The sequence below is a fragment of the Miniopterus schreibersii genome, assembly GCF_964146895.1.
Source record: "Miniopterus schreibersii genome assembly, chromosome: 6".
Taxonomy (NCBI): Eukaryota; Metazoa; Chordata; class Mammalia; order Chiroptera; family Miniopteridae; genus Miniopterus; species Miniopterus schreibersii.
In genome coordinates this window covers 83639192-83887752 of record NC_138107.1, presented here as the reverse complement: position 1 = coordinate 83887752, position 248561 = coordinate 83639192, and the positions used below count along the sequence as shown (strand labels likewise).

The 248561-nt window shown below is 41.0% G+C and overlaps 2 protein-coding genes across 2 annotated transcripts; one reads left to right on the top strand and one right to left on the bottom strand.

The window, feature by feature from the left end:
* Nucleotides 1–13936: 13936 nt before the first annotated feature.
* On the top strand, nucleotides 13937–135800 carry IPCEF1 (interaction protein for cytohesin exchange factors 1). Its single transcript, XM_081141415.1, has 12 exons — nucleotides 13937–14003; nucleotides 51103–51146; nucleotides 66328–66383; nucleotides 77265–77304; nucleotides 77910–78079; nucleotides 94633–94706; nucleotides 96191–96262; nucleotides 101609–101667; nucleotides 103005–103093; nucleotides 106932–107298; nucleotides 123303–123496; nucleotides 130644–135800. The coding sequence occupies exons 3-12, from the start codon at nucleotides 66357–66359 to the stop codon at nucleotides 130800–130802; spliced, it is 1251 nt and encodes a 416-aa protein (XP_080997541.1). The 5' UTR covers nucleotides 13937–14003; nucleotides 51103–51146; nucleotides 66328–66356; the 3' UTR covers nucleotides 130803–135800.
* A 23022-nt stretch (nucleotides 135801–158822) lies between these two features.
* OPRM1 (opioid receptor mu 1) lies at nucleotides 158823–194511 on the bottom strand (the record flags this gene model as incomplete). Its single annotated transcript, XM_081141416.1, has 4 exons — nucleotides 194216–194511; nucleotides 173419–173771; nucleotides 172200–172720; nucleotides 158823–158861 (listed from the first exon to the last, which is right to left on the bottom strand). The coding sequence occupies exons 1-4, from the start codon at nucleotides 194500–194502 to the stop codon at nucleotides 158823–158825; spliced, it is 1200 nt and encodes a 399-aa protein (XP_080997542.1). The 5' UTR covers nucleotides 194503–194511.
* Between the last annotated feature and the right edge of the window lie 54050 nt (nucleotides 194512–248561).

Below are 248561 nucleotides of genomic sequence, written 5' to 3'. Positions count from 1 at the left end.
GGGCTTCTCTGGAAAGCTCTCCAGAGGGAAGATGAAGAGGAAATTTGTCTTTGGGGGGCCTCCCATCTCTGGTTTGCCCTGTGCTTTCGCATGGTGTCACCTTGCCTCTTTGGAGGCTACTCAAGTTGCTAGAGCCCGTGCCAGGCCTTTCACCTGAGTCCGTAAAGGGCAGAGGGAGCCAGAACCTGGGTGTGCAGGGGGTTGGCCTGGCTGCATGGTTGACCATCAAGGGGACGCCTGGCCCTGCTCGGCCCTGACCAGGGAACCGGGTGGCCCAGGCGACTTGGCCAGGAGCGGGTAAGCGCTGAGGCAGAGCAAGTGGCGAGGGCTTGAGACCTGGGGAATGCAGAGCAGATGGGAGGAGGTTTGTGACGGGCCACGGATGCTCTAGTTCTTGGTTAGGATGGTGGGTATTCATTTTATTATGTTTAAAACAAAATAAAAACATAAAAGAAGGACAAGCATGACCCAGTGATGATGATGATGATGATGTTTACAGAAGCAAAAATTAAATTGTGAGTCATTCAGTTCTGTTTTCCTGAGTTTGTTTGTTTTTCTACAACAGAGAATAGCAGTTGCTTTGCAATTCTGAGAGCCCCTTACTCTTCCTTACCTCCAGGAAATCAACTGGTTATTTCGAAAAGCTCATTTAAACCAGTTTGGTGGAGAGAAAAAAATCTCCTGTAAAAATTCAACAATTACTTCCCTAACCAATTTTATTCATAAGCTATTATTTCAGAGATTAACAAAATAATGCACAATACATTTGATTATAGAAATCTTTCTTTAAAAATCAGGCCTAATAAAAATAATTGAAAACATGTGTTTCTAATTCCCAAGGCTTGCCAGCTTCTCCTGTTTTATTAAGAGTAGAACTGTTGCATACGCATGCTCATATCCGTCGTGAGTTGCTCGCACGGCTACGACATGCAGCAATCTGTGATTATCAGGGACCCTGAACTTGACAAGCATTCCTGCTTTTCTAACATTCCTTTCCCATTGCCTCAATTAAATAATGTGCACAATAAAACATCTTTCTTTCATTTTCTTTGCAGCAATGCCTACATTATTTTATTAGTTATGTAAAGTTGTCCATCCTGTGGTTGGCTTTGCTTTTCTTCTGTAATTTGCTTTTCGTTTGGAAAAGAGTGAAATGCCTGATGCATTGATATGAAGGCTAAACATGTCAGTCACCCTCAGTACTGGTCATGGTCACTGCAGGAAGCAGATGGCCTCCTCCAAAGGGGTCATGGATGAGAGTCTTGTGAATGGGTAATTCACAAACATGTCAGCAGATGCAGAGATTCCACCAGGGACAGCAAAGCATCTCAGGATCAGCAAGAAGGACTGAAGGTTAGTGGAAGGAGAGGTTCCTGGGACCCAGTGAGGATGCAGCAGTAGGAGAGGGGAGGGGAGGCCCATTAGGAGTCATGATCTTTGGTAGAAGATCACTACCAATGCACAGAAGCAGGGAGGCAGGGAGGGAGAGAGAGAGAGAGAGAGGAGAATATGTGTCCTGACTCGTCTCTCCTTATGCCACTATCCTCTCAGTTGGCGGGATCCAGCCAGAAGCCAGAGGGCAGGAAAGCCCCTCAGTGGAGAGTCCATGGAGAGCACTTCCTGTGGCCCAAAGCCGGGGTCGGGGTGGTGAGGAGCTTCTGGGGAGTGACAAGTAGATCTGAAGGGACAAACAAAACATCTGGCACACTGACAGGGCAATTGCTAAAATGGTAAACACATTTTAAATCATTCTTTTTCAAGTGAAATGAAGGACTTTACCCTCCATGTTTTGATAATTGCCATACAGGGCGGGGCAAAAGTAGGTTTACAGTTGTTCATATGGAAAATAATACAATAATTAATAAATAATAATACAGGAATAAACTGTTTCATGTACTCACAACTGCAAACCTACTTTTGCCCCACCCTGTATTTGTTCAGACTTTCCTTTTTCCCTTTAAAATGTTAGGTTTTGACAACTTAGTCTCACTTGAAAAGTGGAAAGCTACACCGGGCAAAGTTGCCTTTGGACCTTGGGGGACATCTGCTGTCTTTTTTTATCTTAGGAACTGACAGGTGGAAGGAAGGTGTAGGCAAGCGAGCCCCTCATTAGGAAATGGGGACAAAGAAGGGAAGAACTGATGCTAACACCTTTGTAGGAAACTTTGTATTCATGTAATCTGTACATGCTTTAAAGTTGCTTTTAAATGGAAGGTGTTAAGATTGTTAATCCACAAAGATGTCTTTAGCAAATACCATATGATCACACTTACATATGGGATCTTAAAAACAAAAACAAAAAACAAAAAACAACCACAAACTATGTTCATAGATACAAAGAACAGGTTGGTGGTTTTCAGAGGTGGGAGGGGGGCTGAGTGAAATGGGTGAAGGGTGTCAAAAGGTACAGACTTCCAGTTATAAAATAAATAAGTCCTGGGCTGTAATGTGCAGCATGGTGACTATAGTTAATAATACTGTATTGTATATTTTACAGTTGCTAAGAGAGGAGATCTTAAAAGTTCTCATCACTAGAAAAAAAACACCTGTAACTATGTATGCTATGGATATTAGACTTCTTGTGGTGATGATTTCCCAATACATGCAAATATTGAATCATAATGTTGTATGTATGAAATGAATATAATATTTTATGTCAATTATATCTCAACTGAAAAAAGAAGGATGTCTTTAGGAAATTTAGCTATTTCAAGATGGAATAGACCAAGTGCTCTGCTTTATCAAATGACTTTGTGACTTTGCATTGTGGCTTGTTCTTTTTACAAAATTCTGAGGGATTCGAGGGGCAAATAGGGGAAGGAGAGTGCACATAAATAGAATAGGAAAATTTAGTGAGTCTTTAGTTTGGATGGAGTAGGATTCCTTTTTATCTTCCTCAGGAAAAGAAGAAAGTGTCTAGGATGTATGTCAGCTCAAAGAGTCCATTTGAAAAAGCTGTTGCTTCTGCCACTCCTGCTCTCCTTTCCTGGGAAGGCTGTCCTTCTTTGTCCCCAGGATAGACACACCCCCTTCTGTGTGAAGTACCAGGGGCCGAGATTTGCTTCTGGTTGCTATTATATCATAAAACTGCAACATCTGCAGGACAAAGAGTCTAAAATATGAAAATAATGCTTGAGCAGGCTTGCACAATACATGTTGAGTGGATTTGGGGAAAAATTAGACAGAATGAGACTCTGAACATGTAAGATTTGAAAGGAGAAATATTCCTAGAACCAGGCAATAGCTCTCCAAAGGTGTTCTGTTCCCAGAAAGTAGGGGGTGGGGGAGGTAGAAAGGAAAGAGTATGGAAGAGGCTTCTTGGTTCAGTTCCTGTACAACTAGGCTTTATTGCAAGTTGATGTAACAGTGGAAAATTGTAACCCATCCCACCATTACTCTTGACATTGTTTTTGTGAATGCTGACTCTAACTGATATGCAGCTTAGAGATAAGTATCATGTTTGCATAAGAATTCTAGGAACTAACTTCAGAAGATACAAACTTGGACCTTCAGTCATCCCAGTTCCAGATTTGCTGACCCTCAGCCATAGAACTGGATGACATACAGCCAGGATGGCAAAGATCTGGATGATACATACCAGACCATCATTTGACCAACTTTGAGGTCCTTGTTGGAATGGACTGTGCTGGCTGCACGTAGAGAACTTTTCAACCCCCTCCTCTTGATTTCTTTGTTCTGCTTTGCCTCTTCCTCCTTATAAAAACCTCTGCCTGCACTGAGATGTTGAGATGGGCTTTGCGACAAGAGTCCCCTATCTCCTCAAGTGACTGGCACTTGAATAAACCTCTTTCCCTTTTCACCAACATCTGTCTCATGAATTTGTTTTTTTGTGGGCAGCAGGCAGCCGAACTTGGGTTACAATGATAAAGAGGAAGGGGTACTATGAAAACCTACCACTAGACCTAAGAGGTTTCCCACAATGAGCAGAGATCTGCTCACTCCTGGAGGACTGGATCTTTGCTTTCTTGATATCTCCTAGAAGCCTAGAAAAATGTTTGGCACATGCTGGTGGGAGATTCTGTCATAATCATCTCTTGAATTTGATTATTCAAGAGAATAGAGGGCTTAGAAAATATTACTTGGTGATGTTGATGAACCTTGTGGAAAAAATCCACCGGTTCTTCAGGTGTTTGGCAACTAAACAAGGTTTTACTGTATATAAATATTTTAAAACCACTGCTTTGTTGAACTTTGGCAGATTTTTGGCTTGCTAACCTAGCAGTGACAAGGCTAACATTGTTTTATAATTAGACATATGGCTTTCTACCTCCTTAGAAGATTGTAAGGAAATTCCAGAAACTCTGTGCTATAATATCAAACATTCCAAAAAGCAAAGCAAAACAAAATGAAATGTAGTCTACTCTTATTTTATGAGGACAGTTACTATCAGATGTAGAAAGGCAAGAAAATTTTTTATTGAATGGGACTTATTATTTTTTGGAAAATAATTAAACCTAATGACTCTAGACTGTTCCGCCTTCCCTCAACCAAAGCCCAGGGTGAGTGGCTGCAAATGAGATTTTGTGAGTTGACCTTTTAAGAGAGTGCCTGTGTTTCTAGCAGACTCCTATCTCCTCCTGACAGACAGAATCCCTGCTGATTTTCACAGCCAGATATTATGTGGGCACCTCTTCCTGATATGGTGCTATGGGCTGGGGAGCCTGGCGTGGGGTTGAGACCCCACACTCCTCAGTGGGAACCTTTACAGCTGAGATAGCCCTTCAGATTCTCAGCTGCTGCATGTGGTACAGAGCCAGCCCTTTTCATGTGTCTGCCCTTCCTACCAGTCTCGTTGTGGCTGCTTCTGTAAATCCTTAGTTATAAGACTTATGTTCAGCTAGTCTTCAGTTAGTTATTTAAGTTGATTGTTCTATATTTTAGTTTTAATTCCAGTTTGGTCCTGGGAGGAGGTGAGTGTAACTTCCACCTACTTTACTTAGTCATCTTGGATCTCTCCCCAAATTTCTTAATAGAAACAAGGTAAGGAAATAAATTTTTATTGCTTTTTCAAACTATTAAATTTTAAAGTATTTGTTATACAATAGTAGCTACTAATATACCAAGTGATGATTATTAACTAGGAGTAAGAATTTGTCATTAAGAATGATCAGAATAGGACATGAGATGAGGCACAAGTTTAAATAATAAAGTGTTTCTTTACTGCATAATTTGCTAGAATTTAGGAAATCAAGGTGATTCAAGGAGCCTGAGTTTGGGGAGGCAGATTTGTAAGCAGTGCATGAGTTACAGCAGAGCATGGATGAATGAAGGATGAGACAAGAGATGGGGTATGCCCAGCCAGCGTGGCTCAGTAGTTGAGCGCTGACCCATGAACCAGGAGATTCCCAGTCAGAGCACATGGCCTGGTTTTGGGCTAGGTCCCCATTAGGGGGCGTCCAGGAGGGAGCTGATCAATGACTCTCTCTCATCATTGATGTTTCTATCTCTCTCCCTTTCCCTTCCTTTCTCTGAAATCAATAAAACATATTAAAAAAAAATAGGGTAGGAAAAGAAAATGTTTGTTTTTAAAATTCCTACAACTTTATTAATGGCTAGGGCTCAGAAGGTAGATGTAACTAATCCTTGAAGAAGAAAATACTAAGCAATATACATTCATTTCAAAAAATGCAGAGGTTGGGTCTCAAGTTGTCAAGGCTAAATTCTTGTTAGGTTGTCACTCATCACATGCCTACTCATGATAGAAATTGAGCATGCATTCCTGAAGAGTTTAGAAAAAATTCTCAACTTCTTCAAGACAGAATTTCAGGGAACCACTACCAGCTACTTGAAACTGTCATAGGGTAGAAGCACTTGAAATAGGATCTGTTGTAATCCTCTCTTAGACTATAGCAAGGGAGGGAGATGCTATCGAAAGACCAGAGGCAAGAATTATGAAACCACAGACTTCCACTCCCAGCAGTTTCAGCTACTAGGTACAATGAAGAACCCTCCTGCTACACTACAAAGAAATCTCACGTTAATCACAGTGAAGATATTTTATAAGGCATTGATGGGCTTCTAAGAATGTATGAAATTTCCATCAGTGAGTCAAAAATGGGCAGAGCTCTGGTCTGGCGGCTCAGTTGGTTGGAGGTTTGTCCTATACACCAAAAGGGTGAGGGTTAGATTCCCAGTCAGGACACATACTTGGTTGCAGGTTTGATTCCCGGTTGGGGTGCACATAGGAGGCAACCAATTGATGGTTCTTCCTCACATCAATCTCTCTCTCTCTCTCTCTCTCTCTCTCTCTCTCTCTCTCTCTCTCTCTCATCAATAAAAACATATTCTCGGGTGAGGGTTTAAAAAAATGGACAGGAAAGTGTTCCTGAGGGCAAATTCTTTCATCAGCTCTGGGATGTGGAGCCTAAGTCTTGCCCATACAAGACAATCTTACTCATTAGGACTCAAAGGAGGTAAAAGTGGCCTAAGTAGTCACCTAACTCTCAGCGAATTGAACACACACCCTCTTTGGAAGAGTCTTGGCAGAAAGGAAGGGGACAGGCTCAAGCAGGAGCACACAGGTAGCTTCAAGGATATTGCACTATTCTGGTTCTTAAGTTGCAGGGTGGATTGTGCTGGTGGCATTGCCTACATGTAGTTTACATATACTTGTAGCAGTTTTATTTAAAGAAAAATTGCAAAATAAATAAGACAACACAATCTGCCTCCCTGACCTGTCCCCTCAAAGAACCCAGAAAACAGATTTAAGGGTTTGGGCAGGTGAAATGCGGTATAGGAGTTGAGGTACCTGATTCCAACTGTAAAATATGGACATGACCTTGCTGCCTTACTGCGCTTTCAGGGAAAAGCAGGACCCCGGGGGCGGGGGAAAGCAGGAAAGAGCACAATAGGGCCCCTTAACGGAGGGTAAAGATCTTGAAACCTTCCGGGGCAGAAAGAGTTGGTAGCTGTGACATGTGCTTGGGTGTAAAAATGGAGTTGGGGGGCAGAAGAACCTGGAACTAGTAACGATGGGCAATACACACTTAACTCCTTCCACCCCCCCTTACTTGATAGATAGGCTCTCCGCTTCCACAGTTGTCAGGAGAGGTCGTGTGTTTGTCTCCTTCTGGTGCAAAAACAATGGTAGGAAGAAAACCTGTTTGTTCTTCTGGCCTTCGCTATTCATTTAATTCTGATTTTATAATTCAGCCTCTTCATCTCCAACTTCGTCGTCCTTTAATCTTTTTAACTGATTATTTCCCCCCTTCTTTTTCTAATTAATGTTTTTAAAGTTAAATTTATTGGGGTGACAGTGGTTAATAATGTCACATAGCTTTCTGTGATATATTATCTGTATATTGCATTTTGTGCTCACTGCCCAAAGGCAAATCATCTTCTGTCTCCACGGATCTGATCTCTCCACTAGCTTTCCCTTTCGGCTGGTAACAGCGCACCGTCGTCTGTGTCTCTGAGTGTTTGTTTGTTTGTCTTGTTTGGTCATTTGTTGCTTTCAGTTTTATATCCCACACACGAGTGAAATTATATGGTCCTTAACTTTTTCTGTCTGTTAAGTTGTAAAAATGAGTTTTAATCCTTAGAGACATAAGCTGGAGTTATCTTGAAAATCACCCTCTTGATTGCCACATTCCCTTTAATGTCAAGTAATCAAGGTCTCATTGCGTTTTGCAAAGTTGAATATGGAAAGCGGAAGGAAAAAAATAACAATGTCTACAGTGAAACTCACCACTATTATTTTCCCTGCTTTGGTATCAAAATCCTACAAATTGCGTTTCTCACCCTTAGCTCCTCGCTGGGCCCATGAAGGTCTGAGACACATTCTGTGGCCTTCCCTGCACATCTGAGGCTGTGACAGAATGAATGAAGAGGCAGCTGTGTCACGTGCTTGCTCGTCCAAGTGACAGCATTTGCCACTTGGTGGCAGCAATCAGTTCAGTCCAGGCTGAGAGGTCAGTGACAAACCCCTGTGATTTACCTTCTAAATCTGGGCAATCTAGTATTATCAATATGACTCATGTGGGTTACATGTGAACTAACTCACCAGAGTCATAGGCTTTTTTTACAAAACTGACACATGTAGTAGAAGCAGGTGAAACCCAATCAAAATAATGTCTCACAAACAAGGACTGAGGTAGCAGATCCCAATGCAATCACAAGGATCCTTCCAAGAGGGAGGTAGAAAGTCAGAGTCAGCATCTCCAAAATGTCCCGTAGGGAGCGATACCAGCTCAGTCAGAACAGCTGAGCTGATCATGAACATGCTGATCTCATGAACCTTCTCTCCTGGATAGATTGTCATCCCTGCCCCATCTTTCCTGTCAATATGTCACCTGTGTGTCAAGGACCAGAGCTTATGCTGTCTCCTCTGTGAAGCTGGTCCAAGTAGATCCAACCAACTTCCTTTCTTCCCGCTCTGAACCTCTCCCAGCCCTTCTATTTGGCATCAGTCCCATGGCATCTACCCTGGGCTTCCTCCTGTTCTCCTTGAATCTTGGGGTCTGAGCTCTCCTCTCATCCTTGCTAAACAGCCTCAGGTTCTAGCACAGTGCCTTGCCCATTGCCACTCAAGAAACATATTCCATAAATACATTGAATATTGAACAAGCAGGTATGGGTTTTTATATGGATTAGTGGAAAAGCTGAAAATGTTTCAGGCATAAATTAGAATGATGTTACATGGGTTGGAGACAATATACATTTTTCAAAAAGATCTTGAGTATTGATATATTTTCATGTACAACATTAAAATTTTCACTTCACTGCTTTGCAATGGCCAAGGCTCAGGAAGCTATTTGAATGACTTTCGTTCGTGCTTTACCAACATAGTCCCCAATCAGTAGGACAGGTGTGTGTGACACGTTCAGAGTGTGACCTTAAAATGAATTTCCTGCTTTGGAGAAAGGGCTGGTTCTGTCTGAACTAAAAGAATCCTGCAGATTCATCTGAGTTAAGGTTCACTAGTGAAGCTTAAATTCTCTCTCCCAGAAGAAATGACAACGCGAGAGAATAAAACCCCTTAAAAAAAGGAATGAAGCTATAATGACGGCATTTCAGGTGTCAGAGAAAGAGCCAGAGATGGTTTATGGATGCTGCGAGAGTGACTCCTGGCGCGCCCCAAACCATAGCTTTTCTGAAGGATGAATTACGTTCCTGGATCTTGGAACATAAAATTACAGCCCTCTCAAGTAAAGTATATCTAAGTGTCGGTTAGGCAAATGGTCATTTACTGAGGGCCTTGTGCTAGTTCATTGGGGTACAGATTTCAAAAATGACTTATCCCTGCTCTCCAAGAGCTGACAGTCCAGTTAGGAGCCAAACTTACAAACAGGGCAGCTGCCTCAGTTGCAGGGCCCAGTTCAAAACGCAAACGCGGGGCCCTCCTTCACAGATGATTAAGAATTTCAAAAGGGTAACACCAGAGCCTTAGCCCAAGCACACGCCCTTCTAAGGACAGGGACCTGAGAAGGCACAAGAGACAGGTGCTTATAAACATAATAAGATACGAAATGTCTGTATAACTTATGTACAGAATGCTGTGCGGCAGAGGAGTTGGTAGCCGGGTCTGCGCGACGGGAATGCTTCTCTGAGGAACTGACTCGGGGGCCAGACCTCGAAGGATGGACAGCCTGGGGAGCTGGGGCGATCCAGGCAAGGGAGCGAAGGGACAGCAGCTGTCCTGCCACGACCCTCTCCGCTCCAGCTTGCTCACAGCTTCCCACTTAGTTCTTCTGTTTTTAACCCTTGTGATTTCCATGCACCGTGTTCAGGCTCTTTATCAATTTCACGTGTTATCTAATGACCTTAGGGAACAAGAGATGGGGATTGGGCCCCCTTTAGAATCCCCCTCATCTCCATCCCCTCCCATTATAATGAAATCTTCAGTTTAGGGCTTTCATCAGTCACCCGGGTGGCCTTGTAAATGATATGCTTACACTTGGTGTCTTGTCCATAGACTATCTCCCTCCTGACTCCTCGTCTTAAGCCTTTCCTTCCACTCCCCAAATTCTCCAGTGCTCCCCAGTGGAGCTTTCGGGACGATTTCAGTGACTTTAGAGCAGAATCTTCCGTGGCGGCGCGGGGTGCGGGGTGCAAGGCTGTGGGAAGGCTGGCCGGGGTCTCCAGCAGGCGTCCTGGGCCTAGTGCTGTGGCTCTGCTGCGGGCCTTGCCTACTCCTCCCCCGTCCTCCCAGCGCCCAGAAACCTGCTGGCATCTCTCGAGCTCTCATTTTCTCCCTCCAACTTTACTTTTGTTATTGTGGGTTTATATAATTTTTATACTTTTCCTATCATTTTAATGGAGTCTTGGGAGGGAGGGAGGGAAAGGGGCAAAAGAAGAACCTGTGATCAGTCCATCTTTTTTAAAAAAATTTATCTTTATTGTTGAAAGCATTACAGATGTCCCCTTCCCCACAATTGACCCCCTCCCCAGGCCTTCGCCACACTATTGTCTGTGACCAGTCCATCTTGAACTGAAAGTCCAGCCACCTTGAGGATCATTCCGCTTCTGTAAATCAGGCAATTATGCTCTGAGAATTTAAGTGGCCCCAATCCTGGCCCCATAATTGTAAATTATGTGCCCTTTGAGGATGTTTTCGAGGATGACATCTGATAGCCTGATGAGAAACAAGGCCCTACGAGGAATGTCCCTGAACACCTTTGATCCCACCTAGTATTTGGGGTGCTCCTAAGGCAGCGGGCAACTCAATGTGGGGACCAGGCGAGGCAGCCCTTTCCAGAGCCAGAAGTTTATGGAAACAAGAAGCCCCCAGAGAACTTTCACCTTATTTCTGGTCAAAGTGTCCAGCGCCTTCTGTTAACCCTTTCACCCCTGCCCAGATTTAATTTAATTCTTACCTTCTCATGAGGTGAATCTAAAGACAATGAGAGGAAGTGTGAGCCCAGAGACTGAAGTCGTTTTCAAACATTAACCATTCGCCAAAGGAAAGCTCTCACCCACGCGTAACTTGGTTATATAGACTCTTTCTCTGCTCCCCCAACAGCATTATTTGTTTGCAGCGTGGTTGTTACTGACATTTGGATGGTGGGGTCTGGTGTACGCTGGGAGCTAGGCTATGTTTAACCTGTAAGTTTAAAAGCTTCTGAAAAGGCAGAGACACAAAGCATGTCCCACAGAGGATCCTCACTTTGCTTTTGAAAATGTTGCCCTCGCATCTCTGGGCAGATAAACTGCCAGTCGAGTGCCGCTGGTTTCTCTCAGCTGTTACGAGCACAGCTTCAAATCAGGAAGATTTGCAGTCAACCCAACTGTTCACTTCTCTACCCAGAAGGGCCCTTTCCCCTCACCCCCAGTAGTTGGAGGCCAGGAAACAGACCTTCCTTTGCTCTGGTCTAAGCAGTTCGTGCTTGCAGAGGGGTGACCTGCTGTTGCACCGTGTGGGGTTGGTGGGGCTGCTGGCAAGGAGGCCCTGCCTGGAAGGAGCGGGTTCACTGAGCACCAAGTGGAGAAAAGCCGGTGTCGGGGAGTTCTGATCCTAATGATTAGGGTGGCTACAAAAACTCCCTGAGAAAAGTCCACCTCTGGGTTTGTTCTGAGACTTTCTCATGCTCGTGGTCAGGTGAAAAGTTATTCTTTTTACTGAAACTGCTTCTGCCGCCTTCCAGATTCTAGGCTAGTTTTATGGTGTGCTTTAGGCTTTTGCTTACATGTTCATGTGTCTGTTTCTTGGAGATGGGCTAATGAGGGTCATTAGGTTATCAGGTCTGAGCAGGACAGTCTTGGTAATGACTAGAGTGGCTGCAGGCTAATATAATGCCTGGATGAAAATCTCAGATCTTCTTTTAGTGGTTCAACTATATTTATGATTTTCTCCTTAGATAAGCCTTCCCTTTTGTTACTATTTGGCTGGACAGGGGCAACTTGAGTTTGGGTAAAATTTTCTAGACTGGATCTAAACCTGGAAGACAGCCCCCTCTGAGCCCCACCTCCTGGAATGCACACTTCGTGTAATCCCTCCCTCTGGAGTGTAGACTGGACCAAGTGGCTCGCTTCTAAGTAACAGAACGTGGCAGAAGTGATATGATATCACTTCTGAGAATAGGTTACAAAAGACAGTGAACTCTCTCTTGTTCACACTCTCAGACAAAAGGTCAACTGAGTGGGGCAAGGGAGAGCTGAGCTGTCAGGTGCTGGAGCAGCTGATTCAAGTGTGAAACCAATAATGAAAGAGTTAAGCCTTCGCTCACTCACTGTGCGCATAAGCAAGCGCCTGGAGCTGGAGGAAGTGCCCACTCCCCGTTCCATTTTCCCCGTGGAAAGGTGCACTCGTGGGGGCTCAGGTAGGTCAGCAGGCCTGGGGGTTGCCTCGCTGCTGAGGAAGTCCCCAACCAAAGGCTCCGGCAGCTTTATGGACCCTGAGGTATGTGTCTGTGTGGGAGGGGGCCTAGAATAGAAAAGTGCTGCCTGAGCAGTGGGGCGAAGGGTTTGGTTTCCTGCCTTCCTTTCACAAGGACACCTCAGCAGAGATGCCTGAGGAGGACCGTGGCCCAAGGTCTAAGATGAAGACACCTGGGAATGAAGGCACCGGGGCTGGCCATGTCAATGTACGAAACAGCGGGACTGACCAGGGCGCCCTGACCTTCACTGCGCTCCCCTCAGAGACGCTGGTTGCCCCAAGCGTGGCGTGAGGAGGGCAGAGGAAAGCCTCCGTGATGACCGATGGGCAGGTCTGAGAAACCACACGTAGGATTTTCACCGGGAGCTGGACTCTTCGGTCTCCCTTTCACTCCTGTTTTTTCACCCCGAGGTAGCCAGGGCCGTGCTGTGAGCTGTCCTAAGGAGAGACCCTGTGGTAAGAAACAGAGGGTGGCTTCGGGTCAACAGGCAGCATTAAACTCTGGGCCTCGGTCCCATAGCCCCTGAGAAACGAAATCCTCGCAACAACTGTGTGAGCGAGCTTGGAAGATCCCTTTTCCAGCTGAGCCTTCTCACGGCTGCAGTCCCAGCGGACAGTAAGCCCGCGTGAGACCCTGAGCCGGAGAACCCAGCTCAGCTGGGCCCGGATTCCTGACACAGAAACCATGAGGCAGCAGGTGTTTGGTGCTTTGAGCCTCGAGGTGTCCGGGGTAATCTGTTATGCACCTATAGATAACTGTTACGCAGCTAGAAGTAACCAATACCCATGCTCAGGAGGTAGTGACCACATTGTGGAAAATGGCCTTGGTCAGGAACCCGTTTCTAATGATCTGTTTCATTTTCTTTGAAAGTAGAGTGTAAGCATAGTGAGGTTGTATTGCTTTCCCAAGAAGGTATGAAGAAGCAGGGTGCTGGTTCTGAAAAGGAGAGGTGGGAGGCCAGGAAGCCATTGGTGATGAGTTCCAGTACCTCTAAACTTCAGTCTGCTGTCTTCCCTTCCACACGTCATGGGAAAGAAAAGTTTTGAAGTTAGAGAATCTATTATGTGTGCTGTGAAAGAATGGCAGGCGAGGACTTACTTTTATCCTAAAATACTTTTTGAAAATCTACCTGTGCTCTCTATTTAGTGTAGAGTGTTGTGAACTATGGGGAGGAGAGAAAGAAGGGGAATTTGAATGAAGATTGAGCCTAAAAGAGGTTGATGTTAAAAAGGTGGTATCTCAACGAAACACACCAAGAACAGCTCTGCAAATGACTCACCCTCCGTGCCTGTCATGAAACATCTTTGCCTGCAAATCAGAAAGGCAAAGGCATGCAACAGTCCCCGCACGTGCCCTGGGGATCGCTACACTGGGGCGTGTGTAGTGATCAACGCAGGCCGTCAGATGGGACGGGCCTGCTTTGCATGGATTGTGCCCTGCACTTTGGAATCAACGTCAGGCTCAATAACAATAAGGAGGAAGAACAATAAAATTGGGGAAGTAGAGATGACACTTCCCCTTCTTTCAAAAGAGCTTTGCTCTCCCAGCAGCTTCTCATGGTAGCCCTGTGCGCGCTGCGCTCAGAGGTGTGGCTGCTCAGAGTACTATGAGTTTTCTGAACTCGGGGAGAAAGAGCCAGCTCTCGGATTTACTGTCTTTTTGTTGCATGTAAGTAAAATCACTTCTAGGCTGATGTGTGAGAAGTCATTGCTTGGCGTTTCAAGATGGTAAGGCAACCGATGCCCATCCTCTGCAGAACAGTGAGTTCTAAAATGTGACTCGTGGGATATAACATTTGTGCAGGTCTCTGTGAACCTGCTGCTGTGAGGCCCGGTGCTAACTGCACGCCTGCCATCTCCTAGAGGCTGGGAGGAGAGACTGTGCTCGCTCGGCTCCTTAAAGGGACGTTGTGTTGATGGCTGCTTGGACTGCAGACCACGGGTTTGATTTAGAAAAGAACAATCCAGCATTTGTTCGGGTGCTGAGGAGTTCATCTGGGGTAACCCTCTGTGGCCTCCCTCCTTTGACAAAGTGTCTTCTCTGTGGAGAATCCCCCTTTGTATGTAGGCAGCTGGAGGGGATTTTACATTTAGGTGAAAGTCACAGGCTTGACAAAATACCTCTCTATGAAAATGAGATCTTAGGTGATGTTGGTTCAAAGCTTTTTGTTTCCCCTGGGCACCTGGAGCATTTTTTGTTTGTTTGTTTGCTTTGCTTGTGTATTGTGTACATGTGAAAAGAATTTACCTGTGGGGGTGCGAGTTGTAACCCACGCAGGCATGCACCCTTCTCTATAGCAGTGGACCTATTAGTCTCTAGGCGCCTGTGCGCTCCTGACACCGCCCAGGGCATGGGACAGTCACGCGTGGAGCCTGAGTCCTCTACAGCTCTTCAGTTTACGTAGAAGACAAACAGAAGGAAGACAGGTGCCGTCCTGCTCACATCACGCAAGTGAGGAGGGGAAGGCCTGTGTACTGGTTGGTGTACTCATTCATTAATGGAGTTTTGCATTTTCTTTTGTATACATGAGCATCTTTTCTGGAGAGGGTTCATGTATGCACTGTTGCAGGCAAGCTGCATTGAGCAAATACGCGTCATCTGCGCGTGAAAACAGGAAGCTCTTTCCTGTGGTCGCTCGCTGTGGCAACGAGCGATAAGAAATTACTTCATGATTATTGCCCGAGACTTTCCTTTTGACTCGTGGATCCTTCTTGGCCGGCTCACTTCTGCTTTCCATGCAGCCTGAAGGCCAGGCACTATGAGCTGGCAACCCGAGCACAGGTTGACAGTTTCCAAGCAGGTGAATATGGCAAGCGGTGTGTGAAAGCAAATCCTAAAAAACAAGTTCTTTGGTGTTGAAAAAAAATCCTGCAAGTTGGGGAATTGTACTCTCAGCACTCAGAGCAGCGCCTGCCACAGAGAATGCACTCAGTTGGTATTTGCCGAGTGAATGAATGATTGGGATTGCTCAGAAGATGAGTGTGGTAGGGTGGCCTCTGCTTCATCTCTGGGACCCAGGCACGTAGGAAATGAAGGCGGGAGGTGAAGGCTGCAGTAGAAGTGGTGATGATGGGGGGGTGTCGAGTTGGAGCTGGGGGTGGAGGCAGAGGTGATGGTGTTGGAAGCATTGGTGACAGGAGTGGTGGTAGAGATGATGGGTGTGGAGGTGGCTTGTGGTGGAGATGATGGTGGAGGTGGTGGAGGTGATGGTGGAGGTGGTGGAGGTGATGGTGGAGGTGGTGGAGATGATGGTGGAGGTGGTGGTGGTGCAGGTGGTGGAGATGGCAGAGGCGGTGGTGGAGGTGGTGTTGGGAGTGGTGGTGACAGAAATGGTGACAGTGGTGGAAGAAGCGGCGCTGAAGTAGAGGTTATGATGGGGAAGGCAGTGTGATATAATCGAGAGAGAACATAGCTCTGGGGTTAGACACATTTATTCAAAATCTGCATTTACCACTGATTAGCGCTGTGACCTCTGAACCTGCAAAGGGGTGATTATAAAACTGACCTTTTTGTGTTGAGTGGGAATTAGAAATATTGGAAATATGATTGCACGGTGCCTGCCACCTCATGGATCTTCATTACATGGCAGTTATCAATATATTTTCTTCAGTTTTCAAATCACCACAGCCATACTTAAAAATTTAACCACCAATTTATCTTGTCTTCTTTGTGCTTTTTGGTATTTTCTAAATTTCCTGAAGTGAGCATGATTTTTAAAAAAGAATTATTTCTTAAAAGTAAATGTTATAAGACTAATTTATCAGTATGGTTAAGCCCATCGTGGTATATTTATATAAAGGAATACCATCAATTAAATGATATTTGTGGAAATATTATTAGCATTAATGCTAAGTAAAAGAAGCAGAAACACAACATTTTCAACCATGTAAAAATATTGTAGAGAAGCAAGACTGAGGTAAATATGTTAATATGTGACTATATGATCGATGGGTTTATAGCTCATAATTATATTGGTCTTTGTACTTTCCTATTTTTCCCCCCAAATTTTTTATTAATGGAGCATATCTGAACTACCTTAGTAATCTGAAAACAAAGTAAATGTTGAATTAAATAAAATAAGTGAATAAAAATTAACCATCTTTTAATTTTCCACCAAAAATATAACTAGTGTAGCTTTTTAATTATAGTGTACTAAAGTTTGCTGTTCATTGCAATCTAAGAGATGACTTGTGTTATTTAATCTTCATGGGGGATCCCCTTTGAAAGTAAGACAGGTGCAAAATCATGTGACAGCTCTAAAGTAAGGACACCGAACAAGGTCCCACCTGGGGCTGACTGGTCTAATTAGTTCCTAGAATCACACAAAAATGGCTTATTTTCTCTGGATGATTTATAATTATCTCTAAACCTGTAATGGATGGCTTTCTAGCAAGTTCAATAGTCAATTCAATAGTTAGATCTAAATTAAATTTAGATTTGCCATCATAAGAGTAATTAATTTTTTAGGGAATGTTGACTTATCTTTACCCTCTTGACCTACATAGAGAGAGATCAGAAAACCATTTTTCTGGAGCTAAGAAATAATTCTTGCTGTTAGGGCCTTGGGCATCCCACCTCACAGTGCAGTCTGTCACTATGATGGAGTCCCTTATCAGACACTTAACTGGAATCAAATATTTTGGCTTGTAGGTATTGAAATGAATCTCCTGCCTGTCTCAGATGTGATCAAATGAGAGAGAGTTGGCAGACAAAGAGGCAAAAAGATGAACAGGTGTGAGCAAAAGACAGGGCTCCTCAACCAACACAGATGTTAAAATAAAAGTAGTCAAAGGTGGGAAGTTAGCCAGTTTAAACTCACCCAAATTACTGGAGTGTGGATGAAGTCTTTCAAAAAAGCCTGAATAAAATTTAAAAAAGACCAGATCTTCAGTGAAAATTAGTTAGAAATGAAAGAATTAATTAAACAAAGCAAATGTTATGCCCAGTGGTAAAAACCAAATTACCGAGAATATGAATTAAACTAGAAATAGCAGCAGAGTAGACTTTGACTAGATAGCCCATAGCAGTTGCTGACTATTTCATGGGTGGAGCATTGAATAAAAACCAGTGATATTATTGAATACTTGCTATGTTCCAGGCACTGTAATCAGCACTTTTATTTTTACTTGAACAATTCTCAGAACAATCGCTTCTCAAAACAATCCTGGGAAATAGCACTGTTATTTCCATGAAGGGAAAGCTAAGGGAGGTCAAGTACCCCATCTGAAACCACCCTCTTAGGCAGAGGCAGAGAGGGGATCCAACCTAGACCTTTGTGTGTCTCCGAGCCTGTGGCCTTAACTACCATCCTACACCTCGACCACCAGAAGCTGAGGAAAAGGAAAGGAAGGATTTTGCCCTACAGGTTTCAGAGGCGCAGGCCCCTCCCGCCCTGCTAACACCTTGACTTCAGACCTCTAGTCTCCACAACTCTGAGAGAATAAATTTCTGAGTTTAAGCTACCAGGTTGGTGGTATTTTGTTACTACAGTCCTAGGAAACTAACACAGGGGCTAAAAAATAAAATGCTAGTGATAGACTCATTCATATTTAAAAATGCTAGTGATAGGCTCATTCATATTGCTGGCAAGCACTTCTAGGGACCAAATCCAACATGACTCATTGCTCCGACTTGAACCTGTGGCCTTGAGCCTGCAACAGTAGAGTCAGTTCATCATTAAATGGGGATGAATTAATGACAGCAGACAATGAAACACATTTACAAAATGAAAATCAGGCTATTGTGAAATGGATGGAAGGGTGACCTTTCATAAAATGAGTCTAGCTAGGGGTTCCAGATTATTATACTGATGCGGTCATTTGCCAGACATGGAACATTAGTGCCTATTTTTTGGGGGGCCAGGCGGTATTTACTTCCTTAAATTGTATATTGAAAGAAAAGCTTAAATATTCTGAGTTGGAAAATGATGGCATTTTGTTCACGCATAGAACCCAACACTCCAGTCAAAGCATACAGCAAATGGAAACTCCCCAGTTAATGGAAACTTGGGTCATTTTAGTGGTTTCATTTATAACCATTGACTCCTTTCAAGCGTAAAGTTAGTCTGCTACCTGCATTGTTACTCTAATGAGAGCATAAACAGCCAGAATTTCAAGCGGGCTCTTAGGTTTCTCTGCAACATGAGAATCTCTTAAATCCCCCTTTCAGAGGCGTTAAAATTACCCTAATTCCTATCACCATAATGATCCCTCGCAGAACAACATTCTTGCAGCAGGAAAACAACATGGTAGTAAAGGCAATTCATTCAGTCTGCTCAAAACTAAAAGCATCTTTTTGCTTCCCCTCTTCATTTTAACTTTCTTTAGTCTTGTTATTAATTTTATATAATATCTTTCAAAATCACAATGGAAATTTGTAACTGGATAGAGTCTTTCAAATTTGAGCAGGGTACAATTTCTTTTTTTCCTGAAAGCATGAAGGAAAATGCTTTCTTGGGAGTCTTGTGCACTGCTCTTTAGTGTCAGAGAGAGGACATTTAACCATTTATGGGCGAATTTACACAGTGATATGGAACCTTGGTCTAAAATACAGGCCTCTCAGGAGGGGAAGAAATGGACCTGACTTGAACTGTTCCCAGGAGCCTCAGTTTCACACTGTTCATACCTGTGGAATGAAATTCGGTGTAAGGTGTCACGACTCGCCCAGAAGACATTTGGCTGCACTTCCACTAAGTCATGTATTAAAGAAGAAACTTTTGATTCTTTCCAAAACTGAGCAAATGTCTATGATCGTGTAAACCATATTTTTTAGGCTTTTAGTTTATGATTATTCTGTTTGGAGAGCTCAGAGTACAGCACAATATGGGGGAAGTTTGCAACAGTCTTTATGGGCCGATGATCACATGGAGTCTCACTGCTTTCAAGAACATGTTTGAAGATTCTACGTGAGTAAATTAATGGTTGCAGCAGGAACATTTTATTCATTCACTGAAAGAGCAGCTCAGTTATGACAGCCTTGTTCTTCCTACCTGTTAAAAGCCTGAAGCAAAATATGGGAAGGCCTTATTTTCTGGCTCCTTGTCAGATCACACATCCCTACCTCTCCTACCATCCTAACAAAACAAGCAAAGAATTGCTCTCAGTCGGGAGGGTGAATGTTAATCATATAATATGACGAATGCCCACTTTTCAACAAATGCCTGTTGAATACCAAACGCTTTCCAGGTATTTCACTGTAAGAAAAAAAACAAGATCTTTAAATTCCCTTGTAATCATGTGAATTAATAACACCTTTTCTTAGTTAGATTTGATTCCAGCCACTCTCTCAAAGGGAAGGATCTGAACTAGAAATCCTGGTCAAATACGGCCAAGGTTTTCCAGCTAGAGCTGGATTTCACCCCAGAACACCAGGTACTAAGATTTCCTGCACTTGGATTTTCAACTTGATTAATCAACTAGAGCGCTTTTGCGTAGGTAAAGGGGACTTAAGAGGGAATTGTCGAGCAAGGTTTGAGACAGGCACTAGAGCGCCGTTTAGTTTTATTTTGTGAACACTCACAAGCATTCCAGTTACGTACAAATCAGTTGCCTCGACGGAGCGCCAGCTATTTGGAGCCCAGACGCCGGCACAAGGGGACAGACACCAGAGCCTTTGGCAAAGCAGGGTGAGTGAGCGGAGCATTAGGCTCAGCGAATCCCTCCAAAGTGACTTTGCTTTAGGTTGTGGCGCTCCTGGTGGTAGCAGAGTCCCGGGCTCGGGGTATAGCCATTTCCACTCTGCATTAAATCCTTACTCCTGTGTGCTTTGCGTCGGGAGCAAATCAGCAAGGGATTCCCCTCCCTTCCCAATCCTGGCCCGAGTTCAGGCCTGAGCCCTGCTGTCTGCTCCCCACGGGCTCCTGTTTCTCGCCATGTGGACGGGAGCCTCGTGCCAGTGGAGGGAGGCCCCTGGCCAGGGAGGAATTGTCATCAGCGCTTGGGACTTCCTGGGCAAGCCTTCGAGCGAGGGCAGGAAACGGCTCCAGAGGGCTCCTGGTTTCGGATCGTGTTTCTCCAACAGGCTGCCTGGGGAAGTTTCACTGTCTGCATCTTAGGAATGGGCAAGCAGGAAGCTGCTTTCCCAAAAGTCTTTTTCCAGACTTTCTGTTTGCTTTTGTTCTATTTGAGAAGGAGACCTCCTTCGACCCTGTTTGTGTGGAGCCTGCGAGCGACGGCTGCTTTACAGCCTTCCGAGTGCGCTTGTGCGTGTTTTCCCCTGTGGCTGCGAAGGACTCGGTGCTGTGTGCGGGGCAGGTAACGCGCTCATGGAGGGGACTGAGGCTCAGCATGGTTAAGTGGCTTGGCCAAGGCCGTACTACGAGCGAATGGCTGAGCTGAGGCTTGACTCTAGTTTGTCTCTTACAGAAGCTTTTCCCTCTTTGGAGTATTCTGTCCTGATCTTTATTAGTAAATTGTCTCTACTGATTTCTCACCGAGGTAAAGTTTGAACTCAAATCCAATCAACTGCTCCTCGGTGTCTCCCAGCCTGGTCCACCCCAGCAGGCACGTGTTCTGAGCCTTACAAGTGGGTGGTTGGGAGGCCCCTGCTCGTGTCTTGGACGCGCGGTGCCACAGCTCACTCCATGGAGTCGGATGCCACGCCGATTTCAGCGAGGAGGGAACCGAGGTCCTTAGGGAGTTTGTGATTCCCCAAATCTGTACAGCTTATTAGAGGTAATGCTCAGCTCACTGCCTAGATTTTCTGACTCCTAGACTCCTTCCACTGTGAAATCGGGGTTAAAATAAACACATCTTGGGCAGGAAAGGTCTTTCAGTTGTTATGAGCTACTAGCACCAGTGTGTGATTTAACCAATCAAGTCTTCCCAACTGAGAGCTGATTTGGATTCGCAAACCGTCTGCTCTACCTGTCCCCCAACGCTGAGCTGATAAGCACCTAATCTAGACCCTCTAAATGTTAACTGCCCAACCACAAAGCCGCATCACATCTTTTTGAAGATTCTTTCAGCTTTTCTCATGTAAAAGGTCCTTCTATAATATGACGAGGTATTGTTTGTGTATGAAGATGGAAATGATGTATTTTATTTCATTCTTCCTCTCTCCTAACTTATACTCTCTTCTGCCAAGACTTTGCACGTACAGCATGCCAGGGTTGAGGGGCAGTCAGGCCTGTCCTTCTATAAGGCAGGAGTTAATGGTGGCTTTTCCATTAATCAAATTTATTTAAGTATCCCTAACCACAATCCCCTCCAGGGTCCCCACCAGGCCTTCAGCTGAGCATTGAGATGTTGTAAGGCTCTTGGGGCATTGAGATGTTGTAAGACATCCTTTAGTGACAACTTTTTTCTGACCCTGTAATACACCTGTTTGACAACAGAGCCCCTACCCAGTCTCCCTCTCTCTCTTGAGCCTCTCATTAAGTGACAATTTCTGGTGGGCTCAGAGGGTATTTGTGCTGACTTCCTGCCTGCTAGATTCTCCAGTGACTTAAAAGTCTGCATGGGATGGGGGTGGGGAGAGCACGCCTAATGGGCACAGAAGACGTGAGAGTTCAAGCAGAACCTCCACAAAATGCTCCGGTCTCCAGTTCCATTTACCAAAGGACAGAATCTCTTCAACATTTTTCAAGACTTCAAAATGTTTTTAAACACACTCGCACAAAAAACCAATTTTAGCTTCTTGATGTATTATGTTTAGATTCTCAGATAAATATTTGTCATTCAATGGCTTTCCCCAGAAGGTGAAATTACCTTATAAAAAGTTATCAATAGGTCAAGTGTCTCATAGGGTATGAAGTATGAAAATGTCATGCTCCTTGACTTTTCAGTTGCACTTGACCTACATATGAATTAACAAAATTGTAGCAGGGTTTCCTCAGTGGGAATGACATCTTTTAAATACGGGAGCAAAGGATTCCTTTATTAAGCTCACCTGGAGCTAGTAGACTGTAGAAAATACTGTGTCAAACTTCAGGATGAAACTAGGATTTTGTGCCCCTGGGAGCCTTGGATGTAAGGAATGGTGATAAAAGTCGAGAGATGGTCAAAATTTAGGAAGACCCAGTTCCATGCTGAACATACTTATGAGGGGCACTGGGAGAGAAAATTCTTGGATCCAATAAGACTTCCTTGGGCAGAGTGTTAGTTGCAAGAGAGGCTATAATTTTAAAAGTCCTGATGGTATTCTGTTAAAAGGAAGGTGGTTTCCCATCACATTTTGATTTGGGGGAGTGGTTTGAATTGGATCTCTTTAGTCCCATATTAGAAAAACAACACTGGATTTCGCATCTGTTGTTATTGGTTAGAGCTGTGCTCTATCCCAGAGGATTATCTTCGTGAGGGCGTAATTTGGTGGGTAATATTGGATTTCAGTTGTCCTAAACTCACACATACTTAGTCTTTTCACTCTCTTCTTGCCAGGGGACCAAGAGTGTGCTCCTTGCAACAGAGGTATGTTGCGTGTGTTCTTGCATGTGGAAGCTTCATGTTAGCTGGGCGCTAATAGGAAGTTTTTACAGCGCGAATTCCACAGTGGGGCCAGGAAGTCCTCTGGAGTTTACCGAGAGGAAAACAAAGATGCAAAACAGACATTCTGATTTGAGCTCAGGTTATAATTTCCCCTGATGTCGGGAGATTTATTCTTTTTGGTCATTTGCTTCCTCAGTCTTTCTTAGCACAAGACTAGCTACAGAACTTTCTTAACACAGGCCAAAACAGATGTTTGACAGTCAAATGAGCAGGGCCTCCATGAAAAAATAACCTATTTTCTTATTTGCATGCCTGTTTAGGAAGTCATGACAGAGTTAATGTGAAGAGTTACTTAAAAATATTACTTTTAGTTGATTTTAAAAATAGTAATTTTTAACCTTTCCACCCTGTTTCCTAGAAAAATTAGAACCTAAACTCAGATTTTTGTGTGCATGTCTAGTCTGGTGTCTAGGATTATTTCTTTGTGTCACTTTATGAGACTTATGCTTAGTAGCCTTGAAAAAATAATTCAAAATATTATTTCTTGCTATTCATAAGGCACTGGTAAGTGTTTTAGGTTGAGTAGCACTTCATATCACATTAATAAATCATAGAACATACACTGGAATTCAGTAATAGCCGGTTATTATTTATTTGGCTGTGTTTCAAAACAGTAACATTGAATGCTTCGGTTGCTTAATTTTCCTAAAGTGAGACCAAGAATCTAGAGTAATAAAGAAGAATGGGACCTTAAAATGTCATCTGGTCTCAACTCTTAGATTTTAGACATTACAACGTTAAGGCTAAAGAGAACCTAAGTCTTAAACAAAGTCACAGGGCTAACTTGCGGGAGAGTGACAAAGAAAGAGTTATTCAAAAGTTAAGCAAATTTCTTCACCTAACATACTAATGTAATGTAATATTGCAATATTACAGTGCCAATGTACATTGTAAATCTCAAACGTGGGAAAATTTTTAACTGTGGAGAAATTTAATAAGCAGCATTTCCCAATTCATTGACCAACTAACCCCTTTCTGACAGAGCATTGAGCAAGCCTAGTGTTCATCAACCATACTTTAGAAATATTGTTCTTTAGCTTACCCAATCCTTTAACCAACATATTGTAGTCACTTGAAGCAAAGTCTTAACAGCTGTGCTTTTACATTTTGCTGGCATAGTTGTTCCAGAGATACAATAGAAATGAGAACTTAGGACACTGATGGAAATCTTATGTATATGGATGACAATAAAAGCCTTTGGGATTGTTTTTGTTTTGAATCTTCAGGCCATAAGTTAGATTTGAATCCTAAAGTAATGAAATAAGTGGTAAGGGGGTAAGAGGCTTAACGTTCAATAGGTAAACCATAAAATGAAGGCAGAGAGTTTAGAAATATTTTGTTGTAAGGAGAAAAAAATTCTTAAATTATACAGATACATATGGGGGCATGAACCATGGTCTTCTTTTTGCCTCTTCTCACTCAACAAGGCCCATCCAAATTATGATGAAGACCATCGTGTCAGTTCCAAAGAATGTGTTTCTATAGTTACTATTTTATGTAAACTAAATACATTCACTTCTATGAAAAAATCACATCCAAAAAAAACATTGTTGTTACAGTCAAGACTGTATAGACCTAATAGAATTCATTTGAGATTTTTATTATTCCTCCCCCAGGAGCATGTTAGAGCTGTAAGAACAGAGATTTACGTTGGTCACCTAAGCTGTATTCCCAGCACTTACAATAGTGATAGGCACAAAGTAGATGCTCAGTAAATATTTTTTGACTAAAATAATTTATTTTTTATCAAGTAGTTACCTTTTATTGAAAAGGTAATGCAGACATACATTTAAAATTTTAAACATTGTAAAAGGACACACAACGGAAAGTTACATTTACTTTTCACTCAAGACATCCAGGTTCCCACCATAGAAGTAACCACTATAACCTGTTTGTACAATGTGCTTCTAGAATGTTCTATTCAAATATAAGTGTGTATATATAAATATGCATATACATATACGTAGTTATTTTTACAGAGGTAGAGACATAGAATGTAGATTATTCCATCTAAATATCTATCTTAATGACATACATCTGAAAGAATTGCCTTCCGATAAATGAAATATCTCATTGACATTTTACTTTTCATCTCTTTAGGACGGAGGCTGACTTTTCATCTGTCCTAAACTATTTGAGTTTCTCCTCTATGAACTGCTTCTAAGCTCTTTGTTGATTTTCCTATTGGTTTAATGGTCTTTTATAACTGATTTGTAAGAGGTCTTTATATGTTAAAGAAATGAGGTCATTGTCATATGTGTTGAAATATTTTTCCCAGTTGATCATTTTGTCTTTTGACTTTTTATGGTAATTTTTTCTGTGCAGAAAAAAAACCCTTTTTTAGGTAGTCACATTCACTAATCTTTTTGGAATTTGTCTTTTGTTTATTGCTTTGAAGAGCCTTTTTCTTGCCCCAAAGAGATACATTTTCCTATATTTACTTATAATAGTTTTTTAATTTTATATATTAAAATCTTTGATTCACCTGAAATTTATTTTAATGGAAGATAGCTTTATTAGATACTTGCCACATGGTTAATCAGGTGAATAAGGCACATTGTTTCTACTGATTTGAAATGTTAACTGTTTCATGTTCTAAATTTCAGTGCATTTAAAGCATTCATTTAAAAAATTTTAACTTTGTTAGTATGGAAAATTTCAAACTTATAAAAGTAGATAATGAATATCAGTGAGGAAGATGACTCAATAGGCAAGATTTTTACATTTTTGGCCTTAACCTAAGACTAAAAAATTTCATTTCTTTCAATCTAATAACTTCACCTGTATAACTTGGAAATAGCAAGGGTTTGTACAGGGGTAGGGGCTATGTGGATTCTCTCTCTACTTTGTGCTAAATTTTTCTGTGAGCCTAAAATTTCTCAAAAGAACAAAGTTTATTAAAAATATAGTCAATGAAATTTGCATTGATCTTGATATTATGGCATATTGTTGACAAAATTATTTTTATGAAAAATGAGGAAATTTGGTACCTGTCCCATCCATAGTAATTATTCAATAAAAGATTGCTCTATGATGTATTTCATGATAGAATATATCAGAAATCTACTCAGTCCTTCACAAAATTCTATGTGAATTGGAGAACCCATTTCGTGGTGGAAATTGCCACAAGGGATCCTTCTCTCCAATCTTTCTCTATTTTCCACATCCTTGGGCAACCTCTGATTCTTTTATATTACTATAGATTATTTTGTATTTCCTAGGATTTTATGTAATCTTCTTTTGTCTGGCTTATTTTACTCATTATAATTATTTTGAGATTTATCCATGTTGCTACATGTATCTATATTGTATTTAATTTATATAATGGAGCAATATTCCATTATATGGGTTATACAATAATTTGTTTTTCCTTTCATCTGAACAAGTCTTCTGATCCATGGACATGGTATAGCTCTCAATTTATTTAGGTCTCATTTAGATCTTTTCTCAGCAATGCTTTGCAGTGTAGAGATCTTGCATGCTTTTGTTAAACTTATCCCTAAATATTGTTCGATGATATTATAAAGGGAATTACATTTAAATTTTATTTTCAAATTAAGTTTTTGCTATGAAATAGAGCTATAATTGAATTTTATATTAATCTTTTATCTTGTGACTATGCTAAGTTCAATGATTAATTCAAAGATTTTGTTGTTGTTGTTGTTGTTGTTGTAGTTGTAGTACCCTAGGTGAAACTTCTCTAAATATACAATGTAATAGCTGGATTTGAGCAACATTTTTTATTATTTCATAAAAAGGGCATGTCTAAAAATGTACTGTTATGCTTTTTAATCCGTGTGATAAGAGTTAAGAACATTAAGGGTTACTTAAGTTCTCATATGCACCAAGCGGTTTATTAGAGCCAGGGTTTCTGGGCTTCTTGAGAACGGAGCTCTTCCTCAGGCCTGTTGCAGCCAGTTGCACCTGCTTTTCTTTTACCCAGTCACTTTCTCCTCTAGAGTGTGATGAGCTGTGAGTGGCCAGAAGATAACCAAGAATAAAAAAGAAAAAAATCAAGATCTTGAATTAGGCACAAACTGGAAAAATAAGTCTCCAAATTGTTGAAAAGGATTATTCCTTTTATTTTTGCTCCTTTGATACATATGAATTCCGGTCAGTTTTAGGATGTATAATCACTCAGGAGTTTTTGTTTTTGTTTTCATTCTTTCAAATTTTGCTTTGTTACTTGCCTGTGAGAACAACATACAAATAAAAATGAGAAAACAGATGTGTGGATTGAAACCCAAAACAACAAATGAAAGTCAGACAAGGTCAATTTATTCTAAATTAGAATTTTGAAGAGAACATTCTTATGATTTAATTATGCTTTATATGTCTGGAAAAAAGTCTGAATTTAAAATATGATTGAGTTAGTTTGAAGTCAGAGTTAGAACAGATGTTTGTGTTGTGATTGGAAATTTTGGGGACCTAGGAATGGTGAGCCTCTTGAGAGCCAGGAATTTTCTGTTCTTGTGTTTGGAAAGCCCGTGCTGGAAGTTGGGCACTGGGGGCCTGAAATGGACTTCAGACATGTTTGTATCAGCATACACTTTCTTCAGATGCAGCCTTGCTAACCTTGGAGTAGCATGCCCAAAGCCAGTTGTTGCTTTTGCAGGCGTTTTTATTTAAAAAGCCTATTTCCCCCCTTCACGTCTCAATTTAATTTTGTGCTTCTCACACACTGATAAAAAGAAGACCTGACCCATGCTTTGGTTTGACTTGGAAAGTAATGACTGATAGCAAGAGAGAATCCTGAAGCCAGAGAAGGAACCAGCCTGAGAGGGGGCATCTTATCTTATGTTTTCTTTAAATAGAAATGTCTCAAGACAAGAGTAAAAACAATGTTTGGGACAAATCTATTAAAAATGTTTAGTAGGCACATTTTCCAGTGATGTTATGATGAGAACCAGATGTGGGTGCTGTTAAATCATGTCAACTATGAACTGCCTGTGTACCCCGCGTATATGTGCAAATATTTAACTAGAAAAACAGTCACATGAGAACTATGGAGTAATCTTGGAAGCAGGAAGCCACAAATTATAGGTCTGGAGTTTACCATGCATGGCTTATGAGTCCAGATAAGTAAAACCAAATGAAGAGACAATGAAGGTTTTATAAATAGATCATTTTTTTTAGTGTGGCGAGGGGGTTGGGGGAGAGGAAGAATTGGGGGGAATTTTAATATACTTCAAGTACAATCAATATATTTAATTATAACCAGAGCCCTAAGAACCACATGATAGACATTTAGTTATACATTCGAATCTAGAGTATATTATCCACTTACATAGGAAAAATTACTGTGGAGTCATAGCTTATCCTTAATTAGGTTCCAAAGTCAGCATGTAAGTTAAGCATCATCTATATTCAGATGTATCCTTGAACCTCTCCCTGGAAGGCATTTGTTGGAGACATTCATAGTTCTACTAACACAGCTAGTGTAGGGACAGATCCCTAAATCGTCAGTAGGTCCTCGGTAATGAATGAGGTGGGCTTTAGTTTATGGGGCAAATGGGAAAGGAAAAGGTAATTATGGTCATCAGGAGCACGTCGTATGGAAAATATGTATCTTTAAAACTAGAAGCACACTGTGATTCCAGTCAGGTGGAAATGAAAACAGATTTGTGCCTCCATCTCACCCACATCTGGGATTTATGTTTCTTGAGGGGATGGATGGAATGAATGTACCCTATTTAATTGCCTTATATGTTTTCACGTTTAATTTTCATTTCATCAAAATAATACTGTCTCATTACCTTCTATGCTTTAAGTTATTTTACTGAAGAGTAGTCTCCATATAGTGAAACGCACAAGTCGTGAGTTTTGACAAATGCATATACTCATGTAACCCACACTGTTACCAAGATACAAAATATTTCCCTCCATGCCCTGTTATAGTCACTCCCGCCACCCTCTGAGGCAACCTTGGCTCTGATTTCTTTCTCCACAAGTTAGTTTGTGTTCCAGAATTTCCTACCGATGGCATCCCGTGGCCTGTACTATTATGAATTTGGCTTCTTTTGTTCAGCATAATGAGATGAATTTATACTTTGTAGGGATCACTACTAGTTAATTTCTGTTTACTGCTGTCTATTCTAGCACACGACAATACCACAATTTGTTTTCCTCTTTTCCTGTTGATGGATCCTTGGGTGATTTCCAGTTTGAGACTATTATAAAGTCACTATGGATATTCATGTATGAGTCTCTGTGTGGATACGTGATTCTCCTCTTAGGTAAATACTATAGAACAGAGCTGGTGGTCATAGGATACTTGTGTTTAACTTTATTATTATTATTATTATTTTTTAAATACATCTTTATTGATTTCAGAGAGAGGAAAGGAGAGGGAGAGAGAGAGAGATAGAAACATCAATGATGAGAGAGTCATTGATCAGCTGCAGCCCGCAACCTGGGCATGTGCCCTGACTGGGGATCGAACCCCGATCGCCTGGATCCTAGGTCGACGCTCAACCGCTGAGCCACGCCCGGCCGGGCTTGTGTTTAACTTTATAAAAAACTGCTAAACATTAAAAACAATGGCTGTAGCCGTTCACATGCCCATCAGTAATGTCTGAGCGTTCCAGTTGCTCTTCATCTCGCCAACATCTCTTCATTTTTGACACTATTGTGGTATCTCATCCTGGTTTTGTTACGTTTTTCTGAGTTTAACACTATCTTATGTACTTATTGGCCATTTGTACATATTTTGTGTAGTTCAGATCATGTGCCCTCTTTAAATTGGTTGATTTGTCATTTTATTATTGAGTTGGAAGAATTCTTTATATATATTCTGGATATAGGTCCTTTGCCAGATATATGTTTTGTGAATATTTTCTCCCAGTCTGTGGCTTGCTGACTTTATTAATGTCATTTTTGATGGGCAGAAATTTTCCATTTTTTTTCCCTTTTTTTTCTTTTTACTTAGTGCTTTCATTATCCTGGGTAAGAAGTTAATTTTTTTTTTTTTCAAATGGATATGCACTCGTTTCAGAAGTATTATCGAAAAATCTTTTTTTCTGCATCGATTTGTTTTGGTGCTTTTTCAAAAATCAATTGACTATAAAAGAGTGTATTGATTTTTTAACGCTCTCTTTTCTTCCATTGTATATTTGTATATTTTTATTCAAACGTCATGATGTCTTGACTGTTACAGCTTTAGTGTATATCTCTTTTAGTACTTCTTAGCCATGTTTTGTAGTTTTTAGTATAGAGGTTTTAGATATCTTTTGCTAGATTTTTCCATATATATTTTGTGCTTTTTGATGCTATTGTAAAGGGTATTATTTTTTAAATACTGTTGTTTTTGCATATTGACATTGTTTCCTGAGGCCTTGATAAATTCACTTCTTAGTTGAGTAGTTGTTTTGTAGATTTCTTTGGATTTTTCTGTGTACGTAACAATGCTGTCAGTAAATAAAGTTTTTTTTCTTTTTAAAGATTTATACTTTCTATTATTATTCTTGCATTATGACGCTGCCTAAACCTATCAGAAAATTTTGAATAGAATAAGAGTGAACATTCTCGTGTTGTTTCTGATCTTAATTGATGAGTGGTCAGCCTTCCACCATTAAGTATGATATTAGCTGTAGCTTTTCGTACATGTCATTTTTCATATTGAAGAAATTTCCTCTAGTAATAATTTGCTGACAGTCTTTTTAAAAATGTTCTAATAAATGGCTGAGTTTTGTGAAATGCTTTTTTTCTGAATTTATTACAGTGATTATATAAGTATTCTCTTTTATTTTGTCAAGGTGCAAATTAAATTGATTAGTTTTCAAAAGTAAAAACAAATGTGCTGCTGGGATATATTATAGTTTTATATATTGCCGAATTTTACTTGCTAATATTTTCAATGGACTTTTGTGTTTGTGTTCACGGGGAATATTTGTGTATAACATTCTTTTCTCATAACTTCCTTCTCTGTTTTGGTAACAGGGCTATACTAGCCTCATAAAAATAGTTTAAAACTGTTTCCTCTATCTTTTCCTAGAAAATAGAGTTAGTAACCCTGTCTATATCACAGCGTTATTTTGCAAATCAATTGAACAAATGTATATTAAAATCTTTAAAACACATGTGACATACTATACACAATTAAAGCATAATTTTATCATTTTTGTTAACCTTATAGTAGTATACCACATAAGCATTCTATTAAATGAAATTCTGTATTCTGATATTTCTAAACTGTGGCAACATCATTTATTTTTTTATTTAACATAGTTAATTAGAAGACAGCATATTTAGTTCCAGGGTAATAAAAAATAAATCAGATATGGTCTACTCTTTATAAAACTTTTCATAATTACACGTAGAGACATTATGAAATCCAAAGTTCATTCTGAAATATCAAATGTATCTCCAATATGGTTTCGTATTAATATTTAAATGTATTCTAATTATTTAAATTGGTGGCCCGTGTGTGGAGGGATTTGTGGCCATTATCTGCCAGCAGATTATCTTACTGCCTCATACTCCCCCCGTTCCTCGATGGAAAGTAGAGTTCATACTGGCTGTCTGGCTGGAATGTACATACTTGGTTACATAGACATCTCCAGAAAATATTCTAGAATCGTACATACTCTCTCCAAAAGGTGATGATTAAAGCACAACTTTATTTGAAAGCCAATGCACCCCACTCTCATTTCAATAAAATGAAAACTATTTTGTTAGTGTGGCACGATTTTCACAGGGGATGGTGGGGGAGGAGAGGATTGTGTTTGCACCTAGCATCTGAAATGCAAATATATGTTAATTAATTTGAAATTATTTATCTCTCCATCTAGAGACACCTTTGAATCGGTTAACAATCTGTTTTCTCACCTAAGGTCACAGTTTTGTCCAGAGTGGAGGCACAAGGCGGTGGCAGGACTTGCCAAAGATAAAGGGACCTCCCCTCACTGCAGGACAGGGCCCGCATTGGGGCAGCCCAGCCAGCATTGTCCTAGCGCTGCCTACAGTAAAGGCTAAGAATTTAGACATTTTAATCTTGATCCTATGTTTCTGTATTTTGATTTTCATTAATTTCCCACTAAATATTTAGTTTAAAAACTTGAAATTGACTCTGCCTTCCCTATCTGAAGACATATAGGGGAATCAGTATCCTGTGGCCAAACGCAGGGCCTGGTGGGCCCGAGCTTGGTGTAGATACACAGGACTGAGACATGAAATACGGGACTTAGGACACTGTCATCATCAGTGGTGGGTACCGGCCCCTTCCCATCTGTGATCCTTGCCACTAAGGAAATTGGCTTAGGCTTTATCCCTTGCTCTTCACTTTGCCTTATGCTTTAAATAATAATTTTGTTTGAAGTAAAGACCTTGTCATTTGAGCCCCACACTGGGCATCTGAGGCACTTGTAACTCTCAGTTTATTCATATTAATGAAAAAGCTGTCATTAGAGAAAACCCTTGGTTTGCAGTATGTAGAAGATCTTCTGATGCCTGAGGATTCCCACTCTCAGAACCTCACCTCTGTACTTTTCATGGGCACTCTCTTTCCCTGTGGAAAAGTCACATGCACAAGAATGCTTTGTCCCCTGTCCCACAGACGTGTCCTATAAATATTTACTGAACACTGACTATTAAGTGCTTAGGGTAAAAGCAAAAACACTCACTGCCTCTGTTCCCCCGAGGCTTTCAGGCTGATGTGACAGCTGTGAGTCAAATAACCAAATAACTTGATGCTCCTGCTGTCACTGACCCAGGCGAGGTCCCCACACTCTACTCAGCTTCTCCAGCTCTAAGATGAGCTGGTCATGCTCCAAGGACTTGTTGTTATGATCAAAGTAAAATCAGATGAACTTTGTATAGAATATACAAAGGTACGTGGTGTGATGACTGGCAGAGGGGCGGGTTAGCTCCCTTGGTAACATCAGAGGCATGCCGAGAAGCGGCCAAGGCCACCTCGCGAGCTGGCAGGCCCAGGCCCAGGTGAGGCTGCGGCTCCCAGGGCTTTCTGGCCGCTGGCTCTTTGACACGTGCGCACACACAGTGACACACTGTCCTGGGACTTGTTTGCTTACGTAATAGTACAGAAACACGTTAGTGACTGGAACAGGGATCGGGCTTCGCAGGGGCTGGATTTAACTCAAGATATCTTTCCTTAATAGATGCAATGGTATAAGCAAGTAATAAAGGGAAATGTTTCAAATACTAAACAGAACAGACCTTTCTAACCCCTTAAAACGTTTTGGAAGCTTAATTTACAGAGCGTTAATTTAAAATACCATCTATCTATTCCTTAGATTCTTTGAGACATTTTTGTGGCATTGCTTTGTTTATGTAAGGTAAATAAAAATAGATGCTTAAAAGTAATTTAAATATGATTTTCACAGTTTAATTGGATAAGTTATTTTTATATTTAGAAATCACTATATCAATTTAATGATAATGTGAAAATAAAGAAAATAAGGAGATATTGGATTAGGGGATGGGGTTCATCAAGAAGGGGACAAAGAGCACATTTTTAAGGGAAGATAATGAGTGTTTTTTTTACATATTTAGGAAACTGTGTTACGTAGAAATGGGGGATGGCCAGTGGGCCATTGGATGGATATCTCTGGAGCTCAGAATGTAATTCTGGCTTGAAATGTAGTTGGGGGGCTCATTGAGACTGGTGATAGTTAAATAAGATGTCACATGAGAAAGTAAGAGCATGACCAGGACCCCCCAAAATACCAATATTTAAGAGATGAAAGGAGACAAGAGGGGCAGGATGTCTGGAGACCACAGGGAGGTGGGGAGAAGACTGGGAGAGCGTGGATTCCTGAACGCCAAGCAAGGGGCAAGGAGACGGGCGCTCGTGCTGCGGGGGGCGGGGGTAGTGCCAGGGGTGGGAAGTACCCACTGAGCTCAGCGTGAGGAACTGCCCGCCAGCTCTGAGGGGGACCCCCGCAGCCACGGGCCTGAGGCCACTTGCAGGTCTTTGGGAAACAAGTACGTGGTGAGAACTGGAGCGAAAAGAACAAATTCTTTCAAGAAGTTTGACTGAAGGGAAGGTTAAAAAATGAGCAATGAGAGAACCTGGCTTTAGCAGGAGTTTATTTTAGAGGTAAGTGAGATTTAAAAATGGTTGTGCACTGAGAGGAAAGAGTAGAAAGGGATACATAATATCTAATAAACATTAGTTTTTCATTTTTGCAAATCATATTATTTGCAGAAAGCGACAGTACATTGTAGCAAACATTAACTTTCCCCATATGTCCCTTTTCAAACTTTCCTCATCGAAGATGACTTGACGTACTTGTAAGGCACTTCCTTATTTTTTTAAAAAAATAAACGTACATGTTTACACTTTTAAAATGAGAACTATGGAGAATCACGTAGCCCATCTCTAATGGACTGTCCTTGTGTCCCTGAGTCACAGTTATCCCAACTAACCTTAAATTGAAAATATTCTCACCCTATAAAACTGACAACAAATTAGAACATTCCAAAGTATTACCACCTTATGAATAATCTAGAAATTACAAGTGCATATTACCTTCCCAATGTATTACAATAGGGTCTGGTATATTTATAATTCTTTTAGTAATGTCTTTTCTCAGAATGTCTGAAATTCAACTAAAGTATGCCTTGCTCTTTGTTAGGTCTGAAAGTCACTGATTTGGGAAGGAAAGTTGACTTCTGGATAAGTTTTGGAAAAAGAATGAATTAAGTGGTAAATTTTTAAATTTGTGGACCTCATGATAATATTTTAGAAAGGACTATAAACACATTCATCGTACCTTTTGGCCCCTCCTCATTTCTTCCCACAATTCACTACCCTTTCTTTTCATGCCTCTCCCCTAAAAATTGCTGAAGCTTCTGGAGAGCTCTTTATATACTTAAGAAGTAGCGATTTTCCAGGAACCATGGGGCCTTTCCTTTTTCATTGGAGAGATCTTACGAGAAGTGTTTTGTTTGCTTGCTTGTGGTTCTATTTGTCCATGAGTTGATGTGAGAGTGGTGAGTTCGGAAGAGTAACTCAGGATCTAACGTCTAATGGTGTAGTACTTAGCACACAGGTGGAGCTCAATGCTGTCAGCAGACATTAATTTTCACTCACTGATTTCAGAGAGTGTTTGAAGTAAAGAACAGGGTTTAGAGACAGGGCAAGTGCATATCCAGATTCTTCTCACATTATTACATTAGTGATGCTAATAGAGTATATTATTAATAATGTCAATATAATAATACATTATTAAATGTAGATCTGCAAAAGATCTACATACTAATTTGTGTGATTTTCATTATAATTTGGTGACAGATGACTTGGGAGGGGATGAGATTAAGGGTAACAAGTAGAAGATAAAGTTCTGCACAAGTGCTATGGGCTGAATTGTGCCCCCCCCCCAAATTTACATATTGAGGACCTAGCCCCTCCCTCAGAATGTGACTGTGTTTGGAGATAGGGCCTTTAAAGGGATTACTGAGTTAAAATGGGGATGTGAGGATGCGCCTTAAACCAAACCTGGATCTTAGACTTGAGCTTCTAGAACTGTGGGAAAATAAACTTATGTAGTTTAAGCCACCCAGCCAGTGGTTTTTGTTATGGCAGTCCCAGCAAACTACATGAGCATCCATGTAAAATAACATACACAGAGGGACATAAATACAAATGTGACTTTTATAGAGTGTCTGCAGGAGGAGGGAACAGTGAGATGTAGAAATAAAGTGAGATTTGAGGGCTTACACAAACCTAGTTCTGAAAACAGTCTGACATTTGCCTTGCATTCTTGGACTCAAACCCAAGCATATATTTTTAACTCCAAAATGTTATAGTTTTAAGAACTTTAAGGAAACAGGTTTGGATGAAAAGGTGAGAAAGGAGATTCTGGGTAAGAGGCGCAGTGTATATGAGAGTATTAAGAAATAGTGAGGAAAGAGGCATGGGTGAGGCCAATTTGACTGCCGTGGAGAGCTTGCTAGAGTTAGAGGCAGGAGCCGGCAGAGAGAGAAGGAAGCTGGGGATGGTTTCACCTGCTGAAAAGGAGTGCTAGAGACAGAGAACTATGGAAGATTTTGTTAAACCAGTGCGATGTAATTTTTGTGAGAGAGCGTTCTGATAATTATGTGTGGGATGGATAGGTGCAGAAAGAGGCAGAGGCAGAAATGAAGGGAGAAGGGAGGTGGTGGTGGAAATAAAAAACACCTGGTGAAGAAAGCACTGCAGACGTTGCTAAGAGGTGGGTGTTGTAGGTGAAGGCGGCAGGAGCCCAAGTAACTGACAGGCAAGTGTGCTGAACCAGGCTACTCGGTAGCAGCTGGTTTTTTCTCCTAGGAAAGCCACCAGACTGGGCCAAGGTTGAGATGGGGAGGCTGAGTGGACAGCCAGGGGGCGCCAGTCCTCTCATTTATTTTCTTATAATTAAAAATAGACTAATTTAGACATAGACAGATGGACTGTCTCGAAATACAGGCCAAGATTTTTTCTTTTCCGAGTTGAAGATCAGTGGGGATTTTCCCAGGTTAAGCTTATCAACTGAGTATGGTGCTAGGTGGTCAGCAGAGAGCCATTGGTAGGTGACTGTCTATGGATTTGGTCACTTTGGCCTCTTGGTTTTTCAGGATTTCTGGCTGCCAATTCAAGTTTTTACTATACCAGGTAAGGGGTCTTCTAACATAAGCAAACTTTCATTTAAGATATCCAAATAGCAATTCACTCTTTCATTCATTTATGAAATGCTTGCTAATGTCCTGAGGGTTGGAAATGCAAAGATAAATGAGATGCCAATCCTCCCCTCAAGAAACTCCTGGTCTGGAGGCTGACAGATGTGAACACAAACGTGTTCATGAGACAGTGTGACCGTGCCATCCTTATACAGCTCCATTCACAAATTATCAAGCATCTACTCAGTGCCTGCCATGGAAACGATGTCATTTAATCCTTACACACACCCTGGTCCTAAGTTACGTTCACTTTACAGATGAGAAAGCTGAGACTTGCTAGAACAATGGCTAGTTGGAGGCAGAAGCAGGATTTCAATAGGTGTCCACAGTCCTTCCACCACATCGTGTGGTTACGACTAAATGAGACAAATAAAGCGCGAGGGAAAGAGGAAGTGGGTACACTTGGCTTTGCTGCCTCTATGAAAATGAATGTATGACTCAGAGATTTCTGACAGCGGGACCTAGTGGTTTGGGTAGTCAGGTCTGTAAATATTTCAGTTACTAGATTCAGGAGATTTAAACTCAACAAGAGAGCTTGCTGTTGGCCAAAACCTGGGATAAACATTTCTTTGAGTTGGTATGTAGACGCACCTATGAGAGCAGAGAAGCCTCTCTGGAGAATTTCCACAGAAAAACAAGTATAGCTGGATCTCATTCATTTGCCTGTACTGTAAACTCACACATTTAGCGCATAACAGAATCAGCAAATAAGTGAAGCTCTATGGACACTCAAAAGATGTCATGAACAACAAATGATAAAGCTCATGCATTGTACTGTTTAGGCCATTCAAAATGCCTTCAAGCCCTCAGTCTATTCATTATTTTATATTTGGCTTCCAAATCTATTGCAGGATAAAAGAAACTCATTGTTAGGATTACTGAAAACAGTGGGAAGTGGTGTCTGATGAGAAAAGATTGAACAAAAAATAAAAAAGTAGCCGTAGGAACTCAAAGGCGTCAGCATCAACTCAAATACTCTCAGTGCATCTTGGCCTTACCCTTGTAACACACCCATGCAAGAGAGCAGATGTTTTCAATGTTGGCCCAGAGTCATCCATATAAGATGACACTAATTTCAGGGAACTTTTCTAAGTATGTAGGAGGTAGATAGTGTATTTATCATGCATTCGGTTGTGTAAAATAGCTACATGAAAGAAGTGTCATTGCTTAAAGGGGTAAGAACTCAGTCACCTGGAAAACCTAGTAGTTATACAAAGTGGTATATACTTGAGGGTTGTGGATGGTCTGGTGACTTTTCCTTTAATCACGACCTCCAGTTTCCAATTACAGCTTTCATGGGAGGAGAGGCAGGTGGCCCAGGGATGGCGTCCTCCTGTTGGCCTGAAGGAGAGAGAGGAGAGGCTCCACCACCCAGGATCCACTGTCCCTCCTTGCTCCCTGCGTCCCACTGTAGTCACAGGTGCTTAGAGAAAATCTCCCCAGTCAGTCTTTGCTTCTTCTCCTGGAACTTGGGAAGCAGGAACAGGGGCCCTTCTTGGGGTGGTCTCACCATATGCATGCTGTACCCCCAACACACCCACACAAACACGCACACTCCTTTGTACCAGTTCCTATTCGCAAACATAACAGAAATAACTAGAAATACATGTTCAGCATGTGGGAAGTAATTATACGGACAGCCTTTTGTTCTACTTCCTTTTTCTTGCCCTATCCCAACTGTGTTAAAAGTGACAAAGTGTCTGACAAAAACTTAAAAGAAGCCCAACACACAGGGGAGAAAATAGATGAAAGAAAGGGGCTTGGATAATTTGTAAAACAGATAATGAGTCTTTACACGACTGAGTCTTGAACCAAACTACACTAAGTCTGGAGGCAGATGTCGGGGTGAGGATTTGGAGAAGAGCTGACGTAGGATCGGAGCCAGCAGATGTCAGAAAAAATAAGGAAGGTTGAAGGAGATCACCCAGAATGGCTTTGTTCTCTTTCAGTGATAGAGGTGCAGACCCACAGTTTTTTTGTTCTTTAAAATTTGTATTGGATTTATTGGGGTGACCTTGGTTAATAAAATTATATAGGTTTCAGGTGTACAGTTCTATAATATATCATCTGTTTTATTGTATTGTGTGCTCACCACCCCAATTCAAGTTTCCTTCCGTCGCCATTTATTCCCCCTTTACTCTCTCCTACCTCCTCCCACCCCCCCTTTCCCTCTGGTAATCACCATATGATCTCACTTATATATGAAATCTAATGAACAAATAAAGTAGCAAACAAAACAGGAACAGACTCATAGATACCGAGACAGACTGACAGCTGTCAGAGGGAGGGCTATTGGGGGCTGGGTGAAAAAGGTGAAGGGATTAAGCAAAGGAAAAAAACCTCATAGACCCAAAGTTTCACACAGCTGTTAAATGCCTTTTCAGAAGTACAAACATAGACTTAAGAAATAGACTTATTGTGTGTGAATTTACTGTGACCATATATTGTCAAAGGGACTGCGAAGAGACATGCAGCTCCTTATAGTCCCTTTATTTAAAAGAGAATGCCAATCACGAGAAATCACCCTTCCCGTCATAGTACAGATCTAAGTAAGACATTTGCAAGCACTCTGTGAAATGCTACCTAAACAGTTTGTGTTTGTCAGAGTTTTACTTTCTTTTATGCCCTGGGTGCCCTTGGCAGTCTGAGGAAGCCTACAGACCCCTTTTCAGAAGTATAAAACAAAATATAAAGGATTTTAAAGAAATCAAATATATAAAAATATTTAAAAATGTGTGGTATAGTAATATATGTGTCTCTTTATTGATGCATTAAGTAACAATGTAGCAGCGAGTCTAATGACATTTTAATGGTGATGATGAGCATAAATGACATTGGAAAATAGTTACAGCAACCATAATGGGAGATGAGAACACTTGTAATTTCTACAGGAAGCAGAATCACAGATACTGCTAGTGCTTCTATAGTTTGTGGCCAATACTTATATTTGAAGTTAAGTTTCAGTTAGAGATCAGTGAAAATGAAAATGTGTTTTCCCCATTCAACTGTATAGTCTCCTTGATTTCTGCCCACAGGCCCCTTGTTGGGCCCATGAGCCCTAAGTTAGGACCCCTGGAATTAGAAAATTGTTCTAATACGGTTATGAGCATGGTTGAGATAAATTCAGTTTCTTCCAATGAATATTTGTTTATGATTCCAAATGCAGTTATGAACATTTATATTTTTAATTCTGAAATGGAAACACATTCATTCATTCATCATTCATTTATATTCTTACTTATTACAAAGGACTTGAGGTGACTTGCAATATATGCACATAGCAAAATATAGTAAAATTATAAGTAAATGGAGAGGAAATAAAGAATTTGTATGAAAAGTGAGAGGTGTCTTAAGATACCAAGTGTATGTGGGAAGGTTCTGACCTTTACTAGGGTACAATGACAAATTTGGTTCTAAATTTAAGACATTCAGTGCAAAGGGTAGGAAAAAATTAGTTACAGACTCATGACTACATCTTCTGTAAAATAAAATGACATTCCCAAATCTTTCTCTACTAAACTAGAGAGAAATCTCTTCCATAAGCCTTACCTCATAATGACTGCCTTAATCAGCTCAAGCTGCTATAGCAGAATACAACAGGCATTTATTTCTCACAGTTTTGGAAGGTTCCAGGGTGCCAGCATGGTCAGGTTCTGGTGGGGACTCTCTTTCTGGTTTACAGATGGCCGTCTTACTGTGTCCGTACAGGGTGGAGAGAGAATGATCTCCCTTATTTCTTCTCTAAGGGCACTAATTCCATCATGAGCTCTCCACCCTCATGACCTAATTACCGCTGAAAGGCCCATCTCCAAACACCTTCACATTGGGGGTTAGAGCTTCAACATATGAATTTGGGGCTGCACAATTCAGTCCTTAGAAATGATACACTGTATAATGAAATTAACAGTACTTCTGAAACGTCCTTTGTCTCATCGGGCCATATTTTATACTTTCTCTTTGTAAATCAATGAAATATGTATCTGCTGGCCTAGCTTAATATGGAAATGAATTTAAAAATATCTAGGGTATTTTTTTTTTAATCTTTTAGAGGTAGAAAGTATTTTTTATTTATTTTTTTAGTACTGTTTCCTTGGAGGCCCTTATTCTTGAAATGTAGATTAGTGATTACTAATTTTTACATGTCATGGACCAATTTAGACTCTGATGAGAGCTGTAAATGCAAGCAAACATTACATCCTGCATATAGTTTTAGGGAATCGTAGGTGTCCTGAAGTCCCAACACTCTGAACAGTAAATAACTCTGGGATTCAAAGTAATAGGTACGCCTTTAAACATGTAATATAAATATTGTTTATTGCAATTGAGCACGTGACTTGCATTGAGAACCAGCCATTCGGATTTAAAGCTCCTGGCAAGCGTGGGAAAGCAGCTATTCTATGCTGCAGATTAAACAAATGCTTTAATAGCTGGGAGAACAGGAAACCCGCAGGCATATTTAATAAAATGCAAAGCCAATATTTCAAGGTTGGAAGGGTGCTGGGATCATTCAGCTTCAACTCTTGTGCTCAAGGTTCTCATGGCCCTCAGAGGACCTTGCAAATTTCCTGCTACCACCATTGCGTGGTCCCAGCAGATAACGGCCCAGATGTGGACACAGCTCCCCCCACTGGACCGATCATTCGCCGTAGCCTAGCTGAGGCCAAACGGTGGCTCCCAGGGTGGGACACAGATTCTGTGGGGCCTGAAGCTTATACAATTTGTAGGGTCTTTTTAAAGGAAAAATAATATAAAATTAAAGAGAGTTGTAAGAAACTTAATATTTAAAAGACATGACAGAAATGACAATAAATTTCAAATTTTAAAAAGCTGACAAAATACCAGAAACAACATTCAGAAAAATAAGATACTTTTAAAATTAACTGCCTGACATCTCTAAATCCTTGTTTCCCTACATGTTTAGCTGCCTCTTCATATGATAATGCTTTTGTAAAGTTATTTTTCTCTAGAGAGCATAGAAAGATAATCCAGTGTATCCTCTAGCATAAGTCAATCAGAATTGTTTTGCATTTTTATTGATTGTTTAGAAAAACTTCTTTTGGCTTCACAGTTTATTACTGGCAATGTAAATTTTTAGGATTCCTCTCTCATGTTTCTTTCAACTATGAGCTTTAAAATCGTCAAGGACTTCCCCCCAACTTAATTTTGGTTCTGTTCATTAGAAACTCTTTCCCTCTGCTCCCCATTGAGTCACAGGATCTGTTCATATTGTAATGTAACCTCTGGCCCTGAGCCAGTCGTATCTCCATACCAGGTGAACTGGCCAGTGGCATGTAGGGTGTGACTGGAAATTATTCCTGCGCTTGAACAGCTAGCAATAGCTTCACTATTCAAAGAAGAGACTTCCAGCAACATAAATTTCCCCATGAACTACAAAGCAAGTATATCTGTCTCTAGATGTGCCTGCTCTCAGAACGCAGCCATCCTTTGTGATTTCCTCTCTCCCAGCCTCCCCCTGGGGCTGCCAATGGCCTTTTAAGTCACTTGCTTGCACCCATGTGTGTGTGTGTGTGTGTGTGTGTGTGTGTGTGTGTGTGTGTGAGCAGCTGGTGCTGGTAATGTTTATGGGAATCACACATTCTCTACTGAAAGAGGAGACCCTTACAGTTCTTCACTCTTTGAAGGAAAGTTGTTCTCCACTTATTTTGCTTTCTTCAGGTTAGCATCATTTTTCAATTGAATTAACTGGGCAAACACAAAAAAATGTGCTCTTGATTTGAGATTATATAATTGACTATAATAACTCATAAAGTGTTTGGGAAGTTCAAGTTAAGATTCTGGCTTAAATCGAGTTTAAGTTATTAGTAAGAAGTTCTCTGCAACCAATTCTAAAAAGACATTTTGGAAACAGTGTGAGAAATTGTTAAATCAAAGCGGTGTGTGTATGGAATATCATTGAAATGTATTTTTTAATGTGTCCTTAAGTTTTTTCCTAAGAAAATCTTTTTTCATAGTTCTGTAAAATTGAGTCAGATGATCCTGAATCCTGTGTTTTCCTATTAGCAGGGAATTTCAAGTTAAAAAAAAAAAAATCTCTGCATGCTGTTCCCTAAAAGAACACAGAAATGTGAACCAATGGCTTATTCGAGATTGCCCCAGCGTGGAAGTATTACTGGTCTTGTCCTCAAAAGCACTTCCGAGCTTTCTGTGCTGGTTTTCAAATATGTGAACTTTCACTTTACTCTGCACCCGAGGACCTACGCTCAACACTGAGATAAGGAGAGAATGCTCTCGGGAGCTTTTCGAGGTTAGGGTGCCATCCAAAGCCTCACGCGTACCTGATAAAGTTAGTGGGACGCCAGGGCCTCTGCTGTGATGAAAGGATCTCAGTGTGACTTGTCAAGTAGCTCAAATGCTAGCTCCAGTCCCCATCTGTGCAGAGCTCTAAGGTTAGGCCTCGTAGACACGAAGCTGCAGATACAGAATACCCTTGTGACATTACAAATTTTCCAAATAGAAGAAAATGGAGCCGGAAATACACAAGTTAAGAGTGGCTATCTCTGGATTTCGGGATTATGGGTGGTTTCTGGTTTCTTTTATTAACTTTTTCTTTTGCATTTTAAAGTTTATAATAATGACACTACATATTTTTAATATAAAGAAAAATTTTATTTTTTAAAAATGTAATAGATGCTGTCATATGGGCAGAGCCAACCTTGGGGTAAGGACGTGGTGAGCACGGGTCCTGGCCATACCCTGTCCCTTCCACTGCTCAATAGTAGGCACCGTGGTCAGGCACGCATATCAGCTTTGGCTTTAAAAACATGCGCACGGTAGGCGAGGTGAAGCAGAGGCTGCCCTGTGCGAGACAGGCCAAGCAGCTAGAAATGTAGTGACTTTGCTCCAGCGCGGAAGAGAAGGGGGGGCTTTGTTGCCTAATATACGTTTGGCGTCTGCATCCAGCTCTCCCGTCCTCCCACCGCTGGGAGGCAGGGGCAGGGCCGCTGCCAGCCTCTTTCACGTCAATGTCCTCTGCCTTTACCACAGACCGCAGACCCTGGGGTTCAGGCAAGTGGCACTGGTCGAAGGGAGGTGCGGGACAGTTTTTCTGGGTGCAGGTAGTCGACCCAAAGGAATCTCTGCTCACGGGTGTTTCTGGGGTGTGGAGCGGACCCTGACGGCGGGCTCAGGAGGCTGACGGTGGTACTGGCCTCGGGGAGGGGGAGGCAGAGAGGAAAGCTGAGGAGTGACGCTTGTTCGTGGCGTTCCTCTGTCCTCATGCCCTCTCCCACGCAGGTCCCTCTCCCGCCTCCCTCGGCCTGGCCCCTGGCCCCTGGCTGGCCAAACTCCACAATAACACCGACGGCACTGCTCACAACGAAGTCCCCTTTCCTCCCTTTTCCTCGGTGTACTTTCCTTTTCTTCCTTCACCTTCATCCAATGCACACGGAGCTCGCGGCACATCAGAAACCAAAGCAGAGCAGCCGGGAGGCAGGAGTGTTGCCTCCTGCCCAGAGCTGGTGACCTGCAGCGTGGCGCGTTGAGCTGCCCGGGATGGGGCTGCCAGCAGGGCGCCCGGAGCTAGGCCGCGGCCTGCCAGCTGCCCGTGTGCTTGTGCCACTCAAAGCAGGGTCGCCCCCAGCTGGCGGGGAGCGTCCTGTGAACGGCAGCACCCTCCAGGATGTTCCGGGACACACAGGCCAGGCGAGGTGCACGGTGTGGGGCCCAGGGGTCCCGGGAAGAGGGGCCCAGCTTTCCTGCGGTTGTGGTTCATACACTGCAGGCTTGGCTGAGGGATTGGGGACCCCCCGAAGGAGCTGGCCCGGAGGGGGAGCCCTAGGGAAAGCTAAGCTGGGCAGGGAGTCTGGCCCGGCTGGAGGAGGCGCGGCCGTGGGAGCAGAGGTTGCCGACACAGATCCCCCCGTCCCATATCCTTCCCACCCAGCCCCCCTTCTAGAGTGTCTGTGGGCTCTGGAGGGAGAGCTACGATCTAAGCATGTGTCACTGGGGAGAGTCCTCATCAAAGTCCGAGTTGGAAACAGATGTGAGTGTGGGGGTGTCTAGAGGAGGTGGGGTTAGCTGTCCACAGAGTAGAGGACAAGCTAGAGCTGCAGATTTCAGGGCAGTCATCTTCACCTGTTAAATGGGAGCAAAGACAGGACCAGCTTCACAGGGCTGCTGTGGAAACGCAATGACTCATGTGTGTGCAGCATTTAGAACATGCTGGTACAAATTAAGTCACAATCAGAGCTTGAGAAATGGTGGCTGCTGTTACCTTCATCGTCATTCTTGTGAGATCCTTCTCTCAACTTATCTTCTACTTATTTTCAAGTGGTTAGGTTGATTTTCTGTGATTGGATAAAATGAATTTTGGCCACGTTATTGGCTTTATAAAAAGCCGAGAAATTGTTTCTCAGGATGTATTACAAAAGGGTTAGATTAAACCTTAAGCAGATTGAATCTGAGCAAAGTTTTGGAAATAATCGTGACATCTTCAAGTTGAATTTTTACTGAATAAAAAAATTGGACAGTCATGTCATTTTTTGCTCTAGAAAGACTGTGAGAATAACTAATAACACCTAGTGGAGGTTGATATAATATTGAAAGTAGTAATTTTAAAAGTTTTGAACTAATTTTCAAAGACATAATTGGAAGAATTTTCAGTAGAAACCTGTCTTTATTTCTTAGGAAATCACAGTGATTAGGTTGACTGCAGGCAGCCTTTCCTATTGTCGTCTGAAGATAATAGGAGTGTGTTGAGGATTTGTGAGGAAAAGTGAATGGTACATGTTCTATTAAAAACTCCATCGCCAAAATGCTTCCATCACTCTTTCTGTCTGGCTGTAATTTACACAGTCACAGCCTAATCACCAAATGCATCTCCCTTCACTGTACCTGGCCTAGAAAACAAGTTCAAGTGAAGACTGAGCATAATGCTTTTTCTGGGCTGGAAATGTAGATTTTTCTTTTAAGGAGGTGCATAACATGCCAGTTCAAAACAAAATGACGTTACACTTACAGAACTCTACGAAAGTTTAAAAGACTTTTGTCCCTTATTTGGGTATTTTCAGGGCATGTCTCTGCTTCCTTATGAAATCGAACACTGGGCAAGGACAATGATACCACACTCATTATTGAGGCATTTGAAATTACTCTCACTGTGAAATGAAATATTCAAATCACTGAGTGTTAGGGAAATGGTGCATGGCTGAAAGAGTGAATGGATTTTGATCTGTCATTTCAGCTTGAGGCTTTCTGGGGGTGGTAAAGTGGTTTTTATCCATGAAAAATAGCACACTATTTCTTTAAGATCTTTCCAAACTCGGAATGGTTTAGGTAGTACATCTGAGTATGATAACGGATGAGCATCTGCAGTCACCCCTGCCTGGACATGGGTGGTATTACTTTTTTGAAATTTCAGTATTGCTATAAAAGTTGCTAGGCTTTGATCCCCATCAGTGCCCTTGACATATAGAATGGGAAAACCTGTTTGGGCTCTTTCTGGCTGGGATGTCTACTTAGACATTCATGCTTTTGGGTATGAATCAATTACATACACTGATACTCAAACTTTTCTTGACTCTAAACTAAACAATACTGAGATTGTGAGGTCCAAGGGTAAAAAAATTAAAAACTAACTTGTTTAGTTACTATACAGATGCTGATTACGACATCATGAAACAATGCTGTATTCACTGCTTTGGAAAGTAGAAGGAAGTGACATAAAATCTTGTCTGGGGAGAAAGGAAGAGCTGGAGTATTACTAGGGACACCAAATGCAAAGACATCAACATGAACAAAAGCCGATAACTTGGAGTTTAATTCAGCTAACATTCATCTACTTTCACATTGTTTCTGGTTTAACTATTACAACTTCAAATCATTATAGTTGAAAAATGCTTAAGTAAAGTGTAACATCCAACTGCCTTGTAATTTAACATAGGAAAACTAGAGCTGTAAGGGACAAAGTTTGGACAATGTGGAGTGCAGGTTATAGGAGAGAAAGAATGTCTAGGTTTACTTGACATGAAAATAGGAGGCTTCTTAATCTATAATATTTACAGTATTTCTATACTTAAATTTTGGCTACAGAAGTAGTCTTACTGGTTATATAAACTTGGATAAATTTCCATTAAAAAAAAAAAAAAAGATGAGCTCAGTTGGTTGGAACATCATGCCTTATACCAATAGGTGGCAGGTTCGATCCCCTGTAGGGGCCCATATGGGAGGCAACTGATCAATGTTTCTCTCACATGTCTCTCTCTCTCTCTTCCTTTCTCTCTCTCTCTCCCTTCTTCTCTCTAAAATCAATAACAAAAGAATAAAAATGGTTAAAAATACTTACCTCATGGGGTTGTACAAATTGAATAAATTAATTCATGTCAAAGGATTTTATAAATTGCAAATTGTAACACTAAATTTACTTGAGACAATCACTGTTATTGAGTGATTGAAAGAAAATGTTAATCCAACCTATTTTGTGCTTTTCCTAATATATAAACAGAAGGAAAGCATTCCAATTTCACATTGTGTACCTCTGCCAAAAAATGCTTTATCTAGCTTAATTGTGAGGGACCAATTAGACAAATGTCCAATTTGAGGGACATTATGCAAAGCAACTGGCCTGGATTCTACAAAAATGTAATTTGTCAAGGACAAAAGGAACTATGTACACATGCCAATATGCAGGGTAGGGCAAAAGTAGGTTTACAGTTGCAAGTATATGAAACAGAGTTTATTCTTATATTATTATTTATTAATTATCCACATGAACAACTGTAAATTACTTTTGCCCAACCCTGTATGCAATAATGATCTTTGATGGAATCCTGGACTTCAAATAAAATATAAATCCCCCAGACTGAAAAGGACTCAATATTGAGGCACTTGGGGAAATTTGAACTGCACACTAGATCATTGTGTTGCATTATTTAAAATTTCCCAGTTGCGATCATTGTATGATTATGGTAGGATATTTGTCCTTAGGAAGTACATGCTAAAGTATTTAGGGGTGAAACATCTTTCTGTCTACAAGTAATTGGCAAAATATGTAGAAACACAGAGAGATAAAGCAAATGTGGCAAAATGGTAATAAACTGGGATAAATAAATGGTAATAAATCTAGTTGAAGGCTGTCCAGATATTCATTGTTAACTACTCCTGTAGCTTTTCTATCGTTTAAACATTTTCAAAATAAAACATTGGGGAAAAATTTTTAAAGTTATAAAAAACAACTACTCAAAAAATTTGCATTGTTAAAAAATAGACCTTCTCACAGATCATGTTTTCGAGCATCTCACTTTATTGTTAGATACAAATATATAGGTTTAAAAGAAAAGAATCTTGCAGCAAAAGTAGTGCTTGAGGGAATTTATAGCATTGAATGCATAAATTAGAAAAGTAGGAAGGTCCAAAATCATTAATCTGTGTTTCCATCTTAGAAAACTAGAAAACGAAGAGAAAATTAAATCCAAAGTAAGCAGAAGAAAAGAAATAATAAGAATTAGAGAAGAAATCAATGAAATAAAAGGCAAGGAATCAATAGAGAAAAATCAATAATATCAAAAGCTGCTTCTTTAAAAAGACCAATAAAATCAATGTCTCTAGCCAGACTAAGAAAAAAAAGAGAGAAAGGACACAAATTACTGAATCAGAAATGAAAGGGGACATCACTACAGATACCATAGAAATGAAAAGGAAAATTAAGAGATACTATGAATAACTCTATGCCCACAAATTCAATAACCTAGGTGAAATGGACCAATTCTTTGAAAGAAACAATCAGCCAAACTTTACACAAGAAGAAATACATGATCTGAATAAGTATCTATTAAAGAAATGGAATCAATAATTAATAACCTTCTAAAACAGAAAGAATCAGGCCCAGATAGGCTCAATGGTGAAGTCTACCAAATGTTTAAGGAAGATATGACACCAGTGTTCTACAATCTCTTTCAGAGGACAGGAGCAGAGGGAAATGCTTCTTAACTTATTCTGTGAGGCTATCATTACCCTAATGCCAAAACCAGATAGACAGTACAAAAAAATTAAACTAAAGACCAATATCTCTCATGAACATAGATGCAAAAATCCTCAACAAAATATTAGCAAATAGAATCCAAAAAAGTGTGAAAAATTATACACTACGACCAAGTGAGATTTATCTTAGGTCTACATGGCTAGTTCAACACTTGAAAATAAATTAATGTAATAACTATGAAGAGAAGGGAACTTTCTCAAATTGATAAAAGCAATCTACATCAAACCTATAGCTAACATCATAATTAATGATAAGGATTTGAAGCTTTCCCACTAGATCAGGTACAGAGAAAAATGTCTCTTTGCCAGTCCTTTTCAACATCATACTAGAAGTTCTAGCTAATGCAATAAGGCAAGAAAAGAAAATATAAGGCATACAGGTTGGGAAGAAAGACCTAAAACTGTCTTTGTTTTCAGATGATATAATCATCTATGCAGAAAATCCAAAAGATCAACAACAACAAACTTCCTGGAACTAATAAATAATTATAGCAAGATTGAAGGATACAAAGTTAATATACAAAAATTGATTGCTTCCTTATATACCAGCAATAAACATGTAGAATTTGAAATGAAAAAACACAATACCATTTACATTACTACCCCCCAAAATGAAATACTTAGGTATAAATCTAACAAAATATTTACACGGTCTAAGTGAGAAAAAATACAGAACTCTGATGAATAAAAAAAAGAAAGAAAGAAATAGAGAGATATTCCATGTTTATGGATAGGAAGACTCAATATTGTCAAAATGTCAGTTCTTCCCAACTTCAACTACAGATTCAATACAATTGCAGTTAAAATCTCCGTAATTTATTTTATGGATATTGATGAACTGGTTACATAGTTTATATGAAGAGGTAAAAGACACAGGATAGACAACACAATGGTGAAGGAGAAGAATAATGTTGGAGGACCTTTACTACCCAATTTCAAAACTTACTATAAAACTCCAGTAACCAAGACCATGTGGTATTGGCAAAAGAACAGACAAATAGTTCAATGGAACAGAATAGAGAGCCCAGAAATAGATCCCCATAAATAGAGTCAATTGATCTCTGACAAAGAAGCAAAGACAATACAGTGGAGCAAAGACAGTCTCTTCAGCAACTGGTTCTGGAACAACTGAACATCCACATGCAAAAAATGAATTTAGACCCATACTTTACACTGTTCAAAAAATTAACTCAAAATGGATCACGGACCTACATGTAAAACACAAAACTATAAAACCCCTAGAAGATAACACAGGAGAAAACCAAGATGACCTTGAATATGGTGGTGTTTTGTTTTTTTTTTAAGATGCAGCAACAAAGACACAATCTATGAAAGAAATAATGATACGCTGGACTTCATTAAATTTAAAAACGTCAGCTCTGTGAGAAATAATATAAAGACAATTAGAAGACAAGCCACAGGCTGGGAGAAAATATTTGCAAAAGACCCATCTGCTAAAGGACTGTTACCCAAAATGTACAAAGAACTCTTAATACTCAACAACAGAAAGCAACCCAATTTTTTAAAAATGGGCCAAATACCTTAAAAGATACATCACCAAAGAAGATACACAGATGGAAAATTACAAATAAATAGATGTTCCACATTGTATGCCATCAGGGAAATACAAGTTAAAACAAAAATGTGATACCACTAAAGATCCTATGGACTTTGGGTACTTATTATGTGTCAGTGTAGGTTCATCCTTGGTAAAAAATGTATTATTCTGGCGAGTAATGTTGATGATGAAGGGGGCTGTGCATGTGTGAGGGAAGGGGGTAGATGGGACATATCTGCATGTTTCTCTCAGTTTTACTGTAAGCCTGTATTTTTTAAACATATGGTTTAGGCAATAAGTGGAATTATTATTACTAACATGAAACATTTTCCCATGGCAAAATTCCAGGAAAACAGATCCATGTGCAATGTCTTCAAGGTACTGGCATAGCTCAGAGATATTGCTGGTTCAGTTCCAAACGACCATAATAAAGTAAATATCTCAATAAAGTGAGTTCAATGAAGTTTTTGTTTTCCCAGTGCATATAAAAGTTATGTTTGCACTATTCTGTAGTCTATTAAGCGAGCAATAGCATTATGTCTAAAACAACACTGTACCCACTTTAATTAAAAAATACTTTATTGCTAAAAAATGCTAATCATCATCTGAGCCTGTTGGAAAAATGGTACCAATGGATTTGCGCGGCTCAGGGTTGCCACAAACATTCAACTTGTAAAAAAACCCAAGACCAAACCCAAGATCTGCGAAAAGCAATAAAGTGAAGCCCAATAATACAAGGTATGCCTGTGTTTAAAAGCAAAGTAAAAATGTATCTGGAGGAGTGTTCAGAGGATTAGAACATTATTTTCACTTCATATTTTAGAAAACATGTAATTCTAGGGGATCTCAGCTGAATGGTTTTCTGCTAGTTTGCTACCCAGGTCTTTTTTTCTATGAGATAGAACTTTCTGTCTCATTCTGCAGGAGAGACACTGGGTAGCTATTACGATGACCAAGTTACTATTTTATTGCCTCTTCTTGGGGTTGACATGGTAGGGTTCTGGCTGCCTCCTAGGCAGTCGAGTCCAGGTAGAAATCTCATGACCCCTTCTCTCGTCTTTTTCTTGTACAGATCAGAGGCAACATAACTGGAACAAAGAAGCTCACAGATTTTAGGTATGTAATTGAGAATTCTTCAAAATTAATTCATCAGTGATATTGATGACCTGAAGAGCCTGTACTCTAGTTTGTTATTTCTACTTTGTGAACCAAACTATGATAGCCTAGGTATATTTATCACTAGGTTAGGATTAAAGCAGACGGAAGCTAATACTATTGATAAATAACCAATCATATTTAATCCTCTGGATTTCCCTTGAAAATGGATTTGTGGTGGTGATTACTTCTCAGTAAGAGAGTTGTATAGTAAAGCAATTTATTTATGGAATTATCTTTTTTGACTCCCTCAATGATCAGGAATGTACCACAATTATCAAAGTATCATAGGATTATAATTATATGAAAAATCTATTTTGTAAGCAACTATGTGTTTAGATGCCTGATAGTAAATTGAATGCTCTAGATGGAAGGAATTTACTGATCTAAATTGACCAATAATTAAAATAAAATATATTTAATATTATGATATAAAAATAAAATAATCTTAAGGTGTTTCTGCTTTTAAAGTTCAAAACTGACGATCTGGGCAGGGGCGGAATTCTTTGAATGTGTGTAATTTTTCTCATTAGTCCTTTTATTTTTCTATTTGTAAAATGATTTGAAAGAATTATGTGTTTTGGCGCCTGACTGGGAAATACATTTCTAGTTTGGTTTAACTCCCTTTTACGACAAAATACAACCCTAAACTTGCTGGGGAATGAAAGGGAAGCATTCTTTTCACAGCTATCTACAAAGGACACATCCTTTTGTGACTCCATGGATATAACTGAAATTCTGGTACATTTTCTGAAAATATTAGTATATTAACTTAAGGGCTATTTTTCTCTGTGAGCCAAGCAACAGTGATAATAATCACTATTTCTCCCAGTATATTCTTCATATCATTTAAAATTTTCTTGCAGCTGTCTTTGAAACACTGTTACTTTCTTTTTTGGTGCCTCTTCCCCTTTCGTAGCTGTTAAAATCCATGGTTCCCGTTGTCTCAACTCATTGTAAAAAAAATTAGTTTTGGTGAATATCTTAGCTGTTCAGAGTCTTCAAATATATATATATATCTAATGCTTACGCACGTGTGTACTAAAATAAGCATTTATTGATGAGACAGATTGTCTAGCTCAGTCAGTAGGCCTCCCATGTTGCCCACTCTACTAAAGAATGCTCTATTTGCCATAACAGTTGATATTTCATTGAGGAATTTTAAGTGATACTTTTCATATGCATACATTTCCTGGATGGTTTACAAAACTGGTTACCTTAAGATGTTGACAAAAATGGGTGGATTTTACCGTCTTCAAAATGATCCTGATCCTCAGATTTGTGGCCTCCCCTTGCAACAGGTATCTAGAAAAAGACTGGTTTGCCATTAAAAAAAGGTGTATTATGAGGAAACCCTGCATTGGGTGAAAGACTGGGTTAGATAAACTCTATGTATGGTCTCTGGCTATACAAAACTTGATTTTATGGAAGGCTATACCTAGCTATGCCACCCATGACCAAATTAGATGATCTGAGTCTTGTCAATCATAGAAATCTTGCGTTGAGCAAATCAGGGACACAGCATAACACTGAGGAGGGCAGGGTCTGGGTTCAAACTCAGACGGCCTGGGTTTGAACCTTGTCTCTCACACTAGCTGTGTGACTTTGGTTGCATCACTTAATCCTATGCGCCTCACTTTGCTCACTTGTTAAATGGAGATCATCATAGTACCTCATAAAGCTGGTGCGAGGATCTACTGAGTTAGTATGACTAGAGCTCCTAGAACAATACTTGGTATATAGCTAGGTGGTCAAGAAACGTTAGTTACGATGGCGATGGAGAAACACTGCTGTCAACAGCTGAGGCATCTGTGCATCTCGGAGATTTTATGCATTTGGCACGAATCCCCCCAAATTAATGACCTTTAAGAATGAAGCACATATGGCAATGATTTGGGCAAGGTCCCAACAGCCTATTTCTCTTGGTGTCCTTATACACTGATTGTCTTTGTCCCACCTGAAGCCAACAGGAAGGCAAAGCTTAACTCTTCACTGCTTTCTCCTTATACCAACACGTGACTGTCGCTCCCATCACGCTCCTTCCCTCTACTTTCAAGGCTCCATCTTCCATCTTCCTCTCATTACCTCCTGCACTTCTGGAGTCCAGATTTTACAAGGGGCTTATTATGGTATTTTTCCAGCCAAGCTAGATGTTTACCTAAAAGAAAGTCTTGAACCAGCTTCTGGGACAATAAAATGTCCTCTGACTTAACGCAAAAGCATATAATTGATTTTCATCTTTCCCATTGTCATTAAGCAATAATGAAGGACCACTGCCTACAAAGTTGCTCTGATATATTACAGGAATAGTTCTTAGTCGAAGTGCCAGTAGTGGGAGAAAACAGTATATATTTAGTACTTATTCATGTGTGTTTAAATTCCTGGCCTCATGATTATTTTGAATTCTGCACAGAATTCTGTATTTTATTTTCACTTTGAAAAAAATTATGGGGAAATACACAGACCATAAAACTTACAGTCTAGACCTTTTATAGTGTATGGTTCAGTGGTATTAAACACATTTATATTGTTGCAAGACCATCACCCCTATCCATCCCCATAACTCTTTTTTTTTTTTTATCCTGGAGAACTGCATTTTTATACCTATTAAACCATAACTCTTCGTTAACCCTTCCCCACAGCCCTTGAAAACACCATTATACTTTCTGTCCTTATGATTTCGACTATTCTAAGTATTTCCTATGAATGGAATCATATAGTATTTGCCTTTTTGTGACTGGAGTAGTTTCACTTAGCATAATATCCTCAAAGTCCACCCATGTTGTAGCATATTGCAGAATTTCATTTTTAAAGCTGAATAATATTCTACTGTCTGCATATACACCACATTTTACCTGTCCACTTATCCAGCGATGGGCACTTGGGCTGCTTCGGCGTTTTAGCTGGCACGGATACGAATGCACAAATACCTGAGGCCTTGCTTCAACACTTTTGCCCATATCCCCAGAAGTGGGATTGATGGATCACGTGGTAATTCTAGTTCTAACTTTTTGTAGAACTGCCATCCTGGTAATTCTAGTTCTAACTTTTTGTAGAACTGCCATCCTGTTTTCCACAGTGGCTGTACCTCCTTACATTCTCACCCACAGTAGTCCCAGAATTCTTAAGTATGGTCTGCTTGCCTAATTATTTTGACATTTTCCTACTGGGCAGAGCATATTGTAAAGTTTTATGTGAATACATTTTGAAAACAAGGTTCTATTTTTCCTCTTCTTTTTTCTCTCCCTGTGCTTCTGAGAGTTATGTTCTAAGACCTACTGCATGTTAATTTATGTTACCAGGTGATTCAGAGTGTCAGTGGACTTTTCCCAGAACAGGAACATGTGATGCCAAGTTTCATACCGCAAATGGAAAAGCAACTTGTACTCCAAGGATTTCTTGGATGATTTGAAAATGAGCTCTATGTTAAAATCCTGTGTGCTGCCAGTAGAGGAATAGATGACCACATGTGTTTTCTTCTCGAAGGCTTGTAATATTTTTGCACAAAATACACCAATGTAAACAGGAATGGGGACAACTAGATTACAAAGAGAGGATTGGCTAGCTGAAGAAATAATTAGAGAGAGGTTATTTTTTGAAAGAGAATTTGCAAGCTTTTCAAATTATCAAGAGGACAGGTTAATAACTGAGCTATCACTTTTTCTGGTTAATTACATCTGTGCTTTCTTAAATTTGGTTCAAAAATATGAAGATAGCTTTCTAAGAGATAGAATCCAATGCCCAAACTGATAGGTATTAGCTAAAAATCTCAAAAATATTTTGAGGTTATTACCACAAATCAATAGGGCACCTTTCCAGAAAGGTTTTGTTGTTGTTTTTTTTGCATTTATTGTTTATGTGCAGTGGGAGGAGAGGGTGGGAGGGATGAGCTTACTCTGGAGCAAGTGGTTTATTGTTGACAGACTTTTCATTTTCCCTGAGTTCATTATCCTCCATAGAAATGTAAATGCCCTTCCTCATAAAGCCACCTTCCAAGCAAAGTATTCAGAAGAGGGGCTAAACTATTGATTTTTGAGAGATCTGTGCTATACATTCTGATATAAACTTTACATAGATTATATGTATTGCACATATTTTTTTGTCATTCATTTGCTTCCTTTTATAATCCCTAAGATTGTCCTTTGATGAATAGAAATTCTTAATTTTGGCGTGTTTTAACTTATTAAGCTTTCCCTTTATGGTTAGAGCCAATGGGGAAAACAGTATTTTCAAATAAATATACTGAGACAATTTGTTATTAATTTAAAAGCTGAATCTTTATTCTTATTTGAAACCATAATAAAAAATCAATTGTAAGTAGATTGTAGATCCAATATGAAAGGCAAAACACCCCAAACGTTATAGAAGAAAAGGTAAGATAATAGGCTATGTACACAGGATAATAAAATTAACAGCAAAGAAAAAGCAATTACCATAGTCATCTTCACCATCTGGAGTCGTCCAATTAATGAACAGAACATATCCTTCCATTTATTTATATCTTTAATTTCTTTTGATAGTGTTTTATAGATTTCTTCATAGAAACATTGGGCTTTTGTTGAATTCATTCTAATGTATTTGGAATTTAATGATGTTCCTCTATATGCATCTTCTTAAAATATTTATTTTCATGCTTTTTCTTGCTGATATGTAAAAATGTTATTGGGTTTTACCTGTTGGCCTTGTACTGGCAACCCTTCTATGTCCGGTTTTTAGTTTTAATACTTCATGGGTAGATTGTCACATGTAAAATCATATCATCTGAAAATATTGACAGTCTTTTTATATTTCTTACTGCTTTTTAAAATGAGCACTTCTAATGCAATGTTCTTGAATTATAATGAGCATCTTTGGTTTATTCCTAATACCAAAGAAAAGGGTTCAACATTTCACCATCAAATACATGGTAGAGGAAGTAAGGACCCCCGTAGTGACTGCAGATAAAGGGGTGAGAATCTCTTTGTTTTGCCAGTGAGAGGAAATTGGGAAAGGCTGGGCTTGGCTGGGCTTGGCTGGGCTGGGCTGGGCTGGGCTTGGCTGGGCTGGGCTGGGCTGGGCAGTCCACCTCTGACCCATGTGGTTTCAGATGAAGAGGTGGGACAGGAGGATTAATTCCAAGATCACTACCGCATCCACATATCTGGAGCCTTGGAGTTTCTTGGCTTCTCCTTCTCCCCACGATGCTTCATTCTTCTGGGACTATCTACATGGCTTGACTTTTACAACACGGTGGCCTCAATACAACTGAATTCTGTAAATGTCTTCTGGCTGCCCCTAGAACAAGCATTCCTCTCAGATCTAAAGTTCTATGAGTTAGAGTCCATGAGCTCATATAAATTACAGTTGAGCCTATCTATTTAATTAGAAAACAATTTCCAATATAATGGTTTAACACAAACAAATGTCAATAGTATGAGGTAAAGAAAAAAATAGGTGATTCCATATTTTGATGACAGAGTTTTACTTTTGAGGTTAGATGAAGGACAGTGGGAGGATGGCAGGCACATAGCTGAACGTGAGGAGGTGGGTATAAAACAGCGCTGTGTGTAGGTGAGGTGCGAGTGTGAACGCGAGTATGAAACGAATAGAGTGGGTTGGCCACAGGAAGCTGGGCAGACCACAGGAAGCTGGCTGGAAAATAACCCCCAAATGTCTCTGGCTTTACTTAATTACAAGCAAGAATAAAAAGACCCAAAGACAAATGGAAAATCTCACACACAAAGTCTATAAAGGGATGGAAACAAAAAATAAGCACCTGTGTTCAGGGAAAGGAGAAACAACATGGCTGGCCAATTGCAATCTCACTTTTGTATTCTCAGAACTTGATGCAGTAAGAGAGAGTCCAATTAAAATACATTCTTTTGTAAAGCTTGGATTTCTGGGTTTATAATTCTGGTTGTAATGCTCTGTTGAAATAAAAAGAATGTTAAATTAGGAAGTCAGAGTGATGTTTCAGTCTTTGGTCTCAAGCTAAACGGTGTACTTACACTCCTGTCCACTAGGTGTCTCTTTGCTTACATGTTATAATTCCAGAGAGAGAGCTCATCTGTTGCTGAAGGCAATGGTTTATACGGATTGTGTCAACAAATGTCTCAATTTTGGGCTATTTAAGAATGACTTTAATTTAATAATCCCTCCTAAAGAATAAGTAGATGTGTCCTGGCTCCATTGCTCACTCTTGCTTTAGAAATTTTAGAGACGTTAACCCAGAATTGTCAGCAGATGCAGAACTCAGGTGCTTGTACCAGGGTTGTTGGCAGGCTGCAATGGATAGAAGCTTTAGACTCAATAGCCTGCCCATTCAGGATTCCGACCAGGAAACCAGCCCCACATTATTTCTGAATGAAGCCTTGGCAAGGATGCTTGATTCCAAAACAAACTGCGTTTGGCTCTCCAATGTCTCTTTCCAGGAGCTGTATGCCTCGCTGATCAGACCCTTCAAAATACCAGTGACTGTTGATCTGTGGTCCCACATGTGGCCCTTTGGGTACAAGATATCATGGCTGTGAGTCACATAAGGCCCCTCTGGAGTGTCCAAATTTGGTGTAGAGTTTACTCACTCTAAGTTGTCTTAAAGTAGAGGCAGGATTAATATATAAATCAACAGATATTTATTAGGCGCCCATTGTATGCCTGGCCTGGAGCATCTACAAGAATTACTAGACTCGTTAATTCCTTAAAAATGTAATGGATTTTACTGTTTGCAGAAAAATTAAGCATACTGCTAAGGAGAAGTTGAAAAGGCAAAGATTATTATAAGACAGCCATTTTCAACCTTTTTCATCTCATGGCACACCTAAACCAATTATAAAATTCTGCGGCACACCACAAAGTATAATGTTTGCTGGTATGACAAAAAATAGGTATAATTTTGATTCAACCACACTGGATGGCTATTGTTATGTTGGCTGTTGTCATTTTTTTTAAATCTGATAATCTAAGGGCAAAGAGGTCGGTGTCCCTGACTGAATAGGTATTGCATGTTTTAAAATTTTTTGCAGCACAACGGTTGAAAATCGCTGTTATAAGAGACAGCTCTGCTAATGTCCAAAGTGCCCTGAGCTTGGAGTTTGAAAACCTGAATTCAAATTCTGACTTTGTAACTAACTAGCTCTGTAAAGTACTTACTCTACTTGTTCTGTATGTTAGCTTCTTCATTTGTAAAAGTAGAGGTAATATTATTTTACAGAGTTGATGTGAAGGTGGAAAACAGTTCGCAATAATTCTGCCAAATATCATTAAAAGAGCCACCAAGAGAAGCCACTCTATTAGTGGTAAAGGCAGCCTTTCCCATTTTCAGGCGCAGCAGTTTCATTCCGCACGGTCTCTACCTCTCTGGTCTGAATAGGCCTGGGACAATACCTTTGCAAAATCACAGTCCCCGTTAAAGTGATATTTCCCAATGAAAGAGCCAATCGGACAAAAGAGGAATTTTAGCTCCAACTCCAGTGCAACTGGTGCAAACAGTAGTTAGCTTTTATAACAGTTTCCTTCTGCGGGCTTCCTTCCAGCCAGCAGTGGTCCTGAGGCCGAGGCCACTTCCACGCAGGGTGCTCTTATTCACCGGGATGTAAAGAGTGCTCAGTGGGAGGCTGTCTGTTGAAGCTGCATTAAAGTGATTGGTGCCTCAGAGCAGTGTGCACGACATTCTAGATTTCACAGGCAGACAACGTACCATCTTCCAAAGACAGAAAATAAATCATTATTCATGGGGAGGAACTTAGAGTTGCAAATTACAGAAAGGTAAGGGCCATCCAAATGTGCCACTCTTGTCTGGCCCAGTTCAGCACTCAGTATCTGCTGTCACCCCACAGGCCGGGCCAAAGAGAACCTAGGAATCAGGTGGTGTTACGTAGGGGTTGCCATGGCAGGGAACCAAGGTATGCGCATGCGACAGGCTGTGGTGGGCCTAAGCACGGCTGCTCTGCCTAGGGGCTGCCGGTGCTCCCTTGGCCTCCTCATCGGGCTGCTGGCGCCTTCCCTATGTGATGCAGTTTCCTGGGGCTAGTACTCACCATGAGTAGGCTCCTTGGGTTCTGATCACAAATCTCTTAAATGGGGCCTAAGCATGAAGCTGATTTGGACCTTACGGTGACTGGCTCCTTCCTGGAAGTTCCTTGGATCTCTGTCCCTGGACTAGGAGAGGAGGCAGGTGCCATTCAGGTTTTACTTGCACTGGGGCACAGGGCTGCTGGTATGGTGTGTGTGTGTGTGGGGGGGGTATGTGCAAGTGTGTTTTGCCTGGCTCCTGCCTATATAAATAATTCAAATACCCAAAAGTCACAGTGTTAGCCTGACTCTGGAGGGCTGGTGGGAACAATCAGGGGATTGGTATCTCATCATTGACAATTGTGAGAGAAGAAAGCAATGTACAGACCATGTACTATAGAAATCTACACCCGAAACCTATATAATCTTATTAACCAATGCCACCCCAATAAATCTAATAAAAAAGAAAATAAATATTTTTAAAGAAGAGATCAGAATTAATCCCATAGAAATGAGGCCCCGTGCTCTTTGGGCATCTGGTCGACTCCACGCCCTGGTGAAGGAGAAATGCCTCAGTTGGGAGTAATGGGCACAGGGCACACATGGGTGGCACCCTGCTATGGCCTCAGGGCAGATCGGAAGGGCCCTGCCTGCCCAAGTGTAAGGGCATGCTGTGGGTGCAGGCCATACTTTTGAAGTTTTGGTTCTGGATGGCAGCAGAAGGGCAGAGGACCCCTCCAGTCCAGAGATGCAAGGAGCTTCATGCCTCCGTGAGGCGTATGGCCAACACCCATTTGTGTTTGGTGCAGGTTCTTCCAGGAAAAAGCAGCAGATTGTTCGAGATCTCTTGTTTGCTGCCTACTTGTTACTATGGTAAAATAGTCCTTTCAGAGCAGAGATTGACATTGGCTGAAGGAAGGGGTTTCCCCCCTTAGATTTGTGGAGTTTTATGTCTAAGCCTTGACTGTCGGGACTGACAGTTTACGTGGGAATGCACAAAAAAAGAGTAAGGAAGAAGCTGCCAATCTCCCCAGACAATGCATCACGGTATTTAGTGGTGTTAAAAATAAAGTGATTTTAACCATCAGTTTCTATGGAAAAAAGCTCTGGGATGGACCTGGACAGCATTATGCTAAGTGAGATAAGCCAGGCAGAGAAAGACAAACACCATGTGATTTCACTCATATGTGGAATCTAATGGACAAAACAAACTAGCAAACAAAACAGAAACAGACTCATAGAGACAGAGAACAGACTGACAGCTGTCGGGGGGGAGGGGGTTGGGGGGCTCGGCGAAAAGGGTGGAGGGATTAAGCAGAGCAAAGAAAAATGCCCATTGACACAGAGAAGAGCATGGTGGTTACCAGAGGGAAGGGCATGGGGAGGGGGGTGGGGGTGGAAGAGGGTGTAGGGGCCATAAATGGTCACGGAAGGAGACTTGACTTGGGCCGGTGAACTCGCAATACAATATGCAGATGATGTACCCGAAACCTGGATAATTTTATTAACCAATGTCACCCCAATAAATTCAACTAAGAAAAGCTGTGGCTCTTAAAGCCGTCAGTCAGTTCACCCTCAAAGTGGAGAGACAGAGGCAAAGCAATGCAGCAAAACGAGTGGAAGGTTAACCATAAAAAAGAGAAAATAAATTAAAAAGAAAGAATGAGACTCTTAAAACATGCAATAAATGAACTGGAATCAGAGTGACAATGGAGCTTAAATTTAAAAGAAAAAAAATTGGAACTACTGTGGATAAAGCCATTTTCTACTTCCCCACATTTCCTGGATAAAGTAACAACCCCAGGCCGCCCCCAGCGCACACCCTGCGCCTGTGCCCACCGGGAAGTCGCCTGGCATTTTGCCTTCACCTCTCCTGTTCTGCCTTGACAAGCAGATCTCCTGCTAACTGGCAAAACGAATGGATTATTCCATGCCCGTTGCTCATCTGGGCGAGCAAAGATGAGTTTCCTGCCCTGCTTCCCCGGCGCTTCTCGGGGGGAGCATCGTTTCACCGAACGCGCTGGCTCGGAGACGGCCCTCGGCGCTGGCTAGGTGGGCGCCCGACTGCCGGGCGTTAGGGCTCGCTGGCGACTGAGGCTTCTGCCTCCAGAATAACCCGCCTTCTCTTCCCTCCTTAGCTCTGGTTTTTGGATTAAGAGTAATTCACACTGTCTGCCTGTATTCAGGAACTTTCTTCCTATAAATCCATTTGTTGCTCTGAGAATGTCTTGTCATATGTCATTTTAAAAGATAAACATGTTGTGAATGAAAAATGGCTTTTTAAGATTTAACTCAGAGTTATGTTCTTTTCACTTAAGGCTCTGTAAAAAAGAGAATAAATCTAACCCAGAGTTTATTTCAGTTGGAAAAGTTATCTCTATTTCACATTAACTTGTCTTCTTTGAAAGAGAACTGTGAAGACGTTAACCAAGAGCCTCATTTTCCTGCACCACCTTAAAGAGTATAATGTCTGTTGGGGGTAATCAAGGCAGTTACTTTTGGATCAGTTGAACCTAAACTCCTTTTAGTGAATTATGTTTTAGTTCTCAAAAAAATACTAATTGCACTAGCAATGGCCATCTTTATCAATAGAGCATTTGTTGCATATTGATAGTCTTGGTTTATTTTCTCATTTTCAAACTATATTGGACCATAGTCCATATATCTGACTTAACTGACAAAATAGTTTATAAAATAATTGCAGGAATAAACTGCATTTTGTTTGTACCTAAAACAAAATGGAATGATTCTTCACCAGTGTCTTAATCAGTTCGGGGTGCTATAATAAAATACCGTAAACTTTAGGAGTGGCTTCTTAATAATAGAAATTTATTTCTCACAGTCTAGAGGCTGGAAGTCCAACATCATGGCACCAGCATGGTCAGTTCTGGTGAGAGCCTTCTACTGGGTTGCAGAATCCTGTCTCTCATTGTGTCCTCACATGGAGGAAAGACTGCTAGCTCTTTGGCCTCTTCTTAGGGCACTAATCCCATTTATGAGGGCTCCACCCTCATGACCTAATTCCCTCCCCAAAGGCCAACCTACAAATACTATTACTTTGGGGATTAGATTTCAACCTATGGAATTTTTCTGTGTGGGGCAGGACACATTCAGTCCTTAACAACCAGTATATATTAAGGAAGATCTCTCTTTTATTTTTTTGAAATTAACTTTATCATTCATTTGATAATGAAATGTGTTTTCCACTTTTCAGTTACAGAGTTTATCAGAATACATTTTCTTTCATATCACAACCTTAAAAAAATGAATGACCTCCTTATTTTGGCTGAGTCTCATGCTGTGGTGTGTTAAATTGTCCCTTAAAGAAGGCAACTGTCTCCAGTATGGCTAAGAAAGCTATTCTCTCAAACTCTGAAACAAGGCACCAGAAATGTTGCTGGGAGAGTAGTTAGGGAGTTCCCTCAACCTTGAAGTGCAGAAGCTATTTTATTTGATGAAACTTGCTATCACACTTGCTCAAAGCCTTTAGTTGTGTGCTAATTCCATTAGGGAGGACAGTTTCCTATAACAAAGCTATTTCTAAGTAATTGCTCCTGTTGGAGGTAATTGCTACCACTCGCGGAGATTGCGTTGTGCCCTGTTTCCCATATGATATTTCATTTAATTCTCACAAAAATCCTAGGAGTTGGTTATTTCTGTCTAACAGATGAGGCATCTGCTATTCAGAGAAATTAAGTAATTTTCACAAGTTTCCATATTTAACAAGTGGCAGAGTGAAATCTGTTTGACAGATCTGTGTGTACAGCCGTTTTATAATATTGTTTTTGGTTGTGTAGCCATAACATAATTTGGAAACCCTATGTATCCACTTATGCTTTAAGTGGTCATTTAGAGTTTTTGTCATATGTTTAAAGTTGTTAAAGATCTAATTTCTGGCATATTATAAATCTTGATTGTAACAAACTTTAGATTTCTCTTTAAATATAACCAATTCAATAAAAATATCACAGAGATTTTATATGTCCCATTACTTTAAAAAAAAAGTTATACTATAGTGGGGAGTCAGATGTTAAAGAATCAATTGCAAAATTAATAATACAATTATGAGAATATCTATGAATAAAAGATAAGGTGCTAAGAGAGCATGTAAAAGGGGATTGATGTCTCATAGGATCAGGGAGCACTTTCTTGACTAAATGATATTTGGTCCGAGGGCTGAAAGATTAGATAGTATAAGCCATGTTGGGTGAGGGCTGTTGAAGAGCATGCGCAAAGGTTCTGAGACTGGCAGAAACATGTGTATGGAATTTTAAAAAAAGCTAGTAAGTCAGTGAAATGGAAAGCAAGTCATGAAAATGATCCAAGGTGGAGCTGGAGAGAAGACAGAGGCCAGGTAGAACAAAGCCTTCCATGTAGGAGATTTTCACATTTTTGTTCTTTATCTCAAAACTCAATGGCCATTGTAGAGATTTAAAAACAGAGATGAATAGTCAAGTGCATGAAGAAGCATCACTCTGGGCAAGAAAGAAAGCTGGGACATCAGCTAGGATGTTCATGGATTGGCCCAAGAAGGAGGTGCTCATGCTTTGGACTGGGTGGTAGCAATGGGTATAGACAGAGTGGACACACTTAAGAGATAGTTAGTAGGTAAAAAGATGCAATATGTACAAGAGAAATATTCCTCAAGATACAACAAAGGCTTAGTATCAATGACCAAAGCAGGGTCTTGACAACAAATCCCAATGCTTAGGGGAAGAATTAAAGATAATTTCTTTCCCTTCTTTCTTTCTTTCATCACCTCCTATGAATTTGGCACTTGTTTTACCATCAGTAAGCTGGCTGAGTGAAGGGATTCAGAATCCCACTGAAATAACAAAGTTGTCTGGGAGTGTGATCTATTAGTTCAAAGTCATTTTGACAACCCTTGCCTAAGCGGCGGCCTTCACTGGGCTTGGCCCTGGGGCATGAAGAAGACTAGGTCTTGGCCTCTACCTTTGACATTCCCATTATCCAACCAGGAGACCTCTCCACAGCATCATGGTATGACTACCACAGACCCCGAGGAGCTAGTTGTGGACTGTGTCCTGTGGGAGACGAGGGGGGAGCCAGGGTGGTACTGTGGTGGTTAAGGGAGCAGGATTTGGAGTCTGAGTTTGAGTTCAGAAATATTCATTTACTAATGTCCTCCTCTAAATTGCCTAAATTGTCTCATCTAAGATATGGGCCCAACAATAAATTATTCATAAAGTGGTCCTAACAATCGTATGTCATGATACATAAAAATCATCAATCACCATGCACATAGTAACTGCTTAAAAATGTAATATATTCAGCTATTGTATTATTACAGGGGAGAAGCTGGTCAGTCATCTGGGTGGAGTCAGGAAAAGTTACACAGAGATAGTTTATATCATGTTTAAAGGGCATATGCAGTTTACCTCTAATAGATGATTGCTTAAGGAATAAATGTTTTATACAATTAAACAACTTAGTGAGCATTTATTACATGCTAAACCCTGCTGTGAGCATTCTAAATATATTTTCTCACTTAATTCTTAGCTAGTCTTTAGAAGGAAATACTATTATTACCCCCATTTCACAGATGGGAGTCCTGAGGCCCCAAATATCAGTGACTTGCTCGAGATTACACAATAAATTGCCAAGCTTGGATTTAAATCCAGTCCAGACCAATCCAACGCTTCGCTCGTAGCTTCTACACGTTCTAAAAGCTGCTTTTTCGTTTTAACACTGAATTTTTTGGGGTGATGCTGGTTAACAAATTATGCAGGTCTCGGGTGCACAGTTCTACAACGCATCATCTGCATATTGCATCGTGGGCTCGCCCCTCAAAGTCAGGGCCCCTCCACCACCATTTACTCCTTTATACCTTCCTACCTTCCTCCACTTACCCCCCAGTCACTCGTCTGTAAGTTTCTTTACCCGACGGCGCTGCTGAATCCAAACCAACTCTTCCTTGTTATGTTTTTGCATAATCAATGCATACTAAAAATATATTGCTATAAAGAGTCAAAATATTTATAACATTTTATCTGAACATTTTTATTTTATAAATAAAAACTTAAAAAAATAGGTACAGAGCCCTGGCTGGGTGGCTCACTTGGCTGGAGTGTAGTCTCGCACACGAAGGCTGCAGGTTTGCTTTCCGGTCGGGCGCATGCCTAGGTTACACACACCCGACGGGGAATCGAACCTGCCGCCTTTTTGGTGTGCCGAATGGCGCTCTAACCAACTGAGCCACCCAGCCAGGGCTTAGTGTATTTTTTTTAAATAAACAGATTAAATTAAGTAAATTAAATCAAGTAAAAGACATTAATTAAATGTATCAGGTTTTTAAATTGTGGGTTTTCTCTTTGGCATTTTACAAATAAATGTTTTATTCACATTTATGTAATATAAATATGGCATTTTGGATATTAGAAAGGAGTATCCATTCTTCTCAAGTTGGGAGCCACTTGTATAAGAAATAGTCACACGGGCTATGGATCTGTGCTTGTGGTGTCACTAGGAAGAAATTGAAAGGCTTTGTGCTTTGGGGAGAGTTTCAGTGGCTTGTAGATGTTTAACGGGTTTCTTGCTTGTCAAAGTCTGAAAATATGAGATTTGTTTCTTCTGTTTTCATCTGCTTCTCTTGAAACCACAAGTGTGTGTTTTTCAGGTAATCCACTACAAAGTGTAATACATCAAAAGTGGCTCATCTCCATATGAAAGCTGGGACAGAGGCAGAGGAATGAGTTGTATTTTTGAAATTGTTTAGTAAATATCACCAGAATGATAGTAATGGATCCAGTAGTTCCACATCCTACATTGCGTGTTCATCATGAAGAGGGAAATGTTTTTACTTTTCAAAGATATATATCTATATCTATATATATAGATATAGATATATCTATATATATATATATAAAATACAATAATGAATGCATAAATAGTATTAGACTTGAAAGAATACTGACAGATGTGCAGATGAAATTCTGGCTTATTTTATAAACTCAGTTTTAAACAGTTAGTTTGTTGAGTTGTGTATTAAAACTCCATTTAATGAATTGCTTTTACTGTGAAATTTGTCAATTGGAATAGAAATGCCTATCACCCCCACCCCCAGGTTAAAGAGATACATGTTTTTATGAACCCTTTAACCCCACATTTATCCGAAATCTCTTTTGTCTTCTAGCTTTTGTTTCTACCAATTTGGAATCATACATGGCTTCAGATGGCAATGGTCTTCTTGTAAGTGCCCTTTGGAACACCCTGGATTTTAAATATTAATCATTAGTTTCATGGATGGGTAAAAAACTAGACAAGCTGATTTAAGTTTGGCTACGTAGTTATTTGTCCCCCACTTCATTAGCCACAGTGGAATTAAATGACCCTTTGTTAGGTTTCACGGTTTTCTTATGATCACCAAGCATTCAGACTCCTACCTATTTCCTTTTAAAGATCAAGGCACATACCCATGATTTTAATGTACTGTACACAAATTATTTCTGTTTTAAATGAACTGTGGTACCAGTGTAACCTCTCATGCAACCTCTATGGGAACAGATTCTGTTAATTATTACACTGAAATTGAAGGTTTCTTTTAAAATAATTTTATAGCCATAAATTTGCCTGAATTAGGTAAGTCAACTGAGCAAGTCTATTATTTCTAATAGATGAAAAAACGTAGGCAGGGAAAATCGAGGTGTTGATTAAGCAGCATGACATTTCCAACAGAAGGGGATGGGGGGGGGATTGTACGTGTGCATCTTCCCGCAAATCTGATGACCTCATGGTGGATCCATCGGTTAGGGTGTTTGGAGTAGAGCCAAGAGCAGAATCAGAAGTAGGGTGTTGAGAGAAGTTAGTATAGACTTCCTGCCAAATGGGGAACATGGACAATGGTTTCCTGCTGCAGACTAGAAAACAGATGTCAAGGAAGGTTGTGGTACTAGTGCTGGGAAAATTGAATCAGACAGCTCCTGGAAGGAACACCTTACTAAAAAGCAGGGCAGAAGAGAAATGATCTGCTTACTTTAACAATTTTTCATGCCAGAAATAGAGAAGGCAAGGAGAACACTTTAATTCTGATGCTAATTTTAAATGGGGAAAAACTGCTTGCTAGTGATACAGAATGGTGGAAACTTTGGGAGACAGGACTGCCAAAAGCTAAAAATGAAAACATGAATTATAGTCAGTCCTGTACCCTAGGAAATGAACCACCTGAAACCTGCGGAAATGGGTGGGTGTTGTTCGATAACAGAAATGGGATAATCACAGTAAAGACAGAGAACACCAACTGAGAATAAATGTGGCTGAAATTAGATATAAAAATATGTATACGGGAGGTTGAAGGAGGCCCCTATGGTCAAGGGCAAAAGCAGACAGATACCACCGATCTGTAAAGATGGAGTCAGGAAGACTAAAGTTCAGAGCATCCAAAGTGGATCCGATTTTTGAAAGAAGAAATGCATGTGATTATAAGCACACGGTGTGTGCTCTGCGGCAACGAAGAAGGCGGGTGAGGACTGGTGGAGCCTTGAGAAAGGCAGTGCAGAGCCTCCCTCTTACGTTGCTTCTCCTTTCCCACTGAAAGAATGCTTCAGAAGAAACAGAAATTATGAAAATAAGAGAACTCCTAAGCACTTCAAATTAATAAATCCCGTCACTCAATCATCCATCCATCCACTGAGACATTCTTTTAATGTTCACCGATGGCCTCTCCTGACTCTATCAGGCATCCGCCACTGACTAGGTAGGACCTGGAGATTTAATTGTGACTTAAGACAAGTTGAATTCTCCACATCTTATGAAAAAGCATAATGCTGGGTATTGGAACAAAGACTGAAGATCTGACTACCTAAGGATTAACATATCACCCATATAATTCTGTCTAGAGCCCTTACCACTGAACTGTGTCACCTGCTTCCCCTGGAACCCGGGCACAGGTGGGTTCTGTTTTTGTCGGAGGGAGCCCCGGCTGTGTGTGGGTCGCTCTCATTTCACGAGCCAACCTCCACGCCAGATGCAGTCGGCTCAGCTCTCGCTGCGCGTGTATTTGCCTGTTATTTCTGTCCCCGGCCCGTGCGCCTGGGCGGGCCTGCTTAGCGTCCCTCTTAAGCAGTTCCTCCAGCTGCTTTTCAGTGCTTACCCTGCTTTATCCGCCCATTCGGAAGATTCGTTCAATTTTCTGCTGTCATTTGCTGCCTAAATAAAACGTAGCACAGGAGGCCTGCTTTCTGCCAGGTAGCTCCGGCGGGCTCGACGCACCTGACCCAGGCACACCCAGACACGCTTCACGTCCACCACGCTGCGTTTAGCGGGCTTGGCGCTGGGGCACCGAGACGAGGAGCTCAGCCCCTGGGGCCGGAGGGCGATGCTTTTAAGGCACGTTGGTTGATTCTGACCTGACGGTCACCACTGCGGCTGGCGCGGCAAATGCAGCGGCTGAAACGCTGGGGAACCTGGGCGCCTGGCAGCCGAGAGGTCACGCCGTGGGCCGCAGGGCAGCGCTGCTCCCGTCAGGCTGAGGTGCTTGCTCTCCGAGACGTACTCTTTTCTCTCCTCTGAAGGGAAATGGCAGAATTTTCAAAGCTAAAGCTTCACATAGAATTAAAGGGGTTGACTGGCCAAGGTGTGTTGGTTTTCCCTCCCGAACCCTTCTCACCCCGACGGACACAACATGCGTCCTTACTCTGCCCGCTGGGCCCTTTGTCGCTGCACCTGCCCCCCCTCCAGTCCCGAGGGAAGGTTCCTAAACGCAGACCTGATAAGGCCACTCTCCTGCAGAAGCCCCTTCAGCGGCTTCCCACTGGCTTTCGGGTAAACCTGACACTTTCAAACACAGCTCACGTGGCCCTGCGCGAAGCGACTTCGCTCCTCTGAGCACGGCTGTCGCCCCCACTCTGCGGCTGATGTCTCCCGGGTCGCACCCGCTTGCCGTCTCAGATCCTCTGCGTTCAGGTCTTTCTCTCTCAGGTCGTGTTTTTACCAACTCCTGGGGTGCCCTTCCTGGCTCCCCGGGGCTGGGCAGACGCCATAGCGAGCTACAGGACAGCGCTCACACGCAGGCCTCGTTTTCCCTCTTTCATCCTGTGTCCTCCGTGTGGGACTGGGAGCTTGCCTTTGAATCTCTAATCCTCGACACTGAGTAATTTTTCAGGCACTGGTGGTTGAATAAACAAACGCCATAATCTACCAAGTTGTGGCCTGAAGAAAAGAATTAAACTATAATCACCTTTAGAATCTGGTCATAGCTTGTTGGGAAATCTTCAATGTGATCAGATTTGGTGCAGCCCCTAAATGTCTCTAAGAATCCATTTATGTCGCCCTTGATATTTATAAGGCTTTCTGTACATCACACTGTGGTAACAACGAAGTATGATACACGAGTTTTCTTCTGTGATTAGTTTCTCACATTAGTAAACAAAGAGGCGAACAAATAAAGAGAGATAAACAACTGCTAGCATATATGAATCTTCAAAGCTTGATTAAGAAAGTTCTCTGGTCTCAGATTTTCGCAACATTGTTTTAGCTAAGAAAGAAAAAATAGCCTTAATTAAAGATGACAAGGCTCAGAGGGAGTGTGACATGTTATCTCTTTTACTGCTATACATAATTCTTTTACCTTAAGCTTCTGAGATTTCTTAACTTTCACGATGGCTCTTGTGGGGGAGAAATGTCAGAATTATCTTAGATCAAAACTTTATGACAGTGTTTGCTCAAGACTTCTTTTCCATAAAATCCCTTCATTAAATAGCGCCTGAAAATAAAATGTCAAGTGAAAACGTTTTCCTGAAACAAAGTCTCTGCAGGTGAATCATGGTGACTTTGCTGGGTTTCATGCTGAGGGGGGCCCGTTCTCGGACTGAGGATGGACGGGGACTTCTAGCCCTGTGGCTGGGTTACCTGCTGCTGCTTGGACTGCCATCTTTGGGATGATCAGTCCAACAGCAAACTTGTACATTTTGTGTTTGCCTCACAAGCAAGTTCTGCCCTCGTGACTCACAGGACACGTATTGGCTGCTCTTTACGTGTCCTCTGGGCAGTGACCGTCCCAGCGTGATTCCAGCTCAATGGGAACCTACTCTGCCCCTCATTCCATCTCCACGCCTGCGGTGTGTGTCTCAGAGATGTGGTGATACTCAGAGATGAAGTGAGGAATATGTATTTTCACATGTTTCATCAACTAAAAACAGATGAAATTTTGGCAGCTTGGTTTCTAGGCTACATCAACATAAGTCTGTGCTGAAAAATACGAGCCAATGCTGCTATGCGTGAGCCTGCCCCGCAGCTCAAGCTCAGGAGGCTGTTTAACATATGTCCTGCCCCAAAAGGACTTCGAGTGGAGAAGTGCATCTCCACTTCAAGTGGAGAAGTGCCTAGGGAGTAAATTATGGGTAGGGGCTTGCTAGCTACCACCGGAAAACTTCTGTCCTTCCTCCCTTCTGCGCCCCATGCATTTCTATTTTGGGGTTCCAGATTCTTAGTAGTTGGAGGATATGGTTAAAACAGGATGTTGGAGAAAGCTACTGTGGTTTTTGAGGAAACAGTATTTTAGATAGAAGTACAGATTTATTCAGCACAAGTCCATTTCACCTTCAAGGAAATACCAAGGTTCGACTCTCCAGGTGGGTTCAAATTTAGTGTCAGCCAACCCCAGGGACTTTCCTCTACGTATGTGCTGCTTTGGAGGTGAGAAATGTGTGTTGGACTAACTTTTATGTTGCTTAACTCTGCTGATGTTATTTACTAGTGAAGGCATTTCTCAATAATCAAGCAGAAGATGACTTTTCAGATATTTGGTAAATCTCCACTCATTCAGGGGCTACTGGTAAGGCATTGCAGAAAGTAAAAATTGATGTAAGACACAGTTAAACTCTTGGTAAATATTCAGTGAGTGATCCCCATGTGTCAGACATTGGGCTAGGTGCTAGACTTTGAGGTAATGACAAGTTCAAAATCATCAATTCTATCTTGAAGTCTTGGCCAATCATTGAATCTAAACAGTTACCATCATTACATTGCAGAGGTGATACGAGGTTTGATAAACTTTAAGAAGCAGCGTGATTAAATCTGTGAGATAGGAGAAAAGGGCCTATCTGAGGTCATGCATAGGCTCTGGGTTGGACAATTGGGTGGATAATGTTACTGCCAGTATGTGCCACACAGATATATAAACAAATAAATGATACTATCCATTTCAGAGACATCAGCAGAGCATTGTGGGATTCAGATATCAGAAGAAGCAGAGTAACAGTGAGTTAAACAATAGGCCTAGGAGTCGGGCTGGCCACCGTCCCAGTCTTGGCTCTGCTATTAGTTATGTATGATCTTAGGGGAAGTTACTTAACCACACCAAGATGAAGTTCCTCATTTGTGAAAGGGAAGATTAAAATGGTACCTGCCATAAAAAGTTTGGGAGATAATATGAATCAATTATTATGGTTACAATGAATAAATAACACTGAATGAATATAAGGTTATGATAAGAGCTAACTGCCTTCTAAAGTCCAAGAAAGCTTCGTGGCGGAGGTGACATCTGACCTGGGTCTAAAAAGTTGAGTAAGCATCAACCAGATGCAAAGTAGGGGAAACAGGGGAAATGAATAATATATACAGAAGTATGAAGTTGCTAAAGTGCCTGGCATTTTAGCAGAATATAAAAAAGTTGAAGGTGCCAGGAGAGGAAACAGATGTCTTGGTGGCATATTGAGGCTACTATGGGCAGGGATTGTGATTTCAAGATGGAACCTTATACATGAAATGACTGGCTTCCATTCAGTCACAGTCCTGTGAGTCCACATTGTCACACTCCACTCTGTTGCAAACATAGAGCACCGATAGACAGAAGGAAACAGAACTCCAGAAAAGCACAATTAGGGTCAACCACCTGGTAATCATCTCTGTGAATGAGAAATGAATCAAGTGCCACTGAAGCTATGGGCTTGACGAGCGCCCCCACTGGAGGCGGGAAGTAGTGACCTCTGGCCTGAGGTAAGGGGGTAAAAAATGCTCCATTAATGCGAGGAGACCTGCTGCTTGATGACAGTGGGTTTAGAGACACAGACTCAAAATCAGGAACCAAACCTAGTCACCAACTAGATCAGGGACTGGATATGCAAGAGTCTCCATGATAGTCTCTGGACATAATTGTAGGACTGATAACACACCAAGGGAAGCAACCTCCAAACTGGTAAAGAGGGAGCCTGGGAAAGGGAAGGAGGGAGGGAGGGGAGGAGAGGGGGGGCGGGAGAGAGAGAAAGAGAGAGAGCCCTTCCATTCACAATTCTGCAACTTTAAATTTTAAAACATTTGCAAAATGCTAAGAAAGACAGAATATAGAATAAAAAATTCAAAGATAACTTTATTTTATTTGAAATCACTTTTTTAAAGCCTGGATGTTAAGATTTTTGGCAGGACAATCTTCCATGCAGTGTTCATGTCTGCAATTCCCACTCATTCCCAACCCACTGGAACTGGTCTTCTAGCCCGACTTGACAAAGAAGCTACTTTTGCCAAGATCTCTGCTGAACTTTGCCTTTGCCTTTCTCTTTCATCCTGACAGCATTGGATGGTTTGGACCCATCTTTCTCTTGAGTCTCTCCGTCATTCCCAGGACAACCCTTCTCTGGATTTTCTGTATTTCGCTGGCTGTTCTGCTAAGTCTCCTTGGAATCACCTCTTTTACTGCTTCTGTGCAACATACTGATCTTCCTTTGGATTCTGACTTCTGTCGTTTGCCACTCTACACATCTGGGTGATCTTATCCAAACTCAAGACTTTTACTCTCTGCATGCCGATGATTCCCAATTTTATATCTTTAGTCCAGATTTTCTCCAAATCCCTAGACCCTTAACTACTGTATGTACTATTTCCACTTGTGTGCTTCATATGTACATCAAACTCAATATGCTTACTACTGAGCAAATATATATATTTAAAACTATGCTCTCTATAGTGTGGTCATTTATTTACTCGTTTAAGCTAGAAACTCAAGATGTTCCCTGGCACACTGCTCTCGCTCACTGTCCCCGTTGTAACGCCCCCTCCTCACCTTCCTCTCCCTGGGCCCCTCCCTCCTTCTCCCCTCCCCTCCAGCTCCCGTTCTCCTCCCTCTTTCTTCCTCTCAGTCCTTTAATTTCTTCTGTTTCTCTTCTTTGTAGAAAGTGCCGTTGCATCCAGCTTCCCCTTGAACTCTGGACCTTGCTTCCGCGTCCTGCTCCTTTAAATCACGTTGACCACAACAGCAAATACCTTCTCAGGCTCCTGCTCTGGGAGTCTGATTCTCAAAATAAATATTTGTGGTTTGCCACTGAATTTTGTGACTTTGGGCAACACACTAAGACTTCATTTGCTTTATTTTCCTCTTCTGTAAAATGGGACTAAAAATAGCACCTAAGCAACAAATGTGAGAATTCAGCCCCAGAATTTGTGAAAAGGCTCAGGGCAGTGCCTGGCGTGTGGGAAACATTATACGAGTACAAGCTTTATACATATTTCTTTCCTGTTGTTTTCGATTACTATCTATTATTACTGGAATATCTATTATTTATCTCCATTTCACTACTAGAGATTTAAAAAAATATTAATTTATTAAGTAATATTTAAGGTAGGTAGCTTCTGAAAAAATTAAGCAAGTTTTTCATGTAGTTTAATAATCAAAATTTTAATAATTAAAAGCTTTAAAATTTCCTTTAAAAATTGAGTTTAATTTTCTAGAAAGGAGTAAAGATGTATGTGTGTGGGGGGGGGGGCAGTTGTTTGTGGAGAAACATCCCTAACAGCTGTATCAACTGGTGTTGGCCTGACTCTAAAATACTTAGGAAATTTTATGGCTTGGTTAAGTATTGGTACCTTGAAATGGACAACAGTGTGAGGTTTACCCATGGCAATTGGGTAAATGCTACAAATCAGGGCCCATTCGGCCGCATATCACTGTGTCATTTGGCTAAAGACCAGGATCATCATGAAGTCTGATGCAATGATGAACTATCTTACTGTGGATTTTGATATAGCAAGAGGGTAAATTGTGCCTGCAAGGCTTAACAATTACTATTGAGATTAAAAGTCAATGTAATAATTACACCCTGTGATCTGGGTGTCAGTGCCCAGACATCATCAAAGGAGGTCCTTTTGTATATTTTGTACTGGTTTCTTAGCATGTTTGTGTTTTTGAGTAATTAGTGACCAAATGATTTTTTTTAGCCATCTTAGAAAGTAAAAGAAATGTACTCTTTTACAATGAAAAGAAAAAATGTATTTAAAAGTAAAATTTCCCACCAATTTTAGAAGCAAGTGAGGGCAAATTTGTAATTTAGAGTCATTTTTAGTTTTACCAAGGGGAAGAAAACAGTATGAGAAAATATCTTACTAACTAGGCTCTGGATTATTGTTATGAGAAAGAGTTACAATTCCCCTGTTGAAACTGCCTCATAAATGCTCAACCGGTTGCTTGTCTTTTTTTCACTCACCTAGAGAAAAACCACATGTAGGGCCTTTTTGAAACTGACTAGTTCACCAGTTCCACTTCCTGTTGTGAGGAGTGAGATGTGTCTTAAACTCGCCAAAGTTCTTAAGATTGTTTTCATTCTCTGATGTCAACCAATATAGGTTTGAAATTCATACATACCAAGGGAAACTGAAACTCCCTGTAATTTGTTATTTCTGTACCATGCAGTGTGTTTCTGGTGGGGGAAACTGTTTCAACAGTTATGCAGATTGTGAAATGATTTGGCTTAAGAGAAGTGCTATCAGAGGAGAGTTGACTCAGTGACTCAACCCCCCTGCCCCCCTTTTAAAAAGTCTGAATAAAGTCCTTTCTTGATGTTGGGTGATCACCCTGTTTTAGGTATTACCCTTCTGCTTAGTGGTCCCACTTCTTATCCAGCCTAGGCACAAGAATCTGGAGCAGACCAAGGGCTGGTCTTGGGCAAGATTAAGACAAAGGCTACAGTTTGATTTGGGGCTGTCTCTAGAACCAGCCCCAAGGAGCTCATGAGTGGTGGGTGGAGGAGATTCACAGGTTCCCTTCACAGATCCTGCAGCGGTCCTCTCACAACTTTCTTTCTCTGTCTCTCATTCTTTTTAAAGCTGCTTTTATTCCAAGAGCTCTATTTATAATGCGATTTCACCTTGTCAGTCTGGGGCCAGAACCCTCTAGGAATGTCTCTATAAAACCAACTCCCTTTTCTCCCTATTGCCCTGGTTTTAGTTTGTCTTGGGTACTCCCTTGGGGTGAGAAAATTCTGCACCCCAGTTTTCTCAAGTCACTCCCACTATCTAAATTTACTTACTCTCTTCCTTGCCTTTAGTTCTGGCTCTCAGATAAGCTTTGGCTATCCCAATAATCTATATGTTTGGGTTAAAATATTTTGTTAATAGGTACTGTTGGTTTACTGATCTCAGATAACTGCATATAAAACAGGCCCAGGAGCCGTTTGAGGGAATGGTGGGGATTTTAGACCAAGATGCAGGTCAGTGAGGGAGAGATCCTGTAAAGTGGAGCTGAGACTAAGACTATTCTTGCCTGAATTTGGGACAGTTATTGCCTTTGTTAAGTATTTTATTCACAAGGATGATTAATTTCTTTGGGGATAAATTTTTATTCTAACATTTGTAAAATAAAAAGTCAGTTTGGGATTTCCCAGGAAATATAATTTAAGCCTTTTAACTTCATCATTGTTGCTGAAAGAAATACAAATTCTACGTATCCTAAAATTTATTATGAAATTTCTGTTTATTAGATATGAAGTATTTATATCTGTAATCATATAATGTTATAGTACATGTAATCATATAAAGTAATGTTTTTTAGTTTTCAGAATATTTTCACATACTGTCTTGTTAAATATTTTTGAAGCCTTTAGTACTGGAATTATGAGTATCTTGATTTTACAAATGTGGAAGTGAGTTCTGAGTGGTAAGTGAGCTTGTGTCTGGGTAGCACAGCTACTAATTATGACAGCCATGAATTGATTTCAGGCCCCTGGATTGAAAAATCCCATCCTAATTCCACTATATTATAGTATTCCTCCCTTGAATGTATAGTAGAACCATATACAACAGCTATTGGGTCAATAGTTAGATATGTAGAATACTAGCCGGGTGCATCTGGAGTAATGTTATAAAATGTTGTAATAAGATTGCCTACCAACTTTTAGAACTGCTTTTCAATTATGTACAATTTTTTCAAGTTCTCTATTTGTTAGCATAAAAATCTGTCACTTAAGCCCGAGTAAATTCAGCTTAGATATTGTGGAGAAAAAAATGAAACTTCCCTAATCTAAAATGTCTCTCTTCTACACACCCCCACACACGCCAAGAAGGCCATTCAAAAACATTTTGTTCTCTATTTTTACTGATAGTCTGATTTTACACGAATTGTTTAAAATGTATCATGAAAAAATGAGTATTTCAGATATTTTTTCTTATGTCTGATTTGAATATTTGCAAAGCTATTATAAAATAGAAATCGCTAATTTATCTTTTATAAAACCTGTGAGAAATATTCCCAGATACGTAAGACCGAATAAGCAATTTAATTTGGCTGTAAGCAGAACTTTCCTGATGAGGAGGCTTGATGGCTGCTTAGAGGTCACCCAAACAGACTGGAATTTCTTTTTCTGGGATATTTAATTCCTGTGGTTTAGCTGGAACCCTGTGTGGTAGCCGGACCATGAATTTATTGGTCTGATGTGAACCTGGGGTATTGTGAGGTTGCAATGATTATCTTCCAGGTTTGTTTAAATATTTAGAAATTGCAAGAAAACAAGCAGGATATATATATTTTCCTTCTCTCACAAAAAAAATAAAAGGGAAATATTTTATTTTTTTAAGAACTTGGCTGAGCAGTGTCCTGTCATAACCGAAGTAGTGAGAAGACTGCCTGTGGGTGGAAACAGGAAACATCAGTGAAAATGTTGTGTTACCTTTTTTTCAGGTTCATCTCTATGTCTATTGATTCTAATTAGCACATTTTGTGCCTCAGCTTCAGCTCCCCTCGGCTGTGCCGGGAGTTTTTTTTAGCTTCATCCTGCTCATAAACACCGCCACCTCCTCCCTCCTTGTCGCTTTACAAATGTTACAACACAATCAGAAATTTCCTCTTTTCTTTTCTTCCTGCGTTTTCAGCAGGTTCCCTTGCGTCAGAAGCCGAGAAAGCAAGCTCCAGGTAATTAGATCTCCTTTGTCTATGTGCCCCCTTTCTGCGCGGGGGGTGGGCTTTTCTCCTGGGCGCCTTCTTGGGGACCGGCTCTGTGCCCGTCTGGCCGCTGCTGTCGGGGTGGACGGCAGGTTCATTCTCGGTCCTTTCCGGGTGGCTCGCAGGAGCTGCCGGCGCTGCTCGTCCGGGCGAATCCCCGTGCCGTGTCCCTGGCGCTGAGCAAGCCTGGCACTGCCGGGAAAGTGGCTGGGTTTCTGGTGGCATTAACCCTTCCCCGTCTCGCATAACCAGTGCTGTGACTGCTGCTGGGAGCTGTCGGTGGGGCGATGCGCCCGGCAGCCTCAGGACTTTAATTTTTCCACTTAATTCTTGGGTGACAGTCTTAGACTAACACTTGCATGTTAGTCTCACTGTTTCTTTGGTCATGTCTTGTACCCTCTAAGCACCAAATGACTGTTTAAAAATAAAAAATATATATATATTTTTGCATTCACTTTGCATAAATCGTGGTTGCAAAAAAATCCAACTCCTGGGGGTAAAAATGAAAAGCTACCCTTCACCCTGTCACATGCACCGGGGCGACGTGTGACCACCTTCTCCCGTCGTTGTCGCAGGCTTTTTCGCCATGAGCCGGAGGAGGATCTCCTGTAAGGACCTGGGGCACGCCGACTGCCAGGGGTGGCTTTACAAGAAGAAGGAAAAGGGGACCTTCCTAAGCACCAAATGGAAAAAGTTCTGGGTGGTGCTGAAGGCGTCGGCGCTATACTGGTACAGCAATCAAATGGTGAGTCGGCGCCCTCCCTCCGTCCCCGCCTCTCCAACCAGCGGTGCCTTCAGGATCCCTGTCGGCCAGACGGTCCCCGTGGGAAGGTTAATTTTTATTTCTGGGCCTTGGAACAGAGCAAATAAGCAAGTTCTAGAAACCGTTTCTAGTCCAGAACATCCATAGGTCGTTCTACCGCATTTCATGGGAGAGAAAGCCGTCCTGCTTGACTGACTGATCTTTGGTTGGAGAAGGGTGTCCAAGTGCTATGTCTCTACTAAGGGAGGCTTTTGGTGTCTATTGATGTTACTATTCCACGAGAGATTCTTATCATTTCAGGATTTCCGTGGACAGCACTGGATGTGGGAGATTGACATTGTTATGGTCTCTGCAGAAAACGAGACTCAGCTTTCAGACCTGTTAGGGGTGTCAGTTGACTCAGTCCACAGAAGCTCTTTCCATTTCTCCCATAGCTGTCTCTGGGTCCTTGGCATGTGCAGTGATGGCCTTAAACTACTGATGCTTGGATAACACTTGATAAGAGAGTTGTCTAATCATTGAGAGGCAGTGCACTTTTGTGGTCTGCCTCACAGGCCAGTTTTCTGTTGGGCAGGGTTAGGGATAAAGTTACTGTTAGAAGGTGTGCTGATCTTTCCTGGTTTGAAACATTTTGAAAAGCATGATGTTGTTGAAGATTGAACCAGTAGAGACTTTTCACACAGGAACTCTCTCCACAAACCTCCGAGTGGCCAGCTGCTGATCTCAGCAGAGCTTGAGGTTGTTTTGGGGGTAATGTGAAGATCAGCAATGGGTGTCCTTTGATCAGTTAAGGGAATTACTCATAAGCCAGGAAAATTCTTTTCATATGACACCATTCTTTTAAAGTAACTTGTGTGTGCCCATAGCTTGGGACACAGAGTATTAGAGCATGTAACTTTATAAATGAAAAATAAGTGCTGTGTATAGTTTGTGGGCAAAATTTTTGGTTGATAAATTGACATTCACTGGGCACTAGTACACTGGCACCTGCTCTGTAAAGATTTGGTTAAACTGGACCCAAATCCAATTCTAGGGACCTGGAATCCTCTCTCTCCTATGCTTCTCTCTGCACCCCCTCCCCTCCCCCTGGCCCCAAGCTTATTGCTTTGGTTTCACTCTATGCAAAACATGCTATCAAATTCTTCATAAAGTTCTATAGAAATATCTTTCCTCAAGCCTTTAGTGAGTTTTAACAACTTGATTAAATATCTGGGAGATTCAGAGGAAAGAATCACCTGGAAGGCAGTGCAGCCTCCCACCGTCTCTCCTTTTCTCTCTCTCCTGCCCTCCTGGATACTCGTGTCACCTTGACTAGCATGGAAGGCTTTACGCAAATAGAGGCAACCTGGAGCTGGGGTCTCACCTTCTATCCTAAGGCACTTTTCCTACCCAAATACATTCCTTCTTAAGAATTAAGGTTAATATAAATGTCAACCTCTTAGGTTCTTGCTTTTGGTTATCTGTGGGGAGTGAGAGTCTGCATCTTTTACAGAATGAGAGGGTTTACTGATTTAACTTTTGATAGCTCCCCAGGGATTTCCAGAGGGTGTTGGAAGGATTGGGTGCTGATGGAGGATGGCGTGTCGGTGGGAAATAACAAAGCTCAGAGAGAAACACGACATTCATTCTCTCATTCGATCCAGTTATGCAGCAGCTATGTTCTGGGTGCTGCGCTTGACTTGATGGAGTTGAAAGGAAGCCCCCTCTGAGCAGCACATAGTTACAGATCTGGTTATTTGGCTTCATCAGCTCATTTGGCTTAAGCTTCTCTTGGAGGAGCAATGAATTACTATTTTGGGCGTCAGGAATCTGATGCTTCCACAGGGAGCAGCAGCGTTGACCGAGGCCAGGTTAGAGAGAAGAAAAGGGGACAGCATCAGCCGCCCTCAGGCACGCCTGTCCTCACCGGCACATGCACACGGCAATATTCAGGGGCAGATCCTGCACCTGAGCAGAGCTAGATCAGTAACACTGAACGGAGAAGAAACGTGCTGTTACCTGGCCATGGAATTACCCAGTTAAACTGGTGGTAGGTAGTCAGGACCCTTCCAACTCCTTAATTCTGTGACTGTGCCAGAGAGGAATAGCCTCAGCCCAGGACCGCTGCCATCTGCCAACCTGCCTGCACGCAGGGGCCAGGATAAATGACATGATTAGATCCCCTTGTTTTCTGCCTTCAGTAGGGTCCTGAGAGAACATCTCTAGCGATGAGATTGAGGGTAATTTTCATGAGAAAGCACAAGTGACCTCCTGGGACCCCTTTGGCTCTCTCTGCTGCCTCCTAACCGCGCCCGGGGAGACCAGCTCTTCCTCTCTTCTCTTAGCATGTTTGGTGGTTATGGCTGGCAGTCAGTGTGACTCATGGCATACCTCCTTTTTCGAGATGCCTCGCTGCTTTGAACAGCACTACCCGGATTTCCTTGAGAAAAGTCAAGTCCAGACTCTCATCCGCCTTCTTTCACACCTCATTTTACGTGCTTAGAATGTGGTACAGCACACGAGAGTGGGTGCCAAGTCTTACAAGAGCAGATTCAAGTTTATCAGCCATAAAAATGCGTGCTGTTTAAAATCCTTACCCCTGGGATAAAGTGTAAATTCATTTCCAGGCTTGTGAGAGTCTCCCGACCGGAGTCTCTTACTTCCCCACCCTCCCTGGCTTCCACTAGAGGACTTCTTTTCAGTGCTGGTTAACATCACAGATGCTGGCTCTCTCTTTAAGCCTTTGCATATGTTGTCTCTCTGCCCAGAATACTCTGTCTCCATGCTCTCAGTCTTCCTCCCACCCAATCCCATCAGGCTCCTTCCCCTTCATAAGTCAGATTTGAGTTCCAATAGCCCTTCTTCCAGGTGGTCTTACTTAGACAGCAACCTACATTAGGCCTCCTCTCTCTGTCTGCTCCCATAGCGTTCTATAATTTTCTTACTATACTATTTTCCTCACTTGTACATGTTTGTTAGACTTTCTCTTTTCTATAATTGATAATGATCTCTGTAGGACAGGACTACAAGTATATCTTTAACAGCTTGGACAGTACTGACACTTACTGGGCACTCAATGAATATTTGTTGGTTTCATAAATAAATGAGATTTAGGAATCATCAGCATTGATATTACCCATGGGAATTTTGAGAAATGAAATGCTGAATAAGGACTGCTTCTGATGGAAAATAATTTTCCAGTGAAGAGATTTCCACTTCTGGTAGAATATTATGCTAAGCGAAATAAGCCGGTCAGAGAAGGACAAATATCACATGATCTCAATTATATGTGGAATCTAATGAACAAAATAAACTGACAAACAAAATAGATCCAGAGATATTGAAGCATGCAACAGATTGATGAATTTCAGAGGGAAGGGGAGGTGGCAGGAAGAGATTAACCAAAGAATTTATATGCATATATGCATAACCTATAGACAGACGATAGTGTGGGGAAGGCCTGGGGAGGGGGCAGGGGGTGGTGGAGAGGGTCAATGGGGGCAAAAATGGGGACATCTGTAATACTTTCAACAATAAGGATGAACTAAAAAAAGATTAAGCAAAAGAAATCCAAAAGATACAGGAAAAGGTGTAATTTGAGATTTGCTAGAAGGGCTCCATGGTCTCGAATGGGTCCCGCACAGCTACTCCCGGGAATGTCCACTCTCGCTTTTCACCTGCATTCCAGGCCCAGCTGGAGACCTAAGTTTGGGATCAGTATCTTCTCTCTGGTGAAAGAAGCAAAGCTCTGATGTATTGTTTTCCTTCAGGCTTGTTGCTGTGAAATAGTGGCAAGATAAGTCCTTAAGGTTTTAGTTATTCATCAGAACTTTCTTATATTTTAAAAATTTCAGGTTTCCCCATTTTGCTATAACTTGGTTTTTTGTTTTTTTTCTCTCTAAGAATTCTTAATTCAAATCTCGCTTAGTTTCTTGGGAAATATATTGTGGATTTTATTTACATCCAAGACAGATCATAAAGCTAATGTGCATTATATGACACAGTTAAAGTCAGTGAGGTTCTTCCATGTTTCTATAGTCAGAGAGCATGTATTCATCTTACTGGTGGGTTTTCCTACATTACCCAGGAGCCTGTGTGACCTGTCATTGAGGGAACATATACATTATGCTGGCATTCAACTTAGAGGCGCTGTCTAAACAATTTGAGCTTTAATTATAGAGTGCAGTTTAATATTAGTTACAGTTAATAGATTTTAAAAATCTCTTTTTGAGCCCACCCTGCAAAGCTTATCATCCATCCATTGTTCATCCACCTACCACTTACCTACATGACCTTCCACTGGTTTTTATTAAGGATTAAAAATAATTTGGGCTAGCTGTCGTAAATACTATTACAGAATTAAAAAAAATACTATTACAGAATTAAAAAAACAAAAGCGCTGGTTGGGTGACTCAGTTGGTGGAAGCATCATCTAGTACACCAAAAAGGTTGTGGGTTGGACTCCCACTCGGGAGGGGCAGCCAGGGGCTACGCGAGGCAGCCAATCGCTGTTTCTCTCTCACATTGATGTTTCTCCCTCTCTTTCTCTCTCTCTCTCTCAAATCAATGGAACATATCCTGGGGTGAGGATTTTAAAAAATATATAAGAGACAACATTTTTTCTCTTTATTAAGATCTTGTCTAGACTGGTGGGGGAGGTAAAAAAAATCTATGTAAATGACATTATCAAAGAAAAATTCATAGAAAAAGATGGCTGTGAGTTTGAGCAATACAGGTGAATCCTCTAAATTCCGGGGGTAAGAGAAATATTTTGGGTTAATATAAGGAAGTTCTGCCATAGCAGTTGTTATCCCTGGAAGGTTCTCTTTGCTTTCTACCTGGGAAGGTGCATTTTCCCCTTTTATCAATTCCAAAGGTGCATGGTTTCCTTGGTCATAGAGGCCTGCCTTCTTTATTAGGTAACCATAGTTTTTAACCAATCCAAACACATTTTTTCTGTGGTTTGAGGTGAATGTAGAAAAGCTTCAGAAAGAAGATTCTCTTAAAATCAGCCTTGGAGGACAGTTTTTTCTTGGGAGGAGAGGGGTAGAGAGTAGGGGGATGGGCATTCCAGTCCAGAGGTGACTGTGAAGAAAGAATGAAAATATGTAGAAGTGAGCCGGGCCACTGTTCTGGGCAGTATGGTGAATTCTCATAATAACGTAACATGATCGATTTGATTATTTCCAATTTTGAAGGGAGTTTACTAGAGCTCAGGGAATTTAAGTAACTTGCTCAAAGTCACGTTAGTCATGTAAGAACTGGGATTAAAAATAGGATCTACCTACGCCAAAGCCGGGCTCATTCCCTCAGACTGTGTGGTGTCCCCATTTCGAGGTGAGCCAGGGCCAGGAAATGGGGCCCTCAAAGAGACAGCGCAGGAATGTGGGTCTGACCCAGGAGGGATCAGCAGGTGATCTAATGAAATTGGCACGTGAAGATATGAACCTAGCAGAAATTAATGGGATGCACTGGAGAATGAAGGAGCTTTCCAAGGCCAGCGGGAGAGGATGCTAAAATGCAGGCACTGAGCCCTGGACTCCTGGACTAGAGCAGAAATGGAAAATTTGGGGCACACTACACGAGAGGCAAGGCTTGTTAAGAGCTTGGCTAGAGGGGCTACACAGGTCGAAAGGGGATGTTTCAGCAGCTATCAGTTCACCTCAGGGTGATGACCGGCGCAGGAAAGGGGCAAACGCGGTGGCTTAGGCACCACTTGAAAGCCTGAACACGGGAGCCACTGAGGACTCTGAACATTCTGCTCCTTCCCTCACTGTCAGTTCCGGTGTGTGAGGAGGTCTGTAAAATGGACATTTGCCTTAGTCTATATATGTCGATGATGCTATCACTGGGCCCTGGTATTTATTTTCTGGGTAGTTCCCACAGTGTATTTCTAAAATAGTGGTTTTCCACCGTAGTGTTATGACCCGGCCGGTCTGCAGTTGGAGCAGGCAGTTTTTAATAACTTCTGCTTGCTAAATCCATAGAACATGGGAACAATCGCTTATGTTGCAAATTTATTTTCCTTTATATTTTTTCCAGACTTTTCCAAATCGGTTGTGAAACACTAAGACTATGAGACCCCTCGTGTCTTTTGTCTTGTTCCCAGGAGGCAGTGATGTGCTCAGGCATTGCTTCTTTGGACGAGGGCACCGGAGTTAATGACATGGGCCTGGCTACGTCACAGGCCAACCCCAGTGCATGGCAGTGACCGAGCTGCCCAGTCACCGGATGTGGCGCTGTCCCCTCTTCCCTGGTGGGCGTGCAGAGTGCCTTCCCTGGTGTTGCCACACTTCTGTTTGACTTTATTTTTCCTTGGTAGAATCCATCTTCTTGCTTCTTGAAAATGTAAATTAACTTTAAAAATGTCTTAAAATATTCTACAATAATATGTGTTCATTTAGAAAAACGAGAATATATAATTAAGCAAAATAAAAAAGGGAGGCAAACAGAAAGAAATAAGTGAATTAAGATAATTTACTTGTTTAAGTGAATCACGATCCTACCACTATGGTGTGATCACTGTAAACATTTTGTTGTATTTCCAAGCTTTTTTCTATGTTTTCCAAAAATAAAATGATACCGGGCATAGTGTTATAACTTGATTTTCTCACTAAGTAATACATTCTCAACATATTTCCATGTCAGTATGTATGTATCCATAACGTCATTTCTAATGGCTGTATTACACATGGATATACATTATAGTTTATTGATCCGTAGAGTCTAAAATCATAAATACCTTTTATTCTAAAATCTCTTAAAATAGCTGACAGCAGGTAGAATACACAAGCACACACATACTAACTTAAATATAAAGCAGCACACATTTAACTTATGTATACATATGTATGAATTTGTATAACTATTAATATATGTGTATCAATGTTAATATGTGTGTAAACATCGAAGTACGTGTGAATACATACATGTATGTATGTGTATGTGTTTATAACTTAGCCATTCCTTTAAGCTAGCCAGCTGGAAGGTGGATTTTGCCAGCATGGTGTAAGGGAGAAATCCCACCTGGATTCTAGTTCTGCATTTTCTTGTGAAGCTGTGTTCCCCTAGGTCAGTGATGTGACTCTCTGTGCATCTATCTTGTCACTAATACACTGTGACAGGAACATTATCTCTACAGAATTCAGAGCAGCTTTGAGAGGATCACATGCTTCTTACAACAATATAAAAAACCAACAGGAATTTATACAAAGAAAGGCAATTTTGGATATGCTTTAGATAAAATGTGCTTTTATAATTTGCGATTTTAGGATGCAGAAGAATTGTGGTAAGGGTTTTCAGACACCAGAAATGGCTTCTTTTGGCAATAGTGGCTTATCCTGTGCTTGAAATTCTAAAAGTGTGCCTCCTGAACCTGAGTACAGGATGACTTTAAGGCATAAAACGGAGTGAGCAAGAAGGCCCCGGGGATTCCTCCGCACGGGAGTTGCTCACTGCTGTGGCAGAGCGCAGGTAACTCACGATGGAGTGATGAGGGCCGTGTGGACATCCTCAGGCAGTCGCATGAGAAGTGGCCCTTGGGATGAGCTGACCTTTCGGTTGGATTTAAGGATTTTCCTGAGAAGCCATTACAGGAGGACATATCATCCCTCTGGAGTGTGCTCCTTTACGGGCCAGAGGCCCAGCTACTTCTGCAGACAAGCTAGTGATAAACTCATCTGTCACTGTGCTTCCCCTTTAGTGTCCCATAGAGCATATTTCAAGAACATTTCAGAAGGAAGCTATACAGTGGAAATTTTTAAAAACTGGAGTATTTTTTAAAGGAGTCAGAATGTAGGAGAATCTCTTTGGAACAGTGTCTTCAGAAATGACACAAGGAAACCACATGCTGTGGTCTCAGGTGTCCCTGGGCTCAGAATCAGGAGGGCAGGCTCTGCCCCGATGCTATAGCCACGTTGCGCCCTAGGCGAACCACCCTCCGTCTCTGGGCCTCATCTGTTCAGCAGAACTGTGGGCAAGAAGCTGTGGCCGGTGGGTGAGGGCCGGTGCTCCTCAGGAGCACGTTAGCCACTGTTTTCATACTTTGAAGCTTATGAAACTTACTGTGGCAAACGCCTTTTCATCTTTATTGGAACATCATGACTTTTGGAGTAGCGTCTTCAAAAATTGTGTTAATTTATGTTTAAAAATTAGTGGTGACATACACATACCACGAAATTTCCCATGTTAACCATCTTTAAGGGGCCCGTTCAGTGGCACTTAGTATGCTCACCTTATTGGGCAAACATCTCTAGAACTCTTGGCCTATGGAAACCCTGAGCTGAGTAACTCTCCATTCTTTGTTCCCTCAGCCCCGGGCAAGTGCCGTTCTACTTTCTGTACTATGACTTTGGCTACTGTAGGTTCTTCATGTAAGTGGAATCATGCAGGATTTGTCCTCTTGTGTCTGGCTCATTTCACTAATGGCTTCAGGTTTCATTCATGTTGTGGCACGGGCCATAATTTCCTTTCTTTTTAGGGCTGAATAGTATTCCATCGTGTGTACCTCCCGCATCTTGTTTATCCATGTATATCTGTTGGGTTGTGTGTGCATTTTGGCTATTGCGAAATAGTGCTGCTATGAACGTGGGTGTACAAATATCTCTTGGGTCCCCTACTTTCATTTTGATTTCTTGGTTTTGTATTTAGAAGTGGAATTACTGGATCCTATGATAATTCTATTTTTAATTCTTTGAGCTGTCACACTGTTCCCCCCGTGGCCGCACCATTTTACCTTCCCATCAGCTGTTCACAGGGGTTTCAGTTCTTCCACCTCCTCACCAACACTTGTTACTTTTTTTGTTTTGATAGTAGCCATTCTAACGGGTGTGAGGTAGCATCCCATTGTGGTTTTGATTTGCATTCCCCTAATGATTATTGACCTTGAGCATCTTTTCATGGGTCTTTTGGCCATTTGTATATCTTCTTTGGAGAAATGTCTTTTTTCATTTTTTAGTCAAGCTGTTTGTTTTGTTGTGGTCGAGTAGCATCTTAATAGCAATCGTGAAACTCATGAAAACAGTTTGAAGAGATTTGAAAGAAGTATGGGAAGATTTAATATACACTGTGTGAAGGCAAGACTATGTATTATACTTACTGACTGTGGTTTTAAGAAAAATGACCTTATTCTTTATTTCTTCTAAATTTTTAATACTGAAAGTGAATGTACCAGATTTTTGCTTTTCTTAAATGTGTTTCTTTATTAACTCGTCCTCACTCCTGCCCTAAGCATGGATAGTAGATTAAATTTATTAGATAGAAAGAGGTTTAATTTGTTGTGTAATAGTGAGATTTAATCAACTTCCTTCTTACTCATTTAAAATTTCCAGTCTGTTTTAGTGCTCTTCTTTCCCTTTTTTTTGACCATGTTGCTGAAGAGAGCAACCCTATGTGGGTGAAAATTATCTCTAGGGTTTTAAGGCTTCTAAAGGACAGGTGGGAGATCAAGTTGGACGAGGTCAGATCCCAAATGGCCTGCGTGCTAAGAATCTTATGCTGTAGACAACGGTAACACAAGATTCTTTTACATTGTGAGGTTTTCATCTTAATTTTTCTTGAAAATGGTATTTCAGAAGGTAGTGACTATCTCCATATGTCAGACTACCAGAGAGTTTACTAGTAACTTAGTTTCACTTAAAACATGACTCCATAAGGAGAGAATGGGAGAATGTAAGAAGCATGGCGAGCCAGGAGAACTGACTGGCAAATCCTAGAGCAGGGTGCCAGTGACTTCCTGGGCACACTGAAATAGGACCTGGTATGCTGGGGAGGTGGCCATCCTTGAGGGATTTTTAGGAGGAAACAGTGAGGAGGGCTTATAGTGCCCAGCAGCTGGGCCATTCATCAGTAGGAACCATGAGGAGAGATGTTTTCTTGGAAAGGAATGGCATTTTAGGTCAGGTTTCCCAGAAGCAGACCCTGAGAAGAGAATTTGGGCGCCAGTAGTTTATTTGGGAAGTGATACCAGAGATGCTTGGAAAGGGCATGGGGAAGTGAGAAAGAGTAGAGAATTAGCTAAGAAAGCTCTGCTTAGCAAACAGATTATGACCGGGGGTAGCTGAAGCTTCATTCTGCTGGGGACTCTAAGAGCCCCTGAAAACACGCACCTCGGCTTTCCTTCCACGGGCGGGGGCCTGGGGTATGTCTAGACCAAGTCCCCTGGTCATGGCTTGAGTGACTCATCCGGAAGCAGTGACTCTTTAGCAGTCAGCACAGGTGGAGGAGTGGGATGTGGCAGCCAGGGCAGCCCCCTGCAGAGAGATGCAGGGGCTGTGAGTGGAAGTCTGGCCTGTGTGCCCTGGGTGGTCAGGCCGAGGGCATGTGGTAGGGTCACCAGCAGCGCCAGCTCGGAGTGGCCTGCTTCCCTCAGAGCCTTTTCCTCTCCCCGTCTTGGAGCCTCAGCATCCTCCGAGCCATCACAGTTACCACCAGCGACACTTTCAGCCCACTTTCATAATGCCAGGAATCTGTGGCTTCTATAAGAAGTTGGGCCTTTCTGTTTATTTATCAAAAACATTTATGAAATGTTTTTGGTGTAGAATTTCTATTTCTAGGCATTTGTAAGAATAAAATATCTTTTGGTCAAAATCCCATCATAGTCATAGGGTAATGTTAGATGCAACCAAATGCAACAACATTTTAATAAAAACACACCCTAAATAATGTATGAAGGATATAGTAAGCTTATTAACATTTTTGTTCTCTAAAGAATTTAAAATATTTTTCCAGTGATCAGTCTGAGGCAAAGAAGCCAGGGAAGGCTGAGACCACAGCAGCTGTTCAGAGGGCTCAGCCGCCCATGGCCGGAGTGAAAACATGTTATTTCACCTTTGTGTTTCTGGGACTTTCCTTCTCCTTTGTTTTCTTTTCATTCCTTTCCCAATTCTTATCAGATAATGAAATAATAAAATCTGAGTTTTTTTAGTTTCAACAATTTAACAGTATAGTTTACACCTGTGTGAAGTCTAGTTCACCTCAAGACTCGGGCTCTACCTGCTGTCCCACTGTGTGGATGCCGACTGGAGAGGTTAGGTGCTTGCTCTGCCGGGGATCACACAGTAGGTGGTTTGCATTGAGATACTTGATACCAAATCCAGGGGCCTTTCTTTGTGCCATCCATTGACTCAAATTCTCTCTTATTTTAGCTCCAAGTTAGGACTGAAGACGTTTTTCAATCTCTTGCTTAGAATCATTTAACTGACTTCTGGGTTCTGGTCTGAGGTCTGTCACTTCAGTCACACTTTCCCATTGTATAGTGCCCATCGAGTTTGTTGTCTAGATTAGAAACTGATCGTCTCCTAAACTCTGGCACTTGGATATGACTAACTTTCCTTTGACGACTGAGCTGGTAGTACCTCGGTGGCCTATGCTTAGTCTCAGTAAATGTTAGCTGCTGTTCCATGTTACAGTTGTTAAAAGAACTTGGGGCGTTCTCACTGCCAGGTCTGCTTCTGACACCTAGAAGAATAGGAAAGAAAACAAAACAAGAAATCAGTTTTCCTCGGTTCCTTCGCTGTACTTGGCACAGCCCAGCGCTGGCGGCTCCGCCCTGCCTGCTGGGCCAGGAATCCTCAGGGCGCAGGCTGCTGGGGTGTAGCCTTCCCAGTCCCTTTTCTCAAAGGAAGCGCCGGTCAGAACGCAGCAGTGTCGCGCTCTCCTGTGGAGAGCAGGAGGGAACACTGAGGTTAAATGCCATTTTAGGGTGGGGGAAAGGTGCGGAGAAACTGCTAAAACCATGTAAATAAAAACAATAATGTCACTTCTAACAGTCCTCAGGCCATAGCGCACTGTGTGTGGGAGATTCTCTGCTCCACTGTCCCGTGGAGTCACTGTTATTCCTGGGGGTTATGTCACCGTCTTATATTCATTGGTTAGGTTCATTGGTTTCTGTTTGTTATTTAATTTTAGGAATTACTTCTGCTTTTGGTTTGTTTTTATTTTATTCTTAGTAGATATCATTTACCCCAATGCCAAAGTCAACCTAGTATTACAAGTTGCAACCAGGTATGTCTTGCTTTCATTCCTCTGCTCTCTTTCCTTCCCCATTTTCTGTTTCTGTTTTATTTTTCCATGGATCCTTTTTGTAGATATAAGCAAGTGTGCCTACTGAGGCATAGCCTATTTCTCATTTCTTACACAGAATTAGCAGTCTGTATCTATTGTACTGTATCTTATGTTTTCTTTTGCCATGTCCTGGAGATTACTCTATGTGTATATATGTCATTTTAAAATAATTATTCATTGTATGTGGATGCCACAGTTTATTTAACAGTCCCCTCATGATGATAGGCACTTGGATTCCTTACACTGTTTTTTTTGTTGCTGCAGACGTTGCAATGCACATGTCATTACACATCATTATATTTAGGACAGATCCTAGGAGTGGAATTCCTGGGTCAGAGGGAACTTGCATTTTTGGTAGTTACTGCCCAGTTTCCGTGCATTGTGTTCCCTTTTGCATCACCACCAGCTGTATCTGAGACTGTTTCTCTGTAGAGCTAGAACCTTCACAGTTGACTTTACATTTTCTTTTCTTCCATCTTTGTTTATTTTAGGCTTGTGTTTCAGAGACTATAACTCAGATTTCTCTGGCAGCTCACAAGTCTGTGTATCCCATTAGAATTTGTTGACAACTGTCCAGGTGAAATGAGAATGGGCAGCTTTGCTTAGTGTTTGGACTTTGTTGGTTTCCAGTGTGCTGGGGCTTCAGGGCAGAACTGAGCAAACCGTGGGCCTATTTGGAGAACTGGAGTTTGTAGCTTCTCTTGATTCTGATAGTCATGGGGTCACCTCATATTTTATCTAACGTAATTCCAAGAATGTTAAATTCATACTTACACATAAACACAAAAGCATATTACAACAAAATCTATATTTTGTTTTTAAAACTATTTTTCCCTCAAATTGATGATTTTTATTTAAATACCTGTAATTTGTTTAATAACACGTTTTGAGGGGAAATGCTACATGAAAATTCATATAGATTCTAAGATGCCTCTTGATTTCAGTATTATTAGTGTAAAAAAAAACACCAGGTTTCTTTGAATCAAGGTAACATGATTTCACTGAGAATAGGAAGTACTTTTTATTTTAGCCATGAAATACGTAATAATTTCTTCTATTATACTTCATCTGTTGCTGGTTGGGTCTTCTCTGACTTAGCCTTTGAAACATATACATCACTCTTATTTTTCTAGGTCTACCCTTCTACCTTTCTGATTTATGTAGATAGTTATGTAATTTTGTCTATTTTGCCATGTATTTGTAGTGTGAAAAAGCCAAACTTTTTGATGGCAATGAACACTAATTTTTGTATTTAAATATTAAAATTTGATGTCCTGTTTTTGTCAATTTAAAAAATATGTCTAAAGTGTGGCAGATTTCATGTAAAATGTTTTTGTTTCTAAAATTCCTGTGGTCCAAAATTAAAGCCATAGTTAGGCTTAAACTATAGACTATAAGAAATAGTAAAGCAATTTTATGTCTAATGTCTGAACAAACATGTTGAGTCATAAGCAGATTGTCAGGGACCTCAGACTTCCCCTTCTTTGGGTCTTACTGATGGTCAAATGGGTAGGATTTCACTCAGAGCTTTTCATTCCCCAAACTTTCCCTGCATCTCATATTTTGAAAAACAGCTTTATTGAAATATATTTTGTATGTTATAAAATTCATCCTATTTAAACTTAAAATTCAATAATTTTTGGTAAGTTTATTGAGTGATGACACCATCATAATAAATCAATTTTAAATCATTTTCAATATATCAATAAAATTCTCCATGCCCATTTATAGTTAATCTCCATTCCCGCCCCCAACTCCAGGCAACCACCATTCTACTTTTTATCTCCATAGACTTGCCTTTTCTCTACATTTCCTATACAAGAATTATACAGGTTTCTTGTATCTGCCTTTCACTTAGCAAAGTGTTTTCAAGGTCCATTTATGTTTTTAGCATGTGTCCATATTGCGCTAAACAATATTTCATTGTATGAATATACTACACTGTTTGTTTATCAGTTGATGGACATTTAGATTATTTTTAGTTTTTGTCTGTTATGAACAATGCTGCTATAATATTTGCATGCAAATCTTTGTGTGGGTGTATGCTTTCATATCTCTTGGGTAGATACCTATGAGCAGAATTGTTGGGTTATATGGTAATTATATGTTTATATATTTTAGAAGCTATTAAACTGATTTTCCAAAGTGGCTTCTGCATCTCATTTTAGTACTTTATTGTCAGAGGAAAAAGACAATGTTCCTTATCATTCATTCATTTATAAAACTCATTTTTTATTTCACAGGCTTTGAATACTTACTTTGTCCCAAGTATTAATGCTATAATATAAATGACAGAAATATTTCCTTCAAAGTACTCACAGTCTATTGGAGAAACAGACAAATAAACAGATAACCAAATATAGGAAGAGAAATATGTAAGTGAAGCCCACCCCTGGTGCTGGGTGCCGAGGAGAGGGCACCTGCTCCAGCCTGAGAGAAACAGGGAAAGTTTTGAAGAAGGTAACACCTGAGTTGATATCCTGGGGACAGTTCTAGGGGAGTGAGGTGGGGAGGGCATTAGAAGCCTAGGAGCAGAAGGCAACCTGCTCCTAAAGGACCCCTTTACCTCGGTCAACTGTACTTTTTTCCATAACAGTCATTGCCTGTAACACGCTATGTAATTTATGAGCTTCTATGTTGAGCTATCGTCTCTTTTTCCACTGAGAGTGAAGATCTCTGTCGGCTTGCTCACGGACACATCCCCACATCTCACAGTGCCCGACACAGAGGAGCTGCTCAGATACATGTGCTGAATCAGGGAATGTGTGACCCTAACAGTTCTGATAAAGATGTGTACGTCTTGCTGCCTAGTGACAGCAAGTGCAAGGGAGGCTCCACGAGACAAAGGACACCAGCGCTGGGGAGGGAGGCCGGGCTGGCTGGTGGGGCAGCTCTCGGGGGTGCAGGGCGTCGGACGCAGGGTGGGAAGCCCGTCTCGCTTCACAGTAGGCCCAGGCTCGGTACGACCAGTGCCCTCGGTGGCCAACTGGTGGCGAGATGACATGTTTTTATGACCTCGGGCTGCAGAGGGAGGTGCAGGGGCTCCAGTGCAGAGCGTTCAAGGAGCTCTTCAGAAAGTTAGGGATTCTCAAGAGGAGGGATGCCGTCGAGAGCGCTGTGTTGGTTAGCGTGGTAAGGAGCCAGGGACCTGAGGGGCAGGAGGGGACAAAGGGGGAGGAAGGCGAGAAACTCACATCCCTTTGGGATTTTCCCACTGAGATGATCTTTTTTGGAGGCATTTTTTCTGCAAGTCAAATAAGCAAAGACAATTTTGACACAGTTATCTTGGATTTTGAGCACATCTTGCTTCAGAACAGTGGAAAATGCCTTTGCTCATGAAGGGAAGATTTACTGCACAGATGCGTATGGTAAATTGACTCGTGTAGGAGATAAAAGACGGGACAGGCATAGGGTTGGATGATTCAGTTTAATTTTTCTGAAGAAAAGAGTGCAAGGTGCACTCTGGATGGCAATAAGGGGAAGAGACAGATGATGAAGGAAAGTAAGGGAACCCATGGTGCTAACTTAATAGTGAGCTGATTTTAAAAATGAAGATTGTAGTTTCAAAATCAATTTTTGCTTATCTCCCAATACCCACTGACTCATTTATGTTTGGTCTTGGGGTCTGTACTTCTCCACTCAGACACCAGTGCAGATGGAAGGAGAATTGGGTTCTGTCTGTGATAAGCAATCTAGCCTCCTTGTGGTTCAGTTAAATTTTATCCATATAGTAAATATTAACAAATTCTTTGAGAGGTGGAAGAATGATTACATGTCCTATAAAAATATTGATCTTTTAAAGTGGCCTTTATATTATGCCTCAAAAGTGTCACTTTCTTCTGGAGTCTTTCCTTTGTAGAAAGAACTCCTAGGGATCAGTTATGGAACGGAGATTTTCCCTGATATGACTCTGTGATCTATTCCCCAAGGAACTTCCTACAGCCTTGGGAGAGGAAATACTGTTTGTTGGTTGTTCATTAAGTGTTTTATTTACCTGAACTCATTTAAGTCTTATAACAGCCAGTAAGTGGTAGAGCATAATATGAACACTGATTTACTAACTCCAGAGGCAAGCCTCTCCCCACCCTCTGGGCCAGGGCTAACTAGGTTCCACCTTATGCCCTGGGGCTAACTGTGGGGGTCGGATGAGAATGATGCTGGGGGTGTCTACAGGCTTGGCAGGAAGCAGAGCTCTGATGGGGTGGGAGAGAGGAAGGGCCAGGGCAGGTCCTTTGGGTGCCATCCCTTGGCCATCCCTAAGCTGTGTCATGTTACTACGCATGGAAAGCTTCTAGATGACTCTATAGCAGAATATGAATTTCTCTAATAAAATGTGCATCTGGGGTAAGTCCAGTGCTGACTCAGGGAGCTTTCTATTGTCTCTCCTTCATTTCATTTCATTTATTCCATCTTTATTCAGTGTATGTAATCTCAGTAAACTAACTGCTAGGGCTAATGCATTTGTTCACATATATGCTATGCATGTGTTTCAGGCAGATAAAGCCGACGGATTCGTAAACCTGCCCGATTTCACTGTGGAGAGAGCATCTGAGTGCAAAAAAAAGCAGTAAGTTGTCTATCATTTTCCACAAAGCTCAGAGCCGGGATGAGAGCCATTCATAAAGTTCCTTGGGAGATGCGGCGATTTGCGAGTTAATGAAGGTGACACTCAGTGTCTGAGAACTTTGAGCTTTATGGGTTGGAACCCTAAACAATAATAGGAGCTTTTAACCTCTTATTTTCAGGAATTTCATTTTGTGGAGCAGATGGATTTAAGAACCCCATGGAGCTTTGGCACGGCATGTGTTGATAACTGTGCCTGAGATAGAATTAAAAACAAACTCCCTTCCAGAACTGGCAGGGAGGTCAGATGTCAAGGTTTTGTCCTATGAAGAGAATCACTAGTTAAACAAAATTCTCCAGAGCCGTCTGCATGATGGCAAGACCCGTCACTTTTTCTTAGTTTATAGGAGAATAGAATTTTCAGTAGCTCCCTTGCAGTTGAAAATTCTTGAGCTGTCTTAGACTTGGGGATTACACCCTGATATAATTTAAGTCCAAAAGGTTTTAGAATGAACAGAAACCAATCACCAGCCGTGGTCCTCAGTTTACCAAGAGGTCCGGACTTGCCTAGAGCTCATGGGAGGGCTGGCTCTAGTCCAGCTACCTGGACTCCCAGTCAAGTGCTCTTGATGGCATCTGGCTGCATTTTCCATGTGTCCTTGTCACTTTTTTCCTGTTCTTCCTCTGCCTTTGACATCTTTTCATGTTTTGTTAGAAAAGGGCATTTCCTAGTGGCCTATGTTACTCGTAGCAGCAACTGATTTGTTTCTAAGAAAAAGAATGAACTGGTGCTAGTTTCAGCCTTTGCCTCCCTGGTGGAGCTGCATGTACCCTGCGATACATGAGTTCGCGATGATTCTTGCAGTTTTGACCAAACCATTTGTAAATACCCTTACCCGTGCTGTAGGACTTCCGATCTAAACGATAAAGGGGAAACACTCTATTATTTGTTATCTTTAATGTTTTATACTTTTATTTTAAACGAAAAGTCTACTTTATATTTTTTCTTTACTAGAGGGTGGCCAGATCAGGTTTTTGATGGGTTATCAGTGGGGAAGTTCTATGCTTGGTTATTTTCCTATAAATTCTTGTACATATTTGATTGAATTAATACTCTTCTTGAAAGAGCTGTTCTACGTGTTTTGAAGTGGCACCTCTGTCACTCTGTATTTTAATTTATTGTCTCTATAGCATAGTAGTTAGTAAGTGAAAATTAAAGAATATGCCCATGTGCTTTAAATAGAAGCTATTGATCAGCCAAGACTCCATCCTGTTCTGGATGTTATGACATAATAGATTAACCCTCTGTTTTTGAGATGAAATAGAGATTAGACTGTAGGTATTGAATGTGACTAAATTCTTTTTCGTAAATTTACAAAGAAAGCGAATGAACTTACTGTACTTACATTTGACTTAGTTACATGTTTCCAAACCCACTGACGATTACAAACACTAATTTCTTACGTGTCTCTGCTTTTTCCTTTCAAGTGCTTTTAAGATCAGCCATCCTCAGATCAAGACCTTCTATTTTGCAGCCGAGAATACGCAGGAAATGAACGTGTGAGTAGAGGAAATCGCTAAACCCAGCCGTTGTGGGAATAGACTGACTTTGGTCAGGTGCTGGGGGTTAAGCATCTGTTCATATCCATTACTGTTTCATTTATTTCTGCTGCTTTAAGGGTTAACCTTTTTAGCAGCTGTAGGGTCTCCTTGCTTTCTTTTCTAGCATGTGGAAGGGTTTTGGAGAACTATCTGTATCCAAATGGCTATTTTAGGAAGGCGTAATGAGATTCTTCTGAGGGAACCACGAAGTTGAGAAAGGAAGAGACAAGCCATTATAAGAAAATGTTAAAATGAGAATCAGTGTCACAGGGAGAAAGGCTTGAAAGTATTATATAACTGATCACAGCTTTCAGAGTTCCGATCTTTATAGCGCTTCATGTGCTCTGTGATTATCATGATGATTCATGCGTTTATCACCTCTCCACGTACAATCTCTAATACTTGCAGAACATTCTTGCTCCAAGTATAGCTAACAGAAGTTTTATGTCCCTAAATTCCTGTTTCCCCTTTGCTCTGTTTAAATAAGTCGAGTATATGCATAGAGTACTACCTGCTTGAGACATCAGAGGGCATTATGTTTAATTTAAGAATTTGCAGAATTCTTGGTGTGTTTTATTACCTTATGCAACTAATTAAAATATGTCTATGGAACACCTACTATGTGTCCCATTGTAGCAGATCCTAGGCACTAGAAATAAAGAATACAGAATAATTCCTCCATTCATAGAGTTTATGGCATAACTCCCCCACACCCACACACACCCTTAGAGGATATCCGCCCCCCCAGCAGCCCCGTCTAGCTAGAAGCATTCTCACTGGCTCCCTACACTCATCTCCCCACCACAACCCCTCCTGTGAAGGCAGAACACTCTTTATTGAGAAACCCAGTGTTAGAAATATCGAGGCAAGGCACTGACAATGGAGTCTTTCAAATGAGTCTTTTATGTACTTGGACAAAGAGAGAAGTTGTCTCTTCCTTCTTTCTGATTTTAGCTTTTCCTTCCTGGCTTTCTCAAGCATCTGAAAAAAAATAAGAGCAGATACACAAAAGGAGAAGATTTAAAAAAAACTTCATAGTCAAAGCTCTTTATTTTTCGCTTTTTATTTGTATTGATTAGCCAGCCCTAGGTGGGTAAGAGGTGTGTGGAAGGCTGAGTGTATTGCCTAGCAGCACTTGGAGCCCTAGGATAGTCAGGAGCTGAGCCATCAAATAACCCCAAATGCCCCCCCCCCCCCATAGCCTCCAGCTGTCCCTGGCTTCTCTCAAACAGCATCTTGTATCTCCGGCTTCCTTCCTGTCTACACCCTCCCTACCCATCCTGTGGCTGGTTCTTTCACTGTGGTTCTGTTTTCTCTCCCACGGGACCAGGGAGACTGAGTTGAGCAGGGAAACAGTTAGTGCTAAGTGCTTTGTTACCTGGTGACTTGCTCTCCTGGCCTAGCAAAATACATCGGTAAACTAGCACAAGCGTGAGACCCTCCAAGGTTATCAAACCTGTTACATTTCAGGCGGATTTGCTCTCTGAGTCGCACATCTGCCTTATTTCCCTCCCTGCTCACCCTCTTCTCCAGTTTATATTTCTAGTCTGTTTATCGTCACTTTTCATGCTTTCCCTTTGCAGAGCTCTAAGAGAAGCAGAGCTGCGTGAATATTAGCTCTCCCTAAGACATACACGCTCTGCCTGGTTGGCTATTAGACCGAAGCCTTTCATAGTTACCAAAGCAAAGATCTTATTGCCCGTCTGTGCTGTGAAGATCTGTTCATTTTACTTGAAATTGTGTTAGCATTTATCTTTCCAGCTTACAAAAAGATGTAAATTGAAATCTGAACGTAAGGTATCCTGATCCCATAGTTGTGAATGACCTTTATAGTTGAAAATCGGCCATATGGCCACTCATAGATAAATGACCCCTTTAGTCTGTGCCCAAATGTATCATAACTTCTCTTATTTATAATATCATTATTCAGTTTTATTTTTCTGAAGAGCGAGAATGCAGAACTTCTTTGGGCCTTCGGGTTAACTTCCCCCGACAGGTTATGCATGCGCTCAGTTCTGCGATAGCACCTGAAGGGCCTCCTTTATGCTGACGTGGCCCGTCTGAGCCAGGACATAATGCACCTGGGCGTCTCTTAGCGCGATGCCGAGATGCCAGGGAAGGAGGGAGGGAGGGGCATTTGGGGGGATGAGCCCTGTTTTAGGAGTTTTCCTCCTTGGGAAAATGCAGTTTTGGATGGTGACACTTCTCTCAGGGACGATGAAGGGAAAGACAATTAAGCTGAATAGAAAAGCTGTGTATTCTGAAGGGACCTTCAATTGATAAGGACAGGGCTAGGTAATTAAGGGAAATGAAAGAGCTGGTTCCTAAGCTAAGGCTGGTGGTAGCTGCCTTTCTCCCACGGTGCTTGTGGGACGAATGTTCTTGTTTTGTACATCAGTTTCTTAACACTGTGTTTCTCCAACACACACATTCATGTCAAGTCAACATACAACAAACTCCCAGGAAACATCTGTCATCTTTTATGTAAATATCAGTCTTTTTGTGCATCCATCTATTTAGCCACAGATAGAAAATATTCTATTGCCTCGATGTTTAAAAAAACGTTCTTAGCAAAGGAGGTACTCTAAGCCTGTGGGTTCTGGAAACAGAACAGGCAAACAAGATTCTAATCAGTCACCAGTTTTTCACAGCAAGTAACTAATAACGGCAATTCAAAGGACCTTTTTTTAAAAAGTATATCTTTATTGATTTCAGAGAGAGGAAGGGAGGGGTAGAGAGAGAGATAGAAACATCAATGATGAGTGTCATCGATCGGCTGCCTCCTGCACACCCCCTGCTGGGTACAGATCCCGCAACCCGGGCATGTGCCCTGACGGGGAATCGAACGGCGATCCGCTGGATCCCAGGTCGATGCTCAACCGCTGAGCCACGCCTGGCTGGGCAGGGCCTGGTTTCTTGAGTAAGGGCTTAGAGGAATCTTTTTTTACTGTCAGTACTCTTCCATTGTGCTATGTTTCTGTATTTCCATGTTCTGGAAGGAACTTAGCAATGCCTTTGCTTGTTTCAGGCATTCTCAATTTAAAACTATTTTTGTCTTAATATGTTAACATTTTTTGGTCTATTTCACTTTTGGATGCTTTTATGGGGGAGGATCAGCTTATATAATTATGAAATTATGTATAAGCTAAGAACTGGTTTATTTTGGTATTTTAAAAGTGAACCATTAAATTCATTGTGCTTTGCCTGATTAGTGTTTAAAAATGTACTTTCAGTATTTCTTTTAGTTAGGTAATACATAAAACATATTCTGGTCAGAATCATATACTATAGAAGTATGCAAAGGGAAAACCTTCCCATATCCCCAGCTTCTCTCCCTAGATTGGCCACTTTGAGGAGTATATTGTATCTCTTTCCTGATGCTTTCTTCGCATACTATTTGTGCATATATACAAATATATAATTTTAAAAGTACATTGAGTTAGGCCATACATGTTGTGTTGACTTTCTTTTTCCACTTCACAGGATGGTAGGGGTTTTCCAGGTCATTACAAGGCCCACATCTGCCTTGTTATTAGCTCCATTACAACATGGTACCAGGGGAGACAGTGTCATACTTTATGTATCCATTTTCTTCTTGATGGGCTATTATATTGTATTAATGTTATTTTTCTTTTGGCCATTGCAAGGCTTGTTGAATTAACATTCTTCCCCATTTATTTGTGTCATGACATGTGTTTTTGTAGGCTAGAAACTTAGAGTTAGACTTGTTGGGCAAAAGGGACAGTTATTTCCATTCTGAATAGTATCATGGAATTAGCTGCTTAAAATTGGCTGTATCAGTTTTCATGTTCAACTCAACAAAGGATAAGAATGTTTTCTCCTAAATTCTAGAAATCAGAGATATTTAAAATCTTTGTGCAGCTAGTGGTGAAATATATTTTCTTGTGTTGGAATATGCATTACCCAGAACTCCTTTGACTCTGAGAATTTTTTCCATATGTGTATTGGCCATTCGTATTTTCTGCGATTTCCTGTTTCCTTGTTTCGTTTATTATTCTGTTGGGTCATGATGAACATTTTCCAGTTCCTATGGCGTGATCTGGGCCCAGGTATTGTTCCAGTGTTAGAGTGTAGATGTTTCTCATGGTGCTAAAGGGGATTCATAAATGAGGCTGGGTAGAGCTCATCTTTTCCTTGTAAGTAGTCCTATTGCACTCATTTTAAAAAAATGAAATGTATTATACATTTTCTGTGATAAATGCAGCAAGGCTGTGGCAGGTGGAGCGCTGGGTAAAGATTCCTATTTTATTGACTGTTGGGAATGTGCAATACTTCTGTCACGGTGAAAAGTATAAGTGAATCTCTAAGTGCATAGCATTGTTATTGTTATTTTGTTGGGATTGGTAGACTTAGGCCACTACTAAATGCTCTGGTTTCTCAAAAATAATACACAATATGGGATATTTTTTTAAAATACAGAAAACTAGAAAGAGGTGGAAAATAAATTGCTTACATTATCACTGACCCAAAATAATAATTTCCATTTAAATAGAAGGTTGTATAGTTAGGGGCATATGAAGAAGACATTTTATATCTTTTAAAAATTAGTGTTATAAAATATGTTCCTAGCAAAACCCTTGAGAAGGAACTATAGTAGCTGGAAGTCATAAGCTAAGTTTGAATTCCTTAAGGTTTGTCTAGTTCTATTTTTGTTTTGATGTTTAGTTGGAATTCATTGCCAACAAAATGGTAAATCAATAGAAGAGATGACATTGACAATTTTTACCTTACATGAAATTCTTTAAGGAATTAATATTTTCCCCTGTTTATGAATACCTGTCCAGCTCTAGCCAGATATTTTACTGATTATTATAAAAATCCTGGTTTAAAAATGTATCATCTTTATTTTTGTGTGTGAAATAAATGGACACTTTAAGAATTACACAGATAAAATTTTAATGGCTAAGTTGGTAAACAATAATAAAGATTGTCATGGTTGCTAAAAATTTCAAATGTACAATTGCAAAAGATGTATCTGTTCACATATTTAGAATATGTAATGTAGCTGCTTACAGCAGCCAAATGGATAATGGGCCACCTCATTTCTTTTCTTTCCTTGCAAAGAATGCCTCCAGTAAAAAAAATATTATGAAACCAGAGGTCTTCGGTTTTGATACCACAAATTTATGCTATTTCTGGGAATGTTTAGACTGACTGTAGAATTATGACTCAATTTTATTATAAAGTCTGGCCCAGAAACCTTCCTTTGGGGTCCAGGGGAAAGGTGAATAAGTGGATGACTATTCTCTATGGTCAAACATTTATTTTCTATTTAAATTTTAGGTGGTTAAACAAGCTTGGATTATCTGTAATCCGTCAAGACTCCACTACAAAGGACGAAGGTATGTTCTCTGTTAAATTTCTGAAAATTTAGCAAGAAAATTAGAATAGAATGAAATAAGATAAAAACATGACATCAAGTTCTAGGCATAGTCCTGTCCTAATGAAACAGACTTTGGCATTTAAAATGATCTGAAAATATGTAGAAACATAATCACACAGATTCACCAGAGTAGAGTAGAGCTTCCTCTGGTGGCTGCGAATGATGTTCACACTTCACCCACTCGTTAGCAGCTGTAGGCTTCAGTGACATCTCCAGCAATTGCCAATGCAAATCTTTTATTGCCCCACTTACTGGATTCTTACTCATAGGCACCATCTCATCATGATCTAGACAGATAACTTTCATCCCACTATTTCCTTTCTGGTATTTTAATACTTCCACCACATGTGTGCTGAGAATAATAACCCAGAGTCTGTATTAGGAAGCTGAAGGTCAGATTGGGACACAGGCCGAGTCTCAGTCCTTTAGCTCGGTCAGTGGCTTTCAGGGTTCCCATGTACAGGTGTCTAATGCTTCTTAATGGTGCCAGTGCTCCTTAATATGGAAATGAAGGAGGCGTGAGGTACCAGGGTTGTGGAGCTGATACTATTCTGAAATGCTTAAACCCCGTAAAACTCTGGCATTGGAACTAGGGAGTTTTATCTTTGGATAAGAAAATCAAACGGTCTTAGTATAGAAATAGAAAAGTGGCAACTTGGTTTAAAACAATAAAGAGGTACATTGCAATACTGTGCAATCAATGTCCTAACTATCTCCCTGGTCCTATTTTCCATAAAATAGATCGTTCTAGTTTTAACGTACATTTATAGATTGCAAGGCAAAGAAATAACTACATAAAAGCCTCTCCTTATCCCAGTGCATAAGGCCTTCCATGATACGGCCTCAAGGGATGGTTCAGTTTCTCTTCCCACCATCTCTTTTAGGGGCTCCATGTACCTGGCTCGGCCTGCACTGTTGGCCGGGTACTAACATCACTCTTGGTACCAGTGACAGTTTACTTTTTCCAACTTCAGCTCATTATGATTCCTGTGATCAGAATTAATCACTACTGACTTCATGCGCCCTTTGTAAATGATTCCCATTCCTTGAGGAATTATTTTATTTTGCCTGAGCTACAGTTAGTCCCCTTGCGTGTGCTGGGCGCTCCTTGGGGACAGAAACCCTGATGTGGCCCTTCCTTTCCCCTCTTCTGTAACCCGCTTGCACCCGGGAGCTCTCTAGATAAGTACTTTCTGAGTGGGCCGGGAGCGCAGTAGCCAGATGGACAAACCTCTGCTCACGCATCTGGAGCAAGTGGGAGCGGCGCTGAAACAGAGGGCTTTTCGTTTTTGTTAGAGTGCTACAGTGAGAGTGAACCGGACGACCCTGAAGTGGCCATGGAGGCGGCAGCCCCTCCTTGCTCGGCGGAGACCGTGTCCCCTTTGGTATGTACCGACGTCAGTAGTCTGTTGTTCATTGATCAAGTGCATGGCTGTCACTCCTTCCAACTGGATAGAAATTACCTTGACTGATAAATTTTTTGAACAGACTAAATTAAGATACTTGCCATAGAGCAAGTGCAATTCTCAGGGTGCTGATTCTGAGCCTTCTCCATGGCAACCCTGGAATGACAGACTGGGAGTACTTGTGCGTGACCCACGGATGTGCCATTCTCGGAGGATCCATGGTGATGCGAAGGGCTCCTGGTGATAGGCCAGCGCTCGAATAGGCTTGCTTTATAACGTTTATTTATACCCTACTTATTCTCAGAGAGAATTGGAGTGCTTGCTGGGTGCATGTGCTGCAATGGGAAATGAGTTAAAGGGGCCGAAGATAACAATAGGAGGAAACTAGAGTCAGAAAGGGAGCAGGGAGCCAGGAGTGGGACTAGTGCATTAAATCTGCACTTGAAATGAGTCTGCATATGCACTGGAGAAAAGTCCAGGTTTGATTCTAAACTTTGAAAGCATCCAATGGATGTTAATTTTGTGTGTTGCCAGTTCCTGGATTTAAGGTGTTAAATATCATTTAAACAATGACCTCTACTGTTTTACCCTCTGTCAGTGCAGGATTATGGTCATGTTTCTAATTTATTTGGCTAGCAGGCAAGACCAGAAATAAATATGTGTTGAATGAATATGGTTTTCTAAAATCTCTATTAAATAGGATTAGCCAAAATTAAGCAAGATATAAATAAAATTAAATTTTGAATATGGTAAATTTTTGACCAGTTTTTGAACTAGTCTTGCAATCTATCCTTTCTTCATACGTTCATAGCTTTTTCTTAATGTAGTCTTCCTCTTTTAAAATCAGTTTCTGAATTTAGAAAAACCTTTTATTTTTTTCTATATCAAACATATGATATCTTTAGACCTTACAGTGTCTCTCAGCTTTTAATAGTGTTCTTACTGGGAGACCCTTTATTGCTTCTTGGGAAGTTGAGTAGGTCTTACCTAGATGTTCCTTGTAGATTTAATAAAGAAACAGATATTTCAGCTTACTTTCTCGCTCTGTTCCTCTCTCTCTTTTTCTCTCTTTCTGTTTCTCTCTCTTATTTTAACCTGTAATATACAAGGATTTGGTTGGTTCTCTCTCCATCTCTTCCTGAAATTCTCTCTTTCCCACAGTGCCTCATATATGATGCTTACATGATTTATTTTAGTTCTAAAATATTGTGATTTTCATTTTCTTGATGGAAAATTAGTATCACAGATTAATTTACTAAAAGCATTGTCAGGGACCTAGGATTTTACTTGATGAAAGTAAATGCAACCAATTATCTTAGGTGAATGCTCATGGCTCAGTTGCGTTGTGCAATGACAGCCTTACTTGATGTTGCAGGGAATGCTGTTTTAAAACAAATAATTGAAGGGGTGCTTATGAGGCCAGTAAGTTATGTCATTGAAGTGGGAGGATTCTTTACAAGTTTGGAGTCATCAATCAAGTGTTATGTCTTTGAGTTCTATGTTGAGCATTTTTTGGAAGGCCACTGAGGCTAGCATTTTTTCCTGAAGAAATATGTTAGAGATAGATAAATATTGAAGAGCTAGATTTTATTTTTCTTAGAAATAGAATATTTTCCTCATTCTTGCATCTTTCCCAGGCAGATTTTGTTTTTATTTCTTCTTGTTTCTGAAAAGCAGACATGTAAGACACTTGCTTAAAATAACATTTAAGCTTTTTATTTAAACAGACAAAATTTAAAAAAATCATAGTAACTTTTATCCATAGTGTGACTCGAGTTGTTGTTTTGGCTCAATCTAGCAGAGTCTAGCTTTGACTGAGCTGTACAAGCCTAGGTGAAAAAAATACCCACCATCCCCAAGTTCTTGCTTTAAAAAAATTGGGGCAATAAATTTTCATTTTGGAATGGTGCACTCAAAAGTATAAAATCATACTATTCTGGAGAATTTTCTCAAAAATTTTAAAATCTTGACTTAAAATTTTAATTCAATATCCATAAAGATATATTTTAAAAAATATCCAATCATTCTAATGGCTATCAAGTAAAGATAAGCAGGAAGACTTCAGCACAAGACCCATTTGGACCTCTGCATCTAGTGGCTGAATCACACTCCGCACTTCAGGGTCTTCCATGAGTGAACAGGAGGTTTTAGTTTGTTTCTTTGTCTTGAAAAGACTTCACAGGGTGGATAGCGGATAGGGCATCCATTTATTAACAGAGAAATTAGAAATGGGAGCTTTTTGACAGGCCTAGTAAAAATTTTAGGGCTGGTTTTCTTCATATAGCTGGCTCTCTTGTCTGCTCTTCGTTGGCATTAGTTTGTGACCAACTATGTGTCAGGCACAGATGCAACAAACGGAGATGCGAAAACAATGAAAAGCAGCCCGTTCTCAAGGAACACCAGCAAAGATGAACAAGTCAATCAGCAATTACAGTGTCAGTTGACAGATAAAATTATATCCCACCTGGTATGACAGAAGGGCTCCCGGGAGCATCAGGCAGAGGTACCTCCTTGCCTTGGGGTCCCCAGAGAAGGCTTCTGGGAGGAGCTTGCCCCTGAACTGATACCAGGAGGATGGGCTCCAGTTAGCCACACAGGGTGCCAATGCCCCTCCTTTCTACCTTCATTTCATTTGCAGAGGGGAAGGCACGGAGCTAGGAGTTTTGTGTTTGACGTGTGCCTACAGCTCTTCGTCGCTGCAGGAGGGTGGAAATAGTGAGCGGTGACTGAGCACCACGCTGTCTGTAAAGCACGTTCCCGTGTGGGGTCCTCTGCGGGGCACCCCGGGTTCGCTTTGACTTATGTTTTGTCAATTTCTCTTCTCATGAAAACTCCCTCTGACCTGATACATGTAATCTTGTCTCATTTTCTCCAGTTTTTCTTCTCACTCCTTCCCCCTCCCCCCTTCTTTGGTTTATTCTTCTCGACACTTAAAATTACATTTATAACTGTTATATGGTGCTGGAGAGAACGGATTGAAAGCCTTTGCGCTGTGTTCAAGTGGTGCCCTAATCGGGAATACCACCCACAGACATTCCTGATGCCTGCAGAGTGTTGAGGTTCGGAGAGGCTTGTGGAATGCGCCGCAGCAATCGTGTGCAGTTTGGGCTCAGACATTCATTTTGCTGTGATCTAATTAGAGTAGTATCAGCAGGAGCAACAGAAAATGCCTGAGCTTAGTCTCTGCAGAAAAGGAAGCTGAACACTTGGAAGCCAGGTTTTACCAAAATAGCTCACAATAGGGGAACGTGTCAGGACTGGGCCCGAGTAGGTATTTTTGTAATATTTCGCTTATAGATCCTGCTAATGAGTAAGTTATTCCTGGCATTTATTTGGATAGTTTGGCAGGTGGGCATTACTTTCTCCAGATACCTGGGGTTTTATTTAGTGAATTACGGGTCTGTCTTTGATCTCTTAGTTGTGAAATGGTTGGAGTGATTTAGGGTAATGGGTTCCCAAGCTCGCTGACACATTCCTGAATGGAAAGTTTTCATATCTTCACAAATATATCATTACTAAGAAGATGTGTATGATAAGTTAGTATCTTAACTAGATATTTTAATGTCATGCTACTAAAAAATATAGACTTATTGAGTATTTGAAAATCAATGTCTAGTACGTAGAAAACTGGGCACATATTGAGTAAATAAAGAACTTGCAAAATTCTTGGGACAGAATTCTTGGAACAGTCAACCATTCTGTTTTATTATTGGCCACTTTTTGAAACAGTGGGGCACCTTCATTGAATATGAGAAGTAGAGAATGCTGGTTTATCATGATTTATTTTATTCTTTTTGATTTTATGTGTGCAAAATAGGCGGCAGAGCAGGCATCTTCATCTCCACCCAAGCCTAGTGAAACATCGTGTTCCTGCTCTTCCCTGGAAAATACCATAAAGAGACACAGCACATTGTCCTCTTTATCTAAAGAAAGACAGTCCTGGAGCGACATTAACAGTTCGTCTGCCACTGAAGATGTGGGACAATGTATAGCAGTTGCTGTGCAGCTTCACCCACCTGCACCCTCAGAGGCAGACAATCTGAGGGCCCCGGAGAACAGCCTCGCCGTGTCAGAAAGTGGACTTCTGAACCCTCTGTCTGGCGGTGACACATCTTCATTGAGTAGCAACCTAGACCATCTTACTGTCCCAGACAAGCCCCCTGGAGCAAGGACGATGGGCAGAGGTAAGCCAAGAAATTGTTTACTCTTCTTTAGAGAATGAATTTGGTGTGGAAACAGAGCTCTAACGTTAATTTGCAGAAAGAATGTTTAAAGTCGTGAACGGTGATTCGGTAATTAGTCTTGTGGGGCTAAGCCAAGGAGCTGTTTCTGCAGAGGAGTTTGCATGAGGGAAACTCCAGCTTTGAGGCCATGCTCTATCCACTAACCAAATGCTTACGTTGACTTGGAGATATGTGATCATAAAATAGTGATTTATTTTTTACCAATCTGAGGAAAGGCTTGACTATTTTTGGTCCCTAGTCGGTCCCTGAAGGTGTCCATGTGGTTAACAGGAAGACAGACAATTTGCAAACATTTTGGAGGGCAGCACTAGGACTTTCAAACATGAAGGAGAGCACAGTTTATACTTTTGAAAAAAATCAAGTCTTAGCAAAGGAAAGAGCTAATGGAACGTAGAAATTAATAATATGAGTCTTCTTAATGCTCTGTGATGGTGGGTCCTCACCTTTTACTCAGTCTAACTTCTTTTACTATTAGGTTTAATCATGATGGGTCTTTTCTGATGATCTGTGCCTCATTCATTCTGTCGTAGAACAAGCTTACCTGATATAAGATATTGAGCAATGACACAGTGATGAGTTTGGTTTGTATTTTTTCAATGTGCTGTCCAGAGAATGTTGACTGGCTACATTCCCATGATATTTAGCGAGAGTGGCATGATGACATAGGTGACCCTCTCGCCTCTCTTAGCCTAATTAGGGAAAGTGTTTGTTTGTTTTTATTTCTCAAATTTTTAGATGAATTCCATTAATTTAGTGTTTGTTACCAGAGTAATTTAGGCCAAGGATTACAACTGCAGACCCAGTGTGTGTGTATGTGTGTGTGTTGTGTGTTGTGTGTATGTGTACAGTATTTTAAAGAAAATGAATTGGAATACTCAAGCTGGGAACTCATTGTTCAATCACCACAAAATCAGCACTTCCTGTGATGTTTCACACAGTTGACTTACCTGCCTGGCCTCTGATGGCATTTTCAATTGATACCTCTAATTTAGGCCAACGTTCTACTTTACACTAAAACAGTAGAGTGAATGAAGTGATTGGCAAAATAAGCTACTTCTAGAGGTGAATGAGGTAGAGTAGGGAGGAGAATGACAGTGAGGTCACTGAGGGGCAGGGAAGAGTCAAGTTTGGACTGCAAGGAATGGGGGACACAGATTCACGCTGGCCTCGGGCTTGCAAAGTGCTGTCATGTAGACTTGTGGGCTTAACTTGTATCTCCTTGGAAGTACACAGCTGAGGTCAGCAGTGAGAGTAAAGGGGAAGTAGCTTTAGGTTCAGCCTAAGAAACTTCCTTTTAACATTGAGAAAGTTCAAAATAGAATGTGCTCCTGGGAAAGGAATGCATTCCTTGGCATTGGACGTGTTTTCTTATTCTGAGACGACCATTTTCCTTGGATAGTAATTGCATATTGTTCATTGTATTTGCTTTTACAAAGCCATATTGAAGAGAGAATTTAAGTATCTCCAACTCCATGGCCTCTCACTGGATTCTTAGAAGATCCTTCCAGATACAGGTGTGGTGAAACTAAAGAACATAATGAAAAGCGCCACATCCATTCTGTTCCTGCTAAAAACTCTTACATTAATCACTGGGCCATAAGGTAGAACTATAAACTTGCATGCACACACACACAACCCCAGAGTGAGGATGGTTTCAAAAACAAAATAGATAATCAAATTTTGTTTGCATTCTTTCCCGGGAGATAACCTGCAGATTGAGTTGTCCGTAGGGTAAATAACCGGGGAGTCATGGGAAGATGCGTGAAGTTCTTACCCATGTCCAAATGTCACTCTTGGAATGCATGCATTACAGAGCCTGGCTGGGTACCAACAGCTCTTTTATTCTAAGAAGGAAGAAGCCTTGTATTTTTAAATTTTGATTTAAGTGCTGAGTGACCAATAAAAGCTGTATGCTTCGTCAAACAGCTTGACATGAAAGTCTTCCTATCAGTACAAAGGGAGAGACTATAAAAATATTCCCTGATTTGTTGGCGGTTGCCATATGTTACAAAATTTTAGCTAATGATTTTTTCCTCCTACTGGGGATTTGGTTAAATTCCCAGAAGAGTTGAACTACATAAAGACATTGCTATGGAAACGGCAACCCAGTCTTTGCTTGTGTTTCTGATGACCTACTATTGAGTAACCAGACTGTGTATTTTGCATGTTTTTAAACATATATGTGTTTGTGTGTTGCTGGAAAAAAAGTCATTTTTGTGACTTTTAAAAATTAATTTTATCTGTCACTTAAAAAAATAAAATAAAAGCCCTGAAATTCCTGTGCCTGAAATACTGTTCAGAGTATTTTCATGGCAGGTATTGAAGTTTCGACATTGTCCAAAACAGGAGTTAGGATTATTAAATTAAGTCCCAGTCTCAAGATGCATTTGTTGGAGGAAGAGGCTTTTATCCTAGAAAAAAAGAAAAGATTCTTCATGGTTAATAACTGAATCCTAAAATAAGCAGACATGTATTATTGCCTTCTTTCTATTTTGACAATGAGAGAAATATTGTGCACTTGGTATGCAATTAAAATTGTGGTTGCTAGAGTTCTATATTGAATTTAAATATCCTTTTAGACATTTCTCTCCTGCTGTGTAAGCTACTAAAAAATGCAGGATGTTAATTGCATCCTATTGCCCTTGCACATGGGGAGTTTCAGAGTTCCAGAGCTGTCCAGATTCTTCCCTGAGTCTTTCTACAAAGCCTAGGGGAAAAGAGGCGATGGGGTTAATGGAATGTCCATCTCAGCTCAGTTTCACTCTATGCTGTATTTTCCTTTTGGGAGAGGTTATTTGGCCCATGACTTATGCCTGTGTGGTGATGACTCACATTGTTGTCTCTATTCACATTATGTTAACAACATGGAGACAATTTCATTATATCTACTCCATGAATAGAGCGCCCATACCCTGGATGCTGGAAAGTTAATAATCACTAATAGGACTAACACCCAATGTATGCAAATATATTTTTCAAGTACAAGTACAAGCAGAATTCATCTGAGACTCGAGTTGAATACAAAGCATTTTTAATGAAAAGACAATCACGCTAGAGCATGGGTGACATCTCAGGAAAGCAGTATAAAATAAGCCAGACTTTAGAATTTAGCAGATCTTACAAAACATTTTGTATAACAACTGGAGCGAGGACAATACCGCCGGCTACTTCCGATGGTGCTGTGGGGACTGCGTGCCCGTCTCCTTAGGAAGCACGAAGATGATGAGAAGAAGACGTTGAAGACTGAGCCCCATGCCGTTTAGCATTATTTTCAGGGTTAGTTTTGAGTCCCCAGCATCTACCCAAGCGCTTTGTGCCAATGGAAACACAGAGATGAGCCAGAAACAGTTTCTGGTCTAAAGCGTTTTCATGTCTAATGGGGGGAGTGGGAGGAGGAAGACACTTAACCAAAGAGAGCAGGAGAGAACGGGTGTCGCAGAAGGACACAGGGTACCTGCCGGTTATAGAAGGGCCGGGACTCAAAATGCGGACGGTCACATCTACGTGGGAGGCTCTGGCGGAGAGGGAAGGCACGGGAAAGGGATGGAGAAGAAGCTCAGATGCTGTCGGATACTGGGCCAGTCCTTAGTCTAGTTCAGTCGGCAACGGATGGCGACTTCTCACCTGGTTAATCGGGTGATTGAACTGTACTTGATAAAAATTATGTCAGCCTTAGAAGACGGAGTAGGAGGGTAAGAGGAGACTTGTTCTTCCAGGAATAAGGAAATGAGAAGCGTTAGGGAGCTTCGGTAACAGCTGGGCTGGCTGTGCAAGTAGAGAAAGCCGAGGTGAGGCGTGAGGGGTTCTCCAGCAGACCTACCAAGGTGAAGACTGATCTCGGGCTTGCACCTCTCAATTAAGTCCCTAGAAAATTTCCTAGTCATACTGTTTTTTGAACTGTGCTCTGAAAATGGGCATAAATATTTACTACCAGGAAAATCTTGAATCTATAATTGTTGACCTCAGTGGCATTGGTCTCAGGCATGGATGGCCCACCGCCTGTTTTGTCTGCTCCATGATAAGTCTTTGTGAGACCATCCCTGTGTAAGTGGAATTAGTTTATTTTCATTGCTTTATACTACTCAATTGTTTTACTATACCGCAAGAAATATATTTACTATTGATGAACATTCTATTTTCCCATCTTTGGGCTCTTATATAGAAGTTTTAGATTTACAGAAAAATTGAGCAGAAGGTACAGAGAATTTCTATATAATCCCTCTTGTATACACAATTGCCTCTTTTACTAATATCTTGCATTAGTGTGGTTTACCTGATACAATGAACAAGTAATATTGACAAACTTTTATTAACTGAAGTCCATGTTTCCATTAGGGATCACTCTTTGTCTTCTATAGTTCTATGGGTTTTGACAAGTATATAATGTCATATATCCACCCTTACAACATTATACAGAATAGTTTCAATGCCCTAAAAATCTCCTGTGCTCCACCTTGTCATCTCTTTCACCCTTTGCCCAAGCCTCTGACAACCACTGATCTTTTTACTCTTTAGTTTTACCTTTTCCAGAACATAATATAGTTGGAATCATACAGTAGGTATGATTTTCAGATTGCCTTCTTTCCTTTAGTAATAGGCATTTTAGTTTCTTTCCCCCATGCATTTTCGTGGGCTAATAGCTCATTGCTTTCTATGGCTGAATGATATTCCATTGCATGGATCCAGTTTGTTATCCATTCATTTATTGAAGGACATCTTAGTTGCTTCTAAGTTTTTGGAATTATGAATAAGGCTGCTATACACATGTGTGTACAGATTTGAGTGCATATATAAAAATTTCATCTCATTTGGGTAACTACCTAGGAGTGCAATTGCTGGATTGTATGGTAAGCTTTGTAAGAAATGCCAAATTGTCTATACCGTTTTGCATTCCCTCAACAATGAATGGGAGTTTCTGTTGCTCACCGGTACTGGTGTTGTCAGTGTGTTTTTTTTTGCCATGCTAGTAGGTGGGCCATGGTACCTCCTTGTTTTAATTTGTAATTACCTAATGATATAAAATGTTGAGCATCTTTTCGTATGCTTATTTGCTATCTGTACATGTTATTTGGTGAGGTGTCTATTGAAATATTTTACCCACTTTTTATTTGTTTATTTTGTTTTCTCTTTGTTGAGTTCTTTGTATATTTTAAATACAAGACATTTTATCAGGCATGTGATTGTAAATATTTTCTCCCAGTCTGTGGCCTGTCTTTTCATTCTCTGACTGAGAATTCTTATGCATGTATCTTGGTCTACATATGTCTGCATTTCTCTAGGTGTATGTACCTAGGAATGAACTTACTGGCCATGATTTATGCCTATCTTCAACTTTACTAAATAATAACAATTGTTTTCTAAATTGGTGGCACTAATTCTCTCTCTCCAGGATAGGTGATAGCTCTCAAAGCTCCACATCCTCACTAGTAATAGACTTGTAGACTTTTGCAAAATTGCCCATCTTGATTGGTAATCTTGATTATGAATTAGCATATTTTTATGTTTATTTTCACTCTTTTACCCATACTTCTTTGATTTTTTCCCCCAATGGATTTGATATATTTTGGAAATTATATTGGATACTCCTTCATTGGCAGTTGAATGTATTGCCAGTATCTTCTCTACTTTTTATTTCTCTTTTCATTTGTGATGGTGATGACGAACAGTCAGTCTTAATGTGATTAAGTTTGTCAGTCTTTTTCTTTATGGTCAATGCTTTTTTGTCTTCATTAGGTAATTTCTTTCTACACTGATATAATGAAAATAATCTGCCATAATTTTATAAGCTGTAATCCACTTGGCATGATTTTTACATGTGCCATAATGGGATACAATATCTTATTCTGTATGGATGTATAATTTTTCTACTCTCATTTATTTAAAATCCTCTTTCTCCCAGATGTCCACGTGAGTCCCCAGTGCCATCTTTGTTGTAAAGCCAGTGCTGTTGCTTCTTAGACTTCTGTTCTTCATCAGTCTATTTTTTTCTACCCTGACTCATACCCTTTTAGAAAAAGAGTCTTAATGTCTGATAGGACAAGTCTTTCTACTTTGGTCTTTTTAAAGAGCGTTTGGGATGTTCTTGGCCATTTTAACTTCCATACACATTTCTTGCCTTGGGTTGGCCCTGCAGTACCATGCTGATAGAAGTGGTGATTACAGGCATTTTTGCGGTGTGCCTGATCTCCAAGGGAAAACCTTTACTCTTTCTCAGCTACACCAAACTTAAAAGTAGGTGCTTTATTGCCGCTTCTATTTTATGGATGAAGAAACTGGGGCTTAAAGTGGTTAAGTAAACTGCTGAAAGTGGCTGTGCACCTAATTTCGTGTGATAGTTGTGTTTGGAATGCAGTTCTATTTGACTGCAGAGCTTGAGATTTTAAGCACTTGATTTAGAATAGCTCTGCGTGAATAATCAGCAGGGTTGGGTGAGATATGATGTGAACCAAGCCACATAGTATAACCAGAACAACTTCCTTCCTGTTTTATAACTACCAGTGAAGCAGTACAGGTCACTTAGTGACAGAAACAGAAGCATCTAAACCCAGACATGCATCGCTTATTGATGGGGATGTATTCTGAGAAATGCATCATCAGGCGATCTTACCGTTGCGTGAACACCATAGAGTACGTTCACGCAAACCTAGATGGTGTAGCCCACTACGGTAATTGTATGTGCTCTACTTTTATGCAGCTGGCATCCCTGTAGGTTCCTTTTCAGCTGCATCACCGAAAACACATTAGTAATTGTAGTGGCTGAAGCAGAGTGGGCTGGGGAGGCATAGAAAGGAATTAGAGAACTCAATAGCACCCGGCTTATGTGGCACTAGTTGGCTCCTATAGGGTGTTTGGCTTTTGTTCCAAGTGCAATGAGATGTTTTTGGAGAAAATGAAGCTGAGGAGTGTTATGGTGGTTTATGTATTTTTAAAAGATCACTTCACTGTATGGAAAATGGATATTAGGAAGCTAAGATATACCAGTTACGTAGCTGTTGAAATAGGCCAACGGTGAAATAATGGCGGTTGGTTTAAGATGGTAGCAATGGGGGTGAGGGGAGGAAAAATACACATATTTGGGACATACTTAAAGAGAAAATGTAAGAATGTAAGATTCATAAAGGATTCGTGTCCGTTCTAGTCCATCCCTCGGCTCTCAAGTACACCACGCCAACACACAGTGGGCACTGGCAGAATATCTGATGGATGAATTGAATAAAGGAGTGAACCGAATGTGTGAAGGAAAGAGAGGGATCCAGGACAAGTCATGTTTTCCAGCACATTTAGTCTCCTGCAGCATTAAATCACCGCAACCCCAGAGGATTATCATTTCCTGGGGAAAAGTTTGCCTAGTAGGGATTTAATGGCCATATTTAAATACTAACTCTAAATGTGTACAGTAGATGCTTGAATGATGTTAGTTCACTCAGCGTTATTTCACTGTAATGTCGATGAGATGCTGTGGGAAACTGACTCTTGTTTGTATAATTAGCCTGTGGTAAACAGGCTTCAGTAGATGTTGTCTCACCACAGTTCCCTGAACCTATTGCAGAGGTTAAGTGAGGACCTGCTGTTCATTAAGGATTTTCTCTAAGGCAAAAAATAAGGATGTTAGGTAAGTAATTATAGATCCCATCAGACGATCATAATAGAAAGAAGGAAGAGAGCTTCATCTGAAAAAGGCAAGGGCATTTATATGCTCCAAACCTTCGTTTTCTGCGTAGTAAAGTTGAGATAAGGTAACTTATTCCTTCCTCTTGCCTCACTGCTCTTGTCTCTCCTCCTGAATCTTCCATTTCTATCTGTTGATTTCACTTGTCTCTGTCATGGAGTCACATGGTTGATGCACCCAGCATGTTATGGGGCCAACATTGACATATTTCTCTATAGTGCATTGAATTTTGTATCCTTGATTTTAGGCAGTTTTCCGGCTCCCCTTTCCCCCCATTTATTTACCATTCAATCTCTACCTCATAAATATATTTTATTTTATTTATTTTAATATATCTTTACTGATTTCAGAGAGAGGAAGGGAGAGAGAGATAGAAACATTAGTGATGAGAGAGAGAGAGTCATTGATGGGCCGCCTCCTGCACACCCCCTGACTGGGGATCGAGCCCGCAACCCGGGCATGTGCCCTGACCGGGAATCGAACCATGATCTCCCAGATCCTAGGCTGATGCTCAACTGCTGAGCCACGCCGGCTAGGCTTTTTTTTTTTTCTATCTATCTTTATTGATTTCAGAGAAAGGAAGGGAGAGGGAGTCATAAATATATTTTAAAAAGAAAAAGGAAACCTGACCATATGCTTTTTCAATATATATACCAGTGTTTTTTGTTTTCTTAGGATGTGAGCAAATATAGAAATTTTTATGTCTCCATTACATACTTCACCAAATCCTGGGTGCTCATAGGATTGAAAGAATACATTTTAAAAACAAATGGAATATTTGTTTTGAGAATGTAAGGCTATATTTCAGATGCTTCAGCAATGGACTCAACCTTAGATTATTTCCAGAAATTACTGCCACAAGAGGCAACAATAATGAAACAGAAAACAACATTAAAGATCGCCTACTAGAAGAGGCTTGTTCTTATCAATAAGCAATAACATGTAGTAGAGCATTGAGTTGCTTTACCTAATAGAAACACCAAACACCCAAGAGAAAAACAGGCACATGACGCAGCAGAGATGGTAGAACAAATATAGAAAAATGGGGAACAATAAAGCGAAACGACTCTTCTCTCAGGCTTCCAAGTGCTCAAGTAAAAACACTAGCTTTCACCCTTGAGTGCTCTCTCGGACTTCTCTCAATCTGTTTTCTCTCTTATAGAATTTCTTTCACCTGCCATTTAAAAAAATTACCTCATTCCCAGCTACCATTCTTCCAACTTTGTCCTCTCGGTTTCTTTTTTCTCTTTTTCTTGTTGTTAATCCTTACCTGAGGATATTTTTCCCATTACTTTTCAGAGAGAGTAGAAGGGAGGGAGAGAGGGAGGGGGAGAGGGAGAGATGTGATAGAGACACATTGACTGTCTCCGCATGTCCCCTGACTGAGCAGGGAGTGAGCCCACCAGCAAGTACACGGCCTTTGACTGGGAATAGAACCTGTGACCCTTTGGTGCGCAGGCCGATGCCCTAATCACTGAGCCACACCCACCAGGGCTGCCCTCTGTGTTTCTAAGCACTTATACCTTTATTGCATCTGGGGCCAGAGTCTACCGTGACCTCGACTCTCACCTTCTCCCAACTTAAACTGGTTCATTATCTCCAGGTGTCTGGTTCAAACGCCCAAGCAGAGAACCTGATCATCTGGCCTGTGTTCTAGGTTGCTGGCTGGCTTATGAATTTCCTGTCCTAAGGTCTGGTGCCCTGTGGCCCTGTGAGTACAGAGTTTGAGGAATAAAACCTGGGCACCTCAGAACCACAGGCTGTGGCTGGGCATTTTTCCCTTGGAGGACAGGATAGTGGGAGCAGGGGTCTGAACTTGGCCTGTCTAGTCCAGCCAGCAGCCACCTCAATGGCTATATATTACCTGATTTGAAACAATCACCATCGAACTTTATTCAAAAGAAAGTATATCAAATATATTCATAGTGTAGTGTAGTATTTAAGATGATGAGCTTTGGGTCAGAACCTAGGTTTGTCTCTTTGTGACCTTGGTCAAGGTTTTTGATCTTTCTATGTATGGACATTCTCTCCTTTATATCAGGATTAATAATACTTTCCTTGTAGGGCTACAAAGATAAAGAGGTAATGTTGGTAGAGCAGTTAACACAGTGCCTGACATGTCGTCAAAACTTTGTACCTGATAACTATCTCCATCAGCATTAACAGGAGCAGGAATAGTCAGTCTCCCTCAAAATTATGCTGTTTAATGTTCTTGGTCAGTAGCATCCTTATGTTGAAATGAGTTACCCAGACTTATCTTAATTCTATACTTTAAATTTGTTTATCATTGTGATGTAAGTCTTTTGCTACATTCAAGACTTGCCAGAATCACTAGAGAAAGCCTATAAAATGCTTTTAATCTATTGGCATTAGGTGTTGTGTTAAATAACATTTGTAAAATCTTAAAAGCTACACAGAATGTCCCAATGTCTCTCATCATTTCTTTTCTTTGTAACCAGTGCTTTCCATGGTCTTTCCTTTCTCAAGCAGAATGTCACACATGAAACAGGGAGGACTGCTTCTACCTAAACCTTTCCAAGCGTTTCCTGTTTGGAAACTAACATTATCTTTCTTGGAACATCGTTTAGACTTTTCTAGTCTCTCAAAGATTTCCTTTCAAATTCTGATATGAAATATGGTGTTTGAACTCCCCTTGTCTCCTGAAGCCAGAATTTATGTTCTGAAGAGAAAATAAAGACCACATTCTAGAAAGCACAAGGAAACACTAAAAATAAAATAGTGGAGGAGGCAAACTTGAAAATACAGCATTTAAAGAGAGAATCTGCCGACAGTGTTCTCGACAGCTGAATTCTTGGCCTCCTGGAGCATGCCTGTCCCATCAGAAGCGACGATAGTCTGAAATGTGTGGGAGTAGGAGAGGGAGGAGCACATTCACTTGACATAATCTTGGAAAGGAGTAAACTTCTAACCATTAGTTAAAAGTGTTGTTTTTTCTCGTTTACTGATGTCACCAAGAAAGATCCTGTTAAAAATATACCATGTCTTTCTTGAGTCTAAATTATTAGATTACTGACCAAAGTTTGGAGACAAGTTCACTAGTCCGATCCCTTGAGATGTTCTGAGCTCGTCTGACACATGTAAAGTGTCACCAACATTCACCTCAAAATCGTGCCAGCTCAACATATGAGATTCTGATGCTTCAGGGCAGGGATTCTGGACACACTCCTTTGAGCAAAGCTGTAAATATGTATATTTTTAATTAGGGTGCGGCTCAGGGCAAATAGATGCTGCTTTCTGGACAAATCTCATCTTTCTCATTGAGACTCCAATCCCTTTGTCTTCTGATGAGCTGAGACTGGTGTTTTAAGCCACACTGATGACAGACAGTCTAACCTTGCCACTAAAAGTATGGTCCATGACCAGCAGTTCTGGCGTCACCTAGGAGCTTGTTAAAACTTTAGAATCTCAGCGCCATCCCAGCCCGACTAAATCAGAATCTGCATTTGAACAAGATCTTTGGGTGACGTTTGCCTGTGACAGTTTGAGAAGACTGGCCTAGAAGCACGTGGGCCTGCGTGGTGTGGAATAGAACTTCTCTTCTTAATTCCATCACCAATTTACATTTGGGAACAATTGCTTACTATGTTTCAAGAATCTCCATTTCTCCCTCATCCGTAAAATAAAATAGTTTTCACCTTTTTTGGCAAAGCGCTTGTGAGGGTAGATGAGATGGACTATGAAGCATCTTCTGTAGAGAAGGAAGTTAGCCTCCCTATTTTGTGTAAGACTAAAATACACTCTTGAGAGGAAGGATAACAATTGCATTGGAAACACTTGACTGTCTGACAGAATTCATTTATTTTGTATCAGAAGACAAGGGAAGCGGAAATAATGAACTTGGCTTGTGATCCCAGTGGGAGAGAGAGCAGTGGTCTTTCCTGCCAGTCTTTTTTCTTGCTCTTTTTACCATCTGGTAGGATAAGAGAAATAATCTAGTGCTTTCTAATATGTAATTATCATTTAGAAGAATGATTACATGAAAATATGAAAGGGAGCTTTTGACAATAGTCCTTTATGGAAGGAGAGCCCCGGGACGGTGCGGGGCTAGTCCTGCGGGCCAGCAGGCCGGGGCTGGTCCTCGAGTAGCAGCTGGGAAAGGGGCGCCTCTGCTTCGGGCTCAGGTGCTCTTCTGCCCTTTGGGCACTTTGTTCCCTACGACTCTTTATCACCTGCTTCCATGATTATCGAGCGCTCGTTTTATGGCTCTGTGGCGACCCAAGCACTAGCAGCAGTAAAAACAATATAAGGTCCTCGGGTAGATCACAGGTATGTCCCCTGGGGATCTGGCAATACATCGTATGTCTCTCGGATTATGACACAAAAGCGCCAATAAGGGTATTTTTACTGACTACTCACAGCTCCATTTGTTATTTTATTGTCCTTACGTTTACAGGCTATTCTGGAGTCAGATAATTAGAAGTTAGACACATAGGCTTTTAGTTTAAGGTTTTCTCTAAAAAGAGACGATGGCTGAGAGGTAAGAAGAATGCAATAACGATTTGCTTTCATTTTTTCCCTTCTTTTTCTAGCAGCTTTAACCTTATCTAGCTATTATCTCCATTTTCTAAATGAATCCAAATAGAGAATATTATTTGCTCATATTTTAGGTGAATTCTATATTAACTTCAGTAATTGTATAGGTCCGCTTTACCTATATGCTAATTTTAAAGTTACACACAGACACGCACTCCTCCCCCCACCCCCATATTCTCATTGCTAATGTCCCAAAGTTTAAGCCAGGGAAAGGAATATGTGTGTATGGAAGAGCGATGCCTCTGATATTTTAACATAAGATAATATATATCCATATAAGTGTGTTAAACAATAATATAATTATCAAAAAGACAGTCCCGTTTATTTTTCACTTATGGAATGTACTTTATGTCACGTTACTCTAAGATTCTAGTTATTTTTATCTTTACCAATTGAATATCTGTTGAATTAGACACATAGTCTTAATATAATCATTTTACTCTGACATAATTACAAACTAATGTATGAGTCAAAAGTGATCTTATTTTCTCTCATAAGTTTTAGTAGAATAACTGAACAGCTTGAACAGAGACTTAAAGAAACCATTCTGTTGATCTTCTTTGTCTTTATGCTTGTTTGATTTTCTTCTTGAAGTTTATTAAATATGTATTACTTACTTTAAAAATACTGTGGTATTGAAAGCTATGCATATAGACTTTGTTCAAAGTCAAGTCCCACCTGCCTAGCTATAAAAAAAAATACAGGGTTTGGCAAAAGTAAGTTTACAGTTGTGAGTATGTGAAACAGTTTATTCTTGTATTATTATTTATCAATTATTGTATTATTTACCATACGAACAACTGTAAACCTACTTTTGCCCTGTCCTGTATATAAAATTACCCTATTCTTGTGTGTCTGAAAACTGCCAGAGTCCTCAATCTGAATGTCCCCTCTAAGGCTCAGATGAATTTTTATTTAATTTTCTTAATGTCTCCAGTTTAAATGCCAGGTTGTTACCATGCTTAGTATTTCTGTGCAGGTGTCATCAGTTGTCATGATAATCTCAAAGAAGCCTACTTTCTTTACAGCTTTATTGAGATATATTTTACATACCATAAAATTCACACATAAAAACATACAGTTCGGTTTTCAGTATATTCCCAGAGTTATTCAACTATCACCACAATCTAATTTGAGAACATTTTTAGCACCACACAAAGAAACCTGTACGCTTTTGCTGTCACTCCCCATTTTCCTTCCCAGGCAACCACTAATCTATTTTCTGTCTCTGTGGGTTCGCCTAGTCTGGATGTTTATATAAATGGACTCATACAACATGTGGTCTTTTGTCACTGGCTTCTTTTACTTATCAGAATGTTTTTAAGGTTCTTCCATGTTGTGGCACGGTTAGTACTTCAGTTCTTTTAATTATCGAATAATATTGCATTATATGTATAGGCCACATTGTGTTTATCCATTCATCAGTTGATGAACATTTAGACTGTTTCAACCTTTTGTCTATGTGAATAGTGTTGCTATGAATATTCATGTATAAATTTTATGTTACTGCATTTTTCATTCTCTTGAGTATATATCTAGGAGTGGGACTGCTGGGTTGTATGATAACTCTACACTTAGCATTTTGAGGAGCTGCCAAACTGTTTTCTAAAAGTGGTAGGTTCATTTTACATTCCCACCAGCAATGTATAAAGCTTCTGGTTTCTTCATGTCCTCACCCACACTTATTGTTGTCTGTCTTTTTTATTTTAGCCACCATCATGGATGTGAAGTAGTATCTCATTGTGGTTTTGGTTTGCATTTTTCTGATGACTAATGATGTTGAGAATGTTTTCATGTGCTTGACAAAAATCTACCTGTTGATATCTGCACACAGGCAGAGTCAAAAAGCCTAATTATGTTCAAATACAGTTTTAAATATTTTCACTTTTTTGTTGTTGTTGAGACTGTTTTGGCAAAGAAAAAAGGGTTACTGACTAATACATTAAGTTAGTTGCAAAGTTAGTCCAATGTCTTTGCTCTCTATTTAATGAAAGAGAATTGGGAACACCTAGCATGACTTTCTGGCAGTAAATGGAGGAAAACTAATTATTGATTAAAGATTTCTAATCTTACAACAGTAAACTGTAAAGTAAGTGAAATATGCTTGATTTTGATGGTCCTAGATTACTATTATATGCTTTCCTCTCCCCTTTGCAGAGGCCTATTTTTAGTATCTCCTAATGCCATACTTTGTATACGGTCCTCTATCAAGCTTGTTCTTAGGACAGGAGTGAAATGCACAGACTCTATGGAGTATGTGGTGGAAGAGAAATCTCATTGCGTATCTTTCCCACGATTTATTTTCAAGGAATGAAGGAATAAAGATCTGAAGTTCTTAGTAAGAAATTGAAGCAATATCAAGATAAGAAGATTTTCTTTGAGTAACCTTCTGTATTGTTTGCAGTCCTTTCAGTTGCATGTGACTGAAACCACACCCAAAGTTATCTTAAGGAGGCAGTATGTTGGCTCCCATAAGCTGAGAGAGCTCCAATCGTGTTACTAAGATACATGTCTCAGCTGTGTCCTATAGATTGGCTCCATTTTCATGACTCTTGGTGTAATTCTTGGAATCTTCTAGCTCACGTCATCACACCACTCAGTTTAGGAAAATAGATTGATTCCCTGATACCCCCAAACTAAAATTCAGAACAGAGGTCTCTGGACCCAACTGGCCTGACCTGCAACCCACGCTCATTCCTAAATCAGTGACTGTCCAGCATGATGGAACTGCTATTGGATTGGCCTAGCACATAAGGTCCCCTGGATCTTGGGTAGAGTTGCTTCACTAGAAGCATTTGGGCTGAGGTTGGAAAGGCCTGGTTAGGAATGTGAGTGGAGAAGTCACAAAGAATGGTCGTTATTTACTCAAAGCCACAGACCACAGGCAGGTTTCTTCTCTCAAACGGCAGTTCTAGGAAGAACATTAAAAGTCATCTGGGGCAGTGGTTCTTAGGCCTTAGGGTGTGTACTAGTTTGCTAGAGTTTGCCTGTCCATCACTGTATTTTAGAAGCACATAACTCTTTTGGTTTCATAGGTTCACAGATGGAGAGGATTTTTGCCAAAGGATGAATCATTCCTTGGATCTCACCAATACCAGATATAGATGATATTTGGATTAGATTTTGGATTTAGCATTGATGTTGGGATGGGTTAAAACTTTGGAGATGTTGGGAAGATATGAATGTGTTTTGCATGTGAGAAGGACATGAATTTTGGCTAGCTAGATGGTGGACTATTATGGGTTTGATGGTGTTCCTCCAAAATTCCTATGTTGAAGTCCTAAACCCCAGTGCCTCAGAATGGGACCTTATTAGAAATTGAGTAGGTGCAGATGTAATTAAGATGAGGACAGTAGGGTAAGTCCTAATCCAGTATGACTGGTGTCCTTGTGAAAGGGACACATTTGGACTCAGGCATGAGCACAGGGAGAACACCCTGTGAAGATTGGAGTTATGCTGTCAGAAGCCTAGGAACCAAGAGAAGCACCAAGAGAGGCCTAGAACAGGTCCTTCCCTCGTAGCTTCAAAGGGAACATGGCTCTGGCATAACAAAGTACCAAAAACGGAGTGACTTAGACAACAAAAATGTATTGTCTCATAGTTCTGGAAGCTAGAAGTCTAGATCATAGTGTCAGCAGGGCCTTGTTTTAGGACCACAGTGTCCAATGTTCTCACTTTGATTTTAACTGGGCTTATTGTTACTGCTTTTTTATTTTAATAGAAGAAACAAAAGTAACTGAAGATGATGAAATGGAGAAGCTCTACAAATCGTTAGAGCAAGCCAGTCTATCTCCTCTTGGGGACCGACGACCTTCAACCAAAAAGGAGTTGAGAAAGTCCTTCGTGAGGCGGTGTAAAAATCCATCCATCAATGAGAAACTCCACAAAATCAGAACCTTGAATAGCACATTAAAGGTACAAAATTTCATATTGTGGATGAACTCTATGGATGTGGGGTAAAGAATGACTGGTTCTGCAGAGATTCATGCGAGCCACTGTGTGTTTGTGTGGGTGGAAAGTGGCGCAGTATAAGCCAATCCAGTCTCTATGGGGCGGAATGACCCTTGGTGTTCTTCAATCACTAGAACATTCACAGGGTAACCAATCTACTTTTATAGCTAGGCCTTGATTTTTACATTCACTCTAATATAAAATTTCAAATGTTAAGCTGCTAGGAGGCAAGGACCACATGTCATTTTTGTTTATGTACCCTTTTACCTAACACAATAAATATTGATGAGAACTTAAGATAGTTGACTAGTGAGAATAAACAGTAATATTAATAAGATCTTGGGATTTCACCTGATTTATCAAAAAGCGCCATTGTTCTGTGCTACAGACAGAAGAAATTTTCTAGATTTTAAATGCAGTAAAGACTCTCAGCTGTAGCCTCTGCAGCCAAGATATGCCATGAAAGCTGAGCAGTAGGAAATACATACTTCATGGTACTAGACCAGCAGATGTTTTCATAATGGGAATGAGGGACAGTGTACAGGATGTACTGAAGCTATTTTCAGGGCCTCCTGTAACTAAAATGGTTCCTTATAGCCAAAGCATTGTGCTTTCACATTTAGATTATAGCACAAACAGGAGGAGGCCAGGGTTTTTTGTCAAACAGTTCTGAATTAGCAAAGGATTTATAGATTCTGAAAAGTCTTAATAGATCCTACAGTTTAATTCTAGTTTGTACATGTCCTTTTGCATCAAGATTTTGAGTCTCTTTCCAGGAAGAAATATCAGCAAAGGACAAGGCTACAGAGAGATGGCTGAGTGGCTCTTAGTCAGATGTCCCAATTAGTCAATAGAAGACCTCGGCACCCTATAAGGATGCAAAAATGAGGCTGAAAAATAAAAGGAAAAGGGGCATTTTAATTAAACAAATAAAATTCAAACACAGAGAAATTCCCTAACATTTGTTGATGTAAAACATCACTAGCCCTCATTTCAGAGGCAAATATGTTATATTTCATAGTGTGGACAGAGTAGGTAAATGCTTGGTTATTTGATATAATATGCCATTGTATGTTGGGATTTTACTATCTTATTTGTGATAAGTGCTATAAATGAATACATTTTCCATTGAACAAATATTCCCTGAATCTTACTATGTACCAGACACTATTCTAGGGCACTGGGACCATTGAATGGATCCCACTGGACAATGGAAACAGAGAGGAAAGCAGTTAGAATGCAGTGTGCTAAGTGTCGTAGTTGATATGAGCTTGGGCGCTGTGGTAGTTCAGAGGAGGACAGTGGCTGCCTCTCTGAGGCTGTTAGTGACAGTGCTGACAACTGACCAATGAGTAAGAGTTGAAGAGTATCCGGATGAGAAGGAACTGTGTTTAGGGAGGAGGAACTGCCTGGGTAAATGTATGTCAGTGGATAATGTTCTAGTGCATGCTGGGAGAGATAGAAAAGAGGCTAAGGAGGGGAGAGACCGTGCAGGCCACTCCAGAAGGAGAAAGGCTGTGTTCTTGCCTTTCATAGCAGTCTTAGGACTCTAGAGCATCACAAGACCATGCCTGGCCTGGCCACTGAGAGGAAGGGTTTGGACAAAGAATTCAAAGGTTCTAGCAGCCCATGCAGTTCTCTGTGACCTCCTGCTCTCCATGCAATGTTGCCATGGAATTGATTAATTCAGCTTTTTCTTTTCTCCCCGTGCATTAGGTATCTATTGCTAGGTAACACAATATCTCAACACTTAGCAACCACAAACAATAAACACTTATTTCACCATGTCTGTGGGTCAGGAATCTGGGCATTGGTTGCTGAGGTGCTTCCCCTAATGGGCCTGTGATCCAGGCATCAGCTGGGGCTGCATCCACTCCTCCGCTGGGGCAGCAAGTGCATCCAGGCTCTCTCATGAGGTTGTTGGCAGAATTCACAGGTTGCTGGACTGAGGGTCTCAGTTGTTCATTGTCTGTTGGTGGGAAGTCACACAGTTCCTTGCCCTGGAGCTCTTTCATAGGGTAGTTTCCAAAATGAAAACCAGCTTCCCTGAGAGCAAGTAAGATAAGAAGAGTGAGTGAGCAAGATGGATCATATCCAGTGTCAATCATGACATCACATTACATTTACAGTATTTACAGTATTCTGTTCATTAGAAGCCAGTCGCCAGGTCAGGCTGGATTCACAGAGGGGATTATACAGGGAGCAAGGAACATAGGGGGCCATGCCAGGGGTTATGACACCCAGCTGGAGAACTGCTCTCTCTCTACATTCCCAGAAGGGAGCCCTTCCCACAGATCCCTTAGGCCTCACAGAAGTGTGATGCTGGGGCTATGAAATGTCATCCAAATCATGCAGTCCTGTAGCCTCATCAGGAGGGAGGAAGACATGATTATGTGGAATTTGAACTTGGTGGGGGAAAAAAGCACATCAAACTATTTATTGGAGAAAGATAATTTGGTACATGTGTATTTATTCATGTCAGTAGGCTATAAGGATTATTTTAACTATCTTTAATTAATTAATTTTTTAATGGAATATATTAGAGTGACGTTGGTTAATAGTTATACATGTTTCAGGTGTACAATTCTAATATTAATATACCATCTGTATATTGTATTGTGTGTTCACCACTCTAAGTCAAGTTTCCTTCCATCACCATTTATCCCCCTTTACTGTCTTCTGCCTTCCCCCTCCCCTGTTTCTCTCTGGTAATCACCACACTGTTGTCTGTCTATGAGTTTGTTTTCTTAATCCCTCCACCTTTTTTACCCAACCCCCTCCCCTCTCCCCTCCCCTCTGACAGCTGTGAGTCTGTTCTCTGCATCTATGAATCTGTTTCAGTTTTGTTAGTTTATTTTGTTCATTGGAGTCCACATATAAGTGGAATCACATGGTACTTGTCTTTCTCTGACTGGCTTTAAAATTCAAAGCAGTCAGGATGGTGGCTGTCTTTGAGGAGGAGGGAAGGGTATGATCGGAGGGCCACAAGTACAGCCTCTGAGATGCTGCGTAAGGGCCTCCTTTTTTGACCTTGGTGGTGGTTACAGAGACAGATCCACTTTTTGATAATTCATCAAGCACAAGCCTTATTATATGTGAGCTATTCTCTGTATATGTTACATTGCAATACCAATATTTAGTTAAAAAAAACACTTCAAAGCTGGAGTGTGGACAAGCAGACACAATAGTTTCATGCAGAAACAAGGAAACTGTATTAACAATAATGTTTACGTTAGTGATAGGCACTTTCCATAAATAAAGAAAGGTCCCTGCACTGGAATGTATGGGAACAAATGCTCTTTGTGGAAGTTCCTCAAGGGTGCTGAGCGGACTCTCATGTCATGCTCTGATATAGACCCTTCGGATTTCTGCTAGCTCACCATCCACTGAGCTTTGGCTGCATTGGCCTTTGTTTTATAATGAATGACCACTGGAATGATTAATGGTTGAAAGTTTCTCTCAGGCTTCCCTGGCCTATGTCAAGAGGAACTAACCCTTCTTTCCCCCAGTTGCTCTCATAGAACAATTCCAGTGTGTAGGTCTTGAATCAGGCCATCTACTGCATATTTGGAGTGAAAGATGGAATTACAGCATCTGTCTTTCACAGCATCTGTATTTCACAGTATTTTTTGGAATACCTACCAAGCCCAGCCTGCAAGGCTGAAGTTGTAAAAGTTGTCCAAGGTGTCGGGTGAGCCTCCTGTACCACAGGGAGAGCAGGGCGGTGCCTGACACTGCTGAGTCCAGGGTGCTGGGTCTAGGAGGGAGCTCAGTTTTTGTTGTTTCATTAATTTCCTTCCTCTGAATTCTTGTCTACAATATTTTCTTCTTTCCATAAAAGAACTAACACAGACTTGAATCAAATGGTAAAAAATATGAATTGTTTAGAACTCTAAAACATGTGTAGTGTAACTCATAATTGAAGAGACCCTTTCCTATAATTTTTAACCAGATTTAGAGGAGTGATTAGTTCATTTTTGCCTTTAAAAAATTAATTTTCTAAATTTTGTTTATCTGCAAAGATCTTACTTAGTTTTTCAGTAAAATGTTAGGATGTCTCTCTGAGCAGATGTCACATTTCTTTAGAGCAAACGTAAAAATCCTTAAGTAAATTCACACAAATAGCACTGTGGTGATAGAGGATGAAAGCTCATTATTTTTTTGAAAATACTGGTTTTTGAAGCATAAATGTTCTCAAGAATGCAGAGAGAAAACAGAAAACTCTCTTGACCTTGCTCAACTTCCTACCAGATCCTTCACTTGCATAAAATAAATGGTGACAATTCTAGAATCCCTAAAACTATGTTTAAATGTCTGTATAGATAGACAGATATAGATGTATAATATACATTTGTAACATATAATATGTGATATATTATATATATAATATGTATAAAAACATTTTTGTTTGTTTATGGAGAGGATTTCCTCAGGCTCCAGATATGATTCATGATGCAAATGAAGTTAAAAAGCAAATGGATAAGTAGTTTATTCATTCATTTCTTATTTCATACATTAATTTTTTTCCAACAAGTATTTAGTGAATGTCCGCCATGTGTCGGTCATTCTTTCAGGTACTTGGGGACATAGCTGTGGGCATATCACACCAAATTGCCTGCCTTCGTGAAGCTTATATTTAGGTAGAGGGAGAAATGAGCAAACAAAGTAAGTAATTTTATAGCGCACAGAGAAGATAGATTTGATAGAGAAGAGAAGGGGGTAAGGAATGCTGAGGGGTCGGTTGTGAATTAGGATAGGCTGGAACTTGAGAAAAATCTGAAAAAGGAAAGGGAGTGAGCCTTGAGTCTATCTGAGGTTGAACATTCCAGGCAAAAAGAACAAACAAAAAGAATGTTCCACGCAGATGCCTTGGGGTGGGCTTGAGAAAGAGCAAGGAGGCCGGTGTGGCTGGGGCGCAGTGAGGCCTGGGGGCGGCGGCCGGGCAGACGGCTGCAGGGACCCTGCGGAGCGCCCGGGATCATTGCAGATGCCTTGGCTTCTGCTTGGAGTGAGCTAGGAAGCCTGTGGAAGGTTCTCAAAGGAGGTGTGCGGTGGCTTCACATACTCTGAAGATAGAACGTCAGGGTTTTCTGGTGGGTTGGGAGTGAGGAAAGGAGCCAGGGGTGACTCCAGTGTTCGACTCGAGCAACTGGAAAGGTCGAATGCCGTCCAGTGTTCTGCGGAGCAGGCCTCAGCGTGCACCGGGAGTTGGGGTGGTGGAGAGGGCACGCAGAGCAACAGAAACTTAGTTTGGGACGTTTTGGACATGTTATATTTGAGACGCCTATTGGATGTGTAGATGGAGCTTCTGAAGAGGAAGTTTAGATGAACAGGTATGGAATTCAAGGGAGAGGAAAGGCTGGCGGGTAAATTTGTGACCCTCAGTGTAACGGGAGAGTGGGAGGGGTCCCACGAGATTTCTGCCAGCGTGAACATAGACGGAGCAGAGAGGAGGCTGGAGGCTGGAGGCTGGAGGCTGGCCCCTGGCACCTCTGGCGGAGGAGACTGGGAATAAAGTGGCCGTTCTGGGATGAGTAAAGTCAGGAGAATGTGTCGTAAAAGCGACAGGATGGAAGCATTCAAGGAGTAGCCAACAGTTTACAAATAGGTTGAAAATGAATAATCAGTTACGTATTTGGCAACATGAAGGTCCTCGATGGCCTTAAGAAGAGCAGTTTTGGTAGAATGGTTGGGGCAAAAGCCTGGCGGGAGCGGGCCTGAAAGAATGGGCACAGGGACAATGGAGACAATGAGGAAAGTGGAACATTGGCCGGAACGGGGGTCGAGGTCAGGAGAGGGCCTGTAAGACGGGAGCCGTTGCAGCGTGCAGGCTCGCCGGCGAGAATGAGACGGGTACCGCAAACGGGGAGATGGGCCTTTGCCAGGGGCGTAGGGGTTCCGTCCGAATGAGCGGAGGGGAGGCAGCGATACATCTGTGCAGATGCAGGTAGTGGGCATTAAGAATTTGGGAGCAACGTTTTTCTCGTTTCTCTTTCCTAAAAAAAATAGCGCAAGGTCATCAGCGGCAGGGAGGACCGGGTCAAGGTTTGAGTAGAGACAAGAAGTTTTTGTTGAGTAGTCATTTGGGAGGGCGAGAGAGGAAAGGGCTGAGAAAATACGATGACTGGGCGATAGCGAAGGTCCACCTCGGGGCAGCGGCCCTGAACTTGCCCTGTAACCAGCGAGCGCGGCTGTAATGCTTAGCTGCTCACAGGCCGCCCTGGGGGTGGGCAGAGCGGGTGGCTCATCAGTGTACATGGACTGAATGTTACCTGGCGGTTGGCATCGTGTTACGTGTAAAGAACACGGGTGCATGCGCTGCGTTTACCGTCACCTTCCTTACGAAGCTTTAGAATAGGTGGTGTGACTTGAGATAAAATTGTTAGAAACGAGTGATCCTTTTTGAATGTGGAAGCTGTTGCATCTTATTTTTACATCACTGCTTGACTACAGAAAACTTCCCTGACCTGGGCCTGACACTTTAGAAATGTGTGTCATTGCTTACAGAAGAGGCGGGGTGAATAATGTGAATAGATTCTACACTCTGTTAGCACCGGTGCAATACACACTGTTTTCATGAGAGGTTCGTAGTCTGAATAAAAAATGGCCCATATAGTTATTCTGCATGTGTTAATTAAATAATGTGTGTGATTAATTAAGTTAAGATAATAAAAACCAAAAAGCTATATTTTGTATTGTCTTATATCTTAGAGAAAGTACCATTTTTCATTTTACTTGGTGAAGTTTGGGCTGTCAGTGAAATGATTATATAGTTACAGTTACGAGTTTTGGGAGGAAAAGTGGTCACAGACAGAAATATCACTATGGTGTGGAAAATGGGTCGATCAGAGGAGAGTCACATAGGAGACCTTGGCTGCAGGTCTGGTTCTTCCATGGGGCCGGGTTCTCAATTCCTCGGTGGCTAGCATACGTGAACGGACTTCCTGCCATATATCTTAGGATTGTCGTAGGGATTTGAATATTAATGGTAAAACGCATTGATAATTTTGATGACCGTGTATGTGCATTCATTTGTAAAAGGCTGAAAGTGGCTTATTGAAACTGAGATACTCACTACAATCCCCGCCCCACTTTTTTTCTACTTGTACAGTGTAAAGAACATGACCTGGCCATGATTAACCAGTTGCTGGATGATCCAAAGCTGACAGCCAGAAAATACAGGGAGTGGAAGGTCATGAACACCATGCTGATTCAGGACATCTATCAGCAGCAGCAGGACCCCACGTCTGCCCCTGAAGGCACCGCCTAGGGACTCGAGAAACCACCTTCCTTGGCTCTGTTGAAAATTCTATTTGAGAACAAGCCAGAATTCTCCCTCTCCTTCCCCCAAGCAGCTCTTTAAGATGTTGCAAGAACCTACATTTTTCCTTAAAAGGAAAACAGGCCGGTTCCTCAAGTATCAGCTCCCTGTAAGGCGCAGTCTGGGCGAGACCAGCACCCACAGCAGCAGGACTCCTTCCAGGCGTGTCCCCGTGAAGACCGGAGGGACGGAGTCCAGTTGAGCGGCCCGTGTGTTCCTGCGCAGCCCCCAGTTATGCCAGGCTCTGGGCGGAGTGTGAGCACTCTATCTTCCGTTCCTGGCTCTCGAGAATTACAGCATTCTGTGGACAAAAGATCACTTTTTACCAGTTTTCCCAAGGAGAGTGTACATATTCTACTGGGTTGGGTAGCTGAGCTCTCCAAGTTATTTTGTTGACTGAAGGAATGTTTTCTGTAGCAGCAGCTGGAACAGGACAAATATTTTTATGGAACTGAAATCCCTGCCCACGGTGCACAATGGTGGCACCTTTTCCACGAGCGGAGAAACACATAGCGAGTGGGATGTGGGAGAACCCAAGGAGGAGGCGTGTTCTGTGTTCCCCTCACTCAAAGGACAGCTTGATAGCTTCACACTTCACCAGCTGGGGGTGGGGTGGGATCTGATTGTGTTTCCTTTCCACGAACATCTAAAGTAAACATCTCCTTATACTCCGAGGCCTCTACTCCCTCCCAGCGTTTCTGAACCACTGTAGGAGATAGTAATAGGTCCAGCAAGCAATGTTTGCGGCTCTTGTCCTTGGGCATGCACCTATGCACAGTGTACATTTATATCTAGGAGATGATTCTGTTATCTGAATTGTTTAAATATCTTTACTGAAAAAAAAGCCAACAAAAACAACAAAAGAGTTAAAATATTGTTTTATTTTTGTATGTGTCACTTTGTGTCCTATGTGAATAACCATCTATAATATGTTTTTTATTTAAGTATATTTATAGAAGGTCAAATTACAAGTGTTTTAAAAGATGATGTATTATTCTATGTTTTGCTCAGTACATATTATCAAAGGATATACATTTTGCTCAAGAAAAATTGAAAATACTATTGATGATTGATTCATTGGAGTTATTATATAATATAATGTATGAGGAATGCTCAGGAAATCTTGTGGGATCAATGTGGAGGCATGCAATAATAATCTTTTATTTTCTGCTCTCTCCTCCCCTTCCTCCCTCCCTCCCTGCAGAGGGCTTAAATATCTCTTTATCTCTTTTGATAAGAAAACTTTAAACTTTATGCTATTTATGACCTAAACCAAATGAAATGCAACTAATAGAGTCTTTTGTCTAAAGACTAACAGAAATTTAGGGGTCTGTTGTTAAAGAGAACTAATTTTATTAGAGAAGCAATATGAAAGTCTTCCCTTGCTAATCATGACTATTTCTCACCATAAAAATAACCACAACCCACCAAAACCCCACTTTGGCCCTACCCCTAGCAAATCGTCAACATGACACCGTTTTCTCTATACAATCAAAATGGAGTTTGACATTCGAATGGAAATAACCCCTGAGTTTGATCTGCAAATGAAATGGAAGCAGCTGTTGACTCTTTCCCCAAGCTTTACTATGAAGTCTTAATACTTTGCAAACAAGAAACAACCTAAGCATTAGGAAAGAAAAACACACAAAAACACCAAAAGCGGAAGCAACGTCTGGTCCTAAAAGCTTGTGTGAGATAAGAGGCCACGCCAGACAGTTTGGCCGCAAACACTTCAAAGCTCCTGCACCAAGCGGAATGTGCTGGGCGAGGCCACCGGCCACACAAAGAGGGCGCCCGACCTGCGGCCAGTTACCCTCGGCACCAAGAGAAGGAGCCATTCATGGCCTCGGATTGGGACCTGAGGCTTCTGGCTGGAGAGGCCAGTGCTTTCATGTCTCTGCTCTAGGGCAGGTCCTTTTGCAGCTCTTGGAACGGTGATCGAGTAGGATTCACAGTGTCGCCCACGTGCTGGGGGAAGGAGGCAAATGGAGGAATAATAACTGCGTGTGACATACTCTAAGCCTTTTGTTTGCTGGCTCCCAGCACCCACCAATAAATTTTTTAAAAGTATTTTTTCCAAAATTGAATTCTTCCAAAAGCTTTTGACTAGGACTTAGAATCCTGTGCTCTGCTCTTTGGCTTTTTATTAATTCATACTTAACTGACCATTTAGTATAAACTCCTTGACCACTCAAAGGCAAAGTAGGTCCATGAGCTTACTCAGTCAAGCCTTTCAGTTATTTTTCAAGGTCAAGTTAGTCTAGAAGTATTTGCTTTGTTAGTTAAGGCAGCTGACCCGCACCATTTCGTGCCCTGCTCTCCTAGACCGAAATCACCTTACGGGGAGACTGCTCTGCCCACTCCCGTGGACACAGGGTCCGAGGCTGCGCAATGACCCAGACCCGTGGCCGTCCAGGACCTGTGGCACCTCCTGTGGACTAGGATGCGGATCAGACTCCTCCGCAGGGTTTCGGGGAGGACCGCTTCTCACTGTTGTCAGCCTGAGACCCACACTGAGGCCCGATACGATACCCTCCCTTGCCGCTCCATCGCAGCGCACGCTAAATCGGATGGCCCCACACTTAGGTCCCGTCTTTTGCTTTTAATGATTCTTAGTTCTGCTACAATCCCAGCATAGCACCGAAGGCCTAGGAAGAACATCAAGCATACGTTTGTAAAGACTCCAGGCAGCCTAAGAAAGAATTTATGTTTGGAGTCAGGTTTCAATGTGAAGTCCATGCCTTATATTTATGTAGCACTTTATGGTTTGCAAACGGTGTGTTTCCGGCTCTTCCTCTTCCTCCCCAGTGGCCTTTAGGGGATGGCTGTGGGTTCTGACTACTCCTTATGATGCAGGGAAGAAACAGATTCTGCAGAGTGGGGTGCTGGGGTGAACCCCGGGTGGTACAGCCAGGACTTGAACTTGCGCCTCCCTCTGCCTTTGCCTTGCGCGGTCACTGTTGGGTCCAGGTAGTTTGACTCGGAGTGTGCGAGCCATTTGTGCTGCCATGGGCACGCGTCCCTGATGGCTTTTGCAAAGTCACCCATTTGAACCCTGAGGGGGTTTCTTTTCCTTGAAACACAGTGTCTTCCTCATGACCCCACAGGTTCCTGTCCCTCCTGCAGTGGCCTGCTGACTGTGAATTGGGCTTTAACCTAATCACTCTGGGCTTGCTTTCCTTCCTTCTGAAAAATCTACCGTTTGTCAGGTGCTGTGAGATCCTGGGGTGAAAGAGATACATAAGGTGTCCCCCCAAAGTGTATACACACACTTTGAATAATTATAAAGGCAGTGTTTATTAAAATACATTTCCTTTTCACAATTGAGCTGTCCGCTGTTGAAGTGTGTGTACAGTTTTTGGGGGGACACCCTGTACTTAAAGAAATGAAGTGTGTTTATTATGCGTTACTTTCAGAGAGTGTTGGGAGGTGTCAGAGACCCGGCTTAGGGACTACGGGCCACTAGTCACTTCTCTCGATTTCTTCTCATGTAATTATGATGATAATTTCCCCAGAGAGCCTTTAAATCACAAACAACATCAGAGATGAAACATAAAAGGAAAATATACTTTTAAGTCTTTTAAAGAGAGATGTCATTGACAGGTAATATTTTGATACAACAACACAGAAGATTTAGTGAGTAATTTAAGTACACAGGATGCCTATCTAAAAGTTGCTGTTTATGGAAAAGCTGCCATGTCCAAATGAAGTTTTAGGGTGTGTCTCTTCTGTCTCATAGAATATATGATATTTGATTGGGGTTTTCCCATTTATTTCCCTTCCAGTTTTTGTATACTTATCTCACAGGAGAACCCGAGTCCTAGAAATGTGAGGTGACTGTCCTGCCCGGGGTTTTGTAATATGGAATCGAAAAGGGGAGCCCCTGAAATTAGACTTTAACGACCCACTTGAAATGGAATGGGCGGGGGACAGTTCTGCCCCTCACAGTGTGACATCCGTCTCAGGGAATGAGATGGTGAACAGCTACCTGTTTCTCTGCCTGGCGAGACAGCAATTTTCTTGCATCGTCTGCACATTTTTACTCTTCCTCTTGTTACCAGAGGCCATGGAGAAAACATGAAACATGATTCTGTTTTAAAAAAGGAGTTCCTCCATTCCGCTTGTTGTGAGGAGGCTTCCCTGCTCTGTGTTGATATTTCTTTGCCTTGAGTCCTAAGGGGAAGCATGCCCCATGGAGACTTGGCATCCCATGCTAAACACCGAGATTATGTACCACCCTCTCTGTGACTGTCCTTGCATGATGGGAATGTCACTGTTAGCACTGCATGATCGTCGGGGGCAAGATGCTAGTGTGCAAACGACACCTTCAATTTCATGTGCTTTCATTCTCTGTCACCTCCCCTCTTGGACTAAACTGAAAAAATGGTACAGCTCATTTCTCCTACTTTGTTTTTGAGGTTGACTTGTAAGATAAAAATAAAAACAAGATAAAATATGTATCGTAAAATTACATGGAAAAAATCAAAATATACTGCTGGTGTTAATTTTCTGTCCTGCAATGTTGCTTTCTAAAAAAAAAAATTAAAAAAATTTCTCCAGGAAGTGTGCGAGGGCTGGGCATTGTCTTCTGCAAAGGTTATAGCGCCCTCTGGTGCCAGTCACAAAAAATACGAGCTTCTAGACTCCTGATGTTTTTATTTTTAAATAAAAGATCTAATTGTGTTGGGAAATGTGTTTCAGCAATAGCTGGTGTGGTCTCTCCTCCGATGGTCCTCGGCATACAGGCTTGTTAGTACAGAGATGCTTATATTTTTCAAAGCTGTTGGTCCACATAATTTGACTTGCACCTAATATGCCCCTTATCATAACTCGGCACCCACATCTTATTTAGAGATTCAAAAAAATTCAGATAAAATGTACAACGTGTGGCACATCAGTTACTTAAAATACATGTAATTTCTGTGAAAATAAAGATAACATTGAAATAGCATGATAAATTGCCTTTATTTTGGGTCCACCGATCAGAGGAAGTTAGCTTGCATTTGAACTGATTCACGCCTCCTGGCTTGCTGTCTACACAGCTTGTTCTTCCCTCTCTCTCCCAATTCTCACTTTACATGCAGAGCCCCACCCCGTTCCCCATCCTACAACCACCAGGCACGGTCCGTCTAGGCTCCCAGATGGAAGCAACAAAAATCGTTCTAGACCCAACGCGTAGGCACAGCGTGTGCCTGCTCCCTAGAGCAGTCCCGCACCTGCTTCCCGTTGCTGCTGTACCAAATCACCACAGATTTAGCAGCTTAAAAATGTGTTTTCATATCGTCCTGGAGGTCAGAAGTCTGATCCGGGTTTCGTTCCCAGGGCGGCGTTCCTTCTGGAGGCTCCAGGGAGCATTTATCTCCTAGCTGCCTCCAGTTCACCCCCATTCTTTGCCTCTCGGCCCCCTTCTTCCACCCTCAAGTCAGCAGTGTTGTGTCTCTCTGCCCCCTTCTCCTCTGTCAGGCCTCCTTAGGCTCTTAAAGACCTTTCTGGCTTCAGTGGGCCCACCTGGATGATCCAGACGGCTTCTCTCTTTTAAGGTTAGCTGACTGTACCGGGGTTCAGCTTCCAACCTTTCCTTCCCGCCAGCCCTCGACTCCCTCTGTAACATACACACGGGTTCCCGGCGGTGCCATGCCCATGGTCCTGCCCGCCGCAAATTTCCACTCCAAGTGTCCTGCTTAGTCCCCCTGAACCATCAGTTTCCCCCAGGAATTCCAGGATTGCCACGGTTTAGCTATGAGCATGAAAGTCCTTTTTGTCATACTCTGTGACTTGACTTTGATTTTACTAAAACGTGGATCACCAGAGAAGAGGTAATTCTATCTTTATGAGTAGAAAAGAGAAAAAAATTCCTAGCTTTTATTTTTATTTATTTGCTGCAAAAAGCTGTATTGTTTCCACTCGGTCCAATGCATGGGAGGGGGCTCCAGGGCAGTTAAAAGGATGGCGAGGGGTTTCGGGGAGAGGCTCAGGCAGAAGCCAGGCACCGGGGGGATGCAGAGGGGCCCCTCGAAGGCCTCTGGGCTCCAAGGGCTCCTGGTCCTGCTTGAGGGGGAGCCTTTCAAAGAGACACTCGCCCAGCCCAGCCTGCGGGCGGTCAGCTGCGGAGGTGGCCAGGTGTCGCCCATCTTCTTGATGCGTGTCACCTGCTCAGCCAGGAAGCCGCGGGGCTGAGGGGCTGCGGGGGCAGAGCCCGGGGCCTGCGGATCCACAGGCCGGGCTCAGGCTCCTCTCCCAGGCCCCGGCGGCCTGCATGGCGCCCCGAGCTTACCCCACTCATCCTGGGGGGCTCCAGCCTGTCCTGGAGAAGGCGGCCACCGCCTGGGTTTGCGTCCTTAAGAGACGCTCGGTACCCTCCCGCTTTGCCAAGTCCTGGAAGAAGTGGCCCCCGCCCTCCAGAGCCACATCTTCGCGGTGGAGACAGAAGCCCAGACAGAGGTAGGTGCGGGAGGCCGCAGACGCAGGTGGCGGGCGGTTGACCGCAGCCACCACCTCGGTGGCGTGATTCTGACGAATTTGGGAGCTCGTGGTGGTTCATCAGTAAAGATGAGCGGTGCTGGCTGGTCTCGGAGGCCGAGGAGGGCTGAGGCGGTTCCGAAGGCGGTGACTGGAAACGAGGTTGGAGGGTGGCCGGAGGCTGGAAGAAGGGGCGTCCCGGGTCTGTTCCGTCCAAACCCTTCGGAGCAAGAGACAGGTCTGGGGACCGCCCAGGGCGCTGCCAGATTCCCAGCTTTCAGAGTCACCCGCACACAGCTGTAGCAGGGCAGTCTTTTTCTAATCGGATCACGTTCTACAATTCTTGTCTTCAAAGACAAAGCATTAGAAAGTCACTTTGAGAACCAAATATCATAAGAAAAGCATAATTTAGGCCTGAAAACCTTGGGCTTCCAAGCTGCCCTGAGCATGTCAGACTGACCGACGGGCTGGCCGAGTCTCAGCCTCCTCTCCGGTGGGAGGAAGCATAGAATTTCCGCAGGTCCTGGTCCTGAGCATTGCATTTGTCTTTCTCTTTAAAACTCCAGCAAACCTGCATTTACAGGGAATTCTTCATGCTGTTCTGTTAATTCGTCCAGTTGCGTGTCTGAGGAAGTCACAGACACTCTGCCAACACGAAGTCTCTGCTGAGCATGTCCTGGCAGGTCTGTCCAGGGGGAGGAAGCGAAATCCCGGCAAGCGAGGTGCCTGGATTCTCAGCCAGTTACCCTGCTTGTTCCAAAGCTTATTGTTGTGGACGCTGTGGGTGCCCGCCCAGATCTGCTCAGCAGGCCAGAGCTCTACCCCTCGGTTGCTATGAGGTTTTGCAGCTAATAGCAACCCCCCCTTCTTTTCCAGAAAGCTGTCCTCAGCTAAATGAGAGCCACTTAGGCAGGAGTTTATGCTCTTCATCCCCAACCAGGGTGGCCTTGGTCAGTGACCGGCTGAGGCCAGCTGGCGGCACTTAGTCATAGCCAATGCAGTCAGAATCACTGTAATGGCAGCCAGGGGGAAAGGACAGCTTAGGGCTGGTGCTATCCATACAGATCTTTGGAGATTGCTAACAGACAGTGATGTTCCTAGACACAGATTAAATGGGAGGCCAACTATACATATAAATTATATATATGATTTCCAGGGGGAGATGGGATACAAATTGTTGCTGATTCCCAGGAACCACCCCCAAATATTGTGGCCACTGTGTTAGGGTAGGACAGGGACATACACAGATAAAGGGGTAAGTGGCCCATATCCCCTGGCTTCTAAATGTTTAATTTCAATGACCCTATTTAGCAGATGGAAGAATGCTCATGTTGGTTCATTGATCAGCAGTAGCTACTGTAGTAAGAGAGGCCAAAGAGAAGTCCCTGCGGTTGTTTCCTTTAGGAAAATAAATAAAAGTAAATAAAAGCCAGCATTGCATCCAAGCAGTTCACACATTTACCATCATGGGGGAGTCCTCATTGTCAGCCAGAGGAAGAGAATGCCTGGACTTAGTTCATTAATGTGTTGACTTGATATGTGAGTTCTAGTAAAAAATGGATTGCTCCCTTTTCATTTTATCGATGGTTTCTTTTGCTGTGCAGAGCTTTTTATTTTGATGTGGTCGCATTTGTTTGTTTTCTCCTTTGTTTCCCTTGCCCTAGGAGATGTATTGCTATGAGAGATGTCTGAGATGCTGCGGCCTGCGTTTTTTTCTAGGATTTTTATGGTTTCATGGCTTCCATTTAAGTCTTTAATCCATTTTGAGTTCATCCTTGTGTATGGTGTAAGTTGGTGGTCTAGTTTCATTTTTTTGCTGTTTTCCCAACACCATTTATTGAAGAGACTATCTTTACTCCATTGGATGCTCTTGCCTCCTTTGTCAAATATTAATTGAGCTTAATTACTTGGGTCGATTTCTGGGTTCTCCTGTTCTGTTGATCTAGATGCCTGTTCTTGTGCCAGTACCAGGCTGTTTTGATTTCAGTGGCTTTGTAGTATAACTGATATCCAGTATTGTGATCCCTCCTACTTTGTTCTTCTTTCTCAAGATTGCTGAGGCCATTCAGGGTCTTTTTTGGTTACATGGATTGCTACTGCCCAAAGTCTCTCATATGAGTGAATCTGAAAGCCCGTGGTGAGTGGAAAGCCTCCCAGGGGTCATAGCTTCAGACAGTGCATCTGGTCGTTCACTTTATGTGGAGAAAGAAGCCGCCCAAGGGACCTCTTCTTGAGGACAAAGAGGCTTGAGAAAGCACCCGTACGAGTGGGCACAATATGTGAGGATCTGATCTTTGTGTTGAGTGCTAACTCACCAGAGAGCATCTATTTCAGAAAAAGCAATAGAAACTCCTATTCCACTATCTTGCTGCTGTTATTCCCCTTGCTGAGATTTTGATAGAAATTTCATTAAACCTGTGCATTAATTTGGGGAGAATTGACATCTTTACTATGTTGAGACGTCTAACCTATGAACAAGGTAGGTTTTTCTAGTTATTTTGATTTCTTTTATCAATGTTTTGTAGTTTTTGGCATATAAGTCCTGTATATATTTGTTAGAATAACACCTGAATATTTTATTTTTGAGTGATTATAGATGGTATTGTATTTTTAACTTTAGTGTCCATTGCAAGTATATAGAAATGATTTGTTTTTGGTGTGTATGCTTGTCCTATATCCTGTGAGTTTGCTGAAACCCCATATTAGTTCCAGAAGATTCTTTTAAAGTTTCTTTGGGAATCTTTACACAAACTACCATGTCATCTGCAAATGGGAAATTTCATTTTTCCCCCCCTTTCTGATCTGTATGACTATTATTTCTTGTTTTATTGCACTGGCTAAAATTTCCAGCATGATGTTGAATAAAAGTGGTTAGAGTGGACATCTTTGCCTTGTTCCCAATCTTAGGGGAAAAACATTCTACCTTTCACCATTAAATATGTTAACCATACGTTTTGATAGATATTCCTTTATCAAGGTAAGTTTCCATTTATTCTTATTTTTCTGAGAGTTTTATCATGAATAGTTGTTGAATTTTGTCAAATGAATTTTCTGTATCAATTGATATAATCATGTGATTTTCTTTAGCTTGTTGATATGGTGTATTTCTTGATTGATTTTTGAATATTGAATGAGTCTTGCATCCCTGGAATAAATTCACCTTGGTCATAGTGCAAACTTCTTTTTATGTATTGCTGAACTTGTTAATATTTTAAGAATTTTCACATCTATATGAAGACTATTGATCTATGTTTATTTTTCTGTTTTTATCTCTTTTTTTGGTATCAGTGTAATAGTAGCTTCAGAAAGCAAATTGGAAAGTGTTCTCTCCTCTCCCACTTTCTGGAAGAAATTGTGTAGAATGGACGTTAATTCTTCTTTAAAAGTTTGGTAGAATTCTCTGGTGATACTGTCTGGGCTTGGATATATCATTTTTGGGAATTTTAGAATAAGTTCTGTTTGCTTAATACTTGCAGGGTGTACAAATTATCTACTTCATGATTGATTTGACCACATCAAAACAGCAGCTGAGTGGCTAGGGAGTGGCAAAAGGGAAGCACTCTGCAGGGACTTTGCAGGAAGGGTGCGGCCTCCCCAAGGTAGGCAAGAGGGTGATGAGTGTGAAGGGGGCGCCCTCTGTAGGTTGAGCTGTTGAATCTCTGCTGAGTAGTCTCAGCTTTCTGGGGCTGCACCTGATTCTGGGGAGGGCCATCTGTAAGCAGCTCCTTAAAAATAAATGGTTGAACTTTATATTATTTTTAAGGTTGATGATGAAATAAATCATAGGTCTGGGAATAGTATGAGCCTGAAAGTTAGAGTTGTTAAAATTTCACTTCCTTCGGGAGGGTAAAAGCTGCGCTTCTTTTGTTGTGATAATGATGGACTGTCAGCCTGCGTCTGCCTGGTTCTGCTCGCTGAATAAATGCTGGTAATTGCTAATTGCTTTGAGAGGAAAAGTGACTCACAGCCTGACAGTGATTTGCATGTCACTGTTTCAGGCCCGCTGTGCTGGTTTTCCGTGGAGAGCCTGACCGCGTAACGGGGGCCCGCACTCCGGCTTCTTCACTGTTCTCCGGGGCAGGCCGGTGCAAGTGTGACTTTTCCCAAGAGATATGATCCTTGGGGCACTTAAAAAATGTGGAGAGCGGGATCATACTCCTTGTTTCTGGTCAGTTTGGCAGATCTTGTCTTTTGTTTCATTTGCAGTGGAGAAGATGTAAAGCACTTGATTCCATTTCCCAGGCTCGGCCTTAGGAGCTGATGTAAGTGGCTGCCCACACTTACCAGGATCCTTGAGTGTCTTTCACTCTGATCGCTTCTTTGAAACTGTATCAGCCTACCCCAGGTTTATGGCCATGTAGACCCAGACGCAGCCACAGTGACACCCTTCCTTTCATCGGGACGATGCTAAAGTAGAAAGGGCATCCTCAGGGCCCCCGCATTGGGGGCTCTTTCTGACTCTCCAGTGACCAGGTCAGAGTAAGTCAACATGGCCAGAGTGAAAGTGGACGTGGGGCCACTTAAAGGGTCACTGCTGTCGATTGCTGTCCCTTTCTATTGGAGTCATTCAGCTCTGTGTTTTCTGGTTTGTAGTTTGCTCCAGGTTGAAAGAAACTTTAAATTAGGCAAGAGATTGTAAGGGGAGAACTCAATGAGTTTGAGATGAGCCGTAAAGGGGAACCATTTTTAAGTCCCCAAAGGGAGAAATAGGAGCCTGCTCCTGACCACCCCAGGGTAAATCGGGCACACGTCTGGCCCTCTCCACGTCTTTCACGCTGGCCTCTGACACTTGCTGCACGAGCCAGACACCATCAAGTCCAGCACGCAGACCTGGCTGCCTCCCTCCCTTCGAGCACAGCGGAGGGCCCAGCGTCCCTGTGCTCACCCTGGAGGGCACGCGTGAGGATCACCCGGGGAACTTTCAAAACAGCCTCACGTGTGGGGCCGGGCCCCACCTCCAGACACTGAATGGATGTAATTCATCTAAAGCAGGGTTCAGGCATTGGTGTTTTTAGATTGTAAAGCAATCAGACGATTTAAATGACTAAATGGGGTGAGCATCAATCTATACAAAGGGATTCTAAAATATTAACATTATCAAAAACCACATAACTATCCTATTTTTTTTTTTTTTTACTGAAAGCTTTCCATACATTGTTTGATTTAATACTCATGACCGTTATTAGTGATTTTGTCAAGGCAGAAACAGGCTCAGAGAGGTTAAATTTATCTCTTTATTTAACCATACAATAAATAGTTAATCTTGCCCAAGGCATGCCACAGAAAATAAGCATATTTAGAGATAATAGATATGTCTTTACATAGTAAATATACTATATACTCCTATCTCCTGCTTTCTTTCTACTAGTGTATGTAGCTGTAATCTTTTAAGCCCACCTCTAGCTTTATTTTTCTAATTATGGACTTTTATTTATATTTCCTTGCATGTCATCTAGAGCTTCGGGAATAATTTTTGAAAGAAGTAGTATGATGTAGAAGTTAAAGCACAGTTTTGAAATAACTGGCTCTCTGGGTTGCTATGGAGAATGTAATCTCTCAGTCTTGATTTCCTCTTCTGCAAACAGGATCCTAGTAGTATTTCCCGATAAGGTGGCTGTGAAGACTACATGAGATAATAATTGTAAAGCCCTTGGTGGAACAACTATAAATAGTTTATACTTTTTATACTTGATGAGTGTTCATAACATCTTTATTAACATCTTAATTATCATTACAAGGGGTATAGAGTGAGTGCTCCAGAAACACTTTATAGTCCCAGGTAGTAGGGGGACTTTTTGGCAGGTAGGTGTGGGAGCTACCTGCGACTCTGCTTGCCTCACTCTTTGCCTTTTCATTGCAAGTGAACAGGTGGGAATCCCTTCAAAGTCCAGCTCCGTCCACGTCACAGGTAGATCATGGAAAGCAGCTACCAGTTTTCATTGCACTCCCATGTGTTTGCATTTAAAGGGCTGTACATTTTTGTTGCGTCTGCATTTCAAAACGTGGCTTGGCCACTGTCTATGGGGATGTTGGGGCAGTGGACAAAGAGGGCTCAGGAAGGGGGTGGAGGGGCTGAAGGTTTTGGTGAGACTTGAGGGCCCCGAGCCACTCTAGGGAGGGAGCATGAGGTGGCATGAGAGAGTTAGATGAGCTCAGCCTGCCGGATCAGTTGGCTTTATCTAACCTTAGTTTCTACATTATTCAGCTGAAATTTGATACCATGGTTTTACTGGAAGTCAAGAATAGCTGAATACAGAAATTTCCGTCGGGGTTTCTCTCATTTCTACTGTTCTCCGTCTACCTTAGGCAGAGTAATCTTCATATTAAATATTAGCCTCAGGATGGAGCTCTGGTGCAGTCGAGAATGGGAGGGATGAGAGAGTGATGGGAGAGAGATGGGGAAGCAGCAGGCCAGGAAAACAGCACTAGCGACAGGTTGGACACAGGTACGATTGGCATGGGATCTCTTTGATATGGCTTTCTACTCTTTTATGAGATCCAGGACCCACAGACTCACCCAGCCATTTCCATATGACCAACCAGGACTCTCTGGGGTATGATGTCTCCGGCTTTCTGAATGGGCAGAGCCGAATTATAACTTTACAGGTCCCAAACACTTGAAAGATAATGGTTCCCCTACCCTGCATAGCAAATTGAGTCAGTGAAAACAACACTAAAAAAGGAATTCCAGTGAGGGTTTGAGTATTTTTACTATGGTGACATGGGTGCTTTAGGGAATATTAATATCAGAATTCTTTCAACTTTCCCTATCTTGGTGCTTTCAGTGTGCCTGCCCTGGTTGCCCTCTAAGAAAGTGCATCCTAGTTTTAATGAGAAAGCTTGAGCTCTCTGCCAGTATCAGGTGGAGCCAGGAAGGCTTGGAACGAAGCCCACACTACTTCCTTCATTCCCTGGGCGAGCCTCCGTGTGTCCCTGCCAAGGCTGAAGGGTCCAGAGGCTTGGAAATGAGGTCCAGGGAGCTCAGAGATGTTGGGCTCTGTTGGGCTAGTCCAAGCCTTTCATGTGCTGGCCATGGAGCCTGTCACCATGAAGTTCACCCTGGTCTGGGTAGAGATGAACTCAGTCAGTCTACACAAACTTAATTAGGGAAGATATCTAGTATCAGAAACTTCTAGTTATTCTGGTCTATTTTGCTTTTGCAAAAGACACCGCCAATTAATTGCGTGATACACACAGCGAACAGAGCTTTCTCAGGATGCAGATGAAAGATCTGATCTACAGAAGAGCTCAAAGGCTCAGCTGGCCACCAGACTGTGCCTGGAAGCCCCATGACCCCATTGGAGGTGGGAGGGAAAGAAAACAGGGCTCTGAGGTCACTTGTCAATATGAAATCTAATTTAAATCGGTAGTTCCTGTCATTTATTTTTGACAAGTGGGTAAACTACTATTGCCATTTCTTCTCTCAAAGAGCATTTCTTGTTTGACTCTTGTCCTAAAACTGCACATGAATTTTTAACTGAGTTTCTGGGAGGGCACTGCCTGATCGCTCTGCTATCTGGGTCAGAAGTTGGAGCGGAAGGCGTCTGAGTCACGGGTGAATATCTTTTAACAAGTTGCTGTTCTGTGTGCGGTTGTTGTACATAGTGCGGCTTCTGACGCCTCCAGCACTCTCAGTGCTGAGTACGTTCCCTGCCTCGGCCTGGGGTTGGAAGAGCGGGGGGCGATGATGTGAGGTACAGGGCAGGTAATTGGTGCGCAGCTCCAGCACCATAGTCATTGCATCTGCTCTCATCTTGACATCCCCGAGAACCATGTGTCTTCCAGGCAGCCACAGGCTGATTCAGAGAGGACAGAGCACTTTTCTGCCTCTCAGACCAAGGCTTGGACTGAATGTTGGTACATCAGAAAGGAGCACAGGGCTGCTGTGTTTCCTCTGACACACGAGGAGTCCTTTGCCCCACCACTCCCAGGCATGAAACAGCCCCACCTCTGCTTAGGGGGTTCCAAAGGGAATAACCCATCTCCCTGCACCTGGCTGTGAATATAACCCAACTTCTAAGGTAAACATCTGGTGGATAGAGTTGGGCATCGATGCTGTTTCCTGGTGATCTTTCAAAAATACAGATCTAATCATCTGACTCCCCTGCCCGATGGCCTCTGATGGCTCCCTACTCTCCACTGAATAAAGTATACATACCTTAGATAACTTTCAAGGTCCTTTATAAGTTGACTTCAGCCAAACTTAAATCTTCCATTGTTCAGCTCTCAAGCCCTATACCACAGTCATAAGCTGTTTCCAGTGGGCAACACTTTATATTAAAACCCATTTGGCCTTTTCTGTTGAAATATGTTGATTCTAAAATTTATATGGAAATATAAAGGGCCAAGAACAGCAAAGTCAATCTTGAGGACAAAGAACAAAGTTAGAAGCCTTACACTACTAGGTCATCAAGATCCGTTATAAAGTTATGATCTCTAAAGCAGTGGCCACAGACCAGCAGAACAGCTTGAACAGCAGACCCACGCGTACAGGGCTGCCTGAGTTAAAGCATGGGCATAATTCAGTGCGGGCAGAAAGAGTCTTTTCAATAGATGGCGCTGGGTCAATTGCATGTTCATATGGAAGCAGTGAATATTATACGTATTTCATATCACACATTATATATACATAATTTTATATACATAAAATTATGTACATAATTTTCAGGTAGATTATAGGATCTGAAAGGTAAAAGCTTCTAGAAGAAAACAGAATATCTTCTTTGATTTGTAGTGGACAAAAATGTCTTAATAGGACATACAAGGCACTATCATTGATAAATTCAACTACATTAAAATCTGGAATTTTCGTTCATCCAAATATGCCAGTAAAAGAGTAAAAAATAAAGACATAGAGTGGGAAAGATACTTTCAGTACATGTACCCATAGATACAAAGAACCACAAGTCAATAGGAAATGGCATATAACCCAATAAAGAACAGGCAAATGCTTCTATAGTCATTTTACAAAAGAGATTCCCAAATGCCAATAAGAATATAAGATGCTCAACATAATTACTATCAGAGAAATGCAAATCAACTTATAATAAGATATCACTGTATACCGCTAGGATGCCTAAAATTGTTAAAAATTGAAAATATCAGAAGTTAGCAAGGATGCATAGCACTGGAAATTACTCACACACATTAGAGGGAGGGTAAACTTCAGAGAACCATTCATTATTACTTAGCAGGTAATTCCTGGCATGTACCCAAGGGAAATGCATATATGTATGTGCACCAGAAGATGTGCTCATATTGGCATTGCTTATGATAGCCTAAGACAGGAAACAGACCAACTGTCCATGGGTGGTAGAGTGAATGAATAAATTGTGCTATATTCACACAAAGAATGAAGGCCCTTGTGTGCCATGCGAAGTGACTGGACTTTCATTCTTAGGTAATAGAACCCCATTCAGAGGCTTGGAGCAGAACAAAACTGTGCTGCAGAAAGTTGCTTGTGGCTAGGCAGGGAAGATATTTGCATGTATTGGAATTTGAACATAGGTTTCCCTTTTCAAAGGGTTCCTGTCTATAACTCCTTCCAATATTGTAATCTGGAGTTACCCAATGTTATTTTGAAATAGCTGTTTTCTTACAATAAAGTACTTTTGTGTCGAGACTGCTTCCATGTTAAAAAAACACACATATCTAACAATTTAAATTATGTTTTAAATTTCACCCTATTGAACTTCTTTGTGTGTGTGTGTTTTCACAGAATGTAACGTCTTAAGATATCAAATTTATTAATTAAAAGTAGATTATAAGTGAATGTAGCTGTATCTGTTTTCAGCTATAGATGTTATAGCAGAGGATTTTTTTTCTCTGTACAGTTTGTTTGGCAGTTCTAGCTGCAGGACTCATGGTTTTCAAGTTTTAAGGACCAAAAATGGAAATAATTTATGAAGAGAAAAAGCTCACTTCTTTCGTTCATTTTGAAGTGCTTATCGAGAATCAGAGTCATCTATTAGTCTGATTCTTAGGCTCCTGACCTACATTGCATCATTTACCTGGAGAATATTCTTTTTAAACAGGTCAGGATTCATGTGTGAACGAGAAAGACAAGAGAGAAACTAAAATTGTATCACTATCAGGTTTTCTTTATTAGAGATATATGTCATCGTACATTACATGCAAGAAAATCACAGCACAGCCTAAAATGTGTATGTATTCTGGCACAGCAAGAGAAATACAATGCAAACTTTTATTTTACATACAATTACCTTAAACAGTCAAGTAAGAGTAGTGTAAAAATAACGTAGCGATATGCTCACTGATGTGCAAGTCAGCGTTTTGCTCTGCTCATGAGACCACTGTGATTTGGTGGGTCATTCTTTTGAAAGTGACCGCTGATGATCCTGCCCTACCTGCAGATGTGCATGACCTGTGAAATAACAGCACAGTCTTTACTGCAAATGAAAATATGTTTCAATGGTGAAAAAAAATTATGATGGGACTAACACAGTAATTATTAAATCCCCAAACAAACAGGGAACTAAAGCAAAATTGGCAGGCCATCAAAATGAAAAGAGTGTTGTGTATTTTTAAACATACCTCTCTGTGTGTTACCACGCCAACAATATAGTCATCTGTCTTTATTTTTGCAGCAGGGGTGTGTAGGTGAAATATATTTGACTTATTGTGATGAAGGTGGACATGGGGGAAGATCAGAAAATAAACACAGGAAGAACGTTGTGTCCATTGTTCAATCTATGGATTTCATACTATGGTGTGAAAGATGTGTTTTCATTTATTTAGATACTATGTAAAACAGACTATTCTAGACTTTATGTTATGGGTGGGCACTTCTATGTGCTCTTGAGATAGTTGACTGCTGCGGAGAATGCAGGTGCAGAGCAGCAGGTCTGTGTCTTTCCTTCCATCCCCAACACTCCCAAGGAAAACGATGATTCTGCTCTGCTCCCAGAGCCCTGAATAATGTCTATCAGTAGAGAGCTGATTGCTTGTTAGATTGGACTTTAAGTTCAGAAAATGAAGTAACAATTCTGCTGCCGTTTCTATTGCTGGGGAAAAGGGTATTTTGTGGGCTAGAATCTGTTAAGAAATATTTGAACTAAGTCAACCACAGAGAATGAAACATATTCTTTAAAATATTTTGATTTTTCCCGTGGAAACATTATGAGTATTTTTTTAGTTACCTGAATTTCAAATGTAAATTAAAAAATATACAGCACGCCTCTTTTCTAATGGAAATTATCTTTGGAAAGGAAAAATGTGTCATTAATGTTACGAAAAAATTTAATGACAAGTGACAGAGCACCTAATGTTTAGATTCAAATATTTTAGAACTTGCCCATTGGCTACATTTGATAGAGCAGCTTTTTCAAGTTCTTTTTTTTAAAGCTCCACTTGCAAAATTTCCTTTTTCTCATTTAACATAATAAAATGAAAACAATAAGATCACTTGTAATTTTAAGTTTCCAGAATTATTAAGTAGATTCAAAGGTCAGAAAATACATTGTCAAGGGAAGGTTGAGTTAGTGGAAACTGGTAATTCTTCTTTAATTCCCCCCAAATTAATTGGAATTTATATACTGATATAAATATATAGTAAGTTTATTTTGGCACATATATAGTCCCTTTATATATTCCATTTACACTGGAAATATAATGGGAATACATATACCAATACTTTTAGTTTAATTCTCATGAAAGTAATGGGAATTTATATTCTGAAAGTCATAGAAGTTTTTATGGTGGCAGTATTAAATTATAAATTGCATCATTGAACTTTATGGATTCAGGATTTATGATCATTCAAACTTTTCAGTGAAATTGATGTTTTCAGTGGAGATAATAACATAATTTGAAATTCAAATTGAGGTTTAAATAGAGAAGGTGTAGTTGAAAGCATTTTCTAATTCTTGTTTTAAGTTTATTTCCAGAGTATAAATGTAAATAATGAGTCTGCAAGTAATTTATCAATTGTAGAGTTTCAAATAAGGATCTAAGACCTTGATAAGTTTTATTTTAATGATTTCTTTCTATTTTGATCACAATTACCATATAATTTCCAAGGCTTCATTTTTCTATGGGTATGGGTGTGTGTGTGTGTGTGTGGGGGGGGGGTGATAGTTATTTAAAAATATACTATATAAAGCAAAGCACCTGAGTGATAACAGAAACTTCAACCAAACCAGCTGTTTTAAAAATCACAGGGTCCCCTGATCCTTGAGAGGCTGCAGAACTCTTTCCAACCATCTGGGAGGTGACAGGTTTATCAGGCCATGCACTAAATAAGTATGTTTGAGAATATATTTTTCAAATGAATGTAGATGTTCTTATGGGAAATAAAATGTACGCCTAAAAATATTATTGTTTTATTTTTTCCATTATGGATTTTCTCAACCAGTGGGCCCTCAAACTCAAATTATACTTGGATGTGGGAGTCTCCAATATCCTATAATGTTGCCATGAGCTTCTTAGACTTAAAAACATTATAAAATACAGATACAGGTCAAAATGATTTTCTTTTAACATAACAGAATCAAATTGACTTCTGTTTATAGATCCAACCTAATCTTAATTTCCTATTCGTGCGAAGATCTCTGTAACAGAGAGGAATCCCTTTTAGTTTTTAAATTTATGTCACAAACAGCATGGCTGTCACCAGGCAGTTGGCATTTACTGGGTTCCCCGCTCCCCCCACAGCTCCGCCTGAAACAGAAGGCCGCCCCACGGTGTCTGTCTTTAATTGCCCGGTTTCCGGCCGTCTCTAAGTGAGAAAGCAGCCAGTTAGCGAACAACCAGCACGGCCACTTCAGTCGTCTTCAGGATCAATAAGAAACTGGTCAACTTGACTTTCCAAGTTTCTGCTGGAAGCTTCAGTCTTGTATTAAGAGAATTCTACTTTCAAAGAGATACTCGTATTTTTTATGGGCATATTTATGCGTATGGCCAAGCCACACCCTGGTGCAAGAAACTCCAAGGGGATCGTCCCATTTCTTCCTTTTCACTGAAATTTTATCGTAGTGGATATAACTTAAAATGAATGGATCATCAACCATTATCAGGAATTATATTATGCCATTTGGCTTATGAATTTGGCTATGATAAGATTTAGTTCATTCTTGAAGGTCAGATTTCATAATAAAGGTGAAAAAGAAATCGTGTAATCAGGATTATTTCTATTCCTATCGCCCCATAAATGGATGGAATTTATTAATAAAACAAACAGAAATCATTGGGCAGTTGTTCATGTAAACACAAGTTTTTCTTATTGTTGTTATTTCCCCCCAATCCATTTAGAAATTATGTGATCGACTCACAGGTAGCAAGATGATCCTAAGAACCCTGGCCAGGTTCTACTAGTTACAATATTGATTTTATAAAATCCTGAAAATAACCCGATGTTATCTGAAACTAATTTATATAGAGGCAGTAACTTGCATGGAAAGTACCCAGCTGGGTAGGAGGCCTATTGGTTTTCCCCATTCCCTAGAGAAATAAGGGCCATGAATTTCCATAAAGCAAGCAAATGAGTTTTGAGTTAATAACAGCAGTGATCAGTAGCAGCTTCCCACTGAGTCAGAGCACTGGGTGAGCCTGGGGGCAGATGGGAACAAACTGTCTCACAACCAAAGAGGATAACACAAAGGCCTTGTTATTTTCTGTTTCCTGAAAGGACCCCTGCAGAGGCGGGAGCAGGCAATAGAAATCAAGCTTACCACCTGCAGAGAGGCAGGAGAACAAGAGGTGGAGTTCTCTTACTAGTCTATTGGAGAATGAATTTTGGCTGATTCTAAAGTCAAAGTTATGCAGAGAAGGGGGCCATTATTTGGTGAAATGGTAACGTAGGTGGCCCACCATCAATACTGTTGTAATTAGCCAGTTATTAATAATAGAGAAGAAGCAAAGGGAAGGGCAGACATAGGCATATCATTTGGGCAGCCCCACCAGGAAGCTGCGATTTCACAGTCCCCAGGGAACCACCGGTGCATTCCCTGCAGATCACTGGGGGAAGGGGTCCAACGAAGGGGAGATGGGTGCTAGCGCAGTAAAGCTGGGATTTCAAAGGGAAGATGCCTGTCAGTCAAGCCTCGGGAAGCATGGATTGGCTAGAGTAGGCAGGGCCATTGCAAGGCCGTGAAAGTTTGGGAATGCATAATCCCCCCCAAAAGGAGCTCACTCACTTGGCTCTCTGGTTTCTTTGGCTTTGCTCCTGCCCGTGTTCTTTTCATGGCCGTGTGGCCATGTGGGTCCCACATGCAATAGACTGACAGACTGCAGCTGGAAACACAAACTAAGCCCGATGCTGGGTAGGACTTGCCCTAACAGGGAAGGGAAACTCTGGACACTGGCTTTGATTTTAGCTCTGCTGAAAGCAAAAATGGGACTTCTTCCTTGGCGGGACAGAGGGAAATGGGACCTTGGAAACTCAGGGGTTTAATTCTACAGAAATAAAGACTTCTACAATATCTCATCCTTCTGTGCGAGTGTCAGACAATTCCTTTTCTCAGGATATTGCAAGAAGCCCGCTCCCACTAGCAGCCTGTGGAGATATGGAGATCTCTCCATCGATAACACCATGATGTTAAACCATGAGAAAGGTATGTTCCAGTTTCCTACCGTATTCAGGCCATGCTGACCCCCTACTCCAGTCATTACAATGGGAAATCCATTCAGTAGAGAAGATAGAGGAGCATGTATCTGTGATGACAAACATTCCTGGGAGAAGTGAAAAAATCTTGAGCAACAGAAACAAAAACACCCAAACAACCAACGAACTAACCAACCAACAAATGAAAAACATCCAAGAGTAGGCAAATAACGAATAGGCGTTCTGAAACTATGGACTGTTTCCTCCAGTTCCCTTTATAAATGGAAACCGGTCTCTTTTGGAAGTCTCTGGTATATCAGATTCCTTAGACTGACTAATATCCTCTGGTCTCAAAGAAGGTCTTGACCATGGCAAGAGAAGAGCCATGTGGATTACTCTGCCAGGAAAGCAGCAGAGCTTAATATTGCGACTCAATGTTATGCTGTCTGATGGAAACTTCATGCAAATTGCCTTTTATTATTTTGGGAAAGTGAGAACTGTAATATGTCACTCAGAAAACCAGTGGGATTTTCACAGGTTTGCTTCTGATTGAAGATCCTTTGAAGGCTTAATGAAGACAACTATATGCCTATAGCTGGGAAAATCTGTGGAAGCCAAATCTACCCAGGCGCTTGAAGACTGGAAGAGGTACCTGCTGGGCCCTGGGCTCGGTTGGTAGGGCGCAGGGCAGCGTGGGCAGTGGCATTCCGGCCGTCACCGGGTAGGGAATGTGAAAGGTATCTCTGCAGCCCCGAGCGCACCTCTGAGGGAACCGGAGATGGGAGAGCCTTTTGCAAATATTGCATAGTGCGTGTGTGTGTGTGTGTGTGGGGGGGTGCCGCTGGCCTTCTCAGAACAGGAAAAAGTAACTGCTCTGCCCAGAGATTCCTCAGCTTCTTCCTCCACAGTGGACGGTGAAGTCACAGCGTTAGGTCACACAAATGTAATCATCTCCCCCTTTTCTCCAGAGTTTGTCAACGGAACAGTTTACTCAGCTTAAATTATGAAGCACGCTCGGGTTGTTCAGTGTGTGCGACTGTCTGATTTTGCCCAGACTCTTAGGAGAACAGTTGTCTCCTTTATTTCTTCCCCTTCTCTTCTTATAGTTCCCTTGGTTTCTATCACTTCTCTCATTTTTCATTTGGTATTTTGTAATGCCGTGTATTCGCTGGAGATTTTCTAATGTTAGTGGGTGATGTCAGTTAAATAAAACACATGTATCTGAATCAAAACAACGAAAATTTCTTTTAAGAGACTTGAAAGCAAGTATGGTAGCCTGTTCTGAAGATCTGTTTTCTTTAAATATTCAAATTGCAAGGTGAGAAGAAAGAAGTGTAGGCAATGTTTAAAACCACCTTTTCCTGGAAGATTTGTTAGGAAACATTACTCTTACAGTTCATGTGACAATACTAAGCTGAATTATCTTCACTGTCTCCGAAATGACCCCTGTGCTCCTTCTCTGGAACCATAAAACGCACACGTTCTTTGTAAACGATGCATATATTGCTAAGAATGTGATACTATAGGTGGAACTTCAGCAATAACCCTTTTTCTCAGTTGCACTGGTTCATTCTCAAATGCACATGATTATGGGGTGAGAAGCAAACTATATTTGGTTTATGAGATAGCCCTGAATGACAACAAATCATTAGATGTACAATTATTTAGATGTACAGACAGAGGCAAATTCAGTCACTACAAAATTTGTGAGTCTCCTTTCTCATGAGATACACTCAATATTACCATTCTTTCAGAACCCAAGCTGAAGACACATGATCTGAAGAATATAAACATATCTATGCCTCCACTGAAAAATTTGGCGCGGTTATGATTAATATCAGGCAATTTTTACACTAACATAGGACTATTTTGTAATGTTTTCACGACTACGGAGTTTCCTAAGACAGAGTGGTAAACCTCTCCAGTGTAGCTGCTTGCACTCAAACATCGTTTCGGTAGGTCCTGGTTTTGGTCTGATAGATTCTATGGAACCTTTGCGACTTTGAATAGATTGGTACCTGCTCTACAAACCACTGGAGTTTTTAGAGAGAATCTCTTTATATAGAGGGTAGTAATGCCAACTGCTTTCTCCGAGTGGCAGTGAAGTGTGATGCCAAAGAGTTTGAGTGGTAGAATGGGAACAGTGAGGAAGCCCACTCCTTCCTTCCTTACCCAGTATTGGTTCTACTGGAGTGTTAACTCACTTTTTCCAAACAAATAAACTTCTGTATTATCTCAGACCTAGTAGTAAGCTCTGGGAACACCTTAATCACTGCCATAGGTTTTTATTTTTGTCTTCAAGCATGTGGGGGATCTCTTTTGGATGTGAATGGCTCAGAGACTCCTAAGTTTCTGGAGGTTGGCAGAGGAGGGAGAGCTCACCCCTTGCACCACATGAGATCATCAGGCTGTCCCTTTTGGGTCTGGGGTCTGGGGCAAGGCTAAGCATTAGTTTCCAACTGGGTTGGCTACGCAATGCAAACCTGCCCCTCTCCCGAAGTGCAGAGGCAGGAGGGACTCTCCCGAAGGCCTCTGTCACGTTGCAAAGCTTAGGTGCAATTCCAAGACAGGTTTAACGCAGTTACTTCTATAAGCTTACAGGAGATGCAAGGTAAGTTGAAAAGAAACCTATTATTAAATTTTTATTAAATATAGGATGTGAAGAACCCCCGAAAATTGATCTTTCTCTGAATATGTGCCCTGGGTATAGAATCATCTTTTCATGTATTTGAGTCAAGAGATGCTTTAAAAGGTTGATCTATTAATTTAATGATTTCTGAACTCTTAAAATTCCTTGAAAATGTATATGCAGCTGTTCAATATTATTTGAAAAGTACCTTGTTAATAGGATGCACTTTTTAAAAAAAAAGATGCCATCATTTAATTCCTTAAGAACTTTACTTTTAATCCACTCTTAACTCACTTTTAATATTCCTGAAATCTCAGTGTCAATGGTCCTTATTGTAACCCAAGTGCCTAAGACCCACCAATATTGGTAGAATTAAGATGAACTTGACCCATTTGCTACTCCCTTTAAGAAATGCTATGGAATTTAATGGCAATAGTTTGAATATTTGCCATACACTGTAGCCCACTAAGTATTTGGTTTTGCTTAGGCCAAGGTACCGATGTCGGTCCATATTTGTTCCCACTTCTCCTAACCCAAGCAATATGGCCTGTGAGAAAAAAAATTATGTTGAGGATCTAGGTAAGAATATTGATACTTCCGCAATGGCAGTGAGGACTTCTCAGGACATCCATTTCCTACTGGTGGCTGTTTCTCTGAAGGGGCCAGTGATTTTGGCTGTATATGAACAGCCACAGCAGGGCAATGTGTGGCCAGGAGAGAAGCCGAGAAGCTGAGGCTGCCCTGTTCCATCCTTAGTTTGCTTTGGATAGAAGGCTTCAGAGCTTGGGAAACACAGGAGGTAATGGGAGCTGTACAGTATTTATGGCTGAAGCTGGAAGAATTACTCATGGGCCACCTCATCGTGGTGATAGCCAGCAGACAGAGAGTGTCTGTACAAACTGATCACCTTTGTTATAGGAGAGACGCAGCAGACACATTTTGAATGAAACATTTAATCCAAGCATTACAGGAAGCATCTTGTTTTACTTTGGAACAAATAAATATACTTGACTTAAGTAAGGACTTTGAGTGCCTTGAGGACTTTGTGATCAATGTGGTCAGAGAGAATCTTTTCTTTATGCCTCAGTTACATATTTCTACTAGGCTTCGTATCTGTGCTTCTGAATTTTAACTCTTGTCTGGATCCTGGGATGAAAAGGGAGCACTGTGAAAATGCTGGAAATAGAATTCTGTTAACACCTTTTAGGTAATATTAAATGAACTAAATGTGCCTTTTCAATAATGAGATTTGCAAGTGAATAGATGTCAGTTTTAGCAACACATGTCATGTTATCAAAGGAAATGAATATTCTCTTACCAACGCAAGCTAATTTTTAGAAGAGTTTATTTTAAAACTGCCAACTGTCTATTTCAATGTTGAGGAGTGTTTCCAGTGGCCAAATTAAGAGACCTACTTCTTTTGATGGCACCATTGGAATGCCATTCTATCATAGACGGAGGCTTTTCTTGAGATGTTTCCTGCTTCCTCAAGAGGCAGGTCCCTCTCAGGGTTTTGTGCCACGGGTGGGTGGGTGATCAGAGTTGTGGTTCCCAGTGAGCATTCACCAAGTTTATCTCTATTTTTTTTACACTGATAGTTTTCAGTTATAATTTTCACTACAAAAAGAGAGCATTTGCTACAATGGTAGGCCAAGCTTTTGATATACATGATCTCACTCGGTCCTGACCACAGCCCAATAATTTGCTGTTATTGGCCCTATTTTTAAGCGGGGACAGAAGCTAAGAGAGCTTCCATATGCTGCCCAAGGCCACAGAGCCCAAACCGCCGCCACGTGCCCTCAGACATGGATGCAGATGAGCTCGAAGCTTAAACTTTCGGCTTCCTCACCAAACTCTTTTATTTGACAGCATCAAATTGCTCATATGGATCAAGACTATTACAGCTAAAGGTTGAAAACAGAAATGAGATCAAAGACCCGAGGGAGGTATTGGCAGTCGATTCCCGGTGACCCACTTCTGCCCCAGCCGAGTCTCACCCCTCTTCTGTCCTTTGCAGTGCCGGGCAGGGAGGGAAGGCTGGGGTTCAAGGGGAGAACGGGGCCTGCTTGGGATCAGAAGCCGCGCAGCAAGCAGTTAGATGAGAAACCAAAACGTCCACCTGGACAGTCGCATGCCTGGGCCGCGGACTAGGGAGAGCTCCCACCCCAAGGGCAAGGGCAAGGGCGGGCGGGAGGCAGAGCGCTGCACTCTCTCTACCTCCCGACGGCGTAGGAAACTTTAGCCCATCTGGCTGAGTTAGGGCTGTTACTTCCCAACTGCCAGGGAACGGTAAGGTAGTTTCAGCAAATTTATGATAAAAATGGTTTGGGATGAAAAATATCAGAAACACACTTATTATTTGCTTTATAAAGCGCAAATAAGAACTGAGAGCTGGCCATTAGGCTGACATGGTGAACGCTGAGAGACGAGCGGAAAGCAGTGCTGTAGGGTCCCCCGAGAGAGCTCAGGTTGCTATAGCCCATTAAAAACAAGACTTTTCCTCCCCAGTGACTTATATACAAAGATTTCATTTTCCCTTATTGTGTTTCGCTTGAATTCTCTCTTTTACTTCTGGAAGCCCTATACACAAATACATTTATTTAACATTCTAAGTCTTTTTAAGGCCCTAGTTTTAATTACTTTGATCAGAAAATATTTTAAAAAAATTAAAATAATGCATATACATTCTGGAACATAATATTTAAGAAATGAAGGTTATTAGAGGCAGATATAAGACTTCATTAGAAAGAAACATTAGAACACGTTTCTTCCTCCTGCAATGGATATTTGGGTTAGGTCCACATAACTATAGCCTATCAGATCCGAGACAGTAAATTCAGTTATTCTGATCCATGAGAACTGTCTTCCTGAAACATCATGTTTAGATGTCTGGTGCATATTTGTGCCTTGTTAGATTGAAGAACAGATGCAATTTTAAAGTTGGCGCTACTGGCAGGTTGTAGACTCAGGAATGCTCTTATAAGGGAAGCTGGCATATAGCTTTCTACTTGTGCCTTCATGGATAACTACAATGTACTTGATTCATTTAATAAATGCAGACAAAAGTTCATAGTAGAGAGCTTTTTGGCATGGGCCATCTTGAATGTCTAGATAGATCAAACAAAATGAGTGATTGCCAAATCTCTGCTGTATTTCATACTAGTCAAAGAGAATTGCCTTAGAGAAACTACTCAGAAGACTGACATTTTACAAAGAAAATCTTGGCATTTAGCAAAGATCAGAAAGACCAACATATTTGTGAAGACGTTATATAAACACAACCTTCAAAAAAATATTCTTGGGTCATTGTTAATATTTCATGTCCAAGTAACAAAACAGGATTGAAAAATAGATCATCCATTTTTTCTCTACGGTCATATGAGTCTATATCTGTTTTGAGATAAAGCTTACAGAATCCATATTTTTAAAAAAGTTTAAACTGTTCTGAAAACCAACAAAAACATCCATCAGTTTACCACTCTGATTCAAAAAGCCTAAGTATTCTGAGCAGAGTTAACAAAAGAAAATAATATGTAAAAGGAACATGCAGTATGGAGAAACTACTGAGAAAGGAAGAGCACATTGCAGCACTTGACTTCCAGCATGAATACAGCGATGAGCTCATTGACCTGCTCCTCCCTCTTGTGAACACTTAGGAAGTACTTGCAATGCACAAGAATCAACCTTTCTGCAGCTGGCACATTATTAGTTTTCAGATCGCCTTTCCTGTTCATCTCTTCCCTTGCAATAATGGAGATGTTTTCTTTAAAAAATACAGAACCAAGAAATGAAGGTAGAAATGGTATCTTAACCGGAGGATAATTTAAAAGTTAACATTAAAGGTCAAAAGTAGAGCAAAGCACTCTCTTACTCGAGAGTCTTAGAGGTCCACTCAAGGTGCTTTGATCAGAGGTAGCATTTACTTTAGGTGTTACTATGGTGAATTGGACAATGTAAGTTTTTTCTTTGATGAAGCCATAAATATAAGCTTAAAAAAAAAAATTACCTACAGGAGGTTCATCTTCCGTGATGACCTGAATTTACATACCATGGCCTGCTGTGGTTCCATCGGGCGTCTTCCTTGGGATTATGTACACAGTCTGAGCGCATTAGTAGTTCTTTCCTTCCCAGTGCTTGACTTAGGCTCGGTGTCCCTCTAATAATGCAGAGTGAGGTGGCCAGAGAGGAAAGGGTTTTGATGACTCAGAGCAGGCACTTTCCTAGAGAACTAGAACCTCCCACACACTCTGGCAGTGACCTGCTTCCACATGAGATGGGGGGCATCTAAGCTCAGTGAGGGGCTCAGTGGCACAAAACCCAGTTAGGGCAATGGAGCAGTTTCTGCTTCCAGATTTTCCAGCTGGAAAAAGAGGGAAAACAAAGACAGTGAGCATTTCAGGTGGGGTTAGGGTACACATTTATCAGGCATCTGCTCTGTGTCAGAACGGTATTGAGTCGTTGTGTATACTTTCTCCTGCAACTCTCGGAGTTTTTCCTAAATGTCAGGACATTATATAATCTCTTGGGTCATGCTATTGTATTTATACACACTAGTGAATAAGACTATATACTGGTCATCAAAGAGGTATTTTTTGGTGGCTTCTCTTAAAAATACATATTTTAATGCAAAATCTTTTTCTTCCTCTGTCAACCCTCTTTTTCTCTCCATATCCTCAGATTATTCATGATTTGATCAGCATTTCAAAAGAAAACTGCAGCACATTTTTAAAAAAATTTCTGGACAAAGAAATTTTTATTTTTCACCCAATTCTCAAAATTAATGGATTTTTTTTTTTTTTCCTGGAGAAATTGATTTGAAGCTCAGGGACTTCCCCATCCCACCCCCACTCCTGTTGTTAAGCCGGCATATTCAGATGTTGAGCTATAACATGACATTTGTTCACACGCATGAAAATGTGGCTTGATATTTTCAAGTAAGGCAGAGGGATTATGGAAATGAAACAAGTTTTATAATTAACAAATACTCATTGCTTGTCATAGTTATTATAATTTTTGGTGAGAAGAAAAGGAGGTGTTTGTATAGGACGTGTGAAGGGATGAAAGGTTTTTTCTTTGGCTTTATTTTGGTAAATTTCAAACTTCAGGAAAAGTGCAGGAATATGAATGGTACCAGATTCACCTACTGTTAACGTTTTGCCTTGCTTTACCAGTTGCTTTCTCTTTGTTTTTTCTCTCTTCTAACCATGCACACACACACACACACACACACACAATCTTATTGAACCATTTGATAACAAGCTGATCTTTTATCCCTAAATATTTCAATATATATTTTCTAAAACTAAGAATAGAAAAATCATTGTCACCGCTGGGAGGAACCGTCTGCCATGGGCCCTGGGTGGTCCTGGACATGTTTGCTGGCTGCCAGACTGCAAGGCTTGCCTATCCTCTGACCTGGCACAGTTTCTCTAAATAGTCACGTAAGTAATTAAGTAGGTCGCGGTGACCACAGCCTGGACCACTGTGTGACTGCTTGCTCCCGGGGAGGTTTGGTGACTGCTTGCTGCCAAAGGGCTGAGAGTTAACCACCCATTGTGTGTGCAGCCGCCCTCTGGTCCCACTGCATCACCCTGTGGGACTTGGGGCAGGGAAGGCACTATCATGCTAAAGCGCCTGCTGGCCCAAGTGGTGCGGAGAGAGGGAGTGGGCGGCCCACCTCTGTCCTAGCTGTTGAAAACATGAGTTGAGCTGAGAGATGGAAGCTGAGGGATAAACTCCAACCAGCTGCCCAAATGGTGCATGGTTGCTGCTTGCTCTCCTATGGACTAGGGGACCAAGGGAGCACTCTGGGCCTCATAAGGAAGGAAAGTACAATTGCACCCTGTCTTAAGTCAAAACTGGAAACATCTGGAGAACAATATGCCCCTAAAGGGAGTAGAAGGATGCAGACCCCAATGAGGGGGAAAGGAAGAAAGCCCAGGGGGCTTTGATCAATAGACTGAGGACCTGTTGGACACGCGGCTGATAAAGGAGTGAGGAAAATTATGCACTTAGAGGGCGCAGGAAGCGCCTATGTTATTTGACATTAGACCCCATGATTTAAGCCCCTGTGCACATAATTTAATTTGGACAGAATCATTCCTCGCAATGAGGTTTGCTACTGTGGATTTCTGTTTTAATGACTACATTATGGCTAACCTAAAGAGACTTTCTCGAGGACAATAAAATCCCATGAAATTCCATGGAGGAAGCTGTTCGAAGTCTGAGGGCTGAAGTCTCTCTAGACTGCATCTGTCCTGGATGGAATGACAGGCTGATTATGATTCTTATCCAGAAAATGACTGATGAGTTTTTAAGATTGTCCCCCCTTGACCCTCCTGAGGTGACTCCCTTCACTAGCTGGAAGCTGTGTTGATTTAAGGCCATTAGATGTCCAGGATAGCACTCCCTAAAATGGCAGAGCCTCTGAAATCCAAGACAAAGACCAGGATAGGAAACTACAAGGCAGTGTGGATATGCCTATTAAAATAGATATTCCCAAAGTAGAGACTAAAGCGATGATCACCAAAGACTTGCAGCCCAGGTAGGAGGCCATGCTGGGCTCCAGGGAGGCAGTTGCTCGGGCAGGCCAAGCTCTGCATGCCCCGCAGAACCAGACTCCTTTCTGGAGGTCACTCTCTCTCATGCAGGGACTGGGAAGCCAGGTGGCTGCCCTCGAACGAATGGCTCGCTCAGAGCCTCCACTGCCTGACCCCGCACTGGAAAGCCTGTAAGGATAGGGGACACTGGGTGAGGTGTCTTCATTCCCTAGGCATCTCAGAGGGCTTACCCCTTAAGTAGGGGAAAATGGGGGAGGGGAGAAAGATAAAAGTGGGCAAACATAAACCTCTATGTCTCTTTTTTATATCTGTGCTCAAATGACTAATGCACCAGGTTCTCTTGGGGGTTGAGAACCACTCGCTTAGCCAGATTTGAAACAGAGTCAAATAGGAAAGGAAGTGACTGTGAGCTTTGAGGGGGGCTGTTACGCACCACTCCTGCTGCTCCCCAAGCTGACTGTGTCATTGGTACTGGTAATTTATATGCTTGTTCCATGAATGCTCATGATGTCCAAGGGAGCTGTTCCCAGTCTGGAAGAGCTTCTTGTAGAGAGGTGAGGGTGAGACACAGGCACAAGAGATGACTATTCACCTTCAGGTTCCCTTCCAGTGTAATGGCCCTGTGTGGTCACTGAAAAAAGCTCATGGGGTCTGGAGGCTCATGGAGGATCATTGCAAATTCAGTTTTTGCTTCTGCAGTTCTGGCTGTTCCAGGCATTGTGACTGTAGCTGAATCAATTGCCCAGATGGCACCTGGCATGTCATCTTGGACTTTTGTCATGTCCTTTTCTCAATCCCTTTGGCACCCCAAGATCAAGGTCCTTAACCTGACTCAGCTTCCAAAACATAATTACTGTGCAGCCAAGGTAATACTTGGACTCTCCTGCTATTTGCCACCAATGGGTGGGTCAGAACACGGAACACGCCTCTCTCTTCTTGCAAGTGACTTGGCCCTACTATATTGATGATTTTATACCGATAAGCCCCAATGAAAATTTCAGATGCTAACTCACATGAGGCCCGGGATTTCTCATTAATTCTGATAACATTCAGGGACCAGCCACTCAAGTCAAAATTTGGGGAGCAATGTGAGTTACCACTTAAAAGTGGTTCTAGGGACAGTAAAGAAAATATATTCCATGCTACGGCTTTCCACTACCAGAAAGGAAGCCTGGCACTTCATTGCACTATTCAGGTATTGGAGACAATATGTGCCTTATCTGCGTAGGCATTTTGTTGAGGCTGCAAGTTAATTAGAAAATCTGCGAAATTTGGAAGAAGACCTATTGGTGCCTCCATGGCACCAATAACCACTTCAGTTGGGAAGGAATAGCTTAGACCTTGGAGGTGCTGGGAGGGGGAAATGATTAGTGCTGTCTTTATCTTCAAATCCCAGCCCTGCAGCCTGGTAACGCAATCATGTGCTCCGCTGAGACAAGCAGCAGCTCTGACTGCCAACCTGACCTACTTCAGGGCTTATCACTTCAATCTGTATGTGTGGGATCGGAAAAACTCACGTGGGCTTGGCCGCTCTGAGTTACTCTGTGTGCCTGATATTATCAAAGGTAGCTCCTAAATGTGAAGTCCCTCGTACATGTATAAACACAAAGATGGATGCAATCTTGTTCCAGTTGGGCTCATACCAGTTCATATGCTTTTTCTGAAACCTGAGTGCCTTTGGGTTATGCCATGGATAGCTTTCAAGGCTACAGCTACTTGGTGACTATGCCTGTATGGAATATCCAAGTTCATGTAACAGTGATCCAAATTAAGTTTATCAACAAATCCCAAATTGAACCTGTCCCCTTCAGCTATATGTTTTCATGTGGGAAAGAACGGGCCACAGGGTATCTCTCTATTGAGCACAGGGGCTGCAGTTTGACTCATCTTTGGTCCCCCTGTAACTATGGGCTATAGCACTGCTCCTTGAGTCACACTCCCTTCATTAGAGCTCTGGTAAAAGAGAGCTGCTCTACCTGAGGGATACATGGAGTCCTGCCTCCATACAGCAGTGCAAGTACTGTTCCCTGGCATCAGAGCCCACATTCGAGAGACAGGTCAGGAACCTGTCCTTGACGTTAGCTACCACAGCCAATGAGAGAGAACAAGCTGTAGGAGATCAATCCATCAGGCTAACCTTCCTGATTGTAAATGGATCATCGATTGGCCTTAGACTATATTCTGGTTGGTATGGTTGCCAACCCCTTCTGTTGTGTCCTAATTAATACCAGTAGTAAGGTGGCACAATCCATGCATACAAACCATGAAAAAGGGAGCTAAGTGACTATCTGAGGTGAGAGCTATTGGTCCTCTCTGGGACTAACTCATTTGAGTCTAGGATCCTGAAGGGCATGGCTGAAGTCAATACTGCCGATTGATCCAGTCCTGTGGTTGGGGATTCTGTGAACAATAGCCCTAATCAAGTACCGATTGAAGTAAATGGAGCAGATTTGTCCCTAGACCTTGCCAGTATGTCCAACCCAAGTTGCTAATGCAGTGACATAAATATAGGGAAACGGAATTCAGCCAAGAGTATGTCCAGCTGACAGGCGAATTACTGGGAGGGGCAGCCCACCGCGCGTCCCTGCACATTCTTGCCGACTGGGCTGAGGCAAGGCCTGACCGTCTTTTGACTCTGACTCATTTCTATAGTCACGGAGTCCGTGAAGACCCTTTGCTGCTGGACTACATGAAGACCACAGCATGACGGCTGCTCCTGTTCCCTGGGGAGAAGGAGAGGCGTGTTGACTGCTTACTGCAAAGGCATGGAACTCTTAGCTCTGGGCTCTTCAACGTCAGGGCCGTCCACTGGACGCACAGCAGCAACCTGGGCGCGCTGTGTCACTCCACGGGGAACTGTCTCTGCTGCTGGCTGAGCTGTCAGCAGTAAGCTGCTTTCTCTGGTCTATTGAGGCACTTTGCTTATTTTTGTCACTTGTCCAGTTGTGGCCAGCTGACCGGTTGCTCGCTGAGATCTCTTCTTTGGAAGCTTGGAACTCCCTACTGTTTTCCAAGGCTGGGCTTCTTTCCTGACAGTAACCACAGTAATGCTATGAATTTCAGTAAACTTGACATTTTACATAGATACACTATTTTAATCTACTATCAGTTTTCCAATTTTGCCAACTGTTTTTTATATTTTATTTGTCCAAGAAGTCAATGAGCAAATTCCTTTGGGCTATTTTTTTTTTTTTTTTTTAGCCTACTTTGAAAAGTAAAGCTTTGGGAAGCTTTTAGGTTCAAACTAAAGCTATTTAAAGTAGTTTTAATTTCTATCCGTACAGTGATTGGAGTGTGTTTCCAACCCTGGGAGGAATTTAAGAGATTGTCTTTCCCAACTTCATTCATCTATGGAAGGAAGCAGAGGTCTGTAGAGGTGAAGTGACATGCCCAAGTACATAGGTCCAGGGAAGCTGGCTCAATATTTTTATTTTTGCTTTTTGAAGCTACTTTCTCCACTTCCATTTTCTGTTTCCTATTTGTGATGCCACCCAAAGTTGCCATTGAAGCCAATAGCAGCCTTGGGTATTTTTGAAGCTGATCAAGATTTCAGTCAACAACAGGCTTCAAAATCTCATTCATTACAGAACCATAAAAGCAGAGCCCCACAAAATGCTTGCGGAGTTGATGACTCAGTGGCAAAGTTCTCCATTCACCTATATCACAGAGAACTCATCTCTTCTTCCAAGCTCCGTTGCTGGAGTCAGACATGCTGAGCTGTAGGCATTACAAGGGGTCAAGTCAAACTTCATTAAAGAATTCAAGGACACGTAGAATAATCTGGTAGTTCCAAGGTTCGAGACTCAATATGCCATGTACTGCCTCCTGCTTTTAATATGGATTTATTTTTTCAATATATCTTTTCTCTCATAAAAGGGAGCTTTGGTGGTTACTTTTGATGTTCACTAGAAGATGCTAGTCCCACCTTCTCCCCGGGAGTCTGCATGGGAAAATCAATCAGACCCAGAAGTGAGTCCTAATGTGTTGTCAGTCAAAAAAGACTGGAAAAGTCTTGTTTATCAAGAGGTCCCCTAAGCAGCCAGTGGCATGGGATGCCATGCTCACCCAGCTGGTAGCCAGCTAACAACAGAATCTGTGTTCCCTGGCTTCCAGTCTTGTACTCTGTCACAAAAAAGGTTGTAATTATTCAACATTTGGTGTGCTTCTCACAGTTGAACATTGGTGACTTTTCAAAAGAAAGCTATTTTTCTCAAGGATGTTTCATTCAAAACAAAAAAATGTGCCAATTGTAAGGCTTATTCTTAGCAATGTGTGGTTTCAATCAGTGAAAACACACCTGAAAGCTTCATAGAATTTTCCCCCTTTTAGGACTGTAACCAGAAAGTTGCAAGATTCAAAATAAAGCAAAACAAAAGTGAAAACCCAAACAAAACACAGCCTGTCCTATTTTCAGAGATATGTAGTGTCAGGATCTTGTTCGTATTTAAGCCATATATTTTTAAATGCGTGAGGCCAAGAGGTCAACATTTTTAGAACACTGGTGAAGGCCTGGAGTTATGGGACATTGCTATTTATTCCAGTAAAACATTGAATTTTGAATAGATTTGTGCCTAACCGTGACTGACGGTCTACAGTGGGCTTTTGGAAACTGCTTAGTGAAATCTTCATTCTGTGAGATGTTACAAGGTGTCCCCTGAAAATCTGGGCCTGTGCACAGATAAGTTTCAGAACTTCAGCTTAAAAAATAAAATGCAAATACATAAATACGTAAATACAGATATATGCAGTACCCCCCTCCTTCCCCCGCAGTAGGGCTTTTCAAAGCCTTAAAAATACCAATATATAGTATCAGTTCTCATGACTAAAAGTAAGATAGGCAACATTTCCTAACATTTATCTAAAGAGCTATTTTTTTTCATGGATCACATATTAACATTTCACTGCAGTAATGTTCTGTAGGAAGCTGGTAGAACCTATAAAAAAAACTAATATATTATTCAGAGAGTTATCCCCTGTGGTTCCCAAAGTATCAAATCTTAACACCTGACTTCCTGTAACATCCCTGCCATGCGGGCAAAATGCTGATGCTTGAACATTCAAGGCTTTCAGTGACAAGGAAATCCTTATATCTCAACGCTTAGGAGATTCTTTCTTGGTTGTATTGAAATCCCTTCCACCCTTTGGCTTGCATTAGTAGAGTTGTGTTGGATAAGTCCAATTCCTTATTTCTATCCCTTTAAGTATATGAAGATAACGATTTTGTCCAGAGTTTTCTATTTTCCAGGGTAATCACATGCTCTTATTTCAACCCTTTGTCATAGTGAGGAATTTTAACTCCCTTCACCTTCTTGGTTGCTCATCTCTGAACACAACCTAATTTGCTCCTTTCATTCCTGAAGTGTGTGGTCCATGATTGTGAAGCTAACGTTTCTTTGGCTCTAGACACTAGACTTTTGTTGATGCAATGAAGCTGTAATTGCAGCAGCTGAGATGGACTATATCATATTGTTAATCCATGAAATGAAATCTTTGAACTTGTGGAAAAGCAAATGCTATCATTTAGAGTCAATATGACTTGACTGACGTCACAAGATTTTAGTTCAAGTAATTTGAGCTCCTATAACAATGACCAAGATCCTTATTATTAAATTCTTAATTCCCCATGCTATTCAGTGAACCTAGCTGAATGCTTATCTTTACACACAGAGACGCAAATACTCTCTGAGTGCATCTGACAAACCTACATAAAGACCTTGTGGCATTGGAACTGTCAGTAATAGACTAATATTTAGTTCTAGACCCACTGCTGAGAAGAGCGAAAACCAGACTAGAAGGACAATAGGGCACATTGATTAAGAGCCTGAGTCATAAGATCAAATTAAACAGATTCATGCCTTAGCCACTACTTTTTAACCATGACCTGGGGCAAGTTAATTCCTTAAACACCGACTTTTCTCAACTGTAGAAATAATAATTTATACTTCATGTGACTAGATGAGATATACTGGGCACGAACTGGTCAATAAATGTTACTACTAGTAGTCTTAAAGCCAAATATGTTCTGGGAATAAACTTATTTCCAATTAAACAATATTTTTTCCTTCCAGCCAATATATCAAAACATACCAAGTTCTCCTGCTATTTAGGAAAGATATTTTTCTTTTTAAACGTAGATATACTCTAGAATCACACATGCACAAAAAGGCACACCCATACTATGCACATGTGGGCATGCACGCGCACACACACACACACACACACACACACTCATATGCTCATAACTGGATCCATTTCCTTTTTAAACCATAGAACTACAGTGTAGCCATCTTGCCTTTATTCACAAAGTACGTATTAATATGGTCAAGCTTTGTAATTGTGTGAGCTATTCTCGTTTCGAGCTTTTGTCATGGAATTGAAATGCTTTCCTTCTGAAATCAGCTCTCCACAGGTGTCTTATAAAACAGCAGGATCCAGCTTTTGAGAGTCATGTGGTTGACTTTAAATTTAGGCTTCAGCTGTTAGTTTAGCTGGTGACAGTGTGGTTTTATAGTTAGTAAAAATGCAAAGGATCTCCTAATTTCTTGACCTGCCGCTTGGATTAAAATGTCAAAAAAGTGCTTTAAAAATAGTAACCGGAGGGCACAGGCGTGGCCCTGCTGCATCAGTGAGGAGGCAGCCGGAAGCCCATGGTGCTAGCTTCCCCGCTGTTGCGCGACTTTCTCCTGTGACACTTCTGCTAGATCCAATAGAAAGTTAAGGCTTTGTCCAAGAACAACTACATTATTTTGCTAAACACAAGGTTCGTTTGGTGAAAAAATTTGTATCATTCTGCTTGACAGAAATGGTCATTCTGGCTAGACAAAACAGCAGCTGTGGTGGTCTTTGGATGAAGTTATAGTTTAAATCAGAGTTTTCAGTGTAGTGTTTTATTCAGAACACAGATTCTTGGACCCTACTTCCACCCAGTGAACCAGAATTTCTTAGAAGAGTTCTTCAGAACTTCCATTTTTTGGAGCCCTCTATAAAACTTGAGGACCTCTGGCTGAGCCCATACACTTATATTTGAGTGCAAAATGGCATTGTGTGGGAATGCAGAGGAAAGCTTTGGATGAACGTTAGAAGCTCGGGTATTTATCTGGGTTCTGCCTCTTACTGGTGGTTTGATCTTGTGAATCATTTAACCTCCCTGAGCATTTATTTTTTCATGTTTACCCATCAGGGTTTGTATAGGAAGCCCAGATGGTAGTGCACATGAAAAACACTTTTTATTCTGTATCCTGTGGCACAAATGGAAGGTAGCATTATTATTATGGTTATAGTAAACACAAACTCTTTAAATAATAATCCAACTAACCTAATAAAGTTGTTTGTTTTCCTATGTAACAAACACTTTAAATAAAAGTCTAGGCGTCAAACAGAAAATGCACAACGGAATGTGATCAGGGTGGAAACCAAGCAGTGAAGACAGGTTCGAGCGGCCAGCATCTCAGATCTGAGTTGGACCTGAACAGATCTCAACACTGGAGGGAGTGTTCTCAAGCACCATGGAGTCCAATAATAACAGCAGCAGGGTGGCACATGCACAGAGAAATCAAAGGGCATTGAGGGCACATAGAAAATGAATGCCTATGTGTGAATCTACTCAACAAACACCTAGGAGCCAAAGACAATAAGCTGAACATAAGCCAGGCGTGGAGTGCTATGGCCGGAGCAGTGGCTGAGCCCAGAAATACACAAAGGAACATGGGACTTCTTTTTTCATACTTAGCCAAGGCAAGATCTCTTTGGGCACCAAATCTAGTTCTTGGCCTCCTCATCAATAGCACTTGTTAACAATAAAATTGCAACAGCCCAAGTGTAAATAAGCATGTTTTTGAACAGTGTAACTTCTGATCAGAGGGTGATCGAAGAGAAAATGAAGATCCCCTCCTGAGAGTATTTTTTAGGTTCTGAAGGATGAACCTGAAATAACGTCAGAGTGTTACACAGTCATTTAGGTGGTCAATCAGTTGCACAAGAAGGGTGTCATTCCCACCGCCCTTCATTATCTCCTGAATGCCATGAGCCTTCTGATTATTCATGCAGTCAACAGGTACTTTTGGATGAATTCGTAATGTGCCAGACACTGTGCTTGGTAGATACTGGAGGCACAAGGAGGCAGGTTGTGGTTCATGCCCTTGGGAAGCTGTGGCTTGCCTGTCCCATGCAATGTGTGCCTCCTATAGATGGTTAGCAAAGGTGGCCACAGTTACTTCCCTCCCTATACCCACACCCCTCTGCAAGGTGACGGCAGCTCCTACCACCAATAGGCAGTCTTTTCCCACCCCGTGCATCTTGAAGCTGTGACCACCGGGCACACATGCCTGGGCTACCATGCTGGAAGAGGAGGGCCCATGTGGAGCTGCCATTCTTGCTGTGGTCATCCTAGATCAGCCAGTTGGCAGCTGACCTGGCACTGCTGCTGACCACAGAGCGAGTCCAGCCAAGCCTAGAAGAACTGTCCAGCCCGCTTCAGATTACTGATCTATAGAATCTCACACTAAAAACTGGCTCCTTTAAATTACCAAATGTTGGAATTTGTTGTGCAGCAAAAGCTGACTGAGTAGCTCTTCACTATGTAAGTATGATTCCAAGTTTATTTGGGGTACAGGGTTTTCTAGTACGGCTTATCAAATTACCTTGAGAACTGCCACCTCTCCACTTCGCTTTGCGCTGTAGGGACATGGTCTCAGTGTACAGTTGTCAGAGTACAGACACCCTGGGAAGGTTTGATATTGGATCTCTGATCTGCAGAATATGAAGTTGACTAATGTGCTTGAGATGTGACACATAGAGTATAATATATTTCTTGGAGAAAACACAAATACACAGGCAGACATAAACATCTACAACAAAACACACTTCAAACAAGCAGTTAAAAAGTTAATGCAAATCCAGTTAGCTTTGTTTCCTAGCATGAAGGCCCATGATGTTAAAAAACAAAACAAAAACCACCTGTTTGTCACATTCTGAATTTGAACAACGAACCAACTAGGTCCTACAGACACAGCCGTAAAGCCTCCGATTTTTCCTTCAAATAATTTTATTATTTTGATGTATTATTGAAACTGTCACCACAGGCTGATGTATTATTCCAGATGTCTGTGTAACTGCCTTGATTCTAATGATCACATTAGTGGAGATTAGCGAAAGGATCTTTGATTTATCTTAATTTTCAAATATGTCAGAGTGTCTTTTCCTCTTTTCCTGGCAGCCGGCTCTCTCCCTCCTTTGTCCGGCTCCCCAGCTGGGCCTTTTGGGAAAGCAGCCAGTTCCCGGGCTAATGTGTTTCTGCTGTGATCTGACACTGATGCTGCCTCATGGAGGAGCCATGGAGATAGTGCTAATTGGACGCACTTTTAAAGCAAACCTTTTAGTTACTTAGAACAGAGCTTCCCCAATTAGCTTCCTTTCGCCTCTCTCTGGCTATGCAAGAGCCACACTAATGTGAAATCGCTGGGTTTGGAAGGGAGTCAAGGGCACTGTCGAGGGCAATTGAGGGACAGTCAGACTGAAGTTGGACAAACGCTCCAGCAGGTGGGCTGGGGGCTGAATCGCCGGGAGAGCAGGGCCAGTGGACGGTGCTGGGAGGATCAGACGTGGCAGGAGGCCCAGCAGTGGTCCAGGGTACACTACGGACAGCCACACCCGAAAGTGCCAGAAAGCAGAGGGAAGGTGTAAGGTGTGGGTGCTTTATAATGGCCATCTTGGGCTCCAGTGGAAGTATTTTGCTGCAGTGCAAATATTTAATATGCTATCCTCAGGTTGAAGAAAATCTATGTAAATCCCTGCCCTCTTTAGGTTACTCACAGGCTTTTGATGGCTGCCGAGAAAGAGCGCTGCTTAGTAAAAGGGGCCAGTTTAAAGGTCTTGATGTGGAAAAAATTCGAGAAAAGAAGCAGGCCCGGAAACCATTTCTTTCTGGCTTTTATTTCTGAGATGGATTTAGAAGTGAGACATAATTAGTTAATTTCCCTTTGCTTGGAAGTGGGTCTGCCATCATTACCTCATACTCTCCGGGGGTGCCAGTTCCTGTGTTCATTTGAGCTTTATTTAATAGCAGGGGTATGAGGATTAATGATCCCTGTGGGCCACAGAATCGCATTAGTCCTGCAGTCAATTAGAAAGGGTGAGCCGGGGTTCGGCTGGGTGGCTGCCTGGGGCTCAAGGACAGCGAGCGAGGTGGGTGTGGAAGCAGGGACCTCTCCCTTTGCCTCCCAGGCTTCGCTTTCTAGTCATTGTCATGGAAAAACCTGTCCCTGACCCTAGGAACTTTATCTCAGCCTCTGACTCAAGTGTTTACTGTTTAGGAAGTTTGAATTTGAGTTCTAGGTTAGAAAGTGACACAAGCTGTGGGGGTTTTTTGGGTGCTGGCACCGTTATTTGAAGATTTACTTAAATTAATATCAATAATTAAGTGATATGTTTGATTTACTTTAAAGGTCAGACTCCAAAATTTTGCAAACCAGTAGCTTCCTAAGCCAGTATGGGCTTAGGGATGGATTTCTCTCTCCTCCTCACTGATTTCTCATTTAATTATAATGCGCATAAATCTTGAACCTTTCCTGCAGGCTGCTCCTATACTCTTCTGCACCTAAGAATACATCTTCCAGCAAATCGTCATTCCTCATTTTGTTCTTTCCTCTCTCCTTTGCTGTGACACTGATTTGCTGGGAACATCGTGCACCTGTCACCAGAGTCAGCAAAGTGCTGACCTTTCTCTTCAACCACAGAACCGGAGCAGGGCTGGCTTGTGAGAGGTGACAGGGATATGGGAGTGATACGCATAAAACACACAACAACACTGCGGGGGGAAGCGGGAAGCATCCCACATCAGGATCACCTCCACCACGCGCTAAAGGCCATTCATTCTGAAAAGAGAAGGCTCGGAGATGATGATTTTTAGAGGAGTTACGGATTTCTCTAGTTTAAATGAATAGATGCAAATGTACAGGGCCTGGTCTATGTGCCTCTCCGGCACAGTGGTCAAAATTTGCTCCCTTCCTCCCTCTGCGTTCACGCTGAACCCCAACCTCGTAGTTACTGGTCTCTTTCTAACAGATTAAAGCCTGGACCGATGCAGAGCTCTGTGGTCTCGCGCCAGCCCCGCTAACTTTGCCCGTCCCGGAGCCGCGTACCTGGTGGGTGGTCCTGTCCACGGTGTTGGCCGTGGAGGGCTGCTCCCTGGCGCTCTGGCGCCGTCGGGCCGAGCCCTGCTGCGGGACGGTGGAGGGCGGTGGGATGCAGAACTCTCGGAAGCATCGCTTGAAGTTCTCGTCCAGAAATGCGTAGAGCACCGGATTCAGGCAGCTGTTGGTGTAGCCCAGAGCGATGCAGAAGTGCCAGGAGACGGTCTGGAAAGTAGTTTCTGGGATCGTGATCAAGGCTTTGATGATCACGTAGATGTGAATGGGGGTCCAGCAGACGATGAACACGGCCACGACCACCAGCACCATCCTGGTGATTCTTCGAAGATTCCTGTCTTTTTCTTTGGAGCCGGAGAGCATCCGGACGCTCTTGAGGCGTAAGATCATGAGGCCGTAGCACACCGTGATGATGAGCACCGGCATGACGAAGGCGAAGATGAACACGCAGATCTTCAGCAGGTTTTCCCAGTACCAGGCTGGGTGAGAGAAGGTTAGCGTGCAATCGATGGACCCTGGGTGAGAAGAAGGAATCGTGGCGTTAGGTGCTAACATCGCCGTTTGCGTCCTGATTCGTAGCCTTGACTTAAGCTAACTTCAGGCTATTAGTACACAGGCCAGTAAAGAAATATTTGGAGAAACTGTAGGAGAAACTCTGTTCTCTGTTGATTTTTAGGAAGAGTTTTATTTATTTATTTATTTATTTATTTATTTATTTATTTTCCCCCTGCTAGTTCCTCTGTGGGGTCTATGTTAACGGAAAAAATAAAATGACTGTCCAGAGTCTATAGGGCATCCCAGCTAGTGGATATTTTCACTCCACTTTTTGATGGGTGGCTTATTACTCTGATATGAGGTCTAGAAAGATACATTTCTTATGTAGGAAGCCACTTAAATTGCAAAACAAGCCTCCACTTCGTACTTTTGGGTTTAAGCTCCAATGACTCTTAGAAGAGCTGTATTTTTATTTTCTCATCATGTTGGTGAAGAGCAGAGAAATCAAGAACCATTAGACGATAGTCTCTTATAAATTACAGGGGAAAATTCCTATTTCAAAATAGTCAGAGGCATCTTTCTAGAAAAAAAGAAAATCATTAAAATTACAATTTGACTAGGACATTGGATCACCCCATAAAATTCTACTTAGCTTATGACTTCACCAACATATCAACCTGTGCAAGCTGCCCACCCCTCAGGCCCGCAGCACGCTCACCATGCCTGTACTTGGTTGTTGCCATGAACATCACAGGCAGGCCAATGGCCGAGGAGAGGATCCAGTTGCAGACGTTGATGATTTTGGCATTGCGCGGGGTACGGAAGTCTAGGGCCTTGACGGGGTGGCAGACTGCGATGTAGCGGTCCACGCTCATGGTGCAGAGGGTGAATATGCTGGTGAACATGTTGTAGTAATCTATGGAGATCACCATCTTGCAGAGGATGGTTCCAAAGGGCCACGTTCCCATGAGGTAATTGATACTCTGGAACGGCAGCGTGCTGGTGGCCAAGGCATCTGCCAGAGCAAGGTTGAAGATGTAGATATTGGTGGCAGTCTTCATTTTGGTGTATCTAGGGGACGGAGGAAGAGCAGAGGCCGGGTCAGAAAGAGACAGCAATGTGAAATACAGATAAGCTTCCAAGAATTTTTTTAAAACATTAGCAGAAAGCATCTGAAATTCATCATGGAAGAACTGTTTTCTAATGTTAGATTGGCTACTTATAGCCATGTGCCTATAGGCTAAATATATAATTTCTCTCAGTTTTCTTACCTGAGGTGATGCTCTAACCAACTGAGCCACAGCTACCAGTGCTAGAATGTCATCTTTTACTTCCCACGATCAACTGGATAAATCAATGAAATACAGCGCTTGTCCTGCATCTAATTCTATTTAGATTATAAAAGTGATCATATGAGCACCTACCTGGATTTCTCTCCTTTTATTATCCATTCTACTTCAATATCCAGGCAAGCATGCATGTTTGTGTGTGTGTGTGACAGAGAAAGAGAGAGAGAAAGAAAAAAAGGAAGTTTGAAAACAACAAAAACCAAAATCGAACCCAGCGATATACTCTCAATAGGTATTGTAGGTATTAATACAGAAAGAGACCACATATTAGTTCATTTTCTGGCATGTTCTTCACTAGCTGAGTGAAGGAGGCAGCGAGGGATTTCCCACTTTGGTATAAAATGTTCTAAAACATTTCATTTACATTTATTTCGAAGTGGTTTTATGTGGTCGCTGATCAAATTTCCAAGGAGCTTATGCCAGCAAAAGGAAAGGAGAGTAACTTCGGACCTCCGAGCCCTGCAGACAGGCACGTAATCGTTGCTAACTGGTTCTCAAACGAGAAGGCAGGGAGGCGGGCCGGCGGTTAAGCAGGGCTGCGCGGGCTCCCCCAGGTCAGCGGGCCCAGAGCGCGAGGGCCATCGGGTGCTTTGGGCTGCCTGTGGCTCTCTCTCCGCACCCACTTCATTCTTCCTGTTTTGTTTTGTTTTCTTTTATATTCCTACTTTCTTCCTCCATGTCCCATTGATGGCAACTCATGAGAAATGCATCTTTCAGACAGAGCAAGGGGCAAGCCCTGCTTTTGTGTCTGGTGCTAGGAAAGCTCAGTGGCTCCTCTTAGTCATTCCGTGGAGTTCTACTGGCCTTGGACTCCAGCACGTGTCTACAGCGCCCTCTCTCCTACCAATCTCCTTATTTCTCCTTGGTCTCCTAGGTCTCTTTTTTCTTCGTTATTCCTTGTATTCTGTTTTGGGCATTCGTGTAACACTCTTTACATTTTCTCTTGGAAACTGGAAGCTGAGCTGAAGGACGGGAGGGAACATGCCCTTCATCCACCGGGTGCCCCCGTCTGCGAAGGAGGGGAGGGGAGAGGGGCTTCCATCATGCCCGAGCGCCTTGGCTTGGCCACCTTTAAATTATGCGTTTTGCAAGTGCTTATTTCCCGCTTTCTTCAATTTCTGTTTGTTCTGCTTCAGGACTTGAGTAGCATTTATCTTCCTGGAAGTTTATATCGAAACTCATGTTTTGCTTCCTTTTTTTCCTGTATTCTGAGATAACTAATATTTATGCAGTATAGAAATATATGACTGTGCTAAATCCTTTGATGCATATAAACCATTGTAGTAGGATGAAATGTTCTTATTTGTGACTCTAGATTTTTGCTTATAGATAGACAGATTATTCATCTCTTTAGACCAAATGACTTCAAAAACAGCATGAGAACATCAATCCCAGGAGCGAGCGCATTTTGGTTCATAGATAACAATGCTCTGCATTTCTTATACATACTTGGATTTAGAACTTTGAAATCATTTGCTTTGAAACTGGGGAGTTCTAAGAGAAAATAAAATTTCTTCTATTTTAAAATCTATTAGCTCCGTACATAAAACATCAAGTGTGCATTCCCACTAACAATAGTAACGGTAGAGCCCTAGGTATTTCTTATGAGTTGCAAGAACAAAAAAGGAAATGGCTTCAAAACATGATAAAATAAGTTTACCAATATTAATACTAGAAAACTGCTTTTTGAAGAAGTTCGGGCTTATGTTGTAGATCACAAATTTTTAGAGGGTATAGTCAGTAAAATTATTTTCTATTGTACTTAGTACAACAAATATGAAGCTTCACCTATATTTTTCCCGATGATGTTGTGCACATAGTCACTCAATATAAGTAAAATATAAAAGACAGTATGAACATAAAAGTTAAAAGAAATAAAAATAGAGTTAAATGATCCTATTCAGCACAAAATCCAGCATAAGATGAATACAAGTATATACTTGTTGGGTGGAATCTAATATAGGAGGATGGGTTTGGGTGATTTTTATTTTTCTGGGCATGATGAAACAAGCTTTTTAAAAGGAAATCTTAAGCTTTTGAAGTAAAAGTGAACAGGAAATATTCTTTTTAGCTTTGTCAATTTGTTGTTAAATCAAAAGAGCTTTGGTCATAGGAGGTCATGAAATGATGAGAAGCAGGACCTGACAGGAGCATCAAGACCACGCGGTTTGATCACCTTGCGTTATGCTGAGAGCCTGAGGGATGCAGAGAGGTACAAACGCTTGAGATTCCTCCCCCTCCGCCCCCCGCTTCTCGAAGCTCCATCTAGAACTACACTGTGCCTCTGTGCTGTATGCTGGGCCAGGTGTATTTCTGGGAGTGCGTTTCTGATGATGCCGTAGTTTGTCCCAGAAATACGTGGCCTGCCATTAGCTAAAACGGGGTAAGCATGCCAAGCTTTTTCATCACCTTTTCGAAGGCGGCCGTGCTGGGCCATTAGAAATCCCGAGACTTTATTTTTTACGTTGAATGTAGTAACAGAATCATACTTTTTAAAGGAGTGCTGAGTTTGTTCCACTTCCTTTACTCTCTGACAACCCGTGGTTTACACCTTTCAGTTCTAGGGAGGTGACTCTCAGTCTGTCCCTTCAGTTCTCTGACTACCTTTCCAACTTTCTTTTGGACGTCTGTGCCTGCTGCTGGCTTCTCAAGTGAAGCACTTCCCTAAGTGTGATTTTTCTTTCTCATCTACCACCAGCACCAGCACCACGACCAGTAGCAGCAAAATAATCAGTAACAATTATTGGAGCCAGGATTTGAGCCCAGGTTATTTAGGCCCCGAGCTGCAATGCTCTGCTAGCTAATAGCCCTGTCTTATTATTTCCTAATTGTTTCTTCTTGTTTCATGGCATACTCTCTTTCATCCCTCCAAATATATTAAATATAAGTCATTTTAAAGTCTTTGTGTGACTGCTTTTTATTCTGTTTCCTCAAGTGTAAATTCTTTTGTTTGTTGTGCCCTGCCCCCACATCTTTCCTGGTACAGGCATTCATTAGCAATGCGATTATATTGATCTTGACTTGACCCTTGAAGTTAATATTCCTTAATAAAGCAGATTGTTCACTTCCTCTGCTGTGTAGCCCTACCCGGGACAGGAGCTGGAATTAGCCTCTGAACCTTGTGCACCGTACAGTTTTCAATAAGAATGGAGGCTGGACGGGCTTGAGGGAGGCACAGTGCACCCTGGTGGCTGCCTTCCTCTGGAGCACTGCTGGACTTCCAGGTCCAGCCAGTATCTCTGCCCCAAGCACTGCACCAGTTTTTAAAGGGAAGCTGTTGCTCCTGTGTGGCGTGTAGACTGGAAAACACACCAGGGCCAACTGGCGTGGCTGCCACTACTGTGGAGAACCACCCCCCGGTGGAAATTCCTTTATCTGAATTCGTGTTTCTTGAGTAAAGTCATCAGTGTCTCTAAGACTCTTGATCTCTCTCTCTGTTGCATCATTCGCTCCTTTCAAAAGGAGGAGTGACTTATCTTGTTTATATGTTTAGGATGAAGAATTGGGTATGTGTAGCTCTGCCCCTTCCACTGTCTCTTTCTAAGATTCAGCTGCTCAGAGGAAACACATATTATATCCAACTATTCCAGGTTCTAAATTTTAAAGGGACTGGTCTCCAGAGAAGAAGGTCACCAGTGGTCCAGGTCTGTGACTAGCTGTGTCCGTGTATTTCATTCTGGGGTTAGAATTACAAGGTTGTTATTACTGCACTGCCCAGTTACAACCACCGGCAGAGTATTTGCCAATAATTAAAGATGATATTTTTTCTCTGTCTGCTGATTCATTTCATCTTATCACTCAGTTGGTCCAAACATCATCAGGGAAAGAAGGAGTGACATTTAACAGGGCCCTGTAAACATCTGCATTGCCTGATGGGAATTTCTCTACCATTTTCATAAATTTGTGTATGGCTTCTCATCGATTTATTGCTTTCATTTGTGTTCTTTAAAAATAATTTCTAAAAGTTGTTGTAGAGTTTGGGGGCCGGGAATGGAGTCCTGTGTTTGTTCTCATTCAGCCATCCTGAAAATGATACATTGCATAGTAATTAGTTTAAACAAGTTTTTAATTTGAGTATTGTATAAAAGCAAATCTTACGCTATTGCTATTAATCAACTTGAGGGTAACTTTCAGCCATTTGCATACTTGCATATGAAATCTTAGTGCTGTGTAATAAATGTGACAATTGCATTGAAATTATGTTTTGTCTTTTAGTCTGGAAGCTTCTGGAGTATAGAGACCATGATCAGTCTGTACTCTACTGGCAGCTTGGCTGAGCCACATGATGAATTCTCCTGACCCATTCATCTCGTATCCCTAAGGGCTTCTCCCTTCCTTCCGCCATAGAAATAAATTCTGCTTTCCTGTCTCATATCATCTTACTACTCCCCGCACTGATCCCCATTCCTGTCTCTCCCTGTTGGCAGAGGAGGAGAGAGGACAGCATGTAGTAGTGTGAGGCTGAGTGATGGAGAGAAAGAAAAAGACCCCTGGCAGCTTTCAGGGAGCTAGTGTAGTTAGTTGCTAGCAGCCAGGCGGTGGTACTCATTTATGGAATATAATTCTTCAGAGTATCAACTTTCCATGACTGTGATGCCACAAGACAAAAACAAGATGCCTCTGTAACCAGACCTGAACAGAGTTAAAGCAAAATTACCTGAACCATAAAAATGCCAAGCATCTCCCTCTCCCGGTTAACACTGTGACCACTGCTGCTTCAGTGATTGGAAGGCTCACTAGCCTTACTCTGTTAATTCTGCCTCTAGATAAGAAATCATTGACGCCCATGTTTCAAATTACTCTTGCTTTGAGACAATACCCTATCCAGACAGACCTCTGCTTCCTTGAATCTTCTCCTTAATCACCAAGCAGGAACTAAAATCCCTGAGGTGTCCTCTCTCCCCTCCTGCAGCAAGCCTGAGGAGCCTAATATTTTGGGCTCCAAGTCTACTCCTGGCGGCTTTGGCTGGTGAGCATTGATACCAGAGTGTACTCGGATCAGGAGGGTGTCCCCGCAGCAGCAGGCCAAGGGCAATCAGCATTGGAAAGGAAGCGCTGGGAGTTTTCCAGTGATGTCTGCAGATGGGTACAGGCCACTTGGAGGGCACAGTGGCTACAACAGCTGCGTCACCACTGGAGTCTTGGCAAATGTATTCACAACTTGTCCACCTGTAGCAGGCAGGACCCATTCCATAGCCCAGTATGGAACTGGGGGCCATGAAAGCTCGGATTGGATGCCATCTTACCTCTCTTGGGGGGCTGTTCCCCTCTTTCAGAGCCCATGACTATGCACTGCAGCTGTAGTAGGATCCTCACCACGCCCTAGGTTAACTCTACCTATTCTGCATTCCATTCTTTCAATAAGTCCTTGAATGTGGTCTTTAGATCTAGCAGTCATTAAAGCAGAGACCTGCTTGCTCAATTGTAATCAAGCGGTTTCTATTTACAGTGCTCATTTTCTATATCTTCTATACAGTTTTTGCATTTTAACATTTAAGTGTTAGGAGATTAAGGAACAAAAATCCTACCCTTTAAGGTAGAAAGATTCCTGATGATTCTCGAGTCAGACCAACTGTTGACTTGATCTGAAGAGCAGGACCAGTCCCATTAAAAGGCTATGAACCTAGAGAGCAGTGAGTAACTAAAACTACCTTGATTTTGTTAATTTTCCCCTGATTTGGTTTCTTAATCAGGTTAGGAATTAAGCACTCTTGCATAGGCTACTAGGAAAAACATTGGGTTTGGAATTAAAACACATAGGTCTGAGCAAGGTTTTGTGACCACAAGGCTCAACTTGAATTTCCACAATTGTAAAGAGGGGATTGATTATTTTATCGCTAAAAATTACCATTACAACAAGTTAAATGATGGTGGTGATAGATGCTCTCCTGGAGTGTTGTAACCCAAGCCAAGCTTTACAGAATGCTTACTTTCTGCCAGGCATTTCTGTAAGCAGTTCACTTGGGTTTTCTGGCTTAATCGTCACGGCAGACTTACGAATTGCATATTATCACTTCTTTTGTAGATAAGTAAACTGAGGCTCATGGAGGCTGAATAACTAGCTCAAAAATAAGAGGGGCAGAGGCAGATTTAAATCCATTTCTGTTTGGTACAGTTTATGTTCTTCACTGTTACACTGCACCGTGACAATACGCACCACGTAATACAAGCTATCTGTGTGATACATTATAATTTTACAAAGTGCAGTAAGCACGCCTACATAGATTTGTGTAAACTCCTCTTAGTAGCTATAACAACTGTGGTTATGTCTCTATTTTAAAGAGAACTGAGGGTTAGGATAATTGTCAAGGACAAAAATGTTTAACATAAATTTAAATATCTGAGTGTTTGTTACTTTGTAAATAGAACGCCTAGATAATTTAAAATTTTGAGGGGTGTGTGTGTGTGTGTGTGTGTCTTGTAGATACAACCATTAGTGATGTTTAATAACTGCACAACATTTTGGAGAGAATTATATATCAGGATACTGTGTAAGAAGTTAAGATAAAAATGTTCTCATTGCTTTTGAATTTTGCAACAGAGATTTTTAATGCACATCCATGAAGACTTAATTTCAAGTTCATTTGTCAAAACTGTGGATGAGCATGTCCTGTCTCCCCTTTTTAATGTGTCATAGCACCTTCTGATATCTAAATATTTTGGCATTCAATTAATTCCTGCAACAGTAGCTGCTCCAAAACTTTAGGACCAGCTGAAGGAAAAAGAAAAGTTATGCAGTTAGCTCCTGTAGATCTCAGCTTATATAAAATTATATATTGATGATGACTGTTTTCCATCTAAGAATTATACAAACCCTTCTAATGTAACTACCATGCTGACCTGGGATTTTCCTAGGAAACAGAAAGCAGTTTATTGAGATTTTTTTTCCAAGTAATTTTAGGCAGAGAGATTTTTGGAAGGCACTTTCTCCCCCTGTGGAGAATTCAATAGCACTTGTTAAAAGAAAATATGATTCATGAATAACCAGTAATGTGGCAAAGCAAATAAGTCCCATTAGTTTTCAAAATCTGAAATTTCAGTCTTATGGTCCAGTAGGGTTATTAAATCAATTAGAATTGTCTTCCAACTTGGACCAGACTCATTTGGCACTAACAACATTTTTAGTCGTAAATTCATGTATATAACTGTAGTTTTAATAGGAAAACTCCAAATGTGACCTTGATTATATTTTAGTGAAAATGCCTCTAATACAATATTTTATTACCTTTCAGGATCATATATTACTTTTGAAACTTTCTCCTTTTTAAATTTTTATATTATTGTGTTTTCTTGATTGCCACATTCATTTTTTAAAAACCTGATGAATATAAAAAGTAAAATACAAATCACCATAACCTTAACATGTAGAGCAAATGGATAACATTTTATGTTGAATACTCCAACATCATGATCAAAATTATACCTTTCACATTTCTCCCTAGCTAAAGTTAAAAATTACATTGGGCTTTATTTATGAAATAGAATATCTAAAGAATTATAGGCATGTTCTTAATTTTCATACAGTATATTTTATTTTTATAATACTTTTTTCCCCCACAATAAAACCCTATGAGTGTTAACATTGAGTCAAACATACGTTTATACCTTTATATGTTTGTACCTTTTTTTAATTTTAATTTTTGCCAAGTACCATGCTGGGCAATGGTTCTCAACTGATTCATGTCCCTCCTGCCTTGGGGCGACTTAAGGTCTGGTAAGAGAACATAACCAAGTGTTTTCAAAACAGAATGTTAGATATTAGGCAAGGTAGGAGTGATATGACAATGTTGAAAGGAATACTTAACCTGCATTTAGGTGTCAGGAGATTTGCAATTATTCAAATTTTGTCTCATCACATGGAGAGAGCCCATGAAAATACTAAATTTCCTTCTTGAGGTCCTATGGCTGGTCCATTGCTGCTGAGGATTTTATCTCAGATGGTGGCAGGACGGGCTTAGGAGAGGGTTGACCCCCACCAAATAAGCCTATCTATTGTCTGTTTTCCAGAAATAAGTGTAAATATAGTTTCTCCAATTAGTTTATAATGTATCTGTTTTTCAGAGACAAATATAAACCTCTATTAAGTACATTTAAATTGGCAAATTTTACTACCCATTTTACTGATACTAATTATCAAATTTTATTGCCAGTTTATTTTTTGTCTTGTGAAGTAGAACTTCCTTTTCTTGACCTAAACTTTGTGCTTGTAAGTGTCTGTTGAATGGCCGTGCTCTAGCAGAGGCCCGCACCGCCCCTTGGTCACCCAGTGGGGCTTCCTGTGGGATACATCCTTCGATGAATCTGGACGCCTCAGTCACACACTGTCTTGTGATTTCCTTCTTCCCATTTCCTGGGGAAAGGACCTCGCTTGTACTGTCCCTCTGATCTGATGGCTATTGTCACCTCATCTTCCTTCTCCTGGGAAGGAATAAGTCCATGGCTTTTCAGGGGGGAGGGGGAATCTCAGCACGAAGAATCTCGTGCAGTGCATGTCCATTTTCAGCCTGTCGTGTTGGTCACCTCCGTGGCTCCCCGACGCGCTCCAGTCTGCTTCCCAGGCCCGGGCGCGGGATGAACGGGGGAGAACTGCGGCCGACTGTGCTGGGCGCCCACACCTCTCCTAAGGACCTCCGTTAGCCATTCGAGGAGCAGAGAGAGTTAGAGAAAGGAGCCGTGGTGAGAAGGAAGGATGGGAGTGCTTTTGGCGTGGGGCCACTTTATTAGGCTCTGCAGAGTCACACGGACGTGCTTGGTTCCTTTCGCTTGGCAGTCATTCCAGGTAGCTTGTCCCCTGCTCTGGCCATCTGTTGTTTTGCTCACGAGGGAGACAAGGGTATGAAGTAGGATGGCCGTCTTTGAACTTCATTAGGTGCATCTATAGCATAATCCTTGAGTAAAGGTGTATTTTTTTCCTTTCAGGTTGATGCCTCTCAGATTCTTTCAGAATTAATTCTTCCAGATTCTTTTTTTTTTTCTCTTAATCACTATTATCTCCTCAGAGCTTCTAGTTGAACTAAGTGTTGACCAATCTATTATGTTTCTAATATCAACTGAACTTCAAAACCTCTGTGAACAAAATGTCTCAGCTATACCAAAGCGTGGTTTCTATTTTTGAACTAGAGTTACATGTATTGACAGAGGACATATATATTCTATGTAAAATATGTTTTAAAAGGTAATTAAAAAAGGTATATAGATGAACATGTTCGTTTGAATTTGAGTTTCTAAATTGGTGAGAAAATAATAATAGTCTTTTGTGGAAATTGTCATTTATATGTTTTATTTTATTTTTTAATTACAGTTGACATTAAAAGATTTTATTTTAGTTTCAGGTGTACAGCGTAATGGTTAGACCTTTGTACAATTTATAAGTCATTCCCTGATCATTCCTGTACCCACTGGACACCATACATAGTTATTAGAATATTATTCACTATATTCCCTATGCTCTACTTTTCATCCCATGACTATTTCGTAACTACTACTTTGTACTTCTTAATCCTGTCACTTCTTCACCCAGCCCCTCAACCCCCTGCCTCTGGAAACCATCAGTGTCTTCTCTGTATCTGTAAATCGGTTTCTGCTCGTTTATTTTGCTCATTCATATGTTTTAATATACTTTTTGCGGCTTTGACTCGTGAATGTGCCAACGTCTTTTGTGGAAATGTGACACATTTGATTGTAGGCAGGAAACTCTTCATAGTGGTAGTCCTTTTTCAAAAGATGGTATGAATTTCTCCTTTTGTACTTCTATTTTAAATTTCACAGAAAGGGCCATGATTTTAAAGAACAGAGGTTCCAGGTCTCACATCCACCCGGAGCCTCCTGTTGCCCGTGTTCACACTGCAGAATATTCAGAAGTAGACGGGCCATCCTTTCCACGCAGGGACACACGCGTACGCGGCCTGGATCGATGAGTCTTGATGCTTCCCCTGCGAATCCCACTTATTCAGTACTCTACCATTTCACTGCATTATACTTACAATTTGTAAAACGTTTGCAATATCTGCTTTGAGAAATACTTGTAAATTATGGTCGATAGAATTCTCTTTTATTGTCTTATGAAAATTAACCGAGGCCCTCTCCTCTCGCTTTTTCTCTATCTGGTCTCTGAGGCATAAATAACACCTTTAGTGAAATTTGGAAAACTGTGTGGAGACAAATCAGAAGTTATCCCATTGCTGGGCTTGGTGATGGAAGAAGATGAATTACAGTAATTTTAATAAACCTTGGGGATGGTGTTTGTCTCAGAGTGTGGCTAAAGAACACTAGGCTAGTTATTATAGTTCAGTCCTTGGAATTTATCGACTGGTGACGCTCCTTAATTTTCTTCCCCAGTAGACTGTGCTTTTAGGAAAAGGAAGGACTGTATCTCTTTGGCTTACTGGTATATCTGGAGCTTCTAGGAAAGCACTTTGTATATAGTTTGTGTTCAACAAACAGCAAATAAATAAATGAGCCTCAGTTTCATCATCTTTAATATTAGTTTGAGTAACATTTTTTCCTGTCTATACTCAAAAACATTTTATAAAAATCAAATCACTCAATGTAATGAAAAATTAAAGTCGTATAAAGTGGAAAGGCATTATCTTTAGATACATGTTTTGTTCATTTTACAAATAAATAAAATAAGCTTCCTTTTGCCATCAGAAGGAAAGACTATTTGAAGGATCTCAATTAATGTTGTCTGCTTTTAATAGGGCCTCTTATTCTAGTGGCCAGGGATCACCAACATCACCAGAAACATGCTCAAATTTAATTTCATTCAACCCATGTGGTTTCCTTTTCAGAGCTGATGGGGGCTCAGTAAGTATGAAATTATAATGTTGATAATAACTCCCCTTGTTCTCTTGGCAGGCACAGCCAGGTTCTAATGTTCAGGTTATCCTGCCAGCAGCATTTTTCAATTAACGTTTAATACTCACCCACAAAAATACTGAACCTTTCACTGGCACTGAACCCAACGTTCAGTGAAAAAATGCTCAGAAGCCAAAGAGGCCTCTTTCATTGACTGCCTTGTTGTGCACAGTTTCTATACTTGGGATACTCTTAATTCTCGGGAACACTGCGAGTTTCAAGGATGCTGTTTTCTATATTGTACTTGATTTATTTATAGAGTTTACTACTCTGGTTTAGGATGTTGACAAACATTGCTTTGCAAGTCCTGGAAGAATCCATAATGAAAGTGTTGGGAATAGATAGGCAATCAGACTCACAGTATCATCAACAACTCATCCTCCGTCTTTTTAAACAATTTTACTATGATTAGTGTTACTGTGATAACAGAACCCAGGACTGCTCACGGGGATGGTATTTTAAAAGCCTAAATTTCCGAAGTTAGTGTTTAGAGCACATCATTGTTATAAGTTATTTCTTCTAATTCAAATAATCTACTGTGCTCGGTGAGGGAGTTTCATCTGTCTGTTTAGACTTAGATTCTATTTTAGAGTTTCGACTATAACACCAATTTAAATGTGAAACATTTAAGTAACAAAAATAGCTTTTTTCCTCCAAAAAAATAATTGGGTTGTCTTTTTTCTTCGCTGAATTCATTGGGCAACATGAAAACTTATCAATAGGGGGCCAAGTAAGTTGCAGTTGTCTGTCCTTAGAATTCTTTCCATATCATCCTGGTGGCCAACAAGGTGACTGTGGAGCAATCCAGTGCATTGGGAAGGGTTGACTCAATGAAGACTGACAACAGCGACACCATGCAGAGCCTTGCTTTGCTCCTGCAGAGTCATGATTCCAAAAGGATAAACTGTATTTCCAAATATTAGAGCAGATGATGTATTTGACCTGCGGACGGCCAGAGCAGTGCGTGAGTGATGAGATCCCCCTCGCTGGCGGTGGGAGCCCCTGAGACAAAGACACTCTCAGGGAGGGAAGCAGAAGGCAAAACCCCTGACCCTGAAATAGCACTTTCAGCGTTTACCACACACTTCCGTGTATCTTAGCTCATTGGGGCCGAAAATCCAAGTGAGATTATGATTTTTCCTTCAGTGCAAGTGAACTAGTGCGGTTTAGGGAGGTTAAGTGACCACGGTAACTAGTAAGGGGCAGAGGTTCAAACCTGAGTCTTCTTGTTTCAGGTTATCACTCTGTTCACTCCCCTGTGCCTACTACGCAGCCGATTGGCCAATTTTAAGGAAATTTTTAAAACATCCTTGAGCTTGAGCTTTTTTGAGAGATAAGTTAATTTCTGACTTATTCAATAAATAGCTTCCTAAAGTTTAGAGGAGTGAAACATATGGACAGACCCCTTAAATTTCCTTGCCAAACAGGACTCGGTTTTCTTATCCACAAAATGGAGAGGTTTGTCCAGATCCGTACTTCTCAATCTTGGCTTCACATTAAAATCACCTTGGGAGGTTTTAGACCTACTTATGCCCAGGAGCTACATCCAGAGATTCTGATTTAATTAGCCTTGGGCAGAGGTGGGTTTTCATTTTTTAAAAGGCTTCCCCGGTGACTCTAAGATGCAGCCAAGACAGAGAAGCTCTGAAATGGAAGAGCTGGGAGGCCTCCTTCCATGGGTCAGTGTGTTGCAAGAATTTATGTTCCAGGAGTTCTTCAGAAGGAAACTCACATTTTCTTACTCATTTTATCCTGTATTGGCTCCTGGGTAGAATTCAGATCCAGTTCTTACTGAAGAGATTCTGGCAACTGTAGCATTCTGCAGCTGGACTCTGTATTGTCCAGTTAAAACTCTCCTGAACTTCGCTCTCCTTGCAAACTTATACCTGGTGGAGATCTGACTAATCTTAAGAATTTTGTACATGCCAGAAAGTTTTCTGTGAGCACCACTGGTCAAGGAAGCAGTCATCTGGAGACTGATGGGGACTGAACTGAAGGTGGGAAGTCAGGCAGGGAGGAGATTTCAGTGAGCGATTAGGGAATCATGGAGCAAAACCATGGACAAGAGGCCGAAGGACACCTTGGCCTGCCCAGGTCCTCTTTATCCAGCTGGACAGTCTGAGTTCTAAAGCACAGGGAAAAACATTTTTCAAAGTGACTTTGAGAACTGCAGAAAACATTAAAAAAAATAAAATGACCAAGTTACATAAGTTGGAAAGAACAGAAAAGAATCCAAGCTTTTTGTGCTTGAAGAGACGTAAAGAGGGTGAGCGAAATGAAGCTGCCGGCCACCATCGGTGCGCGGGGCTGGCTGCAGGGTGGCTGGTGTGCAGGGTCAGGCATCTTCAAAAACAGACTTTATATTTGCTAAGAAGTTAGTAAGAATTTCGAGATGACAGTTACAGTTACTCCTGGATGATTGAAGATGAAAATACCGTGAGAAAGGCTAGAAAATTGCACCGATATAAGATAACCACAGGGCATATCCAATAGAGGGAAATCTTGAGAAATGCTCTTTTCTGAGCACCCACCCTAATTGCTGGCTAAGGGTGGTAACGAATATTGCGAACGGCCTGGGTCAGATGAAGTGCTGGGGGTGGAAGATGGGGACCTGGTGTGAAAAAGGGACAATCCTGTGTGGTTATTATTTTAACCCAACTTCAACAGCAGTTTCAGAAAAGCAGTATCCTCGGTCAGAAAAATCTCGGATTTCTCTTCCGGCTTGCGTTAAACTTCGTATTTGTATTGCTACATTCTCACGTTGAAAAATACTGTAAGTTGGCACTAGGTCATTTGCCTCCACCTCTCAAACAACAGCATGCATCTAATTTCCCCAAGTAGGCAGTGTTTTCTTATTTCATGGTCCTGCAAGAACATACATTTTTACCGCATTCTGTACCAGAGTGTGGGGAATGATAGCTTGTGGGCCCAAATTGGCTCACCGCTGCTTTTTACAGCCTATCAGCTAAGAATGATTTTACATTTATATACATAATTAGCTTGATTGCTTTTAATCTCAGTCTGTAAAACGAAAGTAAATTGGTAAAATATATTATGGAATAATTTGCATTATATAATCAAGCAAACCAAAATGAAGATTAGCATTTTGGTATCGAATGAAGAATCCTATCATTCTTGTGGGAGAAGTTAACAAAAGAGCATAGGGGACAGTTGTTTTTCTGATAATTAAATGCATATAGATTTTCATAAAAATCAAGTAAGAGATTAGGTAAAACTGTAAAAAATACTAGTTTACTAGTTAGAAAATTAATTATTTTGTCAGTATCATTAATAAGGAATGTCTTAGGATCTGGGTTTTTACATCTGCCCTCTACATTTCCATAGTGCTGGCATCCCGATAGAATAGTGACAAATGAATTTATGGAAGTCACAGTGACTTCACAGAACATAATCAGCATGAAAAATGAGAACCAACCATATTAACTTCTTCATTTTCACTCTTTAAAATTTTGCTTTCTGTATTGAAACCGTAAGATCAATAGCCTTTGCCCTATTTGAAGTTTGAGTATAGATATACAGAGAGCATCTGTGTGTGTGTTTGACTTTATCATTTGCTGACATCCATCCATTGGAACAGGTCAGTTTTCACGTCTCAAGTCATAAAGGCTCATGGACATGAACAAAGCAGTGAATGAAAGGCATTGTCTGAGTTAGAATTTGCATGAGGATACTCTGAGGTAAATGTGAAATGCTGAACACTTTGAATTACACAATATTTTTAAAATGTACAGTTCCATTGCTCCACTTGGAAAGTTTGAATTTCTTAGTTATCAGAGAGACAGTTATAGACCACGTCTTCCAGGATTACCAAGTGACATTTTATAAAGCCTGGGAAAATGCACAGATTTTATTACCATACTTGCAAATATTAAAGCTTGAAAAATGTCATGCTGTTGTATACTATGCATTGAAATGAGTTTATCTTTTCCTGCTGACCAAAACAATTTGATTTCAATTACTACCTAAAGTAGAATACTAGAAGAAATAACATTTTCAACTTTCATACGTAAGGGGTCTTCCAAGATGTTCAAAATCCCAAAGTAAATTTTATGAGCATTTATCATTTGATTGCCATTTTGAAGTAGAAACCAATTATTTTTTATTTCCTTCTTAGAAGTAGAAAAATTATTCCTCAATTACATTTATGAACACATTACTTGTTGCAGCAATTGCTGAAAAATTTTTTCCTGAATATTTTGTATACATATTAATAAAAACATCAATTAGCTTGGGAAAACACTTGCAAATATATATTTATAATAATTTTTAACATATTTAGAGATAAGTTAAGGACCCAACTTTTGTTTGTTTCTATGCTGTTTTGTTTGACATCTTGTTTCAATCATTGATCTGCTGGAAATAGAACACCTCTGGGTGAACAGTGAAACTGTGTGTATTAATATGAATGTAAGATATAAATATTTACTATATACAGTTTGAAGAACATGTTTCAAGATTCTATTCTGTTTGTGGAAACAGACATGAAATAAAGGTTTGAAAATATGCATGTGAATAGTAACCTTCAAAATTACAATAGTGATAGTCTCTGGGCAGAGAATGTAGGGTGAGAAGAGAGAAGGTTTCTTATGTGTATTATAAATAATATATAGTATCTATTATAAATAATGTATTATAAAGAATATATGACATGTTCTTTATAATATATTATATATTATGTATTTATAATTATGTATTATATATTACAGTATATATTATATAATATATAAATTATATGTAATGTTATATATTATGTATATATAAACAATATTATATGTTCTGTATAGTATGTAATATATATTGTATATATAATTATTAAAGATGAAGAATCTTCTGTTATTTCCTATACATTCCTTTATGTTGAAAATATTTAATAAAATATAAGATAGCTCATTATTTCAAGAAAGAAAGGAGAGAAAGAAGAGAAACTCAATGATAACTATGTAAATGACAAAGGCACTGTTTACAACACAGGGAGTTAAAAGCAATTTAGTGTTCTCAGATATGCCTGGAAAGCGGTGTTCCCAACAGAATTAGCACCTGTATGGGAATGAGCAGTTCAAGTTCAAATTGTAACAGTGGGTAGGAAGCTCGCCATTGCAAGTGAAAGGCATCCAATTAAGTTCTATGTCTTGATGGTAAACCATTATGTTAAGAATAGAATTTAATTTAGTAGTTATTTTTCATTTAAATCTATCCTCTAACTAGGATGTTTTATAGTAAAAAAAAGAAAATGAGCTTTTAAAGTATTTGAGCTTCCTAAATGAACTATTAACTTTTTTATTCTATAAAAATTACTAGTGACAATATTCAGTGACATATACATTCAAATTAATTCATATGTATATACAAATGCATACATATATATCCTTAAATTAAATAAGATTACTATTTCTTATTTTCTCAGCTACTTATTTCTGAATTAAGTGGGAAAGCTTGTCCTGTTTCCATCAGGCATGACTGATATTTTGTAGTTTAAACCTGAATCAAATATTTAGTATATAGAGCAAGTATAAGCTCATAGGACTTGTTTTAAAATCAGAAATACTTTTTAGTGAAAGAAAAATGACAATAACCTCATGCATATATTTAAATACTCTCCTCTGGTAACGAGTCATATTAAGAATTTATGTCGTCAGCCTGGCCGGTGTGGCCTGGTGGTTAGAGTCGGCTCTTGAGCTGATGGGTTCAATTCCTGGTCAGGGGCATGCACCTGGGCTGCTGCTGGCTTCCTCGCCCTGGTCGGGGTGCAAGCAGGAGGCAGCCCCTTGATGTTGATCCCTCCCTCCTTCCCTCCCCCCCCCTTCCACTCTCTGCAAAGAAATGGAAAAAATATCCTTGAGTGAGGATTAACAAGAAAAAAGAAAAAAAAAGAATTTATATAGTCAAATTAAGAAGCAATCTTAAAAATGAAGTCCATTTCATTCGGTGCCTTTTATTGGGAACTTCTAGAGAGATATAACAGTTTCTAACCCTCTACTTTTTAAACAGTGGCTGCATAGACCACAGCCATGACCACATGATCAAAGCATTTTTGGGGGGGAAACAAATCACAAAATAAGCACACGTAAGACTATATCAGTTTTTACAGCTATGGTTCCTTCTATACTTTGGTCAAATGTTTTCAACAAGTGAAACACTCCTGGTAACTCAAACTTTGTGCATTATTTGGATTAATATTTTTAAAATATTCTTGACAATAACATACTATTTATCCCACTTTAAATGATTCTTACATTTTATAATATTTTTATCACCATATTTTCTAGAATCTTTGGGGTAGTTTTTAATATCCTGCAAGACTTCTTTTCTTTAAAACCAAAAAAATCTTTCAGGTGCTAAATAGTTGTAATGCTCCATTATTTAACATCTGGATTTTAAATCTTTGGGTCAGAAGACTCTATCTTTTTTCCTCCCTTATGTTCCTTAAAGCAGCACTATGGAAGAATCCTTACTGTTCATGATATTGAAGGTGTGATGATGGTGCAGTTGAAACACAAGACAGAAGAGCATTAGTTGCAGCACCTGTATTTCTGTGTTTTTTTTTTTTTTGTTAAGATGTTCTAATAAATATTACCTTAACCTGGTTAGAAAACTGTAACTACTTTACCATTTTAAAGTATTTATTAAATTTTAATTAATAGCAGGAAGGGAGCATTTTATCTCAGTACTTTAAAAGGTGCAGCACTTACTGATCTTCTTTATAAATTTTATTAAATTTACTGGAGTGCCATTGGTTAAAAGATTATATAAGTTTCAAGCATGAAGTTCTAGAACACACTGCTTTTATATTGCACCGTGTGCTTACCAGAGCGTAGTCTCCCCCATCACCATATATTTGACCCCCTTTCCCCTCATCTTTTTAAAAGGTCAGTAATACCACTGAAGCGATCACTTCTCAGATAAAACAGCGCAGCCTGGAAACCGTCCAGTGCGCGCTTCTCAGGTCTCAGACACACTTTCTTCAACTCCCAGTTACTCTCCTCAGCGCTTCTTCGGTCGCTGAGCTGTTTCCTGTCCCACGGTCGTGTTCTCGGGGGTTACCTGACCGTGGGTTAAGCGCCAGTTGCCACAGGCTGGTGTTTGGGGGTGACCTTTCCAGTCACACTGGCATTTTGGTAGGACTTTCAGCACAGGGAAGTAAAGCGTAATATCATGTTCTCAGTAGGATAAAATGTCACCATCCCTTTCCGAGGCATTAAGCGATCAGGGGCAATGCCTTTCAAGAAGCTGCCCTACTCGGAAGCCCCCGAACCCTGGAGCGGGGTCAGCCGGCGCTGCTCTGTGGGCCGGTACAGTGGGGAAGGAAAACGCCGGGAGACGCTCTGAAAGCATAAAAGACAGCGTTTCGGGCGCAGGAGCTCTCATGCTTTGGCAGTGTCTCTTCATCGAGTCTCCAGGATTCCAGGGATAAATCGGGGGGAAATTTTTTATTGCCCCATTATTACTGCTACCTAAACCTACTCTGTCATTCTTTTACTTGAACTAACCACAATCATGATTTGCCATTCTAATAAAAAGGGAATTATACTGGCTAAGAGACATTCAGTCGTATTGAACTAATAAACTATCTGTCCTTGGAGAAATCATTTATACTTTCTGTGCCTCAGTTCACTCACCTAGCAGGGATAATCTCTGTGTTAGTCCTGTAAGCTTATGATTCCATGAGTTCTCTTAGGAAAATGGGAAACATAGTTTCCCTTCATAAGGCAGGCCTTTAATTATGATTTTTATTATTGTACAAAGTGAGGCATAGTTTTTATCTTTGATAGGAATCTTTGTGTTGGATTAGATAAGTAAATGTTTATAAAATAAAATGTTTATAAGAGCAGTTTTTTAAAGAAGTAAATGCTTATAAAAATAAATTCTTCCATTGATGGTCTTCCTGCACTATCTTCTGTTGTTAGCTTTCTTCTCAATAGATGGTGCTATTTTCTCAGAGACGCTACTGATTCCTCATCAAAAGACCTGGGAAATCAGTATTGCTCTGTAATGGTCATTAATTAAAGAAATCAGATATATAAGTAGAAAGAATCTATTACAAGCCAACATGTGGTACCTAGATAATGAAAGCATCACGGAGAAAACAAATTGTTAAATGATTAAAGAGCCCCTGCTGAAACCTGCAATATTTGCTGAATAGATGAAGCCAATACTGTAGCCAAATGTGAAAATTCCATGTTCACTACATGCATAGAACACATAGAACCCAGAGCAGGAAGAAAATCTTAAATTGGGGATGGTTTTAAAGTGTTAAAATCTTTACCTGATTACTTCAACAAGAGTGAGTAATCAGTAGTCCACGTTAACATGCAGGGTTCGAATGCACACATCAGCACTAACACAATCTGCATCGATCTCAGCTAATACTGAGAGCTGGCACACACTGTGCCAACTCAACCTGGCGCGTCTGGGACACAGAAAATGGGCCACCAACTCTTTTGAAACAATTTCCCTGGATAAAGACACTTTTTATTTTTGCAGAGCAACCATGACAACTTCCTATATAATAGTTTATAACCCGGTTTTATGCTGCTTCTGGTCACTTCTAACTGGTTCCCCTTTGGAGGCACTGAAACAGCCACATCCTGCCCTTCTCCTGAGCCCAGTCCAGCTGTGACGCCCACCCCTGGCCGATCCACAGCTGCTAACTGAAAACTGGCAACACAACTGTCATTTGTTACAACAAAGCAACACTGTGGAGAGAACACAGGAAAACTTCCTCTGTGCCTGTGGCCACAGGATGGAAGGATATGGGGTGAGGGCTGCAAGGAGGAGGGGTGGGGAGGGTGGGGACGGTGCAGCAGACTGTCCAGAAGCCAGCAGGAGCAGGAAAGTTGCCAAGTTCATCTCTGAAAAGCGCTGAGAAGGAGACCTGGCCCTCCAATTAGAGGAAATAAACTAGAAATCTTCTGCCATTACTCACAAATCACTGTTTCCAGAGCTTCTGCTGAACAAACTGTGGGAGTGTGCCCAAGGGCCCTCCCGGCTCAGGAAAAGGGAGCTCTAGGGTAGAGCTTTTATTTACATTTTTTAATTTTTTTTTTTTGCTAGAGCTTTTTTTTTTTTTTTTTTTTTTTTTTACCAAAGCAACTTCTCTGTGTCTGAAATTTTGGATTCTTCCTTAGCAAAGGGGAATAACAGAAAAGTAGGATTTTGCACTCAAACAGCGACCAGGCTGTTGCCCCAGGTTCTCTCCGGTTGGCCTCCCTTCTCTCAACGCTCCGTCCGGGCTCAGGCGCCCCTGCGCGCCCCTGGAACCCCCCTTCGGGGCCCTGGCGCCCTGCTTACCTGACAATCACATACATGACCAGGAAGTTTCCAAAGAGACCCACCACGCACACGATGGAGTAGAGGGCCATGATGGTGACGGCCGTGACCATGGAGGGGCTGCTGCTCGGAGGGCACAGGCCGTCGCTCCCGCCCAGCTCGGAGCGGTTCGGGCCACACGGGTCGGACAGGTTGCCATCGAAGTGGGAGAAGTTGACCCAGGAAGCTGGGCCCGGGGCGGCGGGGCAGCCGCGCGCGCCGGGGTCGGAGCAGTTGCCCGCGGTCCTGGGCGCGGCGCCGCTGTCCATGGTGCTGACGGCCGGGGGCCGGGGGGGCGACGGCGAGCGCGCGGGACTGCTCGGGGTCCGCGCGCCGCGGCCCGGCTCTGGGCAGTGGCGGGGCTCCTGGGGATGCTTAGGGATCCAGACCGCAGCGCCGGGCGGAAGGGGAGACCGGAGCCGCTGGCGTGCGCCTCGGCTTGCAGCCCCCTGGCGCCTTACAGCGCAGAGGCTCGTCCCCAAGCCCGCACCGCTGGCGGCAGGCGAGCGAGCGCAGTGCGGGATCCAGGGGCTGGAGGGGAAGCGCGAGAGAGAGGGGTGGATTTTGCGCAAAGCGATCCGAGGAGTTGTTCCCCCCACTGGGCGCTCGGCGCTGGGCTGTGCAAACACCCCCGAGGAGGGGCAGAGGCAGAAGGGAGTTGGAAGGAAGGGGTGGGGAGCGAGGCTGGCAGAGTGAGTTTCTGACAGCAGGCAGGCGCAGGCCAGGGGGCTGACATCACTCACGTCTCCAGCGCAGCTTTCCCTGCCTGTGACGGGCAGGACGCGGCCTCAGGCGGCTCCAGCGGCGCTCCCACCCCTGCGCCCTTCCACCCCTGCGCCCTTCCCCTGCGCCCTTCCACCCCTGCGCCCTTCCCCTGCGCCCTTCCACCCCTGCGCCCTTCCCCTGCGCCCTTCCCCTGCGCCCTTCCCCTGCGCCCTTCCACCCCTGCCCCTTCCCCTGCGCCCTTCCACCCCTGCGCCCTTCCCCTGCGCCCTTCCACCCCTGCGCCCTTCCCCTGCGCCCTTCCACCCCTGCGCCCTTCCCCTGCGCCCTTCCACCCCTGCCCCTTCCCCTGCGCCCTTCCACCCCTGCGCCCTTCCCCTGCGCCCTTCCACCCCTGCGCCCTTCCCCTGCGCCCTTCCACCCCTGCGCCCTTCCCCTGCGCCCTTCCCCTGCGCCCTTCCCCTGCGCCCTTCCACCCCTGCGCCCTTCCCCTGCGCCCTTCCCCTGCGCCCTTCCCCTGCGCCCTTCCACCCCTGCGCCCTTCCCCTGCGCCCTTCCACCCCTGCGGCCGGTGGCGGTGATGTGGGACAGGGGACAGATCCCTCTTCCTTAGCCCCCCAGCCTGCGCGGTCAGGAACAGGGAACACTACTTCTCACCTCGCTAAGTGAGGATTTCCAGCCCCTTCAAACCTGCCTGAAGCAAGCGTGATCCTTTCTCCGAAAAAGAAATGAGAAACGTTATGAACTTCTGTGGAGGAAACCTGGTACTTTTACTCTCTAGTCCCTGGATCTCTCCCAGAGGAGTAACTCTAGCTGCATCTGATTTATGTCCGGCGGGGAAGAGGCACCACATCTGGTGACAGAAATCGGGGCGTTGGTTGTGGCACCCAGGAAAGGCAACCAAAAATGATGTTTAACCTTCACACCTCAAATCTCATAGATCCGTTTGGAATCATCGATTATCCAGTCTATCTCCAGCCTTCCTGCGTGGACGTGCGCTTCTCAGGAGATCGGTGTGGCAACCAAGCAGCGTTTGCACGAACTCAGCCTGTGCCCCTGTGTGGCGGGTCCGGGGGGGCCTCACAGATACCTCAGCTGGAGGGGTCCACTCCAGGCGGTGGGAGAGCGATACATTTTAAAGGGGGATGCCCTCATTTCCAAGTCCACAAACACTTCTATTTTAGAAATAAGTTTGTAAATCAGCCAGGGACAAGATCTTTTGAAACGGTGACCATGGTCTTTTATGTGCGTGCGTCCTGCTTTGTGTTTTATTTACCCTCCCAGCTGTGTATGCTCTGGAATCCGTCTCCTGAGGGCAGGCCTGCTCACCGCGCGGAGCTTAATACCCAGTGGGCTCCCTTCCTCTTGCTCTCTGCATGTAGGTACAGATATAATATTTTAATTTAATTTAAACATAATTAGCATACTTTAATGAAAGCTATGGACTGAATATTTGTGATTCCCCCCCCCCCCCCAAAATACATAAGTTGAAATCCTAACTTCAGCTTGATGGTATTAGGAGATGGGGTCTTTGGGAGGTAATTAGGTCATGAAAGTGGAGATTTCATGAATGAGATTGTTGCCCTTATTAAAAAAAATTCCAGAAAACTCTAGTTCGTATTCCCCTGAGGGTTTAATGAGAAGATAGCAGCCTGCACACCAGAAGAGAACCCTTACCGGAGCCTCACAATACTGGCACCGGGATGTCGGGCTTCCAGCCTCCAGATTGAGAAATAAATTTATGTTGCTTATAAGTCATTCAGTTTATCGTATTTTGTGTTATAGCAGCCAGGACTGACTAAGACAATAACATCGGCTAAAATAGTCTGGGTGATTTTAAAAAACAAAACATTTTTACGAATACTTTAATGACAACATTAAAAAAAACCCTCAGTATATTCCATTAATCAGCCAGAACTTAAATGTATAGACATATAGATTGGCCATGTGACTTTTCCTCTAGAATTAGTCAAAAAGCAGCCCAATTCTCATTGTCCTTCTCTGGAAACATTATTTGTTTTTCATTCTATTTTATAAAAAGTATTCTTGTATGGATTGGGAATGTGAACTTGTGCTTCGACTATGCATTTTTAACGGGAATTTGGTGATTTCTTTTTCTATTACTTTTCTTAAGTTTCATTAAGGATAAGTATTTCTCAAATTTCAATGCAGGATTTTCTGGACATTGTTGGAAGTATTCTCTTAAACTGTACTGATATCTATATCTCAGTATCTCACATCTATTTAATATACAACTTGGGAAAATACAGAAAAAATTAATTTCTCTTTCAAATATCTTAAGACAGCCTTGAGAAAACCAGGGAAGAGCTGTTATAGAAATAACCAATTAATATAACCTACTATATAGTATAAAAGATCTCAAATGGTAGCTTCCATTATATTTTAGTTGTAGGGTCTCCCTTTTCTCCATAATTGCACTTTTCCTACTAGAGTGATCTCAGGTCTGGTGTGATACCTCAGGTCTCTTGTGAAAGGAGGTGAACTCTGAGTACATGAGTCAATTTACTACAAGCCTAGTTACTTTATGTAACATGGGTTCTAACCATAAAACATTTAATTTCCTTTATATGTTATCTAACAGAAATATCTGTCTTTGGTTGATAATTCTTGCTTGGCCTAGATTTTCTAACTGCAAAAAAGAAACACTTATCTATCAGTCAAAATTTAACATTGATATCAAAGCCATATGATACCTTTTTCATAAAAATATTTGCTTCAAAGCAATGCATTTGGTAATAGCATGGAGCAAGGCAATCGCTAAAAGTTACTCCTCTTTCTTGAATTTCAAAATACATTGGCTTCAGTTATTCATGTAATTGCCATCATCCCACACTTATTTTAACAGCTTACTCTTGATTTTTTTTTGAGACTGGCTGTTAATGGAACACATGATTCATAGCTGTTAATGTGGAATGCACACATAAATACTACACATAAAACTATTACAGTGGTTTAACGTTCAGGAAGAAGGGGGATATCCAAGGTTTTATTAGAAGAACATTACATGTATTTGTTTACAGATATTTCCTATGTTATCTAACGTCTAAATTTATATAACTAGTGAGAATATAAATGAATTATGATACAATATTATCCTTGATCACTGTATGGTTGCCTCAACACCCAGTGAATTGGAACAGGTACTCTTATTTATATGGTAAGAATGAAAGAAAAACTTTACAATGGCCTCAACCTGATAAACCTAAAAGAAAGACATCTGGGATAGAGTGGGTGACCGAAGACTTGAGGAAGCTAGATCTTAGGGGGAGGCATTATGACTCCTTGGGTCTTCTTTCCTCAATCCCTTCTTAAAACGTATGAGTACAAATAAGGCATTTTTCTGGGAACCCGTTGCATGCCAGGCACAGTGTTGTGTGCTTTACATGGAATAACCCTCTAAGGTAGGCACTATCATGGATCGCTCTATCCAGGCGATAAACTAGGCTCTGTGAGAAGGTGGAGTGAGGGACTCGGAGATTCTTAAGCCACTGCATTCTGCCATTGACCTCATGTTCACCTACCCACCAGTGACATTAAAAGCCTGGAGGAGATGCTGTCCTTCCTAATCCCCTGGGTTTATACACATGGCCAAACTATGATCATATCAAATGCTGGGTAGACTTTTGGCCAATAAACAACATTCCCACATTCATTCATTATTTAGCAAATATTTATTGGACAACATGTCTTTGGCAGGCACTGGAATCAGGGTCTAGATTAAAAGAGTGACCAAGTCCTGCTTTAATGGAACTTACATTCTGGAGGGAGGGAGGGAGGGAAGAAGAGTTGGGGGGGCGTGGAGCACACAAATTAGTTTATGATACAATGTCAGAATACACCCCAACCATATTTTGATTTCCTTACCTGGTGATCAACTATTGGGTGTTTATTTCTGAAGGATTTTCCGGCTGAGAAGTTGATCGCCACCAGCCTCAGTCTTCCCCACTGTGCCACAGCCCACCTTTCACGCTGAGAAACGGCCCCTGGGGCCTCGGCGCGTGCCGGGATGTCGGTCGCGTTCGAGTAGCTGTAAAAGAATAATCTCACGTTGTGTTACAAATGCTATTGGGATTTCCAGACTTGAAAATGACTTTCAGTATAAATTGTTCAAATTCAGTTCTAAAACTTATTAAACATGTTTTGTCAGCAACAAAGCAGTTTAAGTTATTAGCCTGAAGTATACACAGAGAAGCACATTCTGAAGTTTAGCTGCTCTCTACCCACCACCTTTGCCTCTTCCTCCCTGTCTTAAGATGATTATTTTTAAAAACGTTGCTTTCTCCATAAATCTTTTTCATAAATAATTATGGGTATATATTAATACTGCCCCTCTTTCATTCTTAGATCATTGTTAGCATATCATGCCTTTTTTTCTTCTCATTGCTTTCTTAAACTTTTTGCATGCTAATTTTATAGTCTGTTACTTTAGTAAGTTTTCCTGGGGATAAATAGCGCATAGAGATACGTGGAAATACCATTCACTCCGTTCGAGAGATGTAAGTAACCCTGTGTGTGGCTGTACCGTGGTTTATTCAACCAGTCCCTTTTTAATAGACATGAGCTGTTTTCACATTTTTGCTATTACAAATCTGAGTGCAATGAAAAGCCCTGTGCTTTTCACACCTTTCGTCACTGTGTTTTTAGCTAGATCCCTGGAGTTATTGATCTATTTATGATGTTGATTCTTCCTGTCTAAGTACATGATATATCTTTCCACTTGTTTACATTTACTTTTGCATCTTTTAAGAGTGTTTTATAGATTTTCTTAGAGAGGCATGGATATTCTTTGGTAAAGTTTAGTCTAGGTATTTTATATAAAATACATGTGTGTGTATATACATATACATATACATATACACATATACATATACATTTAATATGTCTTTATTGATTTCAGAGAGAGGATGGGAGAGGGAGAGAGAGATAGAAACATCAATGATGAGAGAGTTGTCATTGACCGGCTGCCTCCTGCACGTCCCCAACTGGGGATCGAACCCACAACCTGGGCATGTGCCCTGACTGGGAATCGAACAGTGATCTCCTGGATCATAGGTCAATGCTCAACCACTGAGCCACCCTGGCTGGACTAGGTATTTTATGTTATTGTTATTATTATGTTTTTCTGTTGCAAATGTGTTTTTTTCCATTATATTTTTTATTTGGTTATATTTATATATACACAGGATATTGCTTTATTTCTGTTAACTTTTTATATGTGCTACTTTATTTAATTCCCTTATTTTTAATGAAAACTTTTGTCTCAGGGAATTTCAATTCATGTTTTGTATGAATTTAATTATAATTTTATATTTTAAATGATAGTGATGGGGAAATTGCTTCACTTTAAAATACAAAACTTGAGAAAACTTCAGAAATGTCTATGCAGCAAAAAGTAGGAGACATCTGTGCTCAATGAGCCCAGCAATAATCCATCAGAAGCCATAGCTTAGAGTGAAATTTTGCTTAGCAGAACCATTTTCTAAATTCGGCATAAGCAAGTTGTAAATTGCCTTACCTTGAATAGCTATTAAATTTTCCTTTAAGGTGTTATATATGTAGTTTTGAATATCTAGTCCCACACGTAGAATCGACCAATTCCTCTTTTTGTATTGCCGACTCTATGTTGGGGGATGTCCCCCAACCCCCCCCTTTTCTTTCCTCCCACCCCCCCCATGCCTTTACCATATTATTGTCTGTGTCCATGGGCTATGCATATATGCATATATATTCTTTCCTCTTATTGTCTATAAGTATACTTTTCATGATGACCATTATTGGCTCACCCAGCATTTTGTTTGTTGTAGTAAACCCTTTAAGAATCAAGTTATGTTTTATGTTTTCTCATAACCTCAAATGGCTTCTTATCTTACTTAGAGCAGAGTCAAAGTTATTTCAAGGGCCTGTAAGGACCTATAAGATCTTGCCCCAGTCCACTTTCTTTCACAACCTCTGTAATCTCATTTACCACCCTCCCCTCATGTCCTCCGCATTACCTCATGGTCATTGAACTTGAAATATTTCTCCCAGATATCCCAATGGCCTTCCCCTTCTCCTCCTGGAGGTGTCTGATTAATTGGATCAAATAGATCAATAACCTCTTTCCGGACCACTCTTTTCAAGTAGTCTCCATACTGCGGTAGAGGCATCATTGGCCCCATGCCATTTTCACCCCTCCCTGTGTCTTGACCCTTTACTATCAACTCTGTAGTTCTCTCTCCTAGTGGGTGGGGTGACCTACACAGTACTTTGAGTCTAGGTTTGATAATCTGACTTCTTTTACCAGTAGAATGAATTAAAAGTGACAGTGTTCCAGTTCCAAGTCCAGGTCTAAAGAAGCCTTGACTCTTTCCATTTGTTCTCCCAGATCCCTTCCAAGCTCCCGAGAACCTGGTCAGACTGGCCTGCTGGAGGCTGAGAGACGTAGGTTAGAGCCGAGTTGCCCCAGTCACCTCAGCCGAGCCAACCGTGATCATCCTACTGTTGGCCAACCTCAGCTGAGATTAGCATAGTTGACACACAGGCCATAAACACTTACCATTGAATGCCACCAATTTGAGACAATAGTTAGCTAATAGACACCCCCCCTCCCCGCACTTTATTTTCCTCCATAGCACTAAGACTTACGCCTTATCACTATCCAACCTATTAAATATTTTGCTTGTGTGTTTGTTGTTTTCTGTCATTCAATATTAATTCCATGAAAGCAGGGAATTTTTCTGGCGTGAAGTAGGCTCTCAGTAAACATTTGTTAGATAAATAAATCCAAAAAATATTTTCATAAGTTTTGCCCCCATGCATCGGTTATTTCCAGCACCTGGATGGCATTGCTAATAGAATTTTCCAAACTACTTAATCTTTCTCTCTCACACACTTATACTGGTGATTTAAATTAAATGCACGCAACAGTCTCTCAGCTGCCTTAAGAATTTCATACACTATTCTTTGAAAGTGTCCTGGTCAAAAGTGGTTGATCCTTTCTATATAACTGTCTTTGTTCTTGTTTCTCCTGGATTGTTGGCTGCAAGCTTGGGGCGCAAGGATAGCATCCACTTGAAAAGCCTCCTCCCTCATTTGCAGGCCTAAATGATTCAGGATACTGAGCACTAAATATTACTAAACAGATTCACTCATATTTCATTTACTTTTGGTAAATATTTCACAGTGCCTATTTTTATTGTTGAACATTGTTGAGGATGAATAGATTTAAAGACAGAATAAATATTTTTAATTCACTGAAATGTAATTGAAAACAGACCAATCTTGACAAAAGCTCTGCCTTTGAGATTCTCTGCTAGGCACCAAGATGCCAGAATGTGGCATTATTTGCCACTTTCACTCTTTGGAAGTATGATCCCTAAGAAGGGATCTGCAAATTGGATGTCATCATAAATGCCACTGTTGTGTTAACAGCGGGAGCTCTGCAAATTTATATTTTCAGCCTAGGTCTACACAACAGCTCTTAGCGAAAAGAAAGAGATTTGTTTGATGATGATCCAGACCAAAGGTTTATAATACACCTATAGCTCCTGTCTGAGCAGTATAATTCAGTAATTTATAAGTTATAGAAAGTTCCCACCATGACAGCAATTAGAAGAAGAATATTTATTTTTGTTGAGTTTTACTTGCTTGAGGTTATTTCAGAAGTTTGTCAAATATTCAAATGCCACCTTTATAAAAATCCTAGCTTGTTATATTTCTATTATTTAGCCCACGTTAAGCCATTTGTTGAATCAATGATTGGAAATACTCAGTTCCATTGGTGTTATTGAGTTGGTTCCATCATATAAGTGTTGAATATGCAATTAGTTTTCCCCTTCACCTGTGTTCTTGAGATGACTCCATGGCTTAAGGAAAAAAAACAAAAAAATTAAGGAGATATTTAAGTCTTTACATTTGGAAGTGGAAGTCCAATCACTTAAATTATTTTGTCAGTATTTGCGGTAGGGCTTACGTTATTTAGAAGGTTGTTTCATCTTGAGTCTCAAAGTATTAATCTTTTTAGTTCTGGATGAACATTTTTTTTCATCTTTGAATTTATATCCCACTTCTCTGCAAAGATTGGTGTAACATAATTTTAATAGCACCATCTGTATTAATAATCCATCTGTGAAAGAAATAAAATAACTGTTTTTCTAAAAGCTACCAAAGTTTTTTTTGAAAAGAAAAAATGTTCTAAAATAGTCTGCACATGATTAAAATGGAAAACTAAAACAATTATAAAAGTTATTGTCAGAATTTTTTTACTTTTTCTTGTAGTATCCAGATAATTGAGACATGTGTTATTCAAATTCAAATTGCTTGGACTTAAGTGGTTTGTGTGTGTGACCATGTGTAAAGGAATTCACATGCATATACATTAAGTAGCTTGTATTTATATTGAAAAACAGCACTCCTGTGAAATTTTTCATCTGTTGAAGCTCTTCTCTCTTGCCTTCAGTTGATTTTTCTAAATTTTTAATTCCCGTAGCTAGGAGGCCTAGATTTCCCTACGTTTTCCAAGCTTCCACATGCATAAATAATAAAGTTAAGAAGTAAACAAAGGAAATCTCATATGATTTCTACAAGCTATACTGTGGCACGAATATCGCCCATTCCACGGCCACTTCAGGAAAACACAAACGCACACGTACATGCCTTGTCGTTCAGTTCTGCAGGCTGTTAATTCCTCCTCTTGTGTCTGCTGTCCCTCACCTGCCTGCTCTCCCATCAAACGGACAAGGCAGAATGCACAGCACGCAGAAGATGCACAGAAACAGGCTCACAGACACGGGGAACAGAATGGCAGCTGTCGGAGGGGAGGGGGCTGGGCACCGGGTGCGAGAGGTGAAGGGATTAAGAAAAGAAAGAAAACCTCACAGCCAGACACCAGGATGGTGACTCCGGGAGGGAAAGGGGGTGGGGGAGGTGTAAGTGGGTTACAGGGGGATAAATGGTGATGGAAGGAGACTTGACTGGGGTGGCAAACATACACTACAATATACAGATGATGTGTTATAGGGTTGTACAACTGAAACATATAATTTTATTGACTAAGGTCACCCCAATAAATTCAATAGAAATTAAAAAAAGAAAAAACAAACAACAAAAGATGAATGCTCAGTAGCTCTTACTCCCGCTTTTTCAGCAAATTCAATAAAAAAGGCTTCTAGAACAAAACAAGTCAGCCCGTCTCCCTGGACCACGCGGCCTCCGTAATGTGCCTTGTACGGCTGTGTTTCTGCCACAATGTGAGAAGACACCGGAGGTCTATGCCCCAGGTTTCCGGGAAGGGTTTTGATGGGATGCCAGGGCCACTTCTCACAGAATGACATTTATTGCACACAACAACCCCAAGAACAAGGGGCTGCAATTATATAAAAGTCAGGAGCCTCTTTCTGTCATCGTCCAGCAACCCAGTTCTGCCGCATCTGCTCGGCTGGGTTTTCGTGTTCATAGGAGAGGACAATTAGTGCGGGTAAGGTCATTGCCGCACGCTGGCCGACCCAGCTGCTCCTTGTTTGCTTTCCCTTTTTTTCCAGCGAGTCTGCAGAACGCAGACTTCGTGCAGGCGTACAAAAGTGTGCCAGATCACACTTCCCTCAGCCCCTGGACTCCCCAGATGAGCCTGGAAGCCTTCCCAGCTGCGGTGCTGATGGGTTTAGTCATCACCTTTCTCTTCGCAGGAAGACAAAACCTTCCTGGAGGGAGGGCGGGGAAAGCTTGACAAACCAACAAATATATAAGTTGTGATGGGCCAAAGGTGATTTTGTCAGGATTTTAAAATTAAGATCCTAGTGGTCTATATGTTCAGATATAAGGTCAAAAGTGGTTTAGAGTGACTGGACTGTGAGGCATCTTTGCTCACTAAAGTCACTGGGGACCCTCGATTAAAAGGGTGACCCTGCCAAATAGGGAAAATCCGTTCTTCTAAAGAGAACGCAGTATAATGGTTGTCATTCACTGAGACCTATGGTCCAAGCACTTTTTAAACTCATTTAATTCTCGTGACAATCCTATGAAATCAACATTATTTTTATCCCCATCTTATAGGTGGGAAAACTGAGACAGAGTAGGAGAAACAAGTGGCTTTACGTTCACATAGGCACTATGGAGTGGAACTAGTTACCTAAGTCAGGCGGTGTGGTTGCTGGCTTACACTCCTAACCGCTCCCCTCTCCTGCTCCGTTACGCTGTGTCTTTGGAGGCACCGGCTTTTGAGTTGGACAAGCTGGACTTTGTCCCTGGCTCTGGTACTTACCAGCTGTGTATGTTTGGGTAAGATATTTAACTTCCACAGACCTTAGTTTCCTCATCTGTAAAGTTAAAATTACAAGGTCAACCACATTGTGTTTAGTAGGAATAAATGGAATATGCTTGGCATACTTACTTAGATGGAAGCTGCTAAATTTAAAAAAGTCCCCTCACCTAAATTCTATATGTTTTCATATTAAATAGTAAGACTCGTTTCTTGACTGCTCCCTTTTAGCTATGTGCTCTGCTCATTCCTCTCTCTGTGCTTATTTGTCTACTTGTCACATACTCGTATCTTACCCATATGTGGGAGAAGAGGTAAAGAATTCTTATATTTGCTGAAAAAAATTCTTATGTTTGGGAAAAGTTTGGCCTTTTTTTTTTTTTTGCAGTAAAATTGTAGGAAAAGCACATCTTGAAGTTCAATCTGAGGTCAATCCTCTTCTTTGGTCTGATAGAGCTTAGTTTTATACAGTTAGGGAAAGAAAGCTTTCATATCAACACACATCACATGAATTACTGCAATTTTACAAGAATCTTCATCAAAAAGCATTTCTTGTTAAATGGAAAGGATAATTTTGGTTGGAGAGTTGTTTTGCAAAATCGTGTTGGTACTGATGAGTTTCTGGAATAGGCTGGTTTGCGCAAATATTGGTAGGTAGAATGGGTTTCAACATATCTTTCAGGGCTGTGAACTGTCATGAAGCCTTCCCTCCTTGGTGATGCTAGGCAACTTACATTTCTTTCCCTAACTTACTTATATGCTTCAAATGGTTCCATGACAAATGTTCAGGGTATATTTCAGTGAGAAAAGTGGGGCAATATGGTTTCTAATCTACATTCCTGACCACTTCCTTCCACTGCTCCTTTATGCTATCTATTGGGGAGCCTTGGCTTTGGAGTTGGATGAGCTGAACTTTCACCCTGGTACACATACACACACAATATAGAATCACCTATTTTTACAAATCTCTTTCTTGACCCCATGTTTCTTTCTACTTACTACCCCGCTTCATTGATTTCCTTCAAAACCATTTTTTTTTTTGCTAAGTTATTTGTCACACATGCAGCTCTACTTTCTCACTTCTTACCTCTTTTAAACCTATTCAGTCTGGTTGTCACTTCTAATGCTTCACAAAAACTGTTCTTCATAAGTTTGTTATGGACTTTTAGAACTAATTGATGCATGCATTTCCTCCACCTACTAGAATTTTCTTTCCGAAAACACGTTACTCTCTTGGCTTTTATGACCTTACACTGTCCCTTTTTCTCCCTCATCCTTTCTGGTACTCCCATTTTCTGCCTGACATCTAGATGTTGGAGTTCCTTGGTTTTTGGTCTGGGTTCTATACAGGAAGGGAACCTAGTTCTCTATCTATCATCTATCTATCTATCTATCTATCTATCTATCTATCTATCTATCTATCTATCTATCATCTATCTATCATCTATCTATCTATCTATCATCTATCTATCTATCTATCTATCTATCTATCTATCTATCTATCTATCATCTATCTATCTATCTATCTATCTATCTATCTATCTATCTATCATCTATCTATCTATCTATCATCTATCTATCTATCTTCATCATCATCTATCTGGTATTGACTCAATTGATTATGGAGGCAGAGAAGTCCCATGGTCTGCCATCTGTAGGATGGAGACTCAGGAAGACCAGTGGCATAATTTGAAGGCTTGTAACCATCGGTACTGAGGACAGGAGAAAATCAATGCTGCATCTCAGTAGCCAGGCAGAGAGAGAGAGAGAGAGAGAGAGGGCAAATACTCCTTTCCTCCGACTTTCTGTTCTGTTCAGGTACTCAGTGGATTGGGTGATGCCCACTCACATTAGGAAGGCGATGTACTTTACTAAGTGTACCAATTCAAATGCTAATTTCTTCTAGAAACATCCTCACAGACACACCCAGAAATGCTTAACCAGATATCTAGGCATCCTGTGATCCAGTCAAGTTGACACATAATATTAACTATCACACTTGAGGATAAATCTTAGGTTTCTCTGATTGCATTCTCTCTGTAGGTGAGTTTATACAGTCTCATGCCTTTAAACAGAAACTCAACTTCTAACAACTATTAAAATTACATTTCAATTGCAAACTCCTTCCCTGAATGACTTAATCAGCGGACTCCCTAACACCTGTATTTTGATAACTCCTGGACATTCCAAACTTAAAGGGCTCAAAACTGAACTCCTGATTTGACCTCCAAGACATGTTTGACTTAAGTCCTTTCCCATCTCAGTAAATGACATAATTGTTAACTTAGTTGCTTAAACCAGCAACCTGTGACTTAAGGTTGGTTCCTCCCACTCCCTTATCCCCATAGGCACACCCATAAACAAACTCTCTGTTCAAACTTGTGGTCGTCACCCTCTGCTTCTCCACCACCACCGCGGTCCATCTCTCTGTCATTCTCATCTGGACTCCTAAATTAGCCTCCTATTTGATATCTTTGCTTCCACTCTGATGACTTCCTCCAACTTATACAAACAGAGCTAGAGTGATATTTTAAGAACATGAAGATAGTTCTGCTATTCCCATGCTTTTAACTCTTCAGTGACTATTGCACTTAGGACCCTGTGTAGCGTGGCTTCTGCATATCTTCCAGCCTCATCTGGTTCCACTCTCTTCCTTGCTTCAACCACAGAGGCTTCGTTTCATATTCTGAACACACTAAATCTGTCTTTCTTAACATCTCAGAGCAAACAGCTCTCTGCCAACTCGCTTTTGTGCTGTTTCCGTAACTGGTCCTTTTCATTCAGCAGGTCACTTTATATGGTGCTGTCTTAGATAGGACATCCCTATATTATCAAAAGTGCTTATTTTAGTCTCCTCTAGCATGGCCCCCTGTTAATTTCCTTCACAGCACCATATATCAAATTTGTATTTAAATGTTTATTTGTTTACTTGAATGTTATCCATTTCTTCACTCGATTATACACTTCATTAGCATAGAGACTATGTTTTTTATTGTTTCGTGTATTATAAACTTAGTGTCTCACACAGAGTAAGAATATTCTTGACTCAATAAGAATATCCTAACGCACGCCCTGGCTGGTGTGGCTCAGTTGGTTGAGCACCGTCCCGTGCACCCGAACGTCGCCTGTTCAATTCCTGGTCAGGGAACATGCCCAGGTTTCAGGTTTGGTCCCCAGTCTGTGTGTGCGGGAGGCAGTCCATTGATATTTCTTTCTCTCCCTCTCTCTCTCCCTCTCTCTCTCTCTCTCTCTCCGTCTCCTTCTCTCTCTCTCCGTCTCCCTTCCTTTCTTTCTAAAATCAACAAAAACATATTTAAAAATATCCTAAGTAACTATATAAGTTAAATGAATTGGAAAATTGCTTTGAGATATGGGTGCGTGTCAGCATTCCTTGGAACAAAACAAAATAAAGAACAATAGTTGTAGAGTTTGCGACATGATTTATGAGATTCCTAGGTTTATATTTATTAAAACCTTTATGAACTTCAACCCACATACAATATTAAGTCCATAAAGCAGCAGTAAAAGGAAAGCACAACTGAGCACTGTCCATAGTCCCTGCTTCCCCAAATGATTCCCAGAGTGATTATATTTCTCTCTCTAATATTTTTAGATTTAGATATTAGAGCATCACTCTAACATTTTTCTCACTGCACAAAAATGTGCCCATAAGAAGTGAGAGCTATCCAGTCACTCCATTTTGTGAAATCATTTTCCTCTGATGTATTTGATTGGAGAATTAATAGACCAGAGCAGCTGAGAAAATAAAAGTCGGGGCCGACTCAGATGTCTTTTAATGGAAGAAATCTTTCTTCTTTCCTTTTTTTATGAAATGAAAAAATATGAAATGAAAAAGTATGAAATGAAAAAATACTAAGGAAATATCAGTCCTGATGATTCTTAATAATCATCCATATTCTTGCACCAATAGTTAAATACTTGGGCAGAATCAGCGTATAATATATCATACTTGGCTTCTTTTCTTATTTGTGATCAGTATTTTGTAAATTGGAAGTCTCAGTTCTGGGACTTCTGCTCCCAGTGGAGATGTAATAAAAGGAACTAAAGTTAATCTCTGAAATAACTAAAAAAATATATGAACATGGTTTACAAAATATTGAACATCTGACAGTGGAGGACAGCGATGCCTGGGATGTGGGCAGCAAACAAGGTGAACTTGAACGCTGCCCCAAGTTCATGCCTGGGGAAAGTTCCGAGACTGCAATACTTGGAGAGAAAACCCAGACAAAACCCAATGGTCACTTTTTCCTGAGCAGGGAGGACTGGGAGTCCATGGGGGCCAAGGTGACTTGTGTTGGCAGGGTGGAGAATCAGAAGAGAGAGCTGCACGTAGAGAGAGCTGCAGACTTCCCACTCAAGTCCTAAGTACACGCATGCGAGAGGCCTCTCTGAGACCACAGGAAGAACCGCCTGAAAGGATTAGAGAAAACAATACTCCAACTAGGGTTAAGAATAGGTTCTATTCCCACAACCCAGAGTGAAAAAACTCTTGAGTTTATGGGGAATCAAGAAAACTACTCAAAAGACTTTAATCTCAGTAATAGGGAAAATTCATTATAGGCTAAATATTGCTCTGGTCTTGTCTAGCGGTGTTTAAGCAAGACCCAAAAGAACCATGCTGTTTCCAAGGGACTTATCTCTGTCCCAGAATAAAGGTAAAGAATATTTATAAAAATACAAAAATATCCAACATACAGCAACGTGAAATTCATAACATTTGCGAACAGTAGAAAGATACCTGGCATACCAAGGAGCAGGAAATATGATCTATAATGAGGAATAAAAATAAAATTAACTAAAACAACTTAAAAATGACACACATGGCAGTTAGATAAAAATGTTAAGATAGCTATTGTCATTATAATCCATGTGTTAAAGATGAGGAAAGACTGAACATATTGAGACCTAGAAAAAAACCTCTCCATATCAAACTTCTTAAGATGAAAATGATAGTGTACAAGATGATAAATACATCAGATGAGATTAACAATAGATTAGACACTGCAGAAGAAAGAAATCAGTGACCTTGCCGATGTTATCAATAAAAGTACTCAAAATGAAATCTAGGAAAAGAAGAAGCTAAATGACATTAACAGTAGAGGACTGTGGGAAAACTTGAAGCAAATATCTACATATACATACATACATGCATAGATGCATGTTATATATTATAGCATTAAACAATGAAATAATTAGAGGATAAGATCATAAGAAAAAATATAAAGCAATATAAAAATGATAGAAATAGGTTATAAATCTGTAGGGTGGGCTGGCAGTCTGAAAGCTTGAGACTCAAGAAAGCCAGGGTTTCAGTCCAAGTCTGAAGCTATCTGCTAACAATTCCCTACAGCTCAGGGGAGGTCAGTCTTTTGTTCTACTCAGGTCTTTGACTGATTGGATGAGGCTCACCCCCAGTATGGAGAGCAGTCTTCTCTCTTCAAAGCCATCTGTTTTAAATGTTAATCCTAAACATCCTCACAGAAATATCCAGACTAGAGGGCTGACCACATATCTGGACACCATGGCCAAGCCCAGTTGAAACAAAATTAACCATCAAAACCATGAACTATGGTACACTCGCTAGAAAAGGAACATAAACAGTTATTTGTTTCAGGGTCCAATAACTAGTTTCTCTGTAGAACAACTCCTCTTGCTGCTGAGACTAGAGGTAACTTTCCCCCTTGATTCTCATAAAATGAGAGATGGTTCGCGTGGTTGTCAATAAACAAGAAGTCAGTCTGTTTCCTACGGGTGTACTGCTTTAGAAATATGCCCCGCTCTGTGTCCGTAACGTGCTACCAGCGAAAGGCCTGAGCTCCTTCCTGACTCAAGGTCTTTGAATGTGGTGCTCTATTTATATTTAGATACATCACAACATGCCCAGGGACAGGTTCTGCAGGAGAGGCTGCTCTGGGTCTCCACAGCCAGCATGGCTTGCTAGACTTCTGAAACTAATGATGAAAATATTTGGGCTGCTCTCTCTAACTTTTAAAGCTAAGCACAGTGACCTTCGGTGGGGTTTCAGTGGAGCGGTGAAGATGAGAACCTGAAATGGGGAAGTCAAGAGAGAGAGTGGGCAGTGAAAAATGGAAGCAATAGGGATAAAAATGGTTTCATTTCTTTTTACTACTAAAGGGAGTAGTAAACATATTTACTACTAAATATGTTCAAAATTGGAGGAATATTGCATTGCAAGAGGATTTCTAAGAAAAGGGAGATGTCCCAGGTTTGCTATGTCTTGAGAAAATTCCAGTGAACAGAGAAAACTTGAGGAGAGGGAGATGAGTAGGTAATTTCGGGAGCTTAAGATCCAGAACGTGAGTAGAGGAATTGATTTGATTTCTAGGAGTAAGGATGTTAACCTGATCTGTTCACCATGGCTCAGGAAGGAACCAGTGTACGGTAGAACAGATGCTTGATCTTGGTGGACTTGGTGGAACAGGATGAGGGAGTCTGCTGAGTGCTTCTGCTTTTGCTTCTGAGTAATATTTTGGGGAGGAGATATTGGTATTTGGGGGAGAAAGAAATATTGTAAAACAGTCATCTGAGTAGAGTGAGTGGGCGAGGCACCTGGAAACATATTTGAAGTTCTGAGTTTCCATAGAAAAATGATCTGATCCTGACCCTGGATCCCATTGCTACATATCCTGTTATTTTTTCCAAAAGTTAAGCTTCGATGGTTCCAAATTAATGTTGCCATAATACTTATTTATGTAACTTGAATGAATTGCCTCAAATTCCATACCTGTTGGAGACAGATTCAGGAAGGGTCACCATTGTATGAGATACTGGTCAGGACACCTTATTAGAGTCCATATAGGCAGGATGCCGAAGTGCCTGTGCCTATCACTGTGAAAGTTTTAGCAACACAATATGGCAAAGTTATTTCAAAGTATTTGATTTCATTTTGGAGGTAGAAAATGTAAATGTGTCTATTCTGCATTTGCTGAGTTGTTGAAGCCTTCCTGCTGGCCTCAGGATGGTTCCTTGTTGTGTGGGTAACTCTGAATTATTGTCAGTACGCTATCATTCTGTCTTGCTGCTCCAGCATTCTTGCCAACACATTTTCACCCATCAACAAAGGTGATTTTTTTCTGGCTTATTCATTATTTATCAATGAAGAACCACAGAATTGCAAAAAGATTTTAAACTCTTGAATACCAGGGGTTAGTGATATCCAAAAAAGCCTGGAGATACACATACACACAGAGCAGGTTGTAAAACAACATAATTTTATTCAATGGCACTTTGTTATAATATTGATGAGATGCTGTAGGAACTTAACTCCTCTTTATACCAATTAGCCTATGGTAAAATTGGTTTCATTGTAGGTCATTTTTCTTAAAGTTACAGACTCTATCAACAAAGTTAGTTGAGAGCTTACTGTGTGTGTCTATCTCACTGCTTTTAAAAATATAATCATTCAATTATTCATGCAGTGGTAAGTAAACGAAATGCTAGCAGAAGTCTAAGTTTTAAAAAATAGGCTAGTTACTGTATTTTTTAAAATAAATATAACTATCCAACATTGTGGAAGAAACAAATAGGGATGACCTACTGATGAAACTCAAGGAGAAGTGAGAGGAAAATATGACTTGTCTTCCCAAAGAGCCAAAAATAAAAATTATGACAATCTAATTTTGAGCCATAACTTAGATAAAACCAGAGCTGTAGGAAAACAAAATCTTACCAGCCAGAACAATAACTAGTGATATGTCATAAAACATACTGATACAGAGAATATATTTATAAAAGATAAATTTGGGGGGCTAGTTCAGAAACGCTCTAAGTGTCTGGGTGTTAAAGAAAACCCTTTGGCTAATTTCAGAAGGTCATTTTCAGCACTGTAGCATAGTTGCAATTTTAGATGCAATACAGGACTTTTCACTTGGGGTTAAAAACGCCTGGCTTTGAGTCGCTGAATCGCCTAATGGAAGAGGCAGTAGAAGCATTTGGAAGTGATAATGGGCAGACAATTGAAACATGCTCTTTAGCTTCCTTGGCTTCTCTAGGGAATAAATATTTTATTCTGTGGAATGAGAAAGAGCTTTCAAAGTAACAGTGATAACACTGGGAAATTTCCCAGGCCTGTGTCTCTAGAGAAACTACCGAGTGCAATCAATTGAACTTTGGAAACGGGACTGGGAAGTGTTCGCAGGCTGGGGTTCAACTCAAAGCAAAGCATGGCAAGAGTCATCTGGGCCTGTAATAAATTGGCGTGGCAGGGCGTGGTGGCCACACACCAATTATTGTGAGACTGGGGCTAAGGCGGCTGAGGGAGCCTGTGGGAGTTTTCCATACACTGGGCAGAAAAGCCGAGAAGGTGCCTGGGATGTCCGCCCTTGTAAAGGTGGAATAGAACAGGAGAGGAATATTGTGTCTCTCAGTACAAATCCTGAGAATCAGAATTATTACTGCAGCTGAGTAAAGCAATATTAAAGATCTCTAGTTTGTATTTTCTTATCTAAGAAATAAAGCCACACGATGTTATCTTGCATTTGATTGTCTTAGAATGTTTCACCTTTCTCATGATATATAGGATGGGTGTGCTTTTGGGTATGTTTCTGATCTATTGGTGTTGGACATGGATGCGGGACGCAGGCCCTGGGTAGCGGTGGCAGGAAAGCCTTCACTGAGCAGGGAGAGGTGTTCCTGGGCGTGTAATGCCCAGAAGGAGTCAGGACGCAGGCCCCAGAATGCCTGCCTGCTGGTACAGGGCCAAGGCCACGTCTGTAACCGGGGGATACGCGTTTCCCTTCTCATGTGTGTCGCTCAGAAGGCTGGGAGTCTGCTGCTAATTCCGTCCTGTCTGCCACAGGAAACAGAAACCTCCCAGGGTTTGGAAAACTGAAAAGATGTAATTTACATGAAGCCCTAACGGCCACAGCTCCTGACGGTGGCCTGGCCGTGGCAGGGACTCTCCCCCTGTGGAGCTTAGAGCAGCAGCATCCAGAGGACGGAGGCACTAAGAGAAGTCTCACCGTGTGGCCAGGGGAATGCTTCATGGAGAAGGAAACACCCAACAGCAATAACAAAACTGCTAATAGGAAAGATACAATTTTTAGATGGTTAAATAAGAACGACTCTCAATATATTTTTCTCTAGCCCATAAATAGCCCCAAGAGGGACAAGTTGTTGAAAATATCAAAAAATACTCCAGCGATGGGCCGATAGGTACAGGAAAGCCTGGGGCTCCGTTGGGGCCATGCGGGCAGAAGCCTGCGGTGCTTTGGGCGCTTTGCCTGGCATTCTGGGCTGAGCTCGGGAAAGGGGCCGACTGGGAAGAACCCACTTGAAGAGCTGGGGTGCCGAGGCTCCCCGATCACCAAGAGGGCAGAAGATGCTGATGGGGGTCTCAGGGATTCTCAGCCTTGAGGCTGCATGGTTCAAGATCCCGAGGCGAAGGGGGCCCCCCTGCAGGTGAGTGGGTCTGAGTCACCCAGACCTGTGTCATAGGCACTTCAGAAGCCACTTGCTGTTGGCTCACCATCCGCGACGACTGGGTAAAGAGTAATGCATCTCACAGGAGGGGACTCAACATCTGGAAAAATAATTATCAGTTAAAAGAAATAGGACATTTGGTGCAATATAGGCTGTCCCCCAAAAATGTATACACACTTTAACAGCTGATAGTTCAATTTTGAAAATGAAATATATTTTAATAAACACTGCCTTGATAATTATTCAAAGTCAGTATATACATTTTTTTGTGTGTGGGGACACCCTATAGAATTGATTTTATAGGCAGATAAAAAAATTTGGGGGGAAAAACACCCAGCTTTCAAGGAGATACAAGTGTAGCCCATAAAATATTTTCCTGGAGTTACAAACCATGTTTTCCCAAATAAATCCATCTGGTAGATAAATTGGGGGAACATACAGTCACTGCCGAGATCTGATTTAAAAGCCTTTGAGGTCAAAGAGCATGAATTATCTCAAGGCCCACAGTAAAGACAAGGAGATAACAATTATCAGAGAAAAAACTGAAAGATTTGGTTGCTAGGTTCAGGAAGCTAATATGTGAATAATTAAAAAAGGAAAGGAAATTAAACCAGATCAAGAATATGCATTGCTTAGAAAAGGAAAACATCCCTGAGCTGAAGATAGTTTAATTTACGGGTGGAAAAAACTTACCATGCTTCCAGTAGGCATGATGAAGAAATTAACTTGCCCAAACAAATTCTGATAACCTTAATAAACTCTAAGAATACACTAAAAAATCACAAAAGTCAATACAGAGGGACAATGTTACTCACAAATGAAAAAAAAATAGTCTAGCGATTGACTGTGCATTAGTAAAGCCGGATGCGCTGTCAGTTGTCAACCATCTCCGGGCCACTGAGAGGAAAAAATTGTGAGTCTGGAAGTGATTGACCCTTTGGGGTAGAAGAATTCAGAAAGGCTTTCATAGAGTAAGTACCCGTGAAACAAAAAAGACCTAGCACAGAGTAAATGTGCTGGAAGGTACTGCTGAAGTCATTAACTGGAGTGCACCGCGGAGGCGGGAAATGGGAGGCAGGAGAAAGGCTGCCGTACCCAGAGGCGAGAGTGAGGGTCAGCCTGTGAAGCAGGCTTCCAGAAACAGGGTGGGGAAAGGTGGAGAGGAGAAACTACTCGAAGAGACCATATCGGAGAATTTTATGTATTAAAGAAACCAATCCATAGATATTGGATAACCCAAGACATCCACCAAACTGGACAAACACGAGGAAATTTATGCTTATATAAAATTGTGGTGAAGCTGCAGAAAACAAAAGGCAAAGGGGAAAAATTTAAAAACCATCAGAGGTAAAGCAAGTCACCTATAAGAAATAAAATTTGGACAGTTAATAGATTTCTCAACAGGACAAAAACAATCGATGTCCTAATCCAATAGTATAATATGTATGAAGTTCAAAGAAAAGATATTTGACAGCTTAGATTTATGTGCACAACAAAATGATATTAAATGGCAAGGAAGAAATGAAAACTCTTTCAAATAAACAAAATACATTATATGAGAATAACTCTAGGTTATGATCCGGTACAAATTCACTACAAATCTCAGAGTGGCTAAAACATTAAAAATTTATTTCTTAATTGTACAAGTTTTGCTGTGCTCTTAGTGGTTCTCAGAGGTAGTTCTTTCCAAATGTTTTCCTTAGCAATTTGTTTACTTCCATCTTCTGACATCACATCGGCACAGAATTCTCATGTGTCAGGGGCAGGAAGGGCTTTTCACTTCCTTAGCCAAAAAGTAGCCACAGGCAAGGGGCTGTACCTAACTGCACAAGACTGTAGAACCAGGGAAGTGAAGGATTATTGAATACTGGTAAATCTATCAGAAATAGAGGCTAAATTACATTCTAAAGGATGAATCTGAGGAATTAGGGAAATGATTTCAGACTGAACAACTGATGTAAGAAAGAATTGTGTGCAAAGAGATTCGTTAAAAATAGTAATAATGATGATGCTAATTTATCAGGGCCCATATTATAGCACTAGACTGTGGAATAATAGTAGCATGTAAGGGGGGGGGGGTCGATCTACATTTAAGCACCCAGAATTCCTATATTGTTCTGGAGGGTTAAAAAAATACAATATACACATTGTTTAGTGAGCGTGGTAATAAAATGTATACATTCCAATGAGATAAGAAGAAATAAAAGTGAATATGAAAAGCAAATATCATAAAAACAAAAAAGAAGAAAAATAATAAAAAATATCTAAAGGTATTCATAATAAAATTAGTGAATAAGACAATATTTATTAGAAAAAAGTTGAAACAACAGAAAAAAAATCAGATTAAATCTTTTCATAAAGAATTATTTGGTAAAAAAGGAATTCTATACCAAAATAATTTGTATCTGGAAAATGAAAAGAATTAAAAGCCGTGGGGCGGGGCTGGATGCAGGGTAGAGGGGTCAATGGGGAACAAAGGGGACATCTGTAATTCTTTCAACAATAAAGATAAATTAAAAGACTGCGTATCAGAACCTTTGACATAGAGATGGAGTGAACAACTGTAAGTAAATAATTAAGAAAACTGAAAAAAGCCAAATAAAAATAAAAGTAGAAAATAATGAATTAGAAAATAAAAATAATGAATAAACCTGTGCTGGTTCTTTGGGGGAAAGTACAAGATTATAAATTGTTAAAATTTTTAACAAAACCAACCAAGGAAAAAAAAGAGTCTACATCAATAAAGAATAAAAAACGGCAATGGGGGAAATGACTAAAGTACAAAGGAAATTTAAACATGCAAAAAAATGGTTCTGCCCATATGCTGCAATTTCACTGGAAGAGATGAAGCGATAATACAAGTGCTGCTCTATTCTGTGGCAGGCACTTTTCTGCCTTAATTCTTTACATGCCTTAATTCTTTTGGTTTTCACAACAACCTTTTGAGGTGGGCACTGTCATTATTTTTTACCGTGCCTAGTCTCCAATGAAAAAGTAGAGGCATTGAAGGTTAAGTAATTTGCCTAAGGGCACGTTGCTAGTAAGTAACGGAACCAAGAAACTACCCATGGGCGTCAGCACGGGGGTGCATGCTTTCAGCCGGGTTAGGACATCGCCTCTGGGAAAACAGTAGGCCAAGTGCCACGGAAGAAGTTGCTGTCAACGTCTTTCTTCCCACAAAAGGCATCAGGCTAGAAAGAGGCAAATTATCTTGCTTTCAATGTGATGTCATCAGTAGGATATACCTAGTCTCAAAGAAGAGAAACAAAAAAAATTTTTTCCAATTTATTTTATGAAGCAAAATACTTTGATATTTATGCCCCCAAGATATAGCACATAAAAGTCAGTCAACAAACCAAGCTCACCTCTGCATACTGATAGAAATATTCTAAGCAAACAGAACTCTAAGCAGATGGAGTTGAGAAATACATTAACAGCATAATAAACTCCACTTTATTGAGGTCACATAACAAAGGTTCAGCACCAGGAAATCTAGCAATATAATTCATCAACTAATCCATTAAAATAAAGTTTTATGTATATATAAAGGCTGAATGTAAAGTTGATACAGATGATCTGTTATTAGAAATTTCTTTTAAATGTATTGGAACAGGAAATTGATTCACCAGCTGATAGTTTATATGCAATAACTTTAGTGCTTTGGGACTTCAGGCAATGTTTTCCTCAAAATCATTGATATAGAAAGCAGAGAAATAAAGTTAAATATTGAGAAAAAATAATAAACCCAATGTAATTCTGCTACACGCTCTTGAGAACCACTATAATTAAACAGACCAACAACACAAAATCTTGGCAAAGATGCGGTGCAATTAGAGCTCTTGTATATTGCTCTTTAGAGTGCAAATTGGGGCAACCACTTTGGAAACTGATTTTGCCTTATCTTCTAATACTAAATATAAACACAACTCTTGGCCCAGAAATTTTACATATACTTACATATGTATATATAATACATGTTGCCTAAATATATTCAAGAGAAATTAGTGCATATATCCACTCAAAAACATATGTGAAAATATGTTTGTAAAATTCTTTGTAAGCGTATTTATAATAGCCCCAAAGGGGAAACAACCCAGATGCCCATCAATAGTAGACTGGATAGATAAATTATGGTGTATTTATCCAGTGGAGAGCCACACAGCTACAAAATAAAACTACTGCTACCTGCAGCAACGTGATAAATCTCACTGTCATAATGATGACTGAATAAAGGAGACACAGAAATGTACATAATGTATGATTCTATTTATATAAATTTGAAGAACAAGCAAAACTGATGGCTGGAGGTAGAAGGTTGCTCTGTGGGTGGGGGGTGGGGGATGGGGAGTGGGTTTTGGCTGGGAAAAGACACTAGGGAACTTGCTGGGGTGCTAGAAATGTTCCATAGCTTGATCTGAGTGACCGTAACAAGGGTTTACATATATATATATATATATACATATATATAAACATTCATCAAACTGCACACTCAAAATTTGTGCCCTTTATCCATGTTTGATCTCAACAAAACATTAAAAATAAAATGTGGCAAAAGTACAAAACATACAGGCAAAATTTGAGGGGTGTGAGTACAGCCCAAGTAGATATTTCTGTTACACAACATCATGGACAGAATGGACAGACAGGCCGTAGACTTAGAGGTGATTCTGGCACAACATACAGCTAAAAAGGATTACAATCTTAAGTACATAAGCCCTTCAATTTAGAAAGAATAACACAGGAAAAACGACTAATTAGCCAAGAAAAGATGTAGCAGGGCAATTGCATTCACAGGAAGAGGCATGAATACCTAAAAGGTTGTAAAGATTGTTCACTCTCCTTAGTAAGGAAAACTTTCAAATAAAAAAAAAAGCAATGAAATATCAATTTTTGCCATTCAATTAAGATCAGATGGTCAGATATCAGTGAGGAAATGGACCTCTGCCTGTTTCTGAAATATAAGCATGTCGAACTATTTTGCAGACCAAGTTGTAGTGAATTTGTGTATGTAGGTAAGTTGTGACTCGTCGACTCTGTTCCTTGAGATGCAGGCTTGGAAGAACCGTTCCACATATATAAGCAATTGTCCAGCATCGCTAGCAGGATCAAGCGGCAGGAAACAATCTGAATGTCCATCAGCAGGACCTGGGGAGGTAAATGGGGTGCTGCAAATAATGAATTACTGTACGAGTGTGAAAGGAACCTGCTGTAGCGACGGGACAGGACGGGCGACACAGAGTATTTCGAATGAAACTTGTGAAGTAGCATAAAGACACGGGCCGCCCCAAGCCACTTTGTAAATTGCAATGCCATAATTTATAATTACAGGATGGACGGAGGAAGGTGAGGTGATACTGGGAATGATATAAAGGGACAAAAGGGAGGAAAATAAAAGCAGATAAAATAAATTTAAAGAGGGGCATGCAAGAAGGAGGCATTAGAGTGTGCCATGGACGGTGGCAGCTCGCCCCCATTCCATGCACTTGAACTCCAAAAGAATAAAATGACATCCCAGGAAACACAACAAAGTGACAAGCTATTTCCTGTTTCCTTTACATTGCAATTTATGCGGCTAAATCACATCAAAAATGAACAAATTGCACAAGGCCAGAACCGTATCCAAACCTCAGCCATAATCTACTTTGATGCTGAATATCACTGACGCTCAATCTATGGTTAGCTTATGTGATATGATTTTAATATGGGGATATTTGATAGAAATGAAAGCATCGTTAAATCTGATTTTGTTTGAAAGATAATACCCTGTGGATTTTCTGATTTCTAACAATGTAGGTATCAGAAAAATTGACCAGATATCTTTTTACTAAACTAGTCCGCTAGTATAGTTTCTATAATGTAAATATATGCTTTCAGGAAATCTACAGCAATACTCCTTTATCTGTACAGAATTGAAGTAATCATATTAACTAGTCAAATCTTAAGACAATGAACTGAGGGTATGATTGAATAATAATCCTCAGAATGGCATTAAAGTGATTTGTGATTTCCTTATTGTATTTGCGACTTTTATATTGTTACAAGACAATAGGGAAGCTCTGTGCTGAAATAATGTACCTACTCAAGCTCTAATTTAATGAGTGATCAATTCTGACAACTAAAATTCTAGCTGTTTCACCCTGAGAAAAACTATTCCACACAATTTAATTAACACCATGCTAAAACACTAAAAACTTTAAAGTATTATGCAAACCACAACTTACAATCATCACAACTTTCATCCTATCATTCTAATATATTAAACTTGTAAGTAACTAGTTTCCCTCCATTCATCTTGTTAAGTAAGGCAGAGGCGGAGTTATCATGAGTTGCAAATGGCCATTATTTTCTTTTAATGCAAATCTGCAGATGTTTATAATCTGTAGATCAACAGATCACACCCTGGAGATAATTGATATCGACACAGCACATCCATTCTTTTCAGTTGTGCCATTTTTGTCTCATTTTGAGAAAATCAACGACTGCCTCTAGAATATGGAACACCAACTACGGAGCCCAATTCCCTCATTTCAAATTCTAAGTCCCCACTTAGCAATCTGTGTCATCCTGCAGACGGCTTTTGACTTTCCTGTATCCCAGTTTCACATGTTAAATTGAGCAAATGTCATTATGCCCTCCTATTTTGAGTCTAGTTAATTGGTATCAGGAATATTGTGAAAAGAGTCAAAGGGGCCAACAGAATGGAGCTTAGCCAACCCCCTCTACTTGTGTTGGCTTTAGGAGGCAGCTCCCCTGAGATCTGGGAGCAGGGCTGTGATACACGCAAGTGCTCGGCAGGTGGCCAACAAGGTGAGCAACATCACTGCCACACCCTGGTCACCATCAACCACCTTGACACCATCATTACCTGCCAGGTGCAGAGTATGTTTCTGCCCATCAGACCAAGGGCTCTGTGTGCTGCTGGGAGGGGTGGTATTTCAGGTGCCCTATTGGGGCAGGCAGGGGCTCTCGGTAGGGGCGACAACCCCATCCTTTGAGTTTCTGTTGTCACATGTATCGGATACTTTCATCCCTTGTGCCTGATGTATCCCCCTGATGATGTTTATCCTCGCTATAGAGTATTGCTCTAACAATGTATGCATGTTCCGCAAATTAAACCTTCATCAGTAATTTGAAATAATTGTGTTGACAATGCTGAAATAGATTTCAAAATCCATCCCCGTTTGCATAAGCAATTTCAACATTAATTTGTTAATGAAGGGAAAAGAAAAGCTGTTAGAGCCTTCAAATATAATTTCTGCTGTGGTAATTTTATGTTTTTCTGCAAACTTATTGTGAACAGCTTTATTGATTGATGATCACATCAAGAACTTGAAAATATCATCATTTAAAGGCCCTGACTGGAAACTTTATCTTCCCATTTTGAGCACAGGATCTAATATTAAAAAGACATATTTACAAAAACCAGTTTTGAATTTCTCATTTAAATTTTGAAAAAGCTTTAATTTGAATATTTTATAGAAATTCATCGTGGCATATATTATTTTCGTAATAATTAAATAGTATAAAAATGTAATCAGGTTCTTTGTTTTTACCAAACACCATATGGAATCAATTAGCATGACCCAATCCCCCAGTATCTGGAATAATTTTGGAAGATACTTTACTAAAGTATGACATAAGGCAAAATTGAAATGTACTGCAAACATTAAAAGTAGAAAGTATATTTATATTATCAGTACCGGAGGATGCCCAGGCGTGGCAGGCATTACTAGTTCTCACCAGCACTACACTAGCTTTTCCTTCTCAGCATTTGGAAGGCTGCACCTCCCATCTCTTTATGGTTATGTATGAACAAGTGACTAGTTCCAGATAATGTCATGTGAGCAGAAATGACACATATCACTTCCTGTGGGTGATTTTTAGGTTTCTTTCTTTCTTCCTGCCATAGCAACCAGCAACATTCTGACTGGTGGAGCGCTGGGCACCCTGGACTCCTGAGGGACTATGTGAAGCATAGTAGCTGTCCCCAAACCCAGTGACCTGAAGCAAATCTTAACATTTATGTGTGAATCCACTGATCACTGGAGGTGATTTGTTCCCTCAAGCCTACGCTTAGCTCGTCCAGACAAACTCACCAAAATATTACATTAAATAATAGTTTGAAAAATTGAACGAGGCTTATTCAGACTGTCTTAAGAATTATTAAAAAATGATAGATGCTGTAATAGCGAGCATCTTGAAGAGAAAAGAGGAGACACAAATGTGCAATAAATATATAAAAAAGAGATTAGAGCCCTAGCTGGTGGGACTCAGTGGTTAGAGTGTCGGCCTGGGGACTGAAGGGTCCAGGGTTCGATCCCAAGGGTAGGAACCTCAGTTGCAGGCTTGATCCCCAGCCCTGGTTGGGGTGCGTGCGGGAGACAACCAATCGATGTGTCTCTTCCACATCAGTGTTCTCCCTCTCCCTCCCTTCTCCCTCCCCCTCCCCCTCCCCCTCCCCTCCCCCTCCCCCTCCCCTCCCCCTCCCTCCCTCCCCCTCCCCCTCCCCCTCCCTCCCCCTCCCCCTCCCCCTCTCTCCCTCTCCCTCTCCCTCTCCCTCTCCCTCTCCCTCTCCCTCTCCCTCTCCCTCTCCCTCTCCCTCTCCCTCTCCCTCTCCCTCTCCCTCTCCCTCCCTCCCTTCCACTGTCTCTGAAAAGCAATGGAAATATATCCTCAGCTGAGGATTAACAAAAAAAGTGATTAGAGAAATGTAAATTAAAATGTAATGACACACCACACATATACCAGAATTGCTAAATTCAACAAACTGACAATATAAAGTGTTGGCAAAGACACAAAGCAAGGGAAACTCTGGCAAAAATGTAAATTGGACCAACTGTTTTTGCAAAACTGTGGCATTATCTGCTCTGACTGTTCTTAGTCCCAGTGACTCAGCTATGTATCGAGTGGATATCAGTGCAGAAGAGCCAAAACCTGAAAACAAAGTAGACCAGGTAATTAAATAGCGGTGCATTCACATACTGGTCTATGTTCATTACAGATGTAATTATGTGGCAAATCTTATAAACATAATGTTGACTAAAAGAGCCAGACCTAGAAGACATGCTGTAGTTTTGCTTTTCATAAATTCATTTACCAGGGTATACATTTGGTGATAATTCATTCACGTGAATATTTGTTCTGTACCTGTTTTCTGTGTGTTTGTTACATTTAAATAAAAAAAGTTAAAGGGAATATTATTAAGGCAAAATCTCTTTCTGAAAAATATGTGTGTAAACAAATAAGTTCAGGAGTATGTATTTCAAACAAATTATGCTATATGGTAAAATTATGGGTGGTTTTATATTCTTCAATGTATTTTATTTCATACATGTTGTTATACTTCTTTTTGTAATTTGAAATAAAATAAACTATTAAAAAGAAAACAAATACTTCAACCTTATGGCAGGCAACATCATTTTCTTAAAATTGGATGCCTCCTTTCATTTATTCTACTTTTCTGGGAGCATTCAATTTAACATACTATTTTAAAAATAGATCTTTGCATTTCTTTTTTATTTAACTATTATGGTTTTAACAATAATGCCTTTTTAGAGGTTTGCTGCATCACGAGTAATTTTATTTCAACATTATTAAAACATTTAGTAGGCTTGGCTGGGAATTTAGCACCATTTTTATTAGTTTCTATCAGAAAGCACATTATTAAGAGTAACACACACTGTTAGAATGTGAAATCCCTTTAGTAATGTGAAGCCCCTGCTTTCAGAAAGTGTTTATGTGACTATCAACCGCACTTGTGCCACAGGAAGGCAATTCTCTCAAATGCATGTAAGTGCACATAAATGCATATTTAAAATTTTGTTTCTCTCTATGCATTAATTAGTTTGGGTGTGCCTGGTGCTTTTTATTGTTTCAGTACAAATTTTCTCATAGAAGTTTATAACTAAATTAATATTTTCTAAAATAGTTTGGTGGAGATTAATACTGAGAGGTTTTATACAAACACACACACACTCTCTCTCTAGCTCTCTTTGGAAGTTAAATCATATGAGAATATTTAGGACTTTAAACAGTCCTGCAAAATGTGAACTTCCTTTATTAACCTTAACAAGTTTTTCCTCAAATTTATTCGAAACAGAGCATTTTCCCCATTTACTGACGCTCTCAACATTCCCACTCCATGAGATGCTGGTTTACCTCCGAGGCAAACCCTAGAGCCCCAGGCTTTCAACACGCGATGCCCCATCTGATCCTCTGGCTAAAAGTCACCAGGGTAACTCCTTGCCAGACATCCCAATAAAAGCTCAAACGGTTCTTGCCTTTCTGCTTTCTTTCCTTCAAACGCCTTTGTTTTATTCAGTTTTAATCTCTGTGGTAAAGCCAGGAGGGTCAGGGGTAAACCATTACCCACCACGGTTTCATCTTGTTGGGCCCCCCCCCCGCCCTGCACCTTCCCCCCCCCCCCCCCCACTCAGCGCCCCTCGCAGCCCACGCGGCCTTTCTCAGCCCTGCTCTATTATCTAAAAGGGGGCTTTCCTCTTTTCTACCCATTACAACTTCCATTTTTGGGGTACAGTTCTTAGGAGAAAATCATTTTCACAATTTCACACAGCAAGAGACGACATAGCCTAATGCATTTTCCCCCTTTGAATTGTAGTGGCTTTTTTGTTTTTTTGTGTGTTTTTTTAAACAATGAGACTTCTAAGTATAGAATGAGAGCTGACACTGTAATCAAGCCCATTGCACCAGGAAAGAACACGGTGCAGAACATATTTTTCAGAATCCATATAACATATCATGCAGGAGGGATAGCCTCCAGCCCGTGTAAGTTCTGTAGCAGGCTCACCGGGCACCAAAGGCTTGGGCAGCAGAGCCCAGTCCCAGCGGGCCCATTTCCACTTGCACTTGCTCTCCCCAGTGCAAGGGCTGGAAACTAGGTTCGAAAGCCTGTTTGGGGGCAGCCCATCAGCTCACGATGATTTTTACATTTTAATTTATTATTATTATTTTAAAAATCCTCACCCGAGGATATTTTTTCCATTGCTTTTCAGAGAGATGGGGAGGTGGGAGAGAGAGAGAGAGAAACATCGATGCGAGAGAGACGCATCGATTGGTTGCCTCCCGCAAGCTCTGGGGGTCGAGCCTGCCACAAAGGTAGGCGCCCTTGACTGGAATCGAACCCGAGACCCTTCAGTCCACGGGCTGAGTCTCTAACCACTGAGCAAACTGGCTAGGGTGAATTTTACATTTTTAAATAGTTGAAAGAATATCAAAAGAAGAAGGATATTTTGTGGCACCTAAAAATTACATGAAATTTAATTTCGGTGTCCACAAAATTCATCAGAACACTGTCTCTGTTATTTGTTCACCTGTTGTGTGTGGTTGCTTTCACGTGGTAGAGTTGGGTAGTTGTGGCAGAGCGCATTTTGCCTGCCAAGCCTAAAATATTCACAACCTGGCCCTTTAGAGACAACACTAGTCTAACCTAGAACACAGAAACACCCCCCAAAACCAGAACCAAGACCAGTTTCTCATCCAGAATAACACTAGTGCCTCTGCGTTCACACTAACTCATGTACAGGTTCTTCAGGGAACAGATGTGTTTTTTAAAATTTTCTTTTTGAGAGCTTAAGATTTTATACTTTATATTGCCAAAATAATACTTGCTTTTTATAACAAATCAGAGTTGAAAATTGTTTTAGAAAAAATTAAACTCTTTTTACCAAACCTGTAAAAATCCCTCTACTAGAAATAGACAATGTTAATAGTTTGATGTATATATTTCAAAAGTTTCTTTAGGATTAATCAAACAGAAACAAGCAAGTATAGAGTATTGGTATTACGTTGTGAATGTTTAAGAACTATACATTATATAAAAATCTGCAACCTTAAGAGCGGCCTCTGGTAGATTTTATGTCACCCATTGTCTTTAATAGTTCCTGGTAGCTTATAGTTTGGATATAGAATAATTTATATTCACTTGTGATACGTGCATTGCCTTCGGTCTTCTAACCCAGCTGGGGTAAACAATATCACATATAAATCCTTACCTAATGGATATTTTATTTCTGTAAGAATCCCCACTGAAGAATTGCTGTATCAAAAGGTTTGTGTAATTATTTTTTAAAAAATCTAGTTTTATTTTTACTAATATAAAGAAGGTGAACACTTTTCTAAGAATACTGTAAGAAATTTAAATACTATTGATAACATCCATGTAGGATAATGTAAATTTATTTTTGTAACACACAGAACACTCACAAGACAATTAGTCAAGGACTCAGTCTCAAAAGAAGTCTTAGCATATTCTAAAGAACTCACACTATCCATGTTTTTCTGTTATTTTGCAATACATTTAGGAATCAGTAACATCAGTTAAGCACAAGAAATTCCAGTAGTCTGAAACCTAATACAGTTAGTTCTAAATAATTTAGAACTGTGATTATTGCTTTATATATGAAAATGTTACCTCCTTGTGTTGTTATTTAAGGGTTGGTTACCTTTTTCAATTAAATTTATTCTTGGCATTGGCAAAACAACATCTTTTTTCTTTAGTTATGAAAAATCATTTTGAGGTCTGTGAAATTTTAATAATATTCATTTACTTTGACCAGTTTTCAAATGTTTTCACATTAGCAGTGGGATATAAAAAGTGACTCTTCATCTGCCCCCTCAGTTAAGCCGGGAGGAGAAAGCAGCCTGGGGAATGTTTGTGATCTGTGATCGGAGACATACATACATGCATATTTTCTAGAGTGCAAATATTTACTATATTTACAAAAATAATTAAAATAAAAGGCATCTATTGCTTTATATATTTATTGCAATTGGTTATCACAATGATTAATATGTCATTAAAATTACTGATCTTTTTCATATATTTTTATGTGCTAGGGCAACCAGGTAATTATCACTGGAATTGTGTTTACTGTAAGAGAATTGTCTCAGTGTATGTTGAGTTTGATCTTTACTGTGAAGGAGATTTGACAGTTTCTTTCGTCAACACGCAGTCTTTCCCAAACCATTACTAGGGCATATAATAATGTCTTTCAACGTAGAGATATTTGCATGTGCTTATTTGTGGATATATGCATCTTTTTCAATAACTTTGCTTTTATTGTCGACTCTGTTACAGATGTCTCCAAACCCTCCTCCCCCTTCTGCCCACTTCCACCCGGCCCCTGGCACATCTGCATGGTCAAGTCTCTCTTCCTCCTGCGTTTAAATAGTGGGACTCAATAGCAACCCCCGATGTAGAGGGGATACGTTCATATCCAGGTTTCGCATAGTGAAGCATTCACCAAGCATTCATCCAAATTATTTAGTGTGAAGCTTGGGAAGCAAGATTTCCAGTCACCGGAGATAACTGCATGCGATTGTTTTATGCAAAGATGAGAGCCAGCAGAGGATCAGTATAGTTATGACAAAAGTTGACACACACAGAATTACATTTAATGGAAATGTCAGTGATATATTTAATGTACCAATTTCTGCAGTAGGAACTCGCACCATTTTAGAATCTATAGTGAGATTAAGTTGACAAAGCAAAGGAAAGCGAATGTCATGGGTAAAGGAGGCACAGTTCTCAAGAATATATGAAATTCTAATCACAGTTTCTTTAGTGTTACCAGCTGCAACATGAATAAGAAAACCTCTGACTGAGGAAACATCTCTCACAGCGTTCAATCATTGTTCTTACCCACTGTGCAGGTTAAATTAGACCCTTAAAATTACCCTGTCTGTCTATCTATATCTATGTATCTATGTATCTATGTATCTATGTATCTATGTATCTATCTATGTATCTATCTATCTATCTATCTATCTATCTATCTATCTATCTATCTATCTATCATCTATCTATCTAATCTATCATCTATCTATCTATCATCTATCTATCTATCATCTATCTATATCTATATCTATATCTATATCCATATCTATATCTATATCTATATCTATATCTATATCTATATCTATATCTATATCTATATCTATATCTATATCTATATCTATATCTATATCTATATCTATATCATCTATATCTATATCTATATCTATATCTATATCTATATCTATATCTATATCTATATCTATATCTATATCTATCTATCTATCTATCTATATCTCTATCATCTATCTATCTATCTATCTATCTATCTATCATCTATCAATCATCTATCATCATCTATCTATTCAAGTGCAACTGGTTGTTACAAAGTAGTCACAGGGATGTAGAGTACAGCAAAGGGAATAAAGTCAATAATATTATAATACCTATGTAATAACTAAAATAAGAAAATGAAAATAAGGCAACTTAAGGATTTATTGCAGGGAATTTTTGCTCACATGAACCTTGTAATTTTTTAAAGTATTAAGATTACATTTAAATATTGCTCACTTGAGCTTACTGTTGTGCTTCCAAGTTGCCCTTCTAGAATATAAGCACATAAACTTAAAAGAATAAAATAAAAATATTCCTTCATAAGACCATTTTTTACTCACTTAAGAAGAAACCGACCCTCAAAAAAAAAATTACATAACTTGAGCAGTGTCATACATCTAGTTCAAGGAATTGCTGGGACTCAGACCCAGGTTACCTAAGCCCAAACCTTGTGTTTTTTCCATAGTAGATGCCAAATGAGAGACCGAGGAGATTGCAATTTCAGGAATAACTCAGTGCTCAAGACTTCATTGAAAATTATTACTTGATGTTTCCGGTCTTCTATGTTATCACTGTCTCTCTCGCCCACCTGAAAACTCCCGCTGAAAGTTGTATTAAGGAATTAGCTTCAGGCAAGTTGGTGCAATGAGATTTTCTAGTATGTTCTTGAGAGACAGATGGAAAATAATATTTATTAGGGGTCATAAAAAAATGGGATCGTTATGCCCTTTACCAGCAGCTAGCAGGGGATGACTTAGAAATTAAATTTCATTCTAAGTTTCATCTTCCCTCACTCACTTATCTGATGATCATCAAGTCAGATTTCATGTGCCCCTGGTTTTTAATTCTCAGCTGTCACAGCCTCTCTGTCGCTCATGATTGAATGGTCATAGTTCGGTGTCTTGTCCTGCTACTCTTTTCATTCTTCATGTGGTGTATCTAGTTCTTACCTCTATTTCTGGTAGCTTGAGGGCTTGAGGCTTTCAGTCAACTAAAAATTCCTGGATGCTTTTCATTTGCTAGAAACCGAAGAGACGATCGTACAATATATCTAAGTGGCGGCTATCCCGAACGGGCCAGGGAACTTGAAGGAGAAAGAGCCCTGACTTCGGAGAGGTCTAAGATAGGGGGGTGGCCTAGCTAGTCTCCTCAGCAGCTCACAGAGCAAATCGTGCTGTGAGGCCTTCAAACTAGACTCTCAGCTTTGCCCCGGGGGCCGCTTTAAGATTTTCTATTTACATCAGCCTGCGATGGCCCTGTTCCCGCGGCGTGCAGCCCTCATGGGGCGGGGCGCCGTCGAGGACAGAGCCCTCCTCTCCCCAGGGCCGGCCTAATCCGCCACCTGTCAGCTCCGACCAGTTACATTCTCACTTGAACTTGGGCCTTGACCTCTCTTCCTGTGACTTGCGCGATAATTTATGACAATACCTTTCATGATAATCCTAATAATTGAAGACAGTGAGTCATCACGCCCTCTTAACTTCTTCTCTGAGCTCATCCAAGATTCTGAGTGACATGAATTCCAGGCCCGTCACCCATCTGCTTGCCCTACAGGTTTCTGTACCTATTTTCATGTGGCCCAAGAACTGAATATAATTACTCAGGGTCTTCTCATCAGTACATAATACGTATGATATCATCTTGCTGTTCTAGAAATAATGTCTTTATTATAGGATCACATCTGGTTTTTGATCATTCCTATCATAGTTATGGTATTTTTTTACTTTAATGCAGAAAAAATCAGCTAACTTGGTTTTATGCAAGCTCTGCTAAGACAAAATCATTCAGAACTAGAACTTATATAGTTGTTTTATCTGGATACGAATGTAGTCCTATAAAATAATACCAATTAAATTCTAGAGTGTGGGATTTTTGCCAATTATTGCAGTCTAAAAAGTTATTTTTTGGTATGAATTCTATTATGCATCTTATTTACACTACCATCAAGTTTCTTTCCATCCACATATTTGAAAAATATTTTATTTCTGCTTCCAAATCAGGTGTGATAATGGAGACTGAATAAGATTTTTGGACAAAAGTCTAGAAACATATTAGTTACGTTTAAAAACTTATTTTCCACTCTGCCATTGTGTATCACCTTTCTGGTATATTTTACTTAGTGTTGCACTTTTTTCCCTGGAGGGGAATTTCTTAAGTAAAGTTAAGGATTAAAACAGTGATCACTCAGCTTCTCCACTCATAGTCATCAAAGGGGAGGAAGCAAATTAGTAGTTTCAAGCAGTGGATTTTAAGAACCCTCTGAAAAATGTAAACGTAATGTTACAGATATTTGGAGGCAGGTGAAACCCTTTTGCCCAAAGTGAAAGCCGTGTGGGATCAGCATTTCAAATATATTTTTTTATTTAAAAAAAAAAGTAAATTAAATTTGTTGGGGTGACATTGGTTAATAAAATGATATAGGTTTCAAATGACATTTTTTTAAGCCTTACTATGTACCATGCACTGGGGAATAACCAGTGTGAACAGAACAGGTTTGAGCTTTAAGGAACAGAGAGATTATCTATGGGTGAAATCTGGAGGATTATTTCTGGCCAAACAAATAGTAAGAACAAAAGACCTAAAGGCAAGAAACCCTGCTCTGTATTTTGGGAGGGGAGATCCGTGTCATTCTCAAAGGAAATAATGAGTGTGTTTTGTAACAAGGGTTCTCATGGAGTACTTTTTAAAAAGACATATCACCGATAGAAATGTAATTCTGATATTTAAATGGGTTATCATTCATAAAGTTTCATCCCTGTTAACTAGGCCATGAATGTGTCTTTGCAAATATGTGTGCACGTGTGCACACACACACACACACACACACACACACACACACCCCTTGATTTCCATGCAGAGCTCATTTTCAAACATGTCTAAGAACATGGTGCCCCTTTCCTGCCGCCTCTAGGGCAGGCGAATGGGTAGAGGGAGGGACGCTCGCTGCACAGGAACGGGAAACGGGCGATGCTCACCCTCGGAGTCAGAGTCACATAAAGAACCAGCGTCGAGTCTGTTCCCCAACGCGAGCCTGTCCCCGAGTGCACCCTTACATTATTTGTAACGATTTCTCCCTCCGCTTGCCCCGTTTGCCCAGCCACTGCAGTTCTCAGTCTGTTTAGCACTTGGCAGGGGTTATTGAACATAATGGAAGGTGTCTAGTCTTCAGGAACTTCTGTCACTTGGTTGAGAAAAGTTGTTGGAACTGCTGATTTTTAAACAGAGAGTAAGACCTGTAGTGGCGACTCAGAGCCAGCAAGGTAAATTAGGGACAGCCAGGGACGTTATGGTGACACTTCACACCAACAACTTGAGACTTTGGAAAGTTCAGCAATACTTCTGAAGGGTCAGCCTTAGCTGATGGGGGAATTCGCGATTGTGTCCAAAACAGACTGGCTCAACTCCATGCGGAGTGCAGTGTCTGTTATCTTTGTAACACATGCTTGGTTCCATACTGAATGTTTTTATTTAAAAAAAAAAAAAAAAGGAAAGAGAGTCCATTTGCACTTAGTTGTTTTCTTCTATTAATTGCTATTTCTGTAAAGCGCATTTGCAGAAAATGTTCCTGATGCTTATTAACTGGGCACAGTGTTGCTCCCCAGGTTATAGGGATGTCTGTAGTCTAAATGGCCTGGGAAAAATGCAGAGCTTAAAGGAAAAATTAAAAAAGTTAAAGGTTAATATTATACTGTACTCTTGTGTACATGGATGTTACATGCAGGATATTATTACTTCAAATAATTTTGTTGCAATTAGAGATTTAGGCACTGGTTTACATATGAACGAGGGCCGGGGGTAGCAAAGAAGAGGAATTCTAGATGCATCCGAAGAGTTCATCTATTGCTATGGAAACAGATACATCCTAGCAACAGCTGCTTGGTACGGAGTTGGTACATGCAGAGCTTACGGCCTTAAATAAGAGGAAAATGAACCATGAAAAAATCTTTAGTATATATAGAAATTCTACTTTTCCAGGTTTGAGATGAATAGTGGAAAATTTGTACATAAATATGTCAAAGGAATAGAAAGTTACACAAATCAAACTTTAGTATCTCACCATCAAAGACCCAGAACATTATTTAATATATTCTAATAGCTACTATTGTCCTGATTGTGGGACAAAAGGCCACTTATCAGATGGCCGATACTACGTGGCATTTTTGCTGAGTCTAGAAGATAGTCTTCAGTCATACTTTAAACACGTTCCTTGTCTCTGCAATTCTTAGAATCTTATTAGTAAAAGATGCTCCAAACACCTCTACAGAGAAAGAGAAAATCCAGACAATGGTTTAGGGTTTTTATTAAAGTTTGAAAGATATTGTAATAGTACGTTTTTAACTTTAGTGAATAAAATAGCTTTCTTATTCTTTAGATATTCCGGTGAGGGCCTTTTTTTTTTTATATGTTTAAATAAAAATTTATTTATACAAAATAAAAATACAAAATATTTGTTATAATTTCACACCACTTTGTATGAGTGGTGTCTCCAGCAAACAGTTTAATTAAGTAAGTAAGTAAGTAATTATGGGTTGACAAATGGTGGCATTGCAACTTTGCAATTCTTCCTCATTTAACATTTAGATTACTTTGATAAAGAAAGATATTTTTTCATCTACTATGTGGCTATCTGTGATAGAGCTTATCTACCTTTATTTACCAGTTTTTATTTATTTACCAGTTTTCAAAACAGTAATTGACCAACAATTTTTAACATTTTATTTGGAATCTCTATAAATGAATGACTGACCACAGGCCATGCTTTTCAACCCATTTTAGTTATTTTTTTATATTAATGTTCAAATTGTCCCAGTTTTGGTCAATGGGAGCCTCCTTAAGTTGACTCCTGAGTTCTTTGGATGACTGTTCAAGTCTTTTCTATAATATCTGGTATTACAAAATGTTCCAGGCTTAGTTTATTTCCTCTAAGACCTGAAATTAGCCATTTCTCCAATGAACTCTTTTTTTTTTTTTTAAATGTCTTTATTGATTTCAGAGAGAGAAGGGGAGCGAGAGAGAGAGAAACATCAATGATGAGAGAGTCATTGATCGGCTGCCTCCTGCCTGCCCCCTCTGGGGACTGAACCCACAACCCGGGCATGTGCACCAACCAGGAATTGAACTTTGATCTCTTGGATCCTAGGTCGATGCTCAACTGCTGAGCCACACTGGCCAGGTTCCAACAAACTATTTTATTTCTTTGAATAGAATATAGGAATATTATAGTTCATATTTATATTTGCCATTAAAATTCATGACCGTGTGAATTTTACTTAGTCTTTCCCACATTGTTTCTTACTCCTACACTGAGAATCTGATTCTAAAGGATATTGACTATGGTAGATTAGCACAGTTATTTAATTTACCATATAATATATACAGTGGTGTCAGAATTACAATATAAACACTACCAAAAACAATATGAAAATGCTCTTGCAAATGTTTTATTTCTTGGAAACTTAACCTGGTATGGAGAAGTAGGTCTTCTTTGTGTGTTTTTTATGCTATGAAAACATATCAATAGTTTCTTTCTGTTCTTAATACATTTTTATAGTGCTCTAGCATATTTTGACTTAGAATTTATGCCATTGCTTAACATAAGAGTAAGTTATTTTCTAGGTCAAGTTACAAATACACATCTAGGTTTCAAAACCTTGACCTCATAATGTCAAATCTACAGTTATAACATGGAAGTCATCCGCAAGCTCTCTAAAAGACAGCCACAGAAAATATCCCAGATAAATAATCTGTATAATGAGTATTTCTCTAGATAGACAATCTTCCTGAAAACTACTGAAAATTAGGAGAGTATAAAAAATTAAATTCCTAAAATTTTCAGAGTGTTGATGTAGACATTATCTTTATTACTTGGATTATTGTAATTTAAAAATTACTTAATTTTGGCCTTGCCAGTTTTGCTCAGTGGTTAGGGTGTCGGCCCTCGGACCGAAGCGTCTTGGGTTTGAGTCCCAGTCAAGGGCACTTGCCTCTGCTGAGTTGCAGGTTCAGTACCCGGCCCCAGTCGGGGTGCGAGGGGGAGGCAACCAATTTACGTGTCTCTCCTGCATCCATGTTTCTTTCTGCCTCTCCCCCTCCTCCCTTCCACTCTCTCTAAAAAAAATATTCTTGTGTGAGGATATAAAAGAAATGGACTATAATGCCTTACATTTCAGTAACTAGCTCTCTGACATAAACCCCACTGTGCTTACAGACATGAGGTGGCATAAAATTATTAGTAACTTGGGAAAGCAGGAACTTACAGGAGGCAACTATAGGGTGTCAGCGCGGTATAGCAAGAAGTGGTGGGCATTTTCCCTGAATAGCATGAATGTGCACAATCATTTTCATATTGTTTCGTTAGAAAGTTACTTATGTATGTACTTATATATGTATTTTGCATGCATGCATGCATGTGCGTGTAATGTAGGTATGACCATTTATATTCCTGTCTGATGTTTTGTATGAGCTCCTTGCATGTTGGGACTTTCCTGTCACTGTAGCACGGTGCCTGGAGCAAAATAAGTGCTCACAAGTTTGTCAAATGAATAAATAAATAATAAGAAAAGACCAAAACGGCCTGCTGTTTGTGCCCAGGTCTGTTGCTATGCAAGAGGCACCTGTGCTTGAAGACAGGCTGCAAACAGATCCTACACATCAGAATTTAAAGAATTCCATATGGCAGGATTTCTCTTCATAGAAGTAATTCCGCATGGAGAAAACTATTATTGCTGTCTTGCTTTCAGTGCTCCCTAAATGGCCCATTGGCTTTTGCATAGAAAATTTTACTATGTAGGAAAACTCCTGTCACCAGAGTTAGAGTGGAAGCTTCAGGTATTGTACTTAAAAGAAGAGAGCCCTGCGGCTAATTAGCGCGTTGCCATCAAGAGCGCTCTCCGATAACAATGAGGTGCGCTCTGCAGGGTGACACCGTGTGAAGATGGTCTTGGTCCCTGAGTGGCTCCGACTAAAGGGGGGGAGCTAGGTCAGGGCCGTAGAGGTAAATCGGATTCTGAGCCCGCACAACTTTAAAGAAATATTTGATTTTTGCACGTTTCCACCGTGATGCACACATTTTAAGGGCATTCTTTTTATTGCAACGCACAGCAGATGTCATTCAGTTGTTTAGCGCATTTAATCATTTTTTGCATTTTCCTATTTTCCCATGCTCTCTTGCTCAGTGTACAGAATATTATGCTTCTTCACTTTGGCAGGAGCTCACGGCGGCTTCCTTCCTGAGCAAGGAGATCAGAGATTAGGGCTTCACTTTCTAGCCCATGGTAGTCACTCGCTCCCTTGGGAGCATTCAGAGGCCTGAGCGAAATAACTACCACAGAAAGTACCAGTGAAACGGAAACACTGGGTGCTGCCGCTTTGCAAAAATATTCTGATGCGATGGACAATATAACGTTTTGTTCACATATAACTATTATTTACAATTACTACGCTCCGAGTTACCTTTGATGGAACTCTAGCGAACCGAAGCGCCTGTCCTTGAAACGTTTGGGCCTGGCTCATCCACACAAGTTTTCATCTCAGAGGAGGGGGAAAGGCACAGTGAAGAAAAGGGAACAAATAGGAACGTGGCAAAACAGAAGGTCAAAGGCCACGTGATGTCCGACCACATGAAAATGCATAAATGCAGAACGTGTGTCTGAAACTCACCAATTAAAACCCGAGGCCACCATACGTTGCCTGAAAAAGTACCCATTAAAGCACTTCGAAGTCAGTATATAGCTGAATCAATTGAGGGCATTAAACACACACACACATATTTCAAGTTTTTACCTCGCACTTTATGCAAGACACCACCTCGCCTCAAACACGTGAATGAGTTCTCAGTTGGAATTCCCACTCCTGGGGGCCGGGAGGGCTGTGGGAAGGTTACGAATGGATCAGCTTGGCGGTGGCTGCTCTAAGGTGGCACAGGGGCCCCCAGCAGTTCCCAGGCCCTCCTTCCAGCAGATGCTGAGATGAAGCCACAGCCCAGGCCAGGCCGCCGCGGCCTGTCACGTGCAGTTCACGGCCGTGGCCAGAGGTGGCGCTGAGTGTCCAGGGAACCAGGGCGACCCGGCCAGAAAGTGCAGAGGTCGCCTGAAGCCTCAGCAAGAATCCTGCTGGACTCAGCAGCACAGCCAAGAGACGGAGTTTGGAGGAGGGGAAGGAAAGCGTGAAGAGCAGGGAGAAAAGGCTCCAAGTTAGGGGACCTGCGCCCCAGGAGGGAGGGGGAATGGAGAGCCTGGCAGCCTGCGAGGCCTCAGGAATGCAGATTCTGCACTGGGCCAGCTGGGGCCTCCTGCCACTTCTCAGGTGAAATATTCGAATAGGGAACGCTTTCTCATATTTAGGAAGTGTTTATTTGGCAGAAGGACCAAGGGAGTTTTATGCTTTTATGTTATGTAAGTGTGGGCTGGTTGGGTTTTTTTTCTGTTGTTAAATGATAGGAATACAAAACAGCAATTTGATGTAATCATAGAGTACTACCCCCAAAGTCTACCTAATGCATTTTAAATTTCCTGTTGGTCAACAGATATTTGGAGAGAGGGAGAAAGAGAGAAAGAGAGGGAGGGAGGGAGGTCGATCCTAAGTGAGAAAGGCATTATCTGTGTAACCGGCAGCAGCAGGGTGGGATGCTGTGCATATCCCTGCACTATTATTAGAAAAACACAGAACTGAGGACTCAACATAAAAGTAAAGAGCAAAAATATTTCTCAAAGTCCCTTCAGTAAGTGTACAATCTTTTACAAGTATTTTTATGCTTTTTGCATTGCTTAACCCTCTGCGTTTGAAAATAAATAAAAGTAAAACCCAAACATTTCCAATCATCCCAGATAATTTAAAACAGAAAGCAGAGGTGTCGCCTCCACCTTGCTGCCGCTCCCCTCCTTCCGTCTCTCCTTGGGTTCCGTGACTAGAACATAAACAGCTGTGCTCAAGAGGCACCAAGCACCCTGTCCTTGCTTTTCCAAGTGTGGCCCGTGAATCAGCAGCATGGGCGTCACCTGGGAGCTTGTTGGAAATGCGGAATCTCAGGCCTCAGCCCAGATTAGTGGACCGGGAACTGTGTTTTAACAACATCCCCAAGTGATATATATGCTTGGAAGTTGGAGAAGTTCTGCTCTAGATTCCAAAGAGAGAACCTTCAAGCCAATCGTCCTTCAGCTTAGCAAGAGGCTACAGAGATGGTCTAAGTACAGCCAATATGCCCATCTGAGGTTCTATAAGGAGAGGACCAGGGAGGGGGGTCTAAGTCGGTCACCAGACATGGAGAAGTAGTGTTCACAGTGAGAGACTCTCCTTTCCCAGGAAGGGAGAGGGGCTCCAAGGGAATCAGTAATAGATATGGGGGTGCTGGCAATAAAGGCCCTCTCATGACAACCCAAGGCTGGATGTATGTTGACTGGCAGAAGCTACATGGAGTATGAATGAGGGAGTATGCAAGTTTGGGCTGAGCTTGTCAGTGTTTCTCCAGAGTTCAGGGGCATGCCTAAACATAGAGACTGTGCCCATTTATAGCGTCGTGATTTTTACTGTGGGAGGCTTCTTGGGGCAGCCCTTGACAGCAGTGTGAGATGGGACTGTGGTGGACTATGGGAAGAAAATGGGACAGCCAGTTCCCCAAATAGTGTATCTCAGTTCTTGATGACCTAGGGAGAGGCACAAAACCAGATGTGTGCAGTTCCTGCTGCTCCGTGAGTTTGGGACGTAGAGTTTCCATCACTCCAAGCAACTCAGGTTTTAAGTAATCTTTTCTCAAAAATGGACATGGAGGAGGGAGGAAAGAGCTAAGATTTAAACTGAGTTTGGGATTGGTGCTTTAAATTAGACTGGACTTTACTAACTAAAAGGGACTAGAAAGTTATAGAATCTTCCCAAGAGGTAGTCAAGAGATGAGACAGGAGGATTCAGTGTAGCGGTGCTGAAAGAAATGATTGGAGAATTATAAAGCCACAGACTCATTCACCCACTTGTCTTTAAAGAAAGTTACAGGTGTCAATAAAAAATATACATGTATGTCTGTCCCTGCATCACAAGCATATATGTATACATCTTCCTAAATTATCCCTTTCTGTTTTCTCGGTGGTAAGCAAGATGAGGAAAGTTCAATTTTATTACCTCCCTCCTCTCCCATCTTTATATTTCTTGTTTAGGTGAGTTACATTATTGCTGTTTTTTCTTGGTGGAGAGCTTTATAACTCTACAAAAAGTAATGTAATATTTAGTTAGTCTTTATAAAAACAAGGTGTAACTGACTCCCTGAAAACCAATTGGAAAAAAAAGAGTGAATGCCTTTACCCCCTCTCCACATTTCCTCACAGCATCCACACGCTTGGCTTACTTATTTAGCAGGCGCTATTTTTTGTTATTCTTTATTTTATTTTTTATTGAATGTATTGGGGTGATACTAGTTAATAAAATTATATAGGTTTCAGGTGTACAATTGTATAACACATCATCTGTATATTGTATTGCATGTTCACCACCCCAAGTCCAGTCTCCTTCCGCCCCACTCATCTCCCCTGTGCTCTGCTACCTCCCCCACCTCCCTCCCTCTCTGGTAATCACCACACTCTTGTCTGTGTGTATAAGGCTTTCTTTCTTAATCCCTTGACTTTTTCACACCCAGCCCTGCAGACCCCCTCCTCGGACAGCTGTCAGCCTGTTCCCTATCTATGAGTCTGTTTCTCTTTCGTTTGTTAGTTTATTTTGTTCATTAGATTTCACATATGAGTAAAATCATACAGTTCTTATCTTTCCCTGACTGGCTTGTTCCACTTAGCATAATGCTCCCCAGGTCCCTCCATGCTGTCCAAGAGGTAATAGTTCCTTTTCTCTTTTTATGGCCAAGTAGTATTCCCTGGTGTAAATGTCCCACAGCCTTTTTTATCCACTCATCTATCGACGGGCACGTGGGCTGCTTCCAGATCTTGGCTATTGTAAGTAATGCTGCAGTGAACATAGGGGGCTTATAATCTTTCAAATTAGTGTTTCGTTTTTTTCAGATATATTCTCAAAAGTGGAATTGCTGTGTCATAGGCAGCTCCATTTTTAATTTTCTGAGGACCCTCCCTACTGTTCTCCACACCCTCCCTGTTTGCTGATTTGTTGGTGGGGCCATTCTGGCAGGTGTGAGGTGACCACTCGCTGTGGCTTTAATTTGCAGGTCTCTGGTGATTCGTGCCTTGGAGCATCTTTCCCTTTGTCTGCTGGCCACTGTGTGCCCTCTTTGGGGAAGTGTCTGTTGATGCTCTTTGTGCCTTGCCCTGGCCTCCTGAGAACTGGCTTCCCAGCAGCTTCGGATGGAGCACCCTCCTCTGCTTGTGGGGAAGGCTCGGGCGCTGGGGCGACAGTGCTCCAGGGCAGGCCTTAGACAGGGGGGACAAGAATGGGGGACAAATACCCAGCTTCCTTTTCTTTATCTCTCAAGGAAAGGACAGACCTGGGGTATGTTCTACATTATTTCCCAGATATTTCCAGTGAGAAAACTGGAGATTATTAAAGATAAAGCTGTGACAGAATGTGTCTAACGCATTTCATTCCCACATGAAGCTTGACGGATGTGAGTCTAAAAAGCATCGCAGTCAAATTACATAGTGGAAAGAAGGCCTTTTCTCTGTCATGCAGAATGGGATAAGCAAAAACATAACTTGGGGAAGTTTATAATGATCATGAAATTGTGTTATAAATACAGTGCAATAGAATCATTCCAAGTCAGTCAATTTTTAGAGTTTATTTAGGGGCTTTCATAGAGATTGTTTTTCTAGCTTATGATTTCTGAATCTGTTATTTTTCCTTCCTGCCACCTGCCTTTTAAGACATATTATTATGCTTATTATTATTATTATTTTTAGTTTGAAAGAAGTTCTAGAGGAGACATGGGAGGTAAAACTCAAAGACATCTTATTAAAACAATTTTGTCGAAAAGTCAAGAAGAAAGGATTAGGAAACATTTATCCAAAATATCTCTGACTACCTGTGGATTTTAATTTTTTAAGACAAATTTAGTGTTTTAGCTGTGCTGCAGATTGGCAGGGGAGACCACCCACACCTAAAACTAACATTCACATTTCCCCATTCATTATAAGATTAGGTACCTAGTTTAACTCACCAGGGCTTCAAAAATGTTGCTGAAAGTAATGTGACATGCAGAAAAGGAGCACATGACTCATATCATATACTATTTTTCCTCTGCCTAGGAATCCAAAGAGTATGTGCAGTCGCCGGTGAAACTGCCAACAATCTCAGTAAAAGGTTAACACTTTGTGCCATACATTGTTATTCTGGTAGAGTTTATACAAATAATCTTTGTTTCCACTTAAGGCAGAGTTCCTCAGCCTCAGAGCTACTGACTTTGGAGCAGGTAGGTCCTGTAGTGGGAGCTTCCCGGGAATTGCAGGATGTTTAGCGGCCTGCCTGGCCTTTTGCCTCCAGTCATTGCCAAATAAACCCCCGGGAAATAAATAGCTGTGCAGTTAAAAACCACTGAAACAAGGTGATGTTTACAAATAGTTGGCCCTGCTGGTTCTTGATCTCTCCTCAGCATCACCAAGGCAACTTCATCAGGCGGGGGCACAAATGCAGTCGGTGGCCAGGAGCCCCTGAGCTATGGCTGCTTACAGGGCCCCCCGCTCCCTGAAAGGCCAGCCTGCAGGGCCTCTCCCCTCGGTACCAGGAGGAGCCAGCCTGGCCACGCTTTACATCATGAGTTGTATGAACTTAAACGTCTAGTTGACCCACGGATTAAACTTAAATTTGTAATAGCAATATTCCAGGCATGACTATCTCACTTCCCACTTATAAAAATGACCATGCACAATAAATAGAAAAATGAGAAATAATAAAAACATGGGAAGAAGAAACAAGAATACAAAAGGGGATGCAGAAAAGAGATAAGGCGGATTATAATGTATGGTTTATAAATGTTATAAACATGCAAGAAGTGAAAGCAACCATCGGCTGGAGAATGGACAAACAAAATGTGATATATCCACATAATGAAATACAACACAGCGATAAAAAGGAATAAGTGCTACAATCAGAGTGAGTCTCAAACTTTCTGCTAAGACATTAAAGACTGCAGAGTGTATGATTCCATTTATAATCGATGCTCAGTGAAGTCAAATCTGTAGAGACAGAAGGCAGATAAGGCTTTTCCTGGGACTGGGAGTGAGAAGAGAGGTTGATAACAAGGTGGCACGGGGGATCCGATTATAAAATCGGACTGTAGAGATGGTTTCACAGCTCTGAAAGCTTAGTAAAGATTATTGAAATTATATAGTTAAAATGGGTAAGTTTTATGGTATATAAATTATACCCCAAAAAACTGTCAAAACAAATAAGTTGGAAGACAGGCTGCAAACATAAGGACTTGGTTGCCTTTCTTAGATTATCCTGATTTACATTTGTATCTCTGTATACATCTCATCAATGTTCTGTGATTCTGTCCTAGTGACTGTTAGTCCCTAACTCCCTGAAGGGCATCTTATTAGCATTTGGACTGAGTTAAGTGCCACTTATCACAGTTATTGTGAGAGAAGACTTAATCTTACCCAAGGAGAAGTCTGGCTTTTGCCCTCTGCTATTGGGAGGAAACCTCTAAGTCCTTAAATTTCCCTGCTTGATAGGAATCTCTTTGTTTGCCTGGAAGCTTTGGCCACTGACAGTCTAATAATGTGATTTATGATGGGAGCTGAGTTACACAGTATTAGTTCTGCCTCTGGAAAGAACCGGACACTAAAGGTATCCGCCCTCTCTCTGGGAGAGCATGGAGACTGAAGGTCAACAACACAGACCCCATGAGATCCAACAACAGTAAAAACCTCTGGACACCAAAGGCTCAGGAGCGCTTTGCTGGGTGGCAGTCCCCCACGCGGGTCATCATTCACTGATGCTGGGCCAGTCCTGTGTCCGCAGCTCACGGAGAGGGCGATGAGCTCTGGGTCGGGACCTTTCCTGGACTCTGCCCTGTGTGCTTCCTTCCTTGGGTGGTTTTAATTTGCGTCCTTTCCTTAGAATAAGCCATAACCATGAGCACAAGCTTCAGTGAGTTCTGTGAATCTTTCCAGAAAATGATGAACCATGAGGGGGACTTTGGGGGTACCCCAAACTTGCAATTGTTATCAGAAGTGAAAGGGATTGTGTATGGGACTTTACCCTCGACTAAACTCTCATAACAAACAATAGTTTCTTTCTTATAGATCAGAGCTGACATTTGAAAAGTTTGTTTTTGTACCTTTAGAATTTCTGCAGCAAATAAAGTGTTTTGTTAAAAAAACAACCAAAAAACCCAAGCATTCTGAATTCCATCTTTCAGCCCTAAAAAAAAAAAATCAAGCCTTGAGGATAGAGCCTCATTTCATGTCCTCCTGGAAGCTGACAATTGATGAATGATTAGTAAAGCCATAGAAATTATCTTCAAGACAAGATTTCGATCCTTTTGTGCAGAGCATTATGCAGTACACTCCTAATATCAGTGGAGGCAGCTAAATGCAGTTCAATATATACCCGAGAGAGCCACAGAAGTTTTCATCTCAACTGATAAAAATTAAGGAGTTCTAACTCAGACCGTTGGCATATTTGAAAGAAGTTTAATCTTGAGAACTGACCACAAGTTAGAGCCAACCATTACATCCAAAGAACTAAATGACTTAAAAAATCAAATATATGCATATTTATCTCACATATATTACTTTAGAGATTTCAAAGGGCTTTTGCATACAATGTCTCATCTGATGATCACAAAAATCTTGTGAGGTCTGCATGGAGAGCTTAAATATGTTAAAGGATTGCCTCGGATTTCCCTAACCATTGAGAGAGGTCTCATTCCTGTACCAGGACACAGTCCTTGGAAGCAAAATTCCTCCTCCAGATTCCCAGTTGGGAGAACCATGTGACCTTCTCGTTAGCAGCTGATTGGACAAAAAGTGGGCACCTGACAAAAAGGCCAACTTGAAATCTGCGCTGTGCACTGATGAGGAAAGATCAGAAGACTCAGTCAGAGCATCTCTCCTGGGGATAAAAATTGTGAAACAGAGTTGTTGGTGTGGAAGCTGAACGTGAAAAATGGCCATGAGATAGAGCAGAGCCTTGTGGGCTACTGGCAAGTCAAACTCATGGAAAAGACAATGTTATGGGTCAAACAGAAGTCGAGATGGACAAAAGCGAATGCCAGCAGAAGACATTTGGTACCAGGTGAGAAATAAGCAGAGACCTAGGCATGAAAACACGCCCTTCTGCGCCTGAGAGCTTCGGACTTCCCTGGACTCTCCATGACATGTTGAGCTACACCCGGGTGCTCATTCATTTGTATCCTTACAGTAGCCTCACTATATCAACTCTGCCGTCATTAACATAAGATCTAGCCTTATTTTCTAAATTACACATCTTTTACACTTAAATATATGGAGCTGAATTATTCATGGCTTGCCTCAGAAGTGAGTTATTGCTTCAATTTATCTCAGAAAAAAAACCACCACAAGTTAAAATAAAATATTTTCCACAAATACACATCTAATATATTACTCAGATCTGTTCTGAAGTTCTTGCTTCATAAATATTTTAACATAACTATCAGGGACAGCCCTTTAGCTTCGTGCTACTTTAATTTTAAACGTTTACTTTACTGTGTTATCTCTGGGCTCTACTCTAGAATCTGAATCTCAAAAACTAGTAAATGCAAGTTGCCTGGGCCTCCAGAAAAGCCCATTGGAAACTTACCATAAAACATGTCACCCCAATAAATTCAATAAAATTTTTGAAAAGTCATGTGACCCTGTGAACACCCCAACTTGACTTTTTATACCTGACCTTTCTTCGTTGCTTAGTCTGAGGAATGCCTTAACTACACAATTTTATTTATTTGTGTTTTTTACTGCTGAATATGTGGGGGCAAAATATCCTGACCCATATTGATGTCCTTGAAAAATGTCATTGGTGTAGAAAGATGTGAGCTTTTCTTTTTTATGCTGAGCAAAATTCTCATGTCCATTTAAAACACTTGCTTATTTTTTTAAAGAGTCTGCAGCAGCCACTTTTTGTAGAGTTTATTTCCACCCTTTGCATTTTCTCAGCTCCTTCTGCATCCGAGGCTCTTCTTATTTCTTTTGATTTTCTCTTCTCTTTTGCGGGGTGTGGCAGAAGTTTAATTACTGTGTTGGTAGAGAACTTTACTCTTACTTTATAAGAGAGGAAACTGAGTTTCAGAGAGGAGAAGGTGCTTGTCTAGTAACAGATGTTATGAGGTGACAGAGCCTGTACTTGAACCTCCGTCTGTCTGACTATGTCCCTGTGCTAATAGTTTCTCTGCTTTTTATTGTTAGATGTCGCAACCAAAACTTCCAAGATAAACATCTAGCTGTTAAGTTCAGAACCTTAAATTGGACCAGACTCGCCTGACTGTGATGTCTGTGTTCACTGCTCGACATCAGGCTGCGTCACAGAAATAATCCCATTTCTCTTGACTTTGTCTCTGGAGTTTTCGCATCCATTATTTCAGCCTCACCCCTGAGGTGGGTAAGCCAGGTCCTTGCTCTCCAGAGAAGTAAACCCAGACTAAGAGAAACTTAAAGGACATCCCGAAGGTCACAGAGCTACTAAAAGCATGTTCTTGAAGAGACTTAATATTAAGAGGTTGTATTCACGTGTCATCATATATTTATAAAATCGGACCGGATTCAAACTCCAGATAGAATTTTTATTCGTACTAACACATGAAAAAAGTCACATTTCAAATCCTCTGTTTACTTAAGCCAGATCCCGGCCCCCAGTGTCTCCTTCCTTGTTTTCGTTGCAAACACTGGCATAGGAAGAGGGTCCCGGCTGCAGGGGCGAACCCCACGGGCCAGGGCAGCTCTTTGGCGGCGTTTCTTGGTGCAGCTCTGTTCTGGGCCTGGGCTTCTTATTTCTCGAGTGGTGAGTGGAAAGGAGTTCTAGAAAGGAAACCACAGCACGGTCTGCACAAAGAATAGATGGAGGCCGGGGGATACTGGGCAGCATCCCCAGTGTGGCCAGGCCGGTCTCGGTCTCCCAGTGATTGAGACCCCGGGGCCTGCACTAAACGGGGGTGCAATTTTTAAACAGTCCTCAAAATTCAATAGGAATTAAATCCCCCAAGAAACCATGGGGATAAAGCAAGCTTGGTCTGTAATGTGCAGTCATTCTTAGGATTGAATTTTAGGTTGCTGAAGCACAGGAGAGTAGTCATTTGAGTGTTGACACATTTGGGCACAGTGTGCACGATTGTCTTTCGAAGCCTCCAGATCTTTTCTCATTGAGGTGGCAGAATAGCTCTGCTTTCTGCCAGCATGACAGATCCCTGATTCTGGAAGAGGATTCTGTCCCAAGAAAGCAGAGCTACTTCTGCGACAGATTTTCTACTTAGTGCGACTATGATGATTTTCTTTTTAAATAAAGCTCTGCCCCCCTCTGTTTTGCATGTCCTATTCTATCCATGTGAAACTGTGGATGATAAATCACCCGCACTGAGTTTGCCTGGGGAAAATACACGCCTTTTTCACATATTACAACTTCTTCAAGACGTTCATTATATTCTCAACTCATCCCCAGGTCTTATTCAGTTCCCAGTGTCCGATACTTAACCCGTGGGACTTGATGGCTGACTCTACCCACAGGGAGAAGGCCTTTTAAAAACAACAACAACAACAGATGCTCACAGAGAATCCGAAGCATTGATTTATATGAACAAATATTTTCCAAAGATGCAAAAGAGGGAATCTCAATTTTAAACACAATAAATAGAGCAAGAAACAAGCAGGAGCGGGGCCAATTGCAGAAGTTCTAGTGAGAATTTTTAGTGTTTTTAATAGGAAGCTGACTGTTGTCTTTTATGAACATGTTCTGGGATTTCCTTTGCATTCACATATGTTACTTAGTGGAACAAATATAAATGTCATGAAGATGTATTTTAAAATGTCATTTGTTTATTTCGTTTATTTACTTTTGGTTTTTGCTCAATAAATGAACTTGATACATATCATACATATCAACTAAGCATATAAAGATAACCCAATATGATTATTAAATAATCATGTATTATAATAACAAATAAAAGAATAAAGATAATGACAATAACAGGAACAATAATAAAATATTTTCTTACCTGTATAGCAACTGGGATATTAAGAAAGCAAAATAAAAATTCCAGCCCTACAATAAGTTCACAGCTAAAAGCCAGTCAGATCCTGAATCTCATCAGACATTTAGCCTCTTAAGAAAATTGAATCTGCTGTTATATCTCGGCGTGAGAAAAGCAATGAAGGCATTGGGAATTGGTTTCTATGGAAACCGGTACTTTGATTAATGATGGATTTCAAGTGTATCATTTTGAGTCCCACTGGTATAATGTGTGAAGGGAAAAAAAGTAAGAATGAAAGAAGAAGACTTCAGAATTATCAGGAACATTTCCTCCAGCACTAATATTTTCAGAATCATAGATATGAGAAATGCTGGAAGAGACGCTAAATTAATTTTTAGCTTTAATCAATAAAGAGTTATTAAGTATCTATTAGATTCCAAGCACCGTCCCAGTGGCTCTAGCAGTGAATAGAAAGAGAGAATTTAATGAAAAGCTTTAGACATAACTTTACTAAGAAACTTCAAGAATAATTAGATGTTTGAGTTTCAAATTAGTTGAATTTTGTTATTTTCTTACCTGTATTCATGGAATGTCTTAAATGAATTCTTGACGTTCTTTGTTAAAAAGTAGGTGTCTTTTCTTGAAGAATCGTTTTTAAAAATATCATTAACCTTTACTTAAGCAAGTGGAGAGTTTATTTCTGCTTTCGGTCCTTTGTTCTTTTGGCTGAATTCCAGATGAAGGTTTTGGGTCGAGAATGGAGTCGGCAGTGTTTTCAACAGCAGTATTCACAGTGTGACCTGCGGGCCCGTGGTTCTTCCAAGGGATGGCACCTTCCAAAGCACTATTCTTATGGTTCATCTACCTGATCTTTAATCAGCGTAAACTGTACGAGTATATAAAACAAGCTAAGATCGATATTTACACAGGAACTGGTATGAATAGCATAAAATAGCTGAGACTACCACTTACTCGTCACATATAAAATATGCGTTTATCATAAATTTAAATCCAAATACTATTTATTAAGTTAGGTGATAAAATACAATAATAATTTTTACTAGTAATTTTTAATTTGGATTTAAATATATATATTTAAAATATTACACATATATATATTACTATTATATAATCTTTAATTCTTATGCATTCTTTATATCTCAGTTCAGTGGACACTTTGTTGGGAAGTATTTCATAGCCTCAGTGACTAAGCAAAGTGTCCTTTTATCTACACAATACAATTATCATTTATAGCAATTTTACATGTATTTGCAAGCCTCCATCAGCATGTATTACATCTCACTGAAGGCTGAGATGATGGTTAGCAATTTTTAGCAATAAAGCATTTTAAAAATAAGTTATGTACATTGTTTTTTAGACATAATGCTATTGCACATTAATACACTATAGTATAATGTAAACACAACTTTTATATTCACTGGGAAAGCAAAAAATATGTGTGACTCACTTTATTGTGATATATTATCATGTGGTGATCTGGACCCGAACCCACAATATACCTGAAATATGCCTGTAAGTGTTTATCATTCTCATGGATATTTGTGGATATTGGTAGGTTGAGGAAGAGTTTCTCTTTTTACGTGTTTCCTGCATAGGGTAAAAATGGAAGATTATACAATCATAGATGCTTCAGAAATTCTAGCTCCACTGACTT

What these genes read in the sequence shown, in the direction of transcription:
- IPCEF1 (XM_081141415.1), top strand. Translation starts at nt 66,357, where the DNA reads ATGGCTTCAGATGGCAATGGTCTTCTT. An exon ending in AGCAAGGACGATGGGCAGAG is followed by an intron (nt 107,299 to 123,302) that starts GTAAGCCAAGAA and finishes TTATTTTAATAG; the next exon opens with AAGAAACAAAAGTAACTGAA. An exon ending in CCTTGAATAGCACATTAAAG is followed by an intron (nt 123,497 to 130,643) that starts GTACAAAATTTC and finishes CTACTTGTACAG; the next exon opens with TGTAAAGAACATGACCTGGC.